Source organism: Electrophorus electricus, chromosome 2 (genome assembly GCF_013358815.1).
Source record: "Electrophorus electricus isolate fEleEle1 chromosome 2, fEleEle1.pri, whole genome shotgun sequence".
NCBI classification, from domain to species: Eukaryota; Metazoa; Chordata; class Actinopteri; order Gymnotiformes; family Gymnotidae; genus Electrophorus; species Electrophorus electricus.
The window spans coordinates 29,498,293-29,786,650 of record NC_049536.1 but is presented as its reverse complement, the minus strand read 5'-3'; the positions used below and the strand labels follow the sequence as shown (position 1 = coordinate 29,786,650).

The 288,358-nt window shown below is 41.0% G+C and overlaps 6 protein-coding genes across 31 annotated transcripts; 5 read left to right on the top strand and 1 right to left on the bottom strand.

Annotated features, from left to right (window-relative positions):
• Window positions 1-41,754: 41,754 nt before the first annotated feature.
• Window positions 41,755-82,134, top strand: LOC113574661 (protein FAM126B). 3 transcript variants are annotated; one of them, XM_027005741.2, is made up of 13 exons: window positions 41,755-41,836; window positions 56,608-56,695; window positions 62,758-62,809; window positions 63,644-63,745; window positions 66,119-66,298; window positions 68,267-68,347; window positions 70,164-70,279; window positions 71,819-71,914; window positions 72,702-72,818; window positions 74,213-74,300; window positions 74,583-74,739; window positions 75,545-75,670; window positions 77,899-82,134. In XM_027005741.2, exons 3-13 carry the CDS (start codon window positions 62,759-62,761, stop codon window positions 78,501-78,503), a joined length of 1,719 nt encoding a protein of 572 aa, XP_026861542.2. In that variant the 5' UTR covers window positions 41,755-41,836; window positions 56,608-56,695; window position 62,758; the 3' UTR covers window positions 78,504-82,134. The 3 variants fall into 3 exon arrangements, with proteins under 3 accessions (XP_026861542.2, XP_026861543.2, XP_026861540.2); XM_027005739.2 differs by having other exon boundaries at window positions 41,760-42,137; XM_027005742.2 differs by lacking the exon at window positions 75,545-75,670 and having other exon boundaries at window positions 41,759-42,137.
• Window positions 82,135-85,014: 2,880 nt separating this feature from the next.
• spegb (striated muscle enriched protein kinase b) lies at window positions 85,015-154,965 on the top strand. 9 transcript variants are annotated; one of them, XM_027005666.2, is made up of 44 exons: window positions 101,867-102,278; window positions 102,462-102,519; window positions 107,559-107,601; window positions 109,479-109,508; window positions 109,863-109,961; window positions 112,831-112,951; window positions 116,504-118,104; window positions 121,331-121,474; window positions 121,760-121,942; window positions 126,818-126,999; window positions 127,193-127,281; window positions 127,884-128,059; window positions 129,183-129,443; window positions 130,107-130,265; window positions 130,378-130,567; window positions 130,938-131,167; window positions 131,415-131,534; window positions 132,678-132,782; window positions 133,543-133,749; window positions 134,536-134,659; window positions 135,093-135,265; window positions 135,393-135,505; window positions 136,503-136,671; window positions 137,251-137,350; window positions 139,680-139,880; window positions 140,413-140,470; window positions 141,470-141,547; window positions 141,837-142,009; window positions 142,124-142,150; window positions 142,284-142,436; window positions 142,561-142,603; window positions 142,937-143,005; window positions 143,089-145,744; window positions 146,089-146,238; window positions 146,532-146,648; window positions 147,491-147,658; window positions 148,578-148,700; window positions 149,361-149,525; window positions 149,963-150,767; window positions 151,072-151,311; window positions 151,771-151,994; window positions 152,323-152,398; window positions 152,653-152,802; window positions 152,994-154,965. In XM_027005666.2, exons 1-44 carry the CDS (start codon window positions 102,250-102,252, stop codon window positions 153,274-153,276), a joined length of 10,665 nt encoding a protein of 3,554 aa, XP_026861467.2. In that variant the 5' UTR covers window positions 101,867-102,249; the 3' UTR covers window positions 153,277-154,965. The 9 variants fall into 9 exon arrangements, with proteins under 9 accessions (XP_026861471.2, XP_026861464.2, XP_026861465.2 ...); XM_027005665.2 differs by having other exon boundaries at window positions 107,559-107,626; window positions 109,474-109,508; XM_027005668.2 differs by lacking the exon at window positions 101,867-102,278 and having other exon boundaries at window positions 102,470-102,519; window positions 109,474-109,508.
• A 2,649-nt stretch (window positions 154,966-157,614) lies between these two features.
• LOC113574635 (SPEG neighbor protein) lies at window positions 157,615-159,289 on the top strand. The gene is made up of 4 exons (XM_027005684.1): window positions 157,615-157,721; window positions 158,080-158,387; window positions 158,484-158,625; window positions 158,966-159,289. The coding sequence occupies exons 1-4, from the start codon at window positions 157,615-157,617 to the stop codon at window positions 159,102-159,104; spliced, it is 696 nt and encodes a 231-aa protein (XP_026861485.1). The 3' UTR covers window positions 159,105-159,289.
• Window positions 159,290-159,866: 577 nt separating this feature from the next.
• Window positions 159,867-180,630, top strand: ctdsp1 (CTD (carboxy-terminal domain, RNA polymerase II, polypeptide A) small phosphatase 1). Its single transcript, XM_027005683.2, has 7 exons — window positions 159,867-161,151; window positions 168,484-168,638; window positions 173,345-173,446; window positions 174,797-174,853; window positions 175,737-175,829; window positions 176,014-176,199; window positions 176,383-180,630. Exons 1-7 carry the CDS (start codon window positions 161,076-161,078, stop codon window positions 176,509-176,511), a joined length of 798 nt encoding a protein of 265 aa, XP_026861484.1. The 5' UTR covers window positions 159,867-161,075; the 3' UTR covers window positions 176,512-180,630.
• Window positions 177,498-212,472, bottom strand: obsl1b (obscurin like cytoskeletal adaptor 1b). Of its 11 annotated transcripts, none has more exons than XM_035523736.1 (38): window positions 212,165-212,472; window positions 208,735-209,845; window positions 207,567-207,836; window positions 207,193-207,453; window positions 206,793-207,098; window positions 205,970-206,236; window positions 205,586-205,861; window positions 205,112-205,387; window positions 204,605-204,880; window positions 204,078-204,353; window positions 203,498-203,770; window positions 202,999-203,298; window positions 202,823-202,897; window positions 201,897-202,151; window positions 201,228-201,494; window positions 200,773-201,096; window positions 200,125-200,472; window positions 198,814-199,089; window positions 198,302-198,577; window positions 197,803-198,078; window positions 196,980-197,255; window positions 196,196-196,471; window positions 195,532-195,804; window positions 195,022-195,297; window positions 194,167-194,442; window positions 193,806-194,081; window positions 193,432-193,707; window positions 193,065-193,334; window positions 191,662-191,928; window positions 191,000-191,269; window positions 190,252-190,518; window positions 186,680-186,946; window positions 185,135-185,244; window positions 184,827-184,980; window positions 184,200-184,361; window positions 183,911-184,015; window positions 183,510-183,776; window positions 177,498-182,210 (listed from the first exon to the last, which is right to left on the bottom strand). In XM_035523736.1, the coding sequence occupies exons 2-38, from the start codon at window positions 209,747-209,749 to the stop codon at window positions 181,936-181,938; spliced, it is 10,236 nt and encodes a 3,411-aa protein (XP_035379629.1). In that variant the 5' UTR covers window positions 209,750-209,845; window positions 212,165-212,472; the 3' UTR covers window positions 177,498-181,935. The 11 variants fall into 11 exon arrangements, with proteins under 11 accessions (XP_035379629.1, XP_026861474.2, XP_026861476.2 ...); XM_027005673.2 differs by having other exon boundaries at window positions 200,773-201,054; XM_027005675.2 differs by having other exon boundaries at window positions 201,939-202,151.
• An 8,675-nt stretch (window positions 212,473-221,147) lies between these two features.
• On the top strand, window positions 221,148-285,332 carry col18a1a (collagen type XVIII alpha 1 chain a). 6 transcript variants are annotated; one of them, XM_027005695.2, is made up of 42 exons: window positions 221,148-221,296; window positions 221,374-221,441; window positions 262,136-262,671; window positions 264,723-264,806; window positions 265,678-265,725; window positions 268,016-268,085; window positions 269,765-269,998; window positions 270,689-270,819; window positions 271,104-271,130; window positions 271,416-271,622; window positions 273,152-273,178; window positions 273,700-273,762; window positions 273,992-274,078; window positions 274,188-274,238; window positions 274,376-274,516; window positions 274,639-274,701; window positions 274,923-274,967; window positions 275,809-275,931; window positions 276,239-276,310; window positions 276,393-276,419; window positions 276,517-276,615; window positions 276,952-276,987; window positions 277,081-277,170; window positions 278,193-278,228; window positions 278,341-278,400; window positions 278,586-278,663; window positions 278,918-278,953; window positions 279,052-279,105; window positions 279,230-279,301; window positions 279,401-279,466; window positions 279,630-279,657; window positions 280,069-280,122; window positions 280,360-280,385; window positions 280,483-280,611; window positions 280,900-281,053; window positions 281,177-281,241; window positions 281,533-281,661; window positions 281,797-281,829; window positions 282,143-282,520; window positions 282,806-283,003; window positions 283,347-283,456; window positions 283,865-285,332. In XM_027005695.2, exons 1-42 carry the CDS (start codon window positions 221,286-221,288, stop codon window positions 284,076-284,078), a joined length of 4,260 nt encoding a protein of 1,419 aa, XP_026861496.2. In that variant the 5' UTR covers window positions 221,148-221,285; the 3' UTR covers window positions 284,079-285,332. The 6 variants fall into 6 exon arrangements, with proteins under 6 accessions (XP_026861496.2, XP_026861495.2, XP_026861497.2 ...); XM_027005694.2 differs by lacking the exons at window positions 221,148-221,296; window positions 221,374-221,441 and adding an exon at window positions 252,843-253,171; XM_027005693.2 differs by lacking the exons at window positions 221,148-221,296; window positions 221,374-221,441 and adding an exon at window positions 253,179-253,873.
• Window positions 285,333-288,358: the final 3,026 nt, after the last annotated feature.

Below are 288,358 nucleotides of genomic sequence, written 5' to 3'. Positions count from 1 at the left end.
ATACACACAGCGTTCACATGTTTGGACCCACCACCTCCACCTCCAAATAAACACAGCGTTCACATGTTTGGACCCACCATCTCATCTCCAAATAAACACAGCTTTCACATGTTTGGACTCACCACCTCATCTCTAAATAAACACAGCATTCACATGTTTGGACCCACCACCTCCACCTTCAAATAAACACAGCATTCACATGTTTGGACCCACCACCTCCACCTTCAAATAAACACAGCTTTCACATGTTTGGACCCAACACCCCACCTCCAAATAAACACAGTATTCACATGTTTGGACCCACCAGCTCCACCTTCAAATAAACACAGCGTTCACATGTTTGGACCCACCACCTCCACCTTCAAATAAACACAGCATTCACATGTTTGAACCCACCACCTCCATCTTCAAATAAACACAGCGTTCACATGTTTGGACCCACCACCTCATCTTTAAATGAACACAGCATTCACATGTTTGGACCCAACACCTCATCTCCAAATAAACACAGCGTTCACATGTTTGAACCCACCACCTCCACCTTCAAATAAACCCAGCGTTCACATGTTTGGACCCAACACCCGACCTCCAAATAAACGCAGCATTCACATGTTTGGACCCACCACCTCTACCTCCAAATAAATACAGTGTTCACATGTTTGCACCCACCACCTCTACCTCCAAATAAACACAGCATTTACATGTTTGGACCCACCAGCTCCACCTTCAAATAAACACAGCGTTCACATGTTTGTACCCACCACCTCATCTCCAAATAAACACAGCGTTCACATATTTGGACCTACCACCTCATCTCCAAATAAACTCAGCGTTCACATGTTTGGACCCAACACCCCACCTCCAAATAAACGCAGCTTTCACATGTTTGGACCCACCACCTCTACCTCCAAATAAACCCAGCGTTCAAATGTTTGGAACCGACACCCCATCTCCAAATAAACGCAGCATTCACATGTTTGGACCCACCACCTCCACCTCCAAATAAACACAGCATTCACATGTTTGGACCCACCACCTCCACCTCCAAATAAACACAGCGTTCACATGTTTGGACCCACCATCTCATCTCCAAATAAACACAGCTTTCACATGTTTGGACTCACCACCTCATCTCTAAATAAACACAGCATTCACATGTTTGGACCCACCACCTCCACCTTCAAATAAACACAGCATTCACATGTTTGGACCCACCACCTCCATCTTCAAATAAACACAGCTTTCACATGTTTGGACCCAATACCTCATCTCTAAATAAACACAGCATTCATATGTTTGGACCCACCACCTCATCTCTAAATAAACACAGCATTCACGTGTTTGGACCCACCATCTCATCTCCAAATAAACACAGCATTCACATGTTTGGGCCCAACACCCCACCTCCAAATAAACACAGCATTCACATGTTTGGACCCACCACCTCATCTCCCAATACACACAGTGTTCACATGTTTGGACCCACCACCTCCACCTTCAAATATACACAGCGTTCATATGTTTGGACCCAACACCCCATCTCCAAAAAAACACAGCATTCACATGTTTGGACCCACCACCTCATCTCCCAATACACACAGCGTTCACATGTTTGGACCCACCACCTCCACCTTCAAATATACACAGCGTTCACATGTTTGGACCCAACACCCCATCTCCAAATAAACACAGCATTCACATGTTTGGACCCACCACCTCCACCTTCAAATAAACACAGCATTCACATGTTTGGACCCACCATCTCATTTACAAATAAACACAGTATTCACATGTTTGGACCCACCAGCTCCACCTTCAAATAAACACAGCGTTCACATGTTTGGACCCACCACCTCTACCTTCAAATAAACACAGCATTCACATGTTTGAACCCACCACCTCCAACTTCAAATAAATAGTGCGTTCACATGTTTGAACCCACCACCTCCACCTTCAAATAAACACAGCATTCACATGTTTAGACCCACCACCTCCATCTTCAAATAAACACAGCGTTCACATGTTTGGACCCACCACCTCATCTTTAAATGAACACAGCATTCACATGTTTGGACCCAACACCTCATCTCCAAATAAACACAGCGTTCACATGTTTGGACCCACAACCTCATCTCCAAATAAACACAGCATTCACATGTTTGAACCCACCACCTCCACCTTCAAATAAACCCAGCGTTCACATGTTTGGACCCAACACCCGACCTCCAAATAAACGCAGCATTCACATGTTTGGACCCACCACCTCTACCTCCAAATAAATACAGTGTTCACATGTTTGCACCCACCACCTCTACCTCCAAATAAACACAGCATTTACATGTTTGGACCCACCAGCTCCACCTTCAAATAAACACAGCGTTCACATGTTTGGACCCAACACCCCATCTCCAAATAAACACAGCATTCACATGTTTGGACCCACCACCTCCACCTTCAAATAAACACAGCATTCACATGTTTGGACCCACCATCTCATCTCCAAATAAACACAGCATTCACATGTTTGGACCCACCATCTCATCTCCAAATAAACACAGCATTCACATGTTTGGACCCACCAGCTCCACCTCCAAATAAACACAGCATTCACATGTTTGGACCCAACACCTCATCTCCAAATAAACAAAGCGTTCAAATGTTTGGACCCACAACCTCATCTCCAAATAAACACAGCATTCACATGTTTGGACCCACCACCTCTACCTCCAAATAAACACAGTGTTCACATGTTTGGACCCAACACCTCATCTCTAAATAAACACAGCATTCATATGTTTGGACCCACCAACTCATCTCTAAATAAACACAGCATTCACGTGTTTGAACCCACCATCTCATCTCCAAATAAACACAGCATTCACATGTTTGAACCCACCACCTCCACCTTCAAATAAACACAGCATTCACATGTTTGGGCCCAACACCCCACCTCCAAATAAACACAGCATTCACATGTTTGGACCCACCACCTCATCTCCCAATACACACAGCGTTCACATGTTTGGACCCACCACCTCTACCTCCAAATAAACACAGCATTCACATGTTTGGACCCACCACCTCCACCTTCAAATAAACACAGCGTTCACATGTTTGGACCCACCACCCCACCTCCAAATAAACGCAGCATTCACATGTTTGGACCCACCACCCCACCTCCAAATAAACGCAGCATTCACATCTTTGTACCCACCATCTCATCTCCAAATAAAGACAGCTCCGTATCAGCCGTCAGGTGGTCAGAACAGCAGCCATTAAGAAAGTATCCATGAGTGACCATACACACTTTGTTATTTCACACTCTCATTCCTAAAATTCATATTACACAGCCTTAAACTAAACCTTAAATATAAGGCATAAAAATGACTTTATGAGGCGTGGTTGAATAAGGGTCTCTATAAAAAGTCTGGATCTCTGAGCAGTGCTATTTCAGTGGGTGTGACATCTAGATGAGTTTATTTAGAACTTTCCTGCACATTGATTGTTTATTTGTTTTTTTTTGTTGTTTTTTCAGGAATTACCAAATATTTCATTTGCTGGTATACATATATGTATATGGTATATTTGTATACAACTATAGTGGTATAATTTTTTTACTTGGTATGTGTTTAAAATGCAGTCATTCTTTCTGTGATTAACAGTGTTTAACAATTGATTACTTCTTATTGACCTACTGGTGAGTGAATAGTTTTCTAATGGAAAGAACTGTATTCACAAGTAAGACAATGAGGTTTTATCATAATTATAGGTCTCCTTAGTGAATGATTACAGCCCACTAGTGTGGGTCAATTACAATTTACTGAATCTGTCAATTAATCAATTACCCAATAAAACAAATAATGCATCTAACTAAAACAACAACACAAACAATCAGCCATGCCTAAAGCAACACTGAAATACTTCAACATGAACATTTTGAAGAGCTGGTTCATTGGCTAAACCATTAATGATTGATATGGCAGACAGTGTCCTGATCAAAGACAGGCACTGAGTTCAACTTGAAATCAGTGGAATGTCAGCTCTTCCAAAAGATACAAAAGGGAAGGAGTTGTGTGCAGTCATTTGCCCATTGTTTCTCCTGTGGTGCATTCAGGGAATAATAAGTGCTAGCTGTCTGCAATATGTTGCGTATGAGCATGGTTTGATTAACCTATACTCACGAGCACAGTATCATTGCCTATTGACCTGCCGGAACTTTCCGCAGGCCCTGGAGCAAAGGTCTTGGGAGCAGGGAGATGGCGAGTTAATGGGCGGGGGTCTAATTGTCTGTTCTTTGTAAGCTGAAGTTATCGGCAGCTGCCAGTGTATGAAAGGCTGAGGGGCCAGTCCAGCACAGGCAAGCGGAGCACACTAATTGCAATGGCCTTTTCATCATCTCGAATCAACCATTCTCACCAGTACGCAGGGGATGCAGGAGGCAAGCAATAACACACACACACACACACCCACACACACACATACACACACAGACCTGCTGTGTACACACACACACACACACACACATCCACACAAGCACTTGCGCACACACACACACACACACACACACACACACACACACGCATGCTCACAGACACTCACACACACACACACACATGGACACATACATGCACACATGGACACATGCACACAAATACACCCACACAAACACACCCACACCCATCATGCTTTAATCTCCCCTCAAACCACAAGCTTGTGGAGCATTAAAAAGAAAAGCCTGCTCTGCCCTCTTTCAACCACGCGTACCTGCATGCCCTAACACCGTTTAGGCAGGGCCAGGGAGAGGGGACGGGGTGGGGGGTCAGCATGGCCAGTGGGGCAAGGGGGAGGCCTGGAGGAAGAAGGGCTACTGAAGAAGCCTGGCAGGCAACTGGGTCCTCCTGACGGGAGATCAATAGCAGCCGCTCAGTGGCAGCAGTCAGGCTGCTGCGGCTGACAGGGGTCCGCGTGCAGTAATTGGATCAAAGATGCAGGCAGTCACCAGGACTCACCCCAACCATGAGACCCCAACCATACACACACACACACACACACACACACACACACACACGCATGCACACAGACAGATACCGCTATAGCCCCCACTTTGGCAACATCACAGCTGTCACATCATCGCAAAGCCCTTGTGTCACTAGAGGAGGCTGAGAGTGCTTCCCCTTCCTCAATCTCAGGTTCACCCTATTTCACTCACCCCACTGCCATCTCTTTCTCTCTCTCTCTCTCTCTCTTTCTTTCTTTCTCTCTATCTGTCTCCTCATTTTCTCATCTTCCTTACCACTTTTCTCTGTTTCCCTCATCCCTATTTCCATGTCTCTTTTTCTCTCTCCCGCCCAGACAGATGAAGGACATGATATTAGCCCCATCTTTCATGCTTTTATGCAAAAGAAAGACCTGTATCATCTGAGGATTTCATGGAAATAAAGTCACCATTTATTTGTGGCGGAAAGAATGAAACAGCCTGTAAAGAGAGGAGAATGTGTGGTTAAGCTTATTATAAATGAAGTGAGGAGCAAAATACAAGGCCTTTCTGAAGGGGAAATGGGATGAGTTCAGCACAGGGATAAATTGCAGAAGTGCTCTATGTAAAGCCAAAAGTAATGAAAACCACATCCATTGAGAACACCGCTGCTGGTTAGTCCCTCATTATTCATTTTACATCTGCTATCTTACAGTTTTTTGTATTGTGGACTCGTGTGGGGACTAGCTTGTTTCTAAAGCAAATGTTGACCAAATCTTTCAGTTGCATTTGAAATGAATAACATGGAGATTCCATTCAAAGCTATGATGGAAATATTTGTGCATAGCAGAATCAATAGCCTAGAAACAATGCTTTTTTGTGCAAGATATGAAATGTACAGCACACAGTTTCCTTTTAAAAACATTATATACGCCATTTCTATAGATGGTTTCCATCAAAAAATTGGACTTCACCACAGATCATAATAGATAGGCCTCTCAGAGGGTCCAAATATGCAGCTTATTCCCACTTTAGATTATCTGAAGTGTGAGGGGCTTAGTCACAATCCCTTAAAGCAGGGATTCTTTAGCAGATGAAGAAGATGATACATGGTCCACCGTGACTGAAAAGCTTTCCTCTCATAGCAGTTGGGGGGCTGTAAAATTGTCATTTCCTTTATCTGCTGAGTTTAAAAGCTCACGGAATTATCATGCATTGAGCGGCTGTGCAGGAGATCCTGGAATGGCAGACATGAGAGCAGATTAAAGGAGGGTTCAACATTAAAGGAGAATCCATATGCAAATTTACCATCAATATGCACCAATTAGAGGGGGCTTGTTTGTGATGTAATCCTACAAGAGTCTCTGCCCCCTATTTCCACATCCTTAATCAAATTAGGAGCTTAGAGACTCACCATTACAGTCACCATTATCTGACTGTAAACGATAGTCATTATCTTTCTTTGAGTTTGGGCAAATAATAAGCCCTTTTATCAAAACTGATCCAACAACAAGACAGTGTAGACCATCTGTAAATCAACAGATTAGGGATTTTGGGTTTAAGTGCATGGATAAAATAAAGACATAGAAAAACACTGATGAATAACATGTGTAAGTTAAAGACTTGAAGACATGAAGAAATATACACAGAAATAAGTAGGCCATAAGGCAGACCACCTAGTGGAGACAGACACCATAAGCATGCACAGGATGAGTCATTGGTGAAAAACAGAAGGCTAACACTGTTCTGCAGTGATAAGGAGACTGATTCACACACACACACACACACACACACACACACACACACACACACACACACGCACACACACACACACACACTAACATGCATGTACAAATGGGACCAACATCAGCATCTCTTGGCACCATGTCAGACATCTCTTCTCCACAGTCCCACATGTTCAGTCCACCGTGCTTCACTGGCCTAAAGGATGTGCTTAAGAAATCGAGAGAGAGTATGAGAGAGCGAGAGAGAGAGAGAGAGAGAGAGAGAGAGAGAGAGAGAGAGAGAGAGAGAGAGAGGAGCAGTCAGGGTTACAGAGAAAAAGGAGGAGAAAGAAAGAAAGGGGGAGGGAGGGACAGACAAATGGGGAGAGAAAAAGAGAGAGAGAGAGAGAGAGAGAGAGAGAGAGAGAGAGAGAAAGAGAGAGAGAGAGGGGAGGGTATAAGGAGTTGCAGGGTGGCTGCAGGGCTGTGCTAAGTGATCTGTATTCTCCCAGAGCTCTCAGTTCCCTAACCCTGTGAAATTAACAACGCTTCCCTCCTCCATGACCTTTAACCCCTCACATAATACCACATCCAGCAAGCACCATGCATGAGCGTGTCTGGCTAATGTAAAAAGCCCCAAAATGTCCATGTCAATGTTTTCATTAAATACAGCCCGGAGAGGCAATGGCTTGTCTGAGCCAGAGGGCCACTCTGTTCCCTTTTTCTCCTTCACAGGAAATAATATCAGTAGAGACACAAAATACATCAGGAGGTTTCATTTTTCACATTTATTTTCTTAGCTTTATATTAGTACCACTGTAGCTGAGCAAAGTCACTTATCACACACACACACACACACACACACACACACACACACACACACACACACACACACTAACAGGCACACACACAACTTCACACACACACACCCCTCCACAGGCAGCCCTAGTGAACACTCAGCTAGGTCTAGAACAGTGCGACTGCACTGAATCTTGAGAAGTAGACCTGAGTGGAGGATGAGAGAGGCTTCTCAGTGCATGTAATTTCCCACAGACCACCTGGAGGACGGCAGCATACAGCAGAAGAAGCACCATCAGGAGTGTGCGCGCGGCTAGCGCATCCGCCAAGAGGGGGGCCTTGGCAGGCTGACCCGCACACCTCACCTCTTCACCCCGCACCCATAATCATGGTGCTGGAGACACAAGCAGCTGGCTGAAAGGCAGACGCAGCCATTATGGAGGTGCTTAAAAATGGCACTTAAATCTTCCTTTGCAGGCGATTACTTAAACTGGGGTTTGGTATTTAAAATGACACTTTGAGGGGGCTTTCAGGTTTGGTAATTCTGTCAGATGGGGATCCGAAAGAAGTACTTTTGTTGAAAAAGGAAGAAGTGGGATGGACTGAGAAGCCAATATAGTTAAATACCAAATTAACACGAAATAAAAGATGTACAATTTTCACGTATATAAAAAATATGTAAAAATAAATAAAAGGATAAATACATAGGAAATCAAGTCATTGGTTGTGCTGTTTCAGTTTGTTTACATTTTTCTGTTGGAGGCATGAAAAGACATACGTGTGTATGTGCATGCATGTGTGCATATATGTGTGTCTTTGCATGTGCATGTGCATGTGCACATATGTATGTGTGTATGTGTGTGTGTAGGTGTGTGTGTGTGTGTGTGTGTGTGTGTGTGTGTGTGTGTGTGTGTGTGTGTGTGGCATGTCCAGGCCGCTGGTCCTCCAGTAGGGGAATTCTTGGATCAGCGAAGACAGCCACTAGCCTGGGGTTACTGTAGCCATAGTGCCATGACGAGGATCAGGGGCGATGGTGTGGAAATAAACCCAAAGTGTGTGTGTGTGTGTGTGTGAGAGAGAGAGAGAGAGAGAGAGAGAGAGAGAGAGAGAGAGAGAGACCCCACAGATGCAATCTTGACACACATACACACATGTATACACACATAAACACTCACACGTACACATTTTTGTGACTTTATTTAATGTGAAACCAAATAAAGCCACAAAAATGTGTGCTTGTATGTACGTGTGTGAATTTGTGTGTCAAGATGCTGTCTGTGGAGTCTATGAACACTGATGTGTTGAATAGAAAAATCTCATCGTAACTTCCATCGTAAATTCAGAAAAGTGTCGATTACAGCAATGTTAAGAATATTGCTCATAATGTGTCTTATGATGTCGCTTTAGAGCCTTAAACTGGCAGAGTATACAAAAAACAATTCTGAATTCATGAATCAGTCTGTGCATATCTGGAGAAGATGCTGTTATTTGTATCCTTAAGGTATGACTTACTGTAGGCAGTTTCAATTGCATAATGACTCTGAACAAGTATTTGGATTATGCTATGACCATTTTATCTAACATGTTATTCCAAATAAACTACTTATGTTTGTTTATATATCATGCATAGGCCATTTGGCACAGTCCAAGCATTTAAAGACAGACACCTGCTAGCCTGCTAGGATAAGTGCTGGAGAAGGTTTGCAGTGCTGTATGATAACAGAACTAGAACCAGAAGTCTAATAAAGAGACATATGGTGATGTTTACAGATACGGAAAATATATCATGTGTAACAATGCCGATAGATACTTTACAAAGAGCATGTGCATAACAGGCTATTAAACTATTTGAGGAAATACTGTATTTTTACATTTTCATTCAAACTATAAAGATCAGTTCATTCTCCATTCTTAAACCATAACATTCAGATGTTTTAACATATCTTTGATTTTGCAGTTAATTAATGAATGTTACTTTCTCGCCAACCAGACGTTTGACACCACCAATTTGACATTAGGCATTTTAGACTTTTCAGATGCTTAGCGAGGCATTTTAGAAACAACGAAATGAGAGAGAGTGAGTGAGAGAGCAGGAAGGTTGGAAAGAGAGAGAGAGATGGAGCAATGGAGCGGTAAAGATAGGCTTCCTGTACTTCTTCCACAGAAATACCAGCTCAGAACCTGGCAACAAGAAAAGGAAGAGAACAAAAAGGCAGTCGTATTTTCCAGATCTGTCAGAGTCTATGGTTAAGCCAGTCACATGCCGTATAATTAGACAGCACCATTTCATCACATGTAAGATATGTGAGCCCTGCTGAAAGTGAGCCCCAAGGTCTAGACTATTTTATTTCTAGGCTAATCCTAGTTGCACTTCTGAAGACTTCTCTGCATTTAAAGTATTCTGTTGATTAGCCACAATCCTTTGCAACTTAAATATAACTTTCAGAGATTAATAAAAACATATAACTGCCTTTTTAAAATGTAAATTCTTAAAATCAGAAAAGATTAATAAGTGGTTAGGAAAAGTATTACATGTAGGAATTAACTATATACAGCAGGAAAAATAAATCATTACCAGCATCTATTATGCAGACACCATTTTCCATGCTAAAGTTTCACACTATGATGGGGGCAGAGCCGTTCTGATAACATGGCCAAGTGTCCTTGTTGGACTGTCTCATTTCACCCCGAGGAGGAGCTCTGGAGCCCTCATAGTCCCCCTAAGGGTCTGTCCTGTCTCAGATCTTGTGAGGCTGCAACATTGGTCAGGCTTGCTGCTTTTTCTGTCCTCTCTGAAACACCTTGATAAGTACCTGACAAATTCAGCCAGGCCTCCTTATTTCATGCAACAATAATATACGGTGATAAAGTGTATCCCTGAGTTTAACACAGTGGAATTAGAGCTGCATTATGCAGGCATAATCATTGCATTTGAACTTGAATACCAGAAGGAGGGCAGAAATGAAACATTGAATGTCACTTATTTAGCCTGTTTACACCTTACATTAATATATCTTTCATATTCAAATTATATCTGGATATTCTTTGACCGTATTATTTACCATATTCCATTAAATGTGTCTCCAGTGTGACCAGATGAGATCCAGTCTTACTTTTCCATGTAAAAAGCACACCAACACACGCATCGTTTCTGATTACTTCCTGGGACCTATTGTAAACATTGTTCCTCGTGGGCTATAATCAGTGCATTATATGCTATCAAACATGGACAGAAACCATCTACAACTGGCAACGAAGTGTCTGCAGGAGAAGGCTTTGTTTGGCAGCTGCCTTAGGTTATTCCATTGTGTACAACGATATCAATCTTCAGTCAAAATCTGACCACTTCCAAATGTGGTTGAGTAACCTGATCACAGTGCAGCTTGGGTGTGTTTACAGCTTCTGTATCTGACCAGCTGTATGAAGGCCCTTGGGGTTTCAGTGTCCTCTGTGTGAAGACAGCATCCTGTCATCTGGGGATGTTTTCTGGATGTTTCAGTACTATGAGAAGCTTGTAGGCTTTCTTGGACAAAGGCAGGCTTTTACCCAGAGGTCTGGCACTGCCAGAGAGGAGAAGTGTAAAGTGTAGGAGAATTTCTATATGCTCCTCAAGACCTGCTCCCTCCAAAAGTTTAATTCTCTCTCTTCAGCAGATTCATGTCCACTATTCATCATTTACATCTGTGTGTATGCATAACCACATCTCACAATATGCAATTCAGTTTAATGAGCTCTCTCTCTCTGCACACAGTGCTGCTGTGAGTTATCTAATATAAAGCAGTGGCATGTGGCATGCAGGAAGAGCCAAGAGCCTACTACTATGTATATGTAGCAGAGTTTATTATGATTCACTGTGAAATATAAGAAAAAAATAAAAAGAGAGCAAAAAGATACAGACCTGCACACTAAAGCTTACCATGTGGCTTGGAAACATTAAACATTTTCCGTAGGAAAGGTGAAATACAGATTTGAAAACCTCAGAGATAAGGGGGTAATACATAAATGCTGTAGACTTTAAGAGTTTTTTGTTTTCTCTTTAACCTTGGAAGAAAAGTCAACCAGCAAGGTGGCATATTGCTCCTCCCTTGTTTCAACAACATCCCTATAATGCGTTCGCTTTGTTTAGGCACATTTTGCATGCCAATACGAGGTCCGTGGAATTCTGCGAGAAAAGGAAGAAAAACAATCATTTGGGTAAAGTGCATGGTTTATTTCCGCTTAATTTCAGATTCAAGCAGCATATAATGGAAATTTTAACCGTCATAGTGGATTAGCCTTCTGCGTGGTAGGGTGTCTCTCTCTCTCTGACAGATTTACATTCATCAATCTTATCGCTGTTTGGGGAAAGTGAGAAACAGAGAGCGAGAGAGCGAGAGAGAGAGAGAAGAGAAAGAAAAGGAGAGATGGTGAAAGTTAAAGAGATTTTCATAGACAGCGGTAAGAAGATGAGAGAAAGCACAAGACAGAACAGAGTGGAGGAGAGATTGAAAGTGATAAATGACAGAGAAAGAGGAAGAGAGAAAGCCAGAGAGAGAGATAGCGAAATGGAGAGAGAGATGCTTTATTTCATTTCTTCCCCCTTTTCCACCACACTGACCTCCTCCCTTCCTGTATAATCACAACAGTTATGCGGGAATATTCAGGCATTAATAATGAATTGTGCAGGTGCGGGCTTCTCTCTATTCAGAAATACACACTGGTGACCTTCATCTTCCTCAGAGTGAGTGGGCAGACTCCTGCAGCAGACACTCGAAACAAGTGGTGCTGTCTCCCAGCCCACCATGCCTGTCTCCCACAATTATGCTCTTTCATTTAAGATTTTGCACTTAGTTTACTCCACATTCTTTTTTTCCTAAACTAAGATTTTGAAGTTTGATTGTAATGATTAAAAATCACTGATGCATTTGCTGCATGCAAAACTTGTTACATTGAACCAGCTGGTGGCAACAAATGCAAGTCTCTACACAGGCTCTTCTTTGTGTTCTCCACACGCAGAGGACCCTACGGAATATCCAATGAGGTGAGAAGCTTTGATATTTATGTCAAAGGGTAATAAGTAAAATAAACATCTTTAGTTTTTTACTGTTTCCACTTCTAAGACAGCACTCAAAACTCCATAATCGTAACCCCAGTTGACAACCTTTTCTTCTTTTCTGTCTTCTTTTTATAGTAGATCCTCACTGTAATTTCCGTGCAGCCCGAAAGCCCATCAGTGCTGTAACACAGTGACCATTTCAACACGGCACATGTATTAGGAAGCCTAAATCCACTCGACGCTAAGAGCTCACAGTGACGTCCCGCAGGGATGGCTGTATGTGTCCAGAAATCAGGGGGACAAGTAAATGTAGAGGCATGGTCTTGCCAAGAGACACGTCTTACTGGCAGACAATAAAAACTCAAGTGGGTTAAATTGTATTATTTACATCATATATCATCCTCTTGGTTCTCAGCGTTTTGGAGGAGCTGAAAAGAATAACACTAAGTAGTGAACGAAGTAGTCATCTGAGGTAGTGAATATACATAACCACATCAAAATGTATGATTTGTCTTCCATTAGTCAAGTTATTGGTCATCTGATAAATCAAGCCAAAATCATTAACATAACAGCAGTCTGTTATTGCTATCCTAGCAGCCTATTTAAACAAAAAGCCATGTAGGTTGTGTGTAGACAAAAGGAACACATGTTATTAGGTTTGCTTTCAGAATGAACATCTGCTCCTCTTCAGTCATGGTAAAATGGGAATATTTATCAACTGCAGAGAAAAATTAAAAATCTCGTTGTCTCTGTAGTCTCGGTTTAATTGCTCTGCTCCTCTGCTGGTGGCGGACTTTGCACAAAAAAAGACTGGAAATTAAACTGCACCTTAAGTTTTATTAAATTACATCTTAAAGGAATGCTTTATTCAAAAAATGCAACCGTGGCCAAAACTAAGTGAAGACCACTGTGGAGCACTTAACATGGCTGTCAAAGCAAACCCTACTCTCATCCAGCATTGCGAGTAGAATTTCAAAGACAAGAGGTTTTTCTACTCAAACTCAATCGGGCAAATTCATAAAGCTTGACGGTAACCGTGCTACTCCATGAAAAATGTACGAAACCGTATTTAAATGGTATTCTTAAAGTCACCGTGGCGATATTTAGCGCGCCGGTGTCAACTTACCGTTGCGATAAATTCACCTGTGCCCAAAGTGAAAGTCAATAAAAATCGACATGTAAATAAGACCATACGTCTTACAGACCCACGCCAAACGACAGATGACGGACATGAGACGTGAGGTCAGTGGTGCACTGAACACTGCCAATTACATAGAAATGTAACAAATATGTAACTTTCACTAACCAGTTTAACTTAACCGACTTAACCGTCGGACAGGTTCACGCGCTATTTTCTACAGAGCGGTGTTCTGTTTTATAACGCCAACGTCATATGTAAATGAGACAAGATGCGGTCGAGCCAAAAATCACACACGGCAAAATACGATGGCAATCCGCGTTTGTGAATGAGGGAACGTGCACGATAACTATATCTAATAATTAATTTGGCTGGTTAACATAACACATAAGTGACTTGCTTATATAAAATCTATTCACTGTTGGTTATGTATTTAGCTTGTATACCAGCTCAGGATGTCCTCTAGCACTGAACATGACACTGTGAAGGGTATACTTTGCCGTGTCTGCACTCCCACCTGATTCAGGCCATTTTACACACATTTGTAATGGTATATCAAGATGGGGGCTGACAATATTCAACAGGAAGGTTATTCAATATCGAATATATGCAGCATTCACCAAGACACGTGTGGTGGACAGATCGAGTCCTTCACACACAAATGGGGAAATCACTGCGGTTAGTCTATTCAATGCATAATTGCCCGACAGAAGGGGTGGATGGGACACGAATAAGCAGGGATCTTCATTTACAGATACCGAGCAGGAGGCAGACCACAGTGGCCAGTGTGGATATGAGCCAAAAGATAACTCAATCCGCAGGGTGTCTATGGAAGAGATAACTTACGCTAAACAGGAGGCAGATAGGAGACGTAATTGACTAGGAAACACCCTGGGCCGTCCGTCATTGCATGGGACTGCCGGTAATCTCAGTCTGGGGGTAGACATGGGGGCTTTGTGGAGATTGGTAGCGAAGTCTCTGCCACTTCAATTCCACCCCCTCTGCTTCATCAGGGGAAGGAGTCTTGACTATTATCTCCCCGCACAGCCTGGCACAAACTCTTTGTGTCACGGGTCAGGCAGCCAGGAAACAGGGGAGTCAGCTCCTCCCGGAAGGGGGTCCAAACTGTAGCCCTGCACTCACGGAGACCCCGTACGGAGAGCAGCCGGAGAGAGGTCCACTCCACCACGCAGACCTGTCACTCACATGGCAGCATGGCTAGACACAGTGGGGAGCTTGGTTAGGCTAGGGACTATAGTTAGAACGCTGGCATTTGGCTGTGCTCTGATGCTGCAGCTGATGACTCCACCATTGCAACACAGCTTGCAGTGCTGAGCAAATTGATTGAGTCGATGCAGCATCGTTTTTCTGCTGTCATATTCAATCAGGTTCTGGAAAATTCCTTTGTCACCTCCTGTGTGAAAGCTAGATCTGAGCTGGATAGCATGTATAAAGATAGGCAGGTTTACTTAGACTATCTAAGTGATATGAATCAATATTTCGACACATAAAATCAAGTGAAACTTACAAAACTGATTTCTGCCAAACCAATACAATTTAAATCATTTTTGTTTGCACGAATATCTTTGTTTTAAGCCATTATGCACAGTTCTGGCTTACAGTTCTGCCATTTGAAACCAAATCCGCCCATTCTTGTCTCCCCTGCCCCACTTTGCCCTATCTCACATCCATGGCATGAATGGGGTAGTGGCTCAGAGGTGTAAACAGGGAGCAGAGGAGAACAGGGGGCTATCAGAGCAAGTTAGCCAGCACTGGGTAACACCATGCCCCCTGTCCAGAGCAGCACCAGCCCCGGCCTCTACACGCGCAGATCTGCAAGCCCACACAGCAGGCCCTGACAGGACATGGTAGACAGGAAGAGAACAGGACACTGTGCAAATGTCTGCTGACAAGCTAACGTTTTAATCAACTTTCTACATGTTACCAAATATATTTCTTGAACAATCTGACATCAATATCAACCTTCAATAAACCTACGGAAGTTAAATTAGGCTTCGGCCTTTACATTTTCAGTTTTCTTACCACTCCCATGTGGCAATCCCATGACATTTCACTCCCAGAAGACCTGTGAATTTGGGACAATCTCAGCACTCGTTCTGCCCATCATTACAGCAAACACCAAATATTTTGCATTAGAGCATGCAAACATTCCCCATCATTTCTCCATCAACAGGTCTGTATCATATTAATATTTAACATCAGAAAGTTAAAAGGCAAACTAAAAAGCCAACACATTATATTGTTGCATGGAAATAAGATGAACAGATCTGAAGCAACTGAACCCCATCCGAAGTCAGACATTAAAATATTTGGGTTTTAGATGAGCGGAGCTGATTTTTAGCCACCCTTCGCATAAAGCCAAGCAGGGGGGCCATTGGACACCAGGAAGCAGCAAGCAGTGGAGTCACAGCTCATCTTAGTGTTATAACCTCACTTTGTTAGGCATCTTCTGACCCCTTCTTCTGTCTTAACTATTCCCCTCGCTCGCTCTTTCAAAAAGCAGGCAGTGTCCCCTGGACCTCAGAGAGCATTTTTCAAACAATAAAGTGCCGTTTGACTGTGCTCTCTTCCACGGGAGAGAGGCTCCTCTTCCTGCCTTTGATGCTCCAAGGAATCGTTTAATCAATTATTAATCAAAGTTGCCTTGTTAAACTCAAAGGCGCTTCCACCACTCTTGGTTCCTCTCACAGTGGCAGAAGCCTCTGCTGGGTGAGATTTCAATGTGGTCGCCGTTTAAGGTGTCTCTCTCATGAGTGTCGTTTTAATAAGGTGGGTTCAGATACACATGCTCTCAGTGAAAGGTTCCTTTTCAGGTTGAGATTTACTGTTAAAACACGACATGCTTGGCTTGAGTGGATTAATAGGGTGGAAATGAGCAAAGAGGTATTCACTAGCGCAGAGTTAAGCAGCATTGTAGGGGCTCCCAGGAAAGATCTGGGAGGACGTTACCTTTGTCAGTTAATGCAACACTTAAACATAAGGTATATATATATCGCAAACTAAATTATAAACACTACAAAGGCAGAGATTTTATAAGACTTTAAATCACCTTTAGCTTGTGTCAACATATGAAGTTGTTCTAATATATAATCTAAAAGACCATGCTTGACATCTAGACAGCTCATGACTATATAAAGAAGATAAAATAACAAAGCTGAGTTAGTTGACCTCTGCATAAGAGCAGTCACATGGCCTGCACTACAGATGTGTATATTAGTGCATGTGTATTACTACCAGGCCCCTCAGGAACACAATTCCAGTCAGTTCATGTGATAGAATTGATTCCAGGGGTCACTTTTATCGAGCCAGATTCTCTGAACTCCATTTATGAATAAAAATGGTGCCACTCAATTCAAGCATTCCATAAAAAATTCATCCCCCCTCCCCACATCCCGGGCCTTTTTTTTCTTTTGGAAATATCTTCCGCCATTCTTCTGCCACTTTTATTGTTAGACAAATTGAAGTGCGAGGGATCGGAGGGGGGCAGCGGTAAGCAGAGAAACCATTCGCCCGTTCCATCCTGCTACAGATTGGGGTGGGGGGGTGTTTGTCCTCTGTGTTCAAAGGCAGTGGCCACAATGCAAGTGCCACTGGGTCAGACTCGCTTCCCCCAGCTCCCGCGTTCTCTCAGTAGCCCAATAGGACTACGTTGGGCGCGGGGACAACGCTCTGTGAAGCCCGAGCCTTTTTGTCATGGCCATGTCTCATGATTGATGGCTTCATGGCCACGGCCAGTGTGCCCTTTTTGAATAATTTATGTTGCCATCGCCACGGACAACTGCCTTATAACGGCAGCTGTTATTTTTACATTCCCTTGATCAATCAATACTTTCAAAGTTTTAGGGCTTTCACTAATGAACTTCTTAACAAGGTTGTGGGGAAGATGAGTGAGGTTTGGGCAGGGGGGATTTAAAACAATTACAGCCTAGTACTGACAGGAGTTAATAGCAAAAAGTGTTGCATACCAAAAACAATGTAAGTGTAAATTTGACTTGCATCCACAGCTTTTGACAGAGCTTGATGTGTTGGAAACCACTATTAGCCAAACTACTGCAGCTACAATGTAAAACCTCTCTGTAAAGGCTATAGTGCTTAGAATCTATATCTGAACTGCATCAACTTTATGTTTCACATATGTCTAATCTAAATAGAAACCTGTTATATTACCCACAATGAATCTGATGCTAAAAAACTGATAAATACTCATTATCCTTTTGTTGCTCCTGTTGGTACATCTTGTAGGGGTACAGTTAGAGTTTATAGCTGTCTATATATCTGTTGGAATACACAATTTGTGTTAGTATCCTCATTTCATCGGTGGTCATGTAGTTTCTGACCACAAGGCTACTTTTGGCCGGATACCCACAACCCTGCAGTGACACAGATACATTTAAAAAGCCCAACAACACTGATGTGCTTCATAAACCCACATTGCTCCCATGCCACCACCATGCTCGTGTCAGTGCTGAACTGAGTGTGCTCATGGATCAGTGTCAGCAAACACTCTATAGTCAGAAACTAACCAGTGATAAATCAATCAAAAGCTGGCCGAAGAAATATGCATGCCACATTCTTTAGTTACATTCTGTAAAACGCCCCTTTAAGATAGGTCTCCCCAATAGAGTAACCAGTACCCTGTTGCATGTTGACTATTGGTATTCTATAGCATTTCTAAAACAAAAAAAAAAACAATTCAAGGAATCCCAGGCATGGGCCAGCATTAGTCTCCTTGTTGCAGTACAGTAAGAGAGATGCCTCGTAAATCAAACCTCCTTATTCACCCTGCCTTTAACAAAGTGACAAATTGGCCAAACAGTACTGTTTGAATTCTTATTAAACTTGATTAATTCATACCATTAGTTAATCACACAACAGCTCATAAAATATAGTGAATTAATTTCTGTAATGTGATTAATTTGTGAAACACTTGAATTAACATCGATAAATCAATTTGTGAATCAATTATATCATCATGTTTAAATGCAGAGATAATAGTGTACTTTAACTGGTGGCTAAGAAGAGATCATCTATCATTGGGGGTTAGAGTGTAGAGCGGCAAAAGCGCAGGCTTAAATGATCAATGATCGAGAGGGTCTTCTCCTGTTTCATAATGGGTCAGCCTAAAAGAGTGCTTCGGTAAAGAGAAGACTCACATAAATACACCAACAGACAAGCCTTTCACTGATCTTATGAGAGAGCTATTTAGAATAGCTTTAGCAGTAAGATCAAACTCAGAAGAAAGGATCTGCAAAAAGGGCCAATTAGATGACCCTGCAACATTCATAATAAGAGCGTACTGCAGTAGCACAATAAGACTGTAGCAAACTTTGCCTGTATGCTGAAATGGTCTGAGAAAAAATTATGTTTAAAATAGGATGATCTGTTCATTTTGTGGGATTATTTGCATGTACAGTACTGTGCAAATGTTGGGGAACGCAAGACATTATAGGACATGTAAACTATGTAAATGCTAATCTTTATAGACATAATACAAAATGTAGTTCACCTGTATGCTTCGTATGAGAAAAAAAAAAAACAATGCTCTACTTGAGACATACTTCCCTCAGCAATATGCCATAGAGAGGTGTGACAAGCTGTGGAAGGTGAAGTGTGGTGTAGAGGGTGAAGAGAGAATGAGAGATGAGGATATATATAGAGAGAAAGAGATGGGTAGAGAGAGAAGTGGTAGAGAAACATGAGAAGACAGAGAATAAGACAGAAGGAGACAGGGAGAGAGCATGAGACACAAGAAGACAGAGAGACACAGAGAGAGAACAAGAGAGACCAGAGAAAGAGAGATCGAGAGAGAGAAGTAGAACATGATAGTGTGAAAGAGCTCCTCCACCACTGGCTGAGCATGAGCTGGCACGTTGAGTGTGGCGGCGCGTATGCTGGGTTCTAGAGCGTCAGTGCACTGCACTTTGGGCCTGTGCTCTCGTTAATAGTCCTACTGCATGTTACAGCTGTCTCCTCCCTCTGCTCCGCCTACATAGGGTGCACGCCAGCGGGAACAGCAGACGAAATGTCACCTGACGAGCCAGGGAAATGTTCCTCCAGCTTTGTTTAAGGTTTGAATGGGTTGAGCTTGATTGGACTTGGTGTTTATGCCACTGGTCCTTATATGAACGCTCCGCGCAAGCTTTGACAGCTCCCTCCACCCGTTTCTATGCCGCCTATGTATACACGGAGCTGTATTTTTTTTTTTTATTTCTCAGAAGTGAGGGAGAAAAGGTTAGCGACTTGTTCTTGGCTCACAGGCGGCAGGGACCGTCGTGCTCTAATTGCAGCAGCTCAGCCGGACGCCTCTACAGGGTGACACGTTCCTTCCCCATAGGCTGTTACGGACTGATCCAAACATTAGAGCGATGGGTTACCGGAGTGTAGAAGAAGCTGGAGTCTGGCAGCCCTGTCCTGAGGTGACAGCAGGTGGTGCTGAAGCAGCAGAGGCAGACGGATGGGAGGTGAAACTCCCAGACTCTAATTCTTACGAGCTCCTTATTTCTCTGACCCATGATTACCCAGTTTACCAGCATGGAGCACTGGAAACGTGCATATTCATCTGAGCAGGGAGGTTGCTTTTATTTGAAAAAGTCTTGCAGCACAAACATTGCCATGTAAGTTCCATTGGTTCCTGATTGGAGTTTTAAAGGAAACAATATAAGTGCCTGGTGTGCAGTCTGCTCCAACTGGGCAAAGTCCTGTTGGACTAGGAACCTTGCTCAATCAATCCTCTCAGTGGACCTTCTATAACAGCACTGGACATCTTTCCCTCTCACTGCACTCAGTTCTTTCATTGCCTTCTCAGAAATCAGGAATCAAAATGCTTACCAACTTGAAACAATCCATAATTATTGAAGTATTAAATGAATTCATTCTTTTGCACCAGCAATTATGTGACACTTCAAGCGATAATTCAGCATGTAATTCTATTCTGTCTCCAGCCTTCCACTGCATATAGTGCTTTTGACTTAACCCTAATTTAACAGCGTTCAGCTGAGGAGCAGTAAATACAATGTTGAACTGAGGCAGGATTATTAATTATCATGATCATCTGTGTGTGTGCGCGCGCGCGTGTGTGTGTGTGCGCGTACATGTGTGTGTGTGTGTGTGTGTGTGTGTGTGGGGCAGGGGGGTTTCAAAGCTACATGTAATGACATGCTGTTGTATGAGCATGGTGGAGGGAGGGGTGGTAGGATGGAAGGGGGTAGTTTATGAGTCGCTGGAGGTGCATTGAGACTCTTTCCCCCTGGGGGTTGGGGGTGGTTGAGAGAGATGGAGAGAAAGACAAAAAGAGATAAAGAAAGAAAGAAAGACAGAAAACGAAAGAAAGGAGAAATGCCATGAAAAAGACCTCACTGATTGTTGAGAAGGTAAAGGACCAATGGCGGCATCAGTGGTTTAATTTAAAGTGTGTTTCTCACTAGGCTGCTCACAACACTTAATTAAACTCCCCTGTTTTGGCAATGACAAATGCTACAGAGCAGGAGGATGGCGGCCGCGCTGACGGAGGGGCCGCTGTAATTTCTTTCATGTGGAGCGCGAGCCAGATTCAGGTCAGAAAGAAGAGAATTAAGGAACTAAACAAGATTTCTGCTGGCTGAGGGCGCTGCGACGGGCTTTTCTTTCACATGAATGCTCTCTCTTCATTTGGCCTCGTTTGGTGCGAGTTTTGTCATAGATTTATGGGGGTTTGGGGCGACGCAGCCGTGTTTGCATAGACCCCGCTCTGCTCCACTGTACTTCCCATTTTCGGCTCGCATCAGAGGGGAAATTTCAGCCTGTCAAAGCGGCAAAAGTCACAGCATTTCTTAACTTACACATTCTACAACACAATGAGCGATCGTCTTTTGCAATGTATGTCTGGGGGGGAGAAGGGATTTTTCTTGATAACATGCAAGTTTTGTTCCTGATGCAGGTACATTTGTCATCTGTTACCCTAACAGTGAGTTTGGGCCTTGCGCGACGCATTCTCTGTAATCACATGCTGACTCCAACATGGCCTGAACATAAGCATGACAAACCTTTAATATAGTCTCGCCTTCCACGCCGCGCAATGCGTCATCTGCTTTGCTGTGAACAGAAACCCATTTACTACAACACAGTAGCTTATTTGCTTTTAACGCAGGCCCGAATCCATCATTCCCACACTGAAGGGGCGAACAGCGTAGAGCTCGAGGACGCGGCGGTGGCGTGGCCAAGGAGCAGTCGGTGCCGATCACCAGCGCCGGGAAACAGACGTCCCGTGGAAGGCGGGAGCACGCTGTGGTGTCGCGAACACGGCCAGTGCGTATGCCTGCAAGGCACGAGAAGCAGGCGGAGCGTGTTGCACTCAGTAATGCAGGACTCACTTTAACTAACACACTTCCTTCACTCTCTGTGAACTTTTATGACTTGAGCCAACGATATCGGGCAGGAGCATAATTTTATTCCAGACGTGAGTTAGAGTTTATTGTAAAACCTCGGTTATGAATAAGACGTGATTTCATGAGTCAATGGCCATTGAAAAGCTAGACGCCCACAGTGCATTTTCTGTGCATTTAAAGCCAAGCCCTTGGGTCACACACACACACACACACACACACTACACACACTACACACACACACACACACACACACACACGTATAGATATAGTGTGTGTGTGTGTGTCTGTGTAAAAGAGAGAGAAATTGGTGTGAAATATATATGATGTACATGTGGTAAAGGACTACTGAATGGTACAGCATTCTGAATTAAGACAATATTGATATATTATGATGCGCATAGAATGAGTGCCTAATTTAATTTGATGAAACAAATGTCAAAACATCAACATGTAGCATATGTCCCTGAAATAAACCAATGACAATGGTGTCCCTGTCTGATGGTATCTCTCTTTGTGTCAGGAACAAGTCTGATCACACTCTCAGCCACGTAATTGTAGTAATTATGATCTCATCAAGTGTGCCAATGCACAGCATCTGAATGGAATGGTATGCAGCATTTGATCTATACCCAAGTCTCAGCCCATTATGTCCAACCAGTTATGCAACATGAAAACAAGAAATAAATAAGAGCGCAGTGGCATTCTCACACATTGACCAAAACCAGCAAAGAACTCATCTCTTGATGATTATTCATCTAGCACAGATTTAATGGATATTTTTGACACATCTGTTTAAAAAAAAACCAACAAAAAAAAAACCAGTGTCTTAACTTAAACAGGCTGATTGTATCAAAGAAAGCAACAGTGGCAATCTGAAGTTCCTTAGAAAAATCAGCATAAGAAGTTAATGAAAAAAACAGCTTCTGTGTATTTCTGTACATTGCTTAAATGACAGTGAGAAGAGACACAGAGAGAAAGCGAGAGAGAGAGAGAAAGAGAGAGAGAGAGAGAGAACTAGTGAACGAGAGAGAGAGGCAGGGGCATCGGGTGGAGTTAACCATGCTGCACTGTTGTGTGTTCACCAGCACAAGCCATTAATCATCACTGTGCGGCGGCGGCCATATTGTTCTGTGTAGCTGCACAGCCTTCATTACGGAGGCCTAATTAAACAGCTCTGTGAACTGGAATCTGAGATTCCACTGCTACAGATTATCATTAATTATGGTGAAAGTGTTGGAGATGTTGGACTCAATTATCCCCCAGCCCAACCCTGGCAGGACGTGATTCATGGCCTCAGCATTCCGCCTGACGCTTATCACACCACTCCACTTTTGGAAAATTGGGCACTGCCAGCCAGCAAACTAAGAATTATGTGCCGCTTTTTTTCCATTACAAACATGTTGGAGGGGCAAGGAGCAATTAAGGGCGGGGGCTGTTTCCCAGGGAGATGATGATGAGGGGAAAGGGGAAGGGATTTAGCTAGCAGTGTCAAACTTGTGCGCTTCTGGTTTGTGTCCATGTGCGTGTGGGAAAGAGACAGATATATGGAGAGAGTGGGAAGGTCCCAATGAGTTATGTTTTGTGCTTTGTTTCTCTCCAACTCACCATCATTGGCATATGTATATATGAGATCTTGTGCCGTGTATGAGCATGGCAATCGTTCTATGTCTTTTCTCCTGAAAGTGCGGATCAGTGGATGTTTAAAGTCACGGTGTGGATGAGATTACCGGTGGGGATATTGTAGGGGTCACAGAACCCAGGGGAGAGTCAGTACTGTAGAGAAACACAAGTTCTGACAGTAGGCTCAGGACCAGAGGAGTTTCCATCTCTCCCTACCCCATATGCCACAGTAGGTGGCCATTTTAATATATATGAAAATCACCCCACCTGTGTGTGGCGGAGGGAACAAGGAAGTGGTCTCCCAGATGTTATATACCGCAGCCCACCTGACTGAAAAGGGGAGGTGGATTTGCATGTATCTGAATGAATGGTTTGTCTTAATGTCTGAAATTGTCGTTGTCAAAAAATGTTCTTTTTAAAATTATTTTGACAGTCTCTTTTTTCTCAGCAACTTCATATGTCTATTGTCTATATGTCTATCTTTCACTCTTTTAGGGGGCGCCATTTGATTTTAGATTTAACATCTAACCTATAAGTAATATAAGTAATCAAAGAGAGAGAGATCATTTCTGCTGAAAGAGGTAGAATACATTTCCTGTGAGAGAGACAGGGAGAAAGAGAGAGAGGGAGAGAGAAAGAGAGGGAAGGAGAGAAAGGTAGAGAACGAGTCTGCTGGAGAACAGGGCAGCTCATTGTGAATGTAATACACTGCTCTTGAGTCACAGGTCAGCTGGCAATCTGAATTTTAAAAGGAATATGAATAATATTCTGTTTTATTTTGAAAATGAACTTTCTGCCCTCTATCATAGATCCAATATATGTCTTAATCTTGGGGGCCCTGTCTGCCAGGGGGTCTGCACAAGGTCTTTCACTTTGGCTCCTAATAAGGAAATGTGTGGTTTCTCATTTCATCACAATGTTGTTATACAGTCCTGCAAACATACTTGTGCACACGAACACACTCACACTCACAAACATATGTACACACAAATGCATGTTTACACACACAAATACACACACACACATACTCACAAGTGTGCCATCACCAGGAGAAGTACCATGCTGTCAAACCACACACACACACACACACACACACACACACACACACACACACACACACACACACACACACACACACACACACATACACTCTCTCACATACAGTCACACCTAGAGTAATTCTGCATCTTAATGCAAGTGGCAAAGCATGAAAACAATTGAGCTTTTTGGCAGTCAGTCCCCTGCCTTATTCATGCGATTAAAATGTCCTTCTCAGCTGAAATACAGGCAATATGTTTCGTTGACCTTGAAACAGCAGGTTAAATGAAAAGTCTACTGAAAGCAAAGAAAGATTATGTGCTTCAACTTGTTTATGAAAAGAAAAAATGTCTCTTTTTGCACTCAGATAAAATAAGACATTCTTTACAGAATCTCGGTGGAATAGTCTGAAAGAAAAAAACAACAACTCAAAAGATATAAAAATATACTGAACATGAAATAGAGCATAAATGGAAAATCACTTGTACTCTATTGGAAACCAGTGGCACATCTGCAGATCTGTGGTGGTTCTCTCTTCCATCCTCCCCCTTCCTCACTCCACATTGCCTCCAGGCAGTACATTATACTGCTGCCTTCACTCTACCTACGAACGATGCCATGTGACATTAAGAATATATTGCACCGTACAACAAAACGCAATAGTCATATTTGAGTCCTGAGTTCATGGGGTTTTCTGTAATGGATCCTATTGAAATAAACAGCGTGAAACCATAATAGAAAATGCGATACTTTCACATAGTCCAAATTCCCCTATTTCAAAAGACTATCCCATGATCAGCCAATGATCAGCCAATGATCAGCCAATGATCAGTCTATGCTGGTGTTAAAATAGCTGTGACAGTGTGCTGCAGGTTATTTATATTTTTAAAGACAAAGCCAAAAACAAACAGTTCTGTGTCATTTAATTTTAGATATTGAGTAGTATACTTGGTACACATAGATGTGATACTTCATAATATGGCAGGGTGATGCTTCATAATGCAGCAAGTCATTTCTGCTAATGAATTGTCTTCCTAAGCAGGCCTGAATATCACTGGATAAAACTGGCAGTAAACTGTCTCTTTCCTCCCATTCCCTCGCCTCACCTTCCCACTGGAAAACAACCACTTAGCTTTGACTGACACTAATTTTAGTACATGAAACAGAAGAAACCCTCTTATTTCCGAGCTTCCGTCTGTTAGCCGATTACAAAGGACAGACTGGGTCACGTCCACGAGGTACCAGAACCGTTACTGTGGCAGATGGTTGCATTTGATATGACGCAGCATTAGCAGCGGCAGGCTGGGGCACCAGTGTGAGGAGGTGAGAGAGGAGAAGAGAGCAGATCTGTCAAAGCTGGGGCACCGTAGCAATGCTGGATCACTGGCCTATGATTCTGTCATGCTGCCGAGCGCACCAGTCAACACAAATAAATGCTGAGAAGCCAGAGCCGTAATGGCGGTGAGGGATCTGGCCTAGCGGCGGCCATTACTTTTATTTCAGCCCTTACAGATGACATGATTTGAAAAACGAGCTGGCATCTCATCAAGTGCCTATTAGTCAGCACTCTCTCTCTCTCTCTCTCTCTCTCTCTCTCTCTCTCTCTCTCTCTCTTTCAGACACACACACATACACACATCTGCCTACTCTCTTTCTCTCTCTCTTTCTCACTCACATCTGCTTCTATGCTACACGTTAAAGCAGGTGCTCCTGCCGAGTCATTCACTTTTATGGCCGTTTGACTGCTGTGCATGCTTCCATACATGGCTCGCCTTTGGTAGAAAGATGACGGCTGGTGCTCCGAGCTCCAGTCCCCCCCCAGGCAGGAGCTGGAGGCGCTTCTGCCTCAGACCTGGATCTGTCATTTTATAAACCATTCCAGAGGAGACACTGATATGGGCCTGTGGTGAAATAACTTGGAAATGAACAAGTAGAAGAAGCGAATATAACATAACCAGTAGTCCAAAAGGCAATTTCTCACTTGCTAAGCCATCTGTTTCTGTGAATAGTGTCTGAAATTAATATTATCTGAAAAAATGCCAAGAGTTTGGATAGTAGGCTTTGTCCAGGCAGGCTAACACTTCATGTAGCATAACATGTAAGCCAGAGCGCTGTGTTTGTCCAGTTCTGCTGTGTATTTTATCTTCTTAGCCCACTATAACCACACTTCGCTGTTTTCTCGCTGACAGCAGGGGAACTCGGTCATGCGTTGTCCGTGTCATGTGTAATGATGGTTCTGTAATTCAGCAAGAGGTCTTGCAGCCCCAGTGTTTGCACTGCCATTTTTAGACTGTGATCTGCACAGTTCGCTTCTCTCCCTCTCATTTCACTGAGCCACTAACCTGCTATCGGGCCCGGTGGTGGGCTGTTCCGCCTAGAAGCAGGACACTGCTGAGCTCAAAAAAGACATTCTGTGCTAAAGTTTTTACCAGTGCTGAGCCAGTGGGCCTGTAAGTTCACCTCACACACTATTTCAAGTAATTTAAATCTTTTTTTAATTTTCCTCTTGCACACAGGGCATGTAAGAGTACACTGCCTAACATTTTTTTTTTTAATTCCTTACCCCATTCCATAGCTGCAATAACCAGGTGATGGCTACAGATCATTGCAGCTCATTGCATTGGAATCTTATCCTAATCTCTGCAGTAACCTGTTTAACTGACATAAAATGCCTAATATAATCCAAAAACCCGCCTCTCTCTTTGCTCCTAGAGCCCATGAAGTTAGTGGGACAGTTGTTTTAGCACATCACACCCTAGCCTCTTCACCCACTCTGAATAAGGGCCATTAAAAAACGCTCTCAGCTGTCGCTGAAGGGAAATCAATGTATCTCCCCTATCAGTGCCACAGTGTCACATTATAGTGGCTGGAATTGATGCAGTCAATGAAAGAGTGTTCCTTCTCCACAGCACGCTACTCTATTGGATCTGACAGTTGCAGGCTCACAGACACAGGGATAATGGGTGCTGCTGAGCAGCCTTGTAGGCACTATATTATTCAGAACTGGGATCAGTTTTGCCTACCCAGATCCAGACATCAACCATGAAAGGGAGCTGCAAAAATCTGGTGACAGATCAGATCCAGAGCTGGGCAGAAGAAGCGGCGCTGAAAGTTTTCACACTTTGCCGTTCACCCTCTTCCCTCCTCCCAACGCTGTCATGAAGGAGAGAGGAAGAGATCAAATTCACAGTCTCCCTGCACAGCAGTGCTGTCAGCACGTCCTAATAAACACCTGCTATCAGGGAGAGAATGGAAACAAAATCCCGGGACGCATGAGGAGTGCTCAGGGGAGGATGGCTCTTTACAGAGTCGCCGATCAGTTGAAGAGCTTTTATAGAGCATTGGAAAAGTGGCAGTATGACCATACTTCAAGGGTGGGGGAAGGAAAAGACAGAGAGAGTTTGCTAACTAGGATGAAAAGTTACTATAATTTGCATCCTATCCATCAAAAAATATGTCGCCACCTTTGTCATTTATTTTTTACAAATGAAACACTATAAAGCATTCATAAAAAACCCCTAAACTGATTTACAGTGAATGTTCATTTTGTGTCACTATACTTTATCCTCTAATGAAAAGAAGGAAATATTGCAGATTCTTAAAGGGCAAAGCACGTTTCCAGGACTTACACAAAAACCCCTTTCCTGAATGTTCCTGTTCTAGTGTCTGTATGTGTACCAGGCTCAGTGAATAGGCTGGGTGATCTATTTAGTGTCTTTAGTGCCTGCTGTCCAGGGTAGATAACTGTACATGCCAACTATGCAGAAATCTGTGCAATTAGACAAGTAATGTCCTGAGGTAGACGAAAGTCATAAGAAATACAAGGGGAAGTTTTTTCTTTCTTTTAAATTAATGCAGAATAAATGACAAGCTAATTTTTGCACAAAACATGCCACTGGAGGAAGAGGCAATGTCCATAATACTCCCCACTGCTTAAGAGCTTCTTAATGAAAATGAGTGTTTTCATGAAGTTATCTCATGAACATTCATATGGAAATAATTGATTGACAGATCATCAATTAATTGAAATTCCATCCTTAAGTCAAACGTTGAGCCAATGAGCCTTGTTTTAACACTTTTGTTCCATTGTTTCATCTGATAGCAAAAACTTGCATGTCACAATGCACAGTCCATCTCCAACTATATCCCTTCTCCACCGTTTGAAGCCAAGGAAACAGGATGTCTCCCAGGAGCCGCCTGGGCCGCTCGGCCCTGTGCTCCCCACCGTGGGATCACCCAGGCGGATGCCTCCATCCTTCACCACAGACCCTGGTTCAATCTAATCTGCGAACATGAAACAGTGAGCCTGAGGGAGCAGGTCTCTGAGCCCAACCCTCTGGCGTGACATGGGGGGGGGGGGTGTCAGCAGAGACCCTGGGGTTTGATCCTCCCATTAGAGTGGAACACGGCTCTCTGCTTTTCCCAGTACTCCACTGAAGGAGCTGGGCTTATGAACGCTCCTCGACCCCCCCGTGCTCTCCACTTCTCTCTCTCTCTCTCTCTCTCTCTTTCTTTCTCTTCCCTTCTATCTTTTTTCTGTGGTTCACCTCTGTCAGTTTTCCTTGAGCACACAAACACATGGTCTCTGTGGAAAGTGTGCCATTAGAAACTCACCAGTGCAGCAAAGTAGACCCACAGCCTCCAGTGAGTTCTTATACGAGTCCTTTTCACAAATGTATCAGCACAGGTCAGTCGAGCTGGCATGAAAACGCCAATCACTGAACACCACACTGTTAATAGAAGCCTGCCCCATCCAACGTGCTTCCTGTGCTTTCTCTGGGGTGCTGTGACTGGCATGGTGTGTCAACACCAGCTTTTGATGGCTTCGCACCTAACACTCCGCACTGACATCCGGGGCTGATGTACCAGCGAACAGAGAGCAAGCTGTTTGTTTTTGCCCTGTTTGGTGCGTTTCATTTAAGAAAGAGCACTGCTGAGTCTTGTCAACAGCTGTCTGCAATATGATGAATTAGAATAATATGTTAATCAGTGGGGGTCTTCGTAATGATTTGTTTGTCTTTTGTTGAGTGTCAGTTTCCATCAAGGAACCAACAGGAGAAATCGCAAGGATCGTTTAAAGGCTAGATCACAGAAAACTCTTTGGGAGGGTGTGGATGAAGGAAACAAATTTTAAAAGTGAAAGGAAATGATTAGATTAGAAAAGGAATCAGTAAATGAGAAAATAAATAAGGTGTATAGCAAGAGTGGCAAGGGTCCACTACAAACAATAGCTCTTAAAACTGAAGCCATGAGAGAAGAACCTTACCATTTCCTTAGCCACCTTGCCTTGTAGACCCAACCAATGTGGCCAACTTAAAATTTGAAATTTGAGGAGAAAGACAGAGGAATGTGCGCCCACAGCACAACATTCCCAGTCTATTTCCACCAACGGTCCTGTCTCACCTGACAGGGTCGCCCTTCCGAGAGGGGCCTGCATCCCTGCCAGTAGGCATAGAGAGTGGACAAATGAGGCCGTCGCTTCCACTAACGGGTCTCACAGAACCTGTAGGTCACACCCCGCAGGACGGAACCTGCAAGACAGAACCAACAGGGCAGAAACAGCAGGGCAGAACCAGCAAGGCAGAATCTGCAGGGCAGAATCCACAGGGCAAAACCTGCAGGGTAGAACCTGCAGGGCAGAACCAGCAGGGCAGCACCCCCAGGGCAGAACCTGCAGGGCAGAACCAGCAGGACAGGATGCTCATGCCGGCAGCCACAGTCCACAGATTCGCCTCATAGTTTCGTCGACCCAGTAACACCACACCATGCTGCTGCACCACCACAACACGCAGGGTCCACCCACACATCCTCAGCTTCATCTATGTGTGTGTGTGTGTGTTTCCATATAGGCAGGTCCATGCAACCACCTGACAATAAAAGATGGAAAAACTACAACTAAATGATAACGATATATTTCAGGATGTATACTGTTCAGAAGCATTAATTCTCTTATTGGTAGGTGGGAAAGTCTATTCTGAAATGCTTTTTTCTTCCATCTTGCATTTATTTCTTAATAAGCTCATAAATTGTGATAAGCCTAGGGAGAAATAAGAAATACTGAGGAAAAAAGAACCCACACACAACTATCACATTAATAAAGTTTGTTACAGTCAAATAATATTCTAAATATAGTACTCTCAATATTGAAGAGATCCAGGGAGTTGAGTGGCAATATCCACTCCCAGTCTAGGTGTTTAGTGTTAATAGTCAACCCTCCGCTCAAATAGAAGATGACAAACAATCCAAAGACAAACATGCTCGCTCGCTCGCTCGCTCTCTCTCTCTCTCTCTCTCTCTCTCTCTCTCTCTCTCTCTCTCTCTCTCTCTCTCTCTCTCTCTTTCTCTCTCAGATTAAGCTGTAGGAGTGTGAAACGCTCTGCGCGTGGGTGAGACCAAAGCTTAGAACAAACAGGGTCCCTGCTACGGCTTTGAAAATGATAACAGCCCCCGACTTACAAAAAAAGAGAGAGGAAGAGGGAGGGAGGGAGGGAGGGAGCGAAGGAGGAAGAAAGTAATAGGCAGACAAAGGCAGAGCGTGAGTGGAAGCAGGAGAGTGAGAAAGAGAGAGAGCCCCATCCATGATTGACACCCCACCCCTGTCTGGTCTACCTTTAATGAGAGCGTCCACCTTTCCACAGATCCAGCCAGGCTTTGGCAGACAGGAAGGGCAGGTGACCCACTTGTAGCAGGTTTCAATCATAAACACTCTTTGTGCCTGGCAACAGCATGGCGCTCCTGGGCCAGACGGCCTGTTTGAAGGAAATGAGTGGTTTCAGGATCAAGAGTCTTTCTGCAGGAATTTGAGTGTGTTTGAGGATTATGACTTCATCCACACTACAAAGCCAACAGGGAGACAGGGAGAGAGAGAGAGAGAGAGAGAGAGAGAGAGAGAGAGAGAGAGAGGCAGGCTTAGGTATACATCAGCTAGGCTGATGAAAAGAGTCAGGCTGAAGTTTTTCAACAGTTTTGAGGGATCACACACTTCAAACCTACAAGACATCCCTTTCCTGATCCACAACTCCTTATCCACAACTATAAATGAATTATATGAGACATGAAAAATTTGTAATATTTTGGAGGCACTTGAAAGCAAATGGTTCTTAAAAGATATACAGTATGTAATATATATATAATCATCATAATGTTTAATCTCTCAAGCACCACACCTTTTTCTCAAATGTTTCCTTTAGCCACCAAAAGTAAGATTTGGAATGTGATCACATTTACATGGTAAAATCTTATCCTAGGGAAATTTAGAGTGATGCCTCTAAATTTGATCTGAAAATCAGATAGCTGCCAACAACTTTGCTAACACACAATGCAGACACAATCATCCAATCATTACTAGTAAAGCATGAACGACTGTGTGTGCAAAAACCTCACGCAGCTCACACACAGAGCTCCAGGGAAATCTACTAAACCCTCCTGGGATGGTCTACTACATGTGACACTAATTTGCTCTTCTAAACTGCTACACTAAATTGTTAATCAAATGATCAATTAATTCATGGTCACTTTTGAAAAGAGATGGATATACAGAAGTAGATGTGACCCATGATTTAACAGAACCTAAAAGGTTAAAGTGATAATTGGAGATATATTAAAAAGATTATAAATAACAAAATATCTGTCAGTAATAAAATTATTAGACCTATTTGTGGCTATGTGTGTCAGTGCCTGCATGTGGCACTGTTTGCATGCATGTGCCTGTGTGGTTTTGTGTGTGTGTGTGTGTGTGTGTGTTTTGCACTCACTTACAGTAATAGCACCCTACTCTCATACACACCCATACATATAGCACTATAGTAAATGGACCTTTAACACACCTGTAAAGCGTAGTTCAAGAAGGGAGCGAGAGAGAGAGAAAGAGAAAGAGATGAGGGCTTCTCTTCAGACCGTGCTCTGTAGGGGATGGACTAACTATAGTCACATCAATGATTGGCACCCTTAGCTGGGCCGCCTCCTCTGGCTTTGAACAGGAAATAAATTAAACAACAAAGACCAGACTGACATTCACATGGCTGCAGTTTGTGTTTGCAAGACCACAGACACACACACACACACACACACGCACACTCACATATTCCCATAAACAGACACATCTTATTTAGCCCACTGAGAAGTGCAGGTACAAAATGAATTTTGAAATAAAAGAGCACACCTGTGTGCTCCAAGGCAATATAAAAGTGTATTTATTTATTGCAAAATGAGATGAGAGCTTCTCCTCTTTTTCTTTGGGATGGATGGACTAACTCTGGATGCACTGAATAGACCAACTATACATTACCTCTCGCACACAATATGAAATCTCTTACACACACCATCATACTCTCACATGCTCACTATCAAATCTCTTACATTCACCATACTCTCTCACACACAGTATCAAACATCTTACACACACCATCACACTCTCACACACACTATCAAACCTCTTACACATCATCACACTCTCTCACACACATTATCAAACCTCTTACACTCAACATCATACTCTCTGTCACATATGATCAAACATCTTACACACATCATCATACTCTTCCATGCTCACTATCACACCCTCTCACACACACAGTCATATTCTTAGGCATTCCTGATAGTGAATGTGAGAGAGTTTGATTCATTTTTATTTTTTACCAGAATTATCCATATTTATCTGTCTATTTTACATTTTATGAATGTTAAAGGATACTTGAAAATGGATGCGCTTTCTCATGCGCAGTATGAAAACAACGCATCAGCAAAGTATGAAGTTTTTCTTCTTCTCCCAGGTGGACAGCACTTTATCACCTACCTCTTTTCATTATACTAAATGTATAATGTTTTCACGTAGATATCCAATATGATATCCAAGTTTGAATGTATACCTGTATGATGGTCTGAGCTCTTGGTTCCATTTAATGTGTCTACAGGGATTTCCACTTTTAAGGGGTTGATTTGACTATAAGCAAATCAGAAACTGATTTAAATGACCACTGTCTAGGCCAATCAGAAAATATGATCATCAAACTCTCACATTCACTATCAAACTCTTTCACATTCACTATTAAGAATGCCCAAGAGTATGACAGTGTGTGTAACAGGTATGGTAGTTTGTGAGAGGTAAGTTTGGGCCACTGATACCTGAAGGGCCTCTCATAGACACACACACACACACACACACACACACACAAACATCCTCATCCACATAAATAGAGCCCCAGCTTACTTAGTTTTCTGATAAGTTCATGTGAGTGATTGTAAAGCATCCTTAAATATGACAAATATATAAATGTATATAATAATAATAATAATAACAACAACAATATAATAATAATAATAATAAAAATAATAATGTGCAAAATGTCTCTATAACTGCTACATGTCCATATTGAATTAAAAAAGGATCAAAACAAATAGAAATTATTACCCAGTGATATTTTCATTGAATGCACAATAAAAATCCTTTAAAGTAATAAATCAAGGTTAAAAATTTGGGTTTAATATTGAAAAGCATTTGTCAATTTCTTAATAAGGAACCAAAATATATTAGAAACACAAAACAATAAAAACTGAGAAAGACAGGAATGGAAGAAAAGAAAAACAGAGGGACACAGAGACAGAGAAAGAGAGAGAGAGAGAGAGAGAGAGAGAGAGAGAGAGAGAGAGAGAGAGAGAGAGAGAGAGAGACCCTGTAGTGCCCTTCTTTTTCTTTAGGGAGGAACTCTACATAGGATCAATACGGGGGTAAGCATGTGTGGTGAGAGTGAGTGCTGAGAGTGGAGCGTCAATCCTGGGTCATGTGATGAGGGGGAGCTCTGAACCGCTGCTAAATGATTTTGTGCCAGTTTTGACAGCCAGGTGAAGCTTGCAAGGACAAGAAGACGGCCTTTTTAATAGCTGTGAGAGAGAATTATACCCAACCCAGGAGAGAGTTTAGCCAAGCAGTCTACAGGGGAACAATCCTTGTGTTCAGAGTCAGACCTCTGAACAATCTGCACTGAAGTACATACAACACCGACCCCCAACCCACCCCCCCCACACACACACACAACATCCCATGGAGAACACAGTACTTTGGAGCACAATCCTGAGTCAGTTATATTTAATTTGACAAATTTATGCCCATTATAAAGCACTTCAAATGAGGTGTGGACCTGTAGACTAAAATAATACAGCTAAACTCACACGCACACACACACACATGCTCAGGTATGGACTACTTAAGGAGTGAAAAGTTTCAAAAGGTCAAGTATTAATCAAACTCATTATTGAGAGAGAGAGAGAGAGAGAGAGAGAGAGAGAGAGAGAGAGAGAGAGAATCTTTATAGCCCTTGCTAACTACTTTAACTTCTGTTTTACCCTCTGTTTCCCTTTAAGGGGTCAGAGACTTCTCCTGCTGAGGGTGATCTGTCTGTGTGCCCAGTCAGGGGGCAGGCGGGTGCTGGAGGTCTTAGATCTGCAGGACTAAAACAAATACATTTGAATAAATAAAAAAAACAGAGCCTCGGTAAACTATGCACATTGCCTACTGGCATAGCCAAATTCATGATTGGATACTTTTTAAATAGTGTGTGTTTTGAGGTGAAAGCTGTGTATGTTACTGGTATCCGTGCACTAAGATGGATTGCTCACTACTGGGCAAAACAGTGTTGCAGAAGCTGGCTTCTTTAGCCCTGCAACCAGACTAGAGAGAGAGAGAGAGAGAGAGAGAGAGAAAGAAGTGTCAGTATGGTGATTTCTACTGACCCGCTGTGTGGGTTTTCTTAGAGGTCTGCGACCACATTTTTTTACTCTGCCTTTACAGGTAACCTAATCACATAGACCAATCACCATGTCAACTTTTACAGGTAACCTAATTACATAGACCAATCACCACGTCAACTTTTACAGGTAACCTAATCACATAGACCAATCACCACGTCAACTTTTACAGGTAACCTAATCACATAGACCAATCACCACGTCAACTTTTACAGGTAACCTAATCACATAGACCAATCACCACGTCAACTTTTACAGGTAACCTAATCACATAGACCAATCACCATTTGAACTTTTACAGGTAACCTAATCACATAGACCAATCACCATGTGAACTTTTTTAGAGCTTCCTTCTATCAGAATAGCATTATGTTATAGCAATATGACATATGTTAATTTAGACACTGGAGTAAACCAAAATCTATCTCTGGTTTAATCTGCTAATATTAGGACATTTAACACTGGAACACTGGAACTGTAAAACGATATACATTTTTCCTGTCATGTTTGATTTACTATGACTATTATTGTTATAGCTAAAATAGCTTGCAGCAACAATGAGCAAAAGTATTTTTGGAGAGAGTCCTGGATCTGTTCCAACTTCACTATATCCAAAGGCAAGCTTTTTGTGACATCTTAGTCAGGAGCAAGGCACAAGTTTATTAACTTGTAGTTTATTAAGAATACACACAAAGAAAACAAAGCAGCTCAGAGCAAAACCGCTACTGCACACAGGGCTGCAACATCCAGAACAGCAGGTTAGAAACCACCAATGCAAAGCACTGGACACAGGCACCTGTGGGGAGTTAAACTGGGTGAAGGGAACAAGGCGCAGGTGAGGTGAGAAGGTAATAACCTGTTGACTGGGACCAGTGAAGTGGATGTGTATTGTGGTGGGTGCATATGGGTTGAGAGGGTTGGCTGGGTATCAGCTGAGGTGTGACAATTTACTCATTCTACTTTTTTCAGTCCTTGTTGGAAGCCTTTATTTTTTAGTCAGTAATGTTCGTAAAGTACCCTCAATTTATTTCTAAATTAATTTTGTCAATGTAATTATTTAAAGTAGGTTAACTGAGAACACTTTATAATTAAAAACATTAATGTTAAGGTCAAGAAGCATGAAGTTAGGCAATTGACAATATATACATACAGTATACAGCGTAACAAACACCAAGAAAGCATATGAAGATTGTGAAGAAACTGGAGGTGTCCTGTTGTCCCATCACAGGTGTGGGAGTGCAAGTTAATCAGGAAACAAACACATAAAAATACAAAAGAAGTATAAAAGAAAATCAATATGTGGAAAATGAAAGATTGGGGGGGGGGGGGCAACTCAAATGCATGTGCTGGCAGTGCTGAGAAGTCAGACAGAAAATAAAAAAGAGAAACAGTGTATTCAGCTTAGGCTCATATATGGCTATTAAATGCTGACTTGCTCTCAGTACCCCCACAAGACAGCTGGCAGATTGAGAGTTTGGCAAGCCCATGTTTAAAATATCTCAGTCTCAACCAGACTGTGTACAACTCTGTTGTTGTTGACTGTGCATTTATGCAAGCTTAAACCAATCACTTCCTAAAGCCAGAATAACTTTGTCTCCTTCTAAAGCGCTACAAGAACTAAAGAAATGTTTTGCAGCTGTCTTGATAATGTGGAAATCAGACATGTTAAGATCAAGATTTAAAGAACCAATTATTATGAAAAAATAACCAATTTGTGATGAAAAATAGAATATTTAAATATATCAATTTTTTTTCTCAGCATTTGCTATAAATGTTCAATATGGACAAAAAGGAATAAACCTTTTTAAGGACTATAAAAAAATCACAACAGAAAACAAATTCAACAGTCTGACAGTACATCCTTAAAACATGTGGCCAGGGTGGATAAGCAAGCAATGAGGAGATATGAAGGAAAGCGAGGGAAGATCAGACATTGGGCAAAGGATGGCAAGAGACCAAAGGAAAGAATTGAGAAATAGTGAGGGCATGAATAAGGGATAGTAAGGGAAGGATGGAAAGATAGCAATGGAAGGATAGAGAGATGGCGAGTGTTGTGAGAGGGCTGGAAGATGCACTGGGTTGCACATTATCCGCATGTCAGTTAAAAGCAGAGGAAAACTGACATGGTCAGAAATCTGTGTGACAGAATTAGGTGAGCACTGGCACAGGGGCCAGCATGGTGAGAGCTGCTTAAGGCTGAGTCACACACACAATTACATGTGCATAAACACATACACACACACTCATTCACTCACACAAGCAGGCATGAAGACTTCATTTATGTGTCCACACACTTATATCTTCATCCAACAGACAAGCATATTTACAATCATTCACAATAAAATACTAAGCCATCTGTGAACCCACTGTCATGAATAATATACATTTAGAATTCCATGCATTATAGAAATTAATGTTAAAAACATTAAAGAACATCAGTAAATCATGTACATTCATAAATTTCATATTCCCACTGTTGTTTTGGATTCCACTGTGAGGAGAACTTGCTATTCATTATCTGATGGCTTGTTTTCCTAGCCAATATACATTAGACTATATACATTTGTTGATTGACTTTGTTTTAAAGTGATTTGAATGTACGATGAATGTCTTTGTATAATTAAACTAGTCCTGAAAGATTTACCTTTTCTCATTACGACCTTTAATTTTTCTAGTTGATAATGAAATACAGTCTGCAAAACTGCACCTATTTCATAACACTTTTGCATTTGTCATATTTGCATGTATGGCCAAACTAATATAACTCTAAAATATAAAGATAGGTAAATAATTGAACAAAAAATAAGCCATAACTCACCTGACCGTCTTTTGGTCTTCAGAAGACCTGCTTACTATGGATCGTACCATTAGAAAGATATGTGGGATTTTATTTTTCGGCTTGACTTTAGTAAGGTTAGTCTGACATCTTCTGGATGTAAGACGAATTTCACATTTCACATTACACTTTGATGCGGGTGGGCTCAAACGGTGTAGGAAAATGGGCTTAAATATTTTCACACAAAGAACCATAGCACACCAGAGCAGCAACAACAACAACAAAAAACTCTAGAGTCCACACACATTCTTATTTTCAAGACATTGATAAAATTTTAATTGATCATTATTCACATATACTGCGTTTACTTATGTTCATGTGAAGCTTAAGATGAATAACAAAAGAATGAAGATGGAAGAATAGAAGAATAAGGAGCACACACTAAAGAAATGGTCTGTTATCTGTAGAGCCAAACAAAGAGTATACACTGGTGGCCTCCAGTAGTCCTGCTCCAGAAGAGAAGTACTTTCCATCGGAACTACTTCCTATTAAAAACAGCAACTGATTAGACTTTTCAGGAATGGTACACAGCAGACTATAAAAGGTGTGACAGTTGATGGTGTATGTCAGAGTAAAAACCAGGCCATAAGGTCAAGAGAACTGTCCATAGATCTTCGACACAGGATTGTGTCAAGGCACAGATCTGGGAAGGATACAAGAAAATTTCTGCAGCATGGAAAGTACCCAAGATCATGGTAGATTTCTCATGCTCAAAATGCAAGGAACTACCAACAGTCTTCCTAAATTTGGCCAACCAAGCTAAGTAATAGGGAATTAATGTCTTTGTTCAGACTGGTAACAAAGCACCAAATAGATAAAGGAGAACCAGAGTTCTTTTTATAGAAGGAACAACCTTATAGAAGAACAACCATCAGTGTAACACTACCAACCAGGCCTATATGGTGGATTGGCCAGATGGATGCCATCCCACTTGATGTTTGTCACAAGGCACCTGAATAAGCATCAGTTGATGATATGAAGATCTTCTGGCCTGAACAAATGCAGACTAAAGCATTTTTGCCACAATTTCCATATATGGTGGAAACCAGGCACTGATCATCATCTCATTAATACAATTACTACAGTCAAACATGGTGGTGGCCACAACATACTGTAGAGATGTTCTTCTGTAACAAGAACTGCAAGGTTAGTCAGGACAGAGGGATGGACATATACAATAAAATATGGAGCCATCCTGGGTGAAAAGATCTGAGGTTGGGGTAGGTTTACATTTTAACAAAACACTGCCCAATGAAAACACAGAAAACACAGGCGTGACTTTGAGAAAACTCTGTGGGTCATGGAGTGGCCAAGCCAGAGTCTGGACCTGAACCCAATAGAGTATTTCGAAAGTAGCTGTGCACTGAAACTCCCCATGTAACCTGGCTGAGCTTAAACAATTCTGCCAAGAAGAATCTGAGAATCTTCTAACAGAAAGGTGTGCCAAGCTTGTAGGAACATTCCCAAGAAAACAAGTCTGTTATTGCTTATCAAAGAGCTTTAACAAAGTACTAAATGAAGTATCTGAATGCTTACCTTAATGGAATAATTCAGTTTTTTAATAAATAAACCCTTTAATGCTTTTTCATTGTAGAGTATTATGTACAGATTGATGGAAGAATAACTTGAAGCCATTTTAAGATGATTTTGAAACACATCAAAATGTGGAAAATATTAAATGATGTGCAGCAATACGATTGATGGTGAATAAGCTTAAAGGTTCAGCTTCCAATGTCAGCCCTGAAGCTCTACCATCCTGCTGAGTTCAGTTCCAAAACACCTAGCTCTAATATTTAGATGGGTATGGTCTTGATTATCTGAATCAGTTGTGTTAGATGTAGTAGAATCCCAGTCTGCTGGAGGAAAGTTTTTCAGAGTGATGGTATACAGTACAGATTGGCCAACTCTGGTCTGGGACATCTATTGTCCAGCACAGCTTACTGTCAGCATATCTAGTCTAGTTCTCAGATGCTACTGAAGGCCTTGATTAATTGTATTGGCTGCATTCAATTAGGGCTCAATGAAGCTCTGAAGGACCTGAGTATACAGCATGTTTTAGTGACATAACACGTTTAAGCATGTAGTTAATTGCAGTTCCAATAGAGGGCGATAAAAACCTACTGATTTTTTTTTCCGTCCTGTGCATTTGGAACAACTTCCAAGTTATTTTCTTTTCAAAAGATTGATTAAGATTTTTGACACATAAAACCTTTTCCAAAAGAGTCCCAAGAAAGATGACATGCCTGAAGCTCTCCCCTGAATAAATAAATTCAAGAGCAGTGTACTGATTCTGACACTGAATGTAAAGTTATTTTTGCTTGATTAGGCAAATGATCAAATGATCACCATTAGCTACTACAGGTTGTGATTAAAAAACAGAATAATAAAAAAAACAACATTGTTAAAGGATGGGAGCTATACATTAGATATTTATCTCATGTATCATCCCTGATCTCTATTAGTTTTACAGATCTCTCCTTATATTAAATGCAAGCCTCTGTGTACAACACTTACAATCCTGTACATACACTCAGGATGTCCTGTACATGTACTCAGAACGTCTGGTACTGGACTGCTGCTGATTCTACTCCCTAAACTCTGGAACAAACAAACCGAGTGCATTCATGACCATTCTTCTGTTCCTTTTTCAAACACAAACTGAAAAAAATAACTTAATACTACTTAATACTATCACTTAATACTACCAACTTCATTTAATTAATCACTTATTAATCACCAATGAATCACTTAATTTCAACTTCACTGCATTTATTTTATCCTGGAGACACTCTCTCTCTCTCTGGTCTTGTCATTTGTTTATGCTGGGTGCTGTGTTCTTTAATACCTAAAAGAATAAAAAGTGCAAGCAAAAAATTTGAGTTGAACAAATCACTCAGGAGGAAGAGTACATATGACAAAATGGTAGTTGATCATAATATTTTTCACAATGCAGAATATATCTTAGATAACAATGAAAAATTTTTTTTTTAATTTAATACCTGTTTTTCTCCAGGTTATTGCATGTCATGGCACGTTTAATGAAGAGACAGTTCACCTGGTATTAACAAGGTGAAAACTGTTACTTATTTGTCATGTCAATATTTTCAAGCTTTTATCTATTATCAAGCTGTTATCTATTCAGCTATTACATTTTAAATATTCCTATACTTCTAATTTAGTTATTATTGGGTTTATTTCAATATGGTTTCTGTCCAGTAGGGGTGTCAATATAATTTTGAAATTTTGAAAATTAAATAAAAACAAAACAAAAGCCAAAGCAAATAACAAACAAACAAGTAAACATAAAATGCACATGATCTGTTTTATAGATTCGGTTTTTACTTCCTTTATTGCAAGCAGCGACTAGGGTAATTTACTTTTATTTTGAAAGTAAAACAGGCTATCGCTGCTGTCTTCACCAGTGCTTTTTTTTTTTACTGAACTACCTATGACCTGTGATGGCCAGCGAGCGTTGGTTGCCGTTGGTGGGGTGACGGGAGTGAACGCTGGGGAATAGATCGTTATGTCGGAGCCTGAAGAGTCAGGTATCGGCTTGTCTTAGAAATGAGAAGTTTTAGAGGTCTGATACCGGTGTTTCCAGATTTCTGTGTATCCCATGTTGTTTCAGTTGCCTGGTGATTCTGATATATTGCAATTGGATTTTAGCAGTAGTGACCGAAATGTTAAACATCTTCATTCATCGACTAGTCTAGTATTTGCATAGCAAAGCATTGCTGGCAAGAGGTTGGGGTTTAACTTGGTGGTCAGGGGCATCTAGTAGCCAACTCTGCTTCAATTCAGGGATTTCTATTGAAGTTGACATCGACAGGCGTTGCTATTTGATCGGTAAGTATGATCATTCTGACTAATCTTAAATTTGTACTGTAAGGTATCGCTAGCTATCTAACCACTCCTGACGACTTTGCACACGGGAGCGATTATGTTGATGTGGCCATAGAAACAAATCATTCCAGTTCATGCTATGGATATTTGACTAGCCAGTAGTTATAATGGCGCTAGCTGTCTTGCTAACTAGCGTTAGCTATCTAAAGATTATTTTCCAGGAAAAAACACTCCAATGCACATGTTTCAGAAGGAATACTCGGGGGCACATATGTAACCTAGGTTAGCTAACTCTAGCTAGCTACGGATCTAAGCAAACCGATTCTGTTTTTCGTGATTTCTTATTGAATCCGTATTACAACTTTATTTGGTTACCGATATTATTTAATTGTCTGTAGTTGTTACGTTTTTTTTAATGAAGTGCGTTCTGACCTCGGCTGTTGTGATCAATAGAAAATAAGTACTAACGTTAATGCCTGATGCAGAAACGCACTGAACAACTGAATGTAAAGCTAGTTAACCTAGCTCGCTATGGATAGGTGACGCGCAGCGAGGGATGGGTAACGTGTATCTAGTTAAGCTTGTTTGCGTTGTTCTATTGCAAAGCAAACTCAACGTGTCACTTTTATTCAGTTTGGAACAAGTAGCTAACCTAGCTAACATAACGATACAACCACTCAAAGAACTAGCTAGGCAATTAACTAGCTTTGAATTTATCAGGCTATGAGCTAACCAATAGACGTCCCTTTTCTTCTAATTGATTGATTATATATATATATATATATATATATATATATATATATATATATATATATATATATATATATATAATGTAGTATTTTTATTGTAAGCTTAATTTAGCGTTCCCCCCTAATAACTAACCTAGCTAGCTAAATAGGTGGATGAAATACAATCCCTAAAATACATAGATTGGTGACTACGTTTTCAAAGGTACAGTCATAACTGTTGCAGTTGTAACGATCTTTTTTTTTTACGCTAAGATGCATTCTGCCGAGACATTTTCTTGTCTAGAAAAGGTAACCTAACCTAACTAGCCGTTTTGATTCTGTAATTCAAGATAAAAATGCAGGTAATTATCCTTGCTATTCAAGGTCTAGGTCTCTCTGTGTTAAATCTTTAGAATCGATTTTATGTCGCCGTATCTTGTTATGTAATCCTGGTGTTCGTATTGGATTGTCTCCACACCATATGTAGCTGTGGACAACTTTCTACTGACGATATGTCAGACACAAGCGCCGATGGGTGTATACTTTCCGGAGTCCTTAAGAAGGCAATGAGGCATCCAAATGTTGTTCTTGCTGCTGTCAAATTTGTTTGTTTGATTCAGACAAAACATTGATTTTGATTTCTTTTTTTAAATACAAGAAGTAAACCTTTTCATACCCAAATGCAGCCTCTAAAATGTATTACACAAAGCTCATTCTTGGACGTACTGCTTCTCAAGACATTGACCAGATGTTGACGTGGACTTGAGGATTAAATTATGTGAACCATTCCAAATATCCATTTTGTTTCTTTAGCTGTAAATCAGATTGCTGTGCATTTAGGAATAGGCCTTTATGGTTCTCATCCCTGAAATACCAACATAATTTTATCATACACATTCTTGTATAATGGAGCTTAGTATACTTACCAAATTTGAGACGTCGGAAATGGGCTGTTTTTTTTTTTGTTTTTTTTTTCAAATGCACATAGGATATCCCCTCCCAGGTAACTCTGTTTCAGAGATTTTGATTCCTGCATTCTGGTTGTATTTTGTGGTATGAAAAGCATAAAATAATAAGACAAGGAAATGCATTTTTATGTGAAACACCTTTTATTTAAATCAAAAGATAAAGTATGTAGGTTGGGTTGGTTTTAAATACTCAAGTGCAAATGACCCACAGCTGACAGACTCAGCTTTGAATAAAGTGATTTTTTTCAGTTGATCACTGAACAGTTATCCTACAATGTGAGATGGGAGAGATCCAGGAGAATTTTGACTTTGGTATGACGTGGGTGAAGACAGTGAAACTCTACTCCTGCAGAAATCAGGAGAATTGGCAAGTTGTTCTCCATTCTGTATTAGTACAGGGCACTTGAAAAGCAGACAGTGGTTTAATATTTAATGCTCCTTTCAGATAATCCAGAGCATTTCATGAGAAATTGTCCTGTAGTGTGATTGTGGAAGAAGGGTCAGTAGTAATTTAAAAAGTTGTCTGTTTAATTTTAATTTAAATGTCAGAAAACTTGGTTTGGAATCAGAATTTCAGTAATGAGCAAAAGACAATGACCTCGGCTGATGATTCAATGCCTACTACTGTGCACTCCTCTTGAACCGTCATTCAACCGTGTGATGATTCTCGTACAGGCATTAATTTTAGAGGTAAAGAAGATTTTGTATTTTGTAGGCTTTTTGAGTTTTGTGTGTTTGAGCAAGCCGTTTGTGCCGGTGACACTGGAGTGATATCAAAGGTGGGGTCCTGCTTGACTCGTCATCCGTGCTTTCATCTTCCCATCTTCAGGTGTGCTGTCTGTTCTTAGCAACATTCATATTTATGGTCATAAAATCTGGCCTGCAGCAAATCCCTACAGCACCATCTGTAACTTGTAGATGTAGACCTCTATGTTTAGCCTGTGGAACAGTGTGTTTATCACACAGTCTGTCCCATGCAGTTTTGAAATTGGAAACAGTCAATTTAAAATGCTCTCCAGTCAAGACAAGTTCCATCGTGCAGAAGTGACATCATCCATGAAAATGGAATTCTGAATCCTATGGCAGTAGATTTTTGAAGTTTGTCCTAAACAACACATGCGTTAAGTTACGTGTTTGCCAACATTTTTCTGGGTTCTGCATGGTTTAGGGGACCAGTTGCATGACCCCACAGCTCCTTATTCTATGACCCTGTGTCCACTGGGACACTCATGCCAGCAGACTCACTCCTGTAATTAGCTTTTTATGGATTATCTATACTGACTGTCCTATCTGTTCCCCAAGCCAGTCTCTCTGTCGGCAAGAGAATTATTTCATGCAAATGCTGCAAAGTCCCATGAGGAAGAGCATCGTTAAGGACAGTTGCTAAATTTCCAGTCTTGCGTCTTCTGAATAGCAGTCATGTAAATGGGTAGTCTTCTTAAAGTGTGTTAATCAAACAAATGTACATTAAAACTAGCTTCAGCTTCTTTCCTCAGGTGTGCTGCACCACACTGCATAGAATTTTTTTTTCTCCTTGGGCCAAACAGTGGCCAGTGAAAGACTATATTATCAGTTGTTCGCTAGTTCCAGATCCATCTGGCCAGGTGCCTGTGGTTTTATTCCAGATGGTTGTTCACTTGCCCCATTTATCTCCTATATGGAGGAGGCCAATCCATCAAGAATTACAGTGCAAACAGGGAAATATTTTTTCCTATCATGAACATATTGTCCATGATGAATGAACCTGATTAAATGCATAGTGACCTAGTTAAATGGTTAACGGTGTCGATGCTTTACTGATTCATGGGTTTCTTGATCTGACTGGTTGCAGTGAAACCTATCCAGGTGCACTGTAACTTGAGGCCCTCACCCACCCACCCACCCACACAGTCATGTCATTGTCCTGTGACTTTCTAGCAAGTAATCATACTTCTTACATGTTGGCAACTTGCAGAAAAATCTGCCACGTCAGCGCCAAAGGTGGTGATGGACGCCAAGGCTGCAGAATCTCACAGTGAATCTGCACACTCATGGCTTTTTGTTTTTCCTGCCGTCTTCCTCCTTTAGGCCTGAGCTCAGCAGCGTGCAGGGCAAGCTGCTTGCTGACCGTTTCCTTTCCTCCATCTGTGCATCAAGTGCACCTAATGTTGTAGGATGAGTGTTGTGCACCCTCAGTGTGCAAGTAACGAGACTGTGAAAGCAGCGACCAGGAACAGATGTGATTAACCTCCTTTCCATTGTCAATGATAAAGGGGGGAACATAAAAGAAAATTTGACGCAGGCATTTTTTTTCATTTCCACAAAGGCATGTATGACTAAGAAATCCATCAGTGTGGCTTGAGTTAAGATATATTCAGTTCACAATGATGTTCTCACTATGATTAACGGTAATATTTTTGTGGAAGTAGCTTCCTTTTGAGAGTGTGGTGAGAAAAGTGTTTCACCCAATGTTTCATTGCCATTGTCTCTACCCTTTAGATGTCAGGAAGTGGAATGTATGCTATGAATTGTTGTTCATTGTTGAATTAGTTAACTGCATCAGCTTTTAGCTAAGTCTGAAGTAACTGTAGAGCTGAGCTTGGTGCCATCATAAACTGAGACCAAAATCTGCTAACAAATTTAGCTGTGATTGTGATCAGTTCCCCTTGTATCTTGCTTGTACACAAATTGTTTTGCAGAATCACACTTTAAATTTGAGGATTGTGGTTGATTTGCAACATTGGGATGCATAGCTTGGACCCTTAACGTTCCTTTCTCAATCATTTCAGTCACAAATGACTTCACAATTTCTTTATGCAGAAAATATAACCACACCCTTTGGTAAAATAAGGGGAATGTGCAGATCTTCATTTTTATATCAACACGGTTTACATTTGAGGTGGATATTTTCCATCTATTGAACCTTTCAGAACTCTTCCCCAGACCCGACTAAAGATCCTGTTCTGTGTCTTCTTGCTTTTGACTCATCCTTGGGCAATCACTCTGAGAGACCCAACAGGCTGATGTTTGGTTAGTGTTATTGTTGGCGAATAAAATCAATTGTCCTTGTGACTCAGTTTGTGCTTTCAAATGGACTTTGGTCTCATTTCACTGCCACAGAATTCTTTACCACTGTGAGGAGTGTTTCTCTCATTAAAATTTAACCCAGGTATCTTAGCCTGTGTTCACTCAGGAGCCAAAAGCTTGTCCAGAGTCATAATATGGCCAATGCCAGTTTTTCCATCTTTATCAAGCCACAATGATTGGTGGACCAGGATTTAATGCTAAGAAAATGATGGCAACTAACCAGTTTGTCATTATTAAATTAAAACATTTTAAACTGGTCTAAATTGATTTGGTTGTTTGATATGGTGTAACAAAGGTAGAATAAGGCTTTGAGACCTCAGTCAAGGGCTTCCTCTTCTTAATGAGGAATTGCTAGCTTTAATTTGCTAATATATGCACATTCTTTAATATACCGTGATCAGGCACTGAGAGTGGTGTTCGGCTGTTCTTTTTCTGTTCCTTGGTATTTCCCATAACAGTTGCAAGAGACCATACCCTACTTAAATTTGCAATCTCATGGCAGGACAGGGCCAGTTCTGTAGGCTGAAACTGCCTTCGCATTGTGAGGGGGAGGAGGTATTTTGGCACACTACAAGCTGTACATATGGACATATGGTGCCAGTGGGTATCATTAGACTTAATGTGGGCTCCCTCACCCATGCTGTAGGACTGCCTTATAGAATGGACACAGTGCCTGCACTTAAGAAATGATGGAAATAAAAATAATGGGAATGGGTTTCAGGCTGCTATGCTCAGAATGTATTTTTCCTCCTGGGATACTTGGTTTACAGAGCTTTGCTGAACTTTGCATAATTTGTTTCCCTTTTCTATACTATGGCCTTACAAACTATGGACTTCTTGTTTTATCCTGACAGTGTAATTGGCTAAATACTTAGTTTAGGGCAATTGGGGTGGGATATATAGTTATAACAGACTGGGCAACAATATATTCTGAACCAAATTGTTTTAGAATGGCACAGCACTTTGTTCATTATGCTTTGGGCATTGGTCATGTATGTACATAAATCTGTTATCACTTGATGTAATAGAAAGGTCTCGCTCACATGCTAGACTGCAAGAGTGAGTGACCTTTGAGAATGTCCTTGGCCTCAGCCGGCCTCCAAAGTTAGACGGCTGGCTAACATGAACTTCTCGCAGAGCCTGCCCCTTTTCCACAAGCAGGTTGCCAACCCTGCTACATTATTTATGTATTGCTTTCAGATTGTAGCTACCCCCAAGGCACTTAAATGCCTACACATCCAAAAACTGCTCCAGGTGGGGGAGTTCTAACTAGCAATGAAGTAACTCAAGCGAAGCTCTTGTCCTCTGATGGATTTCTATGTAAAGCTCAGAACCAGGTTGGTCTTCTACCCACTTGCTTTGGCATGCGTTCCTTTGCTTGTTGCCAAGTTTTTTGACATCTCAAAGTGGGTCTGGTTTCTGCGTCTCTGATGCTATCTTGATCCTGCAGCTCAGGGCAGACAGTTGTTAGGAGTTCAGGAAGTGGGTGTGCTTTAGCATGTCCTGCACCTGCCGAGGAAATACATCTGCAGGGGAAATCCAAAAACCGTTAGAAGCTCACTGTGAGGGTAAAGTAGCTCTTAGATAACAAGGGCTAAGATGTAAAGTTTTCTCTCTGTTTTCATACCGTCACGCCAGGTGGAGTGTTCTCTGTCTCCACCTTTCAGCCCCAGGAGAGGATGGGTATTTTACTTCAGTATGTTCAGTGAGCCTTGCGTGGAATATTTTTGTTCAGGCACAATGCAGTTTGTTTGGGTTGATTCCTCATACCTGTTTGATCAAAGGGAGGGTTATGTGCTGCTTGTGAGGTGATGGAGGGAGAGAGGGAGGGAGGGAGAGAGAGGTGGGTAGAGGTTGCGAAAGAAGGAGCAGTAGTGGCAGGCGGAGAGCGCAAGTGAGGTGAAGAGTAGGAGAGAGGGAGAAGTCGACGGAGAGGAGGAGAGAGGTGGGAGATGCTGGGGATTGTGGGAAGCAGTCATGGAGGGCGAGCGAGAGAGAATGGGGGAGGGTGGGGGGAATCTAATTTTAGGCCTAATCTTAGCATGCCTCATTTCTCCAGACCCAGAGAAGACAACATTGTCACTAGGAACAGTAATTGAATAAACCTGAAGAGGCGTTTGTGTGGGGAGGTGAATGTGGGGATGTGGGTGGGCGGGTGGGTCTGCCTGTGGGTGGGAGTGCCACTGTGCTGCTTCTCACAAAGTGGTAATGTAAGCTCACATTCACACCGAGTGGATGAGCAGAGTTGCATGTCCAGTGCTGATGTGGAAGAAGAGACTGCAGCCCAGATTAGGTAAGGGATGCTGCCACTGACTTGGCTGAAATTTTTAGAACGGAGCTTCCCTCCTGTCGTTGCCATTTTTAAAATTGCAGTTCCACCTTTGGATGAGAGAGTTGCAAAATAAAGTCTTGTTCTTTGTTTGTTTTATCCTTTTGTGGCCGGTTTGAGCATTGTGCCTGTCATTTTTTTCATAATCACAGCTGCATTGTTTCAAGCCTCTAAAATGTCTCTTTACACATGAAGAACTATAGCTGTAGATGTTTTGTTGGTCTCTGTTTGCTTTAACAAGGATGCCTGTATGTGAATACGTATGTCAACAAATATCCTGGCTATGGGGTATAGACTGGGTTGCGTTATAGATCTGCTGCAGATATATGATGAAGCTGATACATAGGTTTGACCCAGGTCGTGTGGGTGTGGTTGTGTGGTGTTCAAGTTAATACTGTTACCTTGAAATTTTGTAAATTTGCACAACATGCTGTGTGTTGCGCATCTGCAGACTATGCTCTTCCAGTATGGTACATTAAACGCTACCCCTTCCAGTGCAAGGACTGATGTCAGGATATCTTTTCACCATTGTCCTTCAGTCACCTCATATCAGCTTCACCTTCATCAGTGCCATGTAGCCTGCTATTCTTGCCACAACGAGCAGGTTAAAAGACTGCAAAGAGCAGTGAAAATGGGCACTCAGAAGAGGCTAGCAAAAGAAAGAGAGAGCTCTGCTACAGTTCATGGCCTGACTGCTCAATAATTCATTTCTTAGTGGATGATAGAAGCCGAAAGTGACCTTTAAAGATTTCCACGCCTCCTTGCGATGGACCAGATTACTGTCCATCGTGCTTTCCTGTATTGGACGATTTGGGGCAAAATCATGTTTTTAATCAGATGAAGCGCAATTGTGTAGGACCGCTTGTTTGGAAAATGATGGGATTAGGCCACAGAGGGTGCTGAATTAATTCATAGCCATGCTTTCTTGGTGTCTGGACAAAGGCTCCACTGAGACTACATCAGTTCCCCCAGCAAATGCAAGTCCAAGCACAAGTCATTTTGTTGTGTCTAATTAGTAACCATGGATACTTTTAACATGTATTTTCTTGCCTTTTTCCATTGTGCAGGGAGCAGGCAACCAATCACACTTTCAATTCCATGGGGAAATATCTGAAGGATATTTCAAGGGGCGTCAAATCCATGTGTCAGTGCAGAACTGATGATGACTTTTATGGTCAAGAGTAGCAATGGCCATTACCCTCTTATGCCTTTTTGTGGGGAATAATGAAAGCCAGTCTTTTTAGCCACTCTCTGCCTTTGCTGCATGTCATTGTGTAACTTTCTCAATATGGAGCTAGATGCGCATTTTTCCTAGTAATGGTGGTAAATTGAGTTTTGAGTATTGGAGATTATTTTCTATGCAACAGTCCTGGGAGGGATATTTTGGCAGTGGGTTAATAGTGCTTCCCCTGATTTGCTCTTGGTTAATTGGGGGGGGGGGGGGGGGGGGCACTTGGTTCCCAAATGAGATTGCTATTTAAAGTTGGGACCTGTTGATTGCATTGTAGTCATATATTGCTTTAACGTAATTTTTTTTTTTTTTTTTTGTGGAGGTCATTTGGAGTGTTAAAGCCTCTATTTCAGTGGTTCAGTCCTGGATTCTATATTTGTCAGTGTTGGAGGTAGTGGGTGGACACTTCCTGAGGGATTTCCCTTTCCAAAGTGACTGTGTTCCATTTGGGCCTAAGAAATATAACTATAAAAAATAAAATCTATAGCTGCTGCAAAACCAAAGCGAAGGTAGATGGGCTCATCTACTTCCAGTTAGGTGTTCACTGGTCTTCCTCGGCACCAGTAACAATGACCCCTGATGGTGGTGTTTCAGGCTCCACTACGATTCAGTCAGTCGCTATGCCTGGTTGTCCTCTCTGTGCAGGTTCGTCCACGGTGAGCCCTTTGTGGACACCACACAGCCTGCATGGTACAGGCCATGTTGTGCAGCTCCAGTCCTGGTGGGTCTGCATACTGCACAGCTTCTCTGTTTAAACACAAGTTTGTGGGCTCGTTCTCGGAATGAGAGACACTGCTGCATTATCATACCCCATTCAATACTGCAGCAGGAACTAGTGAAAGTGATTTGCTATGATATATATTTAGTTTTTATGTGAACAGATTAGGTTGGAGATATTTGTGGACATGTGAAAAAGAGTAGCTTATGCTTTTTTACTGTTGATTGGTGAGTTGGCGGTCGTCTGGTCACTTCCCTTTAGCCTTGACAGCCATTTAAGATTTTACTCTGGTACTGTTGGTGCAGGCTGGTAACACTACATTTTGCACAGTAGGACTGAACTTCATACTTCTTGCCATTGTAATGGTGGGGGACAGATCTGAATGAACTCCCAAAGTAACGGATTGGGCTCATGTTCCTATCCAAATGGAAACACTTAATCAATGAACAGGCCAGTTTGGCATGTGTCTAAAAGGCAATGTATTTTGGCTGGGATTTCTCTTAAGGCAGCTGTCCTTTGCTGTATTTGGAGTGTGTTTGATGCACAGCACTTGTCTTTTTTTGGGTGTGTTTTAAGGACTTTTGTTAATAAAGTTACATGTAGCACATCTAGATCTGTTGCAGGCTATGTGGCCACAGTTATTATTTGACTGGCTTAGTCTCACTGTTGGTCTCACCGTGTCTTGGATGATTTTGTCTAAAAGGGGGAGCATTCTAAAGTTTAAGTATATTAGCTTCTGTTTTATTTATAGGATTCTTGTTATCTTAAAAAGAGATTGTTTGTTTGTCAGTGCATCTGTCCTCTGAACAGGTAAAATATGACCAAAGACTATGACTTCATTGAGAAGTCCAGTTATGAAAGTATTCACACATTTACACATTTTCTAGCAGAAGCCTTCATTCTCACTGTATTTGCATTTAAGTCTGACAGTGGATGAGTTTTTGCAGGCTGTGGAATGTGAAACGTTGTGTTGCAAATGAGTCTGTAGGTTTATAATAGATGGTGGTGGTATTCTTTATTATCTTTTTGTAGATAAACCTCACTGTAGCCATTTCAATCATCTTACTAAAATTCATAAGGAAAATAGAAATACAAATGAGAGTCCCGCATGGATTCTCTCACCTTAGGACCACACGAAATGAGGTCAACATTTCAGCAAGCCAGTATCTTCATTGCAAACATGCAGGCTGAATGTGTGCGTGTTGCTACAACCTGGGGGAGTGTGTACTTGTGTGCCGGTATCTTGTGTTTTTGTACACATCCTTATTGCAGGAACGTGCTTGGAGCTGTTTAATTGGTGCAGTAGGCGGGGTGCCCGACCTATATAAGCACTGGGAAGATTGCAGTGGACTAAGGGCTGTTCCAGTCATCACACACATGAGCTTCCTGCTCACCCGACCAACACGAAGAATCCTGTGTAGTTATTATGGATTTACTCACACCATTGTGACTTTATTGGTTCTTGTTGTGAATGTACTTCTTGATGACCTTGCATAATTTTGATGAAAATGATTTACTTTGGTGGATCATGTGAATGGTGTGATTCATCATGACACCCACAGATTAATCCTCTCTGAATTTTGAAAGAAAAAAAAAAAGAGTGATGTCATAGGGCTTATTTGCATAACCTTGTAACCTTCTGTATTATTAGTATTGCCGTGGCCAATGTTATGATGATTAACAAGTGATATATTGTACACGATTGCAGAGTGTAGGCATACTCTAGGACATGGTCTGTCTCCATGAGTAGGATTAGGAACCACTGCTTCAGAGGGGAAATTGCGCGATGGTTCTAATACATAACAGTCCTTAACTTCTGCAAAATACAGACCTCCAGACAGTACTTGATCAGAAACGCTACACTATAATCACCAGTAAGAAATTAACAACTTATCACCATGCATAGCTGTCTTGTTTCTGGAGTTGCTCCTCACATTCCTAAGAGCTTAAATACTCTTGTTAGCAGAGGTGTGACTCGCACTGTGTTGCCTTTTGATGAATATCAGAAGTATTCTACAAGATCTTGTTGTTATGACATGCTCTCCTTTTTGTCCATTGAGTAGGAATGCTGCCATGACCTTTCTAACTAGACAAAACCTAATTTAGTTTGTCAAAGGTTCTTCCTCTCCCAATTCAGTTTATACACATTTATGTGAATTCAGCCTCAGGTATAGACATGTGGTCTCAGTAGTCTCTTCTCTCTCTATCCCAACATCAAGCAGGGTATTGATTCGAGTAGAGAATTATTATTGCATGTTTGCTATGACTTCTTTGGCAGTGTCTCTTTTGGCAGTGTTTAGTCTTGTCCATGCCCGACTCTGTGCTGTCTTTTGTACTCTCTGCGTCGCGATGCTCACACTGAACAGGATGACCTCTCTGTTCAGCCCAGTGATGGAGTACTGGAAACTTCAGTTTATCTGCAGTTGGATAGTGTATCTAAATATGTTTAGTACGGTAGTTATGATGTGTATTTTGGATGCCACAAATGTCAGTTTTAAACTTGCTTGAAATAGCTTTTTGCGAAAGCATTCTCTGGACATAGAGGCGGGGCCATAAGCTTTGCTTTAATTTCATAGAGATATAATGAGAAAGTACAGCTCGGTTGCCTTTTTATGGGGAGATTTCTTGCACTGAATTTTATCAAATAGTGAAGGTTTGCTTAAACTTTCAAGGGTCCTGACTTTCATCACTGCCTTCTTTTTCTCATAAGCCAGGCATCCATGTTGACTGCAACAACACTTTGCTTCACCTGCATTTGGTTGGTGGAGCTGAAGCATTGTCATGAGTAAACACAGCACAGTAAATGGGAAGTTATGTGTCGTGTCGCAGTAATGTGGCAGGGCCGGCTTCCACAGGAAGGTGGTCCTCGGAAAGTTGGCGCATTGTTCTCCGAGCCTCATTAGCCAAAGCCACAAGGGAACAACAATGGGACATGTTTTTACATGGAGAGCACAGAGCTGCTTGGGAAGCCCCGTCTCATAATAACAGTTATTACATTGTATTTCCACAGCTTTACACTCTTCTAAATTAAGACGTTTAAGCAAGTAAGTATAGTGCGTGTTCAGATAGATGCCTGAGCACTGGCCTTCCACACAGCCAAGGGAACAGACATCACATCTCCTTTTTGGGAAAGTCGATCGCTTTATTTAACGTGTGACTTTGTGGGTGAGCATGAGAGAGATGGTTTTTTTTAAGCATTGCTGTTCTGAGTAATCCACACCCCCCCCCACCACCACACCAGCACATTTGTGAGGTTAGAGGCTATAGCCACACACTCAGTAAAGATTAAGTAGCATTAAGAGCAATTAAGCCTTGTGTGACATCAGTGGGTGCCATGGTCTTGCCTCTGAGCCTAGAGGTTCTAGCGTGGTGTCCTGTCAAGGTGGTCCCCACTGCCTTGTTCACCCCTTTCTCCGCCCCTGTTTATATTCATCCTGGACTTGCGCTGTGCAGTTCATCAGACAGGGCCACAACTGGGTTTTTATTTATTGACCAGTATTTTTATTCTTTTTTTTTTTTCCCTGTGCAGTTGTTTCATTACAAAGGGCCGATTCTCTTGAATAGCTCATGCTGTATGGATTTGAAGTGCATTATACAAAACTCTCCAGGTGTTATGCATCTGGAAAGCAACACTTAATTCTTTTGCTGGAGGCTTGCCTCCTCTCTTTGGTCTGAGTGATGAGAGAGCTAGAAGTAGATCAGATAACTGAATGTACAGTAGGGTTTCCCCAATGATTTGACTTTATTCGCTGCAGTGTGCGCTTGCTTGGCATATGAGAACCCTTCCTGGCATTGTGTGGCCCACAGGCTGTAATGTACAAATCAGCTTTGGTTTCCCGAATAGCCTGATATATTTGTATGTGTATAAACACACTTATGCTCATCTGCTGAGGCTGGTTGTTGTTGGGATTCACCCAAATAGCTGAGTGAATCTCATCCACATAGCTGAACATAGCCTTTACTTAGCCACCTGCATGTCATTGTGGGGAGTGACACTGATTGGTTACCACAAATGACATTTGCAAAAATATGATCACATCTGTCTGTGTGATGGTAATATTAGAGGAAAAAACACATGCGTTTGAGTAAAGCAAATTATGGTCCCACCCTCCTGCCCAAAATCCACTCTCTCGCTGCTTTCTGCTCACTGCCCAAACCCCCACCCCCCCCACCCCAACACCCTCCCCCTTTATATTTAAGCTGATGTTTAGTAACACACAGCCAGTGTGATTAAGCAGACTTGCCCTGTCTCTCTGCAATGGGTTTACTTCTCTTGCCCTGCACCCACACAGCACACCAGGCCAGCCAGCTATTTCACATCCTTCCAGCCAAAACATTGTCATTTTCAAGCACTGTGTAGCTTGGTTCCATCATTGCTGCCACTGCAGTACACCCATAGCGTCTGCAAGCATCTGCCAACAATCCATTAGGGAAAACTCTTATATTAATGAGTAGTGCCAGATATATACATACATTTTCTAAGGTGCAAGCTCTTGTCTCCTGTTTATTAGATTTTTCATATATTAAACCTCTGCTTACGCTTACTAACACCACAGTTGAAAATGGCAAAGCCCTCCCAGAGTGTATGACTCATGTCCGATGATTCTGCCAGTTTTACAAAGAATAATGATGCACCCAGAGGAAGGGCCCACTCCGTACCAATCACTTTGATGTTGAATGGATTCTTGTGCTAATTCTTAGCTTGCTTGCTGTATTCTAATGATGGTTAAATGAGCTTCACTCATCTGTCCTTATTCAGTCATGACTGAACGATCAGTTTATGGCCAAGTGTAGAAAGGTTTACTCTTGGAGAGGTTTGAACATTCACTTCTAGACCCTGCACTTACTGCAGTCCCATTCCTCCGTACACAATTTACGAAATGCATTTACTATGCAGTTTACGAAATTGTAAGCTAGCAGCACTCTTGCATGTAGTGATGTGGGTCATTTTGGGAGTGGGTGTGTGTGTGTACACATCTAGCCCACTCTAGTTGTGGGCAGGGTGGCATTATTGAAATTTGAGTGAAATTACAACAGTGTGTAAACAGTACACTTACTGAGCTGGGCATTTTAATTGGTCTGGATTTCATACATACACAAATGCATATCATTTCATACACAAAGTTTCACTTCCTCCAACTTTTTTAACTTTTAAGAATCTGATCAGTTTTTCAGCAGACTACTTGTTATGGAGGTTTCTTAGGAAAAGTGAACAGTATCATGGACTCCACTAAACAGAAACTTTCCATTTTAATGGCTGGTCAAACATTTTCACTGACACTTAACATCAACATGGGTATGGGGGGAGACACAGGAAATCATCCTGTCAGTGGGATTTGGAGCTTTGCTCTCAGTCAGCTTTGGCTTGCAGCAATCACCATGGCCCCCTTCTCCACCCAGCCTCAGCTTCCTGTTTCCCCGCTTTGCTTGCAGGTGACTTGTGGAGATCCAACAGATGTGCGGCTCCATGGAGACTCGAGCTCTTCACCCAGTGACAGTCTGAGTGCCGGCAGAAAGTGAGGTAAGGCGCCGACTGAAGTGAAACTTGGCTGCTTCGGCCACCAGGAGAGGCACCGTCTAGAGCCAAGGGAGGCAAGGCAGCTAGGTCACATGCACAGGCGTGGAGGAAAAAGACAGTATCATGCCTCATCTTGTGTTGGGGGACACAGTGAGAACAAAATGACTGGCTTGTGTTTGAAACGGAGAGCTGATGACACTGCAGCAGCCCGTTTGCGTGAAGGCGTGAAGTCTTGAAGCCAAGAATCAGGAAGAGTGGACAGAGGTGTGTGTATTTGGGGGGGATCCCATTTGCTTTTATCTTTCTCATAGATATGTGTACATTTGGAAGCCTTTTGCTAAATCAGTTCCTACATTTTGTAAACAGTTTGCTTTTTATGTTTTACTCGTAGTTAAAAACCCGAGCCTGATTAAGTGCCACTTAAGTGAGGAATAGCCTGGTGACAGATCCACAAATGAGCATGTATCATGTGAATGTGTGCTGCTAGTTTTAGGGCACGGTGGGTGTGTTTTGGGATGGGTGATTAAGGCTGTAAGTTGGAAAATAAGGCAATTAATGGCTGTATTGAGAGTTTAAGGGGATGCAGAACCATAGTCCTATAGGCTGCAATTCTTCCTTGCTGAGGACCTGTAATCCCAGATCACTTTTGCAGAGGTCCTTGGTTAAAATTAGTCAAACACATTAAAGTTACATTAATATTTGGTTAACACAAGTTAGGGTTTCAGCCTAAAATGCATTCAAAGTAAAAATATATCACTTTTCTACAGTAAATCGATATTCACCATATTTAAACCTGGAGCCAGCACCATCAACCCTGTCTTAATAGCAGTTAATTCGGTTCAGAGGAAATCCATTGTTCAAATTTATGACTTGGCCAAGAATTAATTATTTGTACAGTATCAGTGCAGAAAACTAAGCACAAGAGATTTCTACAATTTGGAAAGGCTATGCACGATGGCATAAGATGGCATAAGGCCTCAAACAGCAGACACTTTATGCCATCGTTTTATACCCCTGGAGCAGTTTAATTCATTACAGTCTTTATAGTACCAGATTAGCCAGTGAAGGATGAAATAAGTGGAGGTTATTGAAAACGTTGTGTAGGAGGAAACATCAACAGCTCATTCATTTTAACAAGTAATGGCAGCCTTATGACTGCCATTATATGGATTATTACTGATAATGAGCTGCAAAATAAGACTAAAGATGGCTTGGAAATATATCCAAACATTTCACAGCCAATTGTGCACAACACATCAAGTAGTCTGAGCCTTTCCTCACTACACACTACAGCCTCCCTATCTACATATTCAAGTCATTTGGCCATTTCTACCCATCTTTTGCGAGAGCTTGATTTATTAACTTTCAGATCCATTTTCTGATTGGTTAAAAGCAGGAAAAAGTCATCCAAACCAAACAGTATGCCCTTTCTTTGTTGATTGCAGCACAGGTGTTTCCCCCAAAAAATTAGAATAAGTTTCATTTATAAGTTTGTTGTCTTGTACCAATTGCAAAAAGGGTGCCCCCATTTTGGTAGTTACATTTACCTGACGCTTTTATCCAAAGCGATTTACAATTATGTACCGAGTACAACTTGAGCAACTAAGGGTTAAGGGCCTTGCTCAGGGGCCCAACAGTGGCAACTTGGCAGTGGTGGGGCTTGAACCAGCAACCGTCCAATTACAAATCTAGTACCTTAACCACTGAGCCATCACTGGATTTTAGTTGGCTAGCGTGATGTAAAGGCATGTGTCATGATTTGAGTGTGTTTATCAAGAGGGCTTTATAGGGAGTTCAGATCAGGTTAGTGTTGCATGGTATATTGGTACTGAATAGCTATTTGATTTGGCTAATGGGAATCTTTAACCACAATGCTGACCGCAGTGACATTGCTATTGTAGTGTGTGACGTTACAACCCCGACTGAGTTTGGAATAAGCCGTGGCAAGCTGAAGTGAGTGGAGAGCAACAGTAGAGAAAAGTGTACCACTTTTTCATTTTGTTCAGAGACTGGACTTGAAGACATGGCAGCGGCAGCAGCTTCAGTTACATTAACTCATTAACAAAGAGGGAACACAATGTGGAATATGGAGATATTTCAACTCAAAAGTGGACAAAAAGGCAAGCCCATAAACAGAGGAGCACTGCTGCGCAAGGGCCGATTTTAAAGTGTCTCACAAGGGGGACCAACACATCAGACCTGGCTAAGCATTTACATTTATTTATGGAATTTAGCTGACACGTTCAACCAACACAACTGACAATTATGACTGCGTACAACTTGAGCCATTGGTGAGGGCCTAATGGTGGTAACTTGGCAACGGTGGGGCTTGAACCAGCAACCTTCGGACTAAAAGTCAAATACCTTAATCACTGAGCTACTACTGCCCACGTATGTCAAACAGACCAACCTTTTCAAGGAATTCAAAGGCCAACAGGTGACAACTGACTAGTTTACTCCCTATTATGTCCATGAAAGAAATACAGAGTTGAAAAGTTGAAATGCCTCTATACATATTTCTGTAGTGCTGAAGGTGTCGTTCATGGCCCTATTCAGGTGTGATTAAATGTACTTGAGGTTCTGACTCCAGTTCTTCTGTTACAGGTGCTTCTTTGTGATTTTATTTCCATCCAGATCTGCCATGTCAGTGGTTTTCTTCTTCCTCCCCTGAGAAAATAACGGGCTGATCATTTTAGTCCTGTCCCAACACAAAAATACCCATGATTTTCCAGGCAGATGTCACCTCATATTGGGGGGGGGGGGTTTGACCACTGCTAGAAGCAGTATTTGGTTTCCTAGCACATACATCCACCAGAGAACTTACTAAAGTGCAAAATGAAGAAATGGATGCTTGTGAAATCACTCACCTGTTTTCTTGGCGTGGATGGTAAATCCTCCTCTTCACTACCTGGGAGAGCAAGAAATGAGATCCCACACGCTTATTAAGGGGTGATACTAATTGAGCTCTTTTAAATTATATTTTGTGTGCTGTTAATATAATATAACTAAATCATGCCACAAACATTTGGGTTCAGCGAAAATGTAGCACACTAGAAACTAGCTCATCCTGTAGACTAATGCTCTGTGGATGTATGAGGTTTCATCAATGAGGTGTAAAATGTTTCATTACAAATGCCCCCCGATATATGAATCCAATCCGAATAGGGTTCATGATGTTCTTTGCAAATAACTGTCAGAAAGACTGTAGAGATGTTTCTGCAATCATGCATATATAGTAAGCTATTAAACAAGTCATCACAACATCTTCTGCACCATATTAGAATTTCTATATAGTGGAAACATGATTTTTCTTTATTTTTTCAGAGAGATTTGGCCATTGTTCATTTGTTTTTGTGATGCATTAGCCTGCAATATGTTGTCCTAGTTTCTGATGCATCTAATCTCTCATCAAAGGTTTTTCTAGGTATGGTGTCATACAAACTAATTAGACCCTCTGCTATGAAGAATTTATCACCTTAATCTATTTTTAATTTTGAAAAGTAATTCAGATTTAAGATCAAGTGCGATGGCTGAGTTGACAATTCTTGCCGGAGGGGAGGAAATTACATAGACAAGACTAAGGATCGGTTAGAGGTAGTTGAACAGTTTGACATTATGCTGCTATTTTTCATTGGTATCAGTACTGAAAGTTTATCATGATAGCGCTAGTGCAAGCCATGAACACATTTATGATTTAAAAAAAAAAAAAACTTTAACTCTGTGTGGGTGATTATTTGCTGCTATGAATAACTAGAACAAATTGACTCACTGTAATCAAAACCAAATAGCTTGGTTACATCGTTAAACAGCAGATGTACTATTTTTGTTGCTCTGCCAAGTAACTATTTTCAGATTTACAAATAAAAAAATGCCTCTTTCAAATATTCAAACATTATTGACTCATCTCATCAGCAAAATAATTTTGATTAATCAGTAGCCAGTAACTGTACTCTCTAAAGTTATAGCTAATAAGAAGAATGGCCACGGTCAAGGTTTGAAAATATTCCAGTGAAATAATGCTGCCTAAGATATTTGGACATTTTAGTGGTCGTCTGAAAGCAGAGACTCCTCAAGCATGAGTCCTACCAGCGTCGGACACGGTGTTCTTAGCATATGGAATGCTTTTCTTACATCTGCAAAATATAACGCACTTTCAATGACACAAGATGGAGGCCAAAAGGACAACAAGAAACAAACCCAGAACCAGCCAGTGAGCCAGATAAGCACTGGTCACTTGGATCTGAAGGTCAGCAGAGTTGCTGTCACTAAATCACCGCTCCTGTTCGTTCAGGCTTTCAGCTCGATGCCAGCCTGCTATTTTAGCACCTGGCTGTTGTCTTGGCTTAGGCTGAATAGTAGATCAAGTTTATGATTCACGGTTTAATCTCTCTGCGATTGTTTTCTAGCAAGCATGAGCTGAAGAGAAACTAGAGAACTAGAAATTAACTAGAAAGTAGTAATATACAGTAGTAATAAACTTGGATACACTAGTAATTCTCTGCTGATTTATGTGGTCTGGATTGGTGTGTCTTAGATGTGCATTCAGAATGCCCACACCCCCACAGGGAGGGTCAGTCATCATTGGCCTACATGTTCCCACTCACATACATATTTACTTTTCTTTCTAGTGCTCCAGATAAGAGACGGGACTTTTAGAAGGTGTTATGCTGCATTAGCCATTTATCTCCGTCTCAGTTTCTCTTCATTTGAGAGTGCTGATGTGGGGCCTGATCCCTCTTTACATTGGCTGATATTCAGTCAGTGAGAGTTAAAAGGTGGTACTGATCCCACTATAGCTCCACTCTAAGATGGGTGATAACAGAATGTGAGTCTAGATTTAACGGGACTCATGCTTGCAGGCAGAGGGCTGAAACATTAACATTTTGAGCTACCTCTCTAGGAGGGGTCAGATACATCAGTGCCAACACTGTATGCTGTATTTCACAGTGAAATGATTGGTGTTCTAAATCATGAGTCATGATCAAATGATTGAAACACACACATACACACGACCAGCAACAACATTAAAACCCTGAGATAACCCTGTTATCTCATTACAGTGCCACCTGTCAAGAGCAGTTTTCAGCAGGTTAATCTGCCATGCCACACTGTAAAAAACTTTGAGGAATGGTTTGAGGGGCATGACAGAAAGTTCAAGGTGTTGACTTGCCTCGCAAATTCTCCAGATCTCAATCTAATCAAGCATCTGTGGGACGTGCTGAAAAAAGGAGTCCAATCTACGGAGGCCTCTACATCGCAACTTACAGGATTTGTTGCTAACATCTTGGTGCCGGATACCACAGGCTTTCTTCAGAGGTCTTGTGCAGTCCAAAGTTGGCTTTGCAGGCTTGAGGGGGGCCTACACAGTATTAGGCAGGTGGTTTTAATGTTGGTGGTGATCGGTGTACTTTAGACGGCTCATGAACTGTGGTGTGTGCATGTGCAGGGCAGTAGAGAGGTGAGCTGTGTTTTGAAGCATGTGCTCTGTGTCTTCCCTGTGATCACGTCCCGCTGTAGTAACACAGCTGTTCAGGGAAGTCAGGACTTTCCCAGGAGAGAGTTTCTACACATTTCACTCACTTCTCCTTCTCACACACATTTTTTAAACACACACACACACACACACACACACACACAATTTAATTCATTCACAAATGCTTAATTGTTTTGTATTTCCATCTCTCTCTCGCTTGCCCTCTCTTTCTCTTGTTATTTCACTCTTGCACACACTCAGACTCTCTCTCTCTCTCTCTCTCTCTCTCTCTCTCTCTCTCTCACTCACACACACACACTGTGGTTGCATGTCCTTGTGGTAGCAGTGCTCGTTATCGTGGAGACCTAAAGCTTCTGCACGTTTCCTGCAGCACAGGACTGGGGACAGCAGCGAACCTGCAGCCACACACTCCAGCCTACCCACACCTCTGTATCACACATTAGCCAACAGAAGCACAAGTTCACGTTGGCATGAAAAAGCAAGAAAAAGAAACAAAAAAGTTGATTTGACCTCACCATGAGAAAATTGAGTAGTTATGTCTGATGTGAACTCTCTCTCTCTCTCTTTGTAGGATGTTGGGGGAGGGGAGAGGGGTAGTGGAGGAATGGCTCTCAGAATTCAAGGTGAGTTGCATGCTCTCCTGCTGCTGTCTTCCCATCATTCCCTTCAGCTTGTCTCTCCAGTTCTCCCGCTTACTGGGCCAGCTTTTCTCATCAGAATCCCCTTTTCACAAATGAGCCAGTCAAATGTACAGTTTATATATAGTAGTGGTTACTATAGAATGGTTCACGTGTATTTCCTTCAGCTTCCACTGTGACATTTGTGTAATGATGAGTAATGTATACTCTATATAGTGGCGGTGGCTTTGACTAATTATTTGCAGCATTACTCATGTTTCACAAACTCGGCTCTACGTAAAGTGAGCGTTCAAATCCTGTTCTCTACATGCGTATGTGAGTGTGCATACACGTCATAGTGACTCAGACTCCTTGTGGGGTGAATGGAACCAGAAAAAATGCCTTCCTGAAGCGTACACACACACACACACACACACACACACACACACACACACACACACACACACACACACACAAACAAAAGCAGATAGGTGCACGCAGACCAGAGTCTAGGACATCACTCACCTTAAGCACAATAAGACTCTGTGTGGTTGTAAGTGATGGAGTGAAATGCCTGGGGTAGCCGAGAACCTCGTGGTCATCTGTTCCAGTCAAAATGGCACAGACCTAACCGCAGTCTTTCGAGAGCCTGAAACAACTTCACAAAGACTTAAAAATAAACCAGTGACAGTTGGAACAGAAATGATTGTTTTATACAGCTTACCAACAGGTACAGTTTGCATATGATAGAGCTTACTTGGAGAGTGCTGGCCATATTTTCAGCATCCTTATTTGTTTTTGTTCTTGTTCTCTCTCTCTCTCTCTCCCTCTCTCTCTCAGACTCTACCTGCCTCTCAGTTATCCAGCTATGCAAGCACACTCTCTCAGAAGAAAAGCTTGGTACCAGCCCTCTACAGAATCATCCAGGACCCGAACAGTGAGGTGAGGCTGGGTGGTGCCATTTCCTTTCCTCCTTATGCATTTACAGCCACTGAAAATAACCACGATGTGCTCAGAAAACCTCCCCACCCAGTTTCCAGAGAAATGGCCTCCTTACTGGCCTCTTTATTTAGCTTTTAGCTGTATTTTATGTGTGTACATTTTGCACACTCCCCATCTGGGTCCGTTCCGACCACAGGAGCACTGTGGGTGTTATTTAGATGGTGGGTCATACTTCAGCACAACAATGACAGTCATAGTAGTTGACATTGGTTTGAGTTTTTTGTGCCCAGCAGTGTGGGTGGTGTTTTTATATGTGTTGGTGTCATCGCTGGGTTTAGTGTAGCCTGCCACCTAGCGAACACTGGAACAGTGGGGAGTGTCAGAATCCTTTGCTCACACACACACACACACACACACACACACACACACACACACACACACACTGCCGTACAGGCTGCACACCAGTAACGGTTTGTTGGAGTCAGGTTCAGCAGTTCAGGAGAGAGATTCAGCTTAAAGTGCTTTAAAATATATCAGTGAATATTTTGAGTTTGGTTTCAGTTGAGTGGCTTAGAATGAATGGGAAGGGGAGAGACCATAGTCTAGATGGGTTCTGTGACGGAGACCATCACTTAGGATGGTTAAATGGGTGCTCTGGCTCAGAACAGCTCTCTGAGGCTGGCTGGAATCTAGTTTCCCCTTTAGTTATCTCTTCACCCTCGTACTTTCAGTATGATTAGTCTGGGAAACTGTGTCCCATTAGAGGCCTGTGAATGAGGCAGTTCTTCTTTTTATTGCTCTTCCTCCTTCTACATGCATCACTCCCTCCCTCATCCTCCCTTAACTCTCCCTTTCTCTTCCTGCTCACTCTCTCCAACATTCATATTCACTCATTCTGTCTCTTGCTCCCTCTTCATTTTAAAAAGCTCAGTTGGCTTGACTGTAATTTTACAGGTTTGTAAAAGTATAGTAAACACTCAATGCCAAAGGTTTGGTGAAAACTTTTTTTTTTTTTTAAAGCATGGGTTTAATAGAGCATATTTTCTATTCAGGTTTGCAATAACCCCACATTGCAGACAATCTGAGATTCAGCCATTTTTCTTTGCAAGAAAATGGAAAACTTAAAGAACAACTGCCGGAATGTTTGGAACAGTGATGTGCTCTGCTCATTTTCTGTCATATTGTGACTTCAGCAAATCGTCAGTATTTATACTTTCAAGGTGTTTAAAAAAACTTTTCTAGTATGTGCTCTTGACACCAGTTTGCGAAAAGCCAGTTGTCAAATTATTATTTAAGGCCAAACCTCAACTTTGTGCCAAAGAAGACACTGTGAATCATGAAGTGCCACCAAATGAGCTGGAAGCATTAGTACATTGGTGCTTTATGTTAACAAAACCTCCACAAAAGGTTTCCTGTGTTCTTTCTTTCAGCTGTTGGTGCCGATTTGCCAACAGATGTTTTCCCTTCCCAAATGAAACATTAAAAAAAAAAAAAGTTTGAGTCATAACAAAAATACAATGGACTATTTATTTACATGTTTAATTTACATTTTTAATGAGTCTCATTAATTTTGGGCAGTCTAGTGGCAAATGTATTCCATTCTCTCTTCCACCAACTTGCTCTATCGGAATAGACAGAAATGCATATGGTAAGGCTGAGCAGTGAATACAGGCACCAGAACAGAACTCAGGGCAGGCAGGGAGAGTATTTGGATAGAATAGCAGATCTGTATGCTAGTTATGGAATTGATGGCAGCATGATCACTGATGCCCAAAATATGGTACATACACATATATGTATAATATAGTATTTCTCCATGTTATATTTTGATCACTGATAATGTTGACATTTTGCATTTAGGTAACCAAGTGTAAGGTAGAATATACTGCCACGTCTCAGAGCGAGAGTTGTGCGTTTGTGTGTGATACTGAGAGCATCGCCGGTTGGAACAGATGACAGCGTGGGTGTATCAGATCAGACAGGGACAGTGGGAATGTTGGCCAACGACGCCTTTGCACGCGCTCTTCTTCCAATGCCCCTTCCGTCTCCTCCTCGTCCTCGGTAGCAATGCATCACCACCACCCTCCAGGCACAGTCGGAGGCGCACTGTACCATTAATATTCCACGCGTAACTAGCGAGAATACCACCTTAAGCTGTGACCGAGGAGCAACTGGGACTCCGTAAGACAGTTTGCTGAGCTTATAATTGCTTTCTTTATTAGCTCTATTGGGCGTCAATAAAGCCGGCCTTGTACACTGCTGCCTGTGTTGTAATGCCTTGTGATTGCTTGGCAATGCAGACGTTGACCAATCCTTGACTGTGTTGCTAAGTATAACTAAGATAATGCTGGTGTCCTGTGTGCTTTCTTGCAGCTGTTGGAGCCGGTTTGCAATCAGCTGTTCGAGCTTTACCGAAACTCAGAGGACCGCCTGCGCAGATTCACCCTGCAGTTCCTGCCAGAGCTAGTATGGGTGTATTTGCGCCTTATGGCCAGCAGGGACCGCCAGAGCAATGGCTGCATCGAAGCACTGCTGTTGGGCATCTACAACCTGGTGGGTAGGAAGCATTTGATTGGTGGAAGAAAGACTGTAATGAGCACCCTTGGTTATAAAACCCTTTTCTCATAAATAACGGTGACAGGTTTTTGGTCCATATGAATATGGACATGAACATAGTCATGACAATTTAAAAGGAATCTGGATAAATGGATGGATGAACGAATAAATGTTTTCTGGTTTGATCCATTGTTAATATAGGAAGTGAGGAACAGGGAGGGACTGATGGTTGCTTGTAGAGTTGAAGGAATGAATGCAATTGTGAGGACTGGCTGTATGAGTGGATAAACAAATGTGTTTAATGTGGGCTGTTTGTAAAGTTAAACCATTCATTTCTTTACGTAGCTATCTATTGTCTCAATGACTATGCCTCAAGTTTTTGCATTACATCCTAGCACTAATCCTATTCATCATATGCAGTAGAACAGCGGTACAGAATACGACCGCCGACTGCCATGCCATGCCATGAACGCCAGGATACTGCCAGGCAGCCCAAACCTAGACAGGAGCAATTGAGGGCTAAGGGCCTTGCTCAAGGGCCCAACAGCGGCAACTCGGCTGTGGCGGGGCTCGAACCAGCAACCTTCCAAACACATGTCCAGCACCTTAACCACCAAGCCACCACTGCCCCACTAATCCTATTAATAGTCACTAATTATTCCATAGTATTATGTAGAATTGCCTAGCTGCAGGGTGTAGGCTGATCAATAGCCTAACACACCTCACTCAGGTTACAGTTGGGGTGGTGGTAATGTCGTGGGTAGGACTTTGGGTTATCAGTTGGAAGGTTGTCTACCTTGCAGCCACTGTTGGGCCTTTAGGAAGGCCCTTAACCCTCTCACCTCCAGGGGTTCTGTAAGTGGCTGACCCTGCGCTCTGACCCCAGCTTCCAAAGAGGCTGGCACATGTGAAGACTGCATTTCATTGGTTTGTACTGAGAAATGACAATAAACTGCATCTTAATCTTAAGTTGCTCACCCCAGTCCTTCTGACCCACTGCATGGCCGTTAATGCTCTAACACAACACCCAGTATATTTGTACCAAGCTTTCAGTATTCTTAATGGCTCCATAAAATGTGGACCATGTGGTAGGTCCCAAGGACCAGGTGGGGAATCGTGGCATTTGCTTGTAGCGAATGTTCGCAGTGTTGAGCCTATGCTGGACAGGCCTGCAGGTGTCCCAGATGCAGCCAGTGCTCTTATGTGATGGGATCTCGCTGAGTGCACCAGTGGAGCAGCAGCAGGCTGAGACCGAGCGTCCTGTGGCGGGGAAGTTAGCGCTGCGAGCGGTGGCCACGCAAGCTCCACAGAGTACAGCGCGCTTTCATACTCGCTGCAGGAGTTAGTGGAGTTATTGCTAGCAGGCCAACACATGCACCACGGGGCAGCATGTGGTAGCTCAATAAGGACATGGAGCATGTGGAGAGGATTGGAACAGTGGTCGTCCTAGAGACACACACACACCCACGCTCCTCTCTACCTGCAAACCCATGTGTAATTACATGTACACACTAATGCACGAAAGAAGTTGAAATTATATACACACATGAGTGATATAATTTAAATACACATATCTTCACTACCCACTGTGTTAGAAACGCTGATTAGAAACAGCTTGTCCATCTATGGTTGGACACTACAGCTTATCTGTTGCATTAGTGCATTATTTCTGCTGGCCTTCTTTTTCATGGCTTCTGACCATGGTCCCTCTGTTGACTGGATCATTTTGGGTGACATTTGGAACCCAGCAGACACACTGATATGAGGCCAAACTCCAGAAACTGCTGGGTTGAGAATGGTCTGCTACGATAGTTCCTAATAAACTGTCCTATGTGTATTTCTAACAAAAATGAGTGGGCTTTCACTGTTACATAAAAATTAAAATGACACTGTTCAGCTAGTCTCTATAAGGTTGGTGTGGGCCCACACCGGTGTTTCTTTCATGGAATGCCTTTTATGTTGCAGGAGATTGTGGACAAAGAGGGAAACAGTAAGATGCTGTCGTTCACCGTTCCCTCACTGTCCAAGCCATCTGTGTATCATGAGGTAAGGTCACAGGTGTGCGTGTGCGTGTGCGTGTGCGTGTGTGTGCGTGTGTGTGCGTGTGCGTGTGTGTGCGTGTGCGCGTGTGTGCGTGTGCGCGTGTGTGCGTGTGCGCGTGTGTGTGTGTGTGCGCGTGTGTGTGTGTGTGCGCGTGTGTGTGTGTGTGCGCGTGTGTGTGTGTGCGCGTGTGTGCGTGTGTGCGTGTGTGTGCGTGTGTGTGCGTGTGTGTGCGTGTGCGTGCGTGTGCGTGCGTGTGTGATGACCCCATTACAGGTGTGGAGGCTGTTGGACATTGGGTGTTCTCACCATACCCGGGAGGGGGGCTTGTGAGACTGCCGCCCTTTTGGCGGACAGAGGCGGTGTAAGGTGGTGTCCGCCCACACCACATCCTGTACTGCTAAGCATGACTCCGCATGCTGTTGCCCCAGCTTTCGCTGCCTCAGAGCGCAGACTCAGTGCTTGCTGAGGGGTTTTCCGAAATGTGCTGTCTGTTTTCCGGTTTTTCTTGGATTGACTGATTTGCTGTGAGCTTAATGTTAATGCATGTGCTGAATGGCAGAATCAGAGGGAAAGAGTTTTTAAGTTTTATAATCTTGGGCAGTTATTGGAGCTTTACTAGAGCCAGGGCTGAGGAGGTTTTTTTTGAGGTAGTGGTGTCATATTCATCAGAATTCCCTTTGGTCTATTTATATCTTACTATTCATTTCTCCATTCATTCATTGCCTCTCTTTCTCTCTGTCTCCGTTTGTCTAGCTCACATCCCATTGTTTTTCCAACAAGTTTCCCTTAGTGCTCTTCATTTCATTTGTGAGAGACTCTGGAAGCCAAAACCCCACTGCACAGATAATATATGTAATGTAACTTTAGCTCTGTCTCAAGCTCAGGCAGTCTTGCTCAGTGGCAGCATGCTGTTGCATGACGGCCTAGTGGAGGCACTTGGTTTTGCACTTTGTCTACAGGCAGCTGGACGCATAACTAATTTATCAAAAGTAATTACAAGCATGAGAGCCTTCACTATTCACTCTCAGAGAAGGTTACTTCATGGGGAAGTGTATATGTGCATGCAAGTGCGCGTATGCTTTCACGCACAATAGCATATTTTTCTCTATTGGCACACCACACATCACACACCACTTATCTGCCATGCATGCAGTGGATGCAGTACTGGGCCACAGTGTGTTCTCACACTGCAAATGCCTCTCTCCGTTGCTCTGTAGCCACGGCGACACAACTTTAGCGAAGCAAAGCTCAATTGTAGCAGAAGTACCTAGTGCTAGGGCAGCAGAATGAGCAAGCCCGTGAATCTGCTGCTGCTTTCCCAGTGCTGTTCACGCACGGCACCCAACATGCCTACTCTTGATTTTCTACATTGAAGGTATAAATTAAAAAAAAACAGCAACAGTATCAAAACCATGAAATAACACACGATTCTTCAAAGTGGCTGTTCTTTACTTTGACTGCGGTACTGCATGCTGTTGGTATATATGCTGTTTCTCTTAACCAGCTTCATGAGGCAGCCACCTATGATGCTTTTCCATCAGGCTTGAAAAAATTCTCACAAGCACTTGTAGGGTGAGGCACTGAAGGTCTGAATGAAAACTAGTTGCTGAGGGGGCATTTAAAAATGAATTACATTTTTATTTGTTGAATTATTATGTTTAGGAAATCTGCTCATGTATATGTTATCAACACTTTTTTTAATTTGTCTAATAAACAAATTTATTCTTAAACCATTATATTAATATGCCTTTAAGACTTTGAAACCATGCACTCAGTCAGGTTTCTCCAAACGTGTGTGTTTGTGTGTGTGTGTCCTCAGCCCTCCAGTCTTGGTTCTATGGCTCTAACAGAAGGAGCTCTCTCTCAGCATGATCTGATCAGAGTGGTATACAGTGGGATGCATCCTCAAAGGGAGACCTTCACCGCTCAGAACAGGTAAGACACACTTCTGTATGCAACACTGCCCTGGATAAGAGCATCTGCCAAATGTGAGAAATGTAAATGTCTGTTTCTCTCAAATATCACTGATCGATCTAGTTGTGTCTCAGATATTTCCCATTGATATCTCTCTCTCTCTCTCTCTCTCTCTCTCTCTCTCTCTCTCTCTCTCTCTCTCTCGCTCTCTCGCGCTCTCTCTCTGTGCGAGTGCTGAGACTCAGTCTTACTTCCTCTTCTCCACAGGTCCTGTCCGTCTGCTTACTCACATAACGTCTTGCATTTTTTTGGTTCTATTTCTTCTGTTCTGTTTTGTTAGTTTTTGTTTTGTTTTGTTCTAGTAAAATATTTTCAAGTCACATGATTTCATATTGTTAATCTTAATTAACACGCTTAATGTCTGGGGCGAATGTAGCCCCAATTCAAGACTCCCGCTAAAGCCCTGATGGGTTCTAGGTGTCGCGTTGTCATTTCAGAATGTGGTCATTTACAACTTGTTTGAGTCCAGTTGAAGAACGTAGGTGCGGTTGGCTGACGGTATGCCATCATATATATGATCCAGTATGAGCTCACATTCACTGGTGGCTTAAGCCCATTTGACACCAGAAGCTGTGCAGCGAGCAGAGCAAGACCCAGCTACCCCGCCGCGCTTGCTGTTTCACACCGGACGCGACTCGCTGCAGTCATCTCCGTGTATAGGGACACAGTGGAAGCTGTTCCTGCAGTGCCAGTGGCAATGGGGATGAGGCTTACATTTGCCTAATGCCATGGGAATGATGATAAAATATGTTAGACACTCGGTGTCGGTGACTATATTTTTCCTGCATGGTTTAATCAAAAACAGCTTCTGTTCTAAGGAGTTGTGTCATAGTTTTACTTGGAAAAGTTAAAATGATGATGAATAGTAAAAAGGTTACCTTTAGCTTAGACCGTTTTAGAGGTTTGTATTAATGCTGCTGCATAAAAATACCACCCAAGCTAGCTATTTGGTTTTTATTATGGCCCTAGCTTGCATGACGCAGCAGGAATACTTCATCTTGTAACAGCTACTTCTCCTACTTAGAAACTGCTGGTTTGTCGCGTGTACCCATAGTGTATGGTGCTTATGGATTCTGCTTGCCACGAATTTTAACGCTGTGCTGACGTGCCGCACGCTTGGTATAAAAGGTTACACTGATTAACGTAGAGGTGTATTGCGTCTGGTGTAAAATGGACATTATGCAGCTCATGCACTTCAGAGGAGGGCTGCACGATATAGACAAAATATTGCATTGCGATTATTTTTTTACATATCGCAATTGTAGTAAGCCTTGCAATATTTCCCTCTGTTACTCCACCATTATAAATGGTTGTGGGCGCTGAATTAAAAGCAGGAATGCTGTGCGTGCGTGCGTGTGTGCGTGCGTGCGTGCGGGCCGTGCACGCGCGGCTGCTCTGCCCCGCTGCTGGTAGCTGAATGCTTCCATTTACGTGTACGTTTACATTTAGAGCATTTAGCAGATGGTCTAATCTTAAAATGCTTGTCATCTTTGTCTGCAGGTTTGAGGTGCTGGCTTTCCTCATGCTGTGCTATAACTCAGCGGTGGTGTACATGCCACCTTCCTCCTACCAGGCCGTGTGCAGGATGAGCTCACGGTAAGCAAGCCCCACACTGTCCCGAGTGGGGCGGGGGTCATGGGGTTGGGTCTGGGCAGACTAATAGGAGATTAAAGATCACCTGAAGCTAAATGGACTCAGGCTTTGGGGAGGGGCTGATGGCATATAATTTGGCATACTGCCAAGTCCTGACCTCATGACATTTTATAGTTTTGGGGGAACTATATCACATCACACTCCCACGTACGTGTGTACTCTCTGGTGAATCATCTGTGTCCAAAAGCACGAAAGTGCTCTTCATTGCTTATCTGAGCATTAACCCGCTGCCTGAAAGCCAAGACTGGATAAGAGCTGAGAATCTGTTAATACCAGTCAAATGAGAAGCCTTAAGGTAGCATAAGCAGCAAGGCCATATTCCTCAGCACAGATCCCAGCTGGGCTCAATTCACTGTCCCTTGCTCACTTATTTCCTGTTGGGTAATATTTAAAACTGCTCCTTAGTGGGTTAGTAAGATTTAAGTTGGTTTTAAGTTGGGCATTGATGCATTTCATCCAATTTATGTGGACTTTTTTAATCCAATAATGTTGCACTGTAAGGAGAGTTGTATGTTGGAGTAGCTGAGTAATGGTCTAATGGTGAAATTTATTCTACCATCTTATGACATTTGACTATTTATTTATTTATTTGACATTTTTTTGTTGAAAGTTTAATGAAATTGCTGATTCATGGTGCTTTACATTAACCATGCTGGTACCTTTCTCAGGTTCTGTCAGAGTGCATGCATTTGTGCGGGTGTGTGTATCAACAGTGCTGTATATTTTCCAGGCTCTGTGTGTGTGGGTTTCCACGGCAGCAGCAGAAGCTGTGGAGGGAGCCGTGTAACCGTGTCGTGCTGGACCCTGAGTTCATGGTCCAGATGCTCACTTCTGTCTACCATGCCATGTAAGCATGTTTTTAAAAAATCACTACACCCTTTTAGCCAAATCTATTATGCTTCAACCTTTTAACTCTTCAGTTTTAACACAATGTTCTGCATTAGTGAATGTGTATGCGACCCAGTGGAGTACAAAAGCATGCTTAATTAAACAAATATGATCCAATTAAAACGGATGCTTTAGAATGTGCATGTTTTTCCCCTAAGCAATGAAGACTGGCAGGTAGAAGAATATGCCAGCTTTCTTATTGATAAATCAACTTACCATAGCAGCAGTACATTGACTCGCTGACCAGTTGAACTTGAATGGGTGGAGGAAATGGGCAAGTTAAACATACAAGAAGCACAAGTTACATGTAGAGTCGATACAGTGAAGCATGTTTCCAGTTTCATTCCCACATTCTTAGTCCCATAGGACACACACACTATTGAGAGACCCCAGTTAGCACTGCCTTTATTCCATTAGTCAGACTCTGGAGAGCAGCCAGTTTCATTGCCCCTGTAGGCGGTCACTGCTAAATGTGTTGGAGATGACAGTGGAGACTCTGCTCCAAACAATGGACTGATAAGAGGTTAAGACATTGAGAGCGAATGAGCAGGTCAATACTCACTGAAAGCCTCCGTGATGGTCAGGAGATACGTTTCCCACTGTAAGGCATTGATGAGAGAGTGTGAATAACCCCATTTTGGAGCGCACAACGGTACGTGAAGCTTTAAGGTGTGCCCCGTTGGCCCTCCAGGCCTGGAGTTTAAAAGCTCTTCTGCAGGGGCTATATCTTTTCCTTTTCTGGAGCGGGAGGGAGAGAGCTAGCCTGGACTCGAAGGAGCTTCTGGTGCCCATCATCATGAGGAGAGAGTGTTTTGCTATAGTGATGATGAATGAGACAAGAAGACCACTGCCGTGTACCGCACTGCCTCCTGTGTCAGAGTGCAGCACAAACCTCAGTTCAAAGGGAGACATTCAGATCCTTCCAGTTCCTCTCGTCTGTCGGTGAAGGGAAATCCTCCGATTGTCACACGGCAGGCGTCTGGGCTGCATCGTCACTGCAGATGAAGGCATACTTAGTATGTTTTAGCTTTCCAATAGGGCTGCTGCTGGTCTTTAATCCCCACCGGAACACAGACCTAAGGCACTAAGTGTCACTAAGGCAACAGACTTTAAATCACAGAGTGAAAGAAAATATGTTTCTGCAAGTGGACTTAGCATGTGTTAATTTCTAAAAGATTTTGTTTGTGACTTTTGCACAAGTGGCTTGAATTAAAATGGACTGATTGTAGTGCAAACACCTGTACTGCTTTGCTCACTTATTCAGCTTGTATACAAATAAACACTACTTGTACTAAGACGTTACATTGCAGGTCTGTGGGTAACTCATTACTTGACTCTGTGTGTTTGTTCCAGTTATAATGGGGAGTGGGATCTGGGGAGGGAGGCGCTGGATGATATCTTGTACAGAGCACGACTGGAGCTCTACTCGGAGCCACTGTTGGTGAGAGCTGCTACTACTGCACATAGATTCCTGTAGCTTCTCTCCATGAGGATGCAAAAAGCACAGCATGTGGTGCAGACTTTTTTAAGCCAAAACTAATGCACACGTCTTTTCATATTTATCTCTGCAATTTAGAGTTTCCCAAAATAAATAATGTTGGGGCAGTTTACATCATTCATTTACATCAGGTGTACTGCAACCAAACATATGAAAACTGCGGTTTGCCATTGGTTGTTTCAACCAGCCTACATGGTGAATTGTCCCCTCGCTCTTCTTCCTCAGTTGGGGAATGCAATGAAGAGCTCCTTGCCAGATAGTGCTCCGGAGGGCTCTCGTGGACGGAAGGTCCTGCAGGTGGAGATCACGCCCACTGTGAGCAGAATCTCTCGCTCAGCCATCACCGCAGCGTCTATCCGCAGGCTCCGCTGGAAAAGGGCAGGTAAGGCAGCCAATGCCTGAGCTGGGAACAGCGTCCCCTGTGGTTTGTACTCAGGTTGATTGTTTCTGTTAGTCAGGTTTTGTTCAGCTGATTCTGCTAGCAAGCTATTATAAATTAATTAGCTAATTAGTTAAATTAGTGAGCAAATTTGAATCAACCTTTGCCCATGTTGATTTGCCCATTAGTATTTAAAATGATCGTATTAACTGAGCCATTCTCATTAGGACTCAACATCTGCAAGGACCCCCTCGGAAGCGTGTGGTACTCTGGTTCATGCCACTGGGCTTTATTTTTCACTGTTAAATCCTACTCACACTAGAATACAAACCTGTGTTTTTGCGAACTCTTCAACTGGGTTTCAGTTGAGTTTTTACATCAGGCAGTCAGTCAGGCCCCTTACATGCAATAATCAGTTCAATCACATCCCCAGGACTGAGCACTGGGAATTCGTACTATTCCATACAACAAAACATCAAGTTTCCCATTTGCTCTCGGTAGAGGAAGTAGAGTTTGCACATCTCCCACTCTGAGAGGTTCTCTTCTTCCCCTCTTTTGACTGATTGTTAAACTCTAACCTCATCATCTGTGCAAAATAGTATGTTTCATGTCCTTTTTTTCATAACATGAAAGTTGCATTTTAGTGTTCTTGTAGTGTTGTTGTCTTTTTTTTTTTCTTTTGTTGTTTGAATCTTCGTGGTGTGACTGAATCTGTCTGCTGCTGCAAATGACCCATTGTCAAGTGTTTTGTGATGGAAAGGAACAGTACTGACACTAAGCAGCACATTTCCCACCTGTTGAATCACAGAGTGTTTTGACTTCTCAACTGAAGGCGAGTTCAACCTCACCGTGCATTCCAGTCGCTACTCCCCCAAGGACCTGGCAGCCAGTCCTGTACGAGAAGGGAGGGGCATACTCACAGTCACACACGAGGGTAGGCGCTTGCGTCAGGGGCAGAGGTAGTGCACGGAAAAGGAGCCTCATTTCAAATTCGCTCCAATAACATTTGCGCTTTTTGAGTACCCAAGTTCTGCTAGTTGCTTATCCAGAACTAAACATTAGCAAATGCCACTGTGCCTTTCCTATAGCCTTACTCATCCTGGACCAGTGCTAATTACATTAATTCTTTTATGCTGGGTTGGGTGAGGTGTGGATAGGTACATGTACATGTGCATGAAACCCCACCATTATTGGATCACCTTTTGACCTTTGCATCTTGTCACTCTATGTTGGGTTCTGCCCATTGGTCACTGACTAAGCATGCTTAATAAGGTAGGTGACGCATAAATAAGGTGCACTTTTACCTGTCACTAAGAGCAGCAATGAGATCTGCATTGCTTTTCCGCTTAGCAGAGTTTAGTGGTCCTGGCTTCACAGGTCTGGAGGCTCAAAGCCCATCTCTTTTCTGGAACTGCTTGCCCATTCCTGGATCGACATTAATTTCCTCCTCCTGAAAGCTATTGGAAAGCTGTTTTGAGAGATTTTTTTTTTCCTCTGTACATTTTCTCTGTAAATATGAAAAACATGGACAACGCTTCCATGGCCTCTAGTGCTCTAAAGAGCATGTCTAAGTATCAGCAATGTTAGAAATATTTGTGGACAAGACATCCCTTTAAGGATAGGGAAACCATTTGAATTATTCTGGTTGCTGGCTGAGATGTATACGGATCAAATTAAATTCAGCCTAAACTGGACCCAGTGGTATACCTAATGAGAGGACAGGGGCCTGACTCTGGTTTTGAGAGCATGCGGGAGCGAGCCTAGTTAGCGAAGAAGAGTCTTTCGTCCTGCAGACGTGAGCTTCCGATCGTGCCAGCAGGCGATCAGACCTCGAGAGGCTGCCGTGCCAGCGCTGCCTTCTGTGTTCAGCTCCGGCAGCTCCTGCCCCGTAGCCTAGGATCCAGGCACTCTCTGGATTGGCTAGAAAACACTCTTGGTCCCTGCTTTGGACACCTGTAGACAGCTTGTTTTCTGTGTTTGATGGCTGGGACTCCTTTCAGCCTTCCTTCTGTTCATATCCTGAGTCTGTCCCCAGTGGACTACCAGTGTAGTTACAAAGTATGGTGAGATGCCTTAAAATTGACTTATTTAAGTGATTGATTTAAATGTTCTATAGGCTTAATCCAGACAGCAGTTGATTGACAGGACCCTCATATCCAAGGTGGGAGAGTGACAGGAGAGCATGTGTGCTGGTGGTCTCAACATTTGCATGGCATCGTTTTTTTTCTTATTTGCTTCTTACTTTGTGTCCTTCTGGGACTTTTCACGGTCTTGCCTGCGCGGTTGTGCATGACATTTTTCTCTCTCTCCCTGTGTTGAATGCTGCGTTCCCTGTCCTGTTGTCACTGTGTCCGTGCTGTTTTTTTTGTGTGTGTGCCCGAACCCCAGTGGGAACCTTCAGTCATTTCTGTCCCGTGTGTGTTAGTGTGAACATTGTGGTTTTTTTTATTTAGTTTTATGTTCAGAGTAATTTGTTTTTTCATTGTTAGTTACCCATTTCCACATTTAACTCTTCACAGCTAAAAAAAGCTACAATCAGATCAGGATAAAATGCTTTGTGCATCCTGAGGAATGGCCTGCAGCTATGGAATCATGATCATACGTGATTGGAAGAACTGCCTGCGTGTGTGTACGATTGGCTTTTCATGTAGACTGAATGTCAAGGTTATTCCCAGTGGAGCAGCTGTAATGGTAATAGAACTTCAGGCTGAACAGCTGACGGAAGAGCAGAAGCACACCCTGAACACCACGGCTGATGTGCTGGGAGAGGAACTGGTCTATTTTTAACTCCACTCTCATTTAGCACCAAGCTGCGGGACACACTTTGTCTGCTGAGAGACATATTTTCTCTGACTTGGTTTAAATTGAATTGTGTTGGTAGGTAGTGGATTTGAAAGATAGTGATGCATTATATATTATGAGAATTTTATTATTATTTTTTTAAACACTAAATTGGTAAATCCAACTTGTACATCATGCATGAGTCAACCAGAGGGTGTTTGCATGGACAGCCCTGTACTACACTTTCTTACTATCATCTTGTGACATTTCCAAGATTAAAAATATCTGGGTGTTTTTGTTTTGTTTTTGTATTGACTTCTCGTTATTTCTCTCTCTCTCGCTCACTCACTCACTGACATGCACATAAACACACACACACAGATGCAGATGGGATGAGTGGAGGTGAGGAGTCCTTCAACTTGAATGACCCCGACGAAGGCTTCTCCTCTGGTGCTTCCAGCAGCAGCCAACCCAGCGCGGGCAGCGGGCCTGGGGCTATCGGAGGCAGCCGCGCCAGCAGCCAGAAGAGCTCCAGGAAGAGCAGCGCGAGCCGGGCCTCCCGCGAGAAGGAGCGCGAAGGCCTGGCAGACAGGCACAAGGAGCAAGCCGTTGAGGCGCAGCCAGCCCCTAGGAAAACGCAACAGCTGAGGGCTCAGTCCCCCACGCCTGCCATCACACTGGACACCATCCAGCTGAGTCCACTTGGGAAGCACGGAGGCTTGCCCCTGGGGCCCACGCTGACCCGGACTGCCAGTGTCTCGTCCAGCGTGGGAGCAGGAACTGGGGCTCTGGACCTGAAGGCAGGGTCTGCCCTGGCTGAAGGCCTGGGCTCCGGTAGCGGGGCCCACCGCCACTCCAGCCTCAGCCTGAAGGAGGAGCACCTGGTGCGGCCCGAGGAGGGCAAGCAGCTGCTGTCTGCTGGAGCCCCTCTCACTAAGCAGTCCCGCTCCCCCAGCTTCAACATGCAGATCATATCACAGGTGTAGCGTCCATTCACTCCCTCTAGTCCTTCCACCCAGAGCTATGCTCCATGGCTTCTCTCTCTTTCTTTCCCGTCCTCTGTAACTTTCCCCCGCTCTCTCTCGCTCTCTCTCTCTGTGTGTTACACACCAACATACCACCTTTCTTTTTGTGGTGCCAGGTTTCCACTGGTCAGGAGTCAGAGTCTCCACTATGTAGCTAAATTCATCCATTCATCCAGAGCTGAATGCATGTTTGAAATAAACCTTTGGCTGCGGACTCATGACGACAATACTGCCTTACGCATTCACTGAGAATGCTTAACACCTGCTTAGCAAAAACATGCTAGTTAACTGACGGTGTAAAAAAAAAAACCCAAAAGCTGAACTATTAGCTTTTAATACCACCTCTTCTTTGGAATAAATAAAGACGAGTACCCCTTGATTCAAATTTACAGATTTTTAGCCATGAGTCACAGAATAACAACAGTATTGCGTGTTTTAACAGGCTTTTTATTTGCAGTGGTGATGGTAGCCAGGCTGGCTGACCAGTTGCCTCCAGTAATATGTGTACTGAACAGCATGGCTGTCTCTAGCCAGTGGAGTCCAGGCACATTGTTTTGGAACTTCAGAGATTAGTTTATTCACATAGTCTATATTTTGTAAGAATTAAGCAATAAGACTTCAGTTGTTCATCTAAACAATCACTGCAGTGTCTCGGTATGTGCTCCTGCTGAATAATCGGGTCATGTGCAATCTCTGTCAAGTTTTTCTTTATTATAATCTGTAAATGTTTTTTGTTCCCTTTGGAATGGAAGGCCTTTGGATATTTAGTCATTTTCATCTTTCTGTCCCAAGGTTGGGCTGTTTTTAATAATAATAATAATAATAATAATAATAATAATAATCAAATATTTCGAAACTATAAACATTCAGGACACTGAAGATGGAAAACACTTAAGTTTAGTTTTTAGTGTAATTCTCAACCTTGACTTTGTTTTGAATAATTTATACCATTTGTGAGTATACAGTTTGAGCTCTACAATTTGTTTTTAATTGACAATGTTTTCTTTAATCAAAAATGTGGAATTTTTGATTTCTAGTCATTTTAGTGTTCTTTGTCTGAGATCGATGTTCAGAACAAGGAGGCCAAGAAATCTGAAGATGGTGCCAGCGTGCATCTGTTGAGGATGTGACCGTGAGTTGGTGAAAGCTGCAAAGAGAAGCAATACTGAGGAAGCCTCAGACATTGACTACTCCTTGAGCAGGCGAGCACTCCTTATGACTGGTGTTCTCAAGAGTCTTGTGGGGACTCTTCAAGAGCATGATTCCAACATACTGGAATCAGCTATCTGTAGCTAAACATGCACAGAAATGCTGTTATCTGCTGTTAAAGTCAATGCCATCAGGAGAGTGTGTATGTGTGCGTGTGTGTGCACGTGTGTGTGTCTTAGTGCTGAGCTGTTCATGGGAAGAATGTGCATATAGTGAGAAGCAATCAAAGAAGGATCCATGTTTTCATTTGTTCTACCTCGTGTGTTTTCAATCAGCCATTCAAACACTGGCCTTGTGCTCTATAATGCTACTGTCAAATGCCCACATACAAATCACTGGCATTAGAAAACAATGTTTTGTTTTTTTTGTCCAGTGGCATTTCATTCAAGGTTTAATTGTATGTTTTAAAGAAAAGTCTTTGCAGAGCTCACTTTGAATAGTTCACATGTTTAGGGCTTCCAACCTTGCTAGACTCTGTGGACTCTTAGTAGACCATTTTAAAAGTGCCATCTTTCTCTTGCTTCTCACTCCACCCTGGGATAATAAAGGGTGATTTTTCATGAGCAAAGTCGAATTCTACATCAGGAGTGATTTTAGAACTAAGCTGGCAGTCCAAAGATGACCAGTTTCAGTGTTGGTATATGCCTTTCATCATACAGTTTAGTGTAGACTGAATCTGTGATCTCTTCATGATACTTCTCGTCTCCCCTCCTGTCTAATGTGTTGGAATTCTGAGAGCAGCTCCTACTCTTTCACTCTGTCTTAAATCAAAGCTTCAAGAAAGTATTGTTCTTGATCATGGTGTCTGTTTTCTCCAACAACAGTCACCAACACCTCATTATTATTTTTATTTATTCATTTTCTTCAAGAATTCTCTTCTGCTGAGAACTTTTTCTGCTGTAACTATCTGCTGTGAAGCTGTCGACGGTTTGTGTGAATTGTTTGTCTGTGTGTTATAAATGTTGTATGTGGGTATTTTGTCCCTGTAGATTTTGCTTTGCTACATGAGAGGCTGAAGCCATCTCCCAGCCACAGGGTTTAGCTGTCACTCTTTTGGCTCTGTAGGTTATTACAGTAAAGTGTTTTCCTAAAGCAGCACATCACAGAGTGTGGTAGAGGGAGTTTCATGTAGACATAGTCTTATGAGCAGTTCAAGTGCAGGACATCAGTGTATTCAGATGCACTGAGCTGCGATGTCTACTTCCAATCGCTGCTCTCACCTGTTCTTTTGTTGAAACGGCAATCGCCTGGTCCGTGCACTTCCTGCTATACGTTGTGGCTCCAACCTAACTAATTAACACAGTGGTCTAATTAAATGCCATCTCCTCAAATGTTGCATGATGCAACACCGCCCACTGCTGGCTGAAATCTGGAAGCGCACCGTGTGGGTCACTGCTCCTTATCTCTCTTATGACAAGCAGCAGCCACAGAGAGGTGAATATCTTGCCTGTCTATTCTATTTTGATCACGTTGCATGTGTTTAGCTCTTGCTTCCGTCCGATGCACTTTATCGAGTCTTTTGTCTTTGGTATCACGTGTCTGTCTGAAAACAGGTGCATGTGCAGAATGCCATGTCTCACTGCTTCCTGCTTAGCAATGACTGCAATGGAACTCGCACAGTTAATTTTCCCAAATAAGCCAAATATCCTCTACCTAGACACCTAGGTCTCAAAGTGTAAACAGAGGAACTTTCTCCAACCTTTTTCTTCCACCAAACACAGCAATTACTAATTTCCCTGATTTCCACAAAAACGAACTCTATGCAATCTTTGACAGAGGAAATGTTTTTCTTTGTCTTTGTCATCTATCCCCCCACACACACCCACCCCCTGTATTTTGTGGATTCAAACTGATCGCTGCTGGGCTTGTGGGTCGCTGGTCTCGGGCTGCTGGTGTGATGGTCTTGGTTCCTCCTCAGGTCTTTTAGCGAGGAATTGCATTCGGGACACTTTTTAGTGAATGATTCAAATGAGAGTTAGGATAAGAGATAACGTACGTGTGTGTGTGTGAGTGAGTGGGTATAAAACCTCACCATAGAGTGTGGTGACTGATGGACCTTTTCAAAGCTGTGGGACTCTTAATATGAAATGTGCTTGAGGTCTTCAGTACCCCTAACGCATCAGCATACTGTTATGCAAGCTTAGGTAATGAATGGGAAAGGTGTACGAAAGGATTTAGACTGAAAACTGATGATAAACTGAGCTGTAACAAAGCAATTTCAGAAGCAAAATACTGTACCATTTGATGTTGTAAATGAAAAGATTATTTTAAACCCTTGTAAATAAAACTGTAAAAAAAAAGAGTGAAAGTGAGAAGATATCAGTCTGCCATGCAGCAAGAAATGAATCTGTATATTGGTGAATAAATCTTGTGCTGTAACAGATTTGTGCTTGTGATTTCATTCACTCAGTCATGTGGAAATGTATTACCGACTTGGTGTTCGTATTCATAGCGTAACTCCTTTCTGATGCCCATTTTCTGGAATGTACAACAGGAATGAGCGTTTCCAGGACTGGGGTTTTACTCCCCTGTTGTATTCAATGTGATCTCATTCTGGAGCAGGTGAGCCTCAGCAGTTGCCTCTCTTCATTCTCTTTTAATCCATCAATAACTCTTAAAAATAACTGTTCTTTGTCTCTCATTTTTTGTTTTCCTTTCTTTTTTATTTACTTTTTTTTTTTTATTATTCACACTCACTCAAGTCACAAATTGACTTTTGTCCGTGAACATTGAATCTGTCACAACCTCAACAGTGGTAAACCCCTTGACACATGCAGGCTTGCTTTAATCATTTATAAGCTGAACTGAGTACTTTTGATCATGTTTGTTTGATTGTGTTTTAATATGTTAGCTGACTTTGAAAATGAGCAGCCCCTTTTTAAAATCGTGAGTTATGACAGATCAATAGCTTAACTATGGAAATCAGGGTCTAGTATATTTGAATATTGATGAGTTTTTGAATGATGACTACTACTACATTCTAAAAATGAGGATCATTTTAGAATGCAGCTAAAATAATGATGTACCAGTTGAAGCCTGTTAAGCAAATGAGATCAGGCCTTCAGGTGCTTTTATTAATCACTAGCATTACTGGGAGAGCCAACTCTCTAAAATTGCAAAAATGGCATTGGTGTAAAATGTGTGTTGGGTGTCATCAGGCTCCGTCCTTGCACAGCATCTGATGCTATAATGAGAGAAATTAGTAAAAGCCTTGTAAGGTCATTTTTAATTAACATTTAACACCACTCCCTCAACATTTAAAGTTGCACCTCAAACCGATTTTGGAGATCTGGGAGACCCTTGCCCAAGTGGCATTTAGTCTCATTGTTATCCTACCAAACCTAATCCAGCTAGTCAAAGTCTTTGGAGTATATGAAATATTAAAGCCAAGGGTATGAAATTGTTAGGGTGTGGTTACTAATCTGTGGAGTGTGATGGATCTACAGGAGTGAGGGTCCCAGTCGAGTCCTTTGGGAATCTCCAGCCAGTCCAAAGCTTCCATCTATTCCTTTTTCTACTTGAAGGTGACACTCCCAGGTACATGGAAGAATGCATCCAAGCATGAATGCAACTTTTCTGAAAGCTATTCCAGATGACTGCTAGAGGGACAGGTGCATGTTATCATGACTAAAACTTACTGTTTACTTACTGAGATAGAGTTGCACAAGATAGTGGTAAGCCTGATGGACAATAACATAAGGGGGAGTTCTCAAAGATGCTGTAATTGGTTTTACATTTCTTGTGTCCTTCAGTTCAAAAACCAACAAGAACAGGCTGCTACATGAGCTGGAGAAACAAGATTTTACAGCTCTTACTAGCTCCTGACACACTTAGCTACTGAAGATCATGCCTTCCCTTCAATCCCAAGCACTCAGTATGAACCTTTCGTCAAAGACATGTATGCTTAGCCCTGTGCCAAACTTTCTGCATGAGCACATCAAGTAATTGTTGGGCAGGGAGGATCAGCTCCTTGTAAAGACCTTTCCTGTTTATATAGCCAAACTCTGACAGTTCACAAATGTCTTTTTTTTCTGTGCAGCTTTTTTACTGATGACTATCCAAACAAAGGTACAAAGGTGGTTTAGCTAGTATCCTTAAAATGATGTCCAAAAATCAGCACTGAGCTAATCTTTCAAAAAAATCTATAAATAGATGTTTGGGTCTTGTGGGGTGTAGACAATCTCAGCGGCTCTTGTCTGTCATTCTCAGCATTTTCTACAGACTTAACTACAGTGGTGCATATCATGAAACTCCTCTTTCTATCCAAAACGTGCAGTAAACTGTAAGCTATTGTTTACTGCAGTGTGGATTGATTAGGTCAATTATATTATACACTAGTTGTCAGAAATAGCCAACATCTTTTCTAGATCTCTAAACACAGAGATCTGCCTAGAGTAAATCATGTTTATGGGGCCTGTAAATGAAGTTATGCATATGGTCCAAATCCTTCTATGCAGAAAAACATAACATTCCATGTAGACTGTTTAGTCCAAAGAAATAAAACAGCTGGTTTGACATGAAAATGATGCAGGCAGACGGATGTTGGGTCTCTTGATGCTTTGCAATCTTTAAGATGCCAAATAGTATGTTGTGGTAAAATGGGATCAAATATGTTTGCTTCCCAGACAAGATTGGCATTACTTAAATGAATCTTGCTGGGCTTCATAAATCAGGCATTCCCATGGTTCGCGTACAGTGCTAATGATTTTCCTAGGCCTCTGATTTCTGCAGATTTTAATGAGGACCAAGGGTGTTCTTAAGTTAAAAGCTTTTCATCATCATAAAGGGGAACAGATGGGTTTTGAGTCAACTCTGTTTTTGAGAGAGTGCTGTGTAGAGTTCTGTTTAATTACTTATGGACCAGAATTACTTTTTCTTTTAAAATAGTGTTTTCGGCTTTCAGCCTAATGCTAAGACATCAAGCTGTGCCCTGATTTTGGTTTCTCTTTTCTCCATCATTGTGTGTAGACCATCTCATCAGCTGGGATTTGAGTACATCCAGAGGAGTGCTGGGGAAATACTACTAAGAGAATTGCTGTGCATAAAATGGCACTAGCAGAAGTACGAGTCTATGTATGCATTGTCTTCTCACCATCTCCTTTTATTGGTCTTTTGACATAAATTGCAGGGGAATTTGGCATTGGCGGGTCACTGGCGGTTCTTTGTGATGTCACAGAGGATACGGAGCAGTGTGTGGTGTTTGGTCCACCAGAGGGCAGTGTTCCGACACACCGCCAGCTTTAGCAGTGCTTGGGCGGAGAAGCTCGCAGCGCGGCCCAAGACGTAAGTCCAACTCGTCGTCTTCATTATCATTGTTTCCATCCTCATGCTCGCCATGCCCCCCCCCCCCCCCCCAATGTCTCAGTCATTGCCATGCATGCGTTCACACACGGTCGTTGTTGTAAAAACCCCTCGTCACTTTGCGCCTGCAGCTGTCTTTCTCGCGGTGTAAATTTCGAAGTCTCGTGGCTCTTCTTCTCGTCTCCTCCCACTCGCGCTTTCTTGGGCCTAAGCAGAATCCTCACATCTCGCTCACTCGGGTAGTGAGCGGACTTGTTTCCATGACGACGTTCCCCGCAGGACACATTGCAGCCCGGCTTGGAATCGGTTGGAGTTGCCGCCTAAGGCGAGCGGGGGCATATTGTTGATGTAACACTCGCACTGCAAACGGTCGTGTTCCGACTTTCTGTTGAATCTATCTCTATATTAGTAATAGGCTTATGTAAAAACGACTAAAGTATTCACTAACGGTCATATTTAAGGGATTTAAGGCTAAACATGGCGTTGGAAACTGGTTTACTACTGGAAATGTAGCTTGAACTTACAATGTCAGTGTAATTTAGTCATTATTTAGTTTAATAGTTTACAGTGTGGTTTTTGTATATGCTGTAAAAGTATTGCTTCAAATCAAAGGTCTCTCTTCATTTTTTCCCTTCCACTTTTTCTTTATTTAACTTGCACCCATAGGTAGTTCCTGCAGATGGCAGGCTGTATTCTTCAGAGTGGTTCACATTTACAGCTATTTTCCTCCATTTTCTGTTAAACGTAAAAGTATCATCACTGTACGGAAATGTTATTCTACTATGTAGTTCATTTTAATTTGTTTTTAAAAAGAAGAGCATTTGGTGGGGTGGGGTGTGTTGTTTTTTTTATCTAAAGCCCTCCTACTCTAGGCCCTGTGTCACTCTGGAGCTTCCGATTGGCTGATTGACATGGGACTGGCCACAGGGCCAAGAGAGGCTGTGGCACGTGGACCTGTCCAAAAAATTGTGACCTATCAAGGTGCAGCTGTTGCAGGGAGGCTTAGTGGCTCTGCTCAGTCTCCTCGGCATGGGGCCTGACTGCTGAGGGAGAGAGCTGTGAGGGAGCTTTAACTCCCAGGACAAACAGAGGGGAGAGGAGTGAACACAACAGTGGAGCTGCACGTCTGTACACCCGGACACCCAGAGAAAACCCTACCAAGGGGCATGCCTAAGAATCCGGCTGTTTTCTGTCATTAAGACCTACTGGATCCAACCAGGAAGGTAAAAGCAGAGGCCAAACTGCTGCACTGGAAGCCACTTAATGCAACACGATCCTAGGGGACTCTAAAAATATCAGCCATCAGGAACGCACGGACTCGCTCTGGTCACCTAATTGGCCAAACATGCATTTTATTTAATCTCTCTTTAATTGGACTTGTTCAAGGATGTAAGAAACCTATTCTGAAACTCTTGCTTGCAAACATTCTTAAGGCAATCTACTGATGACCTTCACTTGCCTGAGGCCTTTCTAGAAAGAATTTATTTATACATTTAGCAGTTTCATGGGCTGCTTATGGTTCTTTAAATATCTAAGGAGTCATTTTGAAACTCAGGAGTTGCTGTCAACAAGTTGCCATTACTGAAGCTTTGATTGGAGAGAGATCTTTGTGTGTGATTTCCAGTCCAACTTTTGAAAGGCTTTTCCAACATTAAAATGGCAAATTTTGAAACGGATGATTGAAAGTTTCCAAGTGAATCATAAGGTTTAGTTTACAAATCAGACCATCCATCCAGTCAAGCCAGTGCAGACGTTTGTGAGGAAAGCTTGCCTTCTGCTGAGTCATGCGGAAAGCTGAGGTGCAGATGACCCTGAAGAAGGGTGCAGAAGATGGATGTGGGGGGATGACACCCCCAAGCCCACGGATACCCACCAAACGGGCTAAAGTTCACCCTGACCAGGTTGTGCCTGATCCAAGCTCCATCTATCCCACGCCCACACCCCCTATCTTCATCCGTAAGATGCGTAATGCTGCTGTAGGCACAGGCTGTGACATCCGCCTCAAGGTGGCTTTGGCTGGTGACCCACAGCCCTCACTCTACTGGTACCACAATGATGAGATCCTCAGCATGGATAACCAGGAGTATGGAGGCCTGTGGATCCGCGACTGCAAGCCTTCTGATGCAGGCCTCTACACCTGCATTGCTACTAACTACCTGGGGGAAGCCAGGAGCAGTGCTGTCCTCGCTGTACTGGACCTGGGAGAAGGTAACCTCGGATACCCTTCCTGACTCTCCTAGTCTCCTGTAATGACAATATTGCTATTGTCATTACAGGTGAAATCTCCAGGATCTTTCTGGGTGTTGCATCTCTCTTTAGTTCTGGTCTGATTTTGAATGCATAGATAAATTTCAGTCCCAAGATCGTTTCCAAATCAGCGTTAGTGTGGAGATTTGGATTTGGAGGATTTTTCCCTGCAGGGATATAGCGTGTAGTCTAATGAAGCTGCTGCTGTTGGTTGTCTCATGGTGAGCTGGGTGAAGGTAGGGGAAAAGCTTAGCGCTCACATTTTAAATGAAAAGGCTGATGATGATTTGGTGCAAAATGAGATAATTGGCACAATATCCTCACACATATGGCTCTCGCAAAATTGCGGATGATGCAACCAAGTGAAGAAAAACGAGGCTGCTAGGGGGCTCTTTTTCCAGTCACAATGTCTAGCCGGGAGTCTGAGAGGAGCCTGTCCCCCTGGGGGGCGGTTTGGTGGCACTGGAAACAGAGAGAGTGATGGTGGCAGCTGGGAAGTTGAGGAGAAGAGCTCCTTGTCCTAAAGTGGAGCTGTGAAAATACATCACAGAACACAGCAACACACACACTGCTCTGCTATGTGTCGGGTGGCTGAAATACACCAGGCTGGGTTCACTTGAGCGCTGATCCAGAAGGCCCTCTGGTTTAATACTGCTGCAACTGCTGGTTTCACATGTAAATCTGCAGCCATTGCTGCATGGGTTAAAGCAAGGGGTTAGGTGTCAGACTTGCATGTCAGTGGTTACTTTCCTTATTGTCGATAGTGAAACATGTAAAAGACGTTATGGCTAATAAATTGTCCAGTTCATCATTAGATAACACTAGATTGTGATTGGTAATTGGTAAATGTGAATTGAATTGCCAATTTTCTGTGGGTCTTGTTTTCATTTCTTGTCTTTCTGGGTTGAAAGCCTGATGCCCATATCTTCATCGTCAAACCGTCAGCAGAAGAGCCGTGTATCATGGGGTGCTCTGGGACCAGGTTTCTTGGAGTCAATGCCAGTTCAAGGAGAGCTAGTTTTTTCACCTCGTCACACTTTACCTTCATTAACAATGTGTGGTAAAATCACACCTGACATGTTTTCTTTTTTTTTCCACTTTCTACCATGAATCTGGTCAGTTATACATCACTGTTTTTATTTGTGTTGTAAGTGTTCAGGGAAAAGAACTCATGGAACAGGGGTGTTGAGTCACACATGATCACCAGCGATTGTTTAAGTGCCATGCGAAGTCCTGTTTGGTCTCCATAATGTAACATGCATAGTAGTGTTTCTACAGTGGGAAGGTCTTTGCTAAAAGGCAGACCGGCCTTGGCCAGTCTGCCCAGCTCCAAAGCCTTGCACCTGTCTTGTCACTCACAGCTGTAGCTCTCTCTTTCCCCTTCTCTCTTTCTCTGCCACTTCAGTTAACTCTTATTCTCTTTCATTGCCACTTTGTGGCACAACTATGATTTCAATCTCTTCCTGTTTTTAATATCCTCCACAATATATTTGCTATATCACACTTTCCTCTCTTCCCTTTCCCCATCTCTGTCCCCCCCCCAACTAGGTTATTTCTGTCCCTGGAATCTGCCAGGTCTCAAATTTTTGTGATGTTAATGGCCCACTGGCTCTCCAGTTTCACAAGACATCACACCTATATATAGTCCCTTGACGTGAGGGTTCAGACTAGACCTTATCCAACCATTTCCACTCTGAATGAGTGACCAGAGAAGGGTTTTGCGCATACTTCACCATAAAACCTTCTGTCAGCACAAGTGGGTTTTTAAAAAAACACTACCATGCTTAGAAATAAAGCTGTCTGAGAGTCTTGGCTGATTTAAACTGCACTCTGTACAGTGGTAACATGGTGCCCCTGGCTGCACATGTATGCTAACTCATACTATGGTGACATACTTACAGACTATATGAATTCTTAAATATTCTGAAGGAGTGTTTTTTGGTATTTAGGATAACCATCAGTGGGTACATGATTATGCTGTTACATAGTAATCTTTATCAACTCAACCTCTTTAACAACTAAATTGTTCATTTTCTAGATTTAGGGTTTGACATTATCCTAAAAAGGTCCTTTTTCTCTTATGGATTTGTCATATAGCACAGTTAAAGTGCACTTTGGCTGGGATTACACTTAGCCAGAACTGAACTGGGTCTAGTTGCAAAAAGGAACTTTTGGAGATGCAGAGGACAGTGTGTCTCCTATCTCAGTCAGTGCCAATGCTGACAAAGTCCTGCTACACTTTGTAAGAGTTATCAGCTAGTCCTGGAGGGTAATATGAGCGTGATATTTACATTTACAGCATTTAGCTGATGCTTTTATCCAAAGCGACTTACAATTATAACTGAATACAACTTGAGCAACTGAGGGTTAAGGGCATTGCTCATGGGCGCAACAGTGGCAACTTGTAGGTGGTGGGGCTTGAACCGACAACCTTCCGATTACAAGTCAAGTACACTACATATACACATGATATAGCCATGTTGTTTCTTCTTTATTGTTTGATTAACGTTTTCATGTACAGCCACTGCACCACACTGCAGTGTACATCCTAAGAGCTTTATGGTGCCATTCAGAATCCCAGAGCAGGCTGACTGGAATAATGTATAAGCAGTGTGTAGGATGTGTAGATGTGTGATTATATGCTCCGTCTGGGAAATGCATTTTTCTGTGTGTTGTTTACAGGAACTGGTCTTGTAGGGGGTTTTTAAGTTGGCCATCTTGCAATATATAGAAAGTATGAATGCACATTATAATGGCTGGAAGAAGGTTTCGATCTCAGTACAATTTAAGAGGTATCTACCATCTGTTTCTGAGCTTGACACTGACGTGCCCCACTCTCACTGGAAGAAAACTTGTTTTTGCTGAGAGGTTGAGGGAGTAGTTTGTCTTTGGTCATTTAACTTTCCATCCTCTTTTTATTTTATTTTTTTTTTGTACTACTGTGTAACAAAAAAAAAAGAAAATAAATGGGGTTAAATTGGGGAATCCTTTTTTCAGTGTAATTTATATTTCATATCAATATGATATAAAAACACACAACAGCCTTCATTTCCGTATGATGCAACTTTGGTTAAAGTTACAGGATTTGAATTTCTGCCCCAGGGAAACAAAGCTTCATCAAGCTTTGCCTAAATAAGTGATGAGGTTTTGAAGCTGGGATTACATCAAAGCTCACTTCTTGGGAGTAGGAGGATAAACAACAGGCCTGCATTTATTCATTATCTAAATATAAATAGTAGGGCTATACAGCTATGACTAGAATCGTTTTCCATGACACTCATTTTTTCTCAGCCAGACTTTGCACAATCACAATCACAGTCTTATACATACTAAGATTCTTCTGTCCGTTGCTATATATGTGGCCAAAAAAATTTGGTCTGTTCCTCTATATCCCATTCCTCTACCACTGCTTGCTCACTTCCTTTGCACGACAGCCAGTCATTCATGGAGGAACAAACGATAAAATTACAATTTTCCCGCATTTCAAAAGCCGAGAAAGAACTCGATCGAAAGAAGCATAGGTTCATAGACTCATGAGTAATCTGCTACTCCGGTAACAACAAAACACAAGCACTCGCACTGATGCAGTAAAGTCCCCGGTGAATGAGCTCCTTACGCACGCAGCTGTAACGCGTCCAGTCAATCTTTGTAAATCAGTATTTAAGCGTGTCGCTCGCGAGAAGCTGCCCTATTTCACTTATTAATAAACAATCAATAAAAAGGAAAATATGACATGCTTGTAGCGGTGTAAGAATGCTGTCATGTCCCTGTAGCACTGTTTCTGTTTCTGTTGACACGTGCCCGCCGTCACGCAGAATGACTATGGGAACACACGCGCCTTTCCGATCAGGAAGTGGAAGCAAGCGAGATTTCTCGTGTGCTCGTCTTCCTCGCCCCTGCTAGATTTCCCAATCTATGAATTCGCTTATATTAACGCTTTAATGGCAGTTCCCCCGGAGTTTAATTTCCTTAAAAGCAACTTGCTTACTGCGTGCTTCGTCCGCGCTTCACTGGCATTTTGCGTGTAGACCAAATGAGTGGCGGCTGTGATCCTGACAGCGCGTCGCAGACTAGCCTCTACGGCTTTGTGCTTTTCTCAGGCAAAAAGGCTCGCTACCTCTTTCCTTTCAGAACAGTAGTATCTGGACAGTTTCTCTGTTGTGTGTCTAAATTTGGTTGTGGGGAGAATAGTCAGGCCTAAATTATTGCTGTTTAAACCAGGAAAACATACTAGCAGGTCGACCTGAGTCACGTCAGACCTGATGACCACGGTGCACACTCAGCGGGGGCTCTGTCAATGGATGAGGACCCATTACCTTGGCACTACCAGTTTTGTTCTTAGGATACTGCCCCCAAAACATGGACCCTACGTAGTCATTGATCATAGTGCTTTTCTTAGTAAGGATCCATGTAACATTTTAGTCAGATTAGTAAAGAGTGGAGCTCATCTGAAGGTGTCTGTGCTGTACTGCTTAACTGCAAACTGATATGGAACGTACAACTGCCATGGGATATGTGCAACAGATGCTTTGGCTTTGTTGTAAAGTTGCATCTACCAAGTGGTTCAGTGCAAAATGTGTTAGTATGTGGAGGGTGTATGATACGGACCCAGAAAGAGATGGTTTGATTCACTAGAGCAGGAGAGATCCAGGGCCTCAGAACAGCAGAAACACCGGCATGGCCTGGAGAGGCAGGAAATGCTACAGGTGAAGAGAGAGACGTAATCAGGAAGTCCTTGTGATTGCAGGACATGACGGTGTTCATTCCTGATTTGCATTATGGCATATGACTCTACCCGGAAACAGCGAGAGGTGAAGAGAAGAATGCCTTTGATATGAGTTGATGGTGATGGCACATGTATTCTCTACACCAAAGACCCAAACAATAAAAGTAGGCTTCACTCCCATTATTTTCTCTCTCTCTCTCTTTGGTAGTCTCGTTCAGTTAGAAGCTTAAGAAGCAGATTGTGAAGTATCAGTCATGCGGTGACTGTACTTTTGTTGCCAGTGCTGCAAGGTCTGAATTTAACTAATAAACAGATTGAACACTCCATGGGTGCTACTATCCTTCTGACTTTGGCCTTATGGGTAAAGGCCATTGCTAATTCACGTGGGCCTGGAGCTGCTGAAGTTGATATATCCATGTGCAAATATTGAATAGGTGACTTGTGAACATTTTAATCGGTGACCTCTGTGATGATAATCTGGTGCTAGAATTGATTCAGCTGTTGGTGTTACTTTTCTTTTGTATTTTTATTTATATATTTGTTTATTCTCACTGTATGTTGTAGTATTACTTACACTGAGCTTGAATGCACAGAGCTGTAGCCTCTCCAGTCAATCTGTCCGTCAATCAGACTTTAAGCATGTCACTCATGAGACGCTGCTGTGCATGCAGAGACTCAGTAAATGGGAAAATACCCTATGCTTTGATGAAGGGTTACTGTTTCCCTTATACTGTATTACATTTTTGCATAGCATATTAGAACCTCCCTCATCACTCACAATGGCTTTGGGAACACACATGCTTTTCCAATCCAGAAGTGGTGGCATACAATATTTCTTGTATGCAATTGCCCCATGCTGGAGTATCAGTTTTATCACTTTTTGGATGCTCAAGAGCAGTGGTGTACTTTGAGCAGTCTCATACTTGGAGATGCTTCATATAAAATCCATATATAGTTTGTTGAAGCTGTTGGTGTGTAGAAGAGCTTCATGGTTGGAAAAGGGGAGAAAAAGGAAGAAAAATCAAGACAGTTTTTGATGACAGCTGTCCAGACTGCAGCTTTGATAATCCCAATTTGCAAGACTTTTGAACATTTCTAAGAATTATGTTGACACAAATGTGGGCCTCAAATTGTTTTATAAAACAAGACAAAAACTAAAGTTATCAACTAGTGATCTACTTTTGCTGTATTGCTTTACAGCTGTTGATTTTTTTTTCTCATCCTGGAAGTAGAAATATTTCAATGCTTCGGAGTCAATACATCAAATCATTGTAAAATATTTCAATTAATGACATTTTTTAATATATGAGAATATCCACTTCTTTCTTCAGTGTACTTATTGTGTGTATTTCCATCTATTACTATCTATATATTTTCTTCAGGTCTAACTGTAGGTGGAAAAGCAAACTGGTAGAATTCTGATTCTCCTTTAGAAAAAATGTTTGTTTTTTGTTTTTACTAAAACCAAATGAATGTGAAAGTCATAGTTAGGTTCACATGTAAGATTAGGGTTAGCCTTCCTGTCATGACCTCATTGGGGATTTACAGTTAGGTTAGTAGTCAGTCCTCACAAATGAAATAATTTCCACTAAGCCAGCAAACATTCATATGGGTAGCTGCATTTGATTCAGTCCTTCTGAAATGAATGCTACTCCAGGATCTTAGGAACAGCAGATACAGAGCTAGAGGGCTATCCCACAATGCACCAGTCTTCTTTACCAAAGATGAAGGATACATTTAGCCGATGCTTTTATCCAAAGTGACTTACAACTTGAGCCATTGAGGATTAAGGGCCTTGCTCAGGCACCCAACAGTCACAGCTTGGCAGTGGAAGGTCTTGAACCAGCAACCTTTCAATTACAAGTCAAGTACCTTAACCACTGTGCCACCACTGCCCACAAGTGGCTATACAACAGTAACCTGCATAGTGTTAGAGAGTTGGTTACCATATACAGAATCTCTTTGATGGTCCTATTTAATTGAATATTGATCTTCAATGACCTGATGATAGATAATAATTTAGATAGTAGTAAATGTGTTTGATCTGACCAGATGAACACAGGTGGTTTATGTTTGATATGACTGTTGCTCTCTTTCATCTGCAAAGACATCCATTACTCTAAAACCTTGTACAAAGCGCTGTAAGCAGGAACAGCTTAATTTAAGACAGTGTGATCAATGTTCTCTCTGTTGTCTTACTATGCCCTCTGTGCTTTGGTGCCGTTCAGCTGAGGTTCACTGCATGGCTGTGATCCTGTAAAAGCTTCAGTAATGCAGGGTGTTGGCTGCGGGTGGCCTTCAGGCAGGGTGATGATGACGTAGGTGCTATTCAGCTGCACCCCCTATTGATAGATCTGAGAACTGCAGTGTTGCAAGCAGATGAGGCCTGCCAGACCGAGCTGAAGAACTGAAGGAGGACAGGTGCTGGCATTGTGTCCAGGTCAAATCAGGCTGACGTGATGGAATGCTGAACAAAGATCTGATTCCTTTGGGTTTCGTTTGTCATAGTTTCCATGTGCCACGTGACTTGTAAGGTTATCTCACCTAGCGTCTTTCATCCTCACTATGTCCTGCATATATGTGTGCAGGGGCACAGGGAGAGAGGGACTTCCCCTAATGGAGCTGCAGTTGTTGCTGCCATTCAGCATGCAAGTAAACAGGTTTGTGTGTGTGTGTGTGTGAGCATGTGTGTGTGAGCGTGTGTGTGTGTGTGTGTGTGCGTGCAGAGACCATCTCCTACGCCATCTTGCATAAAGACCACCAGTGAAGTCATGTGCTACAGATGATTCCTCATTTGATCTAGTCACACACCACGCAGTAGCAACACCCCCTCCCATTCAGCAGTATCAGCTGCCCAAGCCCTGCAAACAGCATCACTCCATCTCCAGCCACACAACTCTACCCACAAAACAGGGAAGACTCACAAACTTATAAAGGCAGATCCTGGTTTCAGTAGAGGCTAGACTTATAACTCAGTACTTTCTGAATTCCTGTGGTTAGGGCTAATGGCTAGTAACCAGAGGGCCCAATATGGACGATTCCTCCTTTTAGTGGGTTGAATTTTCTAAGGTTCACCTATTAATGCCATTATGCCCTGGAAAAAGGCATTTAGTCCAGTGGTGAAAATAAGTTTATATTCTGGACCTCCACTTCAGGTAATTCTCCAGCACTGATTAAATTGTTGACTGCATTCTGTTTGGAATGCATCTCTGTTTGCTGGCACCATAACTGGAAAAGATGACTGGCCAGTTTTTGATACATTTCCCAAACACTACAACTGTCAAATGCTGCAGCAATGGTTTGGTACTATACAACTATTTTTGGTTCTTGTCTGTTTTGAAATCCTCCATTATACCATTGGATTATTTCGTTATGACACATTGCCATTTATTGTGATGTGCTTCTAGGGGCCAAGTTTTACCTATCCACATACAGTACTGATTGGAGGCCAAGTTGCCAAGGCAACATCCATACCCAATGCATGTCCTGATTAGGAGAGAGAGAGAGAGAGAGGGAGAGGGGGAGAGGGAGAGGGAGAGAGAGAGAGTTTAAAACAGGGCATTAAATGTTTATTTGCTTCAGAAGGAAGTCCCATGGTTCTTCCCCATTCTTTTGTTTTATTTTGTCTTGGCTGTTTTTTGTTCTCTTCTCACCCAACTTCAGTTATGACAAGAGCAAACTTCTGTTCTGCCCATCTGGCTCTTAACTGTGTTAAGTGTTTCAAGCATTTATTATGCTGAAGCACATTTTTATTTCCATGATGATGAAGGGGATTTTTTGAAAGTCAAACCTTGTAAAGATGAATCAGCCTCCTGCTATCTATCTCACAAGGTTTTAAATAACTTAATAAGGTACCATTTATGATATTACTGCTTTTTTGCATTAGTGTTTTACTGTATTAGTATTCTAATATGTTATGTAAACATAAAAATAAACAGTCTGCCAGATAATATATCATTTCTTGGGTACCACAGTCCCATACATGCCCTTTCCTATCTAAATACATCTTTGGATCAAGTCTATTTTCTAATTTATCCCACCATTTTACTTTTAGTATTGTTCTGTCAGAGCCTTGAACTCACCTGACACTGTGCAGATGGCTGTCATTCTATGCTGAACCATAATCATGCCCAGATCAGTGATGCATGACCTACCTTTTGTATATTAGCAATACTGATGCACAATATTCCTAACAGTGCATTATGGAAGCTGCTGTGTGCCTAAACTAAATGTAAGTGGTATCTGCTGAGCTAGCCTGTGGGGTGCTGGAGGAGGTGATGGAGCAGGTTTGGAACAGAGTGAGATGTATGCTCCTGCTGCTTGGATGACTTCTTATTTTTAGGCAAGATCAGGCCCATACCTTTAAGTTTGGTTTCTTTTTTAGCAAAGATGCCACAGTTAACAGTTCTGAAACAACTTCTGAAAGAGAGGGCTTGACTATAGGGGGATCCCTAAGATGCCTCACAACCCAAGCAGAAAAACCTCCAGACCCTCATATAAGGACCTAGGGGGAGAATGAGTGGTAAAGCATTAATCTATGTACATGTATTTGCACACCCATGAGTGTAAGTAAGCAGACAAAAACAGCTAAGTTCTGGTGAAGATGGGGCGGTAAAGCGGGCTGGAATTCCTCAGCCTAATTACATTATCGCTGCACCATTTTGTCAGCCACTGTGCCAGAGCCCTGACGAGACTCAGAGAAAGACAGGGAGCAGCCAGTTGCTCTCTCAGCACAAGATAAGGCTTTTAAAAGCTCACTTTCACTGCATTAAACCGGCCAGTGAGCCAGCCAGGCCCACACTTCTCAGTGTCATCATATTTCAGATCTGGGGGAGAGGCCGACCAGAAGGTTACATGTGCTGCGAGCAATGTGCAGCATTAAGTCTCTATGTACAAATCTGCCACTGGGATGATTTTAAATCAAGATGTTTCTTTAAGCTAAGATACATTAGTTTGCCATATTCAATTTATATACATCAACAGAGATGGAGAGGAAACAAATGCATATGAAAATCAGCTCCTGAATCAGTAATGGCAGTTGAGAGTAAACAAATCAGAGGGCATCAGTCTTTCTTGAGCTTCTGGTCTAGAATGTTTATCCAAAGCACCATTTTCCAGAGCTCAGATAGTCCTGAAGACTCAGAGGAACGCCATCCTGTTCAGTATGAGCTGATCTCTGCAGGAAGGTACGAACAGTGTACGAACAGGTTTAGACATGCTTACAATGCACATGTATCCAGTTCACTATGGGAAATGTGTGGAATTTCATGTTTGTGGCAACTTGGACCACCAAGCTCAGAACCACCAAACTGTAAAACTGAACTGTTTCCTATTTTCACATTAGCAGAGAAGTCAGATTAATGTGTGTGGTAGAGAGAGGGCTGGAACAGCAGTATTGTCCAACTGCAGAATCTTTGACACCACACGGTCAAAGGAAATGGCAGAATCACATGCCAGCTGTGTGTGTGTGTGTGCACGCGATAGAGAGAGAGAGAAAGAAAGAAACAAAGCAAGGAGATTAAAGGAATAAAAAAAAAATGAGGTCCTTTTGAGTGGTTTGGAAAATGGAAGGGGGCAGAATGTGGCTGATGAAAAAGGACGAGTGAATTGCTTGCAGCCGGCAGACGAGGAAGGGCGGGAAGCAAAATGGAGCGAGCGCGTCGGAGGAGGGTGACGGCGCACCTCCGAGGGTGAGGGGCACAGCTGGAGGTGTCATTTAGTGACATACCAATCACGGCAGCGCTCAGTGCGCAGGGAGAAACACATGCTGGAGTGTTACGCTGGCTACGTGTGCTGGGAGATGACACTTCTGCAGTCCCACGTGAGCTTCCCACGTCAAATTACTTTGAATTAATTAGGGCTGCTGAGAGCTCAATGATGCAATGAGTCTGGATTGCCCAGAAACTAAAATTATGACGCACACAATTATGATCACACAAAAGCCATAAGTACAAAACACGCCATTCTCAAACTAGACTGTAGTTTCTGTCTAGCCTGTCTTGCCCCCAAATCATCACTTGCCCTGATGAGGGGCACTAAGCTGATGTGAGGAAGTGGTGGTGGAGGCAGGGCCCATATCCTGGTGATGTCTCTGAGCTGGCCTTTGGCCTGTAGTGCCAGCATTCCCTGCCAGCTCCCTCATCTGCCTGCAGCCTCCTTCATCCTTTCCATGGGTCTTTCTGGCCAGAAACCCGATTTGCTCCAATATTTTTTTGCTTAGGGTGCACTGAGAGTGGAGTTGATGGAGTGGGGGGTGTAGAGGAGTTGTCTGCAGGTGAGGAGGCGTGTGCAGGGAAGAGGCCGGAGTAGCTTAGCAAGACCCTCATGTGAGTATGGAGAGGAAAATCTTTATGCTATACTGAGATGTGTATACTGGGACTGTGCTTGGGTGTGGATGTATGTGTTAGTGGAGTGAAGTGAAGAGGTTGCTGGGATGCATGGCATGGCTGGCTTTGCTTATCCACAGACCCTTTTGCCACTCTTACACCAGCCTGGAGCAGACACCCACTGAGCTCGAGTTGGTTTAATGCAAAGCCTCCTTGCCCACTCACCATGCAGCCAACACTGAGTCACACATGCAACTGTGCGCACACACACAGCGAGTCTCTTTCTCACACTCAGAGCGATACTGAGTCACATGCTCACTCTCTTTTTTTTTTACACTCTCTCTCAGCCACAACATACAGACACACACATACCACAAATGTGTCAGCACTCTGATTTATGTTCCTTACCCTTGTTAAACGGAGCCTTTTTGGTTATTGCTCCATGCTTGTAGCTCTACTATGATTGCCCCACTTTTTCTGCTGGCTCCCCAGGGCAAGGCGATGGGACCCTGCTGTTGTCAGTGCACAGAGGCATGAAGCAGGGCCCGGCAGCCGCTCCCTGCCTGCCTGCCTGGAGTGCACAGCCGCTGGTGGATGGCATTCCCTTCCCCTCCACTGCTTTAAGGACCTCTGCCCTTAATCCTCCACGCATCTCTCAGTGTGTCTGGGCACCTCAGACACCCGGATTAGGAGGGTGCTGGCAGCTGATCGGAGCTGCCGACAGAGGACTTAGCATTTTGCTCAGAAAGTGATCCTTGTGCTAAAGAAATGAGTCACCCTCCAAACAAACTGGCCTCTCAGACAGTCCCACTGCTATTTAGCTTCTGTCTTTCTTTCTCGCTTGACTCCCTCTGTTCTCCACTGCATAGTCCTGTTTTTCTGTTTCGTTTGCAGATTCATTAGACCTACATTTCACTTATTTTTATTCTTTTTTTCCTTCCACAGCCAAACTGCAGTTATTCTACAGGCCCCCACCCCCAGTACATCAACACCTCCATCCCAGGAGGGTAAAAGCTCCATGATGTGGAAGGAACTATTTTTGCAGTCAAGAACAGGCTTTAATGGTTGTCCAAGTAATCTTCTGTCATCCTTTTCCACCATATTGTTCTGTGTGTCCATTAGAGTGAGAGACATACATTCTGAATTACATGTCATTTCTGAGAAGTTCAGTATAAACTACACAAAAACTCAGTAATACATCTAGAAAGCTATTATCTGCTGTAAAATGAATTTATTAGTACATGGCTATGTTCATCTATCCTCCCATCACCTTGGGAACATTGGTTAATCTCTAAAGGAGGAATCTCTAAAGGAGGAAAGGTGACAGGATTGACTGAGGTGATCCAGATTGGGCATTTTAGCATTCTGCATGCACCTTCCTGGTAAAACTGTGTGACAGGTGTGTGACACACAAATGCCCATGTCAGCCCCAGAGGTCCCGCTCATGATTGAGATAAAGTCGAGGGCTGTGATTGCACCTGGGTCTGATCGATGAGCGCCAGGCAACAGTGAGATGGGGAACCTGCGCTGACGGCCAAATTATTGATCCCTGTCTGTCAGAGAGAGAGAGAGAGAGAATGACTGTGAGGGGCAGAGGTGCTAAGATGAGCAGAGGTCAGCTAATGAGGTAGGAATCCTGTTAATACCACACAGGTAGCCTTGTCCTTAGAGTAGCCATGCCAGTACCCATTTGCATCCTGTGCACCTGCGTCAGGTAGTCTCGTGTTCATATGGTTTGTCTGTGATTGGATCTGGAATGAAGGGGACTATTTGTGGCCCTTGAGGACTGAGTGGAACTAAGCGAACTAAGCTAGTGCAGTGCTACCATGCACCATCTATGTCTGGGGTTTTCACAGTCACACTGCACTGCTCTTGTCTGGTCTTCTCTCGCACCCTGTCTGTAAAGGCTGTCTGCTAGACCAATGTTTCCCGACCCAGTTTGCGAGGACCCTCAGGTGGTCGACATGTTAGCACTATCCCAGCTTTCGCAACTCAGTCGGGTGTTCAGTGTTCCAGGGATACAGAAAGCATATGGATTGCCTGGGGTTCCTCTAGGACCGGCTTGGGAAGTATGGCACTAGACCACATGGCAGAGCTGGGCGGTCATGTGCGTTTTCACACACTCGCCAATGTGCGTTTTCACACACTGTGAAGGAGCATGTATAGAAGCCAGTCTAAGATGGAGAGGCGCCAGAACAACACAGCTGCAACACAGCGGCTACAACAGTGAAACTGTTTCTGTCTGGCACTAAGGGAAAAAATAGTCAATGTGTCTGTGGAGAATTGTGTTGAGAATTAGGTAAGGTTCATCTTTTGAGGTAAAAATAAATAGTGACAAGAAAACAGCCTTATCTGAGAAGTCCCATGATTGTTTCTGCTTGCTGACGTCGATGTCATAACTTTGCCTACTATTCAGATATATTTAGAGATGTATCCCTATCACAGGCATATATTAATATCACCGACAGGTTTGATAAAATATTCTGTGATATTCATCTTGCATATTTTCATGCTACTGAATGATACCGGACCTTTGTGCCTTATTTGAATTTTCTCCTGGTTTGCATAATGTTTCAGATGTTCATGACATGAAGATGGCAGAGTAAGTGCTGGAAGACAGTCTGTACAGCGAGGTCATAATTAGACATTTGATGAGAATGGATGAAAGTGCTTTTCAACGTGTGAGCTATCACTCTCTGTCTTGCTCTTGCTCTCTCACACACAGGCAGATATTTATATATACGGCTTCAGGGTAACATCTGATTAGGAAAAGAAGAGAACCTTATTTTTTTGTAATTTGTTTGTTTTATTCCTAATGTGTGTTTTTCTGTCATGTGAGTTTTCTTGATAAGTAATAAGCAAATAATATTAGATAATAAGATTTGTGAGGTGTTTTTTGTAAGGAAACATTAAACAGTGCATGATGTTTGAGTAGTGTCAAAATGCTTATTTGATGGACCATCACTCCATCACTCCTGTCTATATCACATTAGGGTAGTGGGTGAGGAATCCACTGCTCAGCTGACCAACCTGACCAACACACGCAAACAGAGAAAAAATCGGGGGAGGAAGGATAGTGGGGAAAAAAGACATGAAAAAGGCTTTACCAGTCTGCATCCTTTGGTGATGCTCTCTTTAGGGCTGACTCATCCACACACACACACCCCTCACACACACACACACACACACACACACACACACACACACACACAGACACACCCCTCACACACACACACACACACACACATTCTCTCTCTGTCCACCTCTTTTACACAAGGGCTTGTAGGTATGAGTCCCCTTCTCTTTCTTTCTCTGGCATTCTCTACTCAGTCCTTTCTCTTTCTGTAGAGGGGTAGGTGGGTAGGTTTGCATGTATGCACTCTGTCTGTCTCTCTCTCTTTCTCTCTCTCTCTCTCTCTCTCTTTTTCTCTCCCGCTCTCTCTCTCCCTTTGCTTCGGTCCTTCTCTGGCATTCTCCGCTCCCACCCCCTTCTCTCTCTTGTATTTATGCCCCCCCCTCCATCTCTCTCTCTTTCTCTCTCACTCACTGTGATGCTGCCAGAGCTGCTATTGTGTGCGCGTACTTCCCCCACCCCTTGAGCTGCTTATACATCCTTCCTCTCTGGCTGCTCTCGGCTTGTCAGTTATCTGTGCTGATGGCTGAGCTTTGACAGCATGGCTGAGTGAGACTCCAAAACACCGATGCTCTAAAGAGCACCAAGGGAAACAGGGAGCACCATCTGCTATGCGTTCCTTAAGAACACTCATCTCTTCATCTCAGTAGCCAGACTTGCAGCTTGAGGTGGAAGATTCTGTTGTGCAGTTTTGCTGTTCAGGTTTTTACTGAAGGAGTCAAGCTGGGCAAGTTCGGAGGAAAGAGTCTTAACTCTTTTTACAAGATGGTTTTTCTCCCGCAACAATTTTCATGGTGAGTGACTTTCATGTCTACCAGCTGAGGAACTTCTTTATTCCCTGAGTGACATTCTTGGATCAGCACTGGATCGTGGTCAGTTTTTATCAATGCAGTCGGGTCAACGCCAGGTTCAACCGTGAATCCCCCAGTCTCAGACAACCCGGTTGCCACAGTCATCCCACTCTCCCCCAAATACAGGAGAAGACCAGGATTACTACAAACCATGAAGAAAATTTGGTCCAAGAAACGCTTCCAGGTCAGTCCTGCACGCTTCACCCCTTCAGACTTCTCCATTACCTGCTCACCTACTTAGAAGTGTCTAATTGTCAGAGTTTGACCTGTGTGTGTGTGTGTGTGTGTGTGTGTGTGTGTGTGTGTGTGTGTGTGTGTGTGTGTGTGTGTGTCTGTCTGTCTGGTCTGCGTAAGGCTTGTCCCAGTTTCTGCTTCCCTTACTGGGAGCCTGACTGATGTGCCCCACCCTTCTACTGTAAACAAAGCAAGCACAATTCGGCGCCTGCATAGCCATGGTCACAACACTGGATGTGAATGCACTTGTTCGTGTTGTCTTTTTCCTCTTGTTTACTGGATCTTGACTGGGTCGCAGCTCCTCACACATGGGGCAATACCATTAACCCTGTACAATCAACCACAAGGTTCTCTTGCTGATAGTAATGCTATTAGGTATAAAAAATAAAATCTTATGTAAAATTCATAATCAATGACTGAAACATCCTGTGGTACATAGAGAATTATTTTCATTTCCAGTGCATTTTTTTGTTTTCTATTACATGAACAATAAACTGAATTTGTTCATCTTAATGAATAAGCATGAAATATGTCATGCTCTGCAGTTTTAGACAGAGCCCCACCACAGAGAGAAGAAAACATATGGCAAACCAGCATGTAGGCTATGACGGGTCCAAAAGTAATAAAGCAAAATTGCTTGTAGCAGCAATCCCATTATCCCTTATAATGCTGATTTAAATGGGTTTTTTTTTTTATCAAGGTTTGAATCATGTTTGAACCTATCAGCTCTAATGAAGAAGGTAATCTGCTCATTGCAATCTGCTCATCAGTTTCATTTGTTGGGTATGAGCTCACTGAGAATAGTTATTTATCTTCGCATAAACATTTGTTCATTTTATTTTTGCTGTATCAGTGCACCATCACTGGTATGTAAATATGTAGGTCTTTTAATAGGGCTTTTGTTTAGTTATGGAATGATCTAGCAAGGCTCTTCTTTACACTCATGTGTTAGATCACAGTTGTGATGAAGGGATGAGAGAGTGAGCAGCAACCCCCCCACAAAGTATCCTATAGAAAAACAAATGATAGAATCAAATAAAGCCACTTTGTCATTGGCCAGAACTGAAAGGCAGAGGTTTTCTTCATGAGCAGCTCTTGCTGAGAATGTCACTGACGTTTCACAGGTGAGAAGAGGTGCGAACGTGAAATGTACCCCTTTTTCCATCTCTAGGCTGATACAAATTAGTGCAAGAAAGAAAAAAAAAATGTGCATGTGGAGAAGGGAGCAAGGGAGAGGAAAGGAGGATGAGTGAAAGGGAGGGATAATTGGATCTTTGGTCTGCAGATGGTAGCATACAGGTGGAGAAGGATGAGATGCCGCGGAGAAGAATCTCTATAGAGCCAAATCATTAACAGCTTTTAAACTAGAAAGTTAATAGCTTTTAAACTACAAAGTTAGGATACATATTCTTAATATCACACTTGATGGAGTAAAGGATGGCTATAATATTATCCATCTAGGTTTTCCTGTGTCAAAGATGGGTTAGGTATTTGGTATTACATCTCCCTGATTTAATCGCTATTGACATTTTTGGTCTGTTAATCTTCTTATAAAACCATAAACCTGATCAATCTCCGGAAAAGATAATGTCCAAATAATATCTGCACATTATTGCAAGGAATGGTCCGGTGTGATATGAATACCCAGCCTCAACTACAACGAACAAACACACTGGGGTACTGTGGGGGCTGTGTTCTTCAAGGTGTGAAGTGATTCACTTTCTGCGTGGCAGCTGTGTGCAATGAGAGTTGGATGGCGTGAGAATGAAAGCCCACTCACCCAGGGCCGATAAAAGCCAAGTTAAACCAGAGATCGGGCAGCCAGAGCCAGACTAGGGGCCCATTGTGCCTCTCATCTGGGCAGAACTGGTGACAGAATTAATTAACAAGTGATCAGAGGCCATGATGATTCATCAAAGTTGCTACACCTACTGTCCACAGAGGATTTTGTTTATCCACTAGGAATGGCTTTGATGTGAACTGTTATTAGAGCTCTCCAAGGTGCTGACTGATCTGATCTTGGTTCCCCAAAAGTGTTATTGCCTAAGAAACATCTTGGAGAGCAAGGAGCATTGGTTAGTTCATTATATTAGTAATGATCATGTTGGGAATCACAGCCCTAGTAGAAAAGGTTTTCTATTATATATGTTATATATCATTTAATATATAATAGTTATATAATGATGTTATATAACAGTTATATATGATGATTAGGAAAATCTATTAAATCGAACCATTTTAAACCCAATGCCACTCTGCCCATTGATTTACCAGCTTCAGTCCAAAGCCAATTACCTTCACACAATTTATTTGGATCACAGCCTATTTATACGTTGATTTTCTGTGCATTCATTGTAGTTGGGCCCCTTCCTACCCCAATGGGTGTAGTTCACGTTGTTTTTTGAAATGGCTTTTGTGAGGCAGGAACAAATAAATAGCAAAGGCTACTTATTTTTTCTCTTTTTTCTTGCACTACTTTCCTCAATTTAGCCGTGTGACTGAATGTCAGCAGTGCAGGGTGACCATGACCTATTTACTCAAGCCTGATGCAAAAAGTGTGAGCACGGCTCTGTTCAGCATGGCACAGATGGTGGCTGGTGATCCTCTCTGGGTGGCCAGCTAGAAATCGAGCCTGGCAGTACATCTTTGGCTGAACTCACTAGACGACTGTCAGCTCAGAAAACGTAGCAGAAGCTTCTTTGTTCCGTAATAACCGCAGGTTTTAGAATATCCTGGGACAAAGGGGCAGTTGCAGCATTCCACAAAACAGAGGCAGGTTACTGACATCATACCAACGTCCGAAGCTTCACCCCCACCATTTCTCCCAACATAAGCACATTGATCTAGGCAAGTATTCAGTTTCCAAGTTACGGAAAAGTGTGGCCTATAGTCCCATGGACAAATGGTGGGCCAGTCAGAAATATCTATACATTGACTGGTTATGATTAAATTACTGCTACACATTGACCCTAATTAAACTGACAGTTCAAAAGGTTTAAGTGCATTGTGAAAATTCTATTCAAAATAAACGCGTCCTTCAACACACTTATTTTTCTTTTTTTCAGGAGCAGATGTTCCTTATAAAACTGTATGCATGGTCTCATGCATCGAAACTTGATTTGCACACAAATTGAAGTTAAAATAGTGTTTGTAAAGTGCTAATTTAGATGCTCAATTAGGCTAGCTAAATGTTTGACTATTTTATGCAACAGTAGCATCCTGAAACTGAGTTTTGAGGTTAAATAATTCAGAGGCAGAGAAAAACCAAACCAGCGGTGCTCAATTTCCATCATGGAAAATGTCTAAAAGGGGCTTCTGTAATTGCACTCTTTATATGACAATAATCTGACTCACCACCACTTGCCATTCCTACTGTATATGGCATGTCATTCTCAGAGTGCACTAATAGAGGAACCAGAAGATTGCCTCTCTCATATATTAATGCTACCAGTTGCTCTCTTGAGTGCTACTTGTTTTTTATTTGTTGTAAAGATTCCAAATGTGGGGGTTAATGACAAATTAACTGGCATAATATCTACATGAGTCTTACTCTGTGCATGAAATATTCAGAGGTTTTTAAAAGCCCTTAAATGGTGGGATGGAAGCAGACTCAGCCTAGTTCAGCTGATGGGACTGTATCAGGCTGTAACTGGTCTTTGCTTCTTCCAGGCACCTACTGTGGACTGTAGGTTTTTGGTCAGGGACAAAAGCCAAGTGAACAAGCATGAATAAGGGTGAAAATTTGGACACCTCCCAATAACCACAAACAGGCCGTATGCATACACTCATATAATCTAAGGTTCTATTGTTGTGAACAGTTGACTTTTTCTGTGGGTGTGTGTTGAAGGTTGTTTAGTGGAGGTGTCTCATCTGTGTTTAGGTTCCTCCACAACTCCTGATTTCCTCTGGCTCCTTCCTCTACTTTTGCACACAAGCCAGCCCTATAGCTCCACCCACAAGTCTCTGTCTTAGTGATACATGTCACCTAAGGGTAGTGCTGTTAGGATCACCTTGTTGATAGGAGCAGCGTGGAGATCTTTGATGCCCCAGCCATTGGGAGTGCATCTTTGCCTGTAACTAATAAACTGGGAGCACCCAGAAGCATCCATTCACTCTGGGTCCGGTCTTTGTTGCAGCCCCAGTGTTACCTCATTTACTATCCTGGAATTGCGAAGGTGAAATAAACAGTAGTAAATAAGCTAAATAAATGCAATGCCATGATGCATGTACCTGTGCTTGGACCTTGCACCCAGACAGGATCAGATGGAAAATAAAGCTAAGCACATTTACATAGATCAGAATCTGATTATTTAGATTTATGGGGGTGACGGAGCCTCCCATCACAGTGACAGTTACAGAGCCTCCCATCACCCAACCCCATTACTCTGTCAGTAACTACCGTTGCTCCATCCCACAAAATATCAGCAGTAGTTGTCCAGATTCGGCCAGAAGCTCTGGAATTCCACCTGGGACCTGTGCAATCTCTCCATCTTCTGTGGGCTCTAATATTTTGAGTGTAGATTATACTGTCTGTTCAGAATATTTTGCAACATAAGTAGTAGCAGAGAGTGTACAGAGGGTATGTTCCAAACTTGTAAGCAATGAAGTTCAGGAAATGGTATCCTTAAAAAAGGATACCAATTTCACCTAGTTTCAGATTTTAATCTAGGCTATCAGAACAAAGACAGAAACCCAAAAAAACCGGCACATGGGGCCACCAGGTTGAAAGGAAATGTTAGCTGTAGCTATAGTAACAGGGATGTTTTCTCATTTTCATTCTCACTCTTCTCGACTGGCAGCAGTGACCAGAGAGCGTGCGTGCGTGCGTGCGTGCGTGCGTGCGTGCGTGCGTGTGTGTGTGTGTGTGTGTGTGTGTGTGTGTGTGTGTGTGTGCTCTGTGAGTGAAGTGTAAACTTGTTTTGCATGATTATATTCATTCTGTTAGTGAACTATGTACATACACTGATATGCTCTTTCTCTCTATTTCAGAAAACTGGGCACTCTAACCGAACATTCGGCCGGTTCACCCATGGTGTGTTTGGTTTTATAGATAACAGGTTATTACAAAAGAGATTTTACAATCACACTCTTAAAGTCTGTCAGCCATTATAGTGTGTGGTCTGTGCTTAAGACTAAGGATGCATTTAAGTTGTAACATTCAAATTTCTGTATTATTCTGTTTATAAATGTTTATAAAAGTGTTCATAAATCACTTCTTTCTCTTTTTTTATTGATATTTCGTGTATCATTTGGCCTGTATGCAATACATTTGTTTGAATTCAAGAAGGACTTTAGAACAAGCAGATTAGGAAAAAATATGTTTAATTTAGTGCAGCATTCAGATCTACTTTTCTCCCTCCCTCACATATCTGGCTCTCATGTCCTTGAAATCTAATAAGCACACATTTAATGATTTTGTTGTTTGAACAACAGTAATATATCGACATTTCTACAGATGATCCCTTATTCACCATGTTTCTAACCAGAGACAGAAGGGAAAGACGACTGTCATTTGAGTATCTGGCCCTTGTGTCTAGAAGAGGTCATGGAGACTAGAGCAGACTGAAGAGAACAGACTTATTTTACTATTACACCAATATCTTGCTTCACTGTCTCCTGTTCTGTTCTGCCACAACCTACACAATTGTTAAGACATTATTATTAAAGTATGCTAATAAAGATAATATTCATATTCTTATTAGGTACTTAGCTAATTTAGACTTAATGTGCCTTAATGTTTGCAAATCAGTCCTCAGTCAGAATCAAAAGCAGTCCATGCTACTCACAGCAATATATACAAATTCCCTGGCATCCTTAATCTTATTGCTGACCAGACTGTGTTGATGTGGTCTTATGAACTGTTGAAAGGCATGATTGATGTTTTAAATATTAATAATAAATGTGTTTTTGGTTTAACGGTATTACCATATTTCATTTAGCTCATTTTCTTTATTTTATTATTAATGTTGATGTCGGGTGAGTTTGTGTGTGAGTGAGAAAAAGTACAGGTAGTCATGCAAAGCCAATTTACTGAAATTATTTGGCAGCTTTCTGAAAAGGGTCTAATTAAGAGGGAACTGACAATACCTCAATTTACTTGATGAATGTGAGCCAAAATAATTTCTGCATTAATAACGTATAATGATTATTTTGCATGAACACAGTTTATTCTGCTAAAGTACATGTACTTTATGAGCAGAGATGCTTTCATTTCAAGTGAAAAAAGAAGTATTTGTCTCCATATCAAAGTGTAAAATGTTAAATAACTTAACAGGGACAGAGACACATTAATAAAGGGTGTTCTATTTTTTTGTTCACTCTTAAAACCATTTATCATGTTTGGCTCTACAATGATCATGATCACCTATAACATGAACAAGAGTTCAGTATGTACAGTTCACAATATAATATATAGTTCAAAAGTATATATTAGGAGTGCATACTTTTATTTCTTCTTTTACAAGCTATATTATTAATATAGTTATTATTATTTAACTTTATTGAGAGGATAATAAAATTAAAAGTGTCTAACATTTACTCTTAGAAAAGTGCTGTCCTGTTTTTGAATAACTTTAACTGATAATTATATTTTGCACTTTATTAACAAATGAAAACCTCTATCCACTGGTGAGACATTCTTCTGCACCTTTCCTCTAATGCACAGTGGAAAGCAAAGATGGACAAAACACAGACCCTCACTGTACTGGTTATTCAAAGGCCCCTGAGTGTCATCACTGACCTCACTGATAGCACTGTTGGGCAGGTGAGGGTGGGGTTGTAGTGGATGCCTGCTCAGAACTTTCTACCAATTGATGGGGTTGTGTGACTAGTCGACTCGGGGTAAGATTGGTTTCTATAGTAACGGTGCTTTCTTGTTTTCCTCTCCCCTCTGCCACTATGGAAGCGAAGTATTTCGCTCATGTAGGAAACAGAGTTATGGTAATGGATATTTCTGGCTTTGATTTATTGCAGCTTTCTTCTTTTATAACTTCTCCATCCCATCCCTCACCCACCTCTGTGCATCTTCTGCTGTCATTACATTACTCTGTGCCCAGTGAGAGGTCACCTGTTCTTCTCCTCCTTCTCACATTTAGACATTTTTTTTTATCACTTGCTAATCCAAAAATATGTAATTTGTACCTGAGATTTCTTGGTAGTAATGCAACGCATTAGTCTTGTTTACCTGCCTAAGTCACTCTCTGTGTTTGAGCTATTCTCCATCTCAGCTGCTGCCATTCCGTCACTGTGGTAGGGCTTTGGTTTCAGCCTGACGGCCTTGCTTCCCGCCCACAGACTCTGAAACCACAGAGGACGAAGCAGGCGATCCTCAGATGGAAACCAAAGAAGGCGTCAGAGGCGCTCCAGACGAGACCTCCCGGCATGTTCCTGCAGGTAGTCACCCTCTCCCCACTAATCCAGCATATCCTCGTCCTCGCTATGGTTCCTCCACAGCCTACCACAGCCAGCCCGGTACCCACTCCATTTACGAGCAATATGCACAGACATGAATGACTTGTATATTTGGGGTGGGATCTTCAGGGTTTTTAGTTTTATTTTCACCTGGTGAGAGAAAATCACTTTTGTTTATTTTTGCTATGCGCAGTTCTGTGGTTAGTGTGACTGTTTTAAGTATTATGCACCAGTAAATTAAATTAATTTTGTCATTTTGACTTGTTGATGGATTACGTCTGAGCCAAACAAATAATAGCTTTTGTACAAGAAAACAAAATGCCTAAATTATTTCCTCACTTGATTAGGATTTCTGTCCCTCTACTGCTCAATACAGTGATCTTGATCCTTAAAAACTGTAGCCGATTTAGATGTGAATGTCTCTTCAGATCTGACACTCACCAGTCATTTTATTAACAAGACATGTCTTGGGTATACAGTCACAGGCCACTTTAGTAGATATGTATTTTATATGTGCATTTTATAAGTCTACAGTTACAGACTAGGTAATCTGAGGGTTTGCACAATTTGTTGGCCACCCTCAACACCTGTGATTTAATAAACAACTGGTCCAGAAACCTACTATCAATAAAGGTTAGAGGATGGTTATCATCTTAATTGTGCTCTATTTCAATTAAGAATATTATATACAGCCTTAACAGCTGACAAATAATCTATTCTTAAATCATGGTTGACGATGCGGACATGTGGTTCAGAGAATTTAAAAACATAGTGTTCAGCAGCAAGGATTAACAAAGCCATCCCCCAGAACAATTAGAGACTGGACAGATATTTTTGACTCTAACAATGTAACACATAAATGAGACTTGGTTAAGTTTTGTTTTTGTTTCCCTGATATGTGCCCCACTGACCTAATTTATCTGCCTTAATAGGTCTTCTTAACTTTGACATCTTTGTCTTATATTTTAGACCAGGACATATTTGAGTTTTCCTTCATGTCCACCCTTTATTTTACTTTGTGAACCTGACATTTTTGCAAATGATATCATTTTGTTCTACTTCTTTTTATATTATTATTGACACCCTCCACCATAAAAAAGGTTAGAGGGTGGCTAACACAAATTATGTATGACAACAGGTGTCTGACTCCAACTGTGCACCTATAAGGTACAATTTCTATTAAAGAATCTGGATATTTTGCTATCAGTCCATCTGCTGCTAAATGCAAGTAATAGCCCTCAGAAAAATAAACAAAAATGTTTCTATATATTTTCTATACATTTTAAACATGAAAGTGATGTACTGTGATATATTTTTTTATAGTGCAGATTTGTACAGAACCTCATAGCTAGAAAAAGTGGTGCCAGTTTTTTGCTTAAATCCTAGCATGTTCACATGATTGATCTCAAAGATCTTTATGCTGTTGATTCTAGCAAATGTATTCTTGCCAGAAGATAGGCAATGTTTCTGAGAAGTTTATTCGTGTTTGAGCAATTGCCACCTTTGCTTGCTGTCATTACGCATTATGACAAAGATGTTCAAGTGGATGCAGGATAGTTGGGGTTGGAGTAGATCTGGGATATCCTCACAAGGGGGCACGATATTTCCATTTCTTACATCAGAGAATGGCTGAAAAAAAAAGAAAACAGTATTTCTAAATCGAACATGTAGGTAATTAAAATGAAGAAACAGCAGTGCAAATAAAGAAACAAGTTAGCTATCTGAGCCTTCTCTTTAATGTTTTCTGAAGTCTTCATTGTCAAGATTAGCCCGTGATCAGCGGAGCATTCACCATTGTGGTTATTTCACTGCAAGATTACTTCCCATCCATAAACTCTGTACTGAGCAATGAAAGATGCATTGTTTCCTCACCACCCACTGCTATGAAAACCTCTGAAACCTGTCTAGAAAATCAATGTCCACAATCCAGAGGCAAATAGATAAATCAAAAGAATAAACATGTTAAGGATATGGAAGAGCACATGGCTTTGTGTGAAGAAGTGCATATCCGATTGATTTGATGGGTTAGGAAGCCTGCCTGGGGATGGGTGGGTGGAGCAAGCCTCAGTGAAGCTGATGGATGTTTGCTGTTTATTTTGCCTCCTGTTTCACCTGCATTTCACCAAGTTTCATGTGCCCACCAGCGTCAAGCATGCTCTGATAATGATGAGGTCACCATGACTGCCACAGTGCTGCTGGAAGCGTCACACTAATAGCCATCACCTTCTTCTCCTCTTTACCTTACTCGGCATACATGTAATTTATGCAGATTTTGCAGATTGCATAACACAACAGATCCTAATACTACAGAATCATTTCCATCTAAAAATGATTCATAAAAGAGGATAAGCACAAGCTTTATTTTACCATGTGTGTCTTGAGACTTTTAGATTTTACCACCGTATGAAAGGCTACAATTAGAGAACCTATTTGAAAGACATTTTAATCATCTCATGGAACTAAATCTTTCACTTAGTCTTCAATGTCAATTATATTAGATGCCTTTGTACATGATAGACAGATATGATAGACTCACACTTTCCACTGTGAGTGCTGTCAGAGACATTAGACAACAGTCCAACAGCAATAAGCTTCAGTTATCCAAAGAATTATCTCAATAAGACATGGGAATATTTGGTCCATGTGTATTCTTGTATAGCTGTGGATTTCTGTCACCCCTCTCCCAACCTGTGTAGTGGCCAAGATAGTTCACCGATGAAGATTATAATCAAGAATCTGTTATCCAGTTTTTACTGATTCCATCAGAAGACTTGGACTTCTTTTAGACTTAGCATTGTGTGATTTTTGCTTGCTAAATCGTCATACCTCTGCCTTTTTCACGCTTCTGCAGGTGAGAGGATGATAGACGTGACACCAGATGCGAGCGGCCACTGGGCATCTGGTGAAAACACAGTGGTCGAGAGAGAGGCACTGTCCCTGGGATCAAGAGCACCAGGGCCACAGCCCGCCAGGCAAGCCACCGGCCGGGAGCCGACGGCCACCCAGATCAGACATCTTGGGGTGGAGCCGCTGATCCGGGCATCACGCGCCAATCTGTCCCGGCCAGTTTGGGGGTCCGAGGAAAGTGTGTCTTTAGCTAGCGATTACTGTGGTAGCACGTTCAGCCTCTATAGAGGAAGGACTTTTTCTATTCCTCTGTAAGTAAAAACATTCCCAAGCTCAAATAATAAAAAACATACCAACCCCAGCAGACACAGTCCACAGCATAAACAGATCAAACCAATAAAAAAATAACTCCCATCAAATCCATAAACATCCCTCCATTCCAGTTCTGGTGCCACAGGAGACCCTCGCTCGAACATGGCATGTGTGTGTGTGCTGAGGAAGCAGAGCAGAGCCTGAGGTGTAATCTCTCTCACCTCACTCTCAGAGCGGGGAATAGCGCCTCTCTGAGGCCCATTATATCACAGCAGGGCTGACAGTAGCCACTGTGAGTGGGCTCTCCGTGTTTGGATGGGGTTCAGTTCAGCCCACAACGAGAGAGCTGCAGGAATTGCCAAAACTGGTACAATTAGTCATGACTCACTCACAGCTAGAGATTCAGTAAACTAAAACAATGACTCACTGGAACAAGCACCAAGTCCAAAGCCCCGTTTTGTTTAACAACAGTTTTTTTTGTTTTGTTTTTTTCTGACCCTCACTTTGACACAAATATCATACTTGCATAATGTCTAAAGTGCTGTTAAGAAAGTGGAAAACTCGTCATGAACAAGTTTTTTTGGTTTTGTGGTGATTTGCTATGATGTTGGCTTCATCAGTTGGCTAGCACACAATGCACATAAAACAAGTCAGAGGGGCTTTGAATATATCTTCTGGTTTAGTCAGTCTTCTTTGGCACTCACAGCCATCTTGGAGCGAGGGATAACTGCACCCAACACCACTCAACAGGCCCTCACTCCCCAAAGATATGTCCCAAACTCCAGTAGACAGCTCTCATTTAAATCAAATATAATTTACCAGCCATCTGCCCACAAATAATAATTCATTAGGAAACTGTCCCAAATTCATCACAGAACATTCACATTCAGTGCTTCTGATATTACAGTCTGGTATTTCTGTGCAGTCTGGTATTTAGATCTAAGCACTGTAGCTTCCCTCTCGCTCTCATCTATTAATTTTTGTTCTCCATCCCTGTGCTTGTGATCTCACTTTTCACCTGTCCATTCGTTTGATGTTCTGTCAATGGACTGCATGGACCATGCACGGAAGTGAATTGATGATGGCGGGCTAGTCCTGTTCCTGTCTGAAGCTGAGGTAATCTTAATGGCTTGTTCCTAGAGATGGCAGGCACAGGGCACTGCCATTATGTAGTCATTATTGCCATTATTCATTAATGTCCTGGCCTTTAAAATGGCCAGCCAGTAAATGTGTGCCAGATCAGTGTTACATAATGTAGCAGCAGAGGTTCAATGACTGTACAGCACTGCTGACTGCATTGCAGCTGAATGTTATAGTTTTGTAAGGATTTTAGGTAAATGCTCTGCTTCAAAGTAAGTGGTGCAGATCTCACCATAAAAATTCATGCAATGTTTGTACATATTTCATGGTCATACTGTCACACCCACACCTGTCCTCTGGATTATAATAACCTGTAGAAGCAAAAGAATAGGATGTATTTGTGTTCATTGGATTATACAATATCTTAGAACACAGACAAATCTGATTTAATTATTCTCTAAACCCTAAACAGCAAATTAGAAATTAGATAAACTAAGTTGACAATTATACCACCTCCCCTGCTTTCTTTGTCCCTCATCTAGATTTATTTATTTAAGTTCATACCTTCCTTTGACCCCCATTGTCCATAAACAAATTATTTTCTTTTTCTTTTTTTGTACTGTTGTTTTGTATTTTAACTCACCCAACAATGGATGCAAAAGCAAAGCCTTGGTGTTGCTTGTGTTGTGGTGATTATTTGCGTCCCATTGCTGGTGTGAGGTGCCACTGAGCCTTCCAGGTTCTCCCTGTTTTCTCTGCATGCTGGCTTTGAAGAACTGTTTCAGCATGAACTTTTCCTTGCATGAACCTTTTGTCAAATCTTAACATTTTAAGAAATTGAAACACTTTAATGGATACATATTCACACCTACTTGCTGTCAACTAATATGTGGTTCAAATTCTGTCCCTGGTTTTATATAACAATCAAATAATTTAGATTTTTGATCTTAACCAAGAAAGCACAAAACATTAACGAACACAAAAATTGCCACATTTTTCTTCTACTGAAAATGTACACGCAGTAACTGTAACATCTGTAAATTTGACTATTTGAAATAAAATTTTAAATGTAGAAACAACTCTTGGTAATTTATGGCTATTTCATTGTCCATCAGCTTAAGAAGTGCTATTGTAGTGTATATTTAATTTAAATGTATTTTTAAAAATTTCTCAACTCAGATCCAAGAGATATCTAATTGTTGAATTTTCATAGTGTACTAACATCACCCACTGCTAATTAACATCTTTATTTTTCCCTGTGTGCATGGCCATGTTCAGTTGCATGACAGTGCTTGGGTGATGTTCATGCAGTCTTCTACACTGGATACCCCATATAGAAGTAAGTCCAACTATTTGGAGGGTGGGCAGGAATTCAATGCAGTTAAGAGTAAAAAAAACAAAACAAACAAACCTACATCTCTTTCAGAAGTCAAGTGATTGCAGTTTGGTGTGGACAACAGCTAGCATTCTGGATGTTTTCCAGTTCCCAGCTGATTTCAAATCCACCCTCCCCTCCCTTTCTGCACTCTGCTTGATGACTCAGCATGAATATTTATGTGCTTGTTCTAAATTATTATTTCCTTCCCAGCTCCAAGTGGCTCGAGACTTAACTCTGTGGTTATCCAGTGGTACATGGTGGTCTAGTCCAGTGTTTTTGGAAGGCATAGGCTAGTAGGCACGGTTTAATTTGGCTTCACCTAACCTACACACCTAGTTGTATTGTAAAGTCATCTTGATTTGGTTCTCCTGTGATGATGGGTAAATCATTTTCTGGTGACACAGTAAAACCTGGTCTTGACTGTCACCCCAAGACCAGCGTGAAGCATTTCTATTTCTTTCATGTTTTGAACATCTCCTCACAGTATTTAGCCAGTTTTGCCAGCAGTATATAAGTAAATATACAATATATACTTAATATATAAGTGAATATGTAGACTTTACTAAGTATATATAGTAGAGACCTGTCATATTTTTTTATTATTATTTCTTTACCCCTCTCATAATTGGAAAAGTTTTCTATTTTTATACCTCCAGGTCATAGATGCAATTCAAAACAGTCAAATTTTCTTACTCAAGAAAAACACATGGTGAAATAGAAATACACAAAAACCTAGATACAACTGAAAGAGATACACAAGCATCTGCAAATTCCTGCTCACTTGCATTCTGGGCCCAACAAATCAAAACGCCTCTCTGGCCCCCTGTCCTCTTCCAAACAGCTGGGCTCCTCCCACTTATTAACCCAATACTCTAACAGAACATTTCCATTAATCACCTTCTTTCAGGAGCCAGTCTGAGGAAGTTTTGAGGGAATCTCCCCCACAAGTTCTCCCACCCCCCTCCCCCAAAATTGCCCGTTCATCCACCTCTCCCATGCTCGGTCGCGCTGGTTCAGGCCCCCCCACGCCCCTCACTCCCCGCAAGAAAGCCATCGTGCCGAGTGAATATCAGGACACGGTACCTGGAGAGTTTGAAGAGAAGATCAAGCAACCCAAATCCTCAGCCATGTCCCAAAGCAGTGCACAGGACTCACGACCCCAGACTCCTGTCAGTGAGTACTCCCGGAAGGACCTGACTTCCCGTCCTTCGCCCAAGCTCACACGTGCTAGCTCTAAGATCTTTGAAAAGGTGCGTGTTTTTGAAGAGCGGAGAAGGAGCATCGACAACCCCGAGGGCTCCATCTCAGGACGCTCTTGGGCTGGATTTCACAGAGCCCCTTCCATAGACTCCGATGATGGAGGAAGCCGCCTGGGAATCTCAAGGGAGAGCTCCAAAGAGGACCTCCATGAAGCTTTGAAGGCAGATGCAGAACAAAGGAGGTCTATGTTCCGGCAGAGGGCTGCCTCTCTGGAGGACAGACCTCGCTATTCTCAGAAGGTACAGGACATTGAAAACAAGTTCACAGAGGAACTTCAGCGCATTAAAAAGCTTGTGGGAAAACCCCACATGAAGAAGTCTTTCTCCACTGAACAGCTGTCCACCTGCCACAGGAACAGGCAACCTGTGAGGAAACTGGAGCCCATCCCACCTCAGGTGCTCCAAAAGCTGCAAGACAGGGAGCGTGCTGAGCAAGAGAGAAGCAAGAGAGAACGAGCCAGGGAATCTCCCCCACCAAAATCACCCCAGGTTCAAGCAATGCGGCAGACCCAGCAACAGCAGTCACTTTTACAGGAGCAGGTAGTTCGAGAGCGATCTCCTGTCACAACAAAAACAGCAAGCCGAACGGCAAGAGAATCATCCCCCTTAGAGGCAATGCCCGCATCTGAGTTACCTGGACAAAGGTCTCCAAGACTAATACGCGGACCTAGTCCGATTAGAGAGAGCCCACAAAGGTCTCCAACTGTAGAGGTCACCTCCATGGTTGAGGATCGCCCGCGGTCCCCTCGCAAAATGAGGGCAGAGTCTCCTTCCAGAAATGTCCTGGAGATGGCACTGCGCAAGGTGGAGCAGAGGCCTGCAAGCCCACTTGTGAAGAGGGTGACCCATGTCCAAGAGGCAGCACCGGTCCACTCTGAGGATGAGCCTATCCAACGAAAAACACCACTAGAGCTCACACTGCGAAAGCTGGAGAGAAGACCTGAAAGTCCTTTGGTGCAAGGGGATGTGCTGGCAATGCAAGCGCATCCCATCCAGGCACCTTCCAAGCCACTGAGGATTTTATTATCCGCCTCTGAAGAGGAGCAAATGAAGGTCAGTGTGACTCCTCCAGTTACATCCCAGAAGCTCACCATCCCTCAAATTGTTGTTGAAGAGGAGCCCATGGAGACAGAAGCCCCTGCAGCTCCACGGAGTGATAAAGTAAGAAAAAGCCCTGAGGCCAAGGAAGAAAAACCACCGAGAACGAGAGGGAGGGGACGTAGACAAAGACCCATGTCCCCTGAATTAGGTGCGTTTGTTTTTTCTCATTCATGACTGATATCATCTTACAAAAGAATTTAGGTGAATCACTGGCAATGTTATTTATCATATTTAAGATATGAATACTGAATTCATGTGGAGGCCTTAGTTGAAAAATGCTGAAAAACACTTGCTTTTCTATATAAATGTAAACATTGTTCAAGGAGTTTATAGGCTTAATTTTTCTATTTCTCTCACTTTTCTTCAAATTCACTAAATTAATGCTTTTTTAAAAGAATCCCATCTAAACCATGTTTTATTATGAGTAAAAGTAATAATGAAACATGAATTATCTATAGATTTCTGTAGAGTATCTATTAGGATCCTTGCAAAATCAACACAGAGACAAAGGTAATAACACTGTCATGGATATTATCAAATCAAATTAAATTTATATATATAGCGCTATTTACAACAGACATTGTCACAAAGCAGCTTTACAAATGTCCAAGTCCAAGCCCCCTGTGAGCAAGCCAAGGGTGACGGTGGCAAGGAAAAACTCCCTAGAGCATGTGGAAGAAACCTTGAGGGAAACCAAGACTCAAAGGGCGCCCCATCCTCCTCTGGCCGACAACAGTCACCACTATAGTAAAAATTTTAAGAGAAAAATAAATAAATAAATAAAATGTAAAAATAAGCAATTAATGTCTTGTCCAGTTTTCTAGAGGTTTTAGTCTTGTCCCAAAGGTGTGCACATGCCCGAAACACATCCCGCAAGGGAACGTCCATCAAGGCCATCCGGTTATACTGGATTGGTGGGAGTAGCCATGGCAGCTGAGACGGGTTGAAGCTCAGTAACATAATGAGGTGTAGGTAGATGTACCTCGACAGAAAATAAAAATAGATTATTAGGCATGTCCTGATATGAGCATGTGTAAATTAGGGAACTACAATGTGCAAAGATGAACTCAGGCAGATCTAGCTATGGTAGCACTGCTAAAAGGAAAGAGCCAGAAGGAAACACAGGCAGGAGGGCACCCTGGAACATCAGCACTCCACCGTTCTCAGTCAACAAACTTGAGTGACAAAAGAGAGGTGAAGTGACAGCATCATAACATCCCAGTTTGCCATAACTCTTTACACTTTTACCTAAGATGGGAAGTAGTTAATAAAATGCCTGACTGTACAAATAGGTTTTCAGTCTAGCTCTAAATATTGAGACTGTGTCTGAGTCTTTTACAGGAAGGTTATTCCATAGTGTGGGAGCTTTATAGGAAAAGGCTCTGCCCCCCTGTGGTAGATTTTCTTATTCTTGGTACTAATAAAGAGCCTGCAGCTTTTGATCTAAGCAGACATGGTGGATTGTAATGCATTAGGAGTTCTCTAAGGTACTGTGGGGCAAGACCATTCATTGCTTTGTAAGTCATTAGAAGTATTTTATAATCAATCCGAAATTTTACTGGGAGCTAATGTAAAGTAGCTAAGACAGGAGTGATGTGATCAAATCTAGTTCTAGTAAGAACTCTATATATAACTATCATCAGCATAGCAGTGGAAACTAACACAGTGTTTATGTATAATGTCAAGGTAGCATGCATAAAAAAAAAGGAACAGATCATTGTGGGACACCTTACCTAACTTTGTTGTATGCTGAGAAGTCTCCATTTATGTTAACAAACTGATAGCAATCAGATATATAAAATTTAATCCAGGAAAGGGCTATTCCCCTAATCCCAACAACATTTTTTAGTCTATCTAGTAAAATGTTGTGATCTATAGTGTCAAATGCTACTCAGATCAAGCAATATAAGCAAAAAATCATAACCCTGGTCAGAAGCCAACAACGGGTCATTAACTACTTTAATTAGTACTGTCTCCATACTATGATTAAGCCTAAACCCTAACTGAAAGACTTCATGTCTCTGGATCTGATTCAGATATTATCTTAGCAGCTGAGCTATAGCTTTTTATAGGATCTTGGAAATAAATGGAAGATTTGAGATCGGCCTGTAGTTTCACAGCTGACACAGGTCAAGGTGTTTGTTTGTTTGTTTGTTTGTTTTCTTTTGAAAAATGGTTTGATTACTGCTAATTTGAATGATTTAGCAACGTAGCCAATGTTCAAGGAGGAGTTTAATTACTTCAGCTAGGATTTCCTTAACAAAGTTTGTGGGCAGTGAGTAAGCAAGTAAGCAAGTAGAGGATTTTGAGCGCAAGCTCAGAGATGTAAGTTATGGTTCTTGGATAGGCGTAAAGAATTCTAGAGTCCTTTTTGGCTTGGTTGTTCTGATCTCTAAGTAGCTGCCCGATGTCATGTTAATACTCTTAATATTATCTCTAATGTGCTTAATTCTGTCATTAAAAAAATTAATGAATTCATTACTACTGTGTGGCATTGTAATCTGAGGATTGGTGTCAGTTTTATTCCTAGTTATTTGTGCAATTGCACTAAATAGAAATCTAGGATTATTTTTATTTTCTATTAGGGTCGAGAGATGAGCTGTTCAAGCACTAATAAGTGCCTTTCTATACTTGAGAAGGCTCTCCTTCCATGCAAGTTGGAAGACTACAAGCTTAGTGTGTCACCATTTACGTTCTAATTTTTAAGCATTTTGTTTTAAATTGTGAATTTGATCATTATACCATGGTACTAATTGTTTGTCTCTAATTTTTTATTAGAGCAACATCATTGAGTGTGCAGCAGAATAGTGATTCTAAGCATTCAGTTATTTGATCAAGTTCTGTGGGGCTTGAGGGTATCCTAGTCACAAATGATAAGTCTGGGAGATTCAAAAATAAATCTAAGTGCAGTGGCTGACGTGATTGTGCATCTGGTTTGAGAGCGAGGTGAGGTTACTATATTCTGGCTCATATGTAGTTCAAATGAAATTAGGGAATAGTCTGAGATGGCATCTGACTGGGGTAATATAACTATGTTCTTTATGTCCACACCACATGTCAGTACTGAGTCAAGCGTATATTCACCAGAGTGTGTGGGTCCTCTTATACATTGAGTGAAACCACTTGATTCTAATATAGAACTAAAGGCCGATCTCAGAGGGTCTTGGGCACTATCAAAGTGAATATTGAAATCACCAACAATAATGGCTCTTTCTACTAGATTAGAGAGGAGTCCTTACCACTGCACAGGTCAATTTTCTTTATGAAAATACTGAAGAAATTCCTGCTTTTTTAACTTTGGCTCTCAACTTTCCTTAAAACTAGAAAGCTGCTGTTACAGGACATACTTGTGCTCATGCCTCATATCTTTGCAGAATCTTCAGATGACTCATACGTGTCAGCAGAAGAGGACCCTCTGGAGCCCCCAGTGTTCGAGTTTCCACTTCAGGACACAGTAGCGTCCTCTGGAGTTGAAGTGCTGCTGAAATGTATCATCGCTGGTAATCCTCTCCCTGAAGGTAAATTCTTCTTTACTAGTTTTCAAACATTTTGAAGAATACCACATTGTTTCCATTGTCAAATTTTTTGCATGGTTGACAATTGCCATGAAGACATGACATGAGGACATGTGAAGGGTTATCCAGTGATACTGCATAGCAACTTCCGACCATACGGTCATGCACCAACATTGAGCAAAGCCAAACATTTCTTTCAGCATCTCCCTGTCACTTTCTCGATCTCATCAAAAATGCTGATATACAAAGAGACATACTGGCTCATGGTTGTTGGTTGTTCATGTCTAGTGACATGGCAGCGGGACAATGTGGAAATAAAGAACAGTCCCACCCATGTGGTCAAAGTGGAGGGAGAGAGGCACTCTTTGCATATCAAATGGACAAAGCCCAGTGATGCTGGCACGTACACCATAACAGCTGCCAATGAGGTAGGCAAGGCTTCCTGCAGTGCCACTCTCTTCATCAAGCCAGGTAGGTGCTAGCTCTCTGGTGGCCTTCTAGGCCTTTCATGATTCATGTGTTACTTATTGAAGCACAATGTATTCTGTAGCCAGAAGGGAGATGTTAGAGTGAACCAAATCCTTATCTATAGCCTATTCCAATCAGAACATGATTTCAAGCAATTTGACAGCAGCTTCGAGTAAAAGGTCTCATCGCTATAAATATTTAAACACTGACACTAATGTACTAGGGGCATTCTGCAGAGGTGGATTTCATCCCTAGTGCTTCTACTGAGGTGCTTGAGAAGCTATTCTATAAATTCTTATAGTGCACTGAATCATGCGAATTAGATTTGAAAGGATACCTTCCTCTTACTGTGTAGAACCATACATATTTGAAAAGAGCCTAAAGGTGAGATAGCATTGCATCTCTGAGCATTGGTGTTGGCATGTTCTACAATGCCAGCTGAGGGGGAGGCATTTTGGTAGGTGATGTGTCAGATTTTGAAAGTGGGGGATTTTAGCACCTCTGGTTATTTCAGTGTGATCAGTGCATGAGGTATTGAATTATTTCATAAACCTATGTTACCACATGGTCCAGATTAGCTGCTCTGTGGAGGGGCTAAGGTCATCCCTTGAGCAAGCAACAATGCTTGAATGATTCCAGTTTACTTTCTTACCATCCTCTTCCATTTGATTTCTTTTTCCTAATACCCCCTACATGCCCCCCCTTACATGTCTATTCTCTAGCCCCAACGCCGTAGCAATAGTTACCATAGCAACTTGGGGGCTAAAGTGAACTTATGAATTGTTAACACCATGTTGCCCTCCCAGTAAGATTCAAAACAAAATGTAGTTGTTTAGAAATAACATGCAGTGGAGTCTAAGCAAACATTTCCTTCATTTGGGCTGTGCGTGTCCTTTTGCTGTTTGGCTGTGTTGAAAAATGCACACACAAGCAGCTGGATGAAATGGATGCATAGCCTGTAATCACATTTAGACAATCTTTGTGTGATATCAACAAGCTGCCTCAGCACTTTTCAGAAGCTATCATTACAAAAGGGAGCATCATTGAAATCAGCACTTAATCATCTTTAATTAATTGCAGTAAGGGTGCTTTTTTGTAAAGGAAACATTTAATAGCTTTTTGAGGGAATAATTTTATGATAATTGGAGGCACCTAGAAAATCTATTGTTTACTCATGCTATAATAAAACAACAGATTGGCAGAAAATATGGATCTTCTTGATATTCTTATTTGAATGGTATAACCAGGGCTTGAGTGGGATGTGAGTGGATGCCATCCCCCAGTAAAAAATAAAAAATAAATCCTTCTCATAAAACTGCCATTACCTTCTTCCATCCCCTTTTGGTTCATTGTGTTATATGATGTCAGATGTCTGTTATAGCACCTGGGAAATTTGTAGGTGTACTGTTACTAAGGCCATAATCTATGGCTGAGCTTTCTCTTGATCTTGAAATGGTTCTGATTTATATCAAATGCCCCAAAGTGCAGTGGTTTACCATGCATGTTATATATCTGTATGCTCTATGAAAAGTAAAGGTCCTTTATGACGAACTAGATACAAATCACTTCAGAAGACACAACTAACTCTTACTCAACCAATAAATTCCAGTTAGTAGTAGTACTTTTGTAGTAACAAAATAAAATGAGCCAAAATAATTGTGGGCTCAAACACATACATGCTCATTGCCCCATTAATCCTGCTGCAAACTGGCACAGGGTAAATAACCCTAGTTCTTAATACCACATAAGAAGCTTTGGTTCCTTGCTCATCTGCAGGGGTGACCAGAAAATTAAGTAACTTCACTCCTAAAAGCAAAAGGAAACTCTTTAAAGGTTAGCTCAGAACTTCTCTCTCATACTATACGAGAAGCATTCGCTGACTGAGCTAGCCAACTTTAAATTTCAAGAGAGCGTCTGTGTATACAGACTTGGTTAATCTTCTCTATGGTAGAATTTCCAATTCTAATAAGTCAACATGCTACTTGCTGTTCTCTCTCTCTCTCTCTCTCTCTCTCTCTCTCTCTCTCTCTCTCTCTCGCAAAACGACTCTGCTGACTGGCTGACACTAAACGCTTCAAATGTTGCTGCCTAGATAACAATAGATTAAGTATTTGTCTCAGACATGGATTAGCTACCTAAGTAACAATATAACTATTATGATTAACATTATATAACATGAACTGTCTCAACAGGGCTACATTATTATGGATATGTTGATACTATCTATAAACGAGCTCTTCAAACCAAATCACGATTAGGACAAAATGTCAACCTCTGTTTTGAATGTAAAGTAGTGTGTAATCGAAGCACTCACCCGTTCCTATGCTCTTGGGTTCACATTAAGTATGATGGGAGATGAGGAGAGAGCATTATGAAAGAGGTTGGGGGGATAAAAATGTTTATTCCTCAAAAGGGGGACATAAGAGAAGAGGATTAGAAACCATTGCCCTATATAGTGGAGTATTTAGTTCAGTATATGCAACCAACATAGTTCAGATTCAGGAAGGCAGGAGATATATTATTTATCCCCACATCTCCCCAACCCTCAAACCCTCTCAGGTGAAACCAACCTTCCCTCCTGATTTTTTTTTTCTACAAATTGACCACTAGTATTACCTCATACAGTCCCACTTGACCAGAGAGAAAATACAGTGGCCATCTGTATGACCATCTGCCCATTAAAATTCAAATTTCCCCTTTTGTGATGTCATTTGTATATCTGTCTTCTTCTGAATAATAGCCTGACAGAGCTTTTGCATAAAATCACACTGGATTGAATCACTCATGTGTGTGATGTTCTGACTATGTTTTATAGGATATCACACTATATTTTTATATAATGGCTCAGTAGAAAGAGACCCTTCACCTCAAGCAACCTTTACTTTTCACCTAAACTAAACTGTGCTTTAAATGTCATCAAACACCTTATCTAATACATTAGGTATGGTTAGTTTTATAATTCAGTTTCTGAGGAAAATGCCTATAACATACAATATTGTATTCATATTCTGACCAGACATTCTTTAAACCTTTGCTAAAAAAATTTAAAAAAAAGATACACCATGAATTGTTTTTTGAACACATTTGTATGTACTGTGTATTGTAGATTTACTGACATGACACAAGCTTATCTCTCGCAGATCTGCACGTACTATAAGGTATAATATATAGGGTGGCTGCATTGTGAGCCATAGCATGGCTGTCTCCTCACCTTAAACAGTTCATTTTAACAAGTAGGGGCTCTGTAGATATGTTGTGTGTGTGTGTGTGTGTGTGTGTGTGTGTGTGTGTGTGTGTGTGTGTGTGTGTGTGTGTGTGTGTGTGTGTGTGGCTTGGAAATGCTTATTCAGGTGTCTAATTCTGAATTTATAGGTGTAGGAGCACCATATTTTTATTGGTGCTGACAGTTTATTTCAAATGGTGTCACGATTTAACCCACAGCAGAGCTCCACACTCAGCTCTGAACACCATCTCTGGCTTGTGGCAGGTGTCAGGACACACATGTCCTGTATAATAATAAAAGTAAATTTCCTACTGAAGAAAGACATCAATTCATCATGGTCGAACATCTACCTATTCAGCCTAAACAGTATTTTTAGACCTGTTGATGTTTACTTTTTTCCTTTTTTACTTTGCAGAGTTAAAGTTAGTTTGATGTGCAGACTTTTACATGCAGTTAGTAAGTGGTTGGTTTTTTCTAAATGTCACAGGTTTCTAAGCGAATGTCACATATGAGATGCTGTAATTTAAACTCTGCATGAGATGGTAAGTAGAATCCAGGACACGGTGTCTATTTATTCTCCCCAGTGCACAAACAAAATCTTTTCTGAACACAGTAGCACAGGCCTGCTGTGAATGAAACCACTTCACACAAAACATCTTGGCATCATTTTAGATTTTCTTAATTAACTGCATCACATTTTATTATTATGCACTGCAGAATTATTTAAATATTCATAGGCTGTGAATAATTTTTGAATAATTTTAATGGAAAAAGCTTTTGAAAATGAATGCTGGATGCTTAACGTTTTTCATATCATATTATATTTTTTATATTGAGATGCAGAATGTGAAATAAAAGTGAACCTTTAAATTCAGTCAGCATAACAGTAAACCTTTAGGCCTACAGAGCTAATCCTTTCAGTTTCCCATTCCCTGGATGAGCCATGCTTCATGACAGCACATTCCCTGTGGAGGTGAATCTTCACATTGTCACATTGGGAGATTGGAATTGGCATTATAAGATTCATTCTATCCACAGCCACCTGGACCTCAGAAGAGCTCCTTTCTATTTAATGCCTGCCTTTCACATTTAATATCCCTCTAATCCACCTTTCTCCTCTCATGCCAATTGGACTCCAAAGCTTGTCTCACAGAGGCAGTGGATGACCTAGCACAATCCCTGATAGCCTTGCTGAGTTTCATACTTCAGTGGGTTCATCAAGCTGAAATGAGTTTTCCTGTGTTATCAGAGTTTAGGAGTTAGAGTACCATGGGAAGGTTATGAGTACAAGGTCATGTAATGTGTGATGTGTTGTGGATATATGCACAAGCAGTAGACATTCTACTTATATTAAGAAAAAACATAGGTCTTAGGTTTGACTGATTTACTCTGAATGTGACTATTTGGACTAAGAATGTCAGTTATATCTACCATTGACTACCATAACATTTTCTGTAAAATTTAAAAGTGTAATGAAATCCCACTGCCAAACTATGGTTGACATTTTTGGGATAAATGACTAAATAAACTTCCAGAGGACAGCCTCCTTGTGTTCTACCATCAATCATATACTGAAGGATTTTTGTTGAAGCAGGTGTGTAATAGATGAATGTTTTGTCCACATCTCATGCCTGAGCCGGGTGCCTTCCCCTCAGAACCCAGCCAAGACCCAAGGGGCAACCTTGGTGTGCCTATGGACGTTAGCAGCCCCATCACATCTGATGAGGAATACCTCAGCCCTCTGGAGGAGGCCGTGGACTTTGGTGGGACTTCTTACCTGGGCCCCGAACCACGGAAGATCATTGACACTCGATTCAAGGAGGCTCCTGCTTTTCAGGTGATTGACAGTACTTTTTAATATATTGATCTATGTTAGCATTCACAGCTGTCCAGTATGACCCATATTACCTGTGGGCAGTTAAATCAGACCTGCACATAAGACACCACTAAGGACATTACTATTTTTGTTTTTGGATCTTCATGATATAAATAGTAGAAATGACCCTGTCGTGATCTTGTAATCTCTACAGACTCCTCTCAGAGATCAGACCGTCATAGAGGGACAAGAAGTGATCATGTCTGTGCGAATGAGTGGGCAACCCAAACCAATGCTCTATTGGTAAGTTCACCACTGGGTGACAGTATGAAAAATCATAGTGCTGCTTAGTGCTTAGTGTATAGGTTAAAGTCATATGCAAGAACATTATCCCCCTAAATAATGATTCTAAATTACTGAAAAAGGCACCATAATCATCTCAGCAAATATACTGAATTCTGACTAAAAGGGCATTTAGCCAATTATTCTTCAAATTTTAATCACATTATAAAATGCTTTATAAAAAGTGATTTACAATGTTTAACTTCATATTGTAAAGCACTTCTGTAAATCATTCTGGACAAGTGCATCTGCCAAATGCTGTAAATATAAATGTAATTGTTTGATTGGCATAACCTTGCAGTAGGACAAAGTTGGAGTGTAATTTTTTTTAATGTAATTTTTTTTACTAAATGATACAACTCAAATGCAGGTAGTGGAGACACGCTATACATTGAGTGTAGATTATTGATTGTGCTTTTAAGAAAAAAAACATGAAAGAGTTGGAAATTGTGTTTTGTGTCAATATAAACTTCTGGGAGTACTTTTTAGAATTCTGGGAGTACTTTTAGAATTAAACAGAGAACTCAAGATCTCATTACATTATGTTCTTTATCTCGGTCTAGGTTGAGGGACAGAGTGACCATAAAATCAGGCCCTCGGCACATCGTCTGTGAGACAGGGGATGGCAACTGTGAGATGATAATTAAATCTGCCCTGAAGTCCGACACTGGTCTGTACACCTGCAAGATCATCAATGAGTATGGCACCAAGCAGTGTGAGGGCAAGCTAGATGTTAAAGGTGAATATTTTGTCTGTTACCCCTCTGTACCCCAAAAACAATGAGGCCATCTCATCACACAGACCTCTGCACCACAATAACACATGCAATTATATGGCATCTAATTATAGACACGACTGAGCCCTGATAATATTCACTCTACGGCCAGTCATATAGACAAAGGGTTCTTTAAAGATCTGTGGGTCTGTGTTTATGCACACTTGGGAAAAATTTGCTGAGACATGGTCACAGAATCTGCCCTTATTACAGGAAACTGTGGTGGTTTGTGATGCAGTAGGGTAGAGAGCCTCTTCTGTTCTCCATCATATACTTCACATCAGAATTGCACTGAAGGGCCTCTAAACAATAGAAGAGGCTCTCTCTTACAGCAGTGTGTGATTAGAATGATAATTGCTGCTTCTGCCACAGGTACAGGTTTTTCTACATGGATATTATTTTTTGACTATTTTTAAATATGCACATTATAACATATGGTAAGCTTTGTTTTCCATCTTCTGTTATGTTTGATGAAATATGTTTGTTTATTTTAAATAGGTTACATAAAAAAATCATATCACATTGCATTTAAAGTAAGATATTTCACCTGAGAAAGCAAATAGACATTTTTAAAGTAAGGGGAAAGCTTTTGAACCAGCCTTCAAGTAGAAGATGCCGAATAAAAGCAAGGTGACAGAGAGTGAATCACCCTCATAGAGGCTGCAATGGTGAGCCTTTTTCAAGGTGTACATGGATTAAAGTTGCTGGCAGGATATTGTTATCATACAGTGTTGCCAAGCTGCTGCCAAACACAAATTGTTAGCAGATCAGATAATGTTTGTGTCTGCTTCCATAAGTACAAGTTGCTGCTGCCATTGACAAATAATCCATAGATTTCTTTTTTGTTATTTATTGTTCCATGGATCACAATGTATTACATTTTGGACCCTCTCAATCTCAGCTATTAATATCGTAAGATTGTACTGATCACTTTCTTCATGTGCTTATAAATGTATCTTTCTTGCACTACTAAATAAAAAAGGTAGATGTCCAGTGACACTCCAAGAAAACCAACCCCTAATCAAGAATAATGTCACCCACATGCCAGCTCCTGCATGTGTAAATGCTGTGTCCACTGCTCCTACAGCCTCTCCCCTGGAGCCAGGCTTGGCCATCATGCGGCCTCTCAGAGATGTTACTGTGACAGCTGGGGAGACAGCACTGTTCGAGTGTCACATGGTCGGCCCACAGGATGTGGATGTGGACTGGCTCTCTGATGGAAAACTCATTCAGCCTGCCCTGCTCAACTGTAAGATGCACTTTGATGGCAAGAGGTGCAGGTTACTGCTCAACTCCGTGCATGAGGATGATAGTGGCACTTACACCTGCAAACTGAGCACAGCCAAAGGTGTGTAATCTTCCTTTCGCTCTCTTTTTGCTGAAAATGCTATTGGGTGGGTGGAATCTACTAGTTCATGAAACTCTGCAATCACAAAGCCCGCTTCTATCGATTGCTAGTCATGTTGGCATCTAGTAGTGTTCCTTAATCCAGATGTTGTAGGACTAGTAATCCAGATGTTGTAGGACTAGTAATCCAGATGTTGTAGCATTGCTAATCCAGATGTTGTAGCATTGCCAATCTAGATGCTCTAAAACTAGTAATCCAGAAGTTCTATATTCAGGATTTGGGAATGCCCTCCCTGCCAAGGCTTTTTTGTTTCCTCATACACATAATGAGTATCTGAAAGAGATTTCAAGGGAAGGGGAAAAAAAAGCAAAAAAAAGATGTATTTAGGGGTCTTGAGGATTAGGAACCTCTGCTTAAATCTTAGGCATGACCAGTTAGCGCACTGCACAGTTCAGTTCTCTGTGCCTTAACACAGTGGATTTGACACACCTCAAGCATGGTTATCAGCTGGGTTGAGTCACATGTATAAGAGCCACTCACCACTCACTTGCCCACTGCTAGTACTAGAACTGGTCTGTAATATGATTAATATGGGTAGAGATTGCTTTCCAAAATAGCATCGTTTTCATTATCATGGCGATTACCATTCCTTGTTTTCTTCAGAGGAACTGACCTCCTGTGCCAAACTGAAGGTCCTTCCATCTGTAGAGCCACTCTTCACTCGAAAGCTAGACATGCTGGAAGTCATCGAGGGCCGAAATGCACGCTTTGACTGCAAGGTCAGCGGAACGCCACCACCCAAGGTTACCTGGAGCCACTTCGGTAGGATGCTTCTTCCTAAGACATATTGTCTGTCCTCAGTTTAATACCTCTCTTAAAAGTGACCATCATGATCTGGTGTGTCTGTGTGGATACATTTTTGGCCTTCCCTCAGACCACCCTCTGGTGGAGAGTGAGGACATTCGCATCCTAAAGGAAGGTGGCCGTCACTCTCTGGTCATCTCTCATGTCAGCAGCGAGGATGAGGGCTTCTATACGGTGGTGGCCCAAAACCAGCATGGCAAGGCAGACTGTTCAGCTGAGCTGTATGTGCAGGAACCACGGCCAGCAATCTCCTCGCAGATGTAAGAATCTTCACTCTCCCTGACTAATCCTATTACATCCACGCAATGGTAAATGGGCCATTCGCATGCCACTTTACATTAGTACAAATCCCCACAAACAGCCGTTATCCAAGAACATAATCCTCTATAGCCTTTAGCATACAGAGTTTATGCAAATGTTTGCTTGAGGTTCACTGTGGTTTTGTCTACACAGTCTCATTGTTTATTCCTGAAATTAAAGATTCAGAGTCTACTTTGTCTGTCTCTCTCGCTCTCTCTGTCTCTCTCTCGCTCTCTCTCTCTCTTTCTTTCTGTCTATCTCTTCCCAACTCTTCTCTCTCTCTTCTACACACTACACATATCCATCTCTTCCATTCCATCCCCTTTTCAGGGCAAAGTTAGAGAAGATGCCCTCCATCCCAGAGGAGCCGGAGGTGCCTGAGAGCGAGGTGGAACGCTTCACCATGCCTGACTTCGTCAAGCCGCTGTACGACCTGGATGTGCTCGAGGGCAAAGAGGCCATCCTGAAGTGCAAGGTGGCCGGGCTGCCGTACCCCACCATCGCCTGGTTCCACAATGGCAAAAAGATCGACAGCACCGAGGACAGGAAGATGACACAGTGTAAGTTGCTGTTGTATTTTGCTGGCCAGCAGGGAGGTCATGGTGGCAGTGAAATGAGGGTGTCTGGACTTGGGAATTCCTCATGGCTTTTACATGCCCATTCTGAATACCATGCCTTTCTGAATCCCTCGCTATTGTTTTCACAGTAACCTCTCTACATCACTCTTAACCAAGTGCAAACTTTCTTCTTCTCTCTCCCTCCCACTTTCTCTCTCTCTCATTCTCTTTCTCTCTCCCTCTGTCTCAGTCAGAGACATCCACAGCCTGGTCATCCGGTCCGTGTGTCACGCTCATGGTGGCGTCTACAAAAGCGTAATTTCGAACAAGGTTGGCAAAGCCACCTGTTATGCCCATCTCTATGTGACAGGTAAGAAAATCAACAACATCACTATTCCTCCTCAGAGCATGCCTGGAATGCACTGCATGCACTAAACTTATCTGGTCTAAGTGCTTTAGTGCTGTCTACAATAGAACTCTACACATTAGACTTTAAACATATGTGATAGCAGAATATACAGTAAGACATCTACAATTTCCAGTGTTTCTCTTTTTTAGAAGTCTTCTGTTTTAATATGTTATGAAAGGAAGAAACAAGCTGTTCTAGGGGCCTGCAGGATCATATTGTTTTCCTGAGGAAGAAGTTTGGACATTCTCCTGGGTGGGAGGGGTTCTCAGTAATTTTTATGACTGCATTTTCAGTTGAGGGGAGGTTGCAGCAAATTAATTTTCTCTGCAGACAGGATTACATACCCTAATTTACTGTCACAGTAGGTGGCTATAGACCTTAATCAGACAATGATGAAAGATGTGAATACACTTTAAGTAACGACATTGTAGAACTCTACTAGGATAGCATGATTGTGTTTTTAATTTTTCTTTCTTTCTTTCTTTCTTTCTTTCTTTCTTTCTTTCTTTCTTTCTTTCTTTCTTTCTTTCTTTCTTTCTTTCTTTCTTTCTTTCTTTCTTTCTAATAGTTATGTTTGTGTTCCACATGACAGAAAATGTGATTTAAATAAGTCAGCCACACTTTCAGCTGTTATGTTGTTTTTTGATATGTTATGCTATGGATTAAGTTTTAGTCAGTGTGTTCACCTTTTCTACCTGTTCATCCTAAAGATTCCTTCAACAGCAGACATTTTTTCACCATCATTAGTATATATTATTTCACATAATACAATACTTTGTCACTACAAGATAATGCAGTTGAGGACCTTTTTGGATGCACATGAAAAAGTTGTTTCCTGTCTCTCTAATGATCATTTCTGAGGGGAACAGTGATGTGCTTCTTTCAGACATTAAGCTGTCTTTTAATCAAATGGATGATTCTAGTCTGTGCTTGATCATTCCTACATCCAGTATCAAAATACGTAGACTTTCATTTCATTTGAAAAATACAGCATATGTCTATGAGCGTGTATGTGTGCTTGTGTGTACATGTTTGTGCATGCACGTGTGTGTGTGGGTAGGTGTGTTCCACTTAACTTTTTTTTGTCTTCTCTCTTTCTCACAGACGTTCTTCCAGATTCGCCAGATGGAGCTCCGGTAATAGAGTCTATCACTGGCAAGACCATCACACTCAGCTGGAAGAAGCCCAAAAGGCTAGACCCCTCCATTGGTACTGCCTCTACTCACGTTAATTTTTATTTTGCTATATTTCTTTTAGAATTATGGGTAAACCTGTTTTTAAGAGTTTCCCATACTTGAAGGACCTGTTGAGGGCAGTTGCTATGAGAATATCAGACATCAGACAAATAAATCACATAACCAGCAAGCCAGATGAACATGAGTTGCAACTCCATATAGTAGGTTATAAATCATGGGAAGAGCTTCGATAAGCTCCTCCCAGGAACAATAGAAACATCCTCTACCCAATTCAGCTATCATATCACAGAAAAGCTACAAGTCAATTCGAACAGTAGCCCCAGGATAAACTGTCAGAAAATCAATATGGGTATGTTTATGGCGTTAATATGCTTTTCTCTTGGCGTTCTTGACACTAAATCTAATATCTATTATACCTACCTTAGCCCACATAGTGAATGCAGGCTGTTCCCTCAGGTATAGTTCTGTCTGGATGCTGAATTGACATTGTATGTACATTTTTGGCATATACTCCCTCATAGTTAGATATTGCCCAGCAGGATATCTTGGGAAATACAGATGAAAGAACCTGCTTCATGAATGACCCCTCAACCACAGATTTATAGTTTTAAAGTGTCCTTGTTTTATACCAACACTCAGACATTGTTGCTTTGATTGATGTACAAGATGGGAATCTGGTGGAGATTATGGTTGAATGATTAAAAATCCTGATCTATCAAACCCAGCAACTGTTGTTTGAAAACATGTACAGTGCTTCCTTTCTGTGGTTCCAGACCCAAGTACCTTGATGTACGCTGTCCAGCAGCAGGCTTTGGGCTCCATCCAGTGGAACATAATTGCCTCCAGCCTGAAGCAGACTTCCTATACAATCACCTCACTGTCCAAGGACATTCGCTATGCCTTCAGGGTCCTGACAATCACAAGCAAAGCATTCAGTAAACCATCTCCTGCCACAGATCCAGTGCAACTCATAGACAGAGGTAGGTATGCACACATGAATACAGGACAGATTTTTTTGGTCATGGCCTTATACCAACCTGCAACTGTAGCCAGTAAGGCTGTCATCTAGTTAGTACTATACCTGTTGTCATAAATGAAGCACCAGAATTAATATTAAACCTAACATTGATCTGTTGAATTATTGTTTAGCCATTTAGGTTTATGCTATGCAATACTATATAAAAAGCTAGGCTTACACAGATGGGTTCAGAAACGAATTGTTCCATATTGCAATAAGATGGATAACAGACATACAACATGTTGAATACTAATTGAATGTTCCCAGAGAGACAGGCAGATCGATTGGTCCATTTCTGAGTCATCTTGTTCTTTCTGGGCAGGAATTCAATCTCTGTAAGGCTGATTCTGAGCCAGGCTCAGTTTACCTTGTCTTATCTTGACCACATGTTATTCTTTAGAGTTTGCCAATCATAAGTGACCAAACGCAAGAAGCATTCCTCGACGTAAAATGGCAGGGCCTGCAGGTATCACAGTAACTCACATGCCAGGTAGAATAGAATTCTGATTAACAGGCTCTGATAACAACTATATCCATGTGTGGCAGAGACAGAGCAAGTTTCACCACAGGTCAAGTGAGAATTCACAAGCTCGAGTTTGGCCTACACATGTGGACACAAACACACATATACACATACACACACACCACACACACACACACACACACACACACACACACATATACACACACACACACACACACACAGAACACAGATAGTAAATTGTATTATATTTATCCACCCATGCAGGTCCTTATCTCCAGGAGGCCCCAGTCATTGTCGACAAACCAGATGTGGTGTATGTGGTAGAGAATCAGTCAGTCAGCATCACAGTCACTATCAACCATGTCAATGCAAATGTCATCTGGAAGAGGTGAGTGCCCATTTGATTATACAGTTGATTATACAGGCTCTGGATATCCCAGAGACCAACTTCATTAAGTAGTATAGATATACCCCAAAAGCAAAACGCCTCTTGGAGATCTCAACTATCTCAGAGGAAGGTCAAAACTAATTTCTACAGCCTGGAAGATCATGAAGTACATCATTGGGCTACGGTATTTTACCTTTGGTGGTTTCTGTTTTGCTTTTGTACTCTTACTTTGCTTTAGCTATTTGAAAATACTTAAATGCCAAAATAACAGGACAACATCTCTGGCAACCAATTTTACTCCAGCTGAATAACTTCCTAGACTTTCTTTTTTGTGCACCTGTAGTGGCAGTGGTATCCTACACAATGCACCTCAGCAACCAGCACTCTACAGTAGCTAAGTTGTAGTTAAACTGTGCTCTGCTGTGTTTCTCAGGAGAGGAGTGACCCTGTCCAACAGACCTGGACTCTTTGAGATGAGCATGCCTGATGATGACCAGCACACACTGAAACTGTGCAAGGTGAAGGGTGCTGACGTGGGCCTACTCACCTTCACCGCCAGCAACTTGTATGGGACCGACTCCTGCCTCCTTACACTGGAGATGGCAGGTGGGCTTAGCACATCTGCTCATATCCAGTGAATTTCATCATTTGTCCTTTTTTGGTGTTGACCCACTCCTTTCTTTTTCTCTCTCCCTATCCCTTGATCTTGATGTCTCTATTCCGCTCTTTTCAGTGGCTCCAACATTTGAATCCATAATGGAAGATCTAGATGTAAGCATGGGAGAAACTCCTCGTTTTGCTGTGGTGGTTGATGGGAAGCCCATTCCAGACATCCTATGGTACAAGGTATATCACATATAACCAGTGATAAAAGTTCATTCTCATTAGCTCTAAATCAACTCTTATATGAACTGGTTCGATAATTATCTCAGTTGATGCATTGGTTTCCCCTTCCAACCTGGTTTGTCAAGGAGTGTCATCCTTGATTCAACACTCTCTCATTCGAAGTTCACATTAATGCTATTGTTAAAACTTTTCTTCCACTTGTGCAACAGTGCAAAGATTAGACCATCCCTCTCTGTCTGCTGCTGAGTCTCTCATTCATACCTTTATTTCTAGATTAGCTGCCTTGATTATTGCAGCTCTCTTCTCCCTGTTATTAACTCTGCCTTACTTCACAAACTCGAAATGGTCCCATCTTCTAACCACCAATATTTTGGTAATCAAGCCTCCTCTAGAATTGCTCCCCATGGAATTCCCTTCCCCCCAAGTCAGACTGGGAACGGGATCCCCTTCTACATGTAAATCCAATCTGAAAACACATCTTTTTTTTTTCTTTTGCCCTGTATCAGTGCTGTTTCTATCCAATTATGTTTTTGCAGGCTCTGTGTTTTTGTAATTCTGTGTTATATTTTGTAAGCGTCTTTGGGTTTTTAAATGCACTATATAAGTCTAATATATTATTATTATTATTATTATTATTATAAGCATCCATGTTGGATGGTTATTCTGTGCATAAAATGATCTTTACTTCAGTGGGCAGAATTTTCCAGGCATGCTGGGTGGAGCTAAACAGATTACTGAGCCCCATGTTGCTGTGATGACACTACGCCAAGTATTTTGTGAAACAAACTTCTTTGTTTGGTATGTGTAAAAAGGGACTGTAACATAAGCTTTGTTTTTGCTTTTGTTACAGTCCTTTTTTACACATACCAAACAAAGAAGAAAATGCCTCCTGCTCTCACAAAACTCAAAACCCTACTTCCTGATTCAGTTTGTCCTACCCGGTCTTTAAGTGACTGAAGATATTGTTGTTATTGTTGTTGTTGTTTTTGTTTTTCAGAATGATGTCCTCCTGTCAGAGAATAGCCACTTTACATTTGTGTATGATGATAATGAGTGCTCTCTGCTAGTGCTCAACACTCAGCTAGAGGACTCTGGGGTGTACACCTGCACAGCGAGAAATCTGGCTGGATCTGTTTCCTGCAAGGCAGAGCTCACCGTCAATGCCTGTACGAGTCATACTTGTTTAGGGTAGACCTTTCATGCTTTAGACTTAGACAGCCACACCAGGGTTAGGGTTACACACTGTTTGTGGTTTACCTTTCTCCAACAAACTGATTCAGTATAGGCCTATCGATATAGGCCTATCAGCTAATTATCAAGTTTTTCAGGAGTGTTACTGTAGGAAAAGTACACTAGCACACTGCTGTTTTAGTTGGACATCCCTAATCTAGTGTGTAGTGTGTAAAAGATTTAAACATATAACACAAATAATGCTAATGCAATTAGCAAGGAATTAAAGTCTTTAAGTCAATGTAAGTAGTCAGCATGTTGTCATGCTAGCTGGTAACCCTTGTTTACATTTCCTTGTTAGCTACATTAACATTGTTGGGTTGAAGCATCTCTCTGAAAAGGAAATGGTTAAACCCGTTGTTCCCCTTTGTTATAGGGTTATATTCTAATGCTTGTTTCCCTGATCACTGTTTTTTTTTTCTCTGATCAATTATACTTTAAATTTGGGTTATCCTAGTAATTGCATTGTATATGTGTGTACATGTTGGCATGGTTGTGTCTATATATCTTTACAGCCAATCAGGAGAAGGATTACCCAATGGAGGATGAGGAGTCTATCCTAAGGAGGATGCGAAGGCTCACCGATTACTATGACGTGCATAAGGAGATTGGGAGGTGAGAGACACATCAACAGCCATACATGGACACACACCATCACCTTCTAATGAGTGCAGTCACCAGTGTATCTGTTTCCACAACTGTCTCTGACGACAGGTCGGAACCTTTATGAATCATCATGCACTATTAGAGGTTCAACAGCATTAGTCTAATAGCGCTGAGGATGTTTGAAGATTTTATTTAATTTGATTTTGAGACAGCAGACAAAGGAATTTCACTTTAATCTGCACCCTTGCACAATTCATTTTATATGTTAATGGTATTTTGTTTTTAAAAAAAAAAAGTGTTCAGGAGTTCTCACAGGCACAAACACAGTTCAGTCGTTTACGTTTGGCTACACGAATCAGATTTAGTAAATCCAAATCCAAATCCAAGAACATCATAGTTGTAAAACATAGATCATTTTATCGGTACCAATGATGTCTGGTGTCTCATTTGCATTACTGTATTGTTAAACTATTATGCTTTATATTTCAGTCTAATTAAGCTCTTCAGTCAGCGTATTGGATACAGCACTACCTTAACTGTTGCCTCCAGTTTGGCAGCTAAGAAGCTTTGAAACATGACAATGTAGCAACACACTCTACAACAGCAGGAAGTTAGTCTATTATTGTTCTAGGGAAGCAAGTGCCAATCTCTTAGATGGTTTGAGAGCAGTGTGGTGTGGTGTGTTCAGTCATATCTTTGGTCTGCTCCCTGTCACTCTGCCTCTGTGAGGTGCTCTAATTATAATCTCCATGCCTGACTGCAGCTACACGTGCGTGCATACACATTCACACCCAACACACACACACATACACACACACACACACAAAAAATCCAATATGCAGTGCTGCACCAAGACACCTGCTGTTACTGCTGCAAATCCAGAATACACACACACACACACACACACACACGCACACACACACACGCACACATATATACACATCAATGGACCAATGCATACATGTTTTATAAGAGTATAACATAGAGCTAGAAAGGTGTAGGCATTATGTTTTAGTGATGTTACCCTAATCCACTGGGACATTTCATATATTTTATTTGACTTCCTTGTCCATCATTTCTAACTTATAGTCTTATTAAATCTAGTAAGCATTTACAACCGACACATACACACACTACAAACACTTAAACACTATTGCCTGCTGGGAGCCTAATCAGTTAAAGATTACTCTGCCCTTCCATTTTTTAACAGGATGAAAGGCAAAAAATTGGTTTTAAATTCTCATTAACTGCTTAAAATCTGTTCCATATCTGCATATCAGTAGGGTCCTAATTCAGATGGAAGCATTAGTATTCTAAGCCTTTCCGAGCAATTGTTTTGGAAAACTCACACACAGATAAAAACTCACACACAGATTTTTACATGTGTTTTTTTTTAACACATGTAAAAAACATGTGTAAAGCTAAAACAGGCGTTTGCTGCATAACACATGGCCTCTATGACCCCATCCTCTGCAACCATCCCATCTCAAGGTGATTGCTGTGCATGACATGATAAAAAAAATATGTAGAACATAACTAAACTTTTTAATACTATTAATGCATCTAGACTGCATTAATAGTGCCTTCTATATTGTAGTACAACACTCCAAAAAAAGAAAGAAATACCCCAGATAGTATCTTCATTTAAATACATTGGCTGATGTTAATTGTGTATCATAGAGAAATCTGAACATAACAGCAGGGTTTTTGCTGTTTTATATGCCACTGATAATATGTAAGCAAATGTCTCTTGGCTTGAATGTATGAAGTGATAAGTATAAATGTCTACAGTGGATTTATAAAATGAATATATTCTTGTGTTGGAGACACACAAGCACTTTATACAATCTGTTTGGTAGCACAGAGGCTGGTCCTTGCATTCACAGCTACTGAGAAATGTTGTCATCGTTTCTCTTTTCATCTGCGAAATGATATTTCTTTTAAGCTGATCCTTTTTCCCAGGGGGATCACAGGCTATTTGCACTTAACAACTCAATGCCTCTCACCTCCCTCCACTGTCCCATCCATCCCTACAAACCTGTCCCATCTCCAGCCTTGCCTGTGCCAGAATCCCCCAACACAACCTCAGCCCCCAATCCTCCAGGGCAAGCATTTAAGGCCGTGGTCGATAGTTCACTTATAGCTGAGATTCACATCTGACTTCCTTCTGCTGTCCATATACCAGGCCCTGGAAATATGACTTCACTAAAGGAAGGAGAATCTGAGCTCCCTGTTATAAATGAATGAAGTACTATTCCATGTCTAAAAAGTAAAAAAAAAATTTATTATTTATAAGTGTGTTTATTTTTCTTTACCACTGTAATTTTCTCTGTTCCAGAGGAGCCTTTTCATATGTAAAACGCATAACACACAAGGTGGGAAAGAGGGAATATGCAGCCAAGTACATCTCAGCTCGAGCCAAGAGAAAGGCCTCAGCCCTCAGGGAGTTGAACATCTTGTCTCACCTTGACCACGAGAGGATAGTATACTTCCATGATGCCTTCGAGAAGAAGAATGCTGTGATCATCATCACAGAGATGTATCCTTTTAATTATCTTCGGGCACTTTCTAGTACTTGTTGGTATTAATGCATATTTAAATCAGTATGACACAGTCCTAAAGCAAAAACGTCCATCTCTATGGAATTTTTCCCTCTCCATACCTGTCATGGTTTCAAAAATATCTCCTCTCTGCTCTGGCAATGAAGCCATTTACTAGCCATTCAAAGCCCTATAGCTCCACTTTTCTTAATGAATCTGGCCGGGTGTGGTGAAGGCTGCAGCAGCTGTGTGTAATCTAAACCTGTCTATACCTGATTCTCAGCTGACTCTTCAGCCTGTGTTGTCTCACTCCCATGGCCATAGAACTGCCACTGTCATTTAAAGGAGGTGCTCTTCAGACTGCACAAACAGCTAAACACAAGCTTATTTCTTATCTACATACACACACAAGACACACAAGTCAGTGTCTTTCTCTCTTTCTTCTCTCTGACATACACAGATACACACAATGTCTCTGCTGGTATCAGCTTTTGCCCAGTGATTGTGATTGCCCTTGATAATTTTTTGAAGATGTCATGAGGAGCTTCTGGAAAGGCTAACAAAGAAATCAGCTGTGTTAGAAGCAGAGGTGAGTAAGACCTGCATATCCTTCCCAGCATGCTCAGGGGAGTGCCTTTGTTGCATAGTAGTTCCCTGTGAAGTGAACTACACAAGGAATTAAGCCTTGAGAGAGATTCCAAACTGTAGGAAGTGAAAATGTTCAGTTTGACAGGATCTTAAAACTGAGCAGAGAGTAGTGAAAAACAATTCATCACTATGCAGGAAGTTGACACAAACATTTATTCATCACTCATTTCACGTCTTGTCAAGATCCTCTAGCAAGTTGAGATTGCAGGCTGGCTGAATATCGAGCAGCAAACAAACCAGACTATGTCAGAATTTACTTGTGTGTGTAATTACTATTTCACACATTTTTGTAGAAAACTATTAATGATACTTAGGGACCCTGTGGAATGAACTGCAGCTTTTTCTTATCTATTGGGCACTCAACAGGGGATTTCCCTTCTATCTGTCTATCATTTATTTACATATACATTTACATTTGTGGTACTCCTAGAATGCATCTTAGCCAGTACCCTAGTTCAATGGACACTAACCTATCTTGAACTCTAACCTGTTGAGGTTAGAGTTCAAGATAGGTTAGTGTCCATTGAACTAGGGTACTGCTAGATAGAGTCGTCAATGCTGAAACCTAGAAAGAATTATAAAAAGAGCATAAGTACAATATCAAACAACAATCACTTCTTGAATCAGCTGCAATTATCACATCATTCATACACTCAACTACTCAACCTTTATTTAACTACAAAGATGAATGGAGTGCTGTTATCATTAACTATCCTGTTGTAGAGCTATCCTTTCATACCCTTTAGTCCTAACCCTACTCTAGCCAACCATTGTCCTGAAAACATCAGTTGGTTACATCAGGTGTAATGGATTTACGTCTGAACTAAACTCTGCTAACTCTCTTGAAGCAGAGTGAATATGCCTTGTTTAGTGAAGGTCACAAGATAGATGTATTATGTAAGATTCATGATTATATGTTGATTTGGTATGTTCTTTACAGATTCGCTCCAGCATTAGACAACTGTTGGAGGGAATTAGTTATCTTCATCAAAATGACATATTGCATTTGGATATCAAGGTGGGTTTAATTATGTTTTTTTCCCCCTCCACTCTGTGTACTTTCGACACTATGACAGCCTCAGTGGCAGCACTGCACATTTTATTGCTTCAGCATTTTCTGTCTTGGGACATTTGGGTGACAAAGAGCTCAGTGTTCAACTACTGAGCTGAATGAGAGGTTGGGGTTAGGAACCTCTGCAGGACTATACCAGAACTGCAACTGAGAAGGACTGTACTCTACAGAATGCACTATATAGAACATGTGCAACAGTTTTGGTAAACCTGACTCTGTGTGTTTTGGCTAATAGCCCGATAACATCCTCATGGCTGACCATCCCAGCGATCAAATTCGTATTTGTGATTTTGGGAATGCGGTGAAGCTAACACCAGATGAAGCACAGTACTGCAAATACGGCACGCCAGAATTTATCGCCCCAGAGATTGTTAACCAGACACCAGTCTCCAAGGCAACGGACATTTGGTAAAGCACATGGAATGTCCATCTGAGAATTGGCTGGTGTATAAATAATGTGTTCAGACTGTGACATTAATATGTTATTAACTCAAATTTGTTTGTATCTTATTCTTTACTTAGGTCTGTTGGTGTCTTGACCTATCTATGGTAGGTATGGCTTCATGACTCTATACAAAAAGAGAGAAAATTTAAGTTGAGTTTGTAAACCATTGTTATTGCTTGTAACTACCTGCAACATCTACTGTAAATGATCCCTGTTAAATTAATTTATTTTTTGCAGTCTCACCGGAGTATCTCCATTTGCGGGGGAAAATGACAGAAGCTCTGTTCTCAACATCAGAAATTACAATGTGGCCTTTGAGGAGAGCATGTTTGTTGACCTTTGTCATGAAGCAAAGGGATTTGTCATTAAATTGCTAGTTGCAGACAGACTGTAAGTGGAAATACTCTGACCTATTGAATTTCTCAGTAAAAGTCATTAATTGTTTCTAACATAATTGAACATTTCTACAGAAGGAGCCATCTTATGACCATCTCATGTTTTTTTTTCTCCCCAGGAGACCAGATGCCAATGATTGTCTTCGTCATCCCTGGTTCAAGGTATGAGGTAGAAAAATAAAAGCAGAACAAACCTGGGAAAAGTGTCAAGAATATGAACATGATCTTCTAATGATGAAAATGACAATATGGAGAGAGATTGGTGTATGGCCAGGAAGCATGATATTCTGAATGGGGAAAATATTTCATTTTGCATATATTTTATTTTAAATAACTAAGGATAGATAACTAAGGAAGCAGTCTGATCACTTAGCCAATATACTTTATATATAAAGACCATAATACATGCTAATGATGTCTTGCAAAAACATCGTTAGTATGTGTTTAAATCACTCTTTATTCTTAGTTTCTCTAACAGCCTTCTATCTCTTTCAGATCTTAAATAAGGGAAAGACCATAAACACAGAGTCCCTAAAAAAATTCTTGTTAAGAAGAAAATGGCAGGTAAGAACACATTAATAGACATTTCAGCACCATATTGCTATTTCTTTTTTCTGTAAATAATATTGCTTTTTAAATTTTTACAGCGATCTCTTATCAGCTACAAATCCAAAATGGTGATGAGATCAATTCCTGAGTTGTTGGACGAGTCTTCTAGCCATATCTCTATTGCTGTCCCACGACATCTAAAAGAGGGATCACCACCACCCTCTTCTTCATCAGATTCTGATGAAGACATTGATGAATTGCCTTTTATCCCCATGCCTCTTAATATGGAGTTCTCAGGCTCCAGAATGTCACTGACTGAGATTCTTGGAGATGACACAGTGATAGGCAAACCTGATGGCAATCTTGAGAAGTCAGAGTCAAGCCCTCAAAAGTTGGAATCTATGGAGTGTGAACCACCAGCAAATGCTGGTGATGCTGCTGCAAGAGGTCGGGCCAGGAAGCGGTCAACACAAGATGATGACAAAGGCTCCTCTGATGAGGAACCAGGGGAATTAGCCAAGAGGGCAGAACAGACAAAGAAGCCCCTTCGTAGAGGCTCAAGTATGGAGTCTGAAAAGCCTGAGGAATCTTGTCGTAGAGGTGAGCTTCGTAGAGGCAGCTCAGCAGATAGTGCTCTGCAACTCCACATCAAGCCAGAAGAGGGTGCTGAGGAACGTACTATAGATGGTAGAAGAGTCCTTAAAAAGTCCACATCAATGGAGTTGCCTCGGAGGAGCCCAAGCCCAGGAGCTGCCAAAATGAGCCAGGAGGATTATGCCTTGAAACTGGAGTTGATGAGACAAAGGCTTCTCAGAGGAGGTTCTGTGGACAACAAGATGAGCGGTCTTCGTGGCCCCCTGTTGGAGACACTGGGCATGGGAGATGAGAAGAACTTTATGCGTGGGCCTCGTCTAGGCAATCCTCCATTGGTTCGAGCAGCATCCAGTGACTCGCCAAGGGATGACATCCCAAAGACCAAAGTGCTCCGTAAAAGTGCTTCCTTTAGCCAGGGTGATGCTGAGCCCATGCCCCTACACCGTCGGATTGGGGCTCCTCTGGAGATCCCTCTAGCCCAGATAGAGGAAAGACGGTTGCAGGAAGCTGTTTCCATGTCTGCTCTTGCAGAGCAAGTCAAGCAAGATCCCCACCCTATTACTCTCAAGCAACTCACTCCTGAACCAAAGAGATATGAGACAAAGATAAATTCAGTTGAGAAGGAATCTTCACCTGTCAGAGAGATTAAGCATGAGGAAATTCTAGTAAAACAAGCAGACATCTCCACTGTGGAGAAAGATGAAAATCAGTCCAATGAAACTGGTGTGGAAAATAAGGATTTGAGCATATTACAGCAATCGGCCAAAGAAGCTAAAATGGTCCCCCAAGGTAGATCAACATCTGCAATAGTGTCCAGAGTGGTATTGGAGGAGAAAATTGAAGAGGAGGAGGAGGAAGAAGAAGAAGAAAAGGAACCAGTTAAAAAACATTTTATAGAAAAGGAACCTAAGATTCCTAAGATGGAGGTCAAAGAAGTTGATGAAGAGGAGAGCACACCAGGTACATCTTCAGAGATCATGTCCACTAGTCCCACTGCAGTCACCAGTCCAAAGGAATCTGCCAGGGGTACTCAAAATGTTTCTTCAACCTATGTGACCCCCATTCCATCTTCACGAACAGTACTTCCTGATGGTAGAACCTCTGCTTATGCAAGTATCATGCAGACCATCGTAGTCCCATCACTGGTACCATCAAGCCAGCCTGCACCTGTTTCTACATCAACATCAAGTATTTCACCATCAGATCCATGCGTGCCTGACTATTCACCAATATCTAGACATATTTCAGAGACAGGTCTCATTTCCTCTCCATCATCTAAGACAGATATTCAACAAACAACTAAACATCCTGCAGTCTTCTCTCGGGTCGCATCAGTTGAGCAGCCAACCAAGGAACTAAGTCCACCCAAGACCCCTACACGTGGTTCCCCAAAGAGAGAGCCCTCTCCTGTAAGCCACATCCAGGACCTTGCATCTGAGGAGGTCTTTGAAGCTAGGTTCAAAAAACGTGAGTCCTCACTCACTCGTAGTCTAAAACTTCTTTCTTGGCAAAAGACAGAAGGAAAATCCTCTGTAATTACTCCTGAGGTAACTGAGGAGATGTACCGTCCTGGACCAACTGGTGCTCCTCTGGAGTTTGTACCCAGGAGACTGGAGGAGAAGTCCAAGTCTGTTCAGGATCTTCGTGAAGCAGAGAAAGACCCAGGTTTTATGAGGAGACTATCTATGCGCCTGAAGAGGACCCCTTCAATGGAGAGGAGAGAGGAAAAGCAAAAAGAGGATGTTTCCAGTACCCCTCGGCGTCGTTTGTCTTGGAATTTGGGAAGGAGAGGGTCACAAGACAAAAAAGAAGTGGAGATGATGAGACTGGATGGAGGTCCAGAGACACCCCCAGAACCAGAGTCCAAGAAACAATCTGAGTCCCCTGTCCTGGCAATGCGCAGAAAGATAGGTAACACAATGGCCGGCATATCAATGAGGATCAGGAGTCATTCTGATGAGAGAAAAGATGAAAAGGAGGGCAAAGCAGAAACCAAGAGGACTCCTTTACTGTCTATACTGCGTCGATCCACCTCAGAGGGTGGTAGTCTGAAGAGGGTTGGCATCCCACAGAATCAGCTAGCAGTCCAGTCAGGCACCAGGGCGTCCTCTGAATCTTTGGATTCCATGTCTAGCATCCAGTCAGAGTCAGCTGTCAAGAGTACGTCACACAATTCATTAAATGTACAAATATAGGTTAGCCATGTATGTAACTGTACTGTTCACATGTATGTTCTTATCTAGAAAGGGTCAACATGATTCAGGCTTTTAGTATTACTCTGGTACATCTGACTCAACAACCAAACAGTAAATGTTATTGTGAAAGACACTTAATTGATTCAGGTGTACAGAAGTCTGTAACAGAACTCTCAGACCAGCGTTCTATGACTACTACTCTGGTATCATGTCTTGAAAGACTAAAATGCAAAGCCAAAACAAGTCACGTTTCACTATCATGACATGTTACTGTCATTCCTGTTAAGTGTCATGTTAATTCCCTCCCAGGCACAGAAACAGAGCGCAGGTCACGATGGGATCGATGGGGCCTGACTAGAGCTAGAAAAGATAAGACTGTGTCCCAACCAGACATACCCACTGCTATTGCCAGAGAGAACGGCTCCCTTCGTTCTCGCCAGTACTCCCGTATGACCTCTGGTAAGTTTGTTGTTTTGGTTTTTTTTATCTATTCATCTGGTTATTCTGCAATATGACACATTTAATTAGATTAAGGACAATCCTTAAGGACATCTAAAGTCAATGATTGCAGCAATGACCAAGATCAAGCTAAGCTTTTAGGCTAATGCCAGATTTGTCTTTGATCTTTTTCACATTTTGCTTAATGCTACAGGCTTTTATTATAACTTTACATTTATCACTATGAACTATTTGTGCAACACTGGCATCAGCATCGCTATAAATAGAATCTCACAATATGATTTTTCATGTAGACTTCCCGCCAGTGTTCCATATCAAACTGAGGGACCATGTTCTTCTTGAGGGGGATCCAGTCACTCTCAGCTGCCTGCCTGCTGGAAGTCCTCACCCACGTATCACATGGCTGAAAGGTTTGGTCTCCACAACCCTGAAAACTGGACATCACACAGTTCACTTTTACAAAACTAAACAAATGCAGTACATTATCATCTGATGATTCATTCATTATATAACATCACCTGACAAAATGAATATAAAAGTGATGTAAGTAGATTTGGTAGATACTGTTGGTCAGATCTATATAGAAACTTTACACTAGAGGAGGTGATTTAGAGGAGATGTTTTTACTGAGAGTGAAATAAAAAAGTTCTTTGTTGTTTCCATTGAAGTAATCATTATTCTGTTACATTAAGCCTGATTTCAAATGATTTGCCTGATTTCAAATGATTTTAAAATGAAGGACTGGTTAAGAACAATGTGTGTTAATCACCCAATGTATGTCCCATGAAAGACTGCACATTAAGTCTTTTCTTTAATTAGAAAGGACCAATTTCTTGTAGTTAAGATAGACTGAATAAAAAAAATAGTCGCTGAAATTCAGCTGCTGAAATTATTTATTAGACAGTAAGGCACACTGTATAAACTCACATAACTGTTGCAAACGAGCCTATTATCTTTAGATCTGTTCAGACAAATTGTGTCAGGGCAAAAATAATTCTGACCTCTTCACAGTATTTATGCAGTGTTATAGAACAGAGTCGGTGCTCACATTGTCATAGCTGTTCATTTCTTAGCTATTTATAGTGGGCTTTCTGATTCTAAATGCCACTGCAATGTCAGACTTCACCGCATAAGCTAAAACATTCACAGAATGGGAACATCAGCTTTTTTAGGCAAAACCAAGCTTTGAGATTTTCAAAATGAATGTGACTTTGGATCTCATTGTCCTGTGGATTGCTCTGTGCATGTGCAGATAAAAAGCCACTTGAGATTGACCCAAGGATGAATATGATCTCCTGCCCTGATGGAAGGCAGCTACTCATGATTATGAAGACCACCAAGAAAGACACAGGTCTATATGAATGTGTAGCCACAAATCCACTGGCCTCTGTTAGAAGCTCCTGCCAACTCTCTCTTGCCCGTGAGTTTTACACACACGCACACACACACTCACACTCTTTGGACAATAGGGTTGGAAGAGGAAATTTAGACGGTCAGTGACTGTGTGTTCATGCACATGTCTACGTGTGAATTCATGGGTGTGTGTGTGCGCATGCGCGCATGCTTATGTGTATGTACACATGTATTTCTATGTATAGGAACAGATTTGTGTGATTGTGCGCACACACACACAGGGAGAGGGAGAGGGGGAGAGGGAGAGGGAGAGGGGGAGAGAGAGAGAGAGGGAGAGAGAGAGGGAGAGAGAGAGAGAGAGAGAGAGAGAGAGAGAGAGAGAGAGAGAGAGAGAGAGAGAGAGAGAGAGAGAGAGAGAGAGATTCTATGTATAAAAGATTAAAGTAGCAAGGATGTATGAGGAACATACTCTGGGTCTGTATGTAAAAGCCTTGAGCTCTGGGATAACCCAGAGAAACATCACTAGTTCACCATGACAATTGGCCCACTCTCTGATTTGGAGAGGAGTCTAATATTGTGTTTATCAATGTGTAAAGCCATTTGTTCATGGGGTGCCTAGCTATAAATCATATTCTTTGCCAAGAGCTGTCTCATAGCCAATTAACTGGGCAAGTTCACTTGCTAGTAGGGCCACAACATTTTTTCACCATGGAGCTTTATTTCTCCTTACACTAAAAAGCTAATGGGTAACTGTATGGAGAACATGTGTTTCTGTACTAAACGTTTACCCTGTAACATGCAGTATTGAGCTGCTATGACATAAGGATTTTTTTCTTCTTTCCTTTCTTTTCTTTACAATTATTTTAAAGCTGATTCACCCGTGACGACTTTTATGTGTGGAATATGCCTTCCCCTGATCATTTTTAGATCCCCCATACCCTGGCCTTCATCATTCAGTTTTAACTACAGTCTTCCTTTTTATTTAGGTCTGCCAAACCAACCAGGGACACCGGAAGTTCCTCAGAAGTACAAGAGCACAGCTCTCGTGGTGTGGCGCCCGTCAGACACCATGGCCCCATGCACGTACTCTCTGGAGCGGAGGACAGAGGGTAATCAGTCTTAGCACCCAAAAGTGTCAGCATGGATGAAAGCAAGTGGGAACAGCTAGCATATCCTCAAGTCCAAAACTTTGGAATAACTCAATGAAAAAGAGTATCTCCCATTTCTGCTACTCCCATTTAATCAAATGAATGGATTTCTTACTCATCTATATTTTGAATGTAATAAAATCAGTGACCACTCATTACTATGTATGCCAAGTCAGTAAATCTCATATATATATATATATATATATATATATATATATATATATATATATATATATATATATATATATATATATATGAGGAATTTCATTAATAGGAATGTATATTTGTAAGAGGAATGATATTAATTTCTCTATTATTTGCCTCTACTACACCGTTACTGCTCTTTGAGCTTTATTCTTGTAGATCGTTGCTGCCATCATTCGGACAGTTTATACATTGCAACAGACGTCGTATGTGTCTTCTCAATTAGGGATCATCACTATATTTTAACTAATTTAAAAATGGGTAAAATATAAATACAAAAGCAAAGTTTAATTTCACTTGATTTCTCAGCAGTTATAAATTTTACTTTCCTGATGTTTAGCATAAAAATCAGGTACAATTTTTTATTTTTTCACTTATTTAGTGATATTTTTTCACTTATTTATTTTCCCTTTCTAGGTGAAAGTAACTGGCTAATTGTTACCACGGGTGTAGCTGACTGTTACTACAATGTCACAGACCTCCCAACTGGCGGCACCTACAGGTTCAGAGTAGCTTGTGTGAATAAGGCTGGCCAGGGACCATACAGCAGTCTGTCTGAGGAAGTCACCCTGAATGCAGAAGGTACAGTTCATTTTGCCTCATAGTGCCCACTTCCTGTTTCTTCACATCTAGAAATGTCAACATGACACATGATGATTTTAAAATGAGCTCTTTTAAGACTGAATCATTATTTAGGTACAAATGTCCTCCTATCACAAATACAATCGATCATCTAAGGCATGTTGGATATCAAAGTTTTTGCAATTGCTTTAGTTTTGCACTTGTGCTATGAAAAGGGTTAAACCAGTTTTCCACTTGTCCCTGTAGAGAAACTATTTTTACTTTTCAAAACACCCTTTCACTTTTTTTGCAAATGAATCAAAGACCACTTAGGCCTAATATTAAAAGATTTGCTAAACTGAGCAAAATTTGTGAATTTTTGTGTGTATTTCACTTCATGAAGAATTCTTTAAGATTCCTATTTCCATAGAATATAGTAATAATACTTCTACTGACAGCACCTCAAAAATCCACTGGAACAGCCATTGTGAAGACCATTACAGCGTCACAAGCCCCTGCAGTCAAGACATCCACCATGACAATGAAGCCTATGAAGCCTGCTGGGAGTAAACCCACAGCCAGCGTTTCTGTAGGCCAAGTAAAGGAACCTGCTGTCCCTCCGGCCCAGCCTCTCAATCCTGTGTCTGTGCCTGTCTCCAACACTCCCACAGTCGCACCTCCAGCCACAATCCCCTCATACTCAACCCCCACCCATCACAATGTGCCAGAATCCCAGACTTCCTCACCATGCACCTCCACCCCAACCAAAGCTAAGACCACTCTCAATATCACTGTAGCCAAGCCTACTCTTACACCAGCTGCCCCTCAAATCCAGCCTCTACCAGCCAAATCCTCCCCTCCTGTCCTTCTCCCCAAACCACTGAGTCCTGTGAAAGTAGCTCCACCCATGGCCCGAACTCCACCAGTTTCCCCACCCCCATTAGTCTCTCCTCCCCCTGCCATTGGCAAACCCATTTCCTCTGTACCCATGTATGTCCCCACAACCACAACAGCACGTGGGACCCCAGTCAACCCAAATACACCCTCTCCTGCCCTGTCTCCACCTGTAGTATTAGTTACTAGTCTGAGTCCTGTAGGAGAAGGTTCTGGTACACCCAGCAGGATGACTCCCACTGGAAGGGCCACACCATCTGGGCGTTCAACCCCTACAGGACGTAGAACTCCCCTGGGAAAGCCAGGAGACTCTACCCTCCGGCAAGGGGTGCCCCAGAAACCATATACCTTCATGGATGAGAAGGCCAGGTAATTAATCAGTAATTCACAGTTTGGTGTCTTCCATTAAATACTTTCCAAAATGTCAGAACCTAGAAAATAAAAATATATGTTTCTTTCTAAAACATATTGTTTTTCATGGTTCTTCTTTGTTTTCTCTCAGATAATTTTAACAAGCGAGTATTTTTATTTGCCTGAACCTTGTTCTTTGTAAAATTGCTTTGTGCCAACATATAATAAGACATTGTTTAAATATTGAATAAACAAGTGTTAAATTTAACTGAATATTTTTCATTTAATTTCAAATGTTTGTTCTTTGTTTGTTTTCCTTCAGAGGTCGTTTTGGTGTGATCCGAGAATGCAGAGAAAATGCCTCCGGCAATCTCTTCATGGCCAAAATTGTTCCATATGAGCCAGAAAGCAAATCAATTGTGCTGCAAGAGTATGAGATCCTCAAGTCTCTGCATCATGAAAAGATCATGGCCCTCCACGAGGCCTACGTCACCCCACGTTACCTGGTGCTCATCTCAGAGTGCTGTGCAGGCAAAGAGATCCTCTACAGTCTGATTGACAGGTCTGAGAACCTTTGGCCCCTTAGGCCTGTCTGGTCTGTGCTTTGTTCGCTCTTAATTTGCTTCTGCCCAAAACAGCACTCTACTGTATCATACAACAAGTGCCTATTGTTTGGTTGACTTGACTTGATGGTTATTGATAGTGAGAGTGAAGATTTTGGCCTTGTTCCAGTTTAGAAGATGAAGACCTCACTCACTTTCCCTAGCAGCTTTCATTGGACACATTCACTTTCACAAAATCCTTTAAAAAAAAGGTCATTCCAGATAATGTATTTTACTCTGCAACTGCTGTTTAGTCACAGTTCATAGTGACAAAACTATTAAGCAGTGTTACTTAATAGAACTGACAAATGACACCTCCAGGTGGGAGGGGAGTCAATAAGCAGGACCTTGTTTTTGATTAGACTGGAATGGTGCCATTATGCTTGCTGAGACCTTTCCCAACCACTTGCTCTTACCAGGTTCCGCTACTCAGAGGATGATGTGGTTGCCTACATTGTGCAGCTGCTGCAGGGCCTGGACTATCTGCACAACAGGAGAATCCTGCACCTGGACATTAAGCCAGACAACATCATCGTCACCTACATGAACATAGTCAAGATCATTGACTTTGGCAGTGCTCAGACTTTCAACCCTCTCTTTCTGAAGCAGTTCAGTCCTCCTATAGGAACCCTGGAGTATATGTGTAAGTAATACAGTGAAATACTGTGGTTTCTTTTTCCATGAGGAATTCAGACCCTCCTAAATTTGCACAGCTGTTAAGTCACAAAATGTTGGCTCAGTGTATTATTTATTATTTTTTCCCTAAAATATAATTTTATTGATACTATCTTTACTCCAAATAATGTCACAAAATCTAGGCATTTCTTCTTTCTATTTTCTCTCATGCAAACTGACCATAATCTTTTGGAGTGTGTATGTTTCCTTTTTTTGGAAGTAATTGAACACATCCTTGCACTCTGTAATTTGTGTTTTTTGTTGGGGTTTTTTTTATCCCTTCTGATTGCTAAAAGCTCCTGAGATGTTGAAAGGGGATGTAGTGGGTCCTCCAGCTGACATCTGGAGTGTTGGTGTTCTGACCTACATCATGTGAGTGGTGTCCACTGCTGTGTAGCAGCTCTCTCCTGCCTCATCACACAGAGCAACAGCTACAAAATAGTACATTTTATACTGCTGTGGTCTACACAGTTCCATTATGTGCATCTGTCTGTCTGTCTATCCATCTACCTGTGTATCTGCCAACTTGCAAACTTATGTCTGCGCTTTAATAAGAACGCTAAATGTTTATATCAAACCCGATCACCTGTAATTTTCACTGCTGTGTTGAATCTTGTAATCTTCAGGCTCAGTGGAAGGTTGCCATTCATAGAGAATGACCCAGCAGAGACGGAGGCCAGAATCCAGGCAGCCAAGTTTGACCTCAGCAAGCTCTACCAAAACGTGTCCCAAAGTGCCTCTCTGTTCCTTAAGAAGATCCTGTGCACCTACCCTTGGTGTGTAAAGGACAACATGTTCCACGTGTTCGTCTGTGTCAGTTGACATGGCTGTCATTCAGCTGAAAAATGTACCTGAGGCATAACTCTGTGTGCGTGTGTGTGTGTGCGTGCATGTGCGTGTGTGTGTGTGTGTGTGTGTGTGTGTGCGTGCGTGCGCGCACGCATATGTGTTTGGTGTTATATTCCAGGGCACGTCCCTCTATCAAGGACTGCTTCAACAACTCTTGGCTCCAGGATGCGTACCTGATGCGTCTACGTCGGCAAACCCTCACTTTTACCACCACACGCCTCAAAGAGTTCCTGAACCAGCAGCAGCAGATCAGGGTTCAGATGGCTACAAAACACAAAGTCCTCCTGCGCTCTTACCAGAGCTCCACCCAAACTCCAAGCACATCCACCTCACCCTCCTCACCCAGCACGCCATCCACCCCCTCCACCCCCTCTACTCCCTCCACACCTGTCACCCAGTGAGCTAACCTCTGCTCTCACAGACGGACATTATATGGGAGGAGAGCTCTGCGGTGTCAAAGGGGAAGGACAGAGAGGCACATCCCTAGGGTCGCTCACTGTAACCAGGGTGAGACCTGGCTGGGCAGTGGCTGGATCACAAGGGGCCTGGTACTACGTAGTGTGTGACCACACCAGGCCCAGGCTCAGCACAAGTGGCCCAATTCTGTGAAGAGTCAAACATACCCATAGTCAGACCTAAAGAAGAAAAACCAGTCTTTATCAGACTTAAAAATACAAACACATACACACACAGAAACAGAGGCTTCACTTTTCTTCACAGACACATCAGAGCTTAATGCATTACCCTGTCAGCTGTAGCCTGCATGCTTAGCACTGCTGTGATCATTGTCTTGCTTCTAGCTCCACCCTGTTCTTTGCTCCACCCGTGTTTCTTGCTCCACCCTATGTCTCCATCTTCTCCTGTCCATGACTGTTTGATAAAGGATAACAAGTTATTCTCTACATCATGTGGAGCCCTCACACAGAGCATATAATTTAACGAAAACATGAAGGTGTACAGCATATTTTTTTTTCAAATTAATGTAAACCTGTGCTGTTTCACTATAATGACACTGGGGCCTTGATACTTTGGAGAGGAAAATGTGTATATCCTGTTTTTCTGCTAGTTTTTATGAGATTATTGACACTTTTCTTACAGGTAGTTGTTATACAGTAATCATGAGTATATATTGAAGGTTAGAAAATAATGCTGAACATTCAAGCTATTCTTACTGTAGTGCAACTCGATGTTTTACAACCAGCTTGAGTTTTGTCTTTTATAGACTTTTATGGCAAAAATTGGATCTTACTCAGTAGCTTGACACCAGAGAAATAATTTAAATGTTTAAAACCAGTAGCTTTCCAAGGTCAGGCAACTTATTGCACAAATGCCCAGTCTTTGAAAGAACACAGCTTTTTGTCTTTCCAACCCACTGTGGAAATTTCAGATCACACAACTCATTTTGTTTTATTTATTTTTATTTTGGGGTATTAGAAGTGGCCTTTGCATTTAAAATCCAGAATGCATTATACATCATGGACACAGACACACAGAATGTATTATATATCACAGACAGAAGTCTTTGTGACTTTTTTTATTATATTAATTTTTCTTTAAATCTTTTGAATGCTTATCCCTGCACTCTGGTGACGTGACAAGCATGCTACTAATACAAATATTCCCTTTATAGAACAAATAGAATAAAATGTACTACCTATGGCAGCAAAAGGAGGCATTGTGGTGTTATTCCTTATCTTAAATAACAAAAAAGTTTTACTTACATTTTATGTGTGTTATTTATGGTTATTTTGTTGGGGTAGTCACAGAGAAAAGTTTTACTTGCTTCTATATGGAAGCTACTGTGTAATTCTAAAATCAGTATACAGATAAGAAGGACAGTGAGAACATTAAACAATGCTCAAATCTGACACCCAAAGTTTGGCTTTTCTTGTGTTTAGGTTATGTGACACATTTCTGATGGAAGCACATTCATCTTAAGACCAGCAATGAGTGTGCTGCCCACTCATGGTGTAGTGTCCTAAATCCTGATTCAGTGGAGAGGCTATTTAGTCCAGCTGTAGGAAATTCCACTTTTGCACACACAACTTCAAATTAAAGAAAAGAAAGGTTCAGCAGAGATAGAGTGGCTACTGTAGAGAATGCCTAATGACAGTCTAACATTACTCAAAAGGTTCTTAATGTGAAGTACAATTGTCTGTTATCAGTAAATTAGAGTAATGTTAGTGTGGTTTAACTAAAAATAAATCTCTATCTTCTGTCATCTAGATCTAATGTAAAATTATTTGAGGTGTACTGTAATTAATATATTTTGCACAACAAAATTTGTAAGATGAAAGTACATTAATTTGTGTCTATTCTAGCTACGTAAATGATCAGGATCCTATTTTCCCAGAGTATCTCAGTGATCATCTTAACTGTTAGACTTGTTAGTGATAATCTAACATCTTTAAATAGTATGCTTTGATACTTTAACAAACAAAGCACATATCAATAATCCCAATTTAAACATAAAGACACATATCAATTCTATTTATTGTACAGGGATCAAATTGGTACAGTTGTGAATACTATATAGTCAAACAATTAATTAAAATGATGATTACTGCAATTGTTATAAGATGAATGTGTCATGAAGTTGTATTTATCAGAGCCTATATATATATATATATATATATATATATATATATATATATATATATAAATTTTTTTTGGGGGGGGGGATATTTTGGGGTGTGTGATATAGCTGTATAAATCATTCAAAAAGGTATCAAAAATATCCAACACATAATAGTTTTGTCATGTGCATCTACAAAACATGAATCTCAGAATTGCTGTGTTTCAGAGAATGTGTAAATTTTAACATTGTGGATCAAACCCTTCCTCCTCACATGCAAGTGAGTAGAGCAAACATTTTCACAATGCTGTTTATACAGCAGTGCACATTTGAAGTTCATATATAGGTTGTATCACCTCACAATTATTGTATCACAAACAACAATATATGGGGGACTGATTGGATACAAAAGTGAATCCTGTTTTATTATTGTTTACCTTGTCACTGTGCCTCCTGGACAGTTTCCATACTGGCTTACTTTCTTTTTCATTTACAGGAACAAGGCCCTTTGTGTTTTATTTATTTCTAATCAATTATTATTATTATTATTATTATTATTATTATTATTATTATTATTATTATTATTATTCAGAATTTATTCATTTCTTGCAGTAATTTTTCAATTTTTATCTCTTTATTATTTGGATAATTGAAATGATGTGATGACTCGGTTTGCTAAAAGCATTATGATTACCAACACAATAAAATCACAAAGTATGGCTACAAATGCCACAGACAGTGGTTTTCTGGTTCTGTTTTTGTACTACTAATTTGTGTGTGAGCATTTGTGTATTGTTTCTTTTCATTCTTTTTTTTTCTTTTCTGCTGAGCAACCCTTTAATGTGAAAGAACATCAAGCTTTTTTTCTGGAATGCATTACATTGCACTAAAACAGTGACAAACATTGACATGCCATGAATGTTTTACAGTAGTATGAAATAAGTGTGTATATGTGGAATATATGACAATTAATAAAGTCAGCTGTTAACAGTACTGCATCTGAAAATAGCAGTTTTGTCACATATATCCACTTGCATGGTGTTATCCACCAAATGACTCATTTCTTGAAATTAGATAATCAGTTTCTCATAATAGCACTTTCAAGATGCATTTTGAATTTTCTAAATTTTTACTGCATTTAAAGAAGACTGTAGTATTTATTAAAAATATGTAATAAAATCTATTATAGGAAATGTAAATGAATGACCGCCTTTATGCTCTTGCAACTGAGTATGAATAATAAATTATTTCTATTTATTAGCTGGTGCATTACTGTAATTTGAAAACATGTTCTGAAGTGCTCAAATTTGTCCATCCAGGTGCAGTAACTCCTGATTGTGCATTTAAAAGAAAACTCTATGCTGAACACTAAACTGGGCTGAGACAGACTTTCCACAGATGTATCTACAATTGACAGCTGTAATGAGTACCAAAAGACGTCGACTAGCTAAATGTGTAGATGCACTCAAGTAAGCCCAACCCAAATCTATCACATCTCTATAGCTGCCCACCTGTGTGCATACCCTCATCTGGGAGCACTCGTGTTTCATGTCCAATGATTTGGCATCCAATGCCTCTGCCCTTAAGCCTCCCAGGCAGCACTATGGGCAGCCTCTCGGGCCTTTACACCATGGGTTCACTATATAAGGCCTGGCTTGCTACAGTGAAACACTTGTTGTCTATTTTTTATCGAACTCGACAAGCTAAGAGACTCCAAGGCAGAGATCCAAAGATGGTCAAATGGCATGGTATTTGTGGGCCTTCTCCACCTAGACTCCAATATACCAGACTGGCCCCAGAGGAGTGCTGTTTAAAAGTATGAGCACAGGCAGCTCTCCGTGTGTGGATCCTAAGTGAGAGGAGCCATCCAGAAACGTCTCTGTGGTGAGTCTTTCCTGATTTTGTGTGGTGATGGTAAGAATACAAAAGTCTAACTGCAGCCAAATTTATGATTTTCAGATTTCATAATCTTTTTAGCAGTAATTGGCAGATTTCTGAGAATACTGTTGATCCAGATTATGCATTAGTGTGTAGTTGTTATAAAATCCAATCAATGATGTTCAAATACTTCATATCTAATAAATAATATTTAGGGCATTTTTAGAAGATAAATTCCAATAAAGAAATGAAAGGGTATTTTTACACAGCATGCTGTCCTTAACAGATGTCTAAAATCAAGGCTGCACCCCCACCAGGGTGCACAATCAACATTACTGACCCTCATGTACAAGAGGCAGCTATCCGTATCCAGGCTTCATACCGGGGGCATCGGTAATGCAAAACTACAATGTTTTAGTATAAATTACTAGGAAATAGGGTTGGGACTGATTATATTTCATAACTTGTATATTATACCCTTTTTATGTTGAACAGCCTTCATTTCACATATGACTCTTGCTCACAGTTAAACTCGATATGCTGAGCCTTCTCAAAGGGGTTATAATAATCAATTTCTTTCACTCAACTGAATTGCCATTTTACTTAAAGTTTGTCTAAGATTAAAAAAAAAAGCAAGAAAGGAATCACTTGCCATAAACTATTTGAGTAAATTCAGAAACCTGATTCACCAGTGGAGCTAAATGCAGGTAAGGATGTGTCACAAGTTGATTCCATCCTTTTGCGCATCCAGGTCCAGAAAAGAGCTCCGTGAAAAGGGCCCCCCAAAGTTTCTACAGGAACTGAATGATGTGCTTCTGGTGGAAGGAAGTGCTGCAAAGCTAGAGTGTCGAGTCAGCGCTTTCCCTGACCCATTCATCATCTGGTCAAAGGACAGAAAAGAGCTCAATGATGGACCCAAATACCGCTATGTGTTCGAAGACCCTGATGTTGTAGCACTAGTTGTACGTGATGGGGAACTGGCGGATCTGGGAAGATATACCGTTACCATCAAAAACCCCTTTGGCCAGACCTCGGGCTCTGCCTGTATCATTGTGGAGGGTGTGTGAAATATCTGTTTTTTGTTATAATATAGATGTGTTGTTTCAGGACTTCACTGTATTGAAAAAGCATTTTTTGGCATTTTCCTGCATGTAGTTCCAGCTAAGGTGAACAAGGGGCCGGACAGCGTTAAGGCCAGGCGAGGGACTACAGTGGTGTTGAAGGCAGATATCAGTGGGGAACCACCCCCTGATGTTGGCTGGCTCAAGGATGGAGATGACATAGAGGAAGATGACAGGTATTCTGATTTAAAACAGGCTTCACTAGGTTCAGTTTGGAAGTGACACAGTGCTATATTAGGGTTTTCATATGAGTGTACCCTTTGCAAATCATTAGCTCATTATCAACAGGAAATGTGAATATCTTAAAAATACAAAAACAAACAAACAAACAAAAAGATCTGTGAAAACGGACAAAGAATTCTACAGATAAAAATTCACAGATAAAAATGATACACCCACACACGTCTAAGAACCTCACTATTGATAAAACAACTGTTAAAACTCATTGTTGATGCATATTTTAGATGCAATGTTTTCCACTATTTTTCATACTTTTCCATACCCTTGCAACCCCAGGGTATTTTTTGATGTAGGAGACACCAATACCATCTTGACCATCAAAAATGCACAGCCATCGGATTCGGGAAAGTACGAAGTGTTCCTGGAAAACAATCTGGGAACAGACCAGTCCTTCGCTCGGGTGGACATCCTTTGAGGGTTTCTGTACAGCTCTTCTGTCTTTCTACGTCCTCATCTTGTCTTCCACACAGGCTTCATTCTCTTTCGTTACTAGCTTTACACTAGAGGCTAAACTAAAATTTGATTTCGCGTGTATAGATGTTTCCGGTTTTCCAATCTCCGGTTAAATGTTTCAAAACCAACGTGCATGTGAATAAAAAACAGGAATTTCCTATTCATTTTTGCGTGCTCTCTATTTTTTTTCGAAGGACAGCATATGACCATCCTCACTTGCCTGACTCAGTGTTCAAACTCTGGAGTTGTTTTGTGTATTTTTCGACTATACAACTTCCATCTCTACAGTGACAGCGAAAAAAAGGTGGCTACATGTAAAAATAAGATAACCAACAAATATCGCCATGACTCCAGTTATGCTGCCTTAAAGCTGTGATCAAGAAATTATATGTTTGCAGAAAATTGTAGTATTTGAACCTGATCATTGCCAATTGTACTCTGAATAGGTTGAAAGGGGGCGGTAAAACGTCCCAGAAAGAAAACTCCATTATCCCCTTTGGCTGTCTTCTAAAATAACAAAAAATAGTCAATGTCGTCATATTTAAGTGAGGTCCTCTAAAACGGACTGATAGCTTGATGTATTTTATTGAATCAGCCCTACTTTAGAGTGGTTTGAACGCATTGCGCCGTGAATACTAATGAAGTAAACTTGCGTCTCAATTTGACAGAGTGCACGAACTTTTAAGACTCTCCCTATTCTCCATTCTGCTATGGACAGTTTCAAGGCCCCCGCTCACTGAGTTTTTCCAGTGTAAAGTTCGCAAGAAAGTTTTTAAATTTGGGATTTAGGGCCTAATAACGACTAATCGATAATCATGCGAGTTTAAAATACGTTCAGTACGGGTATAAATCTTTACTATCGTCAGATGTCCCTAAAAAACAACACATTTTGAGCAGAAAAGCGCAACCTACGACAAGGCCGAAGATCTTTTTAACTTTTTTGCGTGTTGGATTTTACAGAACTTAAATGGGAAACACACCAAGTAGATTTGCATGGACCAAGTTTTTAAACGATGTAACCAAACAATATTTGCTATACAGGTTATTGGGATTGTTTTAATCCGTGCATTTTTATGCAGTTTAGTGTGGATCCCACACAATCTACAAATTAGTTTGCTAACTTGATTGCTTTGCGTAAGCATCAACTAGGCAATTTATTCATCCATTTGTTTTATCTTTACTTATACATCTTTATTCATGAAAATTAGCCTACATATTAAAATCAATTAAAATATAGTTGGTGCCAAGACCTTTGGTGAGCTTTTATTTTATGTAAGTAATTTATTACAATATCATTGCACAAGCAAGTAAGCTTATGGTTTTGTTACAAGGCTAACAAGCTTTATGTTCAATGCGTATTTTGGCTAATTACTTTGTCTTGGTAGTTTCTATATATATTTTTGTGTTAATCCCACAAATGATATAAAGGCATGTGTAGTAAAATTTGATTACAATTTTTTAACCTACTACAGTGTTAGGATATATTCTTAAAATTTGAATGCATTTACCAGTACGAGTACAATCTAGATATGAATATGACTTCTGAACAGAACATACTGTTGTGAACTTGTTAGAGCGGACCTTGACAGAAGTTGCCCCTTTAAGACTGGGGGTGCCTTGAAACCGATGAGTTCCATGTTTGTATCTTGAAATTGAGAGCAGAGCCGAACTCCATGTTGTAACAAAGTTATCATCAAGAAACGTAACTTTTTCTTTTTATTTATATTTAATTTTCTTTGTTTTATTATCGCAATGAAAGTATAGAAATCACATTAATTCCAGTGTCTACGCGCATTATGCATTTACTCAACTGCTGGAAGTGTTAAGTTATTTGTCACTTGGCGTAGAATTTGATCAATTCAAACTTAGCAAGCGATCCATATTATTAGAAAAATACTTTGTAAAGTGCTGTTTTACTGGATTTACGGATCTCATGGACCTCCCGTCCTCGTCGATAATCACGCAAGTGACTAAGGACGAAGAGCCGAATGCTCTTTTGCGAGAAAAAGGTAAGTTTGAGAACTTCAGATCGGATTGTTTTCAGGCGCACATGTCAAACCCACTGAGACACACTCGGGGTGGCGACCTCATTAAGTTAAACCAAATTAAAACAGAGTGCATCGTCTACCCTTTTGGGGACTCATAGTTACAGGAAACCACTCCATTTATTTAGTAAAATAATAGTAAAACCATTTCTGTTGTTTGATTGGGTTATTAATGGACTAAATGATGCACATTTAATCGAAAATGTCTTATTTTACAGATATATTCTACTGCACACAATAGATTCACCCTTGTCCTTAAAATTTCCAGGTAGTTTTTAAAGTTAGTTTTCTGTTGGTGGACTTTGGGAAGTTGTGTTCCAGAGCTGGGGGCGGGTCCGGAGCATCCGTAACCAGATGGCTGACGTTCTGCGTAAGACCGTTGAAGCATCTTATATAAATATGATTTATCCGGAAGTATACCGTAAATAATATACTTGCTTAGTTTGTACTCCCATCGCGTAGGGTAGTAGTGACTGTGGGTTATTATGATTAGTCAGCCCAGCGAAAAACGCTGCGGTGTCTGCCCGGATTTGGTTTTACCGTTACAGGATTACATTGTAAACCTCATCTTTTATAGTCTGAGCTTTTTTAACGAAAATATATTTTTCAAAGTAAGCTAATAGACCATGCACTGAGAATTCAAGGTATAAATGAAATGAAATGAAACTATGTGGCCTAGGTGCTCTAATGAACTGTTTCTTGCCACGTTCTTCGTTGGGTTTGAATGGAGGCCTCGGTATCCCCACACTGCGTTTCAGTAGTCATCAGATAACCTGGTCATCAGCGTGGTAGCATACAGAGGAAGGCTCATGAGCTATGTCAGCACTGTACATGTCTGATGAGGTTTAATAGTTTACTGCAGGTCAAAGGCTCTTTATTGTGTGCCGTTTAATGTTTTGTTTTTTGTATCTGGACGGCAGTTCCCCTCCTGGCAGATATTCGAGCACTCCTGATCTCCTCCTCTGTGGTCATGTAGTAGAGCCTAAATTTAAAGTTTCTCAGTATCTTATCACTACTCAAGGAGACTGTTCGGGATGTAAACAGTGTGCTAGAATGTTTTTCACCAAGTTAAATACTAGTAAATGGTTATGTGTTTCCTTCCCATTTGTCTTTTCCATTCAGTTTTGATGAATGTTGTTTTCACATTTTGTGAAAGGTATTATGTTTTCTCAAAGATGGCTCTTACTTATTGAATTCCATCATAAAGGTTGTCATTTCTGTTGAAACAGTAATATATTCAGGTTTTGCAGCTTTATTTTTAAGTTTATCTGTGGATTACATTTCTATATTAAACATTTGATATGTACTAATTATTGCATAATTACTTAATTGTTAATATTAACTTTTAGCAGGGTTAGCCTAATAGCTATTCTAAAAAAAGGGAAAATATCAGTGCATACTCTGTCTTGGTTGATGGAATATGTCTGGTCTAGGTAAAGCCATGTATATTTTTGTTTTTTCTTGAAGAACTATTTCTTTAACAGTCTGGGCCTTTAAGATTTTTATTGATAATACTGAAAATTGTAGTTATATTGTTTCTGTGATTTGATCATATAGGGTTAGGCCTACTTTGCACATGTTTGATAAAACATTTTAGATTATGGATCCATGTTGGACAGCAGATGCATGTACTTTTTTCTGTTTGTCATCTATTGACTCCAGAATCTGTACTTTAGTCTGTAAAAGATTATCTGCAAAAGAAATGAATGTAAATTTCAGCTGTTTCTGTATAAGTGTTCTAGATGGGGCCACGTATGCTAAGTGTGACTAGATGTGGTTGCATATGCTAAGTGTTGCTGTAAATGTGGCTGCGCATGCTAATTAGCCACTGTATATATGGTCGTATGCTAAGTGTGTTGATTTTGCTGGCAGTAACTTCTCTCTGCCTGTTTCATTTGTTTTGCCACTGACACAAAAAGCCTTGGTGGCCCACTTAATAAACATGAGTCGGGGCTCTAAAGCTGCTCAGCTTTAGAGGGAGTGTGTTTCTCTGAACGATGGTGCCTGTGTCCTGCACGGGACAACCTGTGGCCCAGGTTCAGCTCGGGGGTGGTGTGGACGGGATGGCAGAGTTGAAGTGCTCTGCTTGTTCCTCTGACTGCTGTGCCTGCACTAGCACTCGTTTCCCCTGCTGGCACCTACATTATGCTTTGGGGGATCTGCAAGGCCCCTATGTTCCTGACAGAATCCTGACATCAGGGCTAAAGGAGATCTGCATGGGCCCTGCTTTCTGTACCTGTATACATGAGTGCAGGGCAAAGCTTTTGCATGAAGGCTTCATTTTTCTCCATGAACTGAAATGCCACCTTCTTTTTGCATGTTACCAACAGTTCACTATTAATTTCTATATATACGTTATGATTTGTTTAAACAGAGTGGTATGAGATCTTGCAATTTAAATTATATATTTATTTATTGCTCACTTGAAAATCACAGTACAGTCATGTGAACCTGTGGCTACATTTGAGTGCTCATTGGGAAACAGGATGTTTTAAAGAGAGATTACATACCTGTTCAAACTGTTCCATTATTCTTCTTCTTCATTCAGAAAATTCTGCCAAATTAGATGAGCCTAGTAGAATGTGACTGGAAGAGACTTCAGTAAGTGCGGGCTCTGATTAGCTGAAATGAAAGATATCCAGGGAATTCAGTCTTATAGGGAATTAATTTCCTTTTTATATTTTGTCAATATCAGAACAGACTACTGACAAGCTTTTTGGTGCTTTAAGAATATTGTTTAAGTCTCAGATGTACAGATTTTAGCATGGGATTTGTGTACTCCTATTTTAGTCCTAGAGTAGCCCTAAACCACACGTTTCAGCATTCTTCCTGCTCCTAAGACACCTGACTCAACTCGTCAGCTAATTATCAAATCCATAAAGAGTTTAAAGTGGGTGTGTCAGATCAGGGTAAACATTGAATGTTGCAGTGCGGGGGTACTTTAGGACTGCAAACAGGAAAACACTGGCTTATTGTACCACTATGTATCAAAGTGGTAGGAGCAAAACATTTGGTACAGAGTATTACATGCAGACTTGTCAGATGGGCGTCTGGCTGGCTTGGTAATGGAGTAGGAGCTTGTGTCTGCAGAATTACATAGAGCATGGCTTCACTGGGCACTGCACTGACCTTTTATTTGTTATTTGAAAGGACCAGTTTTCCAGGCAGGTGTCCAGCCTTGAGTTGGACTAGTTTCCACTGTGTGGGGGGACTTGACATGAGATTCTTCATAGCACTTCATCTGTATGCCTAGAAAACTAACCTGCCCATGTCTGCCTGCAAACCAGATGATTCACTGAAACTTTGATCAAGGTATCTTCTATTACAGGCTGACTTGGATTAAAATTGCATCAAAATATAGCCCAAGTTCTTGTGGCTTGTTTGATGGCTGAAAGCCTTGTACTTCTCTTGTTCTGAATATCTGATAGAATGCTGCACGGTCCGCCAGCCTGGTTTATCTCCGTTGCATCATTCTCCAAACTGCTTGTCTGTACTTGCTTGTACGCTCAAAAGGAATGGCTGGATTCCTGGTTTCCTTCAAAACATTGCAGGACTTCAAACTACTCAATATTTTAGACATTAGAAAGATTCAGTCCAAAGGTATTGCAGAAGATGATTGTATGCATTGTGAGGCAGGTTCATCTAACTTAACTAGCATAATGCATGATTTGCTAATGTTATGGCAGAAAGTTGTTGGGAATGTAGTTATGAATAGCTGCGTCAAAATGGAAGCCATTCCTGCTATTTTTCTGGTGTGTGGGTGTTGAGCATTCCCTAAAGCTGTATGTTTTGATAGGAACTATCTACACACACCCACAAGAAAGAAAACATTTTCAGCTAAAGCAGTATCGGATAACTCACGTCATCAGCTCTGGCTTTTACGCTGGACCCAGCCTAAGTTGTTGAAGGAAAACCTGTGCAATTCCATGTTACATAAGATTGGGGGTGAAAGAGACGTACACTGAAGAATGAGAGTCGCTTAGCTCATGGAGTTTCTGCTCCTGGCTACCACAGCTGCTCAGGCTAATCTCTACAACTACTCTCTGCATCTGACCACTAAGTCATACAGGACTCTTGGTGACTTGCATAACACTAATCTCCACTTACAGGACCTGCCCTCTGAGTCGAATGACACTTAAGAAATTGGATTAGCCACATGCACGTACTTGTGTTTTAACACTGAGGATGTGGTATCGACTAATGTTGTTTACAGAGGCCAAGCCTTTAAGGAAAGATGTGCCAAAGCATTGTTTGGCACCATGCTGTATGCTCCAGGCAGTGGGTCCAAACACCTGTTCTTAACTTAATTGTATCATTATTTTTAGAAAGGCCAAGCCACTGAGTTCAGACATGACTGTATCTCCATGTTTGGCTTTAACTGGACCAGCCATTGCAAGAACCAAACATTTAGTTTCTGGGACGACTGGTGTTCTCTGTATGGCCATTGACGAAAATGAAGCAGAGATGCTCATTGCCAGTGCGAGCTTGCCAGTTTCCCTCTGTGTGTCTCCCTGGCATTGTGGGTTATTGAGGCATAGCGTTCCCAGGCTCCTCTGCTCTCTACCTGCAGTGCTGTGTGCAACATGATCTGAGGGTGGCAGTACACACAGAGCAGGCATGCGCCAAATCGCCTTGCTACAGCTCTTACTTCATTTCCTGTTCCTACTTTGGCTTGGCTGGGCCGTATGCAGTGCTGGGTTATGGGCCAGCGATATGGCAGCATTCCAGTGCGAGGGTAGGCGAAAGGGGGGAGAAGGAGAGAGTAGGTTTAGTGAGGCCCCAAGAGGGATTCTTTTGCACACGAGTTCCATTAGAGGTGCAGGACACTGTTTTTAGGACATGCTGTGACTGTCTGGTGTTTTTCTTACACTAACACTTGCCATTATAGAACCGATAGACCTGATCTAATTTAACAGGGTTTGTTGTTTTGGTGTAGAATTTCTACCATATAGGTTATTAACAGTAAAAAATGCATTTATAATGTTTTTTGATACTTTATTGGTATTTCTTTTAAATTATTAAGTTTTATCTGTGCAGATTCAGCTTAAAATGCAGCCGCGCCAGTGCCACCTAACCTGCCACCTCTCCCACTCCCAGCGGATGGCGTGAAACAAGCTGTCAGATTATGGGGGGGGGTCGTGTGTCCCTGTCATTAAGACTGGCATTCGGTGGCCTCTAGCTGCAGAGACCTGTTCAGGAGCAGGCTTACACAAGCCAGCCACCTTTAACTGTGTCGGAGGTGGTGGGACAGCAAAGGCGGGGAAAATCTGTAACCTCGTTATCGCCATCCAGAGCGGCACAGAAATGTGGTGCTAGTCACAGAACTGGGAATCACATCCTGCTGTCCATCACACCATGCTGAATCCTCAGACCATAGTCAAGTGCAGTGTGTCTGTGTTAGCTTCACTTCCTGCATATATTATGAAGGTTAAATGTAGAACAAATGCTTCCAGCCTGTAGGCTGCGGAAAAGTCATGTTTGTTACTTGCATTGCCTTAACACAAACATTTGACTAGGCCGATTTGTCTTGTTCCCCAGTCAGACGCACAACAAAGTTTTGTTTTGCGTCTCCGTTTATGGCCTGTATGGAGTGCACTATATATACGGAGAAGGCCATCTTTAACTGCTGTCGGCAGGAGTCTGCACGTTGCTATTTAAAGCACCTTGATGTGTAACATCAGAAGAGTCAGTTTGAAGCAGTGTGTAATGTTTCTTTCTACTGTCCGCTCCTTTGCTCTCGTCTCACCGTAATTGTGCTCACCAATATAACTGTGGCCATCGCCACCCCTCTGTCATGTTCCTAGCAGAAGACATTTGAATTTGCATTATTCAATGTTTGCATTATCATATTTAGAGAAAATGGGGGAAAAACTAAGAACTAAAAAAAAAAAAAGATTTTAGCAACTTTTCTGTTAAGATGAGGGGTGGGAAGGGTTGACTATATGATTCAGGTCAGGTCATTTTAATAGGCCAAATTTTATTATCTTGGCAATGTCTCAAGGGAGATAAATTCTATACTCTTCTAAAGTACGCTGTTCTATATATAACATTAAAAATATTAGCACATTAAACTGCCATCATTATGTCACCATACTGGCATGTCGAGGAGAAATTTTGCAAAAACTAGCCATCAGAACTAACCTTGTTACTTGTTGCTAGAGCCTCAGGGTTCATTTAGACTGGCATTCTAAGCTTACACGTTGACAGGACCTCATCCATCTTGGTTGCAGTTGACAAGGTTTTGTCTCGCCAATGACCAGCACTCATCGCCGTTCTTCTTCTTCCTAATGTGCAGAAAACTGCTGTCCCTTCCGAGCCAAACATAGGTCGCTAATCGCATGGATTCCCCGTAATGTCACACTATTCATTGAACTCCTGTGTTCATCTGCTTGTACTTGTTGACAAATATCCTGCTTATTAGCAAAGAGTGCTGAAGTAGATGAGATTATTCAGGCCAGTAGTGTGTAAATGAGCTGATATTTGGCGTTCTTAATGGAAACCCAGTGAGTAGATATTGCCTGTGTGTGGGAGCTTGTGGGTGTGGTAGGCATGTGTTTTCAATTAATGATCCAGAGCTCCACCCTTTTGAGAATTTCTGAAATGTTTTCTTTAAATATACAATAAATCACCAGCTGTACCATTTTCAACAGCTGTCTTTTTACCATGTTCATAGCACACAGAATTAAGTATTTTTAAAAAATTGCAGAATATTGTTTTGCAAAAGATCCTGAGTATCAGCAAGAAATGCAAATATAATGCATGGTTTAGGTGGTTGTCTCTAATTGATGTAAACCTTTTTTAAAATGTATTAAAAAATACACTTGCATTTCAGTGTGAAAACTAAAATTTGTCAGGCTGTGTTGGTTCAGTTTTTAATGTTGGTTTGGAAACCCAGCAGGAACTAATTTGTTTAAACAAATTTATGTAATGCTGTTTATAACAAGAGATGCTTGATCAATATGTAGTGCACATATTTGTTCTTTCCTTAGTGACTAATTTCAAAAGCCAAAAGTGCCAAATACCAAAAGTAATGCATGTAGATAATAACTCAGCATGTGATTGAATTATCAGAGTTATCAGAGTTTTAAGAAATATAACTTTCTACTCAGAAAGTAGTTTGTGTACATATTTGACGTGCTTTGGTGTATCTGCTAGGTAACTCGTGTAAAAATACAAATGTGGTGAAACCTGGTGACGTGTCATGTTCTATGGATGTAAAGGGACGGAGTCCTGATGTGCCCATGTGCCCTTGCTGAGGTCTGACATGGAGTTGTTTTTTTTTTTTTTCATTTACAGGTGCTCCTGCACACATTGTATCTGCCTCCAAGAAGCCCCGTAAACGTGGCTTTTTCAACAGCCTCTTGTGCTGCCTGTGTCATGACGAAGCAGATCAGGTGCCTGTCAATAACAACGCACCACTTCTGGTGGAAGAGAATGGAACCATCTCGAAGGTAAGGCCCAGTCCAGGACCTTCGCTCAGTTTCGATCAGGAGTCTCTCTCCTCCCCTGCTCTACCCCTGTCCCTGTGCTCTGGAGGCAGACTGTTAACATATTTGAGGGCCACATGATGAGATGTCAGTGAGGAAACCAAAGCCTCATGTTAGCTTTGCGCAAGCCTTATCCTGTTTACAACCATGATTTTCAATAGCCAATAGCAAAATCTCACACTGCTGGTCATCAGTCATATTTGTGTTGCTAAGTCAGTGTGGCTGCTGCTTCAAATGCCTACCCAGAGGAAACCCTATGAAATGCATAAAGACACACAAACATTGCTCTACTCTTATGCCATTTAAAACAGCATGAAACAATAAGCAGAAACAAACAGCTTCTAAATGTATTTTTTGAAAAGGTATTTGGAGTTTATGGTTGGTCTGGCATAATGCAAAGCTGCCTGCAACTTAATTAAACCCCATTCTTGGAAAACAACATGGTAGTTAGCAGCTACTAGCAGATCAGATGTTCAAGACGTTCTCGGGTGTCGGGTTCAGATTTATGCCTTACTTCAGCTTTTTATAGTGATTCGATATTCCAGGAGTTATTTGTCACGTCTGTAAAGCCCCCAAAATAAATTGGTGGGTCTCCTGAAGGCGGGCCGATTGCACGACTCAGTGTTGCTCTGATCCTTCTGTCATGTCAACGTGTGCACTGCTGCTGATGTCTCAGGGTGCCTGTGGGCTCAGCGAATCCTCACACTCCCATGAGTGCCCTGCACAGACAGATCTAGTGGACCCCTGTCTGCTCTCTGGGCTCTGCAGACATCGCAGGGAGAGCGAACCTGTTGGAGAATGTCTGGAGTGTTTTACGGCCCCTGAGCTGCACCCGTCGGTTTGGGAAAGCAAGTGTTTTGTGGAGAGCAATATCAGTAAATACTTGGAGACATCTGCCTTTTTTAGAGGCAAGCGCATTCAAGCTAATATGCCTGCTGAACTCTGTTTTGACCCCACTAAAGTCTCACAGCAAGGCTGTCCTGCGGAAAAGAGTGAGTCCTCAGAAATTGCCACTGAATCTGCCATGATTTCATCAGAACCGAAAACATCTTGTGATTTCACAGTGCACTCGAACGTCTCTGGACTAATGCAGTTTGATGGAGATTATATTAAAAATGATCAGTTCAATGAAGAATTAACAGAGCAGCACGACAAATTTGATTCCTTGGAGACTAGTAGTTTGTCTGACTGCGACTCGGAGCACAGTGAGTCTTTTATGACTGGCAGACCTTTAGTCCAGTCATTTGAAAAAAGCCTATGTTCTCAACATAGTGTTGAGTCTGAAGTCAGTAAACAATCTGAGATGGGTGAACATGAAACTGAACTCTTTGACTTACCGGAGGTCATGCCCAATTTTTACGAGTCTTTTGAAATCGAAGAGCTGACTTCCTCAGATTTTGATAAATTTTATGTGCATGAAACAGAATCGGCAGAAATTTTTGAAAAGTGCAGTAGTTCTGAAAGCTCTGAAGAAATGTGTATTTCAGATCTGTTTGAGCAATGCTGCACACTCGATCAAAACACAGCATTTGATCTGCATTCACAACACTTTGACCAATGTGAGCTTAACAATCAAAACAAGCCCTCTGAATGCCATACCACACATTTTGAATCCTCTAAATTGTGCCAGGCCTCTAAAGAAAGCCAGCCAGCTGGGGTGTCTGAATCCATTGAGCAACAACCAGCCCGACAAATAGAAGCTAGAGAAAATGACAAGTTAAGTGTACAAACTGTTTTGGGACTCTATACTGACTCATTTGAGAGCCAACCTTCTGATGATGATGTTGAACACGCTTCAGAACAGCCCTCTGAACGTTGTGCTGAACAACTGGAGCTATCTAACTATAGCCAGCTGTCTGAAAATGATATTGAGTGTGTTAAGACTCTGGAACAATGCTTGACTTGTGGGAGGTACTTTGAGAAATGTGAAATTCCTAAACAATGCTATCCCTCAGAGCCTACTGACTGTTATGAGAACCAATTACAAAGCAAACCTGTTGAAAAGTGCCTGGAATTGTGTGAGTCCTCTGGAACACTGTGCTCTGTGTTCAACACCTCTGAGCTCCCTAAAGAAAGCCCTCCCATTGAAGCTGACACAGACACGCTTAGAAAGCGCACAGCGTGTGACATGATATTTTTTGGATCGATGGAAACCTTTGAGGCCCGTTGGCTCTCTCAGTTCCTTGCCGATCACAGTCAACAAAACGGAACCTTTGTAAACCAGGAAGACAGTGTTGTAATAACTGGGCCAAGTGATGACTTTCACACCAGGGACAATAATGTTGATTCTGTACCTGCATCTAAAGACTGTGATGGTTTCAGTGAGCAGAAAATGCTCTGTAAAGCATGTTTGAAGAGAGAAAAGGAGGAGTTGGATTGCTGTGAACCCTCTCAGATGTTTGAGCTCTGTGATGGTGTAACTGGAAGATTTAAACTTGACTCTGATGAGAGCAGACCTGGAGAGTTGGTGGTTAATGTAGGTTCACTGGATGAATCTAGTGAAGAAGAATATGCTGACTGTACTGATGGCAAGAGCCAAGGCAGTACTGAAACAGAAGAATCATTTAAAAGTTTTGTTGATGAGCATGACATGGAAATCTTTCATGATCGGTCTGATGAGAGTAAACCTTTACAGAAACTCTCTGAGAAGGATGACATCTATCAACTTTATAATGTTCACAGTAAAGAATCATATGAGTTTAGTGTTGGTTATGATACCTGTGATGTCGTAGATGCACACAAAGAAGCTCATGAATTAAGCTCTGAACAAAACACAAAGAAAGAAAGCTACAAAACATATGCAGAAGCACTGTGTTCTGGAATCTCTGTAGAAACAGATCAGGGTCACCGTCCTTACACTGAAAATGTGGAGGTCAGAGAGGGTGAAGGTTCTGAACTAAATTTTAATGGTGAGGACAAAACTCTGCATGCTGTAGAATGCCTAGCCAATGAACATCTTTGTGAAGAAGACGTCGTTGAACACCACGAGGAAATCAGTGTACTGGAGCTCTGTGAGAGAGCAGGTGAAGTTTATGAATTTATCACAGAGTTTAACACTTGCAAGGCTTTCTCAGTAGCTGCCTCAGATGCCTCTTCTATTGAGGGAACATGTCATGAACAAGAAATCACTGCATATACCACTGAAACATATACCAAAAAGAAAACTATAACAAATCACAAAGTCTCTGACACAGAGGTCTCTGAACTAGCAGACGAAGTTAAACAAGACCTCACTCATGACAAAGGACTTCATTTGACAGATGAGACCCTGGTGGGAAAAAATGGTGATTATGAAGGCACAGATGAAGCAGAGGGAGGTCAAGGACCTTGTTGCGGAGAGATAGAAACATCTGAAGATGATGAAGCCTCTATATTTGCCTTAGAAGATGTCGCTTATGTTGAAGAGCACAATATGTTATACGAGGAGAAAGATGAAAAGATCAGTGTCCAAGATGTACGGGTCATGCAAAATACCTTTGACTTGCAGTCATACACAGATAAAGAGCCTCGTGATGTATCAGTAGGTCAGACAGACAGAGCAGAGAATAATTTCTTAGCTCACAGTGAAAAATTGGAAGAACTGATGCATCAGGTTGTGAGAAGTGAAACGACAGAATATGACACACACGATACATTGATTAAGCAAGTCAATCAAGAACCGACATCCCCTGAACAGATTGATGCTTCTGAGGACAGTGAAGCATCTGATGATGAGGAATCTCCAGAGTACTGCGAATGTGAATTCTGTGTGCCAGCTGCAGAGCAGGTAAAGTTCTCAGAAGTCTCACTTCGCACTGTAAACAATGTAATGAGTGCTAAATGCTACCTGATTGTATCTGATGCTGTTTAGGATTACAGAGCATGTTATGTAAGTGTTAATGTTCTAAACACATGTGTTTGGCTGGCACAGTTCTATGAGAAAAGTGTGTGTGTGTCATTATTGGTTTTATCAGATCTTTTCAAATATGTAGAGCAGTTTAAGTTTTTTAAATTGATGACAGCAAGAATTAAATATGGAAACTACCAGCAAAACCTAAATAAGGAAAGTTGCTACCCATGCTGCGACTCTTATTCCAGGCCATATGGCTTGTTATTTAAGTCAGAAGCACTGTGAAGATATGATCTGCATCCCTACCCAACACGCTAATGATCACAGACATATGTCAGAGCTGTGCTTTCTGTTTGCAAGTATATATCCTCCTTTGGGAAGGGAATTAGTTTCAGTCATAGGCCTAGTGTGCACGTGGTACTTTTTGATCAAGAATTGACTGGCCCACAGCCTTGTAATTCCACCCAGCAGCACATGGTCACACGATCTGACTTTGGAATGCAACCAGTCAGAGAGCTTCCTTATGCCTTCCTTGTGCCCTCTCATGGACAGTTACTTCCATAACCTTGTTCTCTCACCCATAAAACCACACACACAGACATGCCATGCATATATATGTATGTATACACACATGCATAGACATATTGTCAAAGCAGGACTGCTGTTCTTTGCATACACTGTATATTGATGACCTAATTTTAGCTTCCCACTTTGATAACTTGGAGTACGAGTAGGTTTTTTTTTTTTGTCCAACAGCTTTATCTGCATTTCATGCTCAAGTTGGATAATGTGTTCCATGAAATTGTACATTTATGAGGCTACCTGACATGTCTGTTCACAGGTGCCGGCCAAGCCACTTCTTCCACAGATAAAGTCTAAAGATGTAGGAAAGATCTGTGTAGTAATTGATCTGGATGAAACACTAGTACACAGTTCATTTAAGGTGAGCTAAGGATGTAAAAGTATGTTTTTCTTGCACTACTTCATCTATCTACAGATGAAATCATTGCTTGCTTGCACTACGGGATCCATTTGACTTGACTGATGTGTGTAGACATACAACACCAAAGTTTACCAGGCATAGCTCAAACACCAGAGAGTTGATCATCATCTCAGGATTATGTAGTCGTGGTGTCTACTCATTTGCCAAGGTGTATTATATTAGTAATGTAGGGATCAGACAGTCAGCTTTGTCAAGGAACACGCACTGCTACCTCCACAGCAATACCTCATGTTTGATGACCAGGGGCGCAGTGGGAGATACATTTCAAAAGTCACTAAGGTTCCCAGTATGGATTTGTTCCCGGTCAAGTGACAGACACCTGATCGTTTACATGTTCCATGCTTATCAAGGATAGAACCATATGTGTGTCAATGATGTTTAAAGTGATATTTGATTGGTTGCAAAGCTCAAAACAGGTTTAAAAATGTGCTCAGTAAAAGAGAACATTTATAATTTGGATTATCACTTTTGTGTCAGCATTAGTCTGGAACAATACAATCTTGCCAGTGTGATGTTTGCTATTCAAGTTTGTGTTTGTGCTGTGGAGAAATCCAGCCACTCTGATTTGACTCTTTATGGAAGATGTTTTTTCTCTGCCAAGTTGAAACACATTACATCAGCCAGTGGTTATGTGAGTAATGAAAAACAGACGTAAATTAAATTTTTCTCTTTGTAGGATGATGACAGAAATGATGCTGTAGTGTTTTACCAGTGGCAGTGAAGATAGTGTAGCCAGTGACACTTCTTTTAACAATAGCTCATCTTTACCTCATGAAGAGTGTTTGTTGAACACGTTTCTTTTTAGGGTAACTGTCGGCTGTGTTTTTTGTTTACATTTCTGTTAAGAATTTATATCTCACTAGAATTGTGGTTGGGTTGTGAATGTGTATTTATTAATGTTATTTCATAGTCTAAGAATGTAGGTCACAGGATCTTACTTCTTCTTAATAGGACATACTCATGATTAACTGAACATATGAATGTTTGTTTTTAAATTTGTCTGTCTGGTTATGAGCCTGTGAGAGACAATAATGTCAGCTTGACTAAAGACTTGACTGGACCTACCAATATGCTCTTGCACAACTGTATAAAGTTATATTATATGTAATATAAATAAATAAGAATATGTACAGATCATGCATTGACCAAATACTGCTCAAAAACATGTCTGCTCTCAGGCTTCTGATTTAAAGAGATATTAAAGATTTTTATTTGATGTTTTAAAAAAAATCATTGAGTATCTTAATTCAGTCCTCAAACTAATTTGTTTGGATTTTTTGTTCTGAACAGCCAGTGAACAATGCAGATTTTATCATTCCAGTGGAAATTGATGGGGCAGTACACCAGGTGAGCACTTAAAAGGTCTTCTTACTAGAAACTGACCACCTCTGTGATCTGGTAAAGCAAACAACACTTATTACATTTTACAGTGACCTCACAAACAGCATCCTGTTTAATTATCTTTGGATAATTCATATGCAAAGAGCAGCTCACTGCCTCTCTTAACCATTCCATCCCATGCTTTCCCATTCATATTTGTATTCCTGACATGCCATGAAGTGACCCTGAACTCCTCAGTTTTGTTTGTGCTGCCTCGCATAGCACTGTGCTACCTGACAGCAACGTGACATTCGCGATTGATGACTCTCGGCAGCAGGGGGGCTATTTCCGTGCTCTGATAAAGTAGGGCAAGCCCAACTGGCTTCCCGGAACTGGCTGTCCTTCAGTGTCTCTCAGGGCCCATCTCGTGGCACTCTGACACATGTCTCCGGCTCCAGTCCTACAAGCTCACACCCTGAACACTTCTGCCAACTCCGGCTTCCGCCTGATTCAAGTAATCCAGGATAGGCTTGTGATGATGGGAAGAGCCTATTCGGGATAACTTGGTTCAGGAATGAGACCATGAGCTTCATAAATAAGTGGCTGACCCAGTGCCCAACTATAAATCAAAACATTTTACCAGACATCATTAAATGTGTGTATTCTTTGATGTCCCCAGAAAGTGTCTCATGCTCTGGAAAGCCTTATCAAAAAGGAGAGCAACATTCAGCTTGTTTACTGTTGTATCTGTTTTTCAGAAATTGTGATAAACGATTGTTTTCAAGTGACCTTATTCAGTGCCAATCTATGTATCGGTCTGTTTGTGTTTTCAGGAGTCTGAACTGTAAGATTCAGGCTTGGAAGTTTCAGTGAGGCAGTAATATATGTTCTTGTTGCTCTGTGATCCCAGGTCTATGTGTTGAAACGACCTCATGTGGATGAGTTCCTGAAAAGGATGGGTGAATTATTTGAGTGCGTGTTGTTCACTGCAAGTTTAGCTAAGGTAGGCATTATTAAAATTTGAACCTTTTACAGCATACAACATAAACACATTTAGAGATGAAAAACTTGTAAGCTACTACTGAAAGCAATACTGAAATAAGTTAATAGATATGGTCCTTGCACTTCCGTGCCTTCCGTGTCCAGTCCTGTGACTCCGGCTCCTCTTACTTCACTTGTATCTACAGTATGCGGACCCCGTCTCAGATCTGCTGGATAAATGGGGTGCATTCCGCTGCCGACTTTTTCGGGAATCCTGCGTATTCCATCGTGGGAACTATGTCAAGGACCTAAGTCGCCTGGGCAGGGACCTCAATAAAGTCATCATTGTGGATAACTCACCAGCGTCATACATCTTCCATCCAGATAATGCTGTATGTCTCACTTTGCCCAGGTTTTTTATGTATATATGTAAATACATGTATATGTATTTTCCATTCCCAGTAATATTCCTTGTCACACTATGTAGTTATGTGCTTAACCAGTTGTAGCTTTTTTCTGGTACATGACCAAGCTTTTGCTAATACAACCCTGTGCTGTTGATTCATCATATGTAGGTACCCGTAGCCTCCTGGTTTGATGACATGTCTGACACTGAGCTACTGGATCTGATCCCATTCTTTGAGAGACTCAGTAAAGTGGATGATGTGTACGCTGTGCTCACACAGCAGAGGACTAGCAGCTAGCATGATCCATGGGGCAGCTTTCACTATGGGGCCAGGGGGGCTGGCGGCTTCAGAGCACCACCTCCCCGCTAACAGGATCAGCTGCCAGCTTGGTCCTCATCACCTACCCAGAATTCCATTTGCAGGAAGTTTGATGGAGAAGGAAGCGCTGATTGAAACTTGGTATGGCTGAATGTTGGAACTGTGAAGGACTGCTTTATCACACACACATTACAAAAAGAAATTTATTGATTTTTTTTTAACACTTGAATATGTGTTATTCCTCTTTTTGTAACTCTTTTTTTCACTTTAAATGCAAGGTAGAGAAAGCCCTGTTGAAATGACCATGGTAAAAAAACAGTTCATTATCACTGAATTTGGGACTTTTATGAATGACTGACTAGATTTCATCTTATTAGATTTTTGTGTCAAATTTATAAAACAGCTCTAACATGTTGACAAATGCACTCATGTTTCACTATCTTGACATGATCTAAATCTGTCAGTTGTTCTGGAGTGAATGGGTCTTTCTATGAGGAAGTCAGTGAAGCAGAATTTTTCCTCAGCCCTTAATGAGAGCCAAGAGAGATGTCTGTTCCACAGATGGCATAGCAGAAGCAGTGCTATCAATATAAAAATATTTATTGTAATTTAAAGTTTCATTGAAAGATGGTGCATGGCTTTTATTTATTAATTAATTTATTTTTTCTCCCTGCCAACTACCTAAGTTGGTTAAGATTGGCTAGGAATAAGAGGTTGTAAGTGTGAAAAGCAAATTATGCCTAGTGAGCCAAAGATCAAATGGGAATTTTATAGATTTTCAGTCTAAATTATTAGGTAATGGACATGTATAAAAACTCCAAAGGAATGTGGTGGTGTTGCTAGAGGCATGTGTTGTCAGTGTTTGACTTTACTGTTCTACTTTAGTGTATTCCTCATAGGAAACTCCATATTGTGTCAAAGGTGTATGCATGCATGTATTACACAACAGTCACGTGAAACATGAGGTGATTTGCCAATATGTCCGTATGATCATTAAACCCTCATTTGCCTTAATGAGGTTACCTCATACACCCAGGTAGGGACAAAACCAAGAATGTCAATCACATAAAATATTATGCTGTCTGCTTTTTAAAAATGTAGCCAACATTTAAACAGGACTTATAAAAGTGATCTCCCCTTTTCCTCTTCCTGTTATAGATTTTTAAATGGAAAATTCTTGTCTTCGGCTACACAATCATATTTGTATTTCACAGAGCTATGGCTGTATGAAAGGGAAGGTGTCATGGCACCTCAGCTACTGAGGATGCTGTTTTCAGGCTATTGGGTAAAACCAAGCTAAAGTATCTTTTAAAAAATTACACACCACATGCTTTAATTGTATTCTGAAAGACCAAGGAATAATTGAGCCCTTGCAATGAAAAAGCATACATGTCCATTTAATGTTTTTCCACATTCTACAAAATATAAACAATATTATAAAACATTGCAAGTTTTATGTTTAAATGCCCAAATGAATGAAGTAAGACAAGTCTAAATGAATAATATTCAGCATTTTAATGTCATTTTAATGGAAAGGTACAAAATCAAAGACTAAAATAACTGATTACAGAAAAGGGGGTAATGGCTGACTATATTGGTTTTTTTTCCCATTGCAAGAGCCCAATTATAGTAATCCTTTTTTGTCACACAATATTAAAAGTGCTCATCTTATACTGTGCAGGTTTATATGAATAACAGTATGTTACTTGTGAGTTTACATTGCTCACATAAGTAAAGGAGCATTCTGGAATTCTGTTTGTTACCAGTGGAAGCTATGTGCTCAGTTATGTTTTCTCCATTTTTGGGGTTATTTTAGCAGAAGTAAGAACTCCCATAGATAACCATTAATGTGCCTTGGTGTTAGGTGTTTAGCTTTGCCAATGAATGTGGACCTACAAATGTTTCTTAGCACGATCAGATGGACACATTTGCAAGTGTCAGTGTTGCTGTGATTTCTGTTGCTCAGATGAGATGTGAAGATGGAAAGAGGAGATGATGATGATTCAGTTCTTTATAACATTGGTCTATTTCTACATTTGTCTATTTCTTTTTTACAGGAATGATAGTGGTATAACCAATCATCTTATAATAATGAACATTATGCTGTGCCGAGAGAGAGAGATTTGTTATTCATAATATTGGCCTAAAGGTTTGAGCAGTACTTCATTTTGACAGGCAAAATTGGTTTTCTCTTTTCATCTTTTACTTGAACCTGGCAATATATTTCCTTGTGTTATTGTGATAGCACTGAATGTACAGTAATGCATATTATTTCAGTTATTTTGGAAATTGTTGGAGATCCTTTCAAATTACTCAAATTTCTAATATATCAAACTACTTTGGAAATGTAAAATGGTACTAATTGGAATACACAAATTCTAGTTTTAATAGAAGGCAAAGACAAAGGTAAACAGTACAGACAGTGCCTCTGACTACAGTTGCAGTAGTTTGATAATTTGGAGGTTTTCATAAACTACTGTTTTAGCTGTAGTTTGTGGGAATGTGAAGTCCTCAGTGCTAGAAATGTTACACAATTATGCCTGATTTAGTACATAATTTGAGGCCACGTCAATCTGAGAAATATCTTACTGGTCTTCTTGTGCCACCAGTAAGCCTAGAGCAGAATTGGCTCACCTTATACCACAGTCATGGTGATGTTCACTTTGAATAATAATTCTGTGCTTTTGTCATTTCTTTGCAGTTCTTAGAAATCGTAGATAATTTAATCATGCATTTACCTTTTCTAACAGATTAATCCAAAAGTGAGTCTGTTTTTAATCTGAACTGAAACAGAACATATTGAGTAACAGTCAGTTTCCTTCTTCCTGTGATCTTGTTGCTCTCTTTTTGGGAGTCATTTGCACCCCGCACCCTTTCATTTAATACCCTGCTCTTTGCTTTTCGCTCATCTTTCTACAGGATGCTGTTTGTGTGCTGAGGTCACTGTAAAATGTAATAAGTGTTGTCTGCTTTACCAGATCACAGAGGTGGCCAGTTTCTAGTACAATTCTAGCACTCGCACTGTCTTTTGGTATGACACACAGCATTTGGGTAATGTGTAGCCAATTATGTAAAATGACACTGGGCACAAGTAGCGATTTATTGTCAGCCACCACCAAAGCCTTCTAAGTCTGTTCATCGGGGTAATAAAGATGGTATCCGATGACCTGAATGCAAGAAGTTGGAATGAGAGCAGTGATCTGCACCAACTAGACTGGCCTCATAAAAACACTTTAGATCAAGCCTGTTGCTCAGTGGTGCTTTATGAATAGCACCGCTGATCTTAGATTTGTGCTTTAATAGTGAGCATATGATGCCTTAACTCATGAAGTCTGTGGTTTTTAGGAGAAAGGGCTCCCCCTGGAGTCTAGTAATGTTGCAGTGATGCCTGACATTTTCTGGCTTATGCTCTATTTGTGTATTCAACCTGTCATCTCTAGGGTCCATATTTAGGGTTCCTCTGCCTTATAATGATGTTTTATGAAGCACTATGCAAATTAAGTAGATTTATAATTAAGCAAGGAGTATTTATGCCTGCAATCAGCATTCTGTTGCAGTGACTGTCAAACTTTCACAACATAACTTCTCAACTCTGAAACGGCCAATAGTTTCTAATGCTGGAGAACATGGACAACTAAAATGCCCTCCCACTAACATGCTAAAATATATGCACCATTTTTATTATACTCTTTGGTAGCAAACTTAAAAAAAAAAAATTATAGGGCTGCCACAAAGCCTCTTGGACAGTTGATTGGGTTTTAGGTGTTTATTTTGAGATGTTCAACTAAAAGGGTAACATGATGTAGCCTTTTCATTTATTTACCACACATACCCTCTGCCTTTTACTTTTTTACTGTATCACCCCCTTTACATTTTAAACAAACACAAAAAACCCACATTTGTTCCATATTTGTATGTCTGGTAATGTGCATAGAGCAAACCAAATTTGGCAATAATAGATGTAGATTTTTATTGTGATATGGGAATAGGAATGCCAAGTTTAAAGTCAAATATAACCTAGTTTTGGAACTTTTGTAATTTTAATTGTATTTTACTGTTTTGAATGAGTTATATCATAAATGAAACAAATGAAAAGCAGTCTCGTGTTTGTTGACCATGGAGCAAGTTCGACAAATGCAGTTAAAATGAAAAACACTAGAGAGTTGACCAGTAAAGCTTATTTTATTTGACTTTTAAAACTTAGGATAAGTTCTTAAAATTCAGAAAACATTTCCATTCATTTTTTAAATGACCATGTTTCTCTAAGATAGTTTGATATATGTATTGATTAAACACAATTCTGACTCACAATCATGTGTCTGAAGTTAGCGTTCAGTAACTTGAAACTTCCGTGGTAACCTTTTGGCCCTGTGCATTGCACACCTGTGTAATACCATGCATCCTGATATTCCTTTAAGCTGCATTCCACAAGACACCATTTATTTATTATATTAAAAAACATCTATACAAAGGACAATGTACATACCATAAAGGTATTAAACAGAGACTTATGTCTGAACCAATTTAGGTTTTGTTATTATGGATGAGTGGCATTTTCTTGGCACTGTAACCTTAGCCTACTATGATTTACGATGCACAAGAAATTCTTAACCTATTTATTAAATCACCATGTATAACAAATCAACAGTAGCTCTTTACCAACACACTTTTAGAACTAATACAAAAACTTATCTTTAGGTAATATTATATGCTTAATTTTCAAGGAAGTTACAGTTTTAATACATCTTGTATATGTAGGCCTAAAGGTTTCAGCTCAGTGCAAAACCTTTAGATTGGCTGGATGGATGTAAGCCTAAATAATAACAATGTATACTCTACATTTCTTGTGAATATGCTTTTAAACATCTTACAGATCAATTAAAAAAGAATCTCAAAGAATGTTTTTAACTCTTAATTTCAGTGTATCAGTTTCAGATGATTACAACATAAAGATGGTTCCATGTTTCTCAGTGATTATCTAATAATTAAAAGGAGGGATATTAATCACCTAATAATCAGCTGAATTCTACATGACACAAAACACAAGTTTAATGGGCTTGACAATACTTAAGGTGTGCATTGAGTTTATACTAATATAAGGCTCAATATCCAAGCCATTCAAAATGGTTCCTTCCCACAGGAGAAGCACTGGTTACTATTTGCACTAAGCTCACTGTTAGTTACAACTACGGGACTGGTGTGAAGGCTAACTGTTTCTGCCAGCAAATCCATTTAACATGACCTTTTTAGTCATGTTTTGTTTAGCAAAAACTTCAACCTAAGCTGGTTAGGACCAATTTCTGATCTGCTCTTCTTCTAATCAGTAGAAATTATACAAACATTAACAGAATGTAAAAGATGCTTAGTCTAAATGTCATGCTCTTGCTTAAGAAAACATGTTGCTTAATTTTTGACATGCAATTTTGCAGTGCTTTTGGCCTTTCCTGAAATGAACTCCACTATACCGCTCATGTCCTTGTATGTCTGCCTTAGAGTGAGCCTGTGCACTGTCTGCATTTTCTCCATGAGAACTCTGGGTCCTGGCTGGAGGACCTCTCCATTCAGCGTCCATATAGGCTCCTTGAGCGCAGGAATGGAGATCTCGCATGCAAAGCATGCTTCTTCTGGAGCCGTCACCTCCACGTCCTGCAGATCCTGCACCATCAGAATTGACTGTGCTGTGGAAGAGACAGAATAAACAAGGATCAGTACAAACTGTCAAACATTCATATTAGTAGTAAAATCAATGTGTTCCAAGGTACCCAGTTCTGGTCCTGGAAGACAGTTTGGTCAAACATACCTGATTCAACATATAAATTCATTACCAATCTTAGCAGTTTTGATAGAGTTGGGAATTCACCAAGCTGTGGTAGGCTCCAGCTTGTTTATTTATACACATTTACATTTAATATATCTTATGAAAAGAAAACGTACCTTAACAAGCAATAAGTAATAAAGTTACTGGTAAAATTACTTATCTTTCTATGTATTTTAATACAACCCTCAGATCCTGAATTTTGTTTTATATTTTATATGAATATATGAAGTTTTATATTAAATCCTTACGTATGTAATTTGAGTAAAATGTACTTTACATTAACATGTAACATTACATTAACTGATGAGGACTAGCCTGCACGCAACGCCTTGACAGTAAAATTCTTGCTTTAGTTCATTTCATTGAAACGTCGCTACCATACCAAATAACGCTCGCTAAGCTAAACAGACACGCGCGTCAGTCTGCACGTGCCCATGACTGGGCGTTAACGGACGCGTTGGCTTACCCGAAGGCTTGCGTTTAGCTGGCTAGCTAAAGTTCTAGTCAAGTAACCTAAGTAATTTACTGCTTTGACGACGTCCGCCTCTTGTTCGTTTATGTTTTTTATAAATATAAAAGGAAAAGTGTACTTTTACTAAATTGGAAGTCATGAGAGTGACGCTAGGAAAATCACAACGTTAACTAACAGCTAGTTCCTGTGTAGGAACTCCCGTGTAGGTGGGTACCTAACGCTAGCTTGGCAGCAACGTTTTTTTTTCCTTGAATTGTTTTCGCTGATGTTCCCTTTTCTATCTAGTTCATGCTAGCTGAGCTAATGTTAGCTAGGTTAGCTAATAAAACTGCAAACACAAGGGACACTGGTTTATTGTGAAATTTCCGTAGCCAGTATCCTGGAAATTCGAATTGTTATTGTAGCTATTAAATTTTACTATTTGCTGATACAAAATGCTAATCTGGAGCTAAGGACTAACTTAATATTGATATCTAAAGTTGATGGCTAGTTAATGTCTGCATGTTGTTGACTCTTGACACAGCGTTGATGTGGGACAATGACATTTGATGTCAGTGTTGAAAGTTTGGGACAACATCGAAAAGATATGTGTTTTGAATTCCAAGTACTGACAACCGTTATTCAACTTTGGGACACAGTATTGCCGTAACATTGTAACAAAAATGCCTACATGGGAATTTGTCTCACCTTCAACAGTGAGCCGTGCTGAAGATGTGTAGTCTCCCACTTGGACGCTATAAGTACCTTCGTCCTCAAGTGCCACCTGTTGAATAACTAGCTTGCGGTAACAACCTTCGCTACAGATCTCAAAGCGCTCTGATGGCAGGATAACGGTGCTGCCTTTGTACCAGCGGATGCTGCAACGCGGATTGGACACCGTGCAGTCCAGTATCACACGGGTCTTCTCCAAAGCTGTTTTGTCTTGTAAAGGCTTCACTATGTTCACAGGAAGTTCTGAGGAGAGGAAAATATGAGCATGAAGGTTTGACCACCATGCTCACACACAACTCTTAACATAAAAATTACTAGAGAAAGAAAAGAGAATATTAAAGCAAAACATATTTTAAAAGATTAAAATGCCTACTTACTCTTTACCTCCAGGTAAGCAACTGTCTCGATATTCTTTGTAACAAACTTGATCTCTCCTGAATCGTCTCCCTTAACATTGCACATTAGGAGGAAGTGCTTGGTTCCTGTGTGTTAGAATGGAGCATGGATTAATCACAGTAAATATATGGCACAGGACTCCAATGGGAATCAAATTTAGGTCTTGGGATAATGTTCAATTATTTTAGCATATTCTCTTAAAAAGCCCATTGGTCAAATGCAGGGTAAAGGGGATATTCAATTTTAAATAATTTATTTCATTAAATTAACCTTCTTGACGGATCTTGATGGTGCTGGTGGGCTTGATTTTCTCTCCATTCTTGAACCACTCTCCAGCTGTATTATCCAGAGACACTTCACACATAAAAACAGCATTCTGGTCCTCTTGAATCTCCAGATCTTCCAGGCTCTGCAACACTTCCAGCTCTCTCTCTGTCCCAGTAATACATTAAATAGCTGTAGCCACTGCATAGCTACATTTAGTCTAAGGCACACCCTTTGACTTTAAAGCTACAAACCATGAACTTTCTACACAGTTTGCCCTAAAGCTGAAGATGGGAGGACACAGTGAAACCTTCAAAATGATATGTAGCTCTAGATTCAAAAGCCAGCTAGCGCACTTAAACTGAAATGTAATTAAGTCAAAAAATGTTAAAATAATATAATTTGAAAAAATGTCTGCAGCATTACTTCCATTGCATTACTGTCAAAATCAGAAACTGATTCTCAGATGAGTCTTGTCTCTAAATGTTAATCTGTACAAATAGAAATGTTGTCTTGTATTCCTGCAGGTGGCAGTGTTATACTGAAAATCAGTATACATAATTCCTGCTGTATTTACACACTCTCACACACAGAAGTTTATAGCAGTGTAATTTCTGAAGCTTCTTTCATTACCGTAGATTTCCACAGAGCAGGAGGTAATGGCGTCTCCGGCATCACACACATATACACCTGAATCTCCAAGCTCACATTTCACAATCTGTAGGAAGCGTTTTCTTCCCATGGAGTATATGCGATAGTTCTTCCCTGGCTTAAGCTCTAGCCCATTCTAAGTCATAGAAAAATACTATTGATCTTTAAATCAAACAAATTATCAATACAACAAATAAACTAATGATCTTAATGTAAACAAAACAATTACAGACTCTGAGGTAATTTGTGTAAAAGTAAATAGTTTTGTTTGTTTGTTTATTTGCTTTTACCTTTGTCCACTTTACATCCACATGTCGGGACAGTTCACATTCGAGGGCCACTCCAGTGCCCTCTGGGAAACTGCTGTTTTCTAGCCTTTTCAGGATGGATACTGGTGTTTCTAAAGAAATCAAGGGGAAAGGTTTTTAGTTGTGTATTTCATTTAGGTCAGTCTGAAAAACAAAAAAGCTTACATTGTTATCAGGGTTCTCAGAAATTATGTATCTTGTGCTGGTGCTAACAGATTCACATGTAGGAGAATTTTGCTATTGTGATGTCTTGATTTTGGGAAATACCTTAACACCTTTAGGTTGTACAGTATACCTGAGTGATCATTTTGCTACACTGCTTTTAGCAGACTTAGTCCTGTCTGGTGATAAGAATGCAAGGCGATATTAGTAACATATTGGTATTATTGGGTAGTTAATAAACATTATACAAAATTTAAGTTGATATTAGAATTTCTGTAATATTTAGCGATGTAGCATTAATTGCTTGATATTTCATACTGGCTACTAAGGCTTTTTCTTGATATGATGAACTAATGGTGAACAAGTAAAAAAAAATAGGATGGCTTTCCTATTTATGAACTAGTAGACAGATTAATGTGGACCTATAGGGGCCAAACAGAGAAAATAACTTCTCACGGCAGATCAATTTAGCAGACTTACATTGCCTTCCAGAGTTTTCAAGAGACAGATATCCATATACCAGTATAAAAGTGTGTTGAATGTCAAAGTGGATTGAGTATAGCAATACTTTACTCTGGCACTGGAAGGGTAGGCATAGGAAACCCTTTGTTGCCATAGAATTATCAAGCTGTTGTCATCCTCACTGACAGCTCTCAGATTTGAACAGTTAAGCCTTACTGAGTGACTTGCCATTAACAAGATTCCCTTACACTATCACCTTATGCCTCTGAGTGCTTGAAAAGTTTCGGTAGCTTTACTGAGATCACGTGATCCACTTATTTTTATATATATGTAAGTTGACATGTAGGAGACACTGGAAAAGCCATCAATCCATTCCATTGTTCTACCATCAGTGTCTGAAATTCAATCACGTTAAAGACTTGCATCATATCTTTATGTTCTGGTACCTATACCATAGCTGAGCTTCTGGCAACATTCTACACCATATAAGGCGTAAGGCTTATTACTATGGCACATGGGTGAGCCACTCCTCTTCTTATTGTGCAGTGGAGTGTTCTTTTCTTATTACTGAAAATTCTAAGATGCCACATGAATAGTGCCTTTATCAAAAGCAATTAGACTATTTTGACTTATGTCTTACATTTACATTTACGGCATTTAGCTGATGCTTTTATTAAAAGTTATTTACAATGATGACTGAATAAAACTTGAGCAATTGAAGGTTAAGGGCCTTGCTCAGGGATCCAACAGTAGTAACTTGGCAGTGGTGACTTATGTCTTGCAGTGAAGTTTATGAGTATCAGAGTCCATTTTGTGGACCAGACTGATTCAGTAGATTAGAAATATTATTTTTATTAGTTATTGTCCACATATATTTCCCCTTATATTTGTAATAATATTTACCTTTAACACTGAGTCTTGCAGAGGACCTTGCATTGTCAGCAGAGAACATGTAGGTACCAGTGTCCTCTAGAGTGAGGTTCCATATGGTAAGGCTGTGCACACGTCCCTTGGCAGTCATACGCCAGTGGTTGTTGTTTTTGAGGCGGCTCCCATCCTTATGCCATACCCCTTCTACATTGCTGTGCGACAGTTCAACTTCAAAAGATGCAGTCTCATGCTCAAAAGTTTGGATCTCGGATAGTCCTTTGCGTATTTTTATTTTTCGTGCTGTGTATAAGAGAAACAGGAGAATTAAATGAAATAAATAAATTACATGTTGAGAATTAACTTGGAGTTGTGAAAGTGAAAGGTGCACAGAGAATTTGTAGAGAGCATTGGAAAATAAAGATTTATGAATGGACCAATACAGTGGTGTGAAAAAGTGTTTGCCTCCTTCCTTTTTTTTTTTTTGCATGTTTGTCACACTTAAATGTTTCCGATCATCAAACAAATGTAAATATTAGACAAAGATAACACAAGTAAACATAAAATGCAGTTTTTAAATGAAGGTTTTTATTATTAAGGGAGTAAAAAATCCAAACCCCCCCTTTGAATCAAGAAATCACTTAAATGGGACCTGCCTGACAAAGTGAAGTACACCAAAAGATCTTCAAAAGCTAGACATCATGTTGCAATCCAAAGAAATTCAGGAACAAATGAGATAAAAAGTAATTAAGATCTATCAGTCTGAAAAAGGTTCTAAAGCCATTTCTAAAGCTTTGGGGCTCCAGTGAACCACAGTGAGAGCCATTATCCACAAATGGCGAAAGCATGGAACAGTGGTAAACCTTCCCAGGATTGGCCCACTGACCAAAATTACCTTAAGAGCACAGTGACGACTCATCCAAGAAGTCACAAAAGACTCCACAACAACATCCAAAGAACTGCAGGCCTCACTTGCCTCAGTTAAGGTCAGTGTTCATGACTCCACCATAAGAAAGAGACTGGGCAAAAATGGCCTGCATGCCAGAGTTCCAAGACAAAAACCACTGCTGAGCAAAAAGAACATAAAGGCTCATCTCAGTTTTGCCAGAAAACATCTTGATGATCTCCAAGACTTTTGGGAAAATACTCTGTGCACTGATGAGACAAAAGTTGAACTTTTTGGAAGGCCGTTGCGGTGCAGGAACATCATACCAACAGTAAAATGTGGTAGTGTGATGGTCTGGGGCTGTTTTGCTGCTTCAGGGCCTGGAAGACTTGCTGTGGTAAATGGAACCATGAATTCTGCTGTCTACCAAAAAATCCTGAAGGAGAATGTCCAGCCATCTGTTCGTGACCTCAAGCTGAAGCGCACTTGGGTTCTGCAGCAGGACAATGATCCAAAGCACACCAGCAAGTCCACCTCTGAATGGCTTATGAAAAACAAGATGAAGACTTTGCAGTGGCCTAGTCAAAGTCCTGACCTGAATCCGATTGAGATGCTGTGGCATGACCTTAAAAAGGCGGTTCGTGTTTGAAAACCCTCCAATGTGGCCGTATTATAACAATTCTACAAATATGAGTGGGCCAAAATTCCTCCACACTGTTGTAAAAGACCCATTGCCAGTTATCGCAAACACTTGATTGCAGTTGTTGCTGCTAAGGGTGGCCCAACCAGTTATTAGGCTTAGGGGTCAACACAGGGCCATGTAGGTTTTGTTTTTTTCAAATGTTGAAGTAAAAAACCTTCATTTAAAAACTGCATTTTGTGTTTACTTGTGTTATCTTTGTCTAATATTTACATTTGTTTGATGATCTGAAACATGCAAAAAAAATAAGATATCGGGAAGGGGGCAAACACTTTTTCACACCACTGTATTTCAAAGCCAACAGAGAGAGTGGAAGGTAGAGTTCTAGAAACAGTATATGTATAATGTAGAAGGATAGTTGGGTTTGTTGGCTTGGGTTCCTTGACCAAATTGTATTAATTCTACACAAAATCCAGCCAGTATTCAAAGGTTCCAGGGTATGACAACATTTTCTGGTGTATTTCAAAACAAACTATTCCCTGTGGTTTATTTTTGAAGTTGGGTGATGCTACACAAGATTATGAAGGCCAGTGTATAAATTTAGCTGCAATGAAAAGAGATCCAAATTTATAAGAGGTGCCAGCCACAGTCAAAGCACGGACCTCTCTCAACCACATACTCATTTGTGAATGACTGCAGCTTATTGTTTGTTGTTGTTAAATGGATGGATAGCCTTCATTCTCTTGGCCTTCCCATCACTGATATATTAACTATAAAACTTAGTTGACCATATTTCTCCACATGGCTAGTACCAGCTGTATAAGTTGTCATTCTGTAGGACAAATATTGATTCCTCGCACTGTAACAACATCAAACATAAGCTCTGTAGTGAAACAAGTCTGTGTAATTCCTTAAATGCCTATCACTACGTATTTATGCTCTTTACAGAGTAATACCACTGTGTTACAATAATTAATTTTCACAAAAGGGCACACTAGTTATGTTGGTCCTAGGACTCAGAGTTCAATTGACAGTAAACATTACTACATGTACTCTCAAAGTATTAGCCTTTCAGTGACTTATCTGAGCTGGGTTACGTTTTCTGTGGAAAAATTTTTTTTTTTAGAAATATTGCAACAACTAATATTTGAAAGTATTTTACAAGAAAGTATTTTCTCACTTTTACTGGCCACACTGGCAATATTTGCACTTAGTTTATTAGATGATTTGTGCTTAATAAATTGTTAGTCAGATATTTCTAAATGTCAGACTATCAATAGTATTAACCAACTATTATTTTTGTCATGCACTGTTTATGCAGTTAAGACCGACCAGGTTCTCATTTGCATATAGAAATGCAGATAGAGAGAGTGGATTTGAGGTTTTGCCATTCGCAGACCCAAGGAGTGTTTCAAATGATAACACCATATATACACAAGAGTGATGAAGAATATAAATAGAATCAGTCATAATGTAACCCATACTAGCAACAACAATCATTTTAATAACAGAACCACTTATTTTACATGGCTTTTTAGCATGCCGTGACCTGCAGATGTGTCATGGCCCTCTGCCTTTCTTTGTGTACTTGGCTATAAAAAGCTATACTGTCAAGTGCTTTGTTATGCATTGCTGCAGAAGATTGATCCAATCATTTTGGAACATTGTGAATGGAAAAGACCAGGAATCCATTACTTCTGATAGTATTTACATTTTTACACTCAAATAAAGGAATTAAAAGGTTATAGCAAGGAGACTTTACTCCAGCTATTAGTCTTAATTCTTATTTGACATGCTTAATTGAATAATCATGGCCACTTGGATTTTGTTTCAATACAGAAAACTCTCAGAGAATTAGGAGGTCATCTCCTCCACACCTGTTGTTGGCCATCAAGCCATGGAACAAGTGTTATTTATTGAAGTAGCTGCCTATCTCTCATATTACTCTTACTCAGTTAATTGAATTGGCATAAAGAAAATAAGAACAGCAGCAACAGGAGCTGTCAAAGCAGCATCACTGGCAACCCAGTAAACAAATAACAACAGTGCATAGCGAGATAGACAGAGGCACGTTCTACTCACGTTCCACGGTGAGCTTGGCTTGCGTGCGGTCATGGAGCGTTTCACAGGTGTAGGTTCCCTGGTCAGAGAGTGTGAGCTTGCGGATGGTGAGTGAGCGCTTTCGGCCATTCTCTTTGAGTGCAAACTTGGGTCCGGGATGTATGACGACACCTTGTTTCATCCACTGTACCTCCCCAGACTCCAGGCTCACCTCTGCCTCAAAGGTCGCCTCCCCAAACTCCTCTGCTGCCACAGATTCCATGCTCTTTGTAAACAGCACCTGTGTCTCTGAAAATATGAGTTTGCTGCTTGTTCACCATTGCTAGAAGATGTTCTGAAATTGTTTAAATGCACATGACTTTAATGCATGGGTTTGCTGCAGTGCCACTCCTGTTCCCCCATGCTATGTGCAGTAGTAGTACCACTTGTCTCTGTCAATTACCAGTGGAATTCTAACCGGCGAACTCTCTAAGCACTAACTACCATGGGCATCTTTTCAACAAGCATGTCTGAAAGATTCATTATTTATCTACAATATTTAGCCAAGGCATTAAAAACTTGTCCAGAAGAATTTACTGAAATTCTCTTTTCCATAACATTAATTAAATTTTTGGCTCTGGATATATATTCTAAAATGTAATATATATTATAAATTATATATTATATACAATTTAATACAATTTTTCAGGCACTTAGAAAATGAGGAAATTAGAGAGGTACCTGATTCATTCAAAATAAAATTGCACAGAAATTATAGTTGATAACCCACCTTGAACCTGAAGGATAGCTTTGGATATCATGCCTTCAGCATCAGCTGTCAGCTTGCAGCTGTCTGACACTTGGCAGTTCGTGATGTGCAGCATGTGGCACAGTCCATTACTTAAAATGTTAAATCTCTCATTTGATGTAATAGGAAGGCCGTTTATATGCCATACCAGCTTTGCATCTTCAGGGGACACTACACACTTGAATGTAGCATCTTCCCCTTCCATAACTGTCATGTTGTGTAACTCCGCAATGAATTCCACAGTGCGAGGGTCTTAAGATATAGCAGGAAAGATCACAGAATAAGATATAAGATATAGCAGGAAAGATCACAGAGGTTTTGCCATTTGCCACTGATCACAGAATAAATTATATGACCTAAGTTGATTTTGATTTTAGTATATGGAAGTGAAAAAATAAGTTAGGTTAATTAGTTTTTGTTAGTTTTGGACTAAAACGGGCTAAAAAATTGTATTAATGGACACTGATAATCTGTTAATGATATTATTCATGTTATTATCCCTCTCATTATTGTTTTTGTTATTATTGTTTTTATTACAGTAATAATAGTTTTACTAGTAATATCTGTGTTTGCATTGAGCTAGTGCTCAATGCATCTCTCTTGGTTGTTCTGATGTTGAAAAACTGCCTCAGTGAAATACTTACTTTCAACTACTAGAGTTGCGGATGTTCTCTCATCTTTAGATTCACAGGCATATTCTCCTGTGTCATCATCTGTTAAATTGTGTATTGTGAGACTTCTCTCTCGCCCATCTGCCCTTATTGTGAAGTGTCGGTTTGGAGTGATATCGAGGTTGTTCTTTAGCCACTGGACATCTCCTTTAGACTTGTAGAGTTCGCATTTCAATATAGCATCATTGCCCTTGATCCCCACTATGTTTTCCAGTGGCTTGGAGAATTTTACTCTCATAGCTAATGAAAAAGCAGAGTTACTTATGTAAAAATATTGTACCATCCCAGAGTAGAGCTCCACTATATAGACAAAAAATGTTATATTGCAGTTACAAGGTGTCAGTTTCCTCTTGGTTCCCATGGCTTTTGCATCCTGTTGTTTTGTTGCTGTTTGATTTCTGTATCCACCCTGTGCTCTGTTCTTGCCTCCCCTGATTATCCTTACCTGTTCTGAGTTTCCCTGATTTACCTGTGTATATATACCCCATGTTTTCCAGTCTTTGTTGGGTATTGTTCTGTTGTTCTGTTGTTTTCTAGTCATGATCCATGGTCTACCCTTTTTTTCTTTTTCTATAAGAAATTGTGTTTTTCGATGAGTTTTTCAACCCTAGACTGTTCTGATTATATCAATTTGTGGGTTACCCCAAATACAGACAATGCTCATTTGAGCTTCTATCCTGCCTCTCTTTGCATCACATTACACATGCCTATGTATTGTCACGGACTGCTCCTCCCCATAAGTCACGTGGAACGGCCCGCCGCGTGCGGGGGATACATGTGTGTATTGTTTGTGTTGTAGCCACACACCCCCCCCCCCCAGGATTGCACACACATGTACAGGATTATTTTAATGTCTCATGTCTATTTAAACCCCTGTCCGTGTGTGCTCCCATCATTGGTCACTGTTGCTACGTGTGTATTTAATTAGATCTTTGTGTAGTGGAAAGGTTGGTTTGTGTAGTTTCTGTTAAATATACATATGTCTTCACTGACTGTTAAATGTATGGTTATGTTTATCGTGAATGTTGTATGTGAGTGCCACCTCTGTTTCATGTGTCTAGTGTCAATAAATGTTTTGCACGAAGGGGGAGGTCTGTGTGTCCTGCTCCATGCCCATCGGCACTCGGGCCAGATACAACGTTACATGTATTAGTCATGCTGTGACAAAAATATACAGTATATGCTTCATATTACCATCAAATATTATCATGTGACACAGTTAAACGTAGCAGTGAATCATTTTCTTTGTTAGATTGGCCTAAATCATGATAGATCATACATCAGTAACATCTAATTAACAGTGCAGATCTAATTAATGTTATTGTTGTGGAACGTTCAGTAATCTGACTAGTAATACAATCCTATCTATCACTTACCTTTGACATGGACACTGAATAGGATTTCATCTGTGTCCACATCACAGATATATTCTCCAGCATCAGATCTCTTAAGTGGGTTGATGGTGAGGTAATGAGTATGTTTATCGCTTGTGGCATAAAAACGGTCACCTCTAATTTTATTGCCATCTTTGCGCCATTGCACAGGGGCATTATCCCTGTTAACTGTAGCACATAACGTGACGCTGTCTTCTTCATAGGCTGCAATGTTTGTCCTTTCTTCCTTTTTGATGAATTTGAATGGTGGCTCTATCAAAGAGAAAAAAACATAGTTGGCAGTTTGTATGGAAAATATTTCATGTTATTTTAGGTTCATTTATTAGTGGAATTATAGTGGTTAGCTTGCCTTGAACTGTCACCATTGTTGTCATTTTGTCATCCATGGCATCACAGACATATTCTCCTGTGTCAGAGACCTGAAGATTTGAAAGCACTAATTTTCTAGTTGTGCCAGTGCTTTCAATATTGAGCCGTGAGTCTGCATGTAACACTTGCCCATTACATAGCCACTGAACAGAGGCATTCTCTTGAGACACCTCACACTCAAGGATCAGCTCATCCCCAGCAACCAATATATGGTGTTCTGGGTTCCCAGAGTTCCCTAGGATTGACACTGGTGCCTCTGAACAGAAAATAAGAAGTTCTGTTGTAGCTCACATCATTTACAGTTTTCAAGTTTCAGTAGTGTGACCATGTTTCATTGTAACTTGTTTTCTGTACCTTGCACTTTGATATTAAACACAATCTTGTCATCCTTTGCATCACATATGTATTGTCCTGAGTCCTTGATCTCAGCATTCAGAACAATCAGAGTTCGGAATACCCCTTCTTCTTCACATGTGATATGATCGTTACCCACTATTCTCTCATTATCTTTGTACCAGTGAATCACCCCATTTGCTCTGGAGAGTTCACATTTTAGCACAATAGCATCTGACACTACAAAATGTTTGTCTGTTATTATATCATTTTTCTGCAGAAATCTAAGTGGTGGATCTGCAAAAAAAGACAAAACTGTTTACTGGGACCTGGATATGCTTAAAATTAAAGTCTCCTTTCTTCATTTTTAAAAGAAACACACCTAGTATTTTCAAGTAGAAATCCATTACATCATCCTTAGCATCACAAGTGTATTGGCCTGTATTCTCAAATGTTGCTGAATGAATTGTTAATTGTCGAGTAATGCCTTCCTCAAATATGGTTATGTTACTGTTCTCATCCATCTCCTCGCCATTTTTCTTCCAGCTGACTTCAGCATTTGATCTTGAGACCTCACAGTCAAGGACCACTGAGTCTCCAACAAATTTTTCAATTTCATAAGCCATCTTCCTTGATCGAATAAATCGCACTGGTGGTTCTGTACAAACAGAAAAAAATCAGTCTAAAGGCTCAACTATGTAAGATTTGAAATGTTTATCAACAAAGGTAACGCTTTACATGACAATTGTTATAGAGTAACTATACCATTAGTTACAGTGTTTTGTACTGTGTAACAATTTGAAGCAATACATTGTACAATACTCTATGCTTGCATAATGGAAAACTAAGAATCAATGCATATAGATTGCATGTGTACCAATATATTGATACTCTGCATGCACTCTGTGTGCATTTATACTTTATTTTCCATCATGTAAGTGTGTCAAAGTGTTGTTACACTGTAATTAATGGCACAGTTGCACTGTGATTATGTACTGAGAAATGTTAGACAAAATAATGTGTTGAATAAATCTCAGATTTCTTAATCAGTGTTTTGGGTGGCTGAATTGGTTTTACAATTCGTACTGATGTTAATATTTTCTAGAAAAATGTTCTTTACAATTTTTCTAATTTCATTTTAGCTCAGTAGTTGTACTTTTGACATTGTGTATACTGTTTAATGAATTTCAGAAGAGTGACTATTAAACTTTATGGTTCTAGCAGTTTAATGAAGCACCTGCAATATTTACGAAGAATGTCACAGAGTCATCAGTTGTATCACACACATATTCTGCAGAATCATTGACTGTTGTCTCTGGTATAATGAGTCTTCTGTAAACGCCATCAACTTCCAGGATTAAATTATCATTCTCTTCCACCTCAAGCCCATCACGATACCAGCACACAGAAGCATTAGGTCTGGAAATTTCACAACTCAGCACCATTCTCTCCGATGTTTGCTGGCAAAGTTCCATTTGGGATTGGCTTGGGGAAATTATGCACACTGGGGGTTCTAGAGGAACACATGTCAAGACGTCATTGCCTGATTTCCCCACAGATCTATTGTAAAAAGCCATTCTGTGTTTTTAAATGACCTATGACACATTGGTCAATTATCATTCTGGTGTGTGTTTCTAATTGTACTACTTTTTGTATCACATTTCTGTCTTTTTCTTCATGTGGTTGGCCAAACTTGTCCATTACAGTGTTTATATTTTCCAATAGCTATATAAATATTTTAGTATACCTTTTATGCTCAGATGGAAGAATTTTGAGTCATCAGCTGTGTCACAGACATATTCTCCAGAGTCCTCAACTCTGCTGTGAAGAATTTTCAGTCTCCTGTAAGGTCCTTCTGTCTTAAGCTTTATATTTTTACTTTCTTTAAGTTTCTGTCCATCCTTGAACCAAGACACTTTTCCATTTGAGCGGGAAAGTTCACAACTGAGGACAATTTCTTCAGGAACATGACGATCAAGGTGAACGTCTTCCTTGGGATAAACAATCGTTAATGGTGGCTCTGAGGAACAAAAAGCATAGAAAATCATAAAGTTCCATTTTGGCATTATATATTCAACAAGTGCTGGGATCTATTACTGATTTTAATACTGCAAAAGCTCCTATTTTAACTCCTGGACTAGCTTTTATGTTATTTTAATCACTCCTTGAACATATTATTTATGTTCTTTTACCCTTTGTTCATCTCTTTGTTTTCATTTTATAGTACTTTAATATTATCTATAGATTATTGTATATATACATTTTTCTGCTTATTTGTCTCTTTGTAAAGGTTTACTACTTATTTATTTTTTCTACTTATCCTTTTTTTTAATTAATCTCCTTTTGTATTTATATTGTACCACATTTTCAACTGCATATGAAATCTATAAAAAGTGGAATAGTTTACTGACCTCGTACATTAACCTTGAATATTAAGGCGCTGTCTCCTGCACGGCAAGTGTATATCCCAGCATCTGATAGCTGAACAGATTGGATGATCAGTTTTCGTACAGTGTTTTCTGTCTCTATTGTGACATTATCAGTGGGCTGTATCTCAGCTCCATCCTTGTACCACTGCGCAGTGGCATCAGACCTGGACACCTCACAACAAAGGAAGAGATTGTCGTCTTCCACAATGTTTCTGTGAAGCTCTTCCTCTGGCATATAGATAAATGTCACAGGAGGTGCTGCGGAAAAATAGAAAAACATATTAGTTGTTTGTTAATGAGATGCCTTTCTAGCTGCATGTTTTGCATTATTATCAAGCATGCATTACATCAAGCACTGATGATGGTGGCTTGAGTAGCTGTGGAAAAATCTGTCTGCACTCTAAAAGCCAAAAGAAACACAAAAAGTTAATGAAAGCTGTGTGAGGATGAAGTGCAGTTAAGTACAAAAATAGTCACATGGCATGCTTATCTCTTTACATGATTTCTTCCTAAATACAAAACACCAAGATATTGGGTAGATGGCAACTAGGGATGGCAAATGGGGCAGAAATATTGCAAATAGCTTTGTGCAACATCAAAAATAATGGTCCTGTATTAGAAAAATGGTTAAGTAGCCCTTAGAAGCAGCACAGTTGATCTGTCCAAAGGTAAAGAGGATTGCTTTCAAATAAATGAAAATACAACAGAACACAGTGATCTATTTGTTAGTCATTTAACAGTCTTTTGGAGAAGCTTTGTATGTCACCTTTAATGTCCACATAAAATTCGCTGATATCATCAGCTGTATTACAACTGTAAAACCCAGAGTGGGAAAACTCAGTTGACTGGATAACCAGTGTCCTCATGGTGTGCTCTGATAGGATGAAAACTCCACATTGAGGGAAGAGCTGGGTTCCATCCTTGTACCACTGGACCAGCGCTGTAGGTTCAGATATCTCACATTGGAGAATGAGACTCGAGCCTGCTTCAAGTGACTTGTTCTTCTCAGTCTCATGGACAGCTGTGAACATCACTGGTGGAGCTAGGAGTATTTTCATTCATTAAAAGAAATTCATGTAATTACCAAATGTATAGACATTTTCTCTGCCAATGCTTTTCAAATTAGGAGTCCATTTACTGATGGATCAAAAACAAACAAAAACAAAAAACAAACAAAAAGTACCCCCAAAACATTGCATTGCATTGGGTGCACCAAATGCAATATTTTACTATCCATGAATTATGATTTTTGGAGTTGATTTTTTTAAAATTTGTTTCCCAGAATAAGTCTTGAGCTTACTGAGTAAACAGAATGAATGATAAATAAACAACAAAAAAAATGTTCCGGTGCTTTAGAACGCTTAACAAATTTTTTATTTAAACATGAACATGTTTTTTTCTAATTAGTGATGAAGGATTTGGTGCTGGTCATAAGTTATATTTTGATTTTTACCTAATTTGGTTTTAAGTGTGTGCTCATGTACAATTAAATGTTAAACTTTGATAAGGACAAACAGCATTTAGTGAATGAAGCGTTATTTGACACATTTGTTAGTGTTTTTGAGAAAAACATGTAGGCTCACAATCACCTGCAACATCCACCTTGAATGCTATCTGATCATCCCTAGCTTGACAGCTGTACACTCCTGAGTGTTTGAGCTCAGCTGACTGAATGATCATTGTCCTCATGGTGCCCTCTGATTGTATATCAAGTCCAGTCTCCTGAAAAAGTGGCACTCCATCTTTGAGCCAGAAAACTTGGGCAGCTGGGTCAGAGATTTCACACTGAAGTATAATGGGGCAGCCTGTTTCAATGAACTTGTTCCTTGCAACTTCTGGAAGTGCTGAGAACCTCAGAGGCAGAGCTATGGAAAATTTTGAGATTTAGAGAGCACTTCAGAAATATCATAAACTTCAGAGAAAAACTTCATTAGAATATTAGAGGCATTTTTATGTAATGTGACTATATATATATATATATATATGTGTGTGTGTGTGTGTGTGTGTGTGTGTGTGTGTGTGTGTGTGTGTGTGTGTGTGTGTGTGTGTGTGTGTGTGAGTGCAATGTAATAGAATCATAAAAATCACCTTGAACATCCACTTTAAATGATATGGCATCATCCTGATTGCCACACATGTAGTGTCCAGTGTCAGACAGTTTTGCTGATGGAAGAATTAATTTCCTCAAATTTCCATCAGATTGGATATTAAGTTCCTTTTTTGGAGATAGTTCTGTGCCATTTTTATACCAGCAGACCTGGGCTGCAGGGTCTGAAATCTCACATTTCAGAACAATTGGTGAGCCTACTTCAACGGACTGGTTCTTCTCCACCTCTGAAAGTTGTTTGAACCTCAGTGGTGGTGCTACAAATGTGTGAGGTCCACAGAGAGAAAATTGTGTTAATTTAATAGGCAAAAGGGAAAAGTTATGGACAGCTCAATTTTCAAGCATAAACCTCCTCTTATTTAACTTGTTTCATTTAAAGAATGCAGTCCAAGAGATTTAGATATTAAGCTTCTCTACCTTGAATATTTATAAAAAGATCTATTAGAAATTAACTAAGGTAAAGACTAAACTTATGTAGTGTTCTGAAAATCACCTTTGACTTCCATGTTAAATAAGATGGCATTGTTGTCGGTCTTGCAGCAGTATGTTCCACTGTCTGAGAGTTCAGCAGACTGTACAGAGAGTTTTCGTATTGTACCCTCAGACAGAAGCAAAGCTTGAGCATGAGACTGCAGTTTCTTCCCATCTTTGTACCAGCAAACGAGTGTGGCAGCATCTGAGACCTCACACTCCAGTTCGAAGGGTTCACCGATTACAGTGCATTTGTTCTTCTGAGCTTCACTGACTTCGGAGAACTTCACTGGTAGTGCTATGGGCATCATTGTAGAGATACAGTTATTGAAACTGTTAGGTATGTCCTTTTAAAACAAAAGATATACATTAAAAGTACTGGATTGCTAGAAGGATTCTTAAGAGTTGCACAAAAGCACTGCCTAAATGGTGATTTGTCAGATAAGAGATTATGGCACATTTAGAATGCCTATAAGAATATACCAGCAAGTTATCCAATGTTCAGTAAAAGTAGGAAAGCTTATACATATAAAACACTTAGAAAATAAATAAATAAACAAATAAATGAAAGTGAAAGCAACATTAGTAGCAAGAGTAAATGACTGATACTAATAAAAGCTACAAACATGTAACAGTAAGGACAAAAAGGCAACCAAGTATGAAGATTGAATAACATGTTTAATGCAAAAGATTTTTAGTAGTTTAATAAATATTTTACCATTACAGGTTGAGCCAATGGATGATTTAAAAGGATAAATACACTAATTATCATGCTAATAGCTGGAAATTATGCCTGATATAGATTTTTCAAAAGTTGGTTCTGTAAATTACAAGCCTATTACTTTAGTGGCTGCAGCTATGTGTGGTTAAAATTCCAATTTGAGCTTGTTTTTAAGATTGAGTTGCTACCACAAAAAGCAAGCAAAAGCAGCTTCAAAAACATAATAAAAATAGGTTGTGATTTAATGACTTCTGTTAATATCAATTTTAAAATATTTAAAATTTGTCATCAAGCATACACCTTACATACATGAATTTGATATTTGTACAATTTTTTCTACCTAGTTTAGCACTGCTATAGCTTTAACACACATATAATTACTGGTATCTTAGTTCCACAACATATTAAATTCTACTTGATTCAATTAATTTGGCCAAGGGCTCATCATGCTTGTACTGATGAACCCCTAAGTTATGTTAATCATCTAGAATTTTAGATTAGATCTATGCAAACAAGTTGTCAACATAATGACTATTAGTGACCATTGCATGATTGAAGGGGTTAGTATTGTAATCAGATGGGTTGAGCTGTCAAAGATGATTGAGGAATCACCTGGTGGATCCACAGCAAACTGGACGCTGTTGTCCTTTGTGTCACACCTGGTATCCTTTGTGTCACAACTGGTATCCTTTGTGTCACAACTGGTATCCTTTGTGTCACAACTGTATATTCCAGGGTCAGATAGCTCAGCTGATTGGACAAGGTCAGGAGCTTCCAAAGTTTTCTCTGAGTCGCTGATAGTTAGATTTTTTTGAACAAATTCATCTCCTTCTCTGTGCCAGCTGATTGGAGCTGTAGGACTGAATAGCTTGCTCCGTGGAACATTTTGAACATTTGCTTCATTTGATGTCATTACATCCTTCTTAATCTCAGGGATTGTTGAACTTTCAGTTTGTGCATCTAAGGGGGTTTAATTTAGCATATTTTAATGAAAGCTGTTAATTTTATTTGAATAGGTGAGTTTTAGGTATAGTCACTTGTGAGCTATTGTTTACATGCATGACACTAGGAAACTAAATTATTTGTTTATTTAGATCAATTTAGAGGACTATAATAAAGCCATAAAATTACTGTAGTATAAATTTCCTACTATTATACAGACATTTGTTTTTGAAGTACGTGTTGGTTTACTGTTGTGTTTAGGACTAATTTAATATTAGAAACACTGGGTTATAATGGATTAAACTAGAATTAAATCACCTTTGACATACACCTTAAAATTTATGACATTGTCCATAGTCTTGCAGTGGTACACCCCTGAATGACAGAACTCTGCAGTTGGGACAACCAGCCTCCGTATGCAGTCCTCTGACTGGATTACTAATCCATTTTTAGATTCAAGTTGTATTCCATCCTTGTACCAACAAACTGGAGCTTCTGGGTCTGCTATCTCACACTGTAGTACTAGAGGCATGCCATTTTCAATGCTCTTGTTCCTGGCAGTCTCAGATAGTGGTGCAAGGACTTGATTAAGTGCAGGTGCTTTGTTTTGGAGAGACAAAGTTGTGCAACAAAATGAGTTATCTATTGAAGGAGAGGAAAGCTGCAGTGACTGAGGGTTTTTCAGTTACAGAAGAGCTGAACAAAAGGCAAGACAGTGTTAGTTGCTTTTATGCTAATTATTGCATTTTGTTAGACACATAGTCTTGAGTCACCTTTTACTTCATCTTGATACATCACAGACTGATCCACTGTCTCTGTTCTGCACACATCTTTTTGCACCTTTGATGACTGAGAACATTGTTCCTTTGAGGTGATATACTCTCTGTTGCTTCCATCCTGTTGGTTGACTATTGGTGCTTCTCCATACCCACAGAGTTGGGGCTTCTCTTCAGAGATCTCACTCGGTACTTTGAAACAGCCTGCATCACTGGGATTCTCATCCGGTACTTCCTGAGGTGTTGAGAAAGTCATCTTTGGTGCTAGGATGTGTCAAGTTATATAGAGAGAAATTTGTATTACTATTAGGAAAAGAAAACAGTTTCTCAGGCTGGGATCATAGCTGATTATATTGCTACCTCAAATACAATAAGATCAGATTTGTTTTTAATGTAAATAATTTAGACATATATATTTTTCTTATTTTTTTTCTTTTCTTTTTTAAAATTTATTTTAATTCAGGCAATTTCATGAAATCAGTAAAATTCCAGACAATCTATAGAATTGTTTGATAGACATGCAGATTGCTTATTTTTAAGGTACTAAGATTCAGTTAATTAATCAGAATGAGCATTAAATGAATCTTATGTTGCAAATAATGACAATGGTATGTAGGTTGCTCTCATAATTGCTTGCTGAATGATGGAGCTCACTATTTAAATCACCTTCACTATCCACCTTAAATGCTAGAACTTCATCATCCATACACATTTTTGGTACTTTGTGGTGACCGCTGTCTTCTTGGAAAATGCACACTTCTTTTGGCTTGAGAGGTTGAGATTCTGGTAGGTCTTCTTCCATGTAGCCATATATCAGGGCAGAGGAATGTGTTACCATATGCTGAACTTCTTTTGGGCATCTTTCTTTAATGATCTCACTCACTGGAACCTCTGGGATGGCTGTGAACCACAAGGACTTAGCTATGGTTGAGTGACAAAGAAAAGTTTTGGTCTGTTTCCATCTTCTTAATCAGAACTGTTCATAAAGATTTTTTTCTCATTGATTGATAATTTCAAGATTTTAGACCATAAAAAAAGAAAAATAAGAGAGACGACCATATTAGAGTGGTCTAGAAACAAATAACACATGTCATAAAACAAGTAAAGAAAACATCAATAATCCTGTAAAGTTAGTCATTTTTTCTTCTGTGCTAAGAATTTCATTCACCCATTTCATTCACTCTTGCCATAATTATTTCTTTCATCTACTCAACAGTTCTTTCATACACACTTCATACACACATATGGACATTGCAAAAATAACATGATTATGGTCCTGTATAGCATGAGTAAGATGACTGAAGGAAATAGAACCGTAATTGTTGGTGTGCTACAATTAAGAATAAAGATTTATTTACAAGTATACAAACATCACATGATTGTTAGCTGGGAAGAAGGTTTTGCAGATCAAGTGGTTGTGTGATAAATCACAACAGCAGGGATTAGTTTGGGAAGCATTTTCAGGGATGGTTAACCAAGATGCATGGACTCAGCATCTTAAGAAACAGCCTTAGAAGTGTTAAACACCACCATTGTTAGTGGTGCAGCAGTAGTGGGGTAAGTATGCTAAAGGTGGAGTAGTATTATATCACCTTTCATATCCATAGTGAACTGGAAAGAGTCATCATAGATCTCACCCCTGTACACCTCAGAGTGAGGCAGCTCGGCTGTTAGGAAAGCCACAAAGAAAACAATAAGCTGACTAACCTCAACCATGTCAATGCTCCTAATTCAGAATGCCATAGAAAAAAAGATACAGGCAAACCACCTTTGTCCATATTAAACTGGACGGGATGATCTGGTGTCCAAGGTCTGTTTATATTATTTTGAGATGTCTTAGCTGATTTGAAAATTAAAGGACTTATGGGTCCTTCTGTTTTAATTTGATTTTCAGCTTGAAGCACCACCTGTTCCTTTTCAGTTCCAGCTAGAGGTAGCACCTCTTCTTTTAACTGGTAGTCATATTCAGTGGAATCCAAGATTTTATATTGTAATGAAATAGGAATGTTTTCTTCATTATTCATTGTCTTCTCAATTTCAGGAACATCCAGCATGTTCAAAGGTGGAACTATAGATGATCATTGATAAAAGAATACTTTATACAGTTTCATTGACTATTTTAATTGCAATGGATATTAAAACTCAATGATGTGCATTTTCCCAAGTGAAAATAAAGGTAAATAGCTGAAAATGCACATAGATCGCAGAGTTGTTAGTTGCCACTCTTAAAATATTAAGTGGATTAGAAGCAAATATTCAAAAATCACCTTCATCTTGTACATTAAACTGGATGACATCTTTTCTCACATGGTCGTGCATTCCAGACTCAGAGGGCTGTGCTGTCTTGACAGCTAGCTTCCTCCTCGTATCCTCCTTTTTGATATGAGGTTGACTTTTTGAGATGAGCTCTACTCCATCCTCATACCAGCACACCTTGGCTGGTGGGTCTGAGATCTCACAGTGTAGATCAGTGGGGTAGCCCACTTCCAACAGCTGGTTCTTCACAACCTCTGGGAAGTCTGAGAATGTCACTGGTGGAGCTTTATGTGATTGTGAAATATACATAACATTAATAACTTTACAGGAGAATTTCCCAGCCTGACTAATCTGTGAACTCTCAGACCTTCTGCCAAAAAGCAAATTAAACAAAGTATTGCAAAACATGTAACAACAGTATCAAACTGTTGCCCACAAGGCAAGATGCATAGGTAAGAGGCATGGCCATAACACCGGTGCTAGGAGACATGAACAAAGCAGTAGGCTTTTATTGTTAGTGTGTGTCTAGTTTTTAAAAAATGCAGTTTGGGTTATTGGACGTACACATTTCTCAAAAAAGCCACAAATCACCTTTGATATCCACAGTGAACTGGACAGAGTCATCAGGTATTTTGCAGCTGTACTGTCCAAAGTGACTGGCATCTGCTGACTGAACAACCAACATCCTGAGTGTGCCCTCAGCCCGAATGTCCCAGCCAGTCTCTGGGAGGAGCTGCATTTCATTTTTGAACCAGTAGACATGGGCTGTAGGGTCTGATATCTCACAGCAGAGCTCAAAACGGTCGCCAGCTTCAATGCATTTATTCTTCTCACATTCAGGGACAGCTGAGAACTGCACTGGTACAGCTACAGATGATTCATGACATAAGGATTTAAATAAAGAACCCTGAGGCATCATTTTAAAAATGTGATGAATGAAAACATATATCTAGTAAAAAGGTTAACCAGGTATGTGAAGCCAGCAGTAAAGTGCAACTTTATCTTTGAAACACTCTTTAAGAATTTAAGAAGAGCAACACAGAACATTTATTATTATAGGCAATGATGCAAGAAGATAATATTACGAAAAGTAATTATTAGGATGGCAGAATCCTAACCTCTGATCTCCACATGAAACTCGATGGTGTCATGCTTTGTTGTGCACCTGTACACACCAGAGTGAGACAGGGCTGCTCTTTGAATGATTAATTTCCTTATGTGGCCCTCTGATATGAAGTCTACTCCAGACTCTGCAAGAATTTTATTCCCATCCTTGAACCAGTGGACCTGCACAGTTGAGTCTGAGATCTCACACTGAAGAACAACGGTGCAGCCTGCTTCGATGCACTTTCTCCTCTCAGCTTCTGGGACAGCTGAGAACCTCGCTGCTGGAGCTATAGATATTTTAGAGTGGTTTTAAGTCCTTAATTTTTGGAATTCATGCTTGTAATACCAGTTGTTCAATAAAACACTATTATTTAAGCAAAAAGGTTAACTGCTTCATATGTAAGACATTGTTTAAAAATGCAGAGGTATATTCAAAACCATCACTGTTACTGGCTTGACAAAACAATATTGCATAATATCTCATGCTGAACACAAAAAAAATAATAAAAAGAAATCACCTTTGACTTCCACGGTGAATTGGATAGCACTACCCTTTGTCTTGCAGCAGTACACACCTGAATGGAAACACTCAGCCTTTTCAACTACCAGCACCCTCTTAGTGCCATCAGACTGAATGTCTAGTCCACTCTGTGCCAGAAGCTTTGCTCCATTTTTGTACCAGAAGACCTGGGCACTCTCATCTGAGATCTCACACTGAAGTACAATTGGGCAGCCGACTTCGATGGACTTGTTTCTCTCAGTCTCTGGAAACTCTGTGAACCTCACAGGGGGAGCTATGGATGTTTTGAGATCAGTGATATTTCATCATAGTTGAACTTGTAAGGATGTAATAGATTTTCTAGTTATGCTATGTACTTCAGTGCATTAAATCAACACATCTGTGCAAAACAAAACTTATAGTTTAACTGGTGGTGGTTAGTAATTCTAACAGTGGTTAAAGTTTTGAACAATGGTTAAAAATTTCAACTAACCTTCAACTTCCACATTAAACCTGATGACATCATCAATGGCATCACAGCTGTAAATTCCTGAATGGGAGAACTCAGCTGACTGAATGACAATTCTCCTCATTGTCCCTTCTGACTGTATGTGAAGACCTTCAACTGAGTGCAGTTCAACTCCATTCTTATACCAACGGACTTGGGCTTCCGGATTTGACAGCTCACAATAGAGCACTATTGGATTGCCAACTTCCACAAACTTATTTCGGTCCATTTCAGAAAGTGGAGTAAATTTAACAAGTGGAGCTGCATATTGAAAGGAGGATATTTGCCATTTATAATAATTTATTTATAGTTCTTATATAGAAAATAATATATAGCAGCAATATTAGTAAGGCACAGGCAGGTATTTACCTTGTATATACAGAGCCGCAGAATCACGAATTCCATAAGCAATGAAGGTGATTTCAGCACCATTGTCAGTGTCTCGTACTCCACGAATGCGAAGGGATTGGTGTGTTCGAGACCGCCTCATGGAAAAACGTTCATCTTCCTGAAGCTGGTTACCATTCAGAAACCAAGTGCCTATGACTGAGGCAGACAGCTCAATGGAAAAACAGGCATCCTGGCCTTCTGGCACCAATGCATCCTGTAGAGGTGATTGTATTTTGGCCACTGGAACTGTAAAAGTTACATGTACGAATTATCATTAAAATTAGCCACAAGATGCTGTGCACTGCAGCATTTTCTAAAAGCAATTTTTTTCACGGATAAGGACATTTTAAGAACAACACTTTGTCCTTACTGGGAATAAAATTAATTTTATAAAACAGAGACAAAACCAATATGCAAAAATACACCAGTGCTCAAATAATTTAGAAGTATTGACAACGAACAATTCTTCTGCCTGGCAATGTAATCTGCAAACAAGCTTTTGATGCTAAGCAACACCACAGCAAAGATTATTCAATTGACAGAACCAGCTTAATGATTTTTTAAAAATCTTGCACATTAATACAGAATCTAGTCATTGTGAGGTGGTCATAGGTATGCATATATGGAGGACAACACGTCTTAGCCAACCAGATCTTAGGATCAGAACTATTCATTTTATAAGAACAGATTTGAAACAAAGGATGATCTTGGAATGGAGTTCTTTAAAGCAGAAGACTCAAACATTGGTCATCACAGACACAATGCAGACCATATGCTATACATTACTTTAACATGTCCTTACCAAGGTGAACTGCTCGTGGGAACTCCACATATCCACTTCTTCCATATTTGTTCACACTGCAGATGCGGAATCTGTAGTCAGCCTCACATGGAACACTGTCACCAAGAATCTCCACTGAGGTGGCAGAGTCTGTGGTTAGGCACTGCAGCCACTCCTGAGAGCACATTTCTTGTCTCTCCAGGATGTAGCCTGAGGGTGGATTCCTGCGAAAATCCTGAGCTGGAGACCAAGATAGAAGTGCTGCATTTGCACGCTCTGTGTTTATCTGCACCCCAATAGGGCAGCTAGGTGGACAGTGCCTAGCACCTGACAAAGAATGGAAGATGTGAAATGGTAAGGTAAAATAACAGATTCAGTGACATTTAGATGAATCAGTTATCTCACATGAATGATTTCTAACCTTTCACTCTTAGCTGAGATGATGTTCTTGATCTACTTGCATAAAAGGTTACCATGCCAGAATCTTGGTGTGTGGTATTGACAAAAACCAAGATGTGAGTTCTGCCAAAGGACTTGAGGATTGTCTGGTGTGTCTCTCTCAACTCTATTCCATCTTTATACCAATGAATGTCCATTTCCTCTTCTTCCACTTCTACACAGAATGCTGCATTTTCCCCTTCCAGAACATCCACTTTTCTTGGTAGTTTTCTTACTATGGTGCCTATACAGTGTGCAAATGCAATTGAAAGTCAAAAGTCATTACAAGAATTGTTTTTGCAAACATTTTTTAGGTTTTTGCTGTAAAACCTCTAAAACCAGTTCTGAGATATTTACCTTTAACAGTTACCTCAGCAATGCTTCTTCCTCCATCAGCCATTTCACAAAGATAGATCCCATCATCATCAACTCCAATGTCACGAATTGTAAGTCGGCGCTTTGTCCCCCACTCCTCCATCCCATATTTGGCCCCTGGCTGCAGCCGCCTGTCTTCTAAATACCATGTGATAGGGACGGAATCTTCAGGTACTTCACACTCAAGAATGGCCAGGTCCCGCTCCCAGACTTGAAGGTCATTGAGTGGTTGCTTGAATCTTACAGGTGGCGCTAGTGTTGTAAAAAAAAAAAAAAAAAAAAAGATGTTCCATCAGATAGCTTAAAGTGCCAAAAGAGGTTCCTCATTATTGGTGCATATCAAAAAGGAATTAACTCTATATGTGGAAAATTGCACACAAATATTTCTTCAACTTGTATCAAGTGTTGCAATATATGTATAACTTATGGTAATTAAATTGCCAAACAAGCTTTGCAAACCTGTTAAGGTAACAAAAGGAGGCAAGTAGCATCTTTAAAGTGAGCTTTGGAAAGACCATTCACACCTTGCTGAATTGGATACAAAATTAACTGCAATAGGCACCATAGGATAATTTTGCATGAAATAATCTAAATTACATCCACATAATAGCTATTATGTATTCAATAGCCAATGCAATTAAAGAAGCCCTTGCTTCCACTACTCATTGATATTACTGAATGTCTGAATACAGCTAGATAGTATATTTGCCACCAAATACACCTAGCTATATATTTTAAAACTTTTGCTCATGATTGTTGCAATATTTCATACTCTCCTTTGAGCCTAGTATACATTTATTTATTTTTATATATTATGTTGCCTTGTTATGATGTAGTATTGATATGCAAAAATTTTGTTTTGACAGTTTGGTTGACCATATGAGAAATATGACCCCACCTCATGAGATCACTGTCATGTGCATGGGCTCCATGCCTTTCAGAGCCTAAGTGACTTTGCAGACTTAAGACTGGAAAGAATCAGCTTTATCTTTGAGTAAAGCTCATATAGTGAATATAGTGGTAATAGATCATTAAAAATGCCATAGATAATGGATTTCATTTCATATGTGAAATTATGCTGGTGACTATAATATATGATATAACCAGATGACACAGAACTTTGTTGGGCAAAATGGTCCATAGATCTTACCTTTAACAGAAAGGTGTACTGCACTCAGGGTTTGTCCTGCAGTGTTGGATGCAGAGCAGACATAGACTCCATTGTCCTGCTGCTTACAGTAGAGTACTTTAAGTGTGAAGTATCCCTCTCTATCTTCATATAGAAGATAGCGTCTTCCAGACAAAATTAGTCTCCCATCTTTCCTCCATATAATTTCTGGTTTGGGCTTGCCTGTTACATAGCAGCGGAATTTTGCATGTTTTCCTTCCGTCACTGCGAACATTTTCACTTTGGTTGAGTTTGGCAGATGATCATCTTTTAGCCTTGTCACAACCTGCCTACTGCTTCTCTGCTTTCCCTGATGTGCCTTCCAGTGGCCATTAGTATAACCATTGCGGTTCCCCTCATCTTCATGTCCTGGGCCTGCATCTACAAGTAGTACAGCTCCTGCCAGACTCTCACCGTACTCATTTCTAGCCTTGCACGTGTACACGCCTCCATCAGGTGCCCGAGTCTTGAAAATTTTTAGCTGGAACCATCCGCCATCCTGATAGCCAACACTGAAATGAGTGCTCTCAAAGATCTCATTCAGCTTTTTGCCATCCTTCTCCCAAACCACCTCTGGCCTAGGGTTTCCCCATAGCTTACAGGAGAAGGCTGCATCTTCTCCTCTGCCTACTCGTGTAGAGAGGGGTTTGATGAGGAAGCGGGGCTTGTTCTCCTCCCTCAGTTCCATCTCCTGAGCCTCACCTTCTACTTTCAGTGTTGCTGCAGCATATGTCTCCCCTATGCAGTTCTTGGCCTTGCATATGTACTGGCCACTGTCCTCTGCACTTACTACAGTGATGATAAGATTATAAATGTTACCATCCTCAAACACGCGATACCTGCCCCCAGGATGGATTTTTTCATTGTTTCTCTCCCATATGACTGCTGGTCTGGGATCGCCACCAATCTGGCATTTCAACATAGCATCTGTGCCACTCTGCACCACCACAGGGCGAGGGTAGGCCAGGAACCGCGGTGCTCCACCAAAGACGTCCATCTCTGTTCACTTGCCAGCCTCACCTGGGACTTCCAGGCTATAGGCATTCAGTCTCTCTCTCTCTAGCTCACAGGAGATTTTATGTCAATTAGGTGTCTGAATCAGAAAGAAAAAACTATTTTATTTGTAATAGAGTATAAACAGTATAAACAACTTCTTCCATGACAAATAAGAGGGATTATCTACATTTTATTTTATATTTTTAGATTTTTAATTGGTAAAATAAAATATAAAATTACATCCTTAAAAGGCAAGAAAGCAATTTTATTTATTTAGTTATCCCAAGTTATTTTAACTATATGTGGAACAGACATTTTAAGCCAAACATTTAAACTATTTGTTATATTTTCATTCATGTTAAACCATGTTAACCTCCATAATACTTAACCAAGAATATGAATAGCAACACCCTCTTAAAGTATAATTCCTCTGGAAATAATATAACTTATATAACCAAATCCTTAGATTATTTAACAGTGGTTACATATTTAATAAGGATTACATATTTAATAGTAATTTATCTATTGTACTTTTAAGCTTTGTTGTCTATTTTTCCTTCATCAGTTATGTCTCAAATGTGTATTGTCTCAAAATACAAACATAAGAATAAAAAGGAAAAGCACAAATGTGCAGACATTTTATTCATGCTGAAATCAATGAAAACTAATTATTTAGTCACTCAGTATATTAACCGAATCATTTTTGTACCAATATTAAATAATTTCTCAATTTTCTTGGTAGTTACTTTTATGGGGGGTTTTATTTTTATTTCTGCAATTCATTACTTTCAGTTTTATTGTCTGAATAAAGCTGCCTTGTGATACCAGACACTGTTTTGCAAAACAGTATCTGCTTGCTGTGCTGTTGCAAAATTAATCTGCATCACAATTACATTAGTGAATTCTTTTTTTTTTTTTCTCCCAGGTGAATGGGAACTACTTGGGTGTGATGGGGTAAGGACAGTATTACTTTTCAAAAGCATTTACTCCTCAAAACCGTCTAAGATATCCATCCTATGTGTGAAAGGGAGATTGCAGCCAGTAGTCTGGAGGTGAGCAGATCTTGTGCAATAGTGGTCACAACACAGATACCACAGCTGGTGCTGTATTTCAATGGGAAAGTGCTTTATATAGTGTGGCCTAAAAAAAGTCCTGTAAGAGGGCATGTGTCAGGTATCACAAAGCACACCCTATACACATGCATGCACATGCAAACACAGTTCTCACACACTACAGACACAGATGCACCACACACCCCGAGGGATCTTGCAGTCAAAATATGCTCTGCCTTCATCACACCCCTCTTGGCAGACTCAATGAAGAATTCAGCTGCTAAATGTCATTGTCAAAATTAGTTTCATTTGTCATTTGTTTAAAAAAAGAAAAGATAAAAGACATACACCACAATGTTGAGATGATATCTTCGTTCTAAAATATCCTATAAGATGCTGACCATCTTTAGCACACTAAGCAGACTAGTCTTGTTTTACTATGTATTGCCACATCTGATTTTTTATTGGTAGCTTTTCAAGGTTGATCATGCAGCAAGTTTGGCCTCATGACGCTACTTGCGAATGAATATTCATGAACCAGATCTTATTTATTTGCCTTAGGAGGATACACTACTTGTACTTCTAGTCCAGAGTCTCTGAACACACGGCTGTCTATTCAAAGTAGATGAATGATCAGAACCATAGAGAACCATACTGAACCATAAAGTCTACCTCATTTGTTATTGGATGGTTTTCCTATTGGTCAGAACCATAACAGTGAGGTGTGGGATTTTTACACAGCACATGAACCACGACTTCTAGCACATGGACTAACACTTAGACTTCTTTTTGGAGAACTCAAGGATATACAAGGAACAAACAAACAAAAATCTCAAAATATGCCTAATGACTCATACATAAAAAAACACATAATTTCACAAATCAAACGTGCATGGACAAGGAAGCAAATTGACATTAACCATTAATCAAAGTAAGTGGAACTTATATAATGCAGCTTATATTGAATAGTAAAAGCAATGTTCACCTTGCTCTTTCTCATTTGTTAAAAAAAAATGTTATTAACAAACACATTTTGTTTGACATAACACCTATAGGCTTTGTACTGAGGGTACTTATATCCTCCACAGTTAAGAATTTACCTATTATGCTATGTTGTCACAATGTGGTCAAAATGCCTGTCAGGTTGTTACCCAGTGCATGGGCACGCTTAAAAAAGTATGCAGTCATATCACAGTTAATCTCATCCGGTTATCAAATAATCAGAGTATGATGCGCAGAGACTGGATTTGCAGCTTTCCCTAAGGGAGTGACAGGGAAATAAACCTCATGTTTGTAATTCTGATTTAATTAGGCTGACCTCTGACCTCAGTGAAACTGCACCTTTCAACTATTACATGCCCTACCTCTCTTCGGTCCTTATGTCTGATTGTTGACATGCATTCCGTGCCAAGCCTCTGATCCTTCCGCTGAAGGCAAGGGCCCACTCCTCTGCTCTGCAGTCCCTCCTGTGTTTTCCTGTGTTCAGGGTAAATCCTTCTCCACCTTGATAACAAGTCGTTTTAGAGATGGTCCACAACAGTAGCTGGTCGTTGTCACCTGTCCATTTTGTCAGGCACTTGGATTATAACCGTTTTGGTCAGTGCTGGTCGACAGCCTCCTTCTGTACTCTGTGGAGGTCCCACAAGCTGTGGCGTTCAGCCCTGAGACACCCTGAGTGTCATTGTTCATGGAAGACCGTTAAATGCTTTTGCAGCTGCTGCTGTCCCCTAAAAATACTGGCAGGGCCGATGACAGCAGTGAAGATAAGCCAGGCTCTCCATTCACTTGCTCGCAGTGGCTAAAGATAGATCAGATGGCTTGTCCAGAGCAGATTGCATGGCTTACTTGAGACCTTGCAATAAAACCTAAGGAGAAGGGAAGCAGTTTTCTGGCCTTTTCAAAACTTTTAACTCAGGATAAATGTACACAAAACTATTTTTGTTAAAAAAAAATAAAATAAAGAAGAAGGAAAAAAAGGTAATTAAAGGTGATTGTTGAGGTGGGTTGTCACACTTGTATCTGGGTTTTCTGTACAAAAGTCCATTTGGGAACTGCTGGATGCAATCTTTTCAAACAGAATGTAGCAATGTATCTGTTGGATGTAATTAAAGTGCCTGTTTGTGTTATGTGTCTCACCCCTCCCTATTTGAAAAGCCCCAAATGTGAAACTTTGAAATGGTCAAATCTGTAGGACACCCACATGCACGTGTGATGTGGTCTATGAATGTGTGAGACTAAACTGACCCTCAGCTGTTTAGAGGCTCACGTCTCTCAGTCGCGCCTCCCTCCTCTGATTTCAGCCATTGGAAGTAATCCGATCATGAACTGAGCTATGAAAGTAGTGCCCTGGCAATGAGGCAGTGTGCCTGAGCTGCTTTGTACAAACCTTCAGGGATTAACAGTCCTCTTTTTAAAACTTCTACATTCCTCGTGCTGCTAAGAAGACATTAGCAAGTGCATCATTTCTTTAAATGCTATTTTATATGTGGGCTGTACACAATGTACTATTCCTACAGTTTAGCCTCTGTTAATCTTGTATGGTTGTAAAGTCAATACTTCTTCACTTATATGTATTAGAACAGAAATCTCTTAAACTACATGTAAATTAGTGGTGCAGGCAGGTTTCTACTTACACTACTTAACCTTATCTGCCCTTCAAGTCCCTTTTCTACAACTTTTGTTTCAGATTATTGATATATTTCATGGAGTTTATAGTGTCAGTATGAAGCTTTTCCTAAAAGCTTCACTGCAGCAACGCATTATCTTGTTCAGTAACTTGTGTGTTCCTACTACATTCACATAGACTTCAAAATATTTTCAGCTCTCTAGGAACTGACATAGCCATGAAAGTCTCTTTAAAGGTTTTCTATGAACAGAATGAACACACTCATCCTCTTGCCTAAGACTGTGACTTGGGAAGATGAATCTGAAATATTACTTGGGCATTATGGAATTTTCCATATTTTCCTGGGTCAAGGGACCCCCCCCCCCCCCCGCTGGCAGGTAAACTATCATTAAATTCTCTTGATGATATTCCTAGTTCACACTATTTATAATATCACAGTGTTGTAGTTTTCTGTAGCAACAGTATGTTATTTAGTTTTGTTTTGGATCAAAATAGCAGCCCTTTTAGCTGCATGCTGGGGAAAATTCAAACATTACCTCCATTAATACACATTCACCATCATCCAATAGCTACAGTTATAAATGCAAAGTAGTATAATTCTGCAGTTTTACTAATTCAGTGATTCAAGATGGTTGTGTTATTAAATCCAGTATGCCTGTTGAACACAATCGTTTTTCTAACTGTTGATAGCCATATCAGCACCTGTGAGAATATTTAAACTGAAAAGTGAAATATGATGCTTGTATTTAGAGTTCCTTATTTTATATAGTATTACTTTAAAGTATCACAGTCACATTCTAGTAGGATTTGCCGCTGGGTTTTGCCTGAGTGAGAAGGAGTACGGTGGGATGAAAAAGTGCTATGACTGTGGGCTTCACGAGGGACCCTCACCCTGGTTGGCCTTGGCCATGTTATGATCATCCATGCTGGACTGCAGTACTGCAGTACTGGTAGGTTTGCAGAAGACACAACTTCTTCAGTGGTGAGGACAGGGCCGGAGCTGGTTCTTCCTGCTTCTCCATCATGGCTGCAAATGGCTCAGCTGCTCTTTCACATCCATGGGACAGAGGGTTGGGGATGTGGCGCTACAGATGGCTGAGTAGTTAAAATGTGCAGAACATCTCTACTTAACATATTTTATCAAGTGATTTGCCCCAGGGCTCCCCTGAGGGGGAATAGCACTCAGCAGTCAAACATGGCTGCACAGCGAGTGTCATTCCAAAGCAGCCACAGCCAAGAAGCTCCCCAGAGAAATCAGCAGCTATGCCATTGTTTATTTTTCACCATCCAGAATTTAACAAAAGGAGAAAGAATCCTTTTCAAGACATATTGACCTAAACTGCATCAGAAAAATTAACCCATTTGCATAAATTAATTTGAATATATTTTATGCTTATCTTGTCAAGTTCTTTACTGGATCTCAGTGAACAGTTTTTCCTTTTGCTCAGCTTTACTTTAGTGAGTCCAGTATATTAACTTTTTTGAGACATAATTTCACTTCTCTTGAAAATATCTGCTAGATAGACATACATTAAGATCTCTGAAGTGTCATCAACTGAAATGTCTCAATAAATTCTCAGGATGAAAAATGCACCAGTGTTTGCCTCTAGAAACATCACCGGGCAGATTTAACTAATGGGAAATGGTGTTGCAAACAGACTTCCATGCCCATATGACCTCATCGATTTTGGTTGAACAGTATTTTACAGGTTACTCGCACATTTACATAACAGTTATTCAGGCCTCCTAGTTGGATTTTGAATCACGTCTTGGGACGTGTTCACTGCAAATCTTTTGGTAACCACTGGGTGGTAGTAAAAAGTCAGTCAATCTCCTTGAAAAAAAGCATCCTTCCTACTTTTCTTTAGTCTATTTTATGGACACTGGTAAATTATATTATATTTCAATATGGGTTATGTTTTTTATACTACCATATATTATAATTTTTAAGTAAACGCTTACACATTTCCAGCTCTCTAAATTGTTGCAATGAAGCCTCTAATAGTAGTTTAACATTCCACTGCACATGGTAAACAGAATTATTACCTAAAACATAGGTTATTTCAGGCTATTCTGGGCTTCTCCTGAAGTTATGAAAGCAGTGATTATGGATGCAGTATATACTCTATAGCAAAGAATCAGGTTTGGGCCTCCGCTGTGCCAGTTGCAGCCCATAACTGCTGATCTGATCAGTAAAGTACCAAGGTGGTTAAACTCAAGCTTGTTGGGGATCTTTGCTGGTCGATACTTTTGTGGACTGACAGTGTATAGAAAAGGTCAAAAACTCTGTTTAAAAGTGCTCAAAAGCACTGCACAAAAGTGACAGACCTAAGGATGTTTTGTTTTATAGTGTACTTTCTTTCTGGCAAAGCTTCTCTGCAGTCTTCTTGAGACACCCTCTCATGCATCATGTTGTTTAAATGAGCCTGTATCTATTTGTTTAAATACAAAGCATCGCTGTGCTGTAGAGAAGGTCCTTCATGACCATCCTCTTGTTACAGCAAAAGGTCTTATATGTTAAAATATGTTACTGGATTTTGGTAGTTTTGCTTGAATGGTGAATGCACTGGCTGCTCAGACTTAATTGATATCCTATTAGATTCCCACAACCCAGATCCAGACTCTCATTCCTCACTCTTCTAATTTTCAGGTTCATTTTAATGTTATTACTAATCTACTGTAGTTACTAAATAATATGCTATAAGATAAACAATGAAATAATGAATATCCTTGGGTTTCAACAAGTTTAACAGGTTGCTAAATGGAACATTTAATTTTGGTTCTGTTTGCTGAGCAAGCCTCTAGACCAGACCAGTTCAGCGACCAGTTCCAGGGAGTTTTATCAAAGGCTGTAAGCATTATATTTCACATTAGATGCCTTGAGTACAAAACAAAAAAAAAAGCCTCCTAAAACTATGTGGAAATGTAATGTACCGTGCAGTGCAGTCAACATAAATATACAAATAACAAATAAACCAGCTGTATAAGGAATGTTTCACATAGTCTATTGCTTGTGACATGACAGATGTCCAGAATTAAATTTAACCATATATTTCTTTTTCCCTTTTGTTTGTGACCAAATTGTACTAATATGTTTAAATGTCTAACTATTAAAGTTATCTGACACAGAGGGACACCAGTCTGACCTGGGTTTCTAAGTTTATTAAATGAGGTGGTCTCTTGCTCCAAAGACTTGTAAACATCCAGATTTAGACAAGGGACCTGATGCTATGCTCAGATAAAAAAACCTTTCATGCATGTGACTATTAGCTGTTGCCTCAATCAAGTCACTGAGTACCTGCACTTATATGACCCTCTGATCCTTCACAACGCAGGTCATACTCACACGACACTTGTACTTATGTTTGATCTTTTACTGACTGGATTGTGTGTCATGGTTTGCTAGTTACAAAATTACAGATGAGGTGACATGAAAATATTTCAACAATTCTAATGTAGTTTGACTTTTCTTTGTGTGTAAAAATAATTTAATACATTTATTGATGTACAAGGGGATAATTGAGGCATTAGGTCATTGTTGTGCACACTCTTGTAAATAAGGTTCTATGCTCAAATCTGTCAAATTTCATTTAAATGCCATTTTACTCACTACAAACACTATTTCATTATTTTGTCTGAATTAGCGTTTCCATTGTGGAGTGTTTAAAATGCAATCTAGTGTTGCCCTGTGCTATAAAGTAATGTTGTTGTTTACAAGCTCAAAAAATAAATACATTTCTTAACTTTCCAAATAAAAATGTATGAAACACAAAGAATTAATTTCAGAATTAATAAAGATGAAGTGGAATTCAAGCAAAAATGACAGAAAAGCTCTGCTATTTTGAAGACTCCATTCCAGATAAATCCTAATTTGGTTATGTGCTTCTGAAGGCTGTCACCCTTATGTGTCTAGAATCTGCTTGTGTCTGTGCTAATTGCCTTATTACTGCATAGACCTGTTACTGCATTCCTCCATCATCACTGTGAGCTTAATCACACAGAAGAATGCAGCACATTTCATTTATAACCATCATTTTCCCAGTTTCCAGAAAGGGGCCTTCCTATAAATGTCACCTCATCTGGCAGAAAGGGATATAGGGAAGCTTACTGTTGTTGTTATTATTTGTCACATAGCCAATTTTGTATGATTTTTAAAACCCCACTAAACCTTTTTAACTATAACCTTGTAGAAGGGCCTTTAAAAATGCTGACAGTTCTCTGAAGGCATGCTTTCATGAACTGTCAGATATGTTCAGCTTAGCTGTTCAAACTTGTTAAATTTTTTCCTCTTTCATACCATTGATGAAAATCTGTGGCCTACAAAGAAGATACTTTGGAGTCTGAAGTCTTTTATCTGTAAACACTGCTTTCCCTTTCAATACACTCAGCAGAAAAAGTTTCTTATTGAATCCAGTTGGTGCCCCATGAAAAGAACATAGTTTTTAAAAGAAGAATAAATAACTATAAATGTCCCCCTGGTGGGATAGTGTTACCATTAAGGTTAGCAAATGTAGCCAAATTTAACCATGACTTCATGATCAGTGGCAAGTCAAAACATCCTGCCAAAGGTTCTCTTAAAGGCAGTCATACCTCCTTGTAAAACACATAGTTAAGCATAAACAAAATGCTTACTTTGATGTCTGAAAGAAAGATAAAATCTTTTACTCCAATTTAAGTAGTGTCCTTGAAAGTAATTTTAACATCTACAAAGTAAATAGAAGGTTAAATGTTAGTTAGGCCTAATATTTTATAGTAAGAGTTATGCTTCACCCTGCTATTATTTGTCATCCGGTGCTTACTGACAGCATGTAACATTGTAAGAAATAAAAAAGGGCATTAACTCATATTGAAAAATATCATATACAGATCATGATAAATCCTCATCTCACAAGAGTGCTCCTGCTCTGTTTACATAGCCTAAGGTGATTCAGTTCAGGAATTGGTAATTATGCAGTTATCTGAAATAATTTGCTGTGACTATGATCTGTTATGACTCCAGAAAAGTGTTCTTTAATTGAATATTTTATGACAACCAGAATATTAGCATTTTTCAGTCCTACTAAAGTCAACTGAGGAAATCATAGTGCTGAAATGGTCAGATTTGACATGACCTTTCATTATTGCTTTTAACTTTAAATATACATTGTTATTCACTGCAGGCAGAGTTACACAGAGTAACGGGATGTGATTGCTAGAAATGCGCTGAGTGAACTTACCCCAGGTGTTCTCAGAAGAGATAATGAAGGGTTTCATTTCAGTAAAGTGTCATTTATCAAATTAGACATGGCTGCATAATAAGTCAATGAGTGGAAAAAGCACATGCTCTAAATCAGGTCTGATGTAATCGTCAAATGACGGCATGAAAACTCCCAGAAATGAATCGTAGCAGGTATGTCAGACCTCACATTTGAGGTCAAAAAGGTTTTGTAAGTATTCAGTATTAAGCTTCTTTTAGCAAAGTTTTGGCCATGTATTTTTTCCATGTATTTTAATTAAACTTGCCATTTGTATTATTTGAGTTACATGTTATTAGATATTCATTCAAGGAATATAAAGTTTCAGCAACTTGAATGACCCAAGAACAGTTGTCTTAGTACACTGAATTTATCCAGTCTACACACAGCTATTAAACTGTAATGTTAATAACAGGTTCACTATTTTTCCTTTTCCCTATTGGATTTGTGTCCACTCACAGAAATAAACAAGCTATCAGCCAATAAAGAGTGTATCAGATCATCTAAATTTTGGTCCCAAGTGGAAATCATGTTAGACAATACATGCTTTCTTTTGAAAAATTAGAATGTCTGTAAAGCAAGAGGGTTTTTTTATTATCCTAATGAGGACAAAGTACTATTGACAGTTTGGGAGACCTGAAAAAAGAGGGCTAACTGCTATTACTGATTGTGTTGCTTTAATGTTAGCAGTAAGTAACCAAAAACGTTGTATTCTGAGGTTTTGCTAATCAACAGCAGCAGGCTGACTCACTCGCTCAGCCTTACACGTGCTAATCACAATGAGGCCCTGCAGCAGCTCTCCCTTCATCAGGAGGAGTACAGTTGACCACGAAGTAGATACTCATGACCAGTGTTTGCTTTCCATGTTTTCTCTATAATTAGTTACGATGAAGGTAAGTATTTGGAGATAGCCAGCTGTAACCTCTCTGCCTTGTCCTAAATGTACCCACTGCTTTGATTAAGGAATGTGCTGGGAATGGGCCTGGCTCAGGATTCAGGCATGTTCCAACAAACCCAGAGGCTACTGCTCACATTTAGAGCTGCTCAGGTTCCAGAACCTGCCCCTAAGATTTGGCAATAATCTCTGTTCATTCTGTTTTCAGACTGCTTCTCAATGCTCATAATTGCAGGCTTGGAGTGCACTGGACCAAGTCAGTAGCACAGTGTGAATTTAGTGTGTAAGTACACTGACTGAAAAATATCAGGCAATCAGGCCTCAACAAGCAGCAGGAAATTATGGTGTTTGAGTCCATTTAAACTCTATGGTATAAATTGGAATTCAAATAAAGACCCTGTCCAAAGCTAGTAGTCTTTTCATACCAAGGTGCTCTATTCTCTCTTCTGTGTCTTGTGTTCAGGAAGAAAGGAATGCACACTTCCTTGCCCAAATCACACTGGCGGATAATTGTGATTGGCTAACAGTTAACTTATACCATTTACCTGGTGCAAAAAAATGTATTCATGGAAGAACGAAAATATTTCATCAACCCTTGCAGGGACTGCGGGTTCATTCACTTCCCCTGGACTCTACATTATCAAAGATTACACTTGAGGAAATGTTTGGCCAAGTTGCAAGTATGTGATATTCCTGCAGAATTGAGAATGAACCAAGGCTCACACTCAGACAACTTGGTTATTATCAAGGGTATGCATTCCTCAGGGGTCAAGGCCCATTTTCAGACGTCATACCTGAGAGAGACAGACTGCCTCAGAAGTACCCAAAGAGTGATTGTAGAGGTTTGTTGTGTGCACTGCTCTTTGGACACAATGGACTCCACCTAGTCCATACCACAAGCATGCTGAGGCAAATAACCACAGGTTAAGTCAACAGTTCTGTTTACACCTCTCTAAGGAGAAAGTTCATCTGGAAGGAAAATGAGGTCTGGAGGCATATGATAGGAGACAAAATCCAGTCTATGTCTTAAAAGAATGATACCATGAAGGCTTTAGGAAATGTGCTGTTTTGTTTCCACACTGCCAAAGGGTCAGCCATGTTTTCCTAATCCTTCAGCATATTGACAGAACAGCAGCCTAATTCCTGTCTCTACATAGACTTTGTATGCGTCTTATTCACCAACTTCTTATGTCACATACTCTCAAAGTGTTACTTGGGGTTTTACTTCAGTTGCTAGCCTATTAAAATAGGTTAAAAGTAATGTTTCTTGTGACATGCACCATGGCAGTAGCTGAATCCCCGTATAACTGTAAAGAGACTGTTTAAATGTAAAATAATAATGAAATAAACAGAATAATATGGCATTTAGTATAGGTCGTTTTAACTCGCTCAGAGGGTAGGCTCTGTCTGTAACTCTAAAGATGTATGGAGTACATCATGCAAGTTAAGTAACAACGTCTGAATAATCAGACTATAAAGGTTTCTGTCACTCACGCGCTGCTGTTGGGCACCACAAAGCGGCGCGTTAGGACCCAGGGGGGATTACGCTTTGTTAGACCTTTGGCTTGCTACATTCCCTGCTTGCTCCAGCCCTCTCTCAGCACCAAGTCGCGGCGTCCTCACATCAGCTGCTCAGCCGGTACGGAGACGCTGCGGAGTGAAAGGAAGCGCGCAAAACGAAATTCGTACCTTCCATGTAGACTTTGGAAAGCGTCGGTCACGAAACCGAGATGGAAAAAAGGTATAAGTGCAGTGTGACCGTTTTGAATGGATTTTGTTGAGTCGATTAAAACAGTACAACTTGCCTCTTCGTTGCAGGTGTCTCTCGTGGCTGCAGCCACTATTTTTCTTCATTTCACTCTCGCCAACTTCGTCGCAACGTCCAGGTAAGCGCGAACGTTTCGTCTTTGTAGACTACTTCTGATATGTTTGCGCGTTCTTTTATGAGAATTGAGAACAGCTACTGGTACTTTTCTTTGATGAACAGAGCTATACTGGTTCACGACTGTTAAGGTTAGAAAGTAGTGATTATTGTAGTAAAAAGATTCAGAGATATCTGAGACATGATACCTTTGATTTATGCCAATATTTCATGTGAACTTTGTTACTTGTTACTGAAAATGGAACAAGGCGGTTTAATCCAAACGAATTAGAATTCCAATAAAGTATTAACTTTCCATGATAATGATTTTGCTGTACATTAAAATTTTAGTATTAAGCCTGAAAACGACGTTAACCAGTAAATGACTGACTGCATTAGATGGCAATGCATCATTGGTGTCTTTGATGATTTGTTTTTGCGAAATAATGATAGATTATAGACTTGGCGTTTACGTTTCTCTTCAAAAATAGAATGCCTTTTACAACTTGGCCTATATGCAGACTGTCTAAGTGCATCTAAATGTGAATGCTCAAAAAACAAACAACAAAAAAAAAACCTGATTCCTTGCTGTTAACTGCTCGTCGAAAATTTCATTTAAATCTGTATGAGCTAATGATTATAAGACTTAAGAATTCAAGACTTGCCTGTCTGTTATAACCCAGCATCCTTGTTTTGGTTGGAAAGGACTCAAGTTTTCCACATGACTTAATGTTAGATATTCAAATAGGTCCCACGTTTTTTAGCCTATCTTTGCCCTATATCTTTTTCAGCAGTATGAAGAGGATGTGGTTGGTACAAGCTGCTCAGTACTCCTGCAGCTCTAATGGCACTAGAATGCTACATTCAGCAGACTGTGTGAAGTGGTCTTGAGGAAGCATTAACTTCTTGCCGTGTGAATTATTAAACCCCAACTCTTGTTGTAACAATGCATTTAATTTAGCAGGAGGTATGTCTGCTGGTTGTACAGCTGTCTTGCATGAGGTAGAGAGAAATTGAGAACACCTTATCAATATTTGATTTGGCACGGCTCAGACTGGCAGCCATCACTTTACAGTGACAAAAATGTACAAAACAGGACTTTGCAAAAAAACAAAAAAAATGTTGTACCAAAGCCAGTGAGTTCGAATAAAAGACCCTAGCCTCTAATCTCTCTGTAGTACTTAGGGAACTCGAAATCAACCAGCTAGGGTTAATATGAGTAGTTATGCAGCCTTAATTTCTAGATACTTCCAGTTAGGCTCTGTCAGTTCTAAAGGCTGGGTGGGTGTATAAGTTAAAATCTTAAATCATATTATTAAAATACTTATTAAAATGATTTCAAACGTGATTTTTAGTTAAACATGAAAGAGATTAATCATTCTAATCATCCTAGAATTTTCATTCAAGCAGTTAGATTGTTTATTGTGAGAAATAAATGTAAAATTAATCATATCAATTATGTTTATTGAGAATGGTCATGCTGCATTATATAGTAGTAACATTAAAAGTTGTCAATTTTTCAACGTTTCTATATATATATATATATATATATATATATATATATATATATATATATATATATAAAACATTTTATACCCATAACTTTCTGCTACTTTAAGATGTATGGAAACGACTTATATTTTGCCTGTGATAAGATGCCTGAAATACATGAACGAATGGTGTATGTTTGTGGAGGAGCTGTTTCCAATATCACCTAGTTAATATGACCATTTGAATAGTATATTCATAGTAGGATGCCTTTCATGTTCATTTGATTGCCTATTTGTCTGCATTTTTTTCCTTGAAAAAGTAATAAACTGGTTCCCATAGAAGAGGAATCCTGTTGTAAGAAGCTAGTGACTGATGCATATCTCTCAGCTTTTTCTCAGTGTGATCTTAGTCATGGCATGATCACAAGTTTGTTAAAGTTAGCTGTGTGAGTATTAAATCAGAGGCATTTATACTTGCTGCCTGAGGCAAGTATGGGAATGAAATGTTTAGTCTACATTCACACAGCATGTAAAAGTAGCACAAATCTGATTTTCTGACCAAATCTTTTGTTGTTGTTGTTGTTGTTGTTGTTGTTGTTGTTGTTGTTGTTGTTGTTGCTAGGCTGTTACATCACAATCCCACCAGTGAAATAATCCCTCACTGTTGTCGTCCATCTTTCTTTTCCGGCAGCACAAGATTATGATGAAGGCTGAGTTGTGTTGATATAAAAGTTGCATTGCCACACATCGTGTATATATTCCAGCACCACATGTGAAAGTGTCTCAAATTGGAAATGGAAAAATTCAGATTCACTGCGTTTTGTTTTTGTTTTGTATTGTTCACATTGTTACACATAACGCATCTGTGCCATATATGAAGAAAAGATCATATTTGGGCCACTTATACCTGCTGTGTGAAAGTGGCTATGAAGTGCTCCAAATACCTGACAGTGTACTCTGTCACAGCAAATGTAAAGCACTGTGAGAAAGGAGCATTGTAGTACAGCCACTGGGATTCTCCCCATCCTCATGGAGAATTCCTTTTGTCATGCACTCAGTCTTCTTTAAGCATGTGCAGCCTGAGGCGACAGAGCAGAGATAGTGGGGAACAGCTGTAAGGGAACACCCTGCTGGCTCGTTTAAGACACGAATGAGACAAAAAATCACAGCAAACAAGGGCCCCCCACCTGCAACACATGAGCACCATCAGGCAGGAAGCTCCTGTTGAGAGCTGTAAATGAGTCACTAAAAATATACTCTTAACCAGCATCACCTACTCCAAGCAGTCTTGTGCACCAGTAAACTTCACTGGCTTTCTACCCCATCACCCCCCCCCCCCCCCCTTTTTTTTTTTTTTGTCTTTGCCTTTTATTTCTGACTAGTTTATATTCTGTTCAGGAACATTTGTGGATTTTGAAAGCATTTCTGACTGGATGATATGAAAAAGAGTAATCTGAATAGTCTGAGAATGTTAGTGAAGGGTGAGTTTTAAATGAGGTAACTCAGTAGCTCTTCTCTTGGCAGCAGCTATTGATAGTAAATAATGACCACAGATTCAAGATGAGTGCACGAGGGAGTTAATCCTCTGATGCCTCACTGAAAGATTTCCCCACTTTTGTGACTTCTAAAATCTTAAAACATCTGTCTTAATCATGAGTCATTAAAACATGCTACTTGTTTGATTTAACTGATCTCTGCTGTTAGATATTTAGGCAGCAAAATTACACTGTGGTGTGCAATGTTTCCAAAGAAAAAAACGTGTGTGTGTATATATATATATATATATATATATATATATATATATATATATATATATATATATATATATATATATATATATATGTATATCTCAGATGTTGATCTGTTGAAACCATTCTCCCAGTTTGGGGGTTATAGCCCCTATTGCACCAATTACTATGGAAACCACAGTTGCCTTCACCCTCCACATCTTTTCTAGCTCTTCCTTTTGCACTTGGCATTTCTTGAGTTTGTCATGTTCCTTTTTCCTGATGTTGCTATCACTTGGGATTGCCACATCTATCATGATGGCCCTCTTCTGTTGTTTGTCCACCACTACAATGTCCAGTTGGTTAGCCATTACCATCTTGTCTGTCTGTATCTGAAAGTCTCACAGGATCTTAGCACGGTTATTTTCCACCACCTTAGGGGGTATATCCCACTTAGACCTTGGAACGTCCAGCCTGTTTTCAGCACAGATGTTTTTGTATGCAATGCAAGCCACTTGGATATGGCGTTCCATGTAGGCTTTCCCTGCTAGTATCTTGCATCCCACTGTTATATCCTGAAGTGACTCAGGGGCATTTTTTTATGTAACTGTGTGTGTGTGTGTGTGTGTATAATGTACCCTTATACACTGCCTGGCCAAAAAAAAGGTCAAACACTCTAATATTTTGTTGGTCTGCCTTTAGCTTTGATTATGGCACGTATTCGCTGTGGCATCATTTCCACACGCGTCTGCAATGGCACAACATTTATATCTGTCCAGACTTTCATTAATTTTTCCCCCAAGATCTTGTATTGATAATGGGAGATTTGGACCATTGCACAAAGTCTTCTCCAGCACATCCCAAAGATTCTCAATGGGGTTCAGGTCTGGACTCTGTGGTGGCCAATCCATGTGTGAAAATAATGTCTCATGCTCCCAGAACCACTCTTTCACAATTTGAGACAGATTAATCTTGGCATTTTCATCTTAGAATATGCCTGTGCCATCGGGGAAGAAAAAATCCATTGATGGAATAACCTGGTCGTTCAGTTTATTCAGGTAGTCAGCTGACCTCAGTCTTTGGGCACATAACAATGCTGAACCTAGACCTGACCAACTGCAGCAACCCCGGGTCATAGCACTGCCCCCATAGGCTTGAACGGTAGGCACTAGGCATGATGGGTGCATCACTTCAGCCTCTCTTCTTACCCTGATGCGCCCATCACTCTGGAACAGGGTAAATCTGGACTCATCAGACCACATGACCTTCTTCCATTGCTCCAGAGTCCAATCTTTATGCTCCCTAGCAAATTGAATCTGTTTTTGCCGGTTAGCCTCAATGGCAAGTGGTTTTCCTAAGGCTACACAGCTGTTTAGTCCCAATCCCTTGAGTTCCCTTTGCATTGTTCATGTGGAAATGCTCTTGCTTTCACTATTAAAGATATATCCCTGAGTTCTGCTGTTGTTTTTGTACGATTTTATTTCACCACGTGTTTAAGTGCTCACTGATCATGATCATTCAAGATTTTTTTCTGACCACATTCCTTCCTCGAAGATGATGTTTCCCCGCTGTCCTTCCACTTTTTAATAATGCATTGGACAGTTCTTAACCCGATTTTAGTAGTTTTAGCAATCTCCTTAGATGTTTTCTCTGCTTGATGCATGCCAATAATTTGACCCTTCTGAAACAGATCTTTTCCACGACCACAGGATGTGTCTTTCGACATAGTTGTTTAACAAATGAGAAGCTACTCACTGCATCAGTTTGGGTTAAATAACTTGTTGCCATCTGAAACATAATCACCCATGCAGTAATTAACCAATGGGAGGCTGTTACCTATTGGCTTATTTAAATTCAGGTGGTAACCTTTTTTTTGGCCAAGCAATGTATATTATGCAACATTTTCTCTTTCTCTTTACATGGGTCCTGTCCTTCTTTAATAAGAATCCCCTTTCCCCTTGTGGTCTTTAAACTGCAATTTAATTTTATACAATTTAATTTGATTAAATTCGTGGTCTGGACAAATTAATTTATAATTAGTCTTGCATAATTACCTTTTGCTATTTAAAAAAACAATACCTAAATCATATCTCATTCTGTACATTATGTTAGCACTTTGAAATGAGTTACTGTTGAAGATTAGTTGCTGAGGAAGTTTTTTAAGGGTGTGGATCAAACATGATATGACTTGATATAGTGCTTTGAAGAAGAGTGTGCAGGCTGGAATCGCTCTTACTGTCTGAACTTGCTCTGGATGGTTTTAATAGAGCAAATGGCGCATTTAATTTGCTGCTTTTTGTGTTGAGTTGCTGCTTGCTTTTCAGCCTCTCTCTCTCTCTTTTTCTCTCTCTCTCTCTCTCTCTCTAGCAGAAGGTCAGCTAAACAGAGAGTTTATCTTTATCTGTCTTTCTATGGCCTTTTTGCCTGCAATGTAGCACCTTTAGGTCAATGGCTGAGCTGACTTATGTAAAAAGCCAAGAAAGGGCCATGCTTAACCTCTGTTCTGCCTCAGCAGTTCCTGTGGCAGCAGTAATCCACGGATTTTCCAGCCAATAAACAGATTCACTGATGGCTGAAGTTTTCTTTTTCTTTTTTTCCTGCCCCCTGAGCCATAGCCAACAGGACTGGGGGCCCTTTACCATGGCCAAGACCTGCTGATTTAAGGACATGAAATGGTTTTACTCCTCCTTTCCATACTGATGTACCCATAAAAGCTTATCTCTTCAAAGCAAAATGAGCTCCACTTAATCCATTTTACTGGGGAAGCCTTGGTGTGGAGGACCCCAGCGGTTCACCTCTCTTCTAGGGTCTAAACTTGAGAAACTGTGCTTTTGTCACTGCCTCGGATTTACATCGCCACCAAGGAGACAGCCGCTGCCTTTCTTTGTCTCTCTGTGGCTATCAATCAATTTCTGTTCAAGGAATGCAGAAATCCCCCTCATTTGCTTTGTGCAAAAATAATCAGTCTCAGGATATTTCTAAAATTATGCCATTTTCAAAATGTTTTAATGATGCACAACTTTGAGACTTTTAAACATGTTATTAAAAACAAACAAAAAAAAATGCTAGGAACAAACTTGGACTTGTTGCCTCTTTCCCAACTCTCCCACATTTTTCTCTAAACTGGTTGGTTATTTGTATGGTGTACTCAAACATTTGTCTAGAAAAGATGCTGAGAGATCTGTAGGCTCAGTCTAGTTGTCATATCATTCTTTGATTTCTTAATCCTTCCCACCTGTACTCTTAACTCTTTTTATGCTTGAAACATCTGACCTGACATGTTTGCCTGGGCTGTGCCTTCCTCTCTGACTAGGAGGTGGGACAACAACGGACCACTTTTATAAATATTAGGTATGCATAATCCGCCATGCTACTAATAATAATTGTCTAATGACAATTCGAAATTGGAAGTGATTCTGTACCTCCAGATGAGTGTTTGTTTTTCTGTTTAGGGGTAAGATTTGCAATGAGTTCCCACTGCTATTACTGCATGATATATAAGCATATAAGCAACTAGCTGTGCACCAAGTTTACCCAGAACGTCGGTGGCCTTGGACAGTCTCATTTTAGTTCAGAACTGTTAAATTATCTGGCATCTTTAGTCAAGATGGAGCAGTTATTTTCTAAGTAAGACAGCATGTAACTTCATCCCTTGTATCAGCAGTGCTGCTACTTTTTAGATCTGAATTTGCTGATGCACCTCCACTTCATTTTCAGGGGAGGTATCTACTGATGGTATCCTCCATGTAATGCCTATTGTTGCTGTCTTTTGTGCTCTCTCTCTCTATCTCTCTCTCTCTCTCTCTCTCTCTCTCTCTCTCTCTCTCTCTCTCTCTCTCTTTCTCTCTCACACATACCAAGAGCCCAGCACTGGAGCATAGTGATAAAAAAACAATAGGAAAGCTATAATTATCACTCTAGTGGCATGAATTGAGGATTTGTAATGGCCGTTATTGTGTGCACCCAGCCATAACCAGGTGTAATAGGGCACTAAGGGCCCACTCACTGTTGCTAAAGCCCTTCCTGGACAAGTTGGAACCATTACTTTTTTTCTCCCTTTACCTATCATCTCAACAACAGTTTACCTGTATAGTGTTATTTGACAAATGACAGGCCACAAGGCTGTGTACACACATAACGTCTTGAAAAGGCACTGTAGGATAAAATACCTCTAGAAACAAATGGGAGAGGTTAAGCACTGAGGAATTACCATGTGTACTTTGGGACATTTAGTAGTGTTTGCTGGGCAGAGTTCATTTCTTTCTAGATCAAGGTAAGATCATGATGGGGATGGAAAAAAAAAGATCATTTCAGTGGGTGGGCTCCTCAGTGTGATAGTATCTTATTTTTCCAGCTGTTGTTGTGAGATTGAGTTGATGGGAGCTGTGGAGGGTGAGCAGTGTGAACTCATGATTTGATGATTTCTTTGTATAGTATAAATAACTAATTCTACAACAGGAGAATTTTTGGTTTCTGTTTCTTTTTTTTTCTTTGTCAGTGACTCTTGGTCAAACCAAAAAATCTTCATTAGCCAATTTGCACAGACAGCACCTTAAAATCCCATTTTAGCACCCTACTCATTTAGATTCTGTTACTGAAATAGATTTTGTATATTATATGCATTATCTGCCATGAGGTTATTGTAAAGGGATTTTTGTGTTTCATATCTTACAAAAATCAAAGATTAAGTCTAAAGTTGGTTAAAGAGTTTCAATGCAAAAGCAAATGACAGGTTAAACTGTGTTTAGTAAAGCGTATCATTTATTAGCTGATTATTTATTCATTGATACATTCATTTGATTTTTAATCACATGACATCTGCACATTCCGTGACATGGAAGACAGACTACTGTTTTGAATAATTGTTCCACATTACAGGTATTATGTTCTACTGAAAACGATTTTGTTCTGTCTCTTCTTGTCAACAATTACATGTTTAAACAATTTTTGTAAGATGAAGATTGTGACAATTATTTTGATGTTCTCTGATCTAAACAAATGTATTTACACTGCAGCAAAGCTCCATATATATGTTTTAAAATGTACTTGGACACTAGACACTGAATTGGACACTGAATTGCTAATAAATATGTGAAAATGGCTAGCTTTGGCTCTGCAGCTGCAATCATTACAACAAACAAGTAATTTCTGCAATCGACAGGCAGTAATCGCTGACCTGCCAGGGTTAAAATGGGAAAAGTGGTTTCCATGGCCACCAGGTGCAGATTTGCCAGACACAAAGCATTGTTGGGACTCTATGTGAGAAATAAGATCCCCTTCTCTGGCGCGCACCCAGTTTAAGGAGTGTTTACATGGTCCGAGTAACAGTCTGGTGAACGGAGGCCTGGGTGCAACCAGATACAGCCTTCCACGAAATCTATACTGGCTGCTTTATTCTCATGAATGAAAATGGGATTTGAATGACGGCCACTCCACAACATATAAGATCTTGAGGGCAAATGGCAGTATGTCTATGCATGCACTAAATCTGGAATATCACTTAAGATCAATGCTATTTCACCAGTCCAGTCTTACATTACACTGGGAAGTTAAGGCTCGCTCGTGGGATTTTTGGACTCAAGCATGATATTCCATGTCTTTCTTATCCTGTTTTCTGATGAGCTTTCAAGGTACTTTGGCTTTTTAGAGGATCTGTGCATTTTTCTGATTCATCGTTCTTTCACCTGTGGTGGCTTCTATACACAGTTCTCTTGTTTCACGCCCTCACAAACCACACAGTGCGAGGGTGAGAAAGGCATGCTTCCCTTGGGCAAGGGAGATTAGCATCAGGAGCAGCAAGCCCGAGAACAAACATGGATTTGAGCCCTTTACATTCTGGGTCTCTTTAGAGGTCTGGCCATGGTGACTGGGCTTGGATGTGGGAGAAGGTTTTCTTTGTGCACTTTCCTGGCCACCAGAAGAAACCCTCGAGATGTTCCATCCTTAGCCAGGTGCAGGCTTTGTTTTCCTCTTATGACACCCCTCTTCCATAGGAGGTCTTGTGTGTTGAAGTGCTTGTCAGGGATGCACCCATCTGTGGTGTCAGTGGAGCTCGGCTTGTCAATCTGCTGCATGTTGCTACGTGCCGGGATGAAGCGAATGGCTGGCTATTGCTGTTGCTGTTACCTCCCACTCAGATTCTCTGGTTTCAGGAGGGGTGAGTCAGGCATTTGTGGCTAGTATGAATGGCCTGGCCATTATGGAGGCGTCTGTCTTGGCAAAGCTTTGGGGTATTTAAATGCCTTAAGTTTAGATAAATGTTAATCCAGACAGTATAGGTAAGGTACATACAAAAACCCCACTGTTTCTGTTGTATAGATTTGCAACAGCACCCCTCAGAGAGTTTCTTTTGGAATGGCTGCATTTTTATTTCAGTGTTTGCAACCAAATAAATAAGATGAATGTTCACTCAGAATCAGCCAATGTCCTGGCCAAGAATTTGAGCTCAGACAAAGAAAGGAGCCCTCTATTCTTTTGGCTAATGCAGGCCAGAGGGAACTGTGCCACATGCAAGACATGCAAATGTAAGGGTATAGACTTCCCTCTTCACTCAGAAAAAAAGGCTAACGCGGTAAAATGGATGCAATCTGGAAGAGACTAGTTAGTATGACTAGTTAGTATTAGTTAGTATTGTTTAAGAAGTTATGGGGAAGTAATTTTTTTGACAGGCATAGTAACTGCACCACTATCTATTGTAACCTGTGGAAGCATCTCTCATTAAAAGCATATTGTAGGAAATTTTCCTGTATGGTTTTTCTATATTATATACAACAAATAATCAGTATTTGAGCCCTAATTTAGATTTCTGAGAGGAAGGGTTTGATATATTACTAAAAACTAATATTAGATACTGTTTCAAATTTATCAAAGATAATTTATAGAAGAAAGATTGTGTTATCCTCTTTGTATATTGAAAGTAAGATGATTACCCCCAAAATCCCCCAATGAATCATGAAAAGACAGACTTTCAAGTAAAACTTTTGTGGTTTCCTATTCATTGAAACACATTGGTTTCCCAGCCCCACCCCCTAAAATATTTTAAATGCATTCTGAAAAGTCAGTGACAATTGTGACTTTCTGCTAGTATTACACCATCTTGACACTGCATTTTAGAATGCGGTAGATTTGTATTGGTACTGCTATGTTTTGCATACCAGTGAATAGCTCTGCCTTTGGCTTTTTTAAAATCCACTCTTCAAATAAAATAGTCCATAAAGGGATATCTTTTGCTCAAAACCTAAAAAACTTAAAGATGAGTCTTTGCCCCAGTAGTCTATAAGCACTTCGTATGAAATTTTATAGCCCATCATGACAATAGAAGAAATTATATCTAATCAAACTGCTAGACCTTTATTTATCAAATCCTGGTATCTTTCCATTTGAATGCACAATGATGTGAAATCAATTGTTTCAAAATAGAGGTGGCAAAGGTACTGTAAGGTTTGATGAAGTTTCACTTACACCATTACTCTTGGTTGGTGTTGCGCAATTCATTTTGCTTGCCACTGTGACTAAATGAGTGCACATACTGCATGTTACTGAAGGTTCTTTACACAGAACACTTCCTGGGTGCCCTCTCTAGAAGAAAAGCAGGCCAATTTTTAGTCTAGCAAGACAAAACAAACCTAAAGTATACATTTAAAAAATTTGTACAGCTTTTCACTAATTAAAGGACTTATACTGTCATGCTGATGAAAGAGCACTTTGTCTCCGGTCCTGATGGATGTGAGAGCTGTGTTCTTGCATCTTGCACAGTGTCATACTGCTTGTCAGTTTTGTACATTGTTACAGCTGATGAGCATGTCAGTTTGTCCATGGATATGATTAGGTGCCTAATGGTCTCTCTGCTGCTGGTCGTCTGTGTCAGCAGACTTCTGCCTTACTGAAAGCCTCCATTTGTAATTTTTAACACTCAGAGAAAAGGTCATAGTCTGATAATCCCTGAGTATTAGATTTCTTTGACAGTCAGTAACCAAGCAACAGGGATTAATTCCTAAGAATGGCCTGTGCAATGGAATTTGATGCCAGTTTTGAAACACAGCTCCCCAGATAGTCACAGCTGACTTGAACGTTCTGCAGCCATCCCGCATGTTTTTTCTACTAGATGAAGTGTTGACATGCTAAAAAACAGTGCGTTTTCTTTTTTTCTCGCAGGACAGGATTAACATTCACCTTGGATTTTGGTTTAATGCTAGTGCTTTAACTGTCTGCTCACTCAGAACAGATGCCACTGTGTTTGCCAGTATTTCAAATAAATTGAATTAACTTATCCTGCAACGAGAACCTTGGAAAGAGCTGTGCTTAGGCTTGTTTAGGTCCTTTGTGATGATTCATCAATTTGGGAATAAACAGTGATCAACAAGGATTAAAAAAAGGCAGAGTGAACTTTTTGAATTTATGCTCATGCCACCTGCTCAGACATACAATGTACAAGTATTGTTCATTTGTGCCACAAACTTTGTCCTGTGTATAATAAACTTTTATCCAAAGCAGCTTACAACTGAGTACATCATGAGCAATTGAGGGCCTTGCTCAGGGGCCCAACAGTAGCAACTTAGCAGTGGTGGGCCTTGAACCCACAACCTTCTGATTACAAGAGATGTACCTTAACTACTGTGCTACCACTCATTCAGTGCTCTAAGTATTAGATTTTGGTATTATATTTCCATTCACCCACCTGTTTTCTCCATCGTTAAGTACAGTTATTTGTTTAGAAGTGACAAGGCAATCTCAGATAATCTATTTTGAGTAGGGTCTTTCTTAGATTATGGGGCAGTAAAGATCTTATTCCATATCTGGGGGGAAAGGGCTCTAATCTATGAGCATGATTAGTAGAGGTGGAAATTACAGGTAGTGTAGGGATTCAATCCTGGTTATGCAATCTACCTTTTCCATTTGACACAGTAATTTACACCCTAAAACATCATCAATCTCATATTGGTGTCTTAAAATGAACAACAAAGAGGTACTGTGCATAGTGGCTGTAAGTGGAAGATGCCCCTACTTAGTAGTTCTCATTTTGTGATGACCTTACCAGCGGTTCTGACATTATGATAAAGACCATCAAGCATACAATGAAGTCATGATAAATACTTCTTATTAGCTTGGTAAGCCATCTCATCATTTCTGTCACAGAACAAAATGTCAATGATTACATTTTTTGGCAGGCAACCTGTGTCAAAGATAGACAGACAGGTACATATTTGTTATTTATTTCTTGCTTTTCTTATTGTAACCCAAAAAGGGAGAGACTTCAGTCAAAGAAAAAGGATATGGATGCTGAACCATGCTGTATCTAGGATGTTTGACTAAACCAGGAAATAAAAGGATGTTTTGGCTGTTTACTGGCAAAACGTTCTGGAACCGCATTGTTTATATTGCTTACAGATGTAGAGGCTTGATACAGAGCTTGACAGAACAAAGCAAGTTATCATCTCATCACGTTACACAATGTGGTGTGAAAAAAATACACATGAATACAAAACCAATGGTATAGATATTAGTACATTATCATAAGTGATAAAAAATAACGATAGCACAATGACTTGTTGCTGTCCTGCAGAAGTATTATTATATGGTTATGGTAGTAAAAAATAATCAGTTTTAGTTAGTGACTGACAAGTGAATGTTAAGAATGCTGGCAGCCTGGTCAGTTTGTCACTGAATGGACAGGCAGCACTAAAGCACTGGGCCCCTATTTTAATAGACGCAACATCTTTCAGGAATGTGAACAGCCACTGTCAGTCCCAGGAGAACCCGAACAAGAAGAATTAAAGCTCAAACAATCCATGTTTTATTGTCACTCAGAGTTTGCAATCTTGAGCCAGATTTGCTTACGTGACATGGCTTTCTGACACTGTTTACCTGATTGTGGTTTTTACATTGGTGGTGTTGCATGCTAGATGCCTGAAGATAGAAAAACAATAATAACTGCCTTTATCAAATATTTGGTTTGGTTGCAGTCAACTGCACAATCAAAGTCCTTGTAGTAAGATTTTTTCAGCACAAGCTTTTGTGGAGGTTGCCTTACATTGCAGTTATGAGTTATAGGGCTTTTCTTAACTGTGTCTTGTGTGAGTCAAATGAGTTCATTTTAATTCCTGCTAAATCCACTCCAACTGATTTACCTGACTGACACATGCTGCATCAGTGAAACAAGCCGAAACCCTGTCCAGCAGTTGCCAGCGGAGTTCTGGGGCCATGCCCCTGTGTGGCCTCACCTTGTCAGGTGCCAGGGCTTAGGTGTAATTAGCAGTGTGTACTTGGAAGTGACAATGGCAGCATTTGTTCCTTGCACCGTCTGCTTAGAGGATCAGGGTCGATCCACTCGTCTAAGTGGATGGATTTATTCCGCCACGCGTTGAACAGCACTGGATGGCGTAGTGCATGGTGCTGCAGATGCAAAGGTAGCAGCTCCTGCATTTTCTTCACCAGGATTGCTCTGAGAAACTTGATCCATCTGTGCAGTTTGTCTGGAAAAGGGGACAGAAGGTGGGCTGGTTTGTATTTCTCTAATGAAATAGTAGCTTTGTGTAGTGCACTGCAGATCAGTGCAGCAAGAAGTCAAGTCAAGTTGATGACACTTATGAATAGGTTTTTGAAATTAAATTTTAATGCAAGGAATATAAGCCTGTTCCTAACACCCAACATCTTCATTGGCAGATTTCTAACTCTGACATAATTCTAAAAGCCTGAGAAGCTTCTTACTTAAAACAGAAACCCTGCATATGTATGCATCAGGATGCTCAGGGTGCTGCAGACACTCTCACAGAGACAGTCATGCTTGAGCAATCCCTGCATATTTTGCATACATTTTCTTACTGTCTTATGGTTTGCAAATGTCTGAGCATTTTTAATCAGGATGGCACTTCCTGCATTTAGGTTGTCTGAATTTGCTTATGAAACATAATCCTCAAGCAGAAGGAAATAGTTTTATAGCATTGAGCTGAAAATGCATAGCATAAGCAGCTGTTTCTAGCATATTATCAAACCTTCTGCAAAAGCTGAGTCCAACATCTTAGCCTTGGTCATTCTTTGTGATTAGACCAAAAACATTTGTACTTGAGAAAGTAAGTCTGTTTAAATGGTCCATTAAATACACCACCTTAGACACCCTGCATTTAAACTGGCAAAAAATAACTGTTTTACAGCTTTTCAACATGAACTCTGTCCCATTTGTCTTGGTTACCACACTGTAGAATGGGTTGCTGCTTGTGCAGGCTGATGACAACAGCAATCCATGAAAATATACTGTGGTGTTTGCGTTTGTTTTTGTTATTATAGTCTTGGAAAGATAAACCACCATGGAACACCTTGCTAATCTGATTTGCCACAGTCTTTCACAAGATCTCCTGTGATAAGAATGCTGGTCTATGTAGAATGCGTGACCCTGGGTAGAGCACCACCCTGCCTCGGTGAACGGGGCCCCAGGCAGCCTGCAGCTCCAGTGGGATCAGCACAAAGGGGGTGGAGCCCTCCAAGGAGTCTCGGAGAGCTGGCTGACTTCCAGGGATTCATACATCACTGACTGTTCACAATGAGGTTAAAAGCGAACCGGCAACAAATGATTCCTCGATGAGCTCGGGGGCAGGCCAGGAGCAGATTTAGCAGGTTTGGTTACCCTGAGGAGGGGACAAGGAAGCTGCACGTTGACCTGACCATGTGGGAATGGGTGGGGGGGCTTTTGCTATCTCATTTTGTCAGGCGTTGCTCCTTGCAGTGTGCCCTCCCTCCCCCACCTCAGTCGTCAATGGTATTCTCCCACATTCCTGCCATCCATGCTGCCTGCCAGGCTGCCTGCCAGGCTGCCCTCTCAGACAGCACTATTTGGTTACAAAATGTCACTTAATGCATCGGATCCATGCTGAACGGCGATGCAGACATTTATCAGGCCTACTTATTTAGCAGAGCTCTTAGGCACGGACTGGGGGCAACCAACATCTGTAAAGTCACTCTCTACCTACACAATTTTTTCCCCTCGTTAACTCATGACATATTGTATTAAAGAGATTGGTTTATCAATTCCAGACTGTCATGTTAATTGAGTCTATATTGAGTAATGTACCACAGAAGCATACCACAGGAAAGCTAGAGTGGAGCACTTTGGGCAGTCTACACATTGAAATGAGGCTTGAATAGTTCTTGAAACAATCTGTTTAGATGCCAATTTGCTGATTTATTTGTTGTAATGGAATGCAAATATTGTGCGCTGGGATTCTAGAGCTGTTTTTCACTTAGTTTGCAAGACTTGAGCAATACATAATGTTTCATTATAGTTCATGCTTCCGTATCTGTCTTTTGACTAAATAGATCCAAATAAATTCTTTCACATAAGATTTACTGTCATAAATCCTCTGAGGTTTAAAGTTTTACTTCAATTAGCTTTTCCGTCTGGTATGTCGTCCCTGATTTAGTTTCGGGGTTTTATGAGATGTTGAGCAGGCAGAAGTTCACAAAAGAGCCATTCAAGTCCAGTCATGATCAGATCTAGTGAACTGTATGCTTTTTGCAGGCAGGTGTCTAGCACATGCATTTACCTTTTGATAGCATGTATCAGTGGAATGCTGGAGGGAAGACAATAATATGATAAAATTGCTAGACACACTTATCTATCATGAGATGTAAAGACACAAGGTATTTTCTTTTCTTTGTTTTTTTTAAATAGTGCAGGCCCTGATGTTAGACATGCTTGTCTATCAGATAAACGTCCCTGGCACACATCTTTAGTCTCTATACTCTGCACAGTATGATACATGCCATCTGCAGTTATTACATGCTGATAACTCAAAGAACATTTGAAGGTGTAATTGAGGTGGGAAAGGAAGCATGCTGTATTCTGTTGTAGCATTGCGTGTCAATAACAGTGTTATTCGCCCTTTGGGATTTCCTGGTGGTTTAACCCATGACCTACGGAAACACCAAACGTAACCCCTCCCACGCCACCCCTCCAAAAAACCCACAGAACAGAATGCTGTTGCTGTCGCTTGTATACAAACTGGGTTTGATATATTTAGCCAATGAAAACATCCTTGGGAAGCAAAGAACTAAAATCCTAGTTGTTTAGTCTAGAAATATAAAATAGATTTGTGTTGTTTTGTTAATTTGTTACATACAGCTGTTGCCCATATAATGAATATTCTAGCAAGTATATTTAGAGGTCTTTACTCCTATTCCCACTGGTAGGTGATGCTATAATTAAGAACCTTTAAAGTGAATTTAAGAAAATATGCAAAAACAAAAAAAATGCCCTTAGACTTCAGACGGTTACGCTAATTGGTGAGAAGACCCAGTGGTGTGTCTGAGGAGATCTCAGCCTTTTCCTGCAGCTTGCATTTTTTTATGGTCCACTTACCTCTAGAGAACTTTTATGTCATTTGGACGATATCTGTACTATTTAACATTTTGGCTTTAGACACAAAAAAAAGAAAAAATGTGTCTGTGCATTTTCCGGTTTTGATCTACCCAATTAAATTTTGGCTTTGAAAGCCCCCATTACAATCTGTCTCTTGTTTGGCATGTTTTTGATCTTTTGTTTGTTTGGGTTTTTCTTTTTAAACCCCATTATGAATGGCTCATTGTCAGACAAGAAGCAGGGAGGTAAAAAAAAAAAAAAGCAGACTCCTCCCTCCCTTCCTACTCCAGCACTTCTCTACCAAATCTTGTACACACACACACACACACAGACAGACAGACAGACACCGTGTCCCCAGTTCTGCTGCTGGATGGCAGTTTGCGCGTGTGCGGCCTATCACACCTCATTTTGAACAAGCCTTTTTTCTGCATCTGCTGTCTCATCTGCGTTCGCTTTTGCCACTTTAAAATGGGGTTCAGTGGGACTCTAAAGTCCAGGTTAAAGGTCAGCAGAAGTAGCCAGCTCCTGCCCATCACATCATCCATTGTTTCCCTAGTGAAGTGCAGGTTTCTCCAGGAATGCACCCAGCAGGCAGGCAAACCCCACTTCACCTTGGCACTGCTCTGCCCCACTGAGATGAGGAGTGAAAAGGGGGGAGCTTGAAGGCAAAGCTCAACATTGGGCCTGAACACAGTAATTGATATGGATGTTAAAGGCTTTTCAGGGGCCTTGACAACATTCTTGATATTAGAGATTTCTCAGCTACTTTCACTAAGCTTGAGTCACGCCAGAATGGTTAGAGAAGTTCTCATGGGGGGCACTAAGGTGATGAGTTACTGAAATCAATTTCCCGTTGCAAAATGGATATGCATGCCTTCACCTATCTCTGTTTCATCAGTGGATAAAAACAGTGAAGGTCCATGGCACTAAATGCAAGCATACTTAAGCAGGCCTGAAAGTATACTTTTCAAGGTCAGAAAACAGGTGAGCAAGAGTATTTCTCATATTTGAGGTTTTTGGGTTTTTTTGGATTTTTGGTAGTTAACATCAGTTTTATCTCTATCATTTATATTAACACACATACATACACAAATGCACACACACACACACACACACACACACACACACACACACACACTCCCACATTGCTTGCTAAGCATTGCCTCAAGATTATTTCTCTGGCATGGTGATTGTCAATGTTAACTTGGTAGTGTTAATTCACCAGACTCAAGCTTTGAAATCTGTAAATTACTGATGTGCAGCAAGATGTTATTTCAACAAGACATCAAATCTGTCTATAATGCCTTACTGTAGGTTGCTTTTATTCATTAAATCTGTTCTTCAGAGAGACAATGCCACTGTTCATTTTCATCTCATCAGAAACAAAATTTTAATTTGCAGACAGTCATTGCACTCTAGTTCTGGTCTTTTTGGAAGTGGGCTTTCATATGTGTGCAATGCACCGTCTTAATCAACATGACTGGAATTTTCTGTGTCTCACTCTTTTTCTCTCTCCCTCTTTTTAGTAGAGGTCTTTTGTTCCTCCAGCATAATTAAGATGGAATGTATTCCCTGCAGGGGGCTTTTGGTTTGGATGAGAGGAAAGAGAATGCCAAAGAAGGGAAAAGAAATCATTCTGTCTGCCGTCTCTCTGACCCCACCCCCACATCATTCTCTCTATCTCTCTCATGCTGTGACCCCACCCCCACATCTCTATCTCCCCTTCGTACAGACACAAGTGTCCGTGTCTTACATCCGGTCAGTGGCCTGTGCTCTTCTGACTCATCAGGAGCCCTGTGAGAGAGCCCATTGTCCAAACAGTCATATACTCTCCTCACTGAGTAAACAGCATGCCTAAACAGTGTGTATTTGTGTGTGTGCATGTGTGTGTGGCTGTACTAATGTGGAATTGATGAAGGCCAAAACCATAAACTTTCCCCTCCCCTTCTCTTTATTTTGACATTTCACCTTCCCTCTAGCTCTGGTCAGTCAGTGCAGGATATTCTATCCCCTGGATGTGGGGAAAAAAGCTTTTTAAAATATGAATGCATTACTTAAGTGCATGCACAGTGGGGCGGATGCTCTGCTAGCTGCTTTAGCAGCAGATGTTGAAGGACCCTGTCGACCTTGTCTGTTTCCCTGAGGAAAGTGAGTCAGTTTGCCAAGTGGCAGATGCCTAAAAATCAGGGTTGGGTGACACCAAGACGCACTTGCCAATTTAGTTAATACTCCTTTGCTGAAAGCAGATAGGGCTGCATGCTGCTGTTTTCCACTCTTTATGTAGCAATCCCCTGTCACTTTATTTCATTACATTTACAAGACAGAGGAAACTGGGAAGCAGGCCATACAGGAGGCCCACAGCCAGCCATCTAATGCATATTTCCACAGTCCCAAAGCACCCTCATGATTCTGAGTCAAAGTACTTTTGCGATGTGATGAAAAGCCAGTACGCAAAGCGGTGAATCTCACCATCATGCCCTATGAGTTGTGGTGAGCCCAAGTTGAAGCCTAACCGACCAGCTTAAGAAAAGCTACTGGAATCGACTCACCCTCATGGAAAGGGAGGCAGAAGAATGGTTGTCTTGCCTGGATGGGGAGGCAGAGTTTGTTTCAATATAAAGAGGCAGGAGTGACCCATATGAGAAAGTGGCATTGACTCAGTGGACACCAGCAACGAGGGGCTAGAGACATGGCCAGCCTTAGGGGTGCGAACGGTCGGGACAGAAGGGGAGGATCTGCATGCCAGGGTTCGGCTGCTGCTGTCAGGTACAAAGTGTCAGTGTTCCAAAACGGAATGGAGCAAAAACAGATCGTTGAGGGTGGTCGCACTCCTGTGCAACTGCTCTGGCAGATATAAATGTTTGTGCATCAAATCTTGCATGCAGGAAGCTTGGAGGGTGAGCCAATGGCACATGAACACACACTGCACCAGGGAGTTTCCCATTTGTGAGATGGGAGAGGGGGAGACATGAAGGATCTGAGTCATCTCTCCAAGTCTGACTCACTGTCTGATGCCTATGTCATTTGTCTGTGTTGCTTTCTTTTAAGAAATTCTTCTCTATATCAGAGTTGAATGACTCACCTGGCACAGAAATTAACATTTTTCTTGTTGTTTTTAAAGATCTCATAAAAGAACTGAACTTGAATAGGCATACTCAATATATTAATCATTACTGTTAATCATTAATCATTACTATTATATTGGTTTTTGCATTAATTTTTCAGAAGAATACAATATATAAATGAGTCCTCTATTAAATAAAAAAACAAAATGCTGTGTGCTGCAAGAAAGCTTACCAAGATGAGTGTCCTGCAAATATTTTTATGAATTATGGCATTTACATGATCCACAAATAATTGGATCAGTCCAGAGCAGAACTCATGACAGTTTTGGGCCAAATTCCTGTAAGGGCAGTTAAAGCAGTAACAATCCAAGGGCACAAAAGTATTTTGTTTAAGGTGGAAGCTGAAGATGGCAGACTGACAGCAACGTGGGGAGGACAAATGTAGTGAGACATGATGCGGGCGAATGAAAAGAGACAAGCCACATGCTGGTGTGCTCCTAACGTCAGAGACCAGGCAGAAGACGCGCTGCTAAAATCCAATGAAGTGTGCATGCTGAAAATGAGTAGAAAAACACAGGCTGTAGTATGCAGGTGATGGCCCAAATACCAGTCTGCTGGTGAAGGGCATCAGACTACAGGGCAACAGAGTGCAGGAAGTTGTAGTGCAGGACGTTGGAGTACAGGACATCAGATTACATGGTGTCAGAGTGCAGGCCGTCAGAGTGGAGAGGTTTGAGTGCTCTTGCTGAGAGTTATCCTCGTGTTTCCAACTGCAAGGACATAAGGAGGGCAGCCATTCTGCCACAATGGTCTACATTTCCCACATTTTCATCATGCTGCCAGATCCTCTTCAGAAAAAACATGTTCCCCGAGGCCCTGGAAAGGCTTGGTCCTCCCATGCTCTCAACCCTCATTCAAAACTCCTGCCTAGGATCGTCTGCCTGTAAACGGAGTGGGGACAATCAATGATTTCAGGATAAATACACACTTTGGCCACTTCCACTTGCAGCAGAAGTGCCTTCATTAGCAAAGTGCAGTAAATATGCTGGTGAGGGGAGGGGTCATTGCCAGTAAGGCATCCGTGCAGATGTTGAGAGGAGGTTCGTGTCTGATCGCATCCTCGGGCCCAGATGGTGATCCGAGTGCTCATCACTTCTGCTTGTGACCTTTAACCTCACAAAGAGGCAGTAGTGACAGGGTTGACAAGGTTGACAGGGTAGACTCTGTGTGTGTGTGTGTGTGTGTGTGTGTGTGTGTGTGTGTGTGTGTGTGTGTGTGTGTGTGTGTGTGTGTGTGACACTGGAGCCCTTTATGTACACGTTGGCACATTCAGTGATACTGTTCTCCCTCTCCCCCACTCATGCATCTCAGCTCATGACAGGTGATATGAACTGTTTATCAACTGTGGTTCAATTTTTTGACCCTAAATAGAAAGCAAAGTTGAAGTGTATAGTTTTGTTTTTTACCGGTAATCAGTCAGTGTGTGGACAGGAGGGTTAAGCGGAGTGGCTCTGGCCAAAGTGCTGCTTGCCCACTTCCGCTGCTGGCTCCCTCACAGCGTGTCCGGAGGAGCCCATACTCTGCCTGCATCAAAGCTGCACTGCCATCCTCCCAAACTCAAAGCAGAGGCTCTTCAAAGCTCCTCCGCCCACCGGCTACAAGCTGCTGTGGCCCAGGAGCCCTACCCCCCCACCCCTTCTGAATAGAAGTTGAGGGCGGAGCACGGTGTTCTTTCAGAGCCCTGCTTTTAAAAACAGGACTTTGTGTGCTGAAAGGTGTGGATTGCAGCAGCACCAGGGTCAATGCAGTGTTTGTTCTTGACAGAAGAGGGCAGCACGAGGCCATGCAAGAAATGTTTGAATTTCACCTCATCATTTGATACCCTTTTCTCACTGACCTCTTTCTTCTGCCAAGCAAAGAGCAAATGCATTCTTGCTCCAATTTTGCTTCTGCACAGGAAGTCTTCTCCTGATGCACTTATTAATCCTGCACAACGAGCATTTGTGTGTGGTGCCTGTTTGATTTAACCTCACCCATTGCTCTTGGTATGTGTTAATTATGAACCTGGGTCGGCCAGAGTGCTCGGCTACCCCTCTGCCCCACCCCTCGGTTTTCCAGGTGGAGCGAGTCTGAGCTCCCTACCCTGGTCAATCATTAGCACAGACTTGCAGTATAGCTGTGACAGCCTGCGTCAGAATAGGCAAGATCCCGTGGCCACACGCCCAGCCTGCATGCCCTCTCTTTTAGTAGATACACACACATGCAGGGCTACACAGTGGAGCACTTAAGCCACACTAATGACAATGCTGCAGTGGAGCTGCCCTCTGTAAAGAGGTCAACGCTACAGGGGCTGCAATCGGGTCCCCATGGGCTGCTCTCAGCTGCTCATCGTCTCCCCCTGGTGATGACCCAGTGGAATGCTTCAGAGATGTTACTTTTCTGATTCCTGATCACTGATTTCTTAGGGATTCATATCACTTGTTTCTGATTCAGTTGTAACTGGAATCAAAGAAAGCTGGTTTTTGGGTCACAATAATAAAAGAATGTGGTTGATTTGTGTCAGCCAGAAAATACTCTTAAGTAAAAGCATAAGCTTGTGGTTTGGGCTGCACTTTAGTCTGGCACAATTCTGCATCAGCAATTAAGCATCTTTTAGCTTCTGGTTATATTCTTTACCTCTTAGCATGGGATGGAGCATTAAAATTCTACTGAAACAGATCTAAGACTGAGTATGGCCTACCAAAAGAGACATGCAGTCAGCACTTTACTACAGCTGTTATATAGCCGTCCACCTTCTTGATGGATACCAGTTAAGCGGTCATGAACGTGACCCAGACACGAAGCGCTGCATCACTGCACGTTGTGCTGCTTTCCGTTCACTGTGCCATCTGTCTCTCTGCTGCCTAATCACAGCCTTTGTGCAGCAGTGGGGCCCGCCAGCTCAAGCTGATATGCTGACAAGTCTTATTAACGGGCCCTGCCACGTGTTTGGACAGGTGTGTTGAGCCTGTAAGGGACACTCTTAATCTTCATATCTGTGTTTGCTCTCCCTTTCTGTGGTGTGGAGATCTGGGTTTGATCTGCCCTAGATAAAATAAAGAATAGGTAATCAAGCACAGTAAACCTGGTAAGGATGCACTGTAATAATTGCCGTGATAGTACTGCTTTTTCTCCACTGTGCACATTAGGATAAAGATCTATTATGCAAGACCGACAACACTGAAGGCTTAGGGAAACTAAGGAATCTAGAACAGTGTGCACTTACCTCACATACATACATACAATGTATGTATGTATGTGACTTGCTTTATTGCTTTGCATTAAGACCTTCAGCTTGAGGGCATGTAGTATAGCAATCCTCCATTTTTCCTATCCGTTGTGCTGTTTCCACACATATGTTACAGGTTTTAACTTTTCCCAGAAGCTTGATGTGCTGCTCTCTGGTGGTAATTCAGAAAATTATTCAAATTAATTATGAAATTATTACAGTTAATTGTGTATATTAATTCAGTTTTGGCTGTTATATCAAATTCAGTGAATTGTTTAATAAATGTTTAGACAGACATTTGAATTAAATTATTTATGGTAAACCTTTTGGACAAAGGTAAAAACTAGATTAAACAATCTCTTCTGGGTCTCATTTGATCTGTAAATTGTGATATTTCACTGAAAATCCTTCAGTCATTTTCCCTTTCATTCCTTATCTGGGAATGCAATTGTTAAATATGATTTGTTATTTAAATGTTTTTATTTTGGTATTTAATATTTTATGTGGCCTAACCCTAACCCTAACCCTAATTTGTAATAACAAAAGTCAATATATGAAGAAGTAGTGTAAGCCATCTTCAACAGATACAGAATGTCTGCATTTATAGCAACTGTGGATGAAGAGTTATATATCCCAGATGTACAAAGCAAATATGAAATGTAAAATAGTCTTTAGCTATGTAAAAAAGAGCTATGTAAAATAGCACTTTTACGCCTATGAAATGCAAAACTTGCTTCTAAAGACATTTAGCATGTCAGCAGGGGGAGACACACACACTGGTACTGGAGTCTGCCTGTTAGGCAATGTATCTACTGTACTGCTCGACTGCAGTTGTATTGTTAAACGTGATCATATAATGCAGTTGTATTGTTAAACGCCATCATATAATGCAGTTGTGTTGTTATATGCAATCATATAATGTAGTTGTATTGTTAAATGTGATCATATTTTCTGCACTTCAGACATTCAGTCATGTGCTTCAGACATATAAAATGTTAAAGTGTAACATTTCTTACTGTGGTTTTCTATGGACATGTTTTTGATTTCACCACTGCTGCCTCCACAAACATTTTCTCTGGCATCTGACAGTAGATTGCACTAGAAGTAAAGATGTTTGTCATATCTCCATAATATTAAAACATGAAAATGTGATCACAATTGCATTATACAATGTATCTAATACTTGTGCACTGCAGTAACCTCACATGTATGAAATCTTCCTCCCCTTTCAACATTTCAAATGACCAACAGTCAATACAATTATGAAGAACGCATTACCAGATAATAATATAATTCTAATAATAATTTGAAGAATCAGTGTGCATTTGTTTTAATGGTATAAACTCAGACTGGATTTATAATTTTGTGGTGTATAATTTCAATAGCTTTAATTATAGTAATGTTTCATTACTCAGTTATTATTTATTATTTTTCACAATTTATGTATTTTTGTATTTGCTTAGGATTTATTCCTAGTGGTTATGTGCACAGTATCAAGGAGTGCTCGGTTTAGGAGTGGTGTTTTTGGGCTGATATGGAGGGATGTCTTAAGTGTAGGGAGAAATAGCCAGAGCATGTCTGAGCATAGCTATATGTCCTCTGGCCTCATCTCTACATGGAGCTGGGCTGTCTTCACAGGACATGTTTTCCTAGAACACAGGGACGCAAACAGACCACAAGAGTCTCAATTCACTTGACTATTCACTCTGCTGGGCCATGCAACATCCATTATGAGGTTGAGAGAGATCTTTCTATCATGCTCTAACAGAAGGTGACACACACACACACACACACACACAATACAAATTAGGTTCTCAAAGGTTCTTGAGCAGTTCAGGACATTGCTTCTTGCTGGTGTCTGTCCAGACTTGCCCTACTGAATCTTTCAGTGTTCAGAAGCAGATGGCACTGTGAGCTCCGATGCTGATAGGTTTGTGTCTCATGTGGTTGCAGAAGGTTATGGAGTTGATAAGGCCTGAGGAGGCCAGTTAAAACATCTGAGAGTGATCTGATAGTCATTTTTAAATCACAAAATGTATTTTTAAAATAATACATGAAATTGATATGTACAATATTTTTTGGCCGTTGTACAAATATAAATACAAAACCAAGGTAAATACAAAACCAAGGTAAGTGTCGTTTTTAAACAACTAGATTTATTATTGTATTATATACATATATTGTGTGTGTGCATGCATGTGTGGAGAGACTTTTTTGTTTCTCTCCTCTGCAGCAACTTTTGTGTTTACTTTATCTAATAGCAAGGTCAGTTGCTGGCAGCTAAACACCACAGATTCACAGAACAGTGAAGGCGACTTATTTCTGAGGTTTGTTCTGGGTTTATTTTGCAGGTGCACTGTGTGCGTTTAGTGGAAGAGTAATGGCCTGGAGAGGTTGGGACAACAGCACATGGCCTCTCATGCTTGTCATTACTTACAAGCTCACTATGCCCTCTGTTTCTCTCATACCCTGTCACTCACATATCCTAATAATCTCAAACTTTACTAGTCTCATACTAATCTCATACCCTACTACCCTAAAACTCTCATACCATACCACTCTCATACTCTACTGTACTCTACTACTCTTTTTTCTCTAGCTGCTAAAGAAGGTGATTAGCTGGTCATTTTTAGAAGCATGTAATGTAAAACGTTTTGATTTCCTGGCTTTGCCAATTAATTCTAAATATGTTTGAAGGCTTAAGATGGCATATCACTTCTGTTTTTATGGGGCTCTGGGAAGACCAGACCTCCGGTCATCAAAGGTCTTCATTTCCATCATTCCCTTTACTCATGTTCTCTTGAACAAAACAGACTTGCGTTTGCTTACATTTTAGGCTCTGGTGAAAATGGGCTAGCACCAAAGTGCTCAACAGATGAGATTGGCTTCTGTCATCAGCACACAATCAGGCAGAGCTTAGCAGGGAGCATCACGGTTGCTTGAGATGACTTATCCTCCTCCTAGAAGCTCCTCCCAAACTAAACCCAGTAATGTAGAGCAAGTCTGTGCCTCCCTCGGAGCAGGTCGCCGCAAGGCCTGCCTCTGCCAGCAGTGCTTATCCTCTTAATGACCCCCAACTGACTGCCCTGCCCCAGGGGGGCCACACAGGGGAGTACCTGACAATAGGACACTGGCCCCAGGGCGACATGCCCTGCATGCCAAGCCATTGTCATCAGACCTTTTGAAGTAAAATGTCTTTGCCGCAACCCCTTTTCTTCAGGGGACACACCTCTTCCCTCTGCTGTTAGTAAAACACATTTGCAGACTGGTGCTCCGGGTGCGTGATGTTTTCAGAACCAGAATTATCAGGAGTTTAGGGCATGTATTTATTTCACACTGTGGTTTATTCAGACTGAGTAAGAGGGGTTTTTTTCTGTCCTTTCTTTTTTTTTTGCGCAGAGCGTTCTGGACAGGCTCACAGCCTGGACAGGGGGCTTGGGGCTTTGGTGGAGATCCCTGGGGAGTAGTATGGGGCCTACTCTGACAAGCACGTGTAAGAGGTTATGCTGTTTGTTCTGAGTGACCTGGCCTTTTTATGGAGGTCCTTTCTGCCTGTAATAATATCCAGGGTCTGCCAGGAGTGACCAGAGAGAGCACTACAGAACTGCCCACACATGATCATACCAGGAGAAACATTTGAAACATTTAGAAACATCTGAAACATTTCCATCAAGTGTGCGCAGTATATCCCCCTGTCTATTTGGGATTTGATTGAATTTTTTATGTATGAAAAGCCATTTCCATCCAAGGCATGTGTTTTCATTATCAGCACCCAATATTAGCCTCAGTCACTGCATATCAGGTTTATGGTGTCTTGTTGAATGGAATTTGTTTGTGTTGTTTTATTCTTTCAAATAAAGGCATCATCCTGATAGGAATTTTAATACATACTGAGGAAATTACAAGGTTTAACAAAGTTAGGATCTGCTAAGGATCTAGGGGATTCTTTGCAGTTCCTCTGTGCCTTTAATTACATTCCCATTTACTCACTGGTTGATTGCTGTGTCATTCCTTAAGCTTTTGATAGGACACATTATCCTGTTAAACCTGAGACATCAGGGTGTGTGGGTGTGTTTAATTGATTGATAATAAGGGGAGAGCATATTCTGTTAAAGCACAGTATTTGTATATTTCACCATGTCATAATTGTTTCCTCCTTGAATTTAGATTTATTATTTATGATTCTTACAAATCATTTATTTCTAGCAAGTTTCTGAACTATAAAGATTTTTGTGGGCCTGTAAAGCAGAGCTGGTAAAATATTCTCAGCAACATTTTTAAACCCAGCACTTACTGGTGTGTCTGGTGTCAGCCTCGGGGAGGATACAGACTGAACGAAATAGCTCTGAGCAGGATCACTCCCTGCTCACTCAGAGTGTCTGAGCTGCAGGGCAAATGTGTACGTTGACGATTGATATGACACTAGGGAGTGAAACTTCGCTCAGGTGTGAAGCATTAGATCATCACTGCTTGACTTCAGAAGGTCAAAATTCACCTAATCATGCCAGTTCTTTATAGCCCGAAGAGAAGCTCCATCCATAGCATTACTGTCACATACAAACTTTCTCTGGGAAGAAAAGAATTTCAGATGAATCAATAAGCATTTTAAACACTGAATGAGCAAATTATCTTTTGTGAATAATGGTATGCATCTTTGGTTACATGCATCTAGTGCAATAAAGTTGCAATAAAGTTAATTATTGGCTTAGTGCTAAAATGTATTATACTATTGAAATATTTTATTGCCAATACACTGTGTAATGCACTCGTGTGGTCACCTCCTACACTGCATCAGTACTGTAATTTCTATGTGTTTTGTGGCACAAATGATGACTTTCCCTGGGTGAGTTTGCCTTGCTGTGCTGGCCCCAGCTCTTTCTCTGAGTGCAGCTGATTATCACGCCTAGGGATGTAGTTTTTATTGAGTGCCTGCATGGCAAAGCAATCATGTGAGGAAGTTTACTTTGTGAGTTTTTATGCTGCAACTTGTGTACACATGATCTTTGGCAGACAAAGGAACAGTGTGACCCTGACGAAAAGTAAGTAAAAGATTGCAACAGTATTATTATCTGGCTATGGACTAGTTAATTACAAGCAGATGGCAAATTCATCTGATTCACACTTTGATATTAATATTATTTCTTAATTGTGTCAAATTTGAATTAATTTACCACCACACAACTTGTGCATCTCAGGCTGTTTCTTGGTGCCATGCCTACAGCTCACGTAATTCCCAGCTGCACTTTAGTTTGGAGCACTGTGTAGGACACTCTTGTATGCAGAAGTCCAGCAGAATTACTGAAATGAAAGGGTGCATTGCTCTGCCCTGTCACTGCTGCATGGTTTAGTATGAAGAGAGATAAGATTGACTTAGGCATAACTTAAAATACAGGAGTTCTTTCCAACCTTCCTAAGTTGTGCATAAAGTCAAAAGTAGTGCTCTGGAGCAAGACTGCTCCAGAGTCTTCACTCAGACCTGCCCTAGTAAGCACCAATGCAAAAAAGGTAATTTCTTATCACTGAAAGAAGTTTCCTTCTATATTTCCTGAGCTCCCATCCCTTCTGGCATAAATTCATCTGTCATAAATTTTCAGCACTGCAGACTCGATTCCTGACATTTCCTGCCCCATTAATTATCTTTAACTGCTCTGATAACAAACATAACCAGATCCACTAGACATGCCATTTGTTCCACAGTGTCCAAGTGGGTCAGGGTTTTTTTATGGCTCCGGGTGCCACCATAGCTCCTGGGGTTCTGAAGTTCCATGTTTAAGAAAAGGAGGAAAGGAGGTGATTCCATGAAGGAAATGGGTAGTCATGAGAAGCAGAATGTGGCATACCACTTTTTGGTGTTTGTGTCAAGCCATGACAGCATGAGGTCCTGGCACTGGACCAAGCCAGGGTTGCATCCAAGCAGTTGTCCACAAACCAGCCGTGGGAGAGCTGACGGGCAGTGCATGCTGGGAAAGGCCACTGAGAATGGACCAGCAATCAAGGTCTTTTCAAATCTTTTACCAACATAGCCACCCACACAGTATCCCAGCAATGATGAGATCTCATAACAACTTTCTCTGGGTGACCTGGGTATTTGAATGTGTGGTGACTGCATTCAAAAATCAAGACCATTGTGAGCTGACAAATGACTATGAATAGTGACATTTTAAGTTTTGTAAAGTGTTAAGCCTCTGGTCAAAGCTGAATACAATTTGCACTTTTTGGACTGCTATTTTGCTTGTTTAATAACAACCATGGTATTTAACTGATGTTTGTAAAAGTTTTATATTCTATTATAAAGTAATTGTATAAAATAAAATGTTGACAGCTAACTATGTATTTCAAATATGCAGAGGCTCTAGAAAGGTTCCAGTAGCTCTTGAAAACTGATGACTTTAGTTAACTTGATGTGTAACTTTCCATTTTTATGAATTTGTAGATATAAACACAGGAATATTATTGACGTCGGTTTTTATCTATTTTATTTTTTAATTGGCTCTTAAGTTCACACTGAATACAATCAAGTATATGGGTAAAACATATCGTACTCTGTCAATTGTTAAAAAACTAAACAAAAAAACAGCTTTCTCTCAAAGTCTAATAAGTACACTAAGTTCCTGTTTAAGGCACAATAGTTGTTCAATTGTGATTTTGGCACTCGAGTGAAGTTCTATTTAGCATTTGTTAATGTCATTCCCCAACTTACCTTGGACAGCCCTATTCTTTTAGGCCATGATTCCTGGCTAGAGGCTTATGACAAGGGGGTGGGGGTCAAGGATGCTGGTCTCCTCTCAAGGGCATGGTGGGCTGCCAAACCTGTGCGTAGGTTGTTTCCGGAACATGATCTTTATTCCCTTCTCTAACACAGTTTGGCACAGATGTACAGCACAAGTACAGGGGTCAGAGAATTCCAACCTCCCACCACCTACCCCTGTCCCACTTACCCTGTCACACCTACCCTGTCCCCACCTTACAATTTGTGACAGAATTGCTGGAAATACAATTATTCTCACTAGGGGTGCATGCTAATCCAGTGTTTGGCTCTAAGCCTGTGGTATACTCAGGTGATCTACCCTACCAGGCTTCATTGTGTGCTTAAGGATTATGTTTAAAAAAATGACCAAACAGTTGGCAAAGTGAGTTGTGGCCCTATCCAGATATTGTTTAAAGTCATTTATTAACTGTAAATGCATTTAATTGGGTATCTGTTTGGACTTGGGAGTCATGAGGCCATCATTCCAATCTCATTTAGTTATCTGTGACCACTGTGTGGTCTTGTTTGGAAGCAAGAAGCAGTTTGAATAACATTATAATGTGTTATATTCTAATGCATGACAGAAACAGATGGTGCCGGGATGGGCTGACGTGTGGCGGTATGTGTTGCCAGATAGATGATGAAGTCAAAGCCATAGGCAGTGATACATGTGCACATCTCTATCAACAAATGGAAAAGAACAAACACTGCAAACTCCCTCAAATGTTTCCTCTTCAGTCATATGCTACAGCTACTTTGGTAATAATCCTCTGGCTCACAGATTCCATTAGTGCATGTAGATGGCCTCTATCTCCAGCACCCACGGGCCTGCCTGTACTGGTCCGAAGAGGAGTGTGAGTCCTGGAACGTTGTGTAACAACTGTCTGCATGGAGGCTTCAAGGGTCGGACTCAATGGAAAGTAACAGTGAGATAGAGCTAAACAGCAGAATTTATATTGAAAAGAAAGGGAAGAGACTGAGTTAGTGACAGAGAGAGAGAGGGAGGGATACATTCTATTCTGCTGCTGATAAAATTAAGGAGGAATTTTCTCCTTGTGTGATTGAGATGCTTGATTATTTGGTCCACTGATTTAAGGTCCTTTTTGCCATTCATAAAGGAACATGTTACTGTTGGTGTGAGTGGGTATTTTGGTGTCAAGTGGAAGTTCTCTTACTTGCCAGAGTATTCAAAGGTGGTTTCAACTGATTTCAGGGGTGAAGGGTATTGGGGTAATCTTTCAAAATATGTTGCACTGCTGTCTAGGAAAATAGGAATGTGACCTAATTTATGTTATGCTGTTCTAAATGTGTCATGGTTGATTTGTTTTAGGAACCTAAAAAAAATCATTATTCTTAAAAAGGAGAGTGAAATAACCATTATTCAGAAGTGAATCTACCTGCAGAACAGTTTCCACTACTTTGAACTAATTTTGCACAGTTCATTTAAACATCAATGTAAAATAGATTGTGGAATTTTTAGGGCTCCATGGAGACTGTAAGTGAGCTGGAAAAAAACAGATTCCATTAGAGAAACATTTGCCCCAGTTGCTCAGAGGCACCAGCACATACAAAAGGAAGCCTCGCAGGCATTTTTGGTAAGATTATCTATCAGCAGAGACACTCTTTCACTACAGAGACAAAAGGAGGGGGGAGGAGTCATGGGAGGAAAAGTCCTGCTCTTGGCCCAATAAGGAGTGAGCTCCCCACACCCCCTGCCTGTTCCCTATGAATAGTTTACTCCTCCTCTGAACTTTTTCCACCCACTTTGAGGGCTGCATGTGTTGACTCTGGGGTGAGACTGTGTGAAGATTCCTCACTGTGGGCATGTCTGCTGTGCGACCTTGCATGAGCTGCTGAAAGACTTGGAGTGAGCGATGTTTCGGCATGGACTGTGGTTTGGCCTCTTCGTGCTCACGGGCCTGTGTGTCGGGCACTCATGTGGATGGTTCTGGTTTGATGATTCAAAGGACAAGGACAATGGTGAGGGCACGCAGATGCCCGCTTATGTGACTACTGTGGACACCACTATGTCCACATTGGCACTTAAAGGAGAGATCCTGAGGAGAGAAGGCAAGGATGTTTCCAATGGGGAGGACCCTACTGAGGGTGAGGATATGGGGAATGATGGGGGTTCTGGAACTGGTCATGAGGGCTCAGCCTTGGATGGGGAGCCAGTGGCAGAGGTTGTAGCCAGCTCTGGGTTAGAGGCAGTGCTTGGATCTGGGTCTCGACCATGGCCTCTTTTGGGGTCTAGCGTTAGTCCGAGGTCTGGGTCTGCATTTACACCCACCTCTGTGTCCCCTCTGTGGAAAAAACAGGAAGTTTCTCCATCTAGAGTTGTTGAGGAAAATGTCAGTGATTTTGCAGAGGATATTGAGCAGGAGACAAGTCTTACCAAAGTGGACCTCTCTCAGATGGACAAGCACAACATGGTGAATGATAGTCTCAGTGGCAACCTCATCAAGAGCCAGTTTAACATAAGCATGCGTGTGTCTTCTGAAAGGGTCAACAGCAGTTATAGAAACACATCTAGTAGTAATAGCTCTGCTTGGCATTCTGATCATAATTCGACGCAGTATTCTCTTAAATACTCTGTCTCGGGCGATTCATTAACTGCCAGAAGCAGCCGTGTTTTCACAGTTTCTGCAGTTTCACCAGTTTCACCAGCTTCACCAGCTCCAGTTGAGTCCCAGCGCTGCGTGCCGGTCAACTCGGACCTCCCATTCTGCGGCGGGAGGGGAGCAGAGAGCTTCGCTGTGCCCAACTTCCTGAACCAGAGCAGCGCAGAGGAAGTGCGGGCACTGCTGGGTGAGTGGGCATGGCTCCTGCGCTCAGGCTGCCACCACGGTGCCCCCTGGTTCTTCTGCCTGCTGGTGACGCCCCGCTGCGGCACCCCCGGCCGGCCTGCACCGCTGCCCTGCCGCAGCTTCTGCGAGCTCCTCGCCGACAGCTGCTGGATGCTCCTGCAGGGGCGCCGCCTCCCCGTGGAGTGCAGTGCCCTGCCCGAGGAGAGCGATGCCGGCTATCCATGCTTGTCAGTTAGTACCCAGAAAGGTAAAGGTGGGATGGAATGCCATCTTTCTTTTTCCAGTTCATGGAAGAGATGCATTCCGAACCAGCGGCCACCTGTTCACGTGGTGTGTTGGTCACCTGCCCTTTGGGGCGTTTTTGTTTGTCCGTTTGTTTGTGTGTCACAAGGGCTGTGTGGTCTCGAGACAGCCGTGGTGCATAGCACCGTGGGTGGCAGTGGGAGTATATAGAAACAGGGTGCTCTTTGCTTTACTTTGCTCATTCACTTTATGTTGCTTCAGAATGTAAGTGGAGTAAGGATGCATGGCACAGTTCTATTGATCCCTTGTATGTTCATGTTAATGTCTTAATGTTTGCATGTGACTGTCAGTGCTGCGGTTTTCTTCATATTTTTCTTTTCTTCATCTAATCAGCAAAACTATGCGGATTTTACTTCACTATAAAGAGAGATCCCTTGAGGAACACTAATTTTAATTTACTTCCGTGTTATAAAAAGAGTATCTTTAAGAAGCAAGGAAATTCTGAGTCAAACTTTTGTTGAAAATAGTTAATATAAAATTGTCCCATATGTGGGCAGATATGGCAAAAAAATAGGGGGAAAAAATACTGTATTGGAAAATTGGCCAATGTAATGCTAAAATGGTCTAATTTCTCCAAAGGTTAGTATCTGATTTTTATAAAGCTAAAGAACTATTTTAAATAAGGTTTCGTCTTTGTCCAGTTGTCTTGAATAATAGCTTAAAGTGGTGATGACTCTCCACTGGCATTCAGTTAAAGAGTTGGCGGATCAGCTTTATTTCATACCCTCATACAGGTTTGAATGCTGCTCTAATCTGTGGGAAAAACTCACAAATCTTACTAAAACAGGGACATTGTGCAAATGTCTCCATTCTTATTGCTCAGAAATGTACTGATGTGGAAATTAGGATTTGGTGGGGCTGCATGAACATTAATGAAGATTTTGGAATATTTGGGTTTACTGACAGATTAAACATGGTCTATATCTTCACAGATAATGTAGTTCCAAGATCAGGCTTAATCTGCCCTAATAAAGACTTTACATGAAACATTCACTTGATCCTCCCTCCGTGTCTACAGTTTACTCAGAGCGAAGGTCTGGGAAGCTGGAGGGCACCGATCTGCAATTATGGCTATAATACTAGAGGATGAGGAAGATGAGGCTTCCGCAAAACTACATTTTCTTGCTGGCATGGGTCTTGCGACTGTGATCCTCTCATCGTTGCGCCAAGGCTTGAAACATGGGAGATTCAGAAAAAGACCAAAAAAAAAAAAAAAAAAAAAGGCTTATATGCCACATCAGATTTTATGGTTTAATTCTCTTGCCCAGTAAGACTACAGTCAACAGTTGGTTCACTTCTGTTGTTAATGACTGTTGTCAAGATATGTTATCAAGACACGTGTAACACGTTAAAAAAATCCCATGAAAGTGATTTATGAACAAGTGTGAAACTGAGTTTCAAACTGAGTTGAAACTGAGAGTTGAGAGCAGAAACACTTTAAGAACCAAATTTTAAAATGGACATCATCAGTGCCTTGTCAGATATATGATCAAATTCCTTCCTAAATCCTTTCCTAAAACATTAAGACATAGAAGTAATATCTTTAGACCAACAGCTTGAGTGGATAGCACAAACCAAGTGAATTCAGGTGTACCTGGAGGAAATGCCTTTTTTAGACTTTTCTGAGACTGTCACAACACTATCACTATGCATTTCCCATGAGTACATACTGTGTGGCAGATTGAGGTTTCAAGGGCCAGTGACAGACTTCAAATTCATTCTGTTTGTCTTCAGACACTATCAGAGTAGCTTGTTGGTTAACAGGTTTATTACACCACGTGTCCGTGTCTGAACAGCAAGGTCTGTGCTTAAGCATCTGGAATCACTCTTTTCAAATCAGCAAAGGCTGATCACACTGGCTGCCTCACTACTGGTGGGGTGACAGTGAGTTTCAGGCTTCTGTATTAGGGGACTTTTAATGTGAGCTGCATGTTGAAAAACAAAAATGGCCCTGTTAACTAACAAGCTCTCTTGATGGTCTCTTTGCAAAATAGTATGCATTTGAATATGCAAAAAGTTTTGTTAAGATTTAGGTATTTTTTTTCTCACACAGCACTCTAAGTAAGTCCATTTACAAAGTTAAATTGAGTTCCAGATGTGCCATGTGTTATGGAAATTAGACTTTGTCATTAGTTTAACCTCACTGCATTTTAACTTTTTAATGGAACAGTGAGTTTTTTTCCTAAACATACATGCAACCGATTTGTATACATTCACAAACAGATACAGATAAATACTTGCTTTAATAATTCCTATTGGAGCCTGTAGAATTTCTAGGAGCCATATTAACATTTCCTGAATGGAAATTCCAGATTTTTTGGCTGTGTTGTTAATTAGCCTATGAGCTTACACTCAGCGTGTCTGTCTTTCATCCACACCCATGTCCAGCTTTCACCTCTTTTGAACTCTGTATATCTACCCCTCCCACTTGCCTCATCAACTGTCTTTTCTTTTTCTCTCTTGCACACACTCTCATACTCAAACCGAATGCAGGGTCTGCTTGAATACAGTTTATAACCTTCTATGGTCAAAACATAAGTCTGGATCTTTGTATCTGCACATTCTGTGTCCGGCATGTGGGGGAAGTGCTCCTTTATCCCACTTTATCAGCATTATGAAGGCTTTGCTCTGTCAGGCACTAAAGGTGCCTCTCTGCATAAACTCTCTCAGTCCCTTTTCTTTTTAAGGAGCATGAATTCAGATAGACATTGAAGAAAGATGGTGTTGGGGTGTGAAGCTCTTTCAGCACAGACACTGCTTTTCTGCCACTGCAGATTATAATGCAAACTCTGTGGAATTCTTATGTAGCTAATGATGTAGCTTTGTGTGAGAACATGGCAGACTTCAGTGCCGATATCACTATGACTGTATGCTGTTAGCAGAACCACTGGGTCAGATGCCACACTTCTGAGCTCCTTACAACATTCGGGTCTCTTTCTGGCACCAGTCAGCATCTGTGCAATGGGTCGACAGAGAGAGGTGACTTTTAGAATGTAGATAACCAAAATGGCAAGGAGATAATGGAGATCATAGGCGACAGGAAGTCAAATGAACTGGAAAGCTTAAGAATGATGTGTTTTTTTGTCTGGAGGGAGATTTTAAACCTGAACAAATTTACCCAAGATGCATTTCCTGGTATATTTACCTTCCTTTACTGTTCCATGGTGGGCATAACATTCAAATGTATTTGCTGATGTTACTTTGCTGTGTTTGTCATAGCATCAGTGCTGGCTCTCTAAGGAACTTATGATAGCCAACAAAAACAGAAATGCTGTGGGTAGTTTCTGTAGAAATGTATCACAGCCAAAACTGCAGTGCTCATTAGTGGAAATAGAAATAGATCCCATTAGACCCTTTGAGGTAGATCCAATAGGAGGGGCTGGGGCTGATGGTTACTTACATGGTTACTTATTCCCAGCACAAAAAATGGCAAAAGAAATCGACAGTTGTGCAGTCTGAACCCTGTGTCTGAACCTCACTGTTTCGCAGCAGTTTTCTAAGACCTTGTTTAGGTAACAACTGTCTCTATTTAAATTCACGGCATTTCCAGCATTGACCATTTGTTGGTTTCTATGGTTAAACACTTTCATGCAGTGATTGGCGCCGATGAGGAAATTGAACATGGAAAAATTGCACATTGTTTTGATGCCATGTTTATGGAAGCCTGTCTAGATGGTGCCCAAAATGTAGGGAATTGTTGGCTTTAAAGCTTGAAGCTAATAAGGTGTAGCTTATTTTTAGTACGAACAAGACAATGTTCAAAAGCTCATAATTTATTTTAAAGTACCAGCTTCTAATTATCTCTATATTTGTATATCAGTAATAGACATATTGTGCTTTTATTGTGGCACATATTAAGAGCCAGTGATTTTATTAGTGGAAAGCGTTAATAAGAGAATAGAAAAATAGTCTTACCTCCCACAGTCTGTGCCAAACAATTAGACATCATCAAGCTGAAATCACATCTTATCAAGCATACTGTGCAAACAGCCTAAGTAAATGAAATGTCATTACTGATAGTGAAAGACTGATCAGAGTTCCCTTTACGCCTCCCAAAGCAAAAAGCACAATAATTCTTTGTTCTCCCCTACATTTGATTTATTATTTTTTTATTAAAAAGGCATCAAAGGATAGCTTTGATTATGGTTGATCATCCCCCTGTGCGCCTTTTTCTGTTCACGTCCTACACTTTGTTAATATAATTCTCAGTGAGTCTAAAGTCTCCTTGTATCCACATGCGAACCTTGGCCCCTCAGGAACATGGTCTAATCGGGGCATAGCTCTCGGCAACTTGGGAAAATGTCACAATGGACCTTGGGAGCCCCTGAGGTGATGGTTTGTCTGGTGACCTATCACAACTGGTTGCCTGGAGACAGAGACAGCCATTCTGAAATCATCCCTCTCCTCTGTTAGCTACTATAATTAAATTAGCCATGAGTCTTGGTGAAGGTCAGCTCACGTATACTCAGGTTAAATTTCCATACATTCAAATGTTTTCTCAACTACAGATCCACTACCTATAGCGGTGTGGATGTTTTTAAACTGTGTATATTTCCATGAACATAGTGAATGTAAATGGCTTGGCATTGCTTTTATTTTTGTCAGGCCAATCACATTAGAGTGCAGGGCAAGCCATTGAACATAATACCTTCAGTCTTGTACACAAGCCAGCTTTTCCTGTTTCATTCACTCCAGTGACTCGTTTATTTGCCAGAGGTTAGTGACAAGAGCCGGTATAGATGACCAGACATACTAATTAAAGTGTTAATTTTTAACTCTTGATAGAGGTACCCTTTTACACGTTAACTGGATTCTGGCACACTTTTATAAGGTTAATGGATGAATGCTTTGCGTTTCTCCCAGAAGTGCAGGTTTGGCTGCTGGGATTTGTCAAAATTAAATATTTTGCTTTTTCTTTTACTTCTCATAAGGGATTCTGTCCACAGCTACAAGGCGCAGTAACAGAAAGTGATGCATACTTTTAGAACGCTCAACATACTCACTAAGTTCATCTCTGGCAATGGCTCAACTCAGCCTACTAAGCCGAAAAGATCTCATTTCAGTTAATGGGAGTAATTACCTGAAAGGTTGCTGTTTGTCTTAAGTGTGTGTCTAATGTCAGAAACCACCACCTCAAGTCATTTCAAATACTCCTTACCAGAAATCAGTTCATGGGCTCTCACTTTATATCCTTTAAATGAAGGTAATGAGGAGCCCTCATATCTGTCCAATGTAAATGGTGTCCAAACATTTGAACAGCAGTATTGTGCTTTTGACCACAGCTTGCACAGAGCCTTGGTCTGGAGGTGAAAATGGGGACTAGTAATAGGGCATCGATTGGCAAGGTGCTCATCATTGGCCAATGGTATTAAACTTTTAAAGGCCTTTGCCTCTTGTAAAATAGTGCAATGCTTGGAGAGATCGCAGTCTGTGAGATGAGTGCTGCATTGCTGTTCATTACTGTATCTGGATTTTAATGGGCCTCATCTTCATCTTCCATCGTCACCTTGCCAGTTGCATAGCTATTATTATGAATTAAATAATAGTACATTTCTTAACAGAAGTGAAAAATACTATTTGGAAAATGTCAGCCTTTGCTATAAAATAGCTGGCTCTGTATTCCTCTCATAGAACAAACGCTTTTCTTAATCTGGATTCTGGATTCTGCTGTTCCAATTCATTGCCTGCCATTAGAAATTTAACAGTCAAGGACTCTGGTGTCCCTACAGTGTTCTTTCTAAAGCTTTGCCCCGGAAGTCACAGGGTCCTCCTGCTTTGCTCTGGGTGACTCTGGCCATATACCTGGGTCACCCTGAGTTTCTCCTTCTGCTCTTCATGCTGCAACACCTGGACATCTGCAGCCCCAGGTGCATGCTCGGGTTATCATTACCCTGTCAGGGCTTGACATCAACTTCCTTTTCTGTTTGTTTATTTTAATCCTTCTGTGCATAGGCTTCAACAAAAGATGCACCGTGGGGTTGAATGGGACCCGTCTGCTGGAGACGAAGCATGTGTCACGCCTCATGTGGGCCATGATGCTTGCGTTGATGTGACGGTGGTCTTTTGGCAGCTTTGTTTTACCCCCAAACAAACTGTGTAACCACAGGCACCGCCTCTGCTCATGAGTTTACACTCGTAACAAAACTTCCATCTGCACCTTTTAATGAACTTACACATCGTCAAAAGACTTTCGGCTGTGTTTGTTAAATAATACCATGTTATCAGAAGCTAAACAGAGTGGTTATTACTCAGAACACTTATTCTTGTACTATGAAAGCAGCAAGCTCAGGCTGACCTCATTCCCATTATTGTATCCCAGGACAACAATACGTAATGATTAATTAAGTACTGTTTTAGTTTAATTGATTATCTACAATGCAGTACTGCTTTCTGAACTAAAAGTTATTCCAGCATGAACAACTGAACACAGTGACATAATGTTTTATAGCCTGTTACACGACCTCATGATCACTTAGTCCTGATGATGTGTTAGCACAGCAAGCCTGTCGCTTTTTTGTCAGGCCATGCACAGATACCAGAATGATCCAACATAAGTGTTGTGATACGGACACTTATGTCTGCTGGCCAGCTAAGGGCAGGCAGCCTTCAGTTTGACATGTGCGACGTAGGCGATGAGTGAGGAAGAGACTGTGAGAGGCTCCATCTGTGCAGGCTGCCCCTGGGTTTAGGCTTTATGAATCCAGATGTGTAGTTAGTGCTGTATCAGTGGAGCATGGCTGTGATTGGTATGTGCAATGCATCTAGTCTCATTTTCTCAGTCACCAGCTAAACTAACGAGTGTGTGGACAGATTCATTAGATAACTGTCTCCATCACAATCACTTACAAAGAAAAATGAAATGTGTTCTTTTCTCCAGTGCAGGTAAACGAAATCCTCCTAAATAGTCAGTGGGGCATGCTTGTGCTGATTCTATATATTTATATGGAAATATATACTGTTCACCATCAAACATTCTTAGTTACTGTAATTTTTGCCACACATTTAAATCACACAGACTTATGTGTTTTTGCACTGCTGCCACTGGTCATGGAATTAACAAGGTTTTTGATAATAGTAATGATGTCTGACGATTTGTCAGTTTCAAATTTGTGGCAGACATTTGTAAAGCAGTTTCTTGTTAGCCAGTTCAGAATTCCCCTTCCTCTCAACTTATACACAAAGTTTGTATTTTTGTAGTCTTAATTTACCCTTGAGGCTTTTAGATTTTAGAAAATCTTATTAATGGATTTGTCTCAGGACCTTAAGGGTTGTTCCTCAGCCCTTTTTTTCTGAGGTCATGTGGAATGTTTTGATAAGGCACTCTGCTATTTAGAGAAGCCTGCGTGGGCAGACTAGTTTTTGTTTTACCTCTCTCTTGAGGTGACCTACAGTACATCATCTGAATGCTGAACATTATTCCCAAATACAGTTGATTGATATCACTGGTGTTGGGTGGATAACATTTCCTTTAAGGTGCAGTTTACACCCCTGAATGTTCCAGCATATTTCTCTCCATTTTATATATATGGTGTATATATAATACTCTCTGTATATCTTTTATATATATAGATTGCAACTTTTTGAGATTTATGATAATAGAAAGAAAGATTTTCACATTTTGCACGAGTGTATAAATTGCTTTATACTAACAAGCATAATTACACACTTATTATTAGAAGAGATGCTTTCTCATTTCTGATCCGTGAATTTTAGTCATAGAGCAATCCTGCAACAAATTGCCAGTGCTGAACACTTCCTAATAGCAGATTCTGCCATTCTAATCACTTTCTGCTCTTTGTTTGTCATCCATGTTATGTTCCTTAAAGGTGGAGTCCAGCAGCCTAATACCATGGCATTACTAATCTGATCCTTCCCTGCTGCCCACCATAACTCTAACATGTTCTCCTTTGAAATCTTGCAGTATGTACCTGTTAAATTAAACTCCTGTTTCCTTCCACAGAAGTGAATAGCATCTCACTCCTGCAGCTGGTCGGTGAGCCTCTCCCCGAAGGTGTCACCAAGACTTCAGACAACAGCCCCGGCTATGTGTTCAGTACAAATTCCAAGACGGGTCAGCTGGCCCACGCATATCTGCCCAACCCATTCTTCCATGACTTCTCACTCCTCTTCAACGTGAAGCCCACCTCCAAAAAAGCTGGCATTATCTTTTCCATCACCGACTCCTACCAGAAGATCATGTATGTGGGGGTGAAGCTGACAGCCATGCAGGGCAAGAAGCAGAACATCGTACTTTTTTACACAGAGCCAGACTCCCAGACATCCTATGAGGCAGCCAGCTTCAGTGTGCCCTCCTTGGTGGGCTCTTGGACACGTTTCTCCATCAGCGTGTTTGAGGAGCAGGTCTCCCTCTACCTTAACTGCGACTCGGATCCACAGGTTGTCCGCTTTGAGCGCTCCCCGGATGAAATGGAGCTAGAGGACGGAGCAGGGATCTTCATTGGACAGGCTGGAGGTGCTGATCCTGACAAGTTTGTGGTATGTTCAGCCCCTGACTGATAGAACCTCCAATTATACCAATTAAAGCAGCAGAATGTAGGGAACCCAAGAGACCGTATAAGCCTGGATAACTGTAGTAGGCAATTAAGTGATGTGACAGGAGAAAGCAGACTGCTTGCCCTAATCTAGGCAAGCATGTGAAATAAATGGTGACCACTGCATGTGTCATGATTCTGGATTTGATTGTTTAAATTAGCAATACTGTAGTATGTACAGGTTGAGCCATCATACACTATATAAATAGAAGAGTTAATTGCACTTTCAACCCTGCAGGGGAGCTATTATAACTGATTAAATAGGATCTGACAGCCCTCACTTTTCTTAGCTAATCCTTAGCTTCCTTATTTTAAAATGAGAAAGAAGTTTTGCAGCATGTATTCTGCATGAGTTCTTTTACATGGTTATCTCTGAAATCAGCACAACACAGTCACATTCACAGTCACACTGCACGCATGTGCTCTACATTTATTGAAAGGAGGTCTGTGGGTCCCTGGTAGGGACAGTCTGCTCATGTAATTGTGCAGTATCATATGAATGTCTCTCAGAAGTGGTGCCTGAGGTCATTTAGTACAGAAGAGCCCTTTGAGAAGAAATACAGAATTGCTGAAATGGTTTGGGCCTGGCATGCAAGAAGTGAACCTAATTTAAAGCAAAAGAAGACACAGCCCTAAAGCTCAGCCATTCTCCACGTGATTTGTGGCTGTAACCTGCTATGCCGTGGGCTTTGTGTCAAGACTGACACTCTTCTCCAGCACACGGAGGAATAGCACCAGTGGAGCCTGTGCTGACTGGCCCTTTGAGGTTCTGAGAGGGCTCTGACTGACCTTCCTGATCGGAACAACTGGACTCTCAGCCAAAGGGATTCTTTACCAGCTGCAGAGGCACCACAGTGTGTTCCTCGAACTGTAAAAGTATGTGACAGAGTGCCTTTTTCCTCCGCAGACTGATTTTACCCCAGACACCCTGAACAGGAGTAAATTACTATGATTTCAGGTCTATGCTGTTGCCTTGCACAACACACTCTGTGATAAGTTACAACACTGTAAATTTTCCTTTCTCCACATCATCACTGAGGATGGGTATCTCTCAGTTACTTATTAGCAATGGTAGCGCTGGCCGGCTGTCTGCCCATAGCCATAGTGAGGTGTGCAGGCCTGCAGGAATGCTCCACTGTCTGTGCACGACAGCGGTTTGACAATAGGCATTCAGCAGCAGATGGCTGGGATGTGCTTCAACATGAGTCCTCTGATCTCACCTTGTTTCATGTGGACTGGGGAGGCCTTAGAGAGAAATGGCCCCATAAGCAGGAGCCCGTCATAATTACAGGCTTCATTAGTCTGGATATGATTACTGCCATACTGCTCTCGTTGGGCGCACCTGGGGGAGGGGATTCGTGGCAGATATGCGGGTCCCGCTGAGCTGGGCTGGGACAGAGGCTGTGTGGGGTTCTCACAGGAGGTCACAGCACACCACAAAGGCTCAATTAAGGCATCATAAAGCCCCCTTTGACTGCATTCCCAGGCCAAACCTTTAACCCCAACCCTGGGCATTCACACACACACACACACACACACACACACACACAGAGCGAGAGAGAGAGAGATGCTGTTTGTTATGAAGACAAAATCTCATTAATGTATCCCTTTCCTGCCATCCTTTTGTGAAAGGTCTAAATGATCCAATGGTGGGGCAACTATCTTAAATGTGTTCAGGTTATGAGATTTTATGAGTCATGTTGTGCTTGGTGGATCCTTGTCTGAGTAGCATCACAGATATGATGGTAACTGTGATGATGTCTATAAATGTGAACACATTCTGGGGTTAAATGTTTCTGAAGCGAAGCACATCAGACATGTTTTTATTTGATTTAAGGCCGTTTATAATGGCACTTGGATGCACAATGCAGCACGTAAAGACAGGAAAATCAAAAATCCAACACATCCGATTAGAAGCAGCACTCATACACTGATATAAATCATGTCACACCTGTGTTGTTACCTGTGTGTGTGTGTGTGTGTAATGTACATTAGGGCATTATTGGAGATCTGAAAGTGATTGGAGACCCCCGTGCAGCAGAACGCCACTGTGAAGAAGATGAAGATGACTCTGATGCAGTAAGTTCCAAAGTGCGAGTAACAAGTGCCTGTAATCACATACTCACTCGCTTTATAGGATTACCTGACAGAGATGACGCCATAAAAATCATTTATGATTTCAATGGAATTTGGTTCAGATTCTTCAGACTATGACCAGACTTGACCTGTATTTGGAAAAGCAGCTCTGGGTGTTATGATAAATCTGCTCCTACTTGATTTGTGTCTCTGTTATGTCTTATTTAAAGTGTTTGAGCAGTTAACTAATATAAATACCACTATATTATATACCATTATATAATACACATTGGTCATTCACAAATAAACTTAAAAAACAAATTTAAAACAATGAAGAAAAGATTAGAATAAAAATAGAGTGGGCATAGTACCCATAAATGCACTTTTCTGCAGTTAAAAAAATAGATCTTCTTTCTCTGGTCTCTACAGTGTCTTTGCACAGCCTTGTCCCTCCAGTGGTAGTACTCTGTACTACATATGGGGTGGTACTGTGATGTATTTTATTCATTTTGCTGGGTTTGCATTTACCCAATGCCTGTCTTTTAAGGGCCACAGCCAATGTTTGTGGGCTGTGATAAATATCAGCCCCATGGCTGAAATCCATTCACCAGTTCAATGGGATCCATTCATATATTTCAGAAGAATGCTTCACCTCCAGCTAGGTTTTCCATAGGGTGAACCTTTAAAACTGTCTAATGAAATATATGTCCTGCAAAGCTCTTCGAACCACTAACTTACTAACTTATCAAGATAATGCTGATGAAATGAGTATAATTCTCTTTGCAAAGGATTTGGAAAAATCTCTCTCTCTCTCTCTCTCTCTCTCTCTCTCTCTCTCTCTCTCTCTCTCTCTCTCTCTCTCTCTCCTCCACAGGCCTCGGGTGACGATGGAAGTGGTTATAACGAAATGCCAACAGTCTCGGTATTGTCTTCCATTTTTAACCTCATTATATTTAGTGCATTGCTTACATTTCCTTTGTAACCATGCAACCTCCAACTCTCCTGATCAACCCCTACATCTCATTTCCTCACTCAAAGCCTCATCAAACAACCACACATCCGTTGCCTTCAGGCTATTTCCAAAGTGCATGGGCCGTATGAGCTTTGGCAGTGATTCAGATCTGACAGATCTTCTGGAGGGAATCCCAGTTCAACACTATCATATGTGGTTGAGTTTATGATGTACAAAACATCCTCTCGTTCCCTGTTCCACATACACAGACAGTGGACCACATGGAGGCTGAAATGAAGCCTCAGCCCCTGATACCCAGTGCATCTGTCTGAGCACAGAGGAGGGGAGAACCAGGTGGTTCCTCAGGACTGAAGACAGTGTTTCCTAAGCTCAGCCACTGCTTTGTCCATGTTTTCTTTTTTCCCCCTGCTTCTCCTCAGTGTAAATGTACAGCACGCTCAGAGAAGGGGAGATTTTGTCTGCTCCTCGCCTGCTTAACTGATCAGGTCTGTCTCAGCCCTCCTGCCTTGAATCCTCGTGCTGTGTCAGGGGAGCGCTCACTTTTCCCTGACAGGAGTCTGTTAGCATTATATAAAGCAGGTTTAAAAGCTCTCAGCAGCTGGTACCAAATGTGGACATACTTTCTTCGTTCCTTTCCCTCTATAATACATGGTGGGTTTAAACAAACACCTGAAGGAAAGGGAGAGGGTTCTGGGTATAAGAAAGTGATTGTGTGCACTTTCCATTGTCTTCCAGTGAGATTAGTTCCTGATTCATGGTCTGTTCCATGGAGAGCACTTCTCCACTTGTTTCATACAGAATGTATCTGTATGTTGACTCACACAAATAAAATTAGTTTCTGAGGCAAAGACCTTATGGGTGTGGATTCTTGTAGTCTGCTGAGTCTACATCTGCAAGCTGTTTTGTGCAGTCTAGTCATGTGGCTTTTTTTTAATAATTAGAAAAAGGAAGCTTCATCTTGTGACTACAAAGCAAACAATAGTTTGATCTCTTTAAGTTACCTTAGTGAACTTGAAATATGATTTGTAGAAGCACAAGTACAGTGGCTTGAAGAGGAGCATGAGCGTGAGGTCATGTCCATCTCTGCTGGTGTCTCTGGCTTCCTCAAGTTAATAAGCACCAGACTCAGGAGTCAGTGATTGATGCATGCATTGCAATCTTGCCTTGTTATGAGCCAAATTCCACTGAGTGTGGTCCTCCCATGCAACAGTTCAAATGATGTGTGTCAACAGAGGGGAGCACTGTTTTTGATTATTGTTTTTTACCCAGCAGTTGAGACACCCTCCCAGAGCACAGATGTCGATATTCCAGTCACCTGATTCACCCCATATTCTCCTTTGTAGTCTCACAGTGTCTGCTCAGGGTGGGCCAGAGGTAGAGTGCTGTCTGTTACCTAAGCCTCATTGAGCAGTTAAGAAAACTCTCCTGTATAAAGAGCAATAGCTCTGAGGGCAGAGGTCCTTGCCCTGACTCTGCCTCCTCCACCCTTGTCCACAAACCCTGAGCCCTAGCCCTTATTCCTCCTCCTGATTGCTCTCTCCAGGCTAAAACACACACCATCGACCCACTACGGCATCTCCTGTGTCAGCCATAAAACAAGTTTGCGATCTCTGTCTGTGCATGTCATAACTCCTGCTCTGAGACTTGGTCTTTGGGTTTAATGGAATAATTCCATTTGAGGCCTGTGTGTTTAAAAGTATTCTTCACACCAAAATGCAGACATGGCTAATAATGAAAGTGCTTTGGCCTACTGACATTTGCATGATGGCCCAAGTGGCTTTCATTTACTATAAGTAGTGTTATACTTTTTGGTGTAGTTGTGGTGTCTCTCTCCCTAGAGGGTATCAGTACTGAGGCATGTGAGTGCACATGAAGCCAAAGGCACAGCACTGTACTCCTTCTGGGAGGGAGGAGACCTGCTCTGTTATAGTTAGAGTCATGCTCTGTGCAAAGCTGCTGGTAGCAATGGCACTGGAACTCACAAACTGTTCAGTTATGTTGTGTTTTATAGACACAATGTCTGCAATGAAAAGAAATGCAAATATACATGCAGAGAGATGAATATGCAAAAAGCTGGTTATGAATGAATTCATGGTTTTTTATTTATTTATTTATATTTTTGCAAAAACTATCGATTCAATATTAGCACTGTTAGGCTTCATAAGTGTGTTTTCAGTATAGACTTTATAGGGCTGGCTGCGAACGAAATCTCATTCTGCATGTTTGTGCTCACCTGTAGACCACACCTTCCTTAAGACCCATCCAGGAGCCACCACTAACCCACAAGATACAGAATTTGCCAGAGACAGGTGAGTGTTCTCATAGCCCACAGTTTGGCCTAAACACCTATTTGTGACACCACAAGCCTCACTGAACTTCACCTGACAGAAACATTTATTGCAGCAACCTAAGAGCCTAGAGAGTAATCTGGAAAGTTTGTTTTGTTTTATTGCTTGTATTTTTCAGAGGCATTAAGACAAAATATAATGGGAAAGGTTTATTTTGGAAGTTCATAGTTGTAGAATTGCCAATTAGTCTGAATTTCGAAAATGGTATTTTTTTAATTGATTTTATTATATTTGTCAAAATTAATGTTGTCAAGGAAATGAAATCTTCAGCATCTTTATATTTTTTAAATGATGGGATGACCCAAAACTGTCTGGAGAGCATATTCCGGTATTTAGCTCCCTCTAGTGACAACTTGATATCCTACAAGTTGGCCCCAAATCTTATTGTTGCTGGATTTGAGTTTGTGTCTGATTAAAGAATTGTTATCATAGAAAACCCATTTTGAAATAAATAAATCTGAAGTAATATGTAAATATTGTTAATGTTTCAAAACACACTGTCAATGCCCCCAGCCAATACAGTTGATGTATAGACTCTAAAATGCAAAAACATCCCATTTGAAACCACTGTTTCTCGGATATCATATGAAAAATTAAGTTACATATCTCCACCTACAGCTGTTCAGCCCCACCCTCTTTAGCAGCAGTTCTCAGTCGTGTTTCATCTCTGAGTACTTTTTGAATCAGGCACAATATAGAGCAGTCAATCAGAACATGTAATTTCTCTTATAGCTGTCTTAAAGGCATAGTAACAGAAACAGATAAAGAGAGGTTGGAAAATGGTTATGTAAAAACTCTTTTTTGAACATAAATCAGCACAAACATTGTAGGTGGACATCAAAGGAAAAACATGAAACAAAAGAAACATTTTGAACATGGGCCTTTAATATAATTTTTTTAATTTAATTTAATTTAATATAATGATATCACACTTTTTCGGATTCATAAATGGTTTAAACAGTTTCCATGTCATTATATGTGTGTAGTATTAGGTAGTATCAGAATATCATAATTCATAATGGTAATTTGGAACATAACCATTCAGTAAACAACACAACTAAGTTTCAAAATGGTTTCTCTGTTTTGTTTTGTTTTTCCATAGTGGGTTTGTTTATTAATAAACATCAGACTCAGTTGAGGGTTCTGAAAGAACTTCTCAGGACTCTTGATTTTACATTTACATATCCATAGAAAATTACAATTATAAATGATTAGAGTTGAGCAATTGAGTTATGGACCTTGCTCAGGGGCCCAAAAGTGGCATCTTAGCAGTGGTGAGGCTTGACAACCTTCTGATTACTAGTCAAGTACCATAACCTCTGAGCTACCACTGCCCTTGATGAATATCTGGTTCACATGCTAATTCCCAGCGAGCTTATGTCCATATGACGGTTCTCAGCAAGTTTCTGGTTCACATGAAGGTTCACGACGAACATCCAGCTCACATGAAGATTTCAGTCAAACCTCTAGCTTGGGTGATGGTTCTCAAAGAACATCTGGCTCACATGATGAGTCTCAACAAATATACAACTCACCTGAGGAGTCTAGACGAACATCCGGTTCACGTGATGATTCTCAACGAACATCCGGCTCATATTCTGATTCTGGCTTGGCTGATGGAACACAAACTTCACTTTCAGCCAAAGATCAAAGGCGAATTTCTGGTTCCACTGATGGCAGCAGGCAAATCTCAGGCACATCGCCAGATTCACGGCAAACTTCAAGCTCAGCTTTGTATCCTGGCAAGGCATCAGGCTCAGCAGATAGCTTCCGGCATACATCTGTCAGAAGAGGGGATGGCCAGGGAGTTCCTGCCACTGTTGATGAGACACTCCACTCAGCATCACTAAGGCCAGGAGCTCACGGGCCGCGAGGTGGGTCAGAAAGCGTGGGGCTTGCTGCAAGCCTGCTCGGTGTTCTTCAGCGGACCACATGACGCTGTGCATGAAATGCTGACAAAGCTTTGGAGCTTCAGAAGTGTCAGATACTTCGAAAGAAGACAATGCTGGCAACACATGTCACATGGACTATGCGTGTTGCATGTAGCGCAGCATTGCTATGCTAGCTCTTGTTTGTTCAAAAGTAGTGCTGATGCTGCAGCTAAGGGAGCTTCTGCTGAAGGCCATATTTCATGAAGGGTAGTTTGCTCAAAAAAGCTAATGGAGTTAATGATGAATGCAAGCCAGTCAGGAACAGGTAGCCTGATTCCATTTGCATAACATCTAGCTTCATCATTAGCCTTGTTGGCTTTTTTGCATGAAATACTCCTTAAGGAACATGCTACCTTTAGGGTTGAATGGGAATAAGATTGGTTTGTTCTGCTAATGTAATTATTGTCTTTAATAAATTCAAAGAATGGGGCACATTTTCCTAGATATTTTCCAAGGTTCACATATATTTTCAGGCACTAGAAAACTGATTTAGTTTTTTTTATTTATTTATTTATTTACTGATTTATTTATTTATTTTTTTGGCATCAAAGCCAAAGGTATCAAAGTAGCATTAGAGGCGGCAGCAGTTGCATAGCCGAGTTGTCTTTGGGTCTCACTGCAGCTTTTTCACAGGCTCGGGTGGCACACAGGGACAGAAAGGGGAAAAAGGAGAGAAGGGAGACAAAGGAGAGCGTGGCCCCCAGGGGCCCAAGGGAGATGCAGGCTCCAAGGCAGGACCAGGAGTAGACACCAAAGGAGACAAAGTATGGTGAAATAATATATTCACTAGCCTGGTATTTAAATGTTTTAAATGTTAAACTGTGTTTTTATTCAAGGTCATATAAATTGTGTAAATGTTTGAAGTAAATGGACAGTAGATTGGACCACACCAGGAGATGATGGGCCGTTTGGACTGAGGCTTTCAGTCCTGTAGCCTGGGAAATATTCTGGGAGGGTTCATCTCAAAAAAGGGATGTCAGAATGTTTAACCATCTGCTGCACTAGTGGCTGTGGCAGATAGTAATTTATCTTTTATATGCTTTCTCAGGGTAGCCCAGGAGAGAAAGGAATGAAGGTATGTTATGACAGACAGCTTATGGGACCCCCAGTGTATGCATTATTACAATGATAAAATACTCTGCCTGCATCCTTCATGTTCAGTGTGTAGCATATCTTCTTTGTAGACTTTTTTCTTATGTATATCATCTCTGTATATTTTAGCAAAACTGATATATAGACTTCTCATAGATTTTTCCTAAATGTATAATTAAATGTACTCTTTATAGTCCAGTATATGCTAAGGATGTTGAAACAATGCACTTCCCCATGCACTTGGACAAGAAACCCATATTTCTTACAGGGTGCTGCAGGTTTTGGTTTTCCTGGACCAAAGGGTGAGCCAGGACTGCCTGGTCCACCAGGCCCACCTGGCTTGCCTGGGCCCATTGCCAGTGTGGTGGAGAGAGGAGATGGGTCTGTAGTACAGAGGGTTGCAGGACCCAGGGGACCACCAGGACCCCAGGGGCCCCCAGGCCCAGCTGGTCCTTCTGGCACTGATGGAGAACCTGTAAGTAGTTGCAAAAAACATCTCAATGGTTCTTCACTCCGTATCCTAGCCTCATACAGCCATTCCAAAACATGAAAACCTTTGCTTTTAATTATTATGCATTCTTGCATGCCCTCTACATGACCTTTTTGACTAGTCAAGTATGCATTCCTTGGTGAAAAATAATGGGCATCATTCACAATTATCAGCACCTCTGCCACATGATAAGGGACCATAAACTGCATTAATGAAAATGAGCTTTTCTGGATCGTGGTACTACACATGCAGTACCCACAGAGCTGGCAAATTTAGCATGTACCCTCTCTAATTAATCAGTCACAGTACATCAGCTGAATCCCAAGCGCTTCCTAACCCGAGTTGTACTGGAACAGGGGAAAACCTTGCATAATTTTCCTCCACTGGACTATAAGTGGAGAACACCAGCAAAGAATAATAGCCATAACTATTTAAAGGTCTTCTAATGCATGAAGCCCCTTCTTTCAAGTTTCAAGTTTCAAGTTTCAAGTTTGGTTTATTTGTCACATACATAGTCATACACAGTATAACTCGTAGTGAAATGGTTGAGAGTGCTCTGTCCAAACTGAGGAAAAAGAAAACAGGGGTGCATAGAAGAATATATATTCTATATATGTACAAAAATATATTAACAATGTATGCACAATATATGTATATTATGTTTATATACACAATGTACAATGTATATGGTTGTGTATGTATGTATGTACACAATGTACAGAATGTACAGATCCATTTTGTAAAAAGACATATTTACAGTTTTTATGTTACATGGTGGTAATTGAATATATATACAGTTATTGAATATATATACAGTTATGTTACATGGTGGTGGTGGTCCCCACAGTTTATCAGCTTCCCTGATTCAGGGCCCGAATGGCCTGTGGGAAGAAGCTCCTCTTCAGTCTCTCTGTCTTGGTCTTCAGGGAGCGAAAGCGCTTCCCTGACCTCAACAGAGAGAACAGCCTATTGTTGGGATGGGTGGGGTCCTTCACAATCCTCCTGGCCTTGGTCTGGCACCGCTTGTAGTAGATGGTCTGCAGGTCAGGAAGTTCCGTGTGAGTGATGCGCTCTGCTGAAAGCACTACCCTTTGGAGTGCTTGTCTGTCCTGCTTGGTGCTATTCCCAAACCAGACTGTGATGTTCCCTGTGAGGATGCTCTCGATAGGGCAGGTGTAGAAGTTCTGCAGTACCTTGGAGGGCAGTCTGAATTCTCTTAGTCTCTTATTGAAGAACGATCTTAACCACAGCTAGTATGACACTGCTCTGTTTGTGTAATATGTAAACATATTTGTGGTATTCATTATTTATATCGCAAAAGAGGCCATGTTTTGTCAATACTCATTGGTACCATGCCCGGAAAATGTAATTAATGTAGCTCCAAGTACAGATGATGGAAGCACATTGTATTCTGCCCTTGAGATGTTCAGCATAATGCTTTGTGTGCCTCAGACACTGTTGGTCATAAAGTTGAACAAAAGTGCTATATAAATGTTCTATCTGCACTTTGATAGGGTGACCCTGGCGAAGATGGAAAAGCAGTAAGTTCCCGCATGTTATGCATTCCATAATGGAACACATTCCAGCATGGGGTCAAGTGCATGTCTCACTCTTCAAATGACCATCTTCTTTTCCCTCTTCATCCATTTTCAATGGATGCTTTTCCTTGTCATCTGCAGTTTAGACTGTTTAACACAGCATTAGGACTAGTACAGAGTTGTACAATCAAAGGCCCACAGCACTGCTTGGTCACAGGACTACTCACTTTAGTGCTCTTCTGGATTCAACACAACGCCTTGATGATTAGTTGTAGTGTACCTAGAAACATGCAGTATCCTACCATGCAGTGCTGTGGCTCTCTAGGATTAAACTACCCATTCCAAGCATTAAGGAAAGTGTCATTACAAATTTTTATTGATGATGTATTTGACTTGTTAAGCTGTTAAGATAGCTTTTTTTTTTACAATGATTTTGCATTGTATGCTTTTTAATGGACTATATATACAACTATAATCATGATTTAAAACTACAATAACCTTCAGTCTGCCTCATAAACTTTTAGGGTGTAGTTGGACCCCCAGGTTTCCCGGGAATCCCAGGTAACCCAGGACCAATGGGAGAAAAGGTGAGGAAAGTGTGCTTGAAAGCCTAGTTTAGAAAAACCTTTGCCTTCATAAGTGCGGCAAATTTTAAAAAGTTTCATTGAATGGTCATTGATTCTTTATATTCAGCCTCTGTTCAAAACCAAAAACTGAATCCAATAACAAAAATCCAATGACACAGTATATGTGCTGCGTAAAACATCGTCATTTGAGCATTTGTATTTCCATCCACCACTACTGTCTCATTTTCAGGGTGACCAGGGGGAAGGTCACCCAGGACCAAGGGGACCACCAGGGCCTCCAGGGCCCCCTGGAACCCTATCCCGCTCAGACAGACCTGTGAGTACCTCACTGTCAGGCAATGACTTAGTGGTCCACTTTGAAATTTTCCCACTAAACATGCACATATGAATGTTTTAGTAATACATTTTCTGTGTTTCACTTCCAGACATTTGTGGACATGGAAGGCTCTGGTTTTATGGATATAGAGGGTGTGAGGGTAGGTGCTTCAAGTACAGTCCATATCTTATTGTATGTACAGATCTCATTTATCTTTTGACTCTGCTAAAAAGTGCTTTTTACATGTCATTCCTTTGTGCATTTGTGCATTTCTGGTTTATCATCTCTATGCTATAGGGTTTGCCAGGTTTGCCAGGCCCTCCTGGCCCTCCCGGACCTCCAGGACTGCCGGGTCCCACTAGTGCGCCGATGTCTGCTGTTTTGGGTGGCTTTGGGCCACCTGGTCAACCCGGACACAACGGGGCTCCTGGCAAACCAGTATGTCATGTTATGCTGCATAATGTGCTAGCCATTCCTAGCTGTTGGATATATGCAAGCCTCCTCCATTTTCTGACACACCACACTCTTTTTTTAAAGTGGCTGAACATTCTATTTCGTAGGGGGTTTCTGGACCACCAGGTGCTGATGGCAAACCAGGCCCACCTGGCCTCAAAGGGGAGAAGGTAGGAGTGGATTAGCAACTTAATCTCAGGCCCCCTACCAGTTTCTGAAGAGCTGTGCATTTACATCATTAGTTTCCATGGATAGGAAGAATTTGCATGTTAAATATAGACATGATAATGTTAATCCTATATGAGATTCAAACTGCATGGCAGTCCTAATTCTGCTCCTGTGAGCCTTAAGAAGTGCCACTCGCATGTATGACTGATGTCACTCTCTGCAGGGTGACACTGGCGAACTTGGCTTACCTGGAGCAGTGGGAGAAAAGGTTAGTGTGCACTGACACACACACACACATACAGATGCACCTGTGCACACACACACACACACATTCTGATGCAAACTCCTGCAACACTCTGGGATGCACATGTATTTTCAGAGTGGTGCATTCACGATGCATTAGCAATGTATTAGAATGTGGTATTCAGTGACAGCAGTCATAGACAACCGTATGCTGGGGTTTTTGACATGGGATTAAAGAAAATAACCAAAATCTTATGGTTTTTGCCTCTTTTGACTTTTAAAGCTGCTTTAGTCCCGTTAGATCTCTGCAGTGCCTTTCAGGATTTTTCCTGTGTCTGTAGCAAGCTTCTACTTTCTTCAGGCTTTCTTTGAGCTAGTCCTTTTTTTTCCCTTATCCTCCTCTGATAACCCCCCTCATCATGGCAGGTAGTACAGCTGTGTTACTCTGGGGCGAACTTGATTTGTAGCGTGTTAGATATTTTTGCGAGCATGGTTTTGATCTCATCATGCTGGGTAGTTAACTGTAAAGAAACCAGAATGGTTTTGTGTGTATTTAAAAATTTGATCACATGTGTCTTCACTTGCTACATTTGTTATATTCGGGCTGTAAATTTTGTGTGGTTTGTGGCATGAATAGATGCAGACTGGTGTTTCTTCCTCTTACCATGGCTTATTTACTCTAACCACCACTTGTCTTATTACTCATGTTTTCTGATTTCCTACATTACCCAGTTTATACTACTTTCTCCATTAATATTTTCAGAATATTGTTTGTGTTAAATATGGTTATTGTAACTACCTAAAGCTTTGTTGATACCCAAGATCTAATATTTCCCTCTTCTCACACATTTCCTGCATTCCTAAAGGGTGCACAGGGGCCTTCTGGTGCTCCTGGTAAACCAGGAGAGACTGGGCTCGCTGGGCTTCCGGGACCAATGGGACCCGTTGGACCACCAGGACCCCCGGGGCCAAGCTATCGAGTTGGCTTTGTGAGTAACAGCAGTTTAAAAAGCATGGCATCACCTTTACGAGAAAGCAACAGCTTTTCACACAACACGTAATGTGAACTTAATGTGTAATGCAGTCTTCAGTTTTTGTTGAGAAATAATTTGAGAGATCAACATGGACATCCTTTTGCTTTGAGTCCTTTTGGAGAGAACAGGCCCACCTGACCCAAAATCAGATATCATTTGGTACTTCAGACACAGTCATAAAATATCTGCTCAATTGGTGGCTGCATTGTATGTTGAGCTCCACACCTTTGCTTGTATGAGATTGCGATCTCACTCTGTTCAGGATGACATGGAGGGCTCTGCAGTAAACATGTTCGGTGGTGTACCTGGCGTCAGAGGGCCCGAAGGCATACAGGTTAGTGTCCAGTGTGGAAATAATGTTCCCATTTTATACTTTTTTATAGTTAAATTGACAGACACTCTTAATTCATTTTCAGGGCCCCCCTGGAGTTCCAGGTCTCCCGGTAAGTTGTTTGTTTGTTTCTTTCTTTCTTTCTTTCTTGTATGTTTATTCAAAATATTTTTCTAATGTTTTTGTTTTTGTGTATTTTTGATCTGCAGGGCAAGTCAGGTCTGCCTGGTCCTAAGGGAGAAAGAGGCAGCGAAGGACCTCCGGGAGTGGAGGGTCGCCCAGGGCTTGACGGGTTTCAAGGACAACAGGTACTACAGCCCTTCCAAAGCTAGCCGGCCCGTCTTTTTGTCCTGTGTGTGTCATCCTCTGATGATGTATGGCTCCCCCTGACTAGTACTCACACTCAGTTTTATCTGTGGGGTGCACAGGTGAGTTCAGGTTAAAAAAAATCTTTTGGGCTGGATTGGATGGGCACAGGCTATTAAGGACCAAGGAAAACAGTGATTTGTGGGCCCCTTCTTGTGCTGTCTTGGGATGTTTTGGGGTAAAGGTTAACAAGCTTTTTTTCCTGGAGCTGTATATCACTACCATGAACATTATGAAATTGATCACTGATGTTGATGTGGTTTGGGTTTTACCTGTAGGGTCCTAAAGGTGACCATGGAGAGAAAGGAGAGAGAGTGAGTATTTCCCCAGATGTTTCCACGCATCGTAAACCTTTAAGAACCTGAAAGTGGCTGATGTGCAAGCGGTTTGATGTACTCATGTTGTAGGGTGAGCCGGGCCGAGATGGTATCGGCCTTCCAGGCCCACCCGGCCCTCCAGGACCTCCAGGACAAGTCATCTCTCAGCCTTCTGATGATGTAAGTAATAGTAATATTAATAATAAGAATTAGTATTATGTTCCATCGCTCAGTTATACCTATTTGGAGTGCTGAATAATTGTTTGCTTGTTTATTCCCCAGCATAATACTGTTGTTAGTGTCTTTTTGACCATATGAGACTATGAGGTTTCCTATCCTATCTAAAAAATATTTGTTTATCTTTTTAAATCCCTTCTTAAACCCTTATCTTTTTAAAGGTTTATTTAATAATAGGGCATATTATTCAGTATCTACATATTATTCAGAAGTAGTCAGTAACTACATTGAAATATGAAAAGATTTAACAAGAACATGAAATGAGACTTTGGAATAATCAGTAGTTCCTTGGAGTGTAAAGGGTTAAACACGAAGTATTATGTATTAATTACAAATGTGGTACACAGAAATTGAGCAGGAAAGTGATTGGATCAGAGAATAGAGACACATCATGATACTACCAGCTGTTTGCAGTTGTTGCACATAATTGCAGTCTTAACTTTCAGATTTGTTCAGTGACAGTCATATTATAAGCAATGATTAAAAAAAATACCATCTTAGTTTTTTCACTGAACACTTACCAATTTGGCAGATTGTTTTGTTTTTTTCAACCTTGTTATTATTGCCAATGCATCCATGGTAAGTAAGAGCTGAAACAGGTGTTCAGATGTTCCCTTTTTTTTCTTTGTGCGTGTGTGTGTGTGTGTGTGTGTGTGTGTGTGTGTGTGTGTGAGAGAGAGAGAGAGAGAGAGAGAGGAATGCCTATGAACATTTCCTCCATCTGAGAGATGCTTGTGCAGTTAGACAAGCTAAAGTAAGGCTAAGCTCCAATTTACACTCTCATAAAGACATGCTGTCACATGAGACTCTGAAGGAATCTTTTCACAGTTCTTCTGTATTTGGGGGCTTTGGCACAATACTCTGATGCTCTTTCTTGGCCCACCAAACAAGAAGTTTGGAACATGCTTCGTGTGAATGTTGTGAAGCATGTCTGTTTTAATAAGGCACATTGCTGTTCTTTTCAGGGTGTAGCAGGCATCCCTGGCCAAGCTGGATTCCCAGTAAGTGCAGTGTGTCTGCTGAACTGTTTGCATTTGTAGTACAGACCCTTTAAAACTGTGACATCAGTCAGTGAAGGGTGTCTGCTTACATGAGGCCATTGTTTTCAAAAAGGGCCCAGTGGGACCAAAGGGGGAGACAGGGGACCCTGGCCCCCCAGGCCACGGCATTAAGGTCAGTCACTCTCACATGAGCTGAATCCTGTATTTCTTGGGTGGGTGTCAATGTTGTCAATTCCTAATTTCTTGGGGAATCACATGCGCATAAAGTATGCATCACAGTATAGTATAAAATATATCAGAGATATTTTATAAGGGGCCCATGAAGCTACCCAATTTGAAGGTATTCTGTGTTTGCAGGGTGAGAAAGGAGAACCTGGTCTGGTTATTGGACCTGACGGAAGCCCTCTTTACCTCGGTGGACTGGCCAGTCACAAGGTGACGCCTTAAAATCTGACATTAACTAATTCTAAAATGAACTTCTGAACCAACATATTAGTTTCCTTGCAGCTATGGGTTTTTTGTTTTGTGATCTTGACAACTAAAGACAAATGTACATACTTCAGCCCCAAACAGTGTTCTGTCCGATTTAGACAGTGTTCTCTCACTGTTACTGTAAGCTGTCGATTCTGGTTGAAATGCAAATGTTTCCGTATTGTTTAAAATTAGACTATTTAATGTGGGTTTTTTAGGGAGAGAGGGGACCTCCTGGACCAATAGGACCTATGGTGGGTTTTATATATTTTGGTATCACAATTCTCTAGTTTGATGCAATTATATCTTCATTGTCTAATGACTCTGTCTCTCTGGCTGTGGACTTGCACAGGGGCCATATGGACATCCTGGCATGAAGGGTGAGATCGGAATGCCAGGCAGGCCTGTGAGTCCTTCATTAATAAAGCAGAATATTGAAACCTGTCATTACAACATGCCTGAATTTTCCACTGCAGAAATAATTCAGCTAGCATGAGTTTTGGCTAAGTGCCCATGTGGTGTCATTTCAGGGTCGGCCAGGAGTGAATGGATATAAAGGAGAAAAAGGTGAACCAGGCTCAGGTGCTGGATACGGCTACCCTGTGAGGACAAATTTTGTAGAGTATGCAGTATTCTCACCTGCTCTTTTTCCAAGTGAACTGTTGTTGTTCCTAAGGGTGTCTTTTCTGTGTCTTTTCAAGGGCCCAGCAGGCCCTCCGGGGCCCCCTGGTCCCCCAGGGCCTACCTTGTCTCTGGACAGGTTCAATGTATGTACTTTTTCTATATATTTGATTCATGTGTAATTCATGCGTAAAAGTTGCTAAGAGCACTTTACATGCTGAACAAGCAAAGAGGTGCAGGATTGATTATCTTCATTTTCAAAGCAGAAACAGTACACTTAGGCTCCAATCTCTTTGCCCTTCATTTCAGAGATATGAAGATAACGGACGCTACCCAGGTGAGCTGGCTGGTATATTCACACTAATTTTTATATTGTTAAAAAAAAAAAAGCATAGCCAGAAGCAAATCTCTTAAAATAGAAGGCGATACTTGTCTGCCTAAGACTTGTAACGATAGAGATAATACCTGTCAGCCATTAATGTTAACCTGCCAATGATTTCTAAGTTAGTTATTACTGCTTTTTAAAGTACTTATGCATATTGGATTGTCCAGCTGATGAGGCAGGCAGAGATGGTTAACATGGGACACCTTGGCAGTTCAGTGTCTTGCTCACAGTGGTGGTAGCTTAGACTGGATTCATGGTCACTTGAGTCACAGGTGTCCTAATCGGGTGTCAGGAGTTATAATCAGCTGAGCTACCACTGCTCATTGGTCAACTAACTTCTTAACCTTTTATTTCTTCCTACAGCTTTGAAAGGAGAGAAAGGAGATCGTGGAGCCCCTGGTGTTCCAGGACCACCAGGTGAAACCACAATGTTTCAGTTATTTCAGAGCAGTTACAATCTAAATTTGGTTTCCAAAATACATTAAAGTAACATAATTAGAATTTTTAAGGGAAATATGAAACTCTTGATACTGTTTGTGAAGCCATCCATAAGAATCCTGTGAAGCATGTGTAGTATTAACCAACAATTAATGGCATTGATTAACATAGTATGTTGTATAATAATTACATTTTTTTTTGATGTTTGTTCTGTAGGCAACTTTGACATTTACACTTTGAAGGTCAGTTCATTTTCTCTTTATTACTTAGAACTGCTGGGTGGCGCGGTGTGTACTGAATGAATGTGTGTTTGTGCTGTGTGTGTGTGTGTGTTTATAGAGCGAACTAAAGGGTGAACACGGGGAACCAGGACTGAAAGGCGATAAAGGAGAGCCAGGTGGCAGCTTCTATGACCCGCGCTTCAGAGGTGTGACATCACCAGGCCCTCCAGGAATCCCTGGACTTCCTGTAAGAACTCGTGGAGCGGGTTTGGTGAAAAATCCTTACATACTTTAATACAAGAGTGACAGACTGCAGATTTGAAAGCTGCAGACCTAGCTACAGTTTCAACAGACATGCCTCAACTCAGCAACTTATCATGAAAGCATTCGAAGGCATTCAGCAACTTATCATGAAGGCATTCGATTGCATGAAGTGAGTCAGAAACAGGAAACCGCTAAACTGTAGACTACAGGACTTTGACACATCTTGTCTGATATCATCCTGATGATTGCTTTGATCATAATCTTTTTCCAGGGTCCTAAAGGAGATTCTATCAGAGGGCCCCCTGGTCCACAGGGTCCACCAGGGCCTCCTGGCATTGGCTATGATGGCCGTCCAGGAAACCCCGGACCACCAGGACCTCCAGGGCCTCCCGGTTCCCCTTCACTACCGGGTGCTTACAGACCTAGTGAGTCAAAAACACCTTCTTCCAAAACTTGTAAAAATCTGTTATATCAGCACATAGTCAGTCTGTAGTGTGTTGTATTTCTCTGCATGTGAATGTTGTTTTTTGATTGTTTTTCCCGTACAGCGGTTGGGATTCCTGGCCCCCCTGGTCCCCCGGGTCCACCTGGCCTCCCTGCCCAAAACAGTGGTGTAAGTAGCATGCAAGCAGAGCTCATTACTCACATAATGCCCTTGTAAAACAATCTTATATCACCCATGTTTTGTTAGGTATGTACTGTAAGAGGGACACTCACTCACTACACTGCAATTCGCTGAAAGTTTTGTGTTCATCGGTCCAACAATATTATGAGTGTTCTAGAAATTCCTCCATTTCAGAAAGCCTAAGGCAAGGGTGTGGTATAGCTGGGTCCTATCTAAGATAGGAAAAATTTGTCACCGTGTATTTACAATTTACATGTAATATCCTGTAATATTTTATAGGTGGTGATTTTGAGAACACGTGATATAATTCTGACAGCATCATCTAGACAACCAGAGGGTTCGCTCATCTACGTTGTGGAGAACAGTGAGCTCTATATCAGAGTGCGGGATGGCCTCAGACAAGTCACGGTAGAGTGCAATAGATGGACCTTTCTTGTGTACCGTTGAAAAGAAATACTCTGGTGTTAATCCACCAATACATACAAGCAGCACAGTACTTCTTTGACTCTGAATACCTGAATATGAAATTCTTCTTACTTCCAGCTTGGAGTTTATAAGCCCTTCTACAGAGATTTGGTAAGCAGTTTTACATCTGAATGAAGAGTGTGCTAAATCTGTACCCTTTGGATATGTGCAGCCAGCAGCGAATCAAAGGAAAAGCAGATACACATGCATTACTATAATGAGATATGGCTCTGCCTTGCTGGCTCTCTCTCTCTCTCTCTCTCTCTCTCTCTCTCTCTCTCTCTCTCTCTCTCTGTCTCTCTCTCTCTCTCTCTCTCTCTCTTTCTCTGTCTCTCTTTCTCTCTCTCTCTCTTTCTCTCTCTCTCTCTCTCTCTCTCTCTCTCTCTCTCTCTCTCTCTCTCTCTCTCTCTCTCTCTCTGTCTAGGACAATGAAGTGGCAGCAGTGCAGCCGCCACCGGTGGTGCACTACTCCCAGGGCCACTCAGCCAGTAGCGGCGCGGAGCATTTCGCCCACAGCGAATCCGCCAGCCGACCCATCGAGCCCCCGGCCCGGCAGCCCACAGAAAAGCATGTGAGGGAGCCACCTCCACCTGCCCCCCTGGACCCCCGCTATGACCCCCGCTACTCCTCCCACCCAGACACTAGGTACCAGCCCCAGCCCCAGCCGGACCCGAGGTACCAGCCCCAGCCGGACCCGAGGTACATCCCCATGCAGCCGGACAGGTACCCTGTCACCCCCGCCCGCAGACCCAACCTGCCCGTCCACCAGCCTGAGGGACATATGCATACATCAGGACCAGGGGTGAGCTCACTATACAGATTTTCATTCTGTTGTTTTCTTTCACAAGCCATCAGGCATCACTGCATAGTGTAGTTCTTTCTAAGTGCTGATATGCAACCCTGCAAAAAATATTGAAAGCAACCAGAGTAATCCAATCTGATTACTATGAATATTTTACTTAATGACTCATGCCATTGAACTGTCCTTTACAGGACATACTTAAACCTCTGAGAACAATGTATTCAGTAGAACCAATTGTCCTTTATCCTGTTTTGCCTGGAATTGTCTTTTATGCTATTTGGACAGCTGCACCTGATCGCCCTGAACAGCCCTCAGGTGGGTAACATGCGGGGGATCCGCGGAGCCGACTTCCTGTGCTTCCAGCAGGCACGAGCTGCAGGCCTGAAGGGCACATTCAGGGCCTTCTTGTCCTCCAAGCTGCAGGACCTCTACAGCATTGTGCGCAAGTCTGACAGACACACGCTGCCCATCATCAACCTTAAGGTGCTTCTGCTCCTAACACTGCACCATTGATAAGAATCAGGGACCCAAAGTTTTGCTTCAAATTCAGGCTTAAAATGCAATTTAAAAGACATTAACTTATTCAAATGTAGGGCTTGGGAGCCCATGTTTTTTTAGAGCATCCAGTTTGTTAGAGCATCTAGCTATTTTAACTTCAATCAACGTTTATCAACTTCAGTGCACAGTGCAGTATGTTCTTGACTCTCCTGATCAGTTCAAGTCCCTTCGTGTGCTGAATGGGTGTGTGTGCCCAGCTTTCTAGTGTGAGTTACTCAGGCGTCGTCTGTGTTCAGTCATAACTCACCGCTATTTCCATCCTCTGCAGGACCAATTGCTGTTCAACAGCTGGGAATCCTTGTTTGGAGAGGGCAGGATGAAGAGCAATACTCCTATCTACTCATTTGACGGTAGAGATATACTGAGGGACAGCGCCTGGTAAGACTCTCACTTTTGACATTACCACAGAGCTGAGCAGAAACTTTGTTCATCATTTGCCAGATTATAACTGTACATCTATTAAGCATGTATGAAGCTATACATATTCATACAGTTGATTTAATAGTAACATATATAGTTACTATAGTTACTACTATAAAGCTTGGTAAATAATAGCACCAAATCACTATGGACACTAAGCATGCCTTCAAACCAAAGGTAGTTTGCGGGGGGGAAAAGTGCTGTCCTCGTATGACCCTTGAGGGGTCTCACAAGAATACCTGAAGAATCTTCATGTATGCACATTGTTCCACTGTACTGTCTAGCCATGTGTGAGGAATCACTGGTAAATCAAATATAGAAAATGTCTAGGTGTCATTCCTCCCCTCTCCCCACCTTGTGCTCTAGGCCAGAGAAGATGATCTGGCATGGCTCAGATGGTAAGGGTCACCGTCAGATGGATAACTACTGTGAGACGTGGCGGACGGCAGACAGCGCTGTGCTGGGTCTGGCCTCCTCGCTGCAGGCCGGCCAGCTCCTGCAGCAGACTCCCAGAAGCTGCTCAGGCTCCTACATAGTGCTGTGTATCGAGAACAGCTACATCACACAATTCAAGAAGTAAGGAGCCCAACCATCCCATAGAGTGGCGCTATAGCAATTGCCAGAAGAGGACGATTTGTACCACACACCCCCTCCCCTGAATACACACAACCATCCTGCTTATAAGCATAAATTACAAAACAAAAGACAAATAGACTGAGTCTGGAGAGAGGCTGCCTGGTGTTCTGTGGTTCCCTATGTAATGCTGAAGAGACAGGCAGAAGAGAGTGGTGCTGACCCTGTCTGTGGAACAGACCTCTGTCTCCAGCCACTGGCACATATTTTCCAGGGGTGGCTGAACCAGGTGAAAGAGGCAGGGTTTTTAATTGTATCCATATAAAAAGAACTTTTTACATGAAATGTTTGTCTCTCATGTTGTTTTCTTGTTTTTCTGTTTAGCATTGTTTTTTTTTCATGTCTTCATTGGTATATTTAACCAGTTTTAGCTACGTTTTGTGTAACTTTGTTGTTGTATATTGCTTCAGTTTCAGACATGTTGGATACTGAGAGGCAGAAAAGGCAAAAAAAAAAGTTTTTAGAATTTACAAAAAGTAAATATTTATTCTACAGTAAAAAGAACTGATAAATCAGAGAAATGATGAATTTGAAACAGGAAAAAATAGTGTACTTCTTATTCTATTTTAGCTAGCACTTTTTTGCAGTATATGGGTTGTATATATATATACAGGTGAAAGAGTGAAACTAAAATAGATTTTCCTGAATTAGAACTACTCTAATGAAAGAGTCAAAAGAATAATTGTGTGATTCCTTTAATAATTCAATGTTTAGCCCCCTAAAGGACTTTTATAAAAATTAATAAATGGGATCATCGGTATGTAAAATGTGATCATCAAGGGAAAATTCTTCTTGTTCATTCCAGATCACTTTATACAGGATAAAAAGGCAAGAGGAAAAAGTAGGCTTAAAAATACAAAAATCCATAATTTTTATACATGGCCCCTAGACTATATACTGTTAAAGATTAAAATTTGTTAAAAGTTTTTTTATTCCAGCTATTTAAAAAATCCTACACTAGATAGAAACGGAATTCCAGTTAAGTTCCATTTGGTCCTGTTTCCTGTGTGAGTAGTCTAGATCCACAGAGACCCACTTCATAAAGACAGTGTAGATACATATGAAATTTCAGATCCTGATTGCTCCAGAGCTGGTGATTGAGTAACATCCTGTGAAACTCGAGTCTTTTTGTAACCAATATGTGCTCCACCATTTTTGCAAGGCACTGAATAAACGATTTTTGAAATTCACAAAAACAAAACTTGCAATGTTCCTGCTTTTTTTGTAATAAATTTAGTTATCTACATTTTGAAAAACCTGCAGCATTCTGTAGGCCGTTTTACATTGTTTCCTGTATGTAATAATGTATTAATACAGTGGTTATCAAAACTTCATCATCTGGCTATGGCATTTCTGCCATCCTGTGGATTAATCTGATCACCGACAATATGTGTCAGTATATATTTGCATGACATATTATTGCCAAATACCAGATGAGCTCCTACAATGCTTTGAGAGCTCAGCTGACTGAATGGGGCCCCAGTGCTGTTTAAGCACTGCAGAAACGCAGTCCACCACCTCAAGACTGAGGGCCAGCAGCTGTGATTCATGCATGGCCTTAAAGTGCAGGGCTGGCCCCTGTGATGAGCACTGCCCTCTGTGGCGCCTTTTTGAGTGTCCACCTCGAGGGCTTTAGGGCCTCTCTGGATTTAGCCCTGAGACCTTGATAAGGCCTCTCAGGCACAAGTCAGTTGCTGATGGACAGCGAGCTGCTCGCATTGCAAAATGCATCTAGCACACAGACCAGCAAACTGCTTGATGAAAGCACAAGCGGCTTGGCACCTTCCTCCTTCATTAAGATGGCTTTACTCCCTTTCTCCTCTGTGTACTTTATTATCTTCGTTTAGTTATCATAGAAAATTATCAACTATTTAAACGAGCAGAATTGAAATAATTACACATTTTAAAACTGACTCTTCCCCAGAGTTGAATGTTGGGGGGGGGGGGGAGAATTGCACAAAAAATATTGCAAATATTATGCTTACTCTTTCCAGCAAAACCAAGTCTTATTAATTGTGATCTTTACCTTTTAAATCACAAAGTAAAAAAACAAATCTGGTAGCACACTGGCTTGCAATTCAGCATTCAAAATATAATTTGCTGAGTGATGGAGCATCTCCACAAGTCTCTGTGTCTGAGAACAAGGAGACAATCTGCAGCTGGCTGCCAGCTCTGCGCAGCTATGGCAAGACTATACTTAGTATGTGGTGAGTAATAAGTAAACATCCAAATGGTCTACAGACAGTAATGATACAATACCCCGACAAGATGAAGACGTTAATTGCATTGCTGGTAGGGTGAAAGCCTTGTCTGCTAGACGTGCTGTGTTTATGCTGTCCCCCGTGAGTCACTGAAACGGAGATGTTTCTCTGTAGCTACTGTGAAGGTGCTGAATTTATACGGATGTGCAGGCTCGCTGGTTGGTTCACTGCTATATTTACATATGTCTGCAGACTTAAGGTGCTCTCTTAAAACGGCAGGTTTCAAACTGCTGTTAAGTAACCAGGAGACGTGATTAGCCTTACTTATTTATTAAACTTAACCCCATATGTGACCTAAATTGTAATGAATGATAGTCAGGAACAAATACAGAACCCGATAGCAAGGTATACTAGGGCGTAAAACTGTTTCTTCTTGTTGCTGTCGTTGTTTACGTGTTGCGAATAACTATTTCTCTCACGCTCTGTAAAATGTATTTAATTCTCACCCAGTTCAGTCGTTTATATCTCAAAAGATGATTTGTGAAAAAAATAATTATCTAATTTATATGCAATTGTAATTTATGTACAATTTTAGAAGTATAATTTTGTATGTATATATATTAATAAATGATCGGTTTAGTGAATTTAAATCGAAAGCGCCCTATCACCGATTGTGACAATACACACATACACAAACTGTTTTATGGCTTTACACATATGTATACAGCCATCATGTTGAAGTGGCCTTTCCCCCAACCAGGCCTGACATTTAAAGCATGACCACCCCAGAGTGAATACATATTTAATAAGATCCCTTCCTGTAATCTTCCAATATGGCAGCAGTCACCCATGTGCACTCTAACGTCATATTGCAACGACTTTGCATAGGTTAAAGAGGCTGTAAACAAACGGCCTATGGGATACTACAAAAACGCCTTTAACCCTTTTTTCAACCTAGTTTTAAACTTTTTCACCTTTCGTTTTTCACGACTTAGCAGTGTTTCCGCGCTGTGTTGGAGATGACATTTTAGCGACGGTTAAGTGCTTTTCCCCACCCCCTGCGCAGCACACTTAGTGAGCCCCAAGTTCACTGGTACCTGCATAGTACTCACAATTTTCCACGCACCAATATCTCTGCAGCTGGAAAATATCCATTGTGACATCTCCTCCTGTCTCTCATGCATTTTTTATGTGTCCGTGTCTCTAACGCACCACAGAAAGTGCCTGCCTTCATGTGACTAATATCTGTCCTAACAACACCTTCCCAAGTAAACAGTGATGGCCTCCGATGAAGGGCCTATGTAAGTGGAAAAAGATCAGTGGAACGGACGGACAGATGACCGCGACAGAAGGAATGCTGTGCGCTCAACCAGCAATCCTGCTGAGTCATGATCGGCCCGAGTTTGCGCACCAGTGCCATGTGTTATTGGCCCGCGTCGTAAATGCACTCCGGTATCGATAGCCAAATTGATTTTGCTGCTTTGTAAAAATTCAACGTGCGGTCTTACACAGAGACGCCCATCCCGTTCTGAGAAACCAAGAAAGCTTAGAGGCTCTCTGTCCAGAATAATTCCGTGGTCCTTAGGGCATTCGCGTCAGCAGCAGGAAGGCTGAGAAAAGTCCGTGCACTTTTTTTCCAGTACGCAAGCGCCCAGTAGCCTCTCTCTCTCTCTCTCTCTCTCTCTCTCTCTCTCTCTCTCTCTCTCTCTCTCTCTCTCTCTCTCTCTCTCTCTCTCTCTCTCACGCTCTCCCTGCAGTGAATCGAGAAACATTTGATGTGCTTTTCATTTATCATTCTGACAGTTTGCCATTGATCATGTATCACATTGAGAACTCGTCCGCGCTATCGATCTGGAAAATAAAATAAGTCTTTATGAAATCATCTCAGTTTTGGTGCTCGGGGGGAGAAACGCTGTTCTCTGTTGTGATTTTTAGCGCACCTATACAAGGTCAATAACTGCCTATTTTCCTTATTCAAGTACGTTATTTCTTATACGTGTGTACGTTAGCTCAGTTTGGATTTTAA

Coding starts and splice junctions, on each gene's coding strand:
- LOC113574661 (XM_027005741.2), top strand. CDS start 62,759: ATGTTGGGGGAGGGGAGAGGGGTAGTGGAGGAATGGCTCTCAGAATTC. Junction 66,299..68,266: donor TGTTGGGCATCTACAACCTG/GTGGGTAGGAAG, acceptor TTTATGTTGCAG/GAGATTGTGGACAAAGAGGG. Junction 71,915..72,701: donor GTGTGCAGGATGAGCTCACG/GTAAGCAAGCCC, acceptor TATATTTTCCAG/GCTCTGTGTGTGTGGGTTTC.
- spegb (XM_027005663.2), top strand. CDS start 86,837: ATGCGGAAAGCTGAGGTGCAGATGACCCTGAAGAAGGGTGCAGAAGAT. Junction 133,750..134,535: donor AGTGCAACTCATAGACAGAG/GTAGGTATGCAC, acceptor CCACCCATGCAG/GTCCTTATCTCCAGGAGGCC. Junction 135,506..136,502: donor CAGACATCCTATGGTACAAG/GTATATCACATA, acceptor TTTGTTTTTCAG/AATGATGTCCTCCTGTCAGA.
- LOC113574635 (XM_027005684.1), top strand. CDS start 157,615: ATGTCTAAAATCAAGGCTGCACCCCCACCAGGGTGCACAATCAACATT. Junction 158,388..158,483: donor TGCCTGTATCATTGTGGAGG/GTGTGTGAAATA, acceptor TCCTGCATGTAG/TTCCAGCTAAGGTGAACAAG. Junction 158,626..158,965: donor GACATAGAGGAAGATGACAG/GTATTCTGATTT, acceptor TTGCAACCCCAG/GGTATTTTTTGATGTAGGAG.
- ctdsp1 (XM_027005683.2), top strand. CDS start 161,076: ATGGACCTCCCGTCCTCGTCGATAATCACGCAAGTGACTAAGGACGAA. Junction 168,639..173,344: donor AGAATGGAACCATCTCGAAG/GTAAGGCCCAGT, acceptor GTCTGTTCACAG/GTGCCGGCCAAGCCACTTCT. Junction 173,447..174,796: donor TAGTACACAGTTCATTTAAG/GTGAGCTAAGGA, acceptor TGTTCTGAACAG/CCAGTGAACAATGCAGATTT.
- obsl1b (XM_035523736.1), bottom strand. CDS start 209,749: ATGGACGTCTTTGGTGGAGCACCGCGGTTCCTGGCCTACCCTCGCCCT. Junction 201,097..201,227: donor GTATCAAGATGAAGTAAAAG/GTGACTCAAGAC, acceptor CTCCTTCAATAG/ATAACTCATTTTGTTGCACA. Junction 195,805..196,195: donor ATTCAAGGTTAATGTACGAG/GTCAGTAAACTA, acceptor TTTGTTCCTCAG/AGCCACCATTAACGATTGTT.
- col18a1a (XM_027005691.2), top strand. CDS start 253,180: ATGGGGAATGATGGGGGTTCTGGAACTGGTCATGAGGGCTCAGCCTTG. Junction 278,229..278,340: donor CTGGCCAAGCTGGATTCCCA/GTAAGTGCAGTG, acceptor GTTTTCAAAAAG/GGCCCAGTGGGACCAAAGGG. Junction 283,457..283,864: donor ATACTGAGGGACAGCGCCTG/GTAAGACTCTCA, acceptor CTTGTGCTCTAG/GCCAGAGAAGATGATCTGGC.